This window comes from Budorcas taxicolor, chromosome 5, assembly GCF_023091745.1.
Source record: "Budorcas taxicolor isolate Tak-1 chromosome 5, Takin1.1, whole genome shotgun sequence".
NCBI lineage: Eukaryota > Metazoa > Chordata > Mammalia > Artiodactyla > Bovidae > Budorcas > Budorcas taxicolor.
In genome coordinates, this window is record NC_068914.1 from 19,484,747 (window position 1) to 19,771,351 (window position 286,605).

Here is a 286,605-nt window from a genome sequence, read left to right on the forward strand (position 1 = left end):
ACAGTTATCCATCTTTTCTTATTATTGCTCTCTTAGTGGGTATGAAGTGGTCTCTCATTGAGTGATTTGCATTTCTACACAGGTACCAGAAATGTCTTTCTTTCTTTCTTTTTTTGGTTGAAGTACACTTTCTAGTATTGGGTAGGGTTGGCCATCTTGATTATAACTGCAATGAGAGTTCATGGTCTAAGAAGTATTCTGAGTCCTGCACATCTGAATATGTCTTTATTTTTTCTGATACTAGAATAATAGTTTGATTGGATATAGAATTTAGGTTCAAAATTATTCCGTCTCAGCACTTTGAAATTATTCCCACATTGTCTTCTTTTTAAATCTATTTTTTAAAATAATTTCAAAGAAAAATTAGAGTAGTTTAAAGAGCTCCTATATACCCTTCACCCAGATTTACCATTTTTGCGTTTCCCCACATTTGTTTATTATTTTATTTTTGTCTTTATCCCTTTCTATTTTTTTCTGAACTATTTGAAAATTGTAGTTATCCTTCCCCTTTACTTTTATTTATCTACTCACTGTGCATTTTCTAAAGGCAAGAATATTCACTCATATAACTATAATACCATTGTAGAAACAGAAAATTTAACATAGATACAATACTATTTAAGCTTCAGACCATATTCAAGTGTTTCCAGCTGCCCTATAGTAAATTTTATAGCTTTCCTTTTTTCTCATCCAGGATCCACTTCGTTCTCATGTCTGTTTAATTTTTATTCTTCATTATTCTGGATCAGTTCCTTGGTCTGTCTTTGTTTTTTCATGACATTGATATTTTTGAAGAGTACAGGCCCCTGTTTTTGTTGAATCTCTCTCCATTTACATTGCATTCTTACACCCGATGTTGTTAGTGAGAGTTTGGAGGTGGGAGGACTGAAGGAGAGTGTATTCAGCTCAGCTTGACCCCTTCTCACTCTTGAAGAGCCAGGGACGTAAGCAATCTCTTTCTGCAATATTCGGTTCCCAGGCTCCTCAAGGCCTGTTCAAGCTCAGAATCCCTAGAGATGCCCTTTGACAGCTCATTTGGGAGAATTTACTGTTCTCTCGAGTGGAGCCTGAGCTGGGAAAGAGATCTCTATGTGTTGGTGCTATCCAAGCCAATCTTCCCTCAGTTCCCACCTTACAAATCTTGTCTCTGAGAGGTAATATGCTGACTTTCTTCAGCCACACTTACAGCTGTCAACAACAACTATAGTCATATCATATAAAAGTACCATTGATCACAATTGATCTTTAGCTATCGCTGTAGGCCATCATAGTATCAGAAGAGATTTTGAGTTCAATGATTTCACTTTTTTTGCAAAGCAGAGGCCTCAGAAGATGGAGAGCTAGGGAAGGTCTCATCCCTTGTTAGTGCCACAGCCCTGTCTCAAATGAATATTAAGATTTATTATTTAAACTTGAAATCCAGAAATCCTAAGGAAACCACTATTCAGCAGTGGTAAGACTAATACAGTGGCCACTTTAGTTAAATTAATACTGGGAAAAAGTGGAGGGGGTGGTGGACATAGTTCATGTCTCCAGGACTAAGATGCTGTGAATTTGCCAGCCGATTGAAAAGGCCAGGTGGGTTATATGCATGAAGCATCATGGTGGGGGGAGCTTTATGAGTTCAAAAAAGAGAGACCGCAATTTATTATGCTAAGAGCATCTTAACTGTCAGCACACTGAATTAAGGGGCCAGTAGCAAAGAGGGCCTTCTTAGTTAACAGTCACAAACGTGAAGGGTCAGGGGTCCTTAATTCAGAGGAAAGACTCTAGCCGTATATACGTAGAGATTTATTGCTTACCCAGTGATGAGTGCTATGAGATCCAGGGTCAACACCCTTCACCACATCTGCTTTTGATAAGCTCTGCTGAGTTAGTTATTTATGTCATGAGTTCTTAGCCCCAAGCTAAGTGGGGGTGGGGGGTGGGGTGACAGTGGGAGAGACAGTGAACAGAGAGAGGGGAAGGGCCCAGAGCTCACAAAGGTCAGAAGGTTAATGCTCAAATATGGGGCTCCATCAATAGCTGTTCAAGGGTTTTCCTGATTATACTTTTACCAGCATAACGTATGAGTTGAAAAAGATGATGGGTTTTAATATTGGTGAAATAGGTCTGGGTATTAAAGCAGAGCATGGCTTTACAATTGTGAAATATATTTTTGTGTTTTAATGGAAAACTATGTTTCATCTACACCTGGGGTCCGCAACCTCTGGGATCTAATGCCTGATGTAATAATAATAAAAATAAAGCGCACAGTAAATGCAGTACGCTTGAATCATCCTGAAACCATCCCCCGCAGCCATGGTCTGTGGAAAAATTGTCTTCCACAAAACCAGCTCCTGGTGCCAAAAAGGCTGGGGATCGGTACTCTACAGCCTATCCTTCTGGGTTACCAGTATTTTGCAACCCTTTGTAAGTTGTAGGTGATGGCCAGATATGTAAATTCTATCCCGATGGTAATAATTGGCTTTGTTCCCTTTGCTATTCCTCTCAACATTCCTTTCATCCACACACATATGTACATTTTAAACTTTTCCTCTGGACAGGTTAAGACAATTGTCTGGTTCTCTCATCGTATGAGTCAAATAAAATCTTTACCATGTGTTCATTTTTATATCTGAGAGAGTGTCATGATTTTACCTTTTTCTGAATATTGTCTTTTAACAGAAAAATACTTCCGTTGCCTGATTGCTTGTGAAAAAGTTCAGCCCCTCTCCTCTTCCATGTCTTTCTGAGATTTTGTTACGCAGATCAGCTCCCTGAAAACTTCTTCACGGGCACTTTTAAATATCAGTCCTTTAAAACAAAAAACAGTTGAAACCTTCCCACTCCTCCTTTTTGATGCTATTTTCTGCATTGTGGGGTTTAATCATTCGAAACTACAGGTCTATGTATCTAAAGCACTTGTCTGTTTTACCAATTTTACATTAAGGAGCTGATAGAAGTTTGGGGATTGGGGTGGGGGAGGACAGTGGGAAAGAAAATGTCAGGAAACAGAAAACAGAAGAGGTGTTTTATGTGCTTCACCCCAGTGGGAGCATTTCAGATCAGGAAGGGCTCCTGGTCATATTTAATGGCGGAGTCAGATGGGGAACTCATATATCCTGTTGAGTTGTTGGCCTGCTCTGCTTCAGAAGAGGAGAGGCGAGGTAGACGTTTTTCCTTTTAGAAGCCCCTCGTCAGACCCTCATCAGACTTCCCTGGTGGCTCAGATGGTAAAGCGTCTGCCTACAATGCAGGAGACCTGGTTTCAGTCCCTGGATTGGGAAGATCTCCTGGAGAAGGGAATGGCAACCCACTCCAGTATTCTTGCCTGGAAAATCCCACTGACAGAAGAGCCTGGTAGGCTACAGTCCATGGGGTCGCAATGAGTCGGACACGACCGAGCGACTTTCTTCTTCTTCTTCATCAGACCCCTAAGTTATTCGATGCAATGACTGTATTTCTGATGCTCTATTTTGAAGAGGGAGGGCCACAAGGTGAATGCCCCAAGTTCCCTCCCACCTGCCTTCCACAAGCATCATCTAAAGGTGATTTATTTATTTATTTTGGCTGTGCTGGGTCTTCATTCCTTCGTGTGGGCTTTCTCTAGGTGCAGTGAGTAGGGGCTACTCTCTGTTTGTGGTGTGCAGGCTTCTCACTGTGGTGACTTCTCTTGTCTTGGAGCATAGACTCTAAGATGCCTGGGGTTCAGTAGTTGGGGTGCACAGGCTCAGTTGCTCTGTGGCATATGGAATTTTCCCGGACCAGGGATCAAACATGTGTTCCCTGCCCTGGCAGGCAGATTCTTAACCTCTGGACCACTAGGGAAGTCCACAAGCATCACCTAGAACAGTGGGGAACAGTGGGCAGAGAGGGAGAGGCCATAGCCCCAGAGAAGGGCCTGGGTCCCTTCTTTATCCCTTGCTGTTTTTCTCATGAACTGGAGAGACCATGATGTTGAATCACAAAAATTCTGTTTCTCATATACAAGAGGAGGGGACTGGAGATGATCTCAAAGGCTTGTTTCTACTCTGACATGGTAGGAAGCCAAGATCAAGCCTTTTGGTCAACTGAAGTTGGAAGCAACCTGCTATTCATCATGACTTTCTTTTGAATTGTATGGCTTCAGTTTGGTCATCCACAAAGGATAAAATGCCACTTCTAAGCTTTGATGAAGTTACGTGCAGGATTTCCTTGGCTCCATCACAGAGTTTGCCTGGGACACTCCTTGGGAATTCCTACCCACTTTCAATGGATTGTCGATTCCAGGTTATTTGACTATATTTCTGCCTTGGCAAAGGTTTTTTTCATGTGATGTTAGACATCGATGAAACAATTTTGGTCCAACCAAGAACATATTCAAAGTTTGAATGTTTCATTTAAAATTCTTGGAATTTATTTTTTCCCTAAATGCTCTTAAAGATAATAAGATAATTCTGGTTATTAATCATGGGTCTTATACATAAGACCCCTATTAATCATGGGTCTTATACAATGGAAAAAGTTCATTTCTCATTCAATTTCTTTTTGGTTTTGTCCCAAAATAGAATTGAAGCAAAATAAAATACTAAACAGAAATCTCCCTTATATAAAATATTCATACTCCAACCAGTTGGCCTAATGAAAATTAAGACTTAGTAATTCCAAGTGCATCTGCTACCTTTCAAATTTTAAAAACAACTGTGGCAGCTGTTTTCATTTTTAGATGAAGCTCCAAGAGGTTAAGTGACTTAGGCAGTCTCACATCCGTTAATGAAAGAGTCAGAACTAAAACCCACTCTCCTGAACCCTAATCCTTTCCTCTTTATATGGTACCATCTTACTTCCATTAGTTAGGAATGAATGCTTCCTTTAATCATGAAGCTCTTTTTCCTTCTGAAAGATGTTGAAGTAAAGGTATATAATTTCTGGGGGAAAAAAAAGAACAAGATGTAGATGATTTGTAATTTATTACTTAGATCAACTTCCATTTTAGAAAAGACAAAAAGAAAATATATAATTCATATTTACATCTTTTGCCATGGAAAGTATTTACACCATAGATATTAAGTACAAAACAGCATATAAAACTCTAGGACGACACAGACAGGAAGGACCGCAATTTTGGCAGGGAGTTTTCTGTCTCTTTTTTTCCTTATGGGTTTAAGTGCATTAGGCTAACCATTGCCTAACATTTTGCTGATTTAGGCAGTTACTGTTTCATCTCTTTAGCTTGATGGGCTCTCCAAAGGAGCCTTTGTTCAGAATAATTAGTAATTGATCTTGCCACATCATTTGCGTGGGTTCACCTTTGAGCCTTAGGATACTGTGGTTCAGGCCACTGGCCTTTTTGGGTTTCCAGTGGGTACGGCTTTCTACTTAAAAGAGTAGTTGGACTTATTTGCTGCAATGTTACTCATCTGGGAGGAGCAAGGGTACATTTCAAGGAATAGGCTCATTTGCTCAGCCATGTTTTTCAGTAGAGAGAATTCCAATTGCAAAGACTATGCAGCCTTGAACTTTATGGGGCCAAGGACCAGACTAGACTGGTCACTAACTAGACTGCCAGATAGTGCACCACTGGCAGACCTGGGATGGAAACTGACCCTGTCTCAGTGCCCTAACCCTGGTGTCACAGTGGCTGGGCTGGAGTTGCTCAGAATGCCTGGTTGTGGGAGGCAAGAACTTTCAAACAGGTGTGGGTATGCGTCAGCCAGGGGCTCTGCCCTCTATGTCAAAAACACTGAAGAAGTCACGCCATCTAGAAATAGGTCCGTAGGCAAGTACTGATCACCTGGGATGTTTTCCCTGTGGTTCACCTGTAGCCTGGAAGTTACTCAAACGGAGCAAAGACCCCACTCCATGCTGTCTTTGACCTGGTATGATCAGGTTGGCAAACTGAATCATAGGCAATTAAAAATCAAAGTAAAAAATGGAAAAGACAGAACAATCCAGCAGAGGAATCAGTTTTGTTGAAATAGCACCTGATAAGAAGAAGAAAACCATATAGGTAACATGTTAAAGGACTGATCTTTTAATGTCAATATCTGTCTATCAAAGAGCTTGCTCGCTGCTTAAAAACAGTGCTTTCCTATGTCTGCTATCCCAAATAACTAACATAATTCCAAAATATCAAAGGTGATTAGAAAAATAAATTGAGCGCCCCAGAAAAAAAATTCAAAATTAAGAATGATAAAAGAATAATAGTGCTAGTGATCACAATTTATAAAAAAGAGGCAATGCTTACATACCAAGATATAACAAGATATTTACATGTATGATGTAAAATATTTACATGTATGCAGCACAAAATGTATCAATGGGTGTGTACAATGAAACACAAACGGAAGATTGTGAGAAGCAAAAGAAACTGTTCCATTATCAAGCTCACCATGGAAATAAAATGCTGTGTGTTTAAACATTGTACTCCAAATGCACCAAATAACAAGAAGAAAATCTTACATGAAAGTATAAAATTAACAAATGCATAAAACCCAATTGCTTCAATAAACAGGCTGGAAAGATCAGCCTGGGATTACAGTGGAAGTTTGCAAAGTCCAGCTGGGCAGAAAGCAAATGCTGGGAATAAGGGAACCAAGCATTTGCCCTTTGTGCTTTTCTTTCCTGGTAAAATGGCATTTTTTTTTTTTTTTTTTTTTTTTTTGCTGAATCGCTAGAATATAATATGAGATTCTACACCATTTCTTTCAAAGAAAATTCTCAAAATAGATTAATTAAATTCTTTGAAGGCCTTTTTCAGAATATGATTGGAAGTGGTCATGGTGCTTAGTGGAGTCTGGCTACTGAAGCAAAGTAGGGTCTGAGGCACAGGGATTCTGCCCTGAAGCGGTCTCTGTGGTCAGTAGAGAGAAGCTGAGGTTGAAGGTAGGGCCTTGGGCCGACACACTCTGGGGTTCCCACCATCTGGTGGATGTCTCTGTGTGGCTGGTTGCAGAGTCCATGAGGCCCCAGGTCTCCAGGGCCCCAGGAAGGCATCTTGTTCCGTGGTTAGCAGTCTGGGGTAGACCGGCTGGGAAATGTGGGCACTGACGTTCAGAACTGGACTTGCTCTGAAGAGCCCAGTGTGAATGCCTCAGGGCTAGATGAGGGATGTCCTCGCCAATGGCTACTTCAGAAATGAAAACTGTAACTGGAGAAACCAGGCTTCTTTCAGGGTCTCCTTCCGAGTGGGAACCTGCTTGGTTTATGATCAGGTTAACATTTGGACTGGAGGACTGTGTCCCAGCAAAGAACCAGCCAGTTCCTCCAAGTCTGTGTGCCCAGGAAGAGTGTATTTCTTGGCCAGTTGGTATCGTTAAACATTGCTCTCTTCTGCCCCTACTCCTGCTGGGCAGGGGCTTGGAAGACGTGTTTTTACACTGTCCACGCACAATCCTTTTCCCAGAGACATCACTTTGTCCCGCATGAACTTGCAGTAATGCCTTCTGATAACACATAAAACACTGTTAATTTTCTCTTAGACACAGTTATACACCCTTTTGGCCATAGGACAGCAACAGAGCTACTTAGGACTGACTTTCTCACACTGATCGTTCAGGAGCACACATGGCACTTTAATGGCTATGGTGGCAGGGACGCTGCAGACCCTTGCTCATTCATGGGGAACACTGAGGGTCTTTTGTGGGGGTCTTGGATGGCCATGGAATTGGCTTGTTTCATTTTGGCTAAGCTATAAACCAAAGATTCAGTTTTAAAGAAAATGATCAGCTATGTTTTTAGCCACAAATACTTGGCACTGGGTTTCTCTGAATGTCTTATCATGTGTTAGAGGCTTTATCCCAGATTCCAGCAATTCATGCATGGAAGGAAACCAAGTGAGTTCCCAAAGAAAAGGAAAGAACCAGCACAGGGATTTGTTGCCCCTCCTTGTCCAAAACAGCTTTCTACCCAGGTTCGGTGGGGAGCGGGTGTTTCTCAACCCAGGCTTGAGCCAGACCCCCTCTTTAAACTAGAAAACATAGACACCTGGTTAAAAACCAAACCAAACCGATCCCTGATAGGCATAAGGAAAAATGCATTTGACGCATTGAAATCAGCAAAAAAGCTACTGAATTATAGAAGCACAAAATATTAAATCTAGTCTCAACCTTTCACTTTAAGGATGAGGAAAAGGAAACTCTCTGCATCATAGCCTCTGGGCTTCCTCTGGAGACAGAGCAAGTCACAGGTCTAGACTAAGAAATTTGCTGTGACTTATTGAACTTAAAACCAGTAAAAAAAAAACCCTAGAGACTTTACTTATGACCCTGAAGCCAGAAAACAAAGTATTTCTTCACTGGTAGGTCCTAATCACAATGTTTTATCAGATTCAGAATAGAAACCCCAAATAAAATCAAATAAAACAAAGGTGTGGATTTCTCTTCTTATGAGGAACATAATAGGATAAATGTTACATCTGTCAACAACTCTATGTAATTGAAAGGCACCAGGAGTGTTTGGTAGGAAAACAAAGCTGTCACACATGTCGACCAAATTGCAGATCTTTCTCCCCAGGGGTCTTGTTTTGCAGAGGTGAGCTAAAATGATGCTCAGAGGACTGAGCTGAAAGAAGTGTGGGGGAACTGGGGGATTGGGTTGGGTGGGGGCTGAGGATGGGGAGAGAGGCAAAAGGAGACGAGGAGGGAGAGAGAGATGAGGGAGCCAAGTGGTCTGAGGGTGAGAGAGTGGAGGTGGTGGGTGGTCTGAGGGCGGTCTGAATGGAGAGAGAACTGAAAAAATGAAGAAAACAGGTCGTGGGTGGAGGCGAGATAAGGAGGTGAGATCCTCAGGGGGAACCAAAAGGAAAGGCTGAGAAGACCATTCAGGCTGAAGGGCTGAATGGTAAGGTACACTTACCCTTGGAGGGTCAGAGATTGGTAAGAGGCTTTGGGAACCATTTGGGAAAGTGACAAAGGCAGTAAGAGGGTAGAAACCTTCCAGGCTCTCACCATCTGCTTGACAAGGGGAGGAGATGCAAGCCCAGGACACTGAGGGACGTGGTGAAGGGGTGCCATGGAGACCAGTGACTGACCTGGAGCTACGAGAGGTCCTGCTCATTGAAAATTGATCTCTTTTTGGGAAAAGGCACTAGGATGTGACAGGGGTTCCTGCAGTGGTCAGGATAGGAGAGCCTGTTGTTCAGTAGCTCAGTTGTGTCCAGTTCTTTGTGATCCCATGGACTGCAGCATGCCAGGCTGCCCTGTCCTTCACCATCTCCTGGAGCTTGTTCACACTCATGTCCATTGAGTTGATGATGCCATCCAACCATCTCATCCTCTGTCATCCCCTTCTCCTCCTGCCTTCAATCTTTCCCATCGTCAGGGTTTTTTGTTTTTTTTTTCCAATGAGTTGGCTCTTCGCATCAAGTGGCCAAAGTATTGGAGCTTCAGGTTTAGCATCAGTCCTTCCAATGAATATTCAGGGTTGATTTCCTTTAGGGTTGACTGGTTTGATCTCCTTGCAGCCCAAGGGACTCTCAAGAGTCTTCTCCAACACCACAGTTTGAAAGCACCAGTTCTTCAGTGTTCAGCCTCCTTTAAGGTCCAAATCTCGCATGTGTACATGACTACTGGAAAAACCATAGCTTTGACTAGACGGACCTTTGTTGGCAAAGTAATGTCTCTGCTTTTTAATATGCTGTCTAGGTTTGTCATAGTTATTCTTCCAAGGAGCAAGTGTATTTTAATTTCATGGCTGCAGTCACCATCTGCAGGGATTTTGGAGCCCAGAAAAATAAAGCCTGTTGTTGGGGGTCCCTAAGGCAGGGAATCCAGTATAGGATGCCTTGCTCCAGGAACTTAGCACCAGGTTGCCTTCACGGGAGGCGCTTTTGACCCAAAGGAGAGCTTGGAGGAAATAACTTTTTAAAAGTCATAGGAAAAATACAAGTATTAAAAATAAAAAGAAGACATCTCACCTTAACATCAAAACAGAAATGCTAGAGAAACTTAAACCATCAGCAAACTCTATGCAGGTAAATTTTTTTTCTTCCATACAAGAGACCCACTGCCTGCAGTATGGATAGGTCCTTACAAAAATAATTACACAAGGAAAAAAAATGTAATTCACCAGTGCTTTTATCATCGAGGAATTACTCTTGAAAATCTTTTATTTTTCCTTACTCTCTAATCTATATAATCAGTCAGATAAGCTGTTGATCTTCATTATGCAATTCGGAAAATTAGGTTCTGACTCATTTAAAAAATACACCAAATGTTCAATAAACTGCACTGAAGTTTCCTGCAAGACACAGTGCAAGAGAAGTTTTTCTATTGAAATACTGAGGAAATGATTGTTAAACTTAAGACGACAGATTGACTGCATGGGGAATGTTGGCTTCAATGTCCAAGAGGCCACAGGTGGGGAGCAGAAATGGGGAGTTGCTGCTGGGGAGATAGTAATAGGCCCAGAATAAACAACACATCTTATTTTTGTTGTTGTTGTTTTGTCTTTAGGACACACCACGAGGCTTGTGGTATCTTAGTTCCCTGACCAGGGATTGAACCCACGCCCTCAGCAGTGAATGTGTGGAGTCCTAACTGCTGGACCGCCAGGGAATTCCCAATAACACATCTTATATTGGAGCCAACAAAAGGGAAAAAAGTCCTCATTCAACTAGGGATATGGGTAACTGGAATTTTAAAGAAAGATTTTTAAAGTTTACTGATTTTTCTCTTTTTAGAGAAAAGAAAATAGAAAGTATGAACATTTATGACATTTAGTTTTAAAAAGCAACTTCCCTGGGGTGGGGAAGCCAGTTCACATCTATCCTGTCCCACATCAGGTTGGCCACCATTCCCACATCTCCATTTTTCAGTGTCCAAGATGTCTGTCAAGCAGGTCCTCTGTGTGGACACAAGGGGGCCTGCTCTGAACCAAATCTTAATGAACAGTTTCTCAAGTGACTCCAGTTAATGGAGGTTTGATTACAAAAAGCAAGGTTTTTCCCTGAACTGAATACTAACCATCTCCTTGTCTACCCTTTAGACAGCTCTCTCCCATGTTCCAAGTCCATTCATGGAGATAGTCCTCCCATGGCCTGTGAGGCAGGCAGAACCTTCCCCAGGTTACAGAGGAGGCTTAGAGCATGGCAGGCACTTGTCCAAGGTGGCCCAGCCGGCACTGGGCAATTAGGGCCAGCTCACAGACCTCCTTCCTCCCAGGCCAGAGTGCCTCCCACTGGCGGGGGAAGTTGCAGGCTGGCTTATTTTGGCAGACTTTAGCAATAAAACACTTTGTCTTTGGAATGAGCAGAGTGCAAGAAAAATGTCTCTTAGCAGGCGATTTCCCTGTATTTTTTTTTTTTTTAACAGTAAAATGAACCCGGGCGCCGGCAGTTTCCTGTTTAAAAGGTGGCCGTGATGGATCTGTCTTCCTCCAGTGTTGTAGGTTCAGAGCTGGTGGTTTGCCAGCACGTGACACAGACCATTTTACTACTGATATATGCACATGTCCAGGATCCTGTGAGTCAGTGAAAGTCCTCAAATCCCTCCACTCATGTGTTAATACCATGTTCTAGAGGGTTGTTTTATATTTCTCCCATGGGCCCAGGGATGGAAGGAGCATTGGATGGCTGGTTAATTTGGCTGTAAAAACCCAGTGGCACCCACTGAGCCTCTGCATATGGTGACCAAGGAAGAAGAAAGGCAGTGGTGGGTACATCCCAGGCACTGTCCCTTCAACCTAAAGGAAGAGGGTTTATTCCAGATCCTCCTGGAAGCAGGTAGCGCGCTGCCTATCTCCATCATGAGATGCGTGAGGCCCTTGGCTCTGAGGGCCAGCCCAGACGTCCAAGCTCATCGCCCAGTCGTGCTCATGGGCTTCTCTCCTCTACGACACTGTTGTGCCATTCTCTTGAAGACACATGCTCTTTGCTTTTGCAGCTTGCTTGGTATGTTGATCAGCTTACAACATTTGAAAGAGCCCAGGAAGTTAAAAGGTTAATGGTGGCAGCACCAAAGGAAGTTAAAGGAAATCTGTTGAGAAGGAGCCGGGAAAGGTGACCAGTCTCTGGCCACAGGCTCCTGGGGAGGCTTTCAAGGTCAAAGGGTGACCATGCCGGCAGCCACTTTGCAGAGAAGTTGCTCGAAGATCCACAGTTCTCCACCGCCTGAACGGCATCCCAGCGCCCTTGCAGCGCGGCAACGTCAGAGGGCGCTAGCTGCCAGCAGAGGGCGCTAGCTGCAGGGCCGCGGCAGAAAGCCCAGCAAAGAGCTGGAGGAGACAGGCAGGGTAACAGCAGGTGTCTAAAGGTCTCCTGATCACCCTCAAGCCAGACCCCCGGGAAGGGTTCGGCCCGCGACCCTCTGTCCAGAGGCAGCTCTCGTCTTCTCCCTCCTCCAGGGTAAAACGCTTTTCCCAAAGCTTGGGCTGCCTGGCTTCACTTCTTGGCGACTAACCATGGACTCTGGCCCTTGAGGAGGCAGAGAGAGGCGAGTGTTTGAGGAGGAGCCCCACTGGTGATGGGATGCCTCCCTGAGCCCGGAGTCCCACGGACCTGCGAATCTGGAAAGGGCCCTCCCAGTTTGGACCCACCCTCTTTATATTCCCTTCCTTCCACCACAATCCGGTTTGCCCTCCTGTAATTCCAGAAGCTAGCATGACCCAGGATCCCGCTCACTGGAAGATTCTATGAGGAGGATGAGACAAGGAAGGGGCCCCTGTCTGCAGTGGCCAGCTCCTTCTCCGCTGCTGTTAATTCCTTCCTGGCCCCCGGGTCCTCTCTTCATTCTGACCCCTTGGCGGCCATAGCATCCTCAGATGTACCCTCACTTAGCGCTCAGCACAGTCCTTGCACTGCCTGGTACCCTATTAGCTCCTGGAGGGCAGGCTTACGGTCCTTAGTGGCCCCCTTTCCCTCCTACTGCCTGCACACAGTAGGTGCTTAATAAAGTATATTGAGAGGTCAGCAGGTCAGAGATGTTTATGAGTCCCAGCCATGGCAGGGAGAGACCTGAGCTAGGTCCCTGAGGAGCCCGGTGAAAGAGAAAGTCCTTTTCCTCTAAGAGTTCACTGTCTAGTATGGGAGACCAAATTTCTTCCTCTAATAGAAGATGGAGGGGGAGAAAAACAAGACAGAGTTCTTGGTTGTTTTGGAGAGGGAGTCCAACAGAAGAACCCAGGAGCCCGCACAGGCTGCGGTGTGTGTGCGTGTGTGTGTGCAGGGGGAAGCAGAGGGTGTGTGCAGGAGCCGGTGAATAGACCTGGAAAAGGAGGCCCCATGGTGTGAGGCTTGCATCCCTGGCTCAGCTCTGCCTCCATCTACGTTTTCCTTCAACAGACACCCAACTGCTTCTCGGAAGCAGGGCTGTTCCAGGAACTGAGGGTCTCTGCATGTGGAATTATCCCTAGGCCTGTCAAATCCAGCTCCCTTCCCCGTGTCCTCCCCGCTTCAAGGAAACTTCCCCCTTGAAAACTCCCCTCCTTGGAGCAATGAGCTGCTGGTTTTCCCCTGTCCCTTCCTTCCTTCTCTGCCCTCTGTCTCGGTGTGGATCTCCTCCTCTTTTCTGGGCCCTCTTTTCGGTGGTGTGGATGGCGTCTTAGGTGCTTGACATCTCAAGTTGCCCGAGAGTGTGTCCAGGTGCGGGGCTGGGGCTGGGTCCAGGCTGTAGGTGTGTGGGTGGGGCCCCGGGAAGGGCACAAGAGCCTGGAGTTAGGAAGGCAGCCATGTCCCTGTACATCTGTGGGGCTCTGGGACTCCCGCTGCATGCCAGGTGGGGAAAGTTGTGCTGTTGAGTCCCTGAAGAATGTGGCAACTTGGACGCCGCTGGGAGAGACCAGGTCTGCAGCCACCACTGCCCCAGGAAAGCTGACCCCGCTCACCCACTCCCGAGGGCATGCCCAGGAAGTCTGGTCACTCAGGGTTACGAAGCACATGCATGCGGCTCATGGATTTGCAATGCCAGCTCCATGCACAAAACTGTCACAGCTGAAAACGACTCTAGGTTGAGGGGCACAGCATGCTCCAGTGTCCCAGTCCTCCCAGGAGCCGACCAGTCAGTGGAATCAGGGGGTGTCAAGATGTCAGAGGTCACCTGTCATTGATACCTGGGGAAAGTGAGTGGTGGAGGAAGGTCTGGGAGCTGAGGCTCCTGACTCCTGGCCAGAGCCGGCCTCCTTCTCGGGCTGATGCTGACCCTCCCCTCGTCTGTGGCTTTCCATTCTGCCAGGTAAAAAGCTGGGATCCCAGGAAGGGAGACCAGGTGGGGAGGAAGCACCAAGGGCGGTGGTGACGGGGCCTCGGGGCGTGTGGGAGGCGGTGGTGGGGCCTCGGGGCGCGTGGGAGGCGGTGGTGGGGCCGCGAGGCGTGTGGGAGGGGCTGTCTCCTTCTGAGCCAGACGCACAGGTACAAGTGGCCGGCCTTGGTGAGAATCCTGCCTTGGACCTGGAGGATCTGTTATACTGTCAGTCAGGACGGGGCTGACCCAGTCTTCTGTCTAGCTGGGTGTTTGCAAGTCTCCAGGCAGACAGTGCTTGCCACTAGGTGCCTTTGGTGCCAGAGCACGGGGAAGGGAGCGAACTAGAGAAGGTGGTTCTCCAGAGCAGCTCCGAGAAGGTCACCAACAGGGCTGTGATCTGCCCCGTTGGGCAGGGCTGGTGCCCCAGCCACTCCTTGAGCAGATGGCTCTCACAAGGGGGGCTGAAAGTCCCCAGGACCAGAGTGAGCATCTCTAACCTCCCTGAGTCCTCTCTGCCACCAGCCCCTTGTGTGGCCCTCCCTGGTCCATCTCTCCTATAAGACACCTGCCTCTTCCTGTTCTCCTGCCTGCCAGCATGAGTGTGGAGCCCCTGCTGCTGCTTTTATTTATTTATTTGTGACTGTGCTGGGTCTTCATTGCTGTGAGGGCTTTTTTCTAGTTGCGAAAGGCAGTGACTCCTCTCCAGTCATTGCAAGTCCCAGGCTCTAGCGCACAGGATCAATAGTTGTGGCGCATGGGCTTAATTGCTCCGTGGCATGGGGGATCTTTCCGGTTCAGGGATAGAACCCTTGTCTCCTGCACTGGCTGGTGGATTCTTTTACTACTGAGTCACCAAGGAGGCCACCCCCCAACCCTCACCCCACTGCCACAGCTACTTGTTGACTATTTGTTTCCATGCTTCTGACATGGAGTTGAGTTGGGTTAAGGTCCAAGTAAAGAGGCCCGGGGCACCCTGAAGTCAGGGGTGTGTGGAGCCTGGCTTGCAGCCCTTGCCGGGGAGGATGTCTTGGCTAAGGATGTGCCAAACTTTGTGGGCGACGATGTGTGTACATGGTACTTGGTGAACTTCCCCCCAGCGGTGGGCAGCGTGGACACTGAAACCAGGCTGATGGTTTATTTTCTCTGACCACCAAGCCCCTGGAGGTGAAACTTGAGAGGTTCTTCCCCGCCTCCCCCGGGCTCTCCTGCCCCCGCCTCTGACTTGTTTTCCTTGACTCTGACTTATAAACTTTTCTTTACACATCTCTCTGTTTTATTATCTATATTCTTGCCAGTGACTTTGAATCCTTTGTGATATCAGCTGAGGTGTAAGAAGTAAATGAGGGCTGTTTCCCTGGTGGCTCAGACAGTAAAGAAACCGCCTGCAATGCGGGAGACCTGGGTCTGATCCCTGGGTTGGGGAGATCCCCTGGAGGAGGGCATGGCAACTCACTCCAGTCTTCTTGCCTGGAGAGTTCCATGAACAGAGAGGCCTGGCAGGCTACAGTTTTGGGGTTGCAAAGAGTCGCACACGACTGAGCGGCTAAGCACAGCACAGCAAGAAGTAAATGAACGAAAGATGAGGATGGAAACAAAGTAAGGTTTGGGTTTGCCCAGAGTCCTTCAGGGTGTTCAGCTAACACAGTATTTCAACTTCTGGAACTTTCCAGTGCATGTTTGACCCTATTTCAAAATCACAAGTGGGTTCTGATTGCTCCAGTGAGACCCTGAAATGGCATGAGGCAGTGAGTCTAGAAAAGCCAGGTTCCACTCTGATTCCTTAGGACTTCGGGTGAGGGGGCGAGGAAGCAAAAGAAACGGTGAAGAGGCTGGCATTGCAGGAAGCACAAGTCGGTAGAGCCAGTACAAGGGCGTGTCTCCAGGAGGAGAGGATGGACGAAGCTGCGCTGTGACTCACAGGCACTTCTGACTGTGCAGACGCTTTCCTTCCGAAAAATACAAAAAATTATCAAGGCGCTACTGAACAGCATAGGGCCCTCTGCTCAGTGTTACATGGCAGCCCGGATGGGAGGGGAGTTTGGAGGAGAATGGATGCATGTGTATGTACAGCTGAGTCCCCTTGCTGTCCACCTGAAACTATCACAGCATTGTTAATCAGCTGTACTCCAAAACAAAACAAAACTTTTTTTTAAATTACATTTTATGACTGCTCTGGTAGAAAGATAAATATAATCCTGGCTGGATGCATGATTATATATTCAATTTTTTTCTTTTGGATTTAAAAGAAATGAAAATATTAAGATATTGTCGTATCCTCTGAAAGCCCCCCAAAGGCCCAGGCTTGTGTTCACTGTGCCTGGTGGAGCAGCTGGCTCTGGGTGGGGTCTGGGGGGTGGGCTTAGGTATTATCAGGGAAGTGCGGCATCCTGGGACCCCCTCAGTAAGAAAAGTAACTTGTGCCACCTGGCAGCTGGGGCCTGGGGCCTTCCTGCTTCTGCTGCCTGGTGAGGGGACAGATGACCACAGAGAGCGGCTCTAATTCAACTGCTTCACTTTTCAAACAGGGAAGCCAAGACTCAGGGGAGGAAGGTGTCTGACGTCCAAATCATCTGAGTGGACATTAGGTAAGAACACCAGTGAGGTCCCTGGGGTTTGGGCAGCATGTGGTCCCCTGAAGACCAGAGTCTGTGAGTGCAGCCTCACCCCACAACGCGGCAGGGGCCCCGCGAATGTGAAGCTCACTAACCTAGACTTCGTGTGCCTACGTGTGGACAGGAGCTCTGCTTCAGGGTGCTTCTGTGCTGTCTATAATGAAAGGATATACGTATATAAAGACAAAGCATAAACAAAATGGGGAAGGGTATTTAAATTACTCAAGTACTTTGGTATTTTCAAGCCCTTTAGAAGCACCAATCATGTTGTAATACCTAACAGTAAACCTGTGTGCTACCCCATAGGTAATATTTGCCTAGTCATTAAAATAGGTTTGTTTTATTTATAAGCAGCGAGACCTTTATAAATAGTGTACTAAGAATAGTACAGAAAGCAGTAAAATTCTATTTCTTAAAAAAAAAAAAACAAACCAGAATGCCAATATCTTAACCAGATTTGTTTCTGAATGTCCTTTGTTGGAGCGAAAAGACCGTTGGGGCAAACTTTTCAGTAGCTAGTTGTGAGTGGACCCTGCAAATCTATAGCAAATGAATGGCTATCGTCAACAATAGCTGGTATTAATGATTGCAGCTCAAAAGGAAGGGAAACAAACCAAAAGTCAAAAGTACTAGCACTTAGCCCTTTGTAACCCTGGGGGTTTGAAGGGTTTCAGTGCAACGGAAGCTTACACGTGCACATCGAGCTGTCATGAACGTGGGGTACGTGACAAAAGACGTCGCTTAATACAGACCTGGCCCTTCCTCTGTTGGACTTAACATGGTTCAAACCATTATATTTCTTTCTTTCTTTGTTTTTTTTTTTTGGCCATACTGCAAGACATGTAGAACTTTTTGGACTAGGGATCAAACCCTTGTGCCCTGCAGTGGAAGTGCAGAGTGTTAACCCCTGGGCCACCAGGGAAGTCCTCAAACCATTATATTTTTGAGGACCCCTGCTTCTGGGAGTTCCTGATTTAACAAGAAAAGAATGTAATTGATTTAGGGATGAATCAGGATCAAGAATTTCCATGTTTTACTTTTTTTAATAGTGAAAATCCATAAGCATTTAAAATATTCTGAGACACACCTAGCTTAGCAAACACCATGGACCTTCTTGTATCTGTGAAGTCACACACAAACCAGCCAGCCCCTGAGTACTGGTTGGCCCCTTTTGGCACTGGAACACAATAATTTATTAAGCTTTAATACTTAATAAGTGTGCACAAATGTCATGCAAACGTACAGCCGAACTCACAAATGAAAAGTGTATTAGAGTCTTAGACGTATGCAAAACATCTTGTAAACAAAAGGGAAGAGGTTGGTATTTTCTGTACAAAATATGCAGGTTTTCCTTTTTTTAAAAATCTGTAAGATGCATCATACTTCGGGCATTTTCAAAAAGTGAAAACTGTATAAAAATAAATATTCTATGTACAAACACACACACAGGCCAATCCCAGGTTAGAGGCATCACTGCAAAACAAAAACAAACACAAAACAACATGGGGTTAGTGTCTGTGAGTGTTTATTTCCCTTGTGGGAAGTGAGGTAGGTCTGGGTTGGATGGGAGAGCTCCGCCAGGTCCCCCCTCCTCCAAGACCCTGGGGCTGACTGTCAGCATCCTGAGGGTGGGAAATTATTTAATACTTTTTCTTTCCAGTCATTCCCCTTGTTGGTCACTAGAGGGCACTTTCTCTTTATGCAGCCTTTGGAGGCCTGGCTGTTGAATTACCCAATCTTCCCAGAATGAATTTATGATGTGAATCAACAGTCAATCAGGCTCTCTAGTTGCTTCTTGCTTCTCCCAGACATTGTACCTCTCGAGAGTAGCTCTTCTTCCCCTGCTGAGCTCAATCATTTCTATCTCCTAACCATCCACAGCAACCCTGAAGAAAAAAATCTTTTTCTTAGGGGACACACCTCTTTCCTGCTTCTTGGAGCTTTAACGAGGTCTAGGGGAATTAACCAAGAGGATGAAGTGACAGATTCCTGGGGAGGCATCTCCCTTGAAAGCAGAGCTTTTCCTCTCTCTGGCTGTGGGGTGTTTTAGGTATCTGGGTAAGTAGATGCTCAACCTACAGCCTGGTGTCTTGGTGGTTTCACTGCTTTTACGGATTCTTGTGAGCTAATGAGATGGTGGGCGTCTAGCCAGAGGAATGGATTCACCTCACTGTAAGCGTGAGTGCTGTCACGGGGCAGGACTGGATTAGTTAAGCACAGACTCTAGGACAGGTAAGGGTCTCCAGCTCTTTAATGAGAATGAACCAAGATCTTGAGACAGTGGTGGTGGAGGGCTGGTGGAAAGTCACTGAACAGGAGGAAGGTGAAGGGAGGCCATAGGTGGGACTGCCTTTTCCAAGACCAAGTTGGGTTTCTGGCTTAGGAAACCAATGGCCCCGGTCATGCAGGGGAGCCTTGCACATTGGGGGCCCTGGATGAGTCGGGTGACTATGTTGAGGGCACAGCCCTGTGGTGTCAGGTGGCTTTAATGATGGCAAATGCCAAAGGCAGGTATGAACAAATGAAACCTCCCTGTTGGTAGGAACTGTGGGACTCCAAGAGAGGGTGGGCAGGTCTCAATGTGCAGAAGCATGAAACTCTGACTATTTAAGTTCAAGGGGAAGGGTTGAATGATGAGCTGGCAGGTCTCTATGAGGAGGTATAGAATCCATATGACTTTATACTTAAAGCAACTGAGATTTCCTACATCTGGATAAACGTCATCATATGGCTTAAATGGCCTCTTATGAACACTATGAGACTAGCTAATAATAACTGATTTTGAAACATGGTTTAGAACCCCCTGTAGAAGAAGTATGGTATAAATTAACCTCACGAAGCATAAAGATGTCATCTGTCCGGCTACATGGAAATTCTATACTCTGGGTTTGCTGATGCCTTAAAAACCATTTTTAAATGTTCTCAAGTGCATGCAGTGAATGGAATGCTTAATGGGCACCCTGCTTTTGGGACTGTTCCTTTTTGGGACTATCCCTGCTTTTAGGACTGTTCCTTTTTGGACCCAGGTCTTGCTGCCTTATCTGCAGGAAGGCCTGGAATGGAAATCGTGCATGCTTTATCCCATGGCAGAAAATGGAGCCCACGTACAACTCTTCCCTGAGGCCCTGGAACCCCAGGAAAGCTTACCTTGTTCCAGCAGCCCTGGACTGGCAAGCCATCTTCACCCTGCAGTGAGGAAGAAAGGCAGACGGCTCAGACTCACCAGGATGGCCCAACAAGCAGCAGGATAAGGGGAACAAGGGCCACAAACACCGTGTCAGCTGATCAGGGTGCGGCCCACCTGATATTGTCTGTTTCTTTTCTCTACTCCAGGGCCTAGCCTCAGAAGGAGGCAGGAAGCAAGCCTGCCTGTCTGCTTGCAGGCCGAGCTCACATGTGGTGACAGTTCAAAGCTGAGATGCGCCTGTGGGCCTGTGAGCAGAGGCGACCTGAGCGTTGGGGAGAGGACAGTCCAGAGGCCTGCTGGTCTCCTCTCTGGCTGTACTGGGTGTGCAGTGCCCGTGGGTGAGCCACTCAGCAGCTGGAGGCTTCAGTTTCCTCCTCTATAAAACCTGGGGAAGGTGCGGCTCTATGGAACAAAGCCCCCACTTTCTCATTCTCTGATTTCTCTCTTCCTTAGCAGCTCGGGGCGGACATCCAGGCAGCTCCCATCTGTTTATCTATAAGGAGGAGGAGGGTTGATTTCACAGGCTTTCAACATGGGGCCAAGGTGCCTTCAGCAAGGAGGCGGGGCTCGAGGCACAGCCTTAGCTATCTCTGGGGACTTGGGGAGATGAGCAGTGGTAGGATGAGAACCCACCAGGTGCCACTTGTCCCCTCTGCTGGTGCACCCATGGAGTACCTGAAGCCTCAGGACATCCTGAGTCTCCTCTGCCCGGCTTTCCTGGCTGCTCTGGTGCGCCCTGGGGTAAACTAGAAACCCCTGAGGAGCAGGCAGGGAGGATGAGGCTGAACCAGGGCAGCGATCTGGTTCTCAGTCTGAGTCTTTTAGAACTGCAGCCCAGGTTCTAGAAGTCCAGGTTCCAGGGCAGAGAAGGAGATGCACACAGGGTTTTAGGAGACCCGAGCAAGTGGTCAGCCCCCGAGGGGCTGGAATGGGAGCCCCCTGTGCCTGAACCTACTCATCCACCCACGACAGGCGTGGAAACTGCTCACCTGGAGCCCAGCAGACAGCTGGCCCTGCACGGGTGCTGAAGAAGTCTAGTTACCTTGTACTAAAAATCCTGATCAACAGCGGCGCTTCTCCCCCACCCCCGCCCCCGCCACCCACTGCCCCACGCCCACCGTAACACAGTGCAGGAGACGGCAAACAGCAACAACGCAAAACAAGAAAGGGAAGGTATGTAAACTTCCACAGCAAAATTAATAGACAAATGACACGTTATTGGAGAAAATGCCAGTTTGCATTAAAGGTCAAATCAAGGTGACTTTCACCATCCCTTCTGGGTTGGGGAGGTTCTGCAGGGGAAGGCGGTACATCCCAGGGTTCCATGAAGACCTGGGTCCCGTTTCCCAGCCCGCCACAGTGCGACACTTCCCATGGACTCTGGAAGGGATAGGAGCCTCCGCGGGCCACAGCGGCTTCCCATTGGCACGTGGACGGTGGCAGGGGGGACAGAGGAGGGCTGGGCAGGCTGGGAGGGGGTGCAGTGGCAGTGTGTGGGTAAAGAGCAGGGTGAGGAGCCAGGGCTGCAGCTGGCAGAACTCAGATTTCGGGATCCTGGAAAAGGCTGTGGCAGAAGGGATGACTGGCTGATGATCAGTGGAGGTGCCGTGGAGGGCGTGGGAGATCTCATGGCTGAGAAAGGTGCCTGTGAGCTGCATGCTGCATGCTGAGGATTCAGGAGACTGGGCAGGGGACAGGAAGCAGCCACTCTGTCAGCTTAATCTGCCTCTCCTGGTCCCTGAAAGTCCCTTCAAGGGGCTCTGTGATCACCTGTCAGGGTCACACAGCATCTTTTCTTATAGCTTTTTCTCCTCTGTCCCAAGATAATTCCCGTGTGACCCTGGAGTGGGGATGTGAGGCTGGGAATTTTCATTTGACAATTACTGGTGTGAAAATAGCACCATGAGCTCCAAACCTCCTCGGGAAATTTAGAGGGGCAGGAAGCTTGTGAGCAAACTGCTGTGGAGTGAAGGGCCATCTTCTCCTTCCCCCATAGTGCTCTGAAAGGATCGCTGTAGAAGCCTAGAAGGTCCCTGCCTGGAGAGGGACTGGGCCCTGGGGAACCAGAACTGTAGCCACTTAGGCAGGTCTTATGCTTGGGAGTGGGTCCCTAATGTCTCACTTCCTCCCTGTCTCCTCCCTTCCCTTCCTTAACCACATTCTCAACCTTTCCATGTTCTTTTAGACTTTTTGGTGGCAAACCACTGAAAAATGGGGAAGAAAAGAGGAAACCGAGGGAGGGTCTTGCAGCATCCTCTGGGATTCAAGCTAAAAGGGATGAGCCCTCTAGGATCGAGAATCCTGATTTTGGACCATCCTTTGGTACTGGGGTGTCACCTGGACAGTGATCCCAGATCTGTGCTGGAAGGTCAGGCAGAGTACCCGCTCCTCTAACTTTGGTTCTAGAACTCCTCATTCTGCCCTGTGTTTATAAGGGTGTCCATCTGTCCTCTGCTAAATAGTGAGATGCTGGAGTGGAGAGGGACGTGGGGCCAACGTGGGCATCTCATTCAAATGTTCATCCAACTAACTGCAGTGTGTGAAGGCAGAGAAGTCACAGTCCTGAGAGCTAATGCAGAGACTCCATTTCCCTGGCTTCCTTTCCAGTGGCAGGTTTGCCTAGAAGCAGTTCTGAAAGGAGGGTCTGATGCAGCTAAAGTAGGCACTGGATGGGCAGGACCAGCTCACATTAAGGTGATGGGCTTTTGAAGCTGCTGCAAGAAGAAGAAAAAAAAAAGCCTCCTGGCCGTCTTTGCATGCAAGAGGGGGACGTGCAGGAGCCCCTGAGGGCCAGCCAAGGCAGGGTGACCCTTGGTGTCTACAGAGTGAAGAGGGGGGAAGCAGAGGCCAGGTGGAGGGAGCAGGGGTGTGGAGGGCAGCTGGAAAGGCACACAGGCACAAACCGCACACGTGGGAAAGCCCATACTGGCCGTGCAGGCAAGGGAGGGTGATGCCATACCAATGGGCACGGGGCATCCAGTCCGTCCAGCCCTGGTAACCCCGGCTCCCCTTTCTCTCCTTTAAAACCTCGGTGTCCCTGTTCACAAAACCAACCACGATGATTATTTCGGTCAAGGGTGGCCAGCTCCGACTGTGGCGTGGAGAGGCCCAGTCTTATCCTGGCCAGGATGCAGGACCTTTAGGGCATCTACAGGTAAACCTCAAACCCCAGTTGATTCCTGCCTTCCCAATTCAGCCTCTCTGCTCTCTCTGGCTCCAGGAATGTTGAGCTTGGTGACGTGTCCATCCAGACCCCTCTCTACTTAGAGACGCACTTGGCGTCAGCACACACGAGCTTCAACTTAATGCATCATAATTTCAGGACCTTCCAATGGGATGAGGGACACTTGAGAAGCCCAGCAGATGTGCCATGAATCATTCCTCATTGGCTGGTTTGGGAAGGCTTCCTGGGGGTGTCAGTCTACTGACCTTGGTCTGCAGTTTTGCAGGTTTGGGCTGGATGGCTGGTGGGCATTGAGAAGCTGTATATAAAAGCCCCTCTCTGGCCTCGTTCTGCCCCATTTGGGGCAAAGATGACCCTCAGGAGATGCTAGCCCTGGTGTCCTGCATCCTGACCAAGTGGGAATTCAGATGACTTGAACTGCTGGCCACCGAGGTGGCCCCAAAACAAAGAAGGCAAATGGGGGTGGTTCACAAATGCTACCCTGGCTTCCAAAGCCATCCCGGAGCTAAGCGCCGAGGCCTGCTCCCAAATCCCTTTCCTTGTGGTGTCTCCATTTCCACACATCAATTGTTCAGCATCTTCAAAGGGAAGGGATTTAGCATGAATTGCTTGCAGCTGTGGTTTTAAGGCAACACCAACAGCAGGCAGAATTTCATCAGCCACATGAACAGACCAGTTTTGGTAGTGGCAATGGAGTCATTTGGTTTTCATCTTAGTTTATTTGCCTTCTTTGTTTCCAGCTTGCAAACCTCCAGGAAAAAACAGAAAAACCAAGTGATAGATGGAAACATACCAATGGACAGGGGGCATCTAATCCAGGCGCTCCTTGGTCTCCCTTATCCCCCTTAGGCCCTCTAGAGCCTTTCTTCCCCCTCTCCCCCTGTAAATAATGGTTTAGTCCAAGAAAAAAAAAAACATCAAAACTTTAGGATCATTCATGTGTTAAGGTTAGAGACAGAAAAAAAAGGGGGGAAATAGATTCTCTCAATTAGGATAGTCTCCTCAACAGGATTAGGGATCAGTGTCCACCCCACCCCACAAAGAACCTGAGTATTTGGCTAAGGCAGGTGTGCGTGTGGGTCAGTAGGGCTGAGAGCCAGAGGTGGGAGGAAGTGCAGATGGATGATACTAATTCTGAGCCCAGAATGCATCTATATAATGGACAGGGGGACCCATTTCCTTCTCTTTGAGGGTTCATTTTTTAAGGGGTCTGGGACTTCCCTGGAGGTCAGGTGGTTAAGACTCCCATCTTCCAATGCAAGGGGTGTGGGTTCGATTCCTGGTCAGGGAACTAAGATCCAATGTGCTACACAGCCAAAAATAAATAAATAAAAGATCATCATAGATCACTCATATTAGAAAAAAAGGGTCTGCCCTAACAGCTTGTGTCCCAGTTGGGTCCATCCCTTTGATATTCTCTTAGGAGGCAGGGTGATTTTGTTCAGAGCCCTGGTGTGTGTGTGTGTGTGTGTGTGTGTGTGTGTGTGTGAACCTGGCATGCAGGCATGTGCGGCACACATGGTCGTACATGAGCTTGTGTGTGTGTACACGGTGTGTGCATGCATGAGTGTGTGCTCTCACGTGTGTGTACAAGTGCATGTGTGTATGTTGTGTGTCTGGGTTCTCAGCTGGGTCCTCCCGTTCTCTGGCCCATCCTGGCCTGAGGTCATGGGCAGCTACTTGTATACGGATATGTTGACTCAAGGCATTCATTTGTTTCTGAAAAGCTTCAGTAAACATCATCTTTCTAAATTGAACTCTATTTTACATATGTCAAGGTCACTCTCCATTTAAAGAAGGGCTGTGGGAAATTCTGTGTAATGAAATTGAGTTGGGGTTTAATATATTCGATTTCTTTATAAGGGACCAAGCATGCCCCTGGGAAGTCTCCTTGGAACTCTCCTTTATTGAAGGTCGGTTGTCTCAGGCTTGGGGGCTTCCACTGTGTGTCTCGGGGTGGGTAGCCTAATGGTCAGAGAGAAGGCTTGCAGCTGAACGAGATTTGCCTCTTATCAGCCACGAGACTTTGGGAGCTTACTTAACCTCTCCGAGCCTCAGTTTCTTCATCTGTAAAGTGGGGATAATAACACCGCCCTCAGAACATTGTTGCGAGGTCTTTGTGCACATTTAGTGCTTAATACCGGAGAAGGCAATGGCACCCTACTCCAGTACTCTTGCCTGGAAAATCCCATGGGTGGAGGAGCCTGATAGGCTGTAGTCCATGAGGTCGCTAAGAGTTGGACACGACTGAGCGACTTCACTTTCACTTTTCATTTTCATGCATTGGAGAAGGAAATGGCAACCCGCTCCAATGTTCTTGCTTGGAGAATCCCAGGGACGGGGGAGCCTGGTGGGCTGCCGTCTATGGGGTTGCACAGAGTCGGACATGACTGAAGCGACTTAGCAGCAGCAGCAGCAGTGCTTAATACTGGCATATAGGGATAAAGGGCTTCCCTCATAGCTCAGTTGGTAAAGAATCTGCCTGCAATGCAGGACATGCAGGTTCGATCCCTGGGTCGGGAAGATTCCCCTGGAGAAGGAAATGGCAACTGGCTCCAGTAATCTTGCCTAGAGAAGCCCATAGACAGAGGAGCCTGGCAGGCTACAGTCAATGGGGTCGCAAGAATCCAAGAGTTGGACACGACTTAGTGACTAAACCATCATAGTGATAAAGCAGTCGCCTGCCAATGCAGGAGCCGTAAGAGACACAGGCTTGACCCCTGGGTCGGGAAGTTCCCCCGGAGGAGGAAATGGCAACCTGCTCCAGTATTCTTTCCTGGAGAATCCCAGGGACAGAGGAGCGTGGCGTGGCAGACTACAGTCCATGGGGTCGCAAAGAGTCGGACACGACTGAGGCGACTTAGCCCACACGCGTGCACTGGCCTCTAGTGTGTGCTCAGTCATGACCGCAGCTTCATAATAAGAGCAGTAACAGCCGTCAGTTCTTGTCAGCCACCGTAGGAGCCAAGGCCGCCAAGAGGCTGGGCCTCCTGTCTACTGCGTTCCAGCAGTGGAAGGCTACAGGGTTCCTTAGAGGGAGGCAATGGATGAGAATACTTAAGACGTTTCTCCAGGCCTTTGAAAATTACCCCCATTTCTTGATTTCAGAAGTTACCTGCAACTGCCAACGCATCCTTCTGAGTGAGTTTTCTAAAATGCAGATGCCTACTGAGCATGTTTAAGAGGCACTGTGTCTATGCATCTTAGGGGCCATGGCATTGGCTCTAAGATGTGCCCACCAATGAAGAAATGATGGGACTGTTAACCTGCAGACAGTGGACAAGCGAAACCACTTGCCATTGGGATGAAGAAGCCCCGTGGGACACTTCCTCAGGAAGGTGCCCCTTATACTCTGGGTGAGGCCAGCACAAAAGTGAGCACAGTTCCTTAAGTTCAGAGGGTGAGCAATGCTCCCAGGAGTGGGGCTCTGCAGGTCCTGATGATGGGCCTGTGGGGGAAGAGGGTTAGCCGAGGTCCCTTCAGGATGGGAAACTTGCACTCTGGGCTGTCAGGTTCTAAGGGCACAGGAAGTGGCCTTATTGGGTGCCCCTTGAAGACATCAGAGTCATAACTTCACCTACATCCTCGCTTCTCCCTTTCCCCAAAGAGGACACGAAAAGGGCCCTGGTGCAGAGGGGTGTCAAATTGGTGTGGGAGGCAGGCAGGCAGAATCAAGTGGCAGGGCGTTCTTAAAAAATGAACAACACTGCTTTTAGAGGAAATAAACTGAAGCTGGAGGACTGGAAGGGAAAGGATGAGGCTATGGGATTATTATAATGGGTGAGCCTATCGAGAGGGAGAAATATTCAGGGAGTAAAGGGAGGAAGAAGCAGGCCCAGGCTGAGAGAGAGCAGATGGGGGAGAGGGAGGAGGCAAGGGGACCTGGGAAAGCAAGACGCAAAAACGCACGTGCACACACATGCATGCACGCAAGCATTACATACATGCACACACGTGCACTCTCCCATACACACACACACACACACACACACACACACTGCAGATGACACCTCTCGGAGAGTGACAGAAGCTGCATGAATGCTCCCAGACCTTTCAGTTGGCTGGTTTGCAGGAAGCTGCGCAGTGAAACCCAATTTTCCTGATGCCCTGATTGCCAAATTCACACTACCCTTTACCCTGTGATGAATTTTTTCATCCTAAAAGTGGCTAAATTCACAGAGCTGTTAAGGGACAAGGAGAATACCCCTAGGGACAAGGACAGACTCTTTCCCCTGGCATGTGTGTCCCCTAAGAAAACTGCCTGTCTTGGCCTCTGGGCCTTGCCCACCACTATGAGGACCGTCCTCCTTCCATGAGCAGAAAGGAGGCCCCAAGACCATTCTCTGGTGGGACTCGGAGTAGCATAGTCTTAAGGCTGTGTCTTGGGTCACTCAGAGATAGGATAACAGACCTGGGGCCCCCATGCGAGCCTCTCTGATGGAGTGCCCCAGGTGTGATGTGAGGCCAAGTTTGGGAGCCCCATTCCATAGCCAGTGGGGATGAAGGACTTTGAACATCTCCAGCTTCACCTCCACGAGCAGTAATGAAACTTCCAACCTGAACATCACCTAAGCACTTCTGGCCTTTTCCCTGAACCAAAGTGTCAGCATTCTGAGTTTCCAGGTGCCATACCTGAGTTTCCAGGTCATGGCACAGAGCTGACTCTGCTTGGACCTTTCTTCATTTTGGAGGCTTTTATCACCAAGCCCTCATCTCTCCCCTCAAAAGCCCCATTAGGGCCAGTGGTATAAAGAGGTCTGAAAGAGGAGGTGAGCTGTAGGGGGTACTCTTCTAGGACATTCTGGCATCCTGAGAGTCAGATCTCTCGGATGGAAGAATTATCTGGCTCTTGATTTGGAAACCTGCCCTTTGGAAGAACTCTACTGGTTTTTTACGAGGCACTCCAAGGAAGGTTCATGTAACTTGCCTGTTTTCTGGACTTGATTTTTACTAAGTGACATATTGCTAATTTATATGTGGGACAGGGGAGAAGTATATAAAACCTTAGAATAGGAACTGGAGAAGAAATATTTTCCCACTGAATCATGGGGCCTCAGTGGCTCATTCAATGACCTCGGTTCTTTAAGCATCAGAGCCACTAGCCTCCCACCTTCTCTCCATCTGTGACAAGGGTATTGAAAAATTTTATTTATTTATCGGCTGCACTGCACAGTGTGTGGGATCTTAGCTCCCCGACTCGAGCTCCCTGCATTGGAAGGGCAGAGGTTTAACCGCTGAACTCCCAGGGAAGTCCTGACAAGGGCATTTTCTTGCCTTGCTTCTGCCTCTAGAGCAACACAGTCACCACCACTTCAAGGATTGGTTTTGTAGCCTTCAAATGGCCCAGTGCCTCAAGCCAACTGAAAAAGTCTTAAGAAAGAGGCTTAACAAGTATTAACTGAACATAACAAAGAAAACCAGAACATTCCAGAAATAAATTAGAAAGGAAGTTAGTATGCCAACTGAGAGGTGGAATGATCAATTATTTTAGTGGCCTGAACTCTTGGATGCCAGTGTCAGAGATGGGCTTTCCAGGCCGCCTTAACTGGCTGGCTCATTTCTGGAAGTGGGTCTGTTTATTCCAGTGGTTTATTCCGAGCCTCTCTGATGGGGTACCCCAGATGTGATGTGAGGCAAAGTTTAGGAGACCCCTCCCATAGCCAGTGGGCGTGAGGGGCTTTGAACATCTCCAGCTTCACCTCCACAAGCAACAGTGAGGCAACAATGGGCTTTTCATGGACAGTCTGAGAGGGGTAGCTTTGCCTTTCCTTGCCTGTTCATAGAATATATGGGATAAATGGATTGCTTCTGACCAGCTGCCAGAAAGGAAACTTTAGGAATATGGAACTGTTCAGTAAAGCCATCTTAAATGGAAGAGACTGGTGCTGATGCCAGATTTAAATGTACAGATTCTGGCATGCTCTATCCATGAACGCTCTATTATCAGTGTTCAAAGATCAGCCAGAAGACCGGGCTTCTGCAAGTCCCCTGCTCTGTGTCTAACTCTCATGGGGACTCAGAACATGTTATTATAGTTTGGAGTATATTTCCCCTTCTGTTCTTCCCACTCTTTTTCTACCTCTAAGATCCTTGAATATTATTCCCACTAGAAGTTGCTCTTGGCCTTCTAGGGGACGTGCACCCCATTGAGAACCACTGTGATGAGGCAGCCAACAAGACGTTCTAGAAAGGAAGCCAAAGGCCAGCCCTTGGTCAGATCTTGTGAGATGATTGCTGCTGGGCACCAATGTGCCAGGTGGCCGTGAGGTGGCCGTGGGTGCCGTGGACACTCAGAACTGTGTCCTGGTGAAGATGGCAGAAACCAAAGGAGGAGCAGGGTCCTTGAAAGCCATGAGTCATGTCATAGTCCTGCTGACTCTTCCCAAGAGAAACAATGGCTGGGATCCTTCTGAAAGTCTTGCCTGTGTACAACAGTTGTCTGCTTGTTCTTGGAGCTGGGATTTATTTTCTCTCTCACCAGTGACCTGGGATGCCTGGTAAAACTAAGTGTCAAAAGACTAGGACTCGGCAATGATGGATGTAAAAATCTCATTTAGGGGCCCATTATCAGGGCAACATAGACAGAGCTGGGCTTGTGACCCCTGTCACTGGATGGCGATGCTAATCTGATGGTCGCCCTGGGACTCAGCCTCCCCTTTCCTCGTGGAAAAATACGTGCTACAATTTCAGGATTGGGTCCCTAGGCTCCCTGAGTGCCACGGATTAAGCCCCTCACTAGAAAGTCTTTTAATTTAGAATGATTTATCAGGAAAAACTGTATTTCCACATTGAGTCAGAAATCCCCAGTTGGTCATTCCACCTCGCCACGAAGACATTAGTGATCAGAGCCAAAGTGTGAGGACTCAGACTGACCCGGTTTCCTTTGTCCCCGGGTGGTCCATGTAAACCCTGCAATAAATCAGAGAAACAAAGACACATTAAGGAGAAAACACAGGATAGCCACACAGTCCTTCCTTCCAGGCTCATAAAGCTCTTTGCTGCTAAGTTGCTTCAGTCGTGTCCGACTCTGTGCGACCCCATAGACGGCAGCCCACCAGGCTCCCCCATCCCTGGGATTCTCCAGGCAAGAACACTGGAGTGGGTTGCCATTTCCTTCTCCAATGCATGAAAGTGAAAAGTGAAAGTGAAGTCGCTCAGTTGTGTCCGACTCTTCGTGACCCCATGGACTGCAGCCTACCAGGCTCCTCTGTCCATGGGATTTTCCAGGCAAGAGTACTGGAGTGGGGTGCCATTGCCTTCTCCGATAAAGCTCTTTACTGGTGCCTAATTCATCAGAGACAGGTTTCACGAGCCCATTTTACAGAAGGGGTACAAAGGAGAACACCTGCTCAAGGAACTGGACCTAGAGACGGATAACGAGTTATGGGTAAAGTCAAACACAGTTCTGGTTTCTCACTCTGCAGCCAACACCCTGGCCTGGGGTCGAGTTCTTCTAGACAGGAGCAAAGACCACTCCTGGATAGGCAGGTGTTCGCATGGCTTTCCCGCCTGCCTCTTCTTCTTTTTTAATTGGAGGATAATTACTTTACAATAATTGTATTGGTTTCTGCCATCCATTAATATGAATCAGCCATAAGTATCTATATGTCCTGTCCCTCTTGAATCCCCCTCCCACCTCCAACCCCATCCCATCCCTCTGGGTTGTCAGAGTACCGACCAGATTTGAGTTCCTAGATCCCACCTGCCTCTTGCTAGAAAAATGACTCCAAAACTCCTGAGCCCCTCTTTTCAAGGTGCAAGTTGCTCTTTTTATCTTGATTATTTTTTCCTTCAATTTTCTTTATTGTGGTAAACTATGGCGCTACTGTTAAAGAACCTGGCTTTCAATGCAGGAGACATAAGAGATGTGGGTTCAATCCCTGGGTCGGGAAGATCCCCTGGAGGAGGGCATGGTAGCCCACTCCAGTATTCATGCCTGGAGAATCCCATGGACAGAGGAGCCTGGTGCACTACAGTCCATGGGGTCGCACAGAGTTGGACATGACTGAAGCGACTTAGCACACAGCACAAAATTTACCTTCTTAACCATTTCCCAGCATTCAGTTCAGTGGTATTAAGTACACTCATATTTTTGTGTAACTACCACTACTTTCCATCTTCAAAACCCTTTTTACCTTGCAAAACTAAAACTCTATATCATTAGACAGTAACTACTCATTCCACCTTTCACTTAGCGTTCTACTTTCTGACACTATGGTTTTGACTACTATAAATACCTCATATAAGTGAAGTCATACAGTATTTGTCTTTCTGTGACTGGCTCATCTCACTTAAATGTCCCCAAGTTTCACTGTAGTGTAGAATGTCATAGTTTCCTTCCTAAGACTGGAAACTACGCCATTGCGCAAATATCCCACATTTTGATTATTCATTCATTTATCTACAGACACTGGTTGCTTCAGTTTTAGCTATTGCAAATGATGCTTCTGTGACTAAACCTCTCTACAAGGCTGCTTTCAATTCTTTTCCCTCTTGTCTTTCACTGGAGAGGGATGTAAAGCAAAGACTGGCTGGAGGTGCCAGGCACTGCCGAGCATGGAACCCAATTAGTGTACGACCTTCAAGTGGGTGGGAAACCAAAGTCCTGTCCCTCGCAGGCAGCCGACTTCTATAACCCAGCAAGGAGAAGTCCACTGCAAATGGGAAGCCAGCCCCCTGGGAAGCTGCCTGTCTTGGGAGACGTCTCCCTGCCGTCTAATGATCTGGACGTGGCTCTGTCCCTCCGTGAGGGCAGGGTTCATGGCACTGTCACCTGTGAGACCCTCACTGCATCGAACACAGAGGCCTTCAGGGAAGGGGCTCAGCCATGTGTGCCAGATGGTCCACACTGCTGAGGACCTGGTTCCCTATCAGGGGCCATGGGCCCCGGGTTTGCCTGGAGCAGAGCCCAGCAGGGGAGTTCTAGAGAATGGGCTAGTGGCAGTTGGCTGCTTCATCTGTCACAGAGATGAGAATTCTCCTTGCTTGGCCCTAGATTTTTTGCTCCAGGCCCTGGGTATTCTGTTTTGACAGCGCTTCTGTGGTGGGGGATCCGGGCGGGTGGAGCCTCTGATCCCACGACACTTACAGGAAGCCCAGCTGCTCCTGTTGGTCCTGTCATCCCAGGGTCACCTTTGCTGCCCTGAAACCAGAGAAAGAACACATGAGCCTTCCCTGACATGGTAACAACCTTCCGAAAGCCATTTTCTGTTTTCATACGAAACCTGGGCAACCTCTCCAGTCTCTTCAAAGAGCCTCCCAGGAAGTAAGGGCTGGGTGGAGGGTGGAGTGACTGCATGGACTACGTGCCCTGAGGAGGGGGCTTGGGAGCTCCTCTCGCCCTTCTTCCACAGATCCTGGCCTCTGGGGACCGTGTGTTTGTTGGGGTGGGTGTACTGGCTGGCCACAGGGAGAAGCAGGGGAGGAGGGCAAGGAACAGGAAATGGGCGTGGACAAGGGGGACAGGGAGCGAGAAGGAGGGGGGCAATGGGGAGAGAAAGAGAGCTCTGATTTCTCTCTGAAGCTGCAGGTGTCACCCCTTAGAGCAGCCACCCTGGTTCTCCAAGTGGCTACAGAGCTCGGGGAAGTCCACATCTCTTTCCAGAAGCTCCCTCCCCCACCCCACCCTCCCCCAGTTGTGTGATCTGAGAACTAAAGAGACAAAGCCTCTCCCGTGGGCAGAGTCAGCAGGGTGGGCTCTTACAGCTGGAGAGCCCAGCAGATGCCCACTCAGAGGTCCAGTGCCCGTGCCAGCCCTCCAGTGATGCCAGGCCCTGAGAGTGTGGAAACCAGGCCCGGTTGGGAGGAGCTGGTGTAGGGAGCTTTCCTCCTCCAACCCCTGCACCACAGTGGCTGGGGGAGAGTGACCCACGAGAGCTGGTCTGACGCACAGGTCTCCTGGCTTCTTGATGTCCCCAGGATTTCTAACACCACCTGGCACTATGTTCCGTGCTGCTTCCCTAAGTCACTGCAGAGTTTAGGCATGGCTGGTGACAGCAGGGTCTGGGGCCTCAGCAGTCACCTGTGACCAAGGCCACGTGACTAGAAACTGAGGGGAGGAAGCTCTCCACGTCTCTGTCCACTCGTAGTTATGAAATGAGCACCCCGGGGCCTCCCTGGCAGGGGCAGTAGTTAGGACTCAGGGCTTCTACTGTAGAGGGCATGGATTCGATCCCTGGTTGAGGAACTAAGAACCCACAAGCTGAGTGGCACGGCCAGAAAAAAAATGAGCACCCCAGGCCTGCTGCACCCCCACAGGCTGAGAGGATCATCAGAGAAGACGTGCATGAGGCGCTGGCTGGGTCTAGGAGGAACAGATGGGGGCTGAGACGGCTGGGCTGATGCGGTGGCCCTGTGGGTCTCAGGAACCAGGACTGAGGGCCTGAGGCAGAGGAGGGGCAGAGGGGCCTCTGGTCTACCTCGCTGGGCACTCACCCTCTCTCCCTTTGGTCCCGCTGGGCCTGGAACTCCGATTGGTCCTGGAGTACCCTGGGGAGGTGAGAAGACGCAGAGGTGAGGGCCCTGATGCTGAGGGGAGCCCGGAATCCCCGCCCAATGCCTGGAGATGAGCAAGGTCCAGAGGCCCAGTTTTCAGGGTTGGCGAGGCCCGGCTCGTGCAGGGTGGTCATTGGACTGGGCCGCGTTCCTGTTTGGTTTTGGGGGCCTCGAGGAGAAAGCTCTCCCCACTGCCTCAGAGCCAGATTTGAGGAAGGAAACCCTTTCGCTTCACAGCCAAGCTTGCCAAGGCTGAAAACGGCAGGAGAACAGTTGCTTAGTTGGCTCCCAGAAGCGCTCGGGAGGGAGTTGACACCATCCCAGGGGTGGGGAGGCTGGGGGCCGGCACACCTTTGCTGACGAAGCTCCACATGCAGCGGGAGGGTCTTCATGCCACAGAGACTGATGCAGACACACACACAGAGGCAGGCGTGGGAGGGTCATTCAGCCATTGTCCACCCCCACCCCGCCCCCACTGCGGGCCCTGGCCTTCAGCCTCTGGCCGGGCCTTCTGTCCCCATCCCAGGCCCTGAGGGACAGGCTGGATTGGAGAGTAGATTAGTGGATGTCTGCTGATGCTGGCCTGCCATGGAGGTGTGCCCTCCGTGCCCCAGACTTGGGGCTGCAGCCCCACAGGGCAGTGGGAGTGATCAGAGCTGTGTTGCTTAGAAACAGAGTGGGGCTTGCTAGGGCATAATTAAACATCTTCTCCAGGTTCCTGATTTACAGTGCTGCCAGGCGAAACCTATAATTCAGAGCTTCCTATTGCTCAGCCTCAGTGATTATATTTCTTGCTCAGGACATGAGGACTGGGCCTGTGCCTATGGGCGGTTCCCGGCGGCGCTGGGATGTAGCTGTGACAGGTGGGGCGGGAGCAAGCGGGCAAAGGCTGATTTACTTTACGTGGAAAAAAGAGACATGAGATGTCTGCGGTGGCCCCTTTGAGGGAGGAGGGAAAGCTGTGGACATCTGTGACAGAGTGTCAGAATAGCACTCTGAAGTCACTGGTCAGCTTCAACTCCTCCCTCGAAGGCCTATAAACTGTGATATTGGAGAAGTTTCTTGGTTTCCCTAAGGGTCCATTTTCCCACCTGTAAAATGGGAATGAGAACAGGAGTGTCTGCCTCCCAGGCTGCTGCCAGGTTAGAATGGATGAAAATGTGGCATGCGTTTGGTTCTGGGCCTGACACCTCGGAAGTGCCCAATGAATGTTAGTATTGGCAAGATAGGATCACTCTTCCCGTAAACATTTTCCTTTAACTTTCTGTTATTGATTTGATGGGTTCAAAGGGGACAGAAGATATAAATGTATATATCGCACTGCTCCCCTCTGTCCAATATGAATAAGTAGTTGAGAGGAAGTCACGGTTTCTCTGATTTCAGCCACAGATAATCCCTCTAGCTCAGACTGGCCACCTGGGAAAGGTGTGCTGGGTGCAAGGGGGATAGAGAGAAAGGGACTGTGGTGTGAGGCAGATGTGGAGAAAGGAGCGGGTGTCAAAGGCTCTCAGAACACTCAGCCGGGACTTGCCTGTGTGCTCATCTATGCCCCACCCGCCCTCGCCTGTCAGTGCTGGCCTCACCCACATACGTGCCAGACTGGTGGCTGCACAGGACTAGAAAGCCCTTGTGGGCAGACAGGAGATGGACAGAGGTCACAGGAGGACAGCAACACAGCACGACGGGCACATACAGATACCGTTGTGTTTGGTGGGGTTGAGTCGCGGCCCAAACCCCTAGGGCTTGAGTCCCAGGCTGAACTCAGCTTTCCTTTAGGAACAGAGTCTTTGCTACTGGAGCAGCCTCCCACCCCACATCCAGTGGTCTTGAAACTCAGATTTGAGGACCCTGTGTGCATACTATGAACAGAGAAATGAAGATGAAGGCCTATTGTCTTTGGTCAAGAGGCCTGAATAAGCACTTGTGAACTGAGCACAGATGGCACTTTTTGGTGTCGGTGGTGGGATAAGCCATGATTTACTGAAAAAATAAACAAAACAAAAGAAAACAAAACAGGAGGCCACAGCAGGACAGATGAAAGGGCTTATAGGCCAGGAGTGGGGTGGGGTGGGGTGGAGTGGGTGGAGGGGTAATGGAGAAGTGACACTCACCGGTGGCCCAGGCCTGCCGTCCAAACCTGAAGCTCCCTGGACAAAGGGAACAGTTTGACCAGAAGACGGGGAAGGGAGGAACGGGAGGGAGAAAAAGGGGCCAGGGAGGGGAGAGGTGAGTGAAGCAGTGACTCTGGACAGACATAAATGCTGGTCATCAAACAAAATGGGAGAAATAAGCTTGGGAGGACAGGTAATGTATTCACATGGAAACCAACAAAAACATGGAGACACTGAGTGCAGTGTGGCCAACTGTTGAGCAAGTTGGATGGAGAGCAGTGCCAACGGCCACCCCAATCCTCTGTGCCCCCTGCTCCCCCCTCTCCTTCCATCCTCTCTCAGAAACCTCTCTCCCAAGAGGTTGCAGTGTTCCAGGGAAAGAGATACAGAAAGTACATTCATGGAGAGGTGTCTGAACCAGAGCGAGTGCATCCTTCTACGACCAGTCTTACTTGGGGAAGACATGGCAGGCGGGGCCCAGGTAAGGATGGTCTTCCCAGCCTCCTCTGCATACCTGCTGATGTGAGTCCACACTAGGGGACCCCGGGAGGCTCAGCATTGGATCACAACATCAGTACATGCTGGCCTACTTCAGCTTCAGCTAGGTGGGAGGAGTTGGGCCCTGAATGATGATACTAATGCTGCCTGACATTTCTCTGGCACTTTACAGTTGGCAAAGCTCAACACAAACTCAATCCATTCATGTTATCCCAGACAGGGCCTCTTTTATAGAAAAAGGCTTTAGGAGCAGCTGACTGCTCCTAGGACAGAGGTCTAAGGCTATTTACCCCTTGGAATTAAACTGGCTGGCAGGGAGGATGCTATTAAGACCAACTCACTAGGCAGCATCCAGTGACAGTACAGTGGGAATTAGAGCTCTTGCTCCTGTGCCGGGCTATGATGCTGCTCCTTCAGCCCACCTAGGAGAGCTGAATGTGACAGCCAGGGAGAAGTAGCTAGGACACTCGAGGCTGGTGAAGACTGAGTTCTTGAAAGTGGCTTCCAGCTGAGCCTCAGAAATGAGCCTAGGCCTCAGGATTTTAAAGGTGGGGGAATACCCCCGGGAAAGAGGGGGGAAGGGAGCTGTTTCATCCTGGGGGAAGGATATCAGGTAGAAGGATCCTTCAGGGCCTCGCTTCTCAGTCAGGGAGCTTCCCTGGTGGCTCAGATGGTAAAGAATCTGCCTGCAGAGTAGGAGACTGGGTTCAAACCCTGGGTTGGGAAGATCCCCTGGAGAAAGGAATGGCTACCTACTCCAGCATTCTTGCCTGAAGAATTCCATGGACAGAAGAGCCTGGTAGGCTACAGTCCATGGGGTTGCAAAAAGTGGACATGACTGAGCAACTAACACATTCACTTTTTCACAGGGCCTTGCTTCTCAGTCCTAGGACCACATAATCCTGGGACTGATCTTGCTTATGCCCTAGAAAGTTGTGGTTCTCAACCCCAGCTACCATGTCAGAATCTCCTGGGGATGATGTTAAATAACACAGATGCCTGGGTCCACCCCAGCCCAATTCAAACAGAGTCTCCAAGAGGGAGTCCTGGGGAATAGCACACTTGAAAACTCCAAGTGAGTCCAGTGTACAGCCTGCATGGAGAATCTCTTCTGCAGGGTAAATAGGAAGAACTCAGTAGGATGTGCCTGGAAACAGGTTGCTGCTGTATGAACTAAAACACTTAGGTGAAGCCTAAAAATAGAACTTGAGCTAAGCATCCATATACTTTGTCTAGGCAGTATATATATATATATACACACACATACGTAATTTATTTATTTATTTTTTGCTGCATGTGAGCTTTCTCCAGTTGTGGTGAGCTGGGGTTGTTCTTCATTATATAGAATGAAGAACATGGTGAATGTGCTTCTCGTTGTGGTGGCTTCCCGTGGCAGAGCATGGGCTCTAGGCTCACAGCTTCAGTAGTCGAGGCATGTGGGCTCAGCAGTTGCAGTTCCCAAGCTCTGGAGCACAGGCTCAATAGCTGTGGTGCATGCTCCAAAGCATGTGGAAGCTTCTGAGACCAGGGATTGAACCTGTGTCCCTTGCACTGGCAGGCGGATTCTTACCCACTGTAAGACCAGGGAAATCCATCTATGCAGGATTAATACCAAGTTATCTTGATGGTCTGGAGCAGAGAGCATGAACTGGAGGTTTTGGAGCCGTATGTGGACCACTAACATATTCTATATGGGTTGTAGTATTGCAAATAATTTCGACTTAATATTAGAAAATGAGATATTCCATCAAATGCTAGATGTCTAGCTTCCTTAGAAAAATTAGAGTATGCAGAAATACTGGACCCTCACTCCCCTAAGGCAAGTCAGCTGAACTGAGCAGGGACTGGGCCTTTTGAGAAGAGACACACGGTCTCCAGGAACCATAGTCCCCACTACTCCTTACTGTCCCTTTGAAGTCCATGTTAACTGTCTTTTATGAATATTGTTTGCTCTGTTGTTTTCCTAAGCCAACAAAAGTACTTCTCCGTCCCCTTGTCTCTATCAAAAGCTGAAAAATTAAAGACAGTTGGCTCCTTTGTCTTCCGTCTGGCGCTTTCTTTGTTTATATTACCTGTTCGGTCTTCATGTCAACCCCTGACTGAATTCCCCAATGTTTACTAGAGTCGTTGGGGCCATGAAAGTGAGCAAGGAGAGGTTTGTGGTTGAGTGGGGGACTGGAAGTCTCTCTAATAGTAATCTCTAATCATTCTGGACACAGCTTAAGACACAGGAAAAGTACCTGCTAAAGTCATCAGTTACTGTAGTCTGTCAGGCAAAATCAGCTCCTTAAATATTCCCACATTTGATGCAGTAATGAGGTGTAATCATACCTTTTGCTCTTGCTGTTTGGTTGCTGTGATTACCTTAACCAGAGCTTCTAGCCCTGCCAAGCTGGGGCAACTGGGCTTCCTATCGTTCCCCTGCTTTTCTATGGTTTCCTGGAGTGGGAGCTGGCCTTGTGCTTGGGAGAGAAGAAGCCCCAGTAGCTGCCAAAATCACTCTTTGCAAGGCTGTGGCCTCAGTAGAGGCTCAGCTTCTGGCCCAGCTGGGCAATTGACTTCATCTGTGAATTCAAGTGACTCACTTTTTTTTCCGGACCAATTAATAAAATGATTACAGGGAATCCTAAAGTTTCCTTCCAGATCTTGAAAAACAAACCAAGTGTGCCAACCTCACTGGAGTGTGAGGGAGGGTGGAGCCCAGGGCTCTGGGGAGGGTGGTGACATGTGCTTCCCTGGAGACAGGTGAGGCAGTGACCAGGCCAGTGGGGTTCCCACTGGAGCTCGGGACACAGGAATTCACTGAGCCCAGGCCCCACATCTAGAGATGCAGAGGCCTGCCAAGCAGCCCCCACCCTGACCTGGGGCCTTTAGCTGAGATTAGAGATAGGGAACTGAGCCGTGAGTGGCCTTAGCCTGCTGGGACAGGAGGATCTGACTTTTTGCAAGCTTTTTGCTGTGGCCGGTGCTTAAGAGCAGAGAGCAGGGGCTCTCCTGGAGTCTGCCTGGGAAAGCAGGAGAGAGATGGAGAACACTCCATTGTCCCAGTGCCCTCAAGTCCTCTAAGCTCGGCCCCAGTAGAGGGAGATTTTTATTTTTATTGCTTTTATTGCCTCAAATGAGCACAATTGGGACTGAGTACAATAAGGCTGTTCTTGGGCTCCCTCTGATTCTCCAGCTAGATACTCCTTGGGGTGGGGGTGGGGACTTATCTTATTCAAATCCACATTCCTCCAGAACCTAGGCCAGGCCCAGCCCAGAGGAGGCCCTCAGCAAGAGAATTTGAGCCCACGGTCTAGTCCAGGTGGGAAAGCAAAACCCCACGGAGCTCTGGGATGCTCACAACTTTTGAACCTTGAGTTTTCCAGTGGTCTTTCCAGGGGCCCTGCTCAGCACCTCTTCAAAACCACCAGGCTGGGCTCCTCATACCAGTGTGCAGGGTCCGTGATACTTACGGGTAATCCCAGAGGACCTCGGTCTCCTTTTTCTCCCTGGACGCCTTTTTCTCCTTTTGCTCCGTCTAGTCCTGCTTCCCCCTGCAGGGAAGGGAGATGGGCGAGATCACAGAAGAGCATGGCCCAGACAACTCACCCTTGCATTCTGGGGTCCTGGAGACAGGGGTGGGTGGTGGGGAGCAGGGCAGGCAGAGGAGGGAGGTGGTAGAGGTGGCTGATCCAGGGGTGGCTGGCTGGGGACTCCAGGAATCACTGAATTCTTAGCCTGGCTTCGCTCATGTTAGAGTCCCTTGTGTCTCTGTAGTAACTTTGAGGTGCCCAAAGGGAAAGGGGATGGCAAGAGAGAAGACAAACCCACATCAGTTCCAGGTCAGGCATTGGCATAGATGACCATTTGCCTAGCAGAAAAACTGGGACGCTGGGGATCCTGGCTGGCAAATGCCTGAAATGCCGCCACTGGATCCCTGAGTCTCCCAAACTAATCAGGGAAAGAAACTGTCCCCCGAAGAATGTCAGTGCAGGAGACACAGGCTTCCCCATACCAGCAGCTTGCAGCCTCTTGTATCCATTTGAGATGTGGGGGGAGGGCGTTGGGAGAATCCCAGGCCAGAGTCCAGTGGGCTTGGTTCCAGGAAGGGGTCCTATGCTCTGCCGCCCTCTGTCTCCCACCTATACTTCAGGGTGAGTGAAGGGTCTGAGGTAGGTTACATGGAAAAAGGATCTCATCATTTGCTAAGAATCTAACCTGTCACTCTGTAGGGTCAATCGACAGATGGGAACATTCTAAATCCAAAGCCTGTCCAGCATCAGTGATGGATGTTAATGGGACCGCAGGACTTTATTCTGTCCTAATTCTACCCCACTGGCTGAAGTGTCACATAAGTCCGTCTAGGGGAGGGGTCAGCTGGTCTGCCTCTGAAGCACCTTCTCGCTTCCCTGTCTTCATCGACAGGGCTCCTTCCTCCACCCCCTCGCCCAGCACCTGCCATGTGACCTCATCTTACCTTTGGTCCGGGAACACCTTGGAGCCCCTGCATTTGGAATCAAAACAAGGCACCTCAGAACTGCATTTCTGGTTAAGTCAATCTCGTTGTCCACAAGTTGGACTGTAGAAGGGCAAGGACTTAGGGTATAGAGCCTGGCCTGGGATCCCCACCTCGGGGAGATAGAAGGAAATGCTAAAAGGGGTCTGCTGGGGCTTTCTGGAGTGAGGCCTGAGCCAGGCTTCCCCAGCCAGGTACTAACTGAGAATCGCTCTGTGGCCCCCACAGCTGACTCATGAGAGAATACTCAGTGTCATGAAAGGAAGATTCAGAGGGAATCCAGCAAAAGTGAAATAAATTGATATGTACAAAGTGCTTAGCATAGTATCAGGCACATCGTAAGTTTAAATAAATGTTGGCGACTGCCATTATTGCTACTGCTACTACTTGTACCAGTGGCAATGGGGTGACCCATCCTCATGGGGACTGTGAACCCCACAGAGGCAGGGACCAGCATCTATTGATCCAGGGGGAGGTTAGGGATCCTCTAGGTATAATGCAGAGGGGTCCCTCTAAAGGTGCCTTATCATCTGTAACTATCAAAGGGCCAACCTAGTGGAGTCCGTTTTAAATGGGTCACTTTCTATTTTAATCCTGCTGGCTGGTTAGTCAGAATAGAAGGAGAAGAACAGAAGTCTGATAGCAAAGGAACGGAGTGACTCTGACTTCTGCGAGGAAGGACCAGACCCCGTGACCAGACCTCGGGGCTGCCAAGCTGTCAGCTCTTTCCAGGAAACCAGGCAATGCTCAGGCTCCTTGGTGTCACAGAGATGATGCCTGTTTAAGGTGGGAGGGAAGAGGAGCATGGAGGGGCACGTGGATGTGAAAATCCCTCTGTGGAAATAGATGATAGCTGACCTAAGGCTGAGGCTAAGCCCAGTGACTGCCATGGAGAGAGGACATGAGGCCTAGTCACAGTGGACTAAAACACAGGAAAGCCCTCTAAACTTACCGGAGGTCCAGGAGGCCCCTCTGGCCCTGGTGGCCCAGGAACCTGGAAGCCAAAGGGAAATGATTAGCTCACCCCGTTATACTCTCCGTGGCCCTGCCTTTGCCATAGTCTGGGGTCCGGCTGGAGTCGCAAGGGGGAAGACAGAACTACCAGCACACGGCCTCCCAAACGAAGGCTTAGAACAGGCCAGAAACTCCTAAACTCGTTTCCCTATACAATGTTGGAAAAAACCCTAATGCCTCAAAATGTCTATTCTTCTAGACGTTTTTGAAAAACCAGAAAGTCTGGCAGCCCCAGGTTCTTGTTCTTCAGTTCAGTTCAGTTCAGTCACTCAGTCATGTCCAATTCTTTGCTACCCCATGGACTGCAGCATGCCAGGCCTCCCTGTCCATCACCAAGTCCCGAAGTTTACTCAAACTCATGTCCATTGAGTCAGTGATGCCATCCAGCCATCTCATCCTCTGCCATCCCCTTCTCCTCCTGCCTTCAATCTTTCCCAGCATCAGGGTTTTTTCCAATGAGTCAGTTCTTCGCATCAGGTGGCCAAAGTATTGGAGTTTCAGCTTTAGCATCTGTCCTCCCAATGAATATTCAGGACTGATCTCCTTTAGGATTGGCTGGTTGGATCTCCTTGCAGTCCAAGGGACTCTCAAGAGTCTTCTCCAACACCATAGTTCAAAAGCATCAATTCTTTGGTGCTCAGCTTTCTTTATAGTCCAACTCACATCCATACATGACCACTGGAAAAACCATAGCCTTGACTAGACGGACCTTTTTTTGACAAAGTAATGTCTCTGCTTTTTAATATGCTAGGTTGGTCATAACTTTTCTTCCGAGAAGTAAGCATCTTTTAATTTTATGGCTGCAGTCACCACCTGTAGTGATTTTGGAGCCCCCAAAAATAAAGCCAGCTACTATTTTCACTGTCTCCCCACCTATCTGTCATGAAGTGATGGGACCAGATGCCATGATCTTAGTTTTCTGAATGCTGAGCTTGAAGCCAACTTTTTCACTCTCCTCTTTCACTTTTGTCAAGAGGCTCTTTAGTCCTTCGCTTTCTGCCATAAGGGCGGTGTCATCTGCATATCTGAGGTTATTGATATTTTTCCCGGCAACGTTGATTCCAGCTTGTGTTTCTTCCAGCCCAGCATTTCTCATGATGTACTCTGCATATAAGTCAAATAAGCAGGGTGACATCATACAGCCTTGACGTACTTCTTTCCTTATTTGGAATCAGTCTGTTGTTTCATGTCCAGTTCTAACTGTTGCTTCCTGCCCTGCAATACAGATTTCTCAAGAGGCAGGTCAGGTGGTCTGGTATTCCCATCTCTTTCAGAATTTTCCATAGTTTGTGGTGATCCATGCAGTCAAAGGCTTTGGCATAGTCAATAGAGCAGAAATAGATGTTTTTCTGGAACTCTCTTGCTTTTTCAATAATCTAGCAGATGTTGGCAATTTGATCTCTGGTTCCTCTGCCTTTTCTAAAACCAGCTTGAACATCTGGAAGTTCACGGTTCACGTAATGTTGAACCTGTTCTTCTTCTTGCCTGGCAACAATTACCTGAAGCTCAAGAAGAGCTTTCCCCACTGGGTGGGGCTTCAGTCCTTCGGTTTACCCTAGTCCTCACCACTCCTTATTGTTTTTTGCTAAAGCTTTTTTTTTTGGCTGTACCACGCAGCATGCGGGGTCTCCCTGACTAGGGAGTACCCCTGTGGCCCCCACACTGCAAGTGCAGAGTCTTAGCCACTGCACCACCAGGGAAGTCCCTCTCTATTGTTTAGAACCCAGACCTTTTGCAGTCATTTGTTTCATGCTTGGTCCTGGCTGGCATTGAGTTTGAGACCTTTAGCTTAAAGAAACAGAGATTGGTTATCTGGAATGGAAGGAGACTGAGATGCTTCTCAAGAATATTCCTCAAGCTCCCCAGGTTGGTAACAGACAGGAGGGGGAATATGGGTCTCTATTTCCTTTGAAGGTAGGTTAAAGTAGAAGAGATTTGGACTGGAGAGTGAAGATGAAGGAACCCTGGGAGGTCTTCCTCTCAGAGGAGGATGCTGTGACGGGCAGATTCTGTCTCCGGTGAAGATGGACATCCATCGTCCACGGTCTGGGAGGAGACCTGCCTGCCCTTTTCTGAGTGGGTCCCCCCACTTCAGCTTCTGGACTCTCCTTGGATACCTCGCCTTTCCAGGGACAGAATCCCCTGGAGTGTGGCCAGCATGGGGACCCTCTGCCAGGTGACCACAAAGGAAGCCCCTGAACTTGGCAGACGGGGAACTCCTGTTGTCCCCTGGCCATGTGGAGTTTTTAGCTTCACGATACTATAGTCACCTTGTAGGGAATGCAATCTTTGCAAACTCTACCTTCTTAAAAAAAATGTTTACTACTTTTTTTTTCTTAGTATAAACAAGTAAATCATATATCCTGATGGGAGTAGAGTTATGCATATATTAAAATTCATGGACCTGAAAAGTCAATTTTATTATGTGATCATTTAAAATGTTAACATTTTTAAAGGAATACAAATTCATTAACATAGTAAATTAAAGAGAATGTATACCTATGGCTGATTCATGTTGAGGTTTGACAGTAAACAACAAAATTCTGTAAAGCAATTATCTTTCAGTTAAAAAATAAATTAATTGAAAAAGAGAATTGAAAGAAAGAAAATGCATAAATATCTCTGAGTAATGCTAATATTTTGCTTTATTTTTTTCTACACTCTTTTGATACATAAAATGTATTTGAATGTGTATCTATACTTATGATGATAATATATATATATATATATATATATATTCAGCTCTTTCACTGAATGGAATAAAAATGATTTCCTACTAGTCAGAGCTTGGAGCAGAGCTTGGCATAAGAAAAACTCTCCAACATGGGGACTATTATTACCATTAGTATTGTTGTGGTAAGTTATTTAATCATTTCCTCCTTGTTAGAAATGCAGGCTGTTTCCAATTTGTACTTTAAATACATCTGGAAGGAACATTTTTGCATATTATGTGTTTCCTGAATTTCAGAGCATTTCCTTAGGAGGCTATCCAAATAAATAACACACGTGTTCTATAATCAAGTCTGGGTTTAAATGCTGACGGGGCTTGGTGACATTGAAGGGTGACTGAGGAGACTTCTCTGGGGGCTGAGAAGGTTTGGGGGTCTCTCTCTGCGGTGGTGTTGGGGTGGTACAGGCTCTCCCAACAAATAGCCTCTCCCTCATGCATCCTTGATTTCTCTTGCTTTTCTGGCTCTCTCCTTGAGCCCGATCCCCTCCTGTCTTATGAGAAGGTGGCTTCCATCCTGACTACTTCTCACTCCACATTTCTCTCCTTTCCCCTTCACCACCACACTTCTCATACGAACACTGTGTCTCCCTGGAAACCCTACCTCTGGAGCTTCTGGGCAAACTCCTACAGACGCTGCCCCAAAGACCCATCCGCTGGGGTGCTCGCCCGCCTCCCCGAGCTGCTGCCATTCTAGTGCCCACAGGTGGAGACTGCTTGCTGCGCAGGGGCGGTCTGTTTATCTCCTGTCTCCAGGCTCTAGCGCTGGGAATGGAGCGTGGCAGGCGCCATGTGAGTGCCGCTGAGGGACCTGATCAGTGCAGCGAACTTCACAACGATCCTAAGCGCTCAGGAAATCTGGTTTCCTGCCCTCTTCCTGTGCCAGGCGGTTGTGAGTTTCATTCTAGAGCACGGCAATGCTGTGCCCACTGAAGGCTGTGGCGTGATGAGATCCCTGTCACAATCCCCGTGACACAAGCTGAAGAGCAGGCACAACCTACCTCCATTCCTGGGTTACCCTTCTCCCCTGGTTCTCCTTTCTCTCCCTGTGGACACAAAACAACACGGCATGGATGCCAGCACTCCGGGGAGTCTGGGATAGTCACCCTCAAATCTGTGACAAACCAGACAAGGACTAGGACTAGGCTGTGTCTAGGTGTCTGCAAGGATCGCCTGGGAAGCTATGGGGGGTAACTGGCCTGAGGATGAAGGCCGGGACAGGGAGCCTGTGATCACTGGCTTCCTGAATCTGAGGTTCTATTAACAGCACATGGGAGGAGAGGCTGATATTCTACATGGATCCTATAGGGTTAGAGACCCTAGCATAGACCTGGGACTTGTCTCTAACCAACAGAATACAGCCTGTGGCAAAGGTGATGGTCTGTCTCTCTTGTGATTATGTTATAAGCTTAGGTACAAATTATACAGATGTTATACAACTGATAGGTTAAGACTGTGTTACAAGTATGTCACACACACACACACATACACACACACACCCCTCTGTCTTGCTTGCGTGTACTTAGACACTCCTGCTGGCCTTGGCCTTGAAGAAGCAGGCTACTGTAATGTGATCTGCCTACTATGAGAAAGGCTGTGTGGTCGGGAACCGTAGGTGACCTGTAGGAGCTGAGGGACTCAGTCCTACTATAGAAAGGACTGAGTTATGCCAGCGGCAGTGAGCTCAGAAGAGGACCCCAGGGCTAAACGGGAATGCAGCTGATGGCAACCTGACTGCAGCCTCGAGAAGCGCTGGGCAGAGGCCCCGTGCCTGGACTCCTGACCCAGGGACACTGCTGTAACACATGCACTGTTTTAAGCCACTGAATTTGCGGTGGCCTGCTATGCAGCTACCGAAAGCAAATACGGCTCCAGAAGCAGAGCCAGGCCCACAGCGTGTTGATGGGGGACCCTCACACCACATAGGGAGCACTCCCTCCAGTTTGGAGGGGACATGTCAGGAAGCCACCAGCTGCCTGCCTGTCCCAGCCGAGTGGGCAGTCAGTGGCCTCCGAGGGCCCCTGCACTGGGTCAGAGGTGGGACTGGTTGACCTCTGAGGTTCTTTCTACTTCTAAGAAGAGAATTCCTCCAAGTTCAAGGTTCTGGCACCTTTGCACTCTGTTGGCCCCTGGAGAGGGAGGTCATCATGTTGTGAGCGGAGGGAGCTGGAACCCCTGTTGACACCCATCTGCCCCTCAGGGAGCAGCTGCTCATTCAGAGGACCCTCCCGTCCCCAGGCTGGGATGGCAGATGAGGTCACTGCAGCCTCATCACACCAGGCACCTGCTAGGCAGGTGACCGCAGTCAGGGCACCCGACTTGCTTGCCCTCGTCAGCAGAGGTCTGCTGGCAACCGTGATGCTCAGTCCCCTCGCCTTACTATAAATCCTGGGAGCCCGATTGGGCCAGGAAGTCCAGTCGCTCCGGCTCTCCCTTGGTCACCTGGTTCTCCTTTCTCCCCAGTTGGGCCGTCTAGACCCTACGGATTGACAAAGATCTCTGTTAATCAAGGGCTGGGCCATCACACTGAGGTCTGCGGACAAGCTGCGGCCTGCACGTGGGATCCGCTTCTCCCAAAAGCAGATGTCTAGGGTGCCGTTTATTTCTCAGATGGAAGCCGTGAGGCCCAAAGAACGTTCCTAGGTCAAACCTAGCTGGCCTGGGCAAGGTCCCTTGTTTGTACCTCTCCTGGGTCTAGGGCTTCTGTATGCTATCCCAAGAGACAGTTTTACACCCACAACTTTATCTTCCCAACAACCCAGTGAGGTATCCAGGGATGGTATTATCATCCCCATTTTACAGATGAGGCAATGGAGGCTCTGCCAGGCTCAGTGACTTTGCTGTGAATGGGAGCTGACAGAGCAGGACTCAGGTCTCTTGAGGCAGGAAACTAGCTTTCATAAAGTAAGGCTGGAGGCGAAAGCAGGCGAGCCCCTGTCCCCGGCTCCCGACCCTGGTTTCCAGCTGCACCGGGCACAGCATACAGCTGTATCATGCTAGGCGGGCCCTGGCGCTCACCGGTGGTCCTGGCTGCCCCGTCTCCCCTCTCTCTCCCTTCTCTCCTGGGCTCCCCGGGAGGCCGTCTTCTCCCTTCATTCCTGCAGGCCCAGGCTTTCCTGGGGGGCCTTGGGGACCAGCAGGGCCCACATCTCCTGGTTTGCCTCGAGGTCCCTTGAGAAAAGATCAACAACATGTATTTAGATACACTCATGGAGGATCGAGGGGAAGAACATGAAAGAATGGGGTGTGGGGGCCCCAAAGGACTTGGCTCTTTGGTACTTTATTGGACCAGGCAGAGAGTCTGTGCAGCTGCCTGTGCGAATCTGAGGGGCCTTGGCCACCAGCCCTGGCCCATCCCAGCGTGGGTCTGCCTGGCTTCTCCTGGGGCCAGCAGTGGGGATCAGGGGGCTTCTGCAGGCGGGTCCCCCCTCCCCTCTCCTCCCTTCCCCACAAGGTGTGCACCTGGGCTCCTTCCAGAGCCTTCTGCACCCTCACCACCAGGGCAAAGACAATCTTTAGAGGTTTGTCTGGGCGTGTCCTTACCTTTTCCCCATCGAGTCCAGGAGGGCCTGGCAGTCCAATCTCCCCCTGCAGCCAGAACAACCCAAGGTCACTCTTGGACCAGAGGAGAACAGTAACTCTTATTTACATAGCACTTGCTGGGTCAGGTGTCCTCAGCACTCACGTGGAAGGTATGCACTTTCACTGACTGTTTTACAGGTGAGGACCCCAGTGCAGAGTTGTGAGCCCAAGGCCTGTGGTTAATGAACAGTGGATCCCGGTTTGACTCCTGGGTAGGGAAGATCCAAGATCCCCTGGAGAAGGACAGTCTACCCACTCCAGTATTCTTGGGCTTCCCTCACGGCTCAGATGGTAAAGAATCCACCTGCTATCTGGGAGACCTGGGTTCAAGCCCTGGGTTGGGAAGATCGCCTGGAGAAGGGTATGGCAACCCACTCCAGGATTTTTGCCTGGAGAGTCCCCATGGACAGAGGAGCCTGGCGGGCTACAGTCCCTGGGGTCGCGAAGAGTCAGACATGACTGAGTGACTAAGCACAGCACAGCAAATAAGCAGCTGCACCACCAAAGCAAGCTGAGAGGGAAGAGCGGTGAATTCCTCCTGGCAGATCAGGTAAGGCTTCGGGGAGGAGGTGGCAGCCTTCAAGGTGGGATTGAAATATGAGGACTTTGAATGGTACGGGAGACAAGAAGGGACTTCAGGGCAGAAGGCCTCATGAGTAGAGGGCAGAAGGACAAATGAGCATGGCTTTCTGAGAAAACCCGCAGGGATGAGGGCAGAGGACAAAAGGAAGCAGGAATGGAGAGAGGGGTGAGACTGGGGAGGGGCTCAAGTGCTACGTGCTGTGATGGTGGGTTGGGTCCCTGCTGTGGGTCCAGCTAGGGTGCGAGCTCGTCTAGATCCAGGCCTCACCGTAACAGAGGGGCCTGTGAATTACAGGAGCCTGAGACAGACGGTGAGGGGAGAAAGGCAGAGTTGAGGGTGTGGGAGGGATGGAGGGCAGGCGGCGCCTTGCAGCTTGGGGAGAATTACAGGCTGGAGTGGCGTAGTGGCCCTGGGAACATGAGAAAGACACAGATAGGGGCAGCCGGGGGTCCCGTGCTCAGAGACACATGTGGGGCTTCTGCAGGGTCTGCATCTGCCTGGTCAAGACAGTGTTACCTTCTCGCCTGGGATCCCTGGAGCTCCGGGTGGGCCGATCTGCCCAGGAAGACCAGGGGGCCCCTAGGAAAGGAAAGAGAGACTCGTGGGAGAACTTTACGACTGAGGAGGGATGGCCTGTCTCCAGGGAGGTGTATGTGGAGGCTGATTATTTCCAAACATTTCATCAGCAGTAGGAACACTTTTTTTTTTTTTGCAAAGAAAATAACAAGGAGATCCCACAGTGTAAGGCAGGTAAGCTCTGAGTGTGTTTAGGCTAAAGACAGGGGTGGGGATCCTAGAGCCACACCTATCAGCTTCTTCCTCCCCTTCCCTCTACACCCTGGGGAATCCTTGGGTTCCTAGAAGACAAATCTGACCTTCCCTGACAGTGATCGGGCAACAATCCAAATGTCCATCAGCGAGTGAGTGTCTGGAATACTAAACAGCAGTGAAAAAGAACCAAGCACGGCCCAGGCCATGCCAGAAAAGAAACTCTGACACGTGACGCAGAGCAAAAGAAGCCGGATGCGGAGGCTGACATACTGATTGACTCCATTCATAAGAAACTCCAGAACTGAAGACAGATCTAAGCTGTGGTGACAGAAAGCAATCAATGGGGTAAGTGTGGGATTGACTCTTGAGTCTCATGAAGGAATTTTCTGTAGTGATTGAGGTGGTGGATACAAGGCTATATACATTTGTCAAAACTCAACAAATTCTACACCTAAAGTGGGTACATTTTATTGTATGTACAGTTAATTCAAGGTTGATTTTAAAAATTAAAAAATCTTTCCATGAAAGTTTTGTTTCAAATAGCTCTTTCAAATAATATATTTTAATGTTTCCAAATGAAGCTCACTGATTCCAGAACCATTTGGTTAATACCAATCTCTGGGTTTGAGGCATCATATGACCGGTGCTTAATTCTGGATTTGTATCATCTCTAAGTGTGTTCTCTGGCATATGGCCACTAAAAAATATTGAATGACATAAAATATGAGTAGTTTGAGAACTTCTTAATCTCTCCTCTTTTCTCTGACTTGGAAGTTAAAGCAGGTGGTGATCGTTTTAACTGCAGATATTCACTGAGGGCCTATCACTGGTGGGCACCCAGGCAGGATCCAGGCTTAGAATACACCGGTTTTCCAGATGCAAATAATGAAGTTGATTTTTAGGAAAGGTGGAGGACTGCTACTGATTTCTTAGGATTATACTTTATTGTGAAAGATTGGGTAAAAGGAGAAACATGGAAATATCTTCCTCCATACCACTACTTTTTCGATGCCACTGCAGAGAGAACCCAGCATTTATCCTTTGACAAGAGCACCCTGCTGAGCTGGTGAAGAGCCACTCCAGATGACAGCTATGATCCTGCTCAGCCTCAGGCCAGTCCCTGCCCCAGCACAGCAGGGTCTACCCTAACCTTCTGGAGGGGAGAACTCCAGGCTTGGCTTTCAGGTTGCCCACTCCCAGCCCTCAGCACCTGGGGGGAATCAAGGGACGAGGACTCACCATCAAGGCCAGGGTCCGGATCTCCTAAAAATCAACATCACATGATCAGTTGAAGAGCAAATCAAGAGCCACCTGGAAGGTCCCTCTAAACAGTCCTGAAGTGTGGGCGCTGGGCCCCTTGAAGGAGCACCACAGAGGCAGACCCTCTCGGGGATACTGTGTCTCTCAGACTCACCCCACCTTTACCTCTCCCAGAGGGTCGTAATCACTGAACAGAGAACACCCCACGAGCACCAAATGCTGTCTACAAAGCCTTAAAGGGGACTGCAAACTGTCCCTTTACCAGAGAGGGAAGAAAGAAGCATGTCTTCTTTCTAATCACTGACCGGGACCCTCCCTTCATCTTCCCCCTTCTTCTAAGACCCAGATTTAAGGCTCTGATGTACCTCCCTTTAAACACAGTAGAACAAAACATGGAGCTACTTGGAAATAAATTAGAGGGACAATTGTTGGCATTTAAAAAAATCTGTACACCTTGAAAATGGATTCACATAGGTACAAGGATTCCTTTACAGGAGCGGTTCTCAGTCTGGGGTGATTTTGTCCCCCTGGGGACATTCGGCAGTGTGCAGAGACATACTTTGTTTTTTACAGCTGGGAGGCAATGACATAGGTGCCATCTATTGGAATCTAGTGGGTAGAGACCCGGAATGCTGCTGAACATCCTCCAGCACATGGGACAGCCTTCCCACAACCAAGATTAACCAGCCTCAAATGTACTAACACCCCACTTAAAAAAAATTTTTTTTATGGCATGAGGGATCTTAGTTCCCCAACCAAGGATTGAACCCAGGCTCCCTGCAGTAGAAGCATGGAGTCTCAACCAAGAACCCCACTTTTAAAGGAGGGAGCCGTATGAACCTGGACTATTACACGGACACAAAGGTAGATGGGTCACAGGAAGACAAGTGCTGCCAAGTGAAGGGGGAGTTTGTGTGCCAGAGAAATGGGAGTCCCAGAACCACAAGTGGGCCAGCACCCCACAGATGCCAGGATGCTCCACTTACGACTCTCAGTGACCCAGAGCTGGGCCACTTGGATTTCAAATGAGGGAGCTGTGTGCCTGGGGGAGGCCGAAGGAGAGAAGACAAGGGAGCTCCTTGGAAGCTCTGCCTAGTGGCCAGGCCTTGGAGGGTTAGAGGCTCAGATCTCCCAGCAGGCCTGGGGCCCAGCCCCAAGGCCCACGAGGAACCCCAGATCTCCGTCTCTGGGTGGCCCCACTCACCTGGAGAGCCTCGTTGATGTTGCCGTTGTAGTCCACCATCTCTCCTTTCCCAGTTTCACCCTTGGAGCCCTAGGAGACAAATGACACCTGTACCCAGGGTCTGGGCCAGAGGGGACCTCAGGACAGGAACCTCCTGTTCCTGCCAAAGGGGATCAGAGCCGACGCTGGCTGCACAGGTGGATCCAGAGCCGCTGGCGGTGGCTCCCGGGGCTCCAGACATGCTCAGAGGATGCTCCGGGAATCCAGAACCAGTGGAGAACCCTAGACTAGACAGACCTGGGGGACGCTGAGTCTGATTGTGGCTGCAATGTCAGACATCCTAGCCAGACAACCCAGCCGGCCAGACTGCTCTTTCCGGAGAGCCCCAGATGAGCCACTTCACACCGTGGCCCCAGGGAGCTGGGCTGGGCTGCCCTGATTCTCTGGATGAGAGATGCACATACCTTGGGGCCAGTAGGTCCCTGTTCTCCAGCTGCTCCAGGCTCCCCCTGTTGCAGGACAAAATTGAAGTGAAATAGGCATAAAGTGGCTACAGAGAATCTGATGTCCCCAGATGGTCTGTGTTGGGTCCCTGGAGGGGCCAGGAGGCTCAGCTCAGCCCAGGCCAGGAGAGTGGAGGGCTCCAGCTCATGCAGGGTCCACCCCTCAGGAAGCGCCTCCACCAGCCCGCATGCCTCTCTCCCTCTGAGCTCCCTCCAGCTGGAAGGAGGGAGCTCCCTCCCTTCACACTGGAAGGTCTTATTTCTGTCCTGCGTTAGCTGTTGGTGATTCTATCCTTGTTTGTCTGGGCACTTCTCTTTAGTCCTCTAAGTCAGCCACCTCCTTGGGAGCAGAGACCAGACCCTCTGCCCCTCTGTTCCCATCCTGCTCAAGGAGCAAGGGTTCAGAAACTTTTTGCCAATTGCCTGGGTGGTCGCCAATCGCAGTGGAGAGCCCTTGCGGTTCCTGTCTGCTGGTGGAAGACCCAAACTGTGGGAGGAAACGCGGGGGGCCAGGGTGAGGGATTAGAAATACCCTGCCTCCTGGAGCAGCTTGGGTGGGGGAGGATTTGTACTTGCTGGAAACAGGACAGAACCGTGGGAAATAAATGAAAGGTGGTATAAATTGTGAAAAGCAAAGCACAGTTCCATACTTGATCTGGGAAAATGTGAACACAGCTTTAAAAATGAAGACAGAAAGTAAAAATTAAGGGAAAACAAACCCTTTAACTTCTGCTGACCCCTCAGTTGGTCAGCTCAGGGAGTGTCACCTCCAAATAGCAGCCGGCACCTCCCCGCACCCACAGTCTTACAGTGCCCACAGCAACACCATGCTGACCTGTTCACAGGAGGAGCTGGAGAGAATGGAGCCTGCCTTTACCAGCGGTTAGAAAATAGTAGATGCAGGGGCTCTGGGTCACTGCATTCCCCAGGCCCAGCGTTTCATCCCCGGGCCTGCCTGTGCCTGGCCGCCATCTCAGAGGCTTCCCCAAAGCCCAAGGTGACCACAAGAGATGGCAGGCAGGAGTCACGGCCGTCAGCCCTGTGCCTGGGGGCCCGGTGGCAGGGACGGCCGAGACCCTCTCCCTCTGAGCTCCCAAGCTGACCCTCATCCTGCAGCTCTTAGATCGGGGCCCTCTGTACCTTGTCTCCTTGCCGTCCTGGGGGGCCTGCCTGGCCATCTGCTCCAGCTTCCCCCTGGGCAACAGGAGAGAGATGGGATGAGGACACGCAGGGGGCAAGAGACGGTCCGGCCGTTCATGTTGTAGCAAGTGTCTCTGGGCTCTATCTCTTTGCCTGCTCATATCTCCTAACTCCCCCGATTCCACCTGTCTGACTTCCCCACCCTTGGGCCCTGCCCAGGCCCACCTCCTCCAAGCAGCCCTCCTGATCTATTCCTTTCTCCCTCTGAGTTCTGTGCTGCCAGGCCCTCCTCAGTTCTTAGTTAACACACACGTGTCCAGCTTGTTGAGGCCCCTAACTATGGACCCTCATCAACTTCCAGCTGTAGGAGGCAGGTCATTTTGGAGCCTGGAACACTTGCTCACCTCACCAGGTCCTGCCTGGGAGGCAGAGGCAAGTGAGAAGGGCCTGGGCATGTGGGGAGGGGGCCCCAGGAGGCCTAGGACAGGAGGAGCAGGGAGAGACAGGAGTGTCTGTGGCCGATTCAGAGTCCAGGCTACGGGCCTTTCTGATTATCCAAAGACCTGGCAGCCACTGGTCCTTGACTCAGCTACATCACAGCCATTTGAGTCAATGGCTCCTACTTCCATCTGCCCCAGAGAGGGCATCTCTTTTGGAGGGTCAAGGTCACTGCTTGGAAATAGGAGCTCGGTCCCAGGAGCTCAGACCTTTCTAGAATCCACTGGAACAACCACACACTTAGAGGAGGAGAGAAGGCAAGGTGCCCAGGATACAGAGTCCCCCAGATGGACTAGGGATAAGGACCACAGGCCAACACCTGACTTGAGCAGGATCCCAGGGAAAGACTCACCTTTGGCCCTGGGGGTCCAGGAAGCCCTGGGGGACCGGGCTCCCCTCGGCCTCCTCCAATGGAGTTTCCAGCATCGCCTTTTTCCCCCTGGGGGTGGAAGGTAGAGTTACCATTACTAACTTTGCGGGAGGTGGTTGGTCCCTGTCTTTTCTCCCCTCATAGTTCAAAGGACTGAAGACAGCAGCCTGCCCCTTGGTCTGTGCTGAATGTTGGGGAACTGTGGGCTCCAGCATGGCTGGGGACCAGAGGCTTTGAGAAGCCTGGCTATGGGATGTGAGGAGAGAATGGAGCTGGTTACTCAAGTGGAACAGGTGCAAGCCAGAACAAGATCCCCGCAGGACCAGAATCGAGGTTTCTCAAAGTGTGTTTCAGGGAACACTCCCTCAGCAGGTTGGGAATATTCACACTGTGACAGAGGGGGGTCTGATGGCCAAACAATGTCGGAAAGGCAAAATGAAATGAAGTTTTCCAGGCTCCTTCACCACGGGGTGCCAGGAGCCTCTTGGACAGGCCAAGGTGCTTATGACTCTCTGAGGAGCCTGCTTTATTTATTAAAAAAAATTTTATTGGCATATGGTTGACTTGGGTCAGTTTCAGGTATACAGCAAAGAGAATCAGTTACACATACATACATATGTGCATATGTCCACTCTTTTTCAGATTCTTTTCCCATATAGGCCATTACAGAGTATTGAGTAGAATTCTGAGGGTGCTATTGTATAGAGCCAAACTTATTTGACTTTTTTTTTTTTAATGGAATGTCTGTGGAGCTCACATACTGTAGACTACACTTTCAGACCTGGTGGAGAGAAATCAGACCAAGTCATAGCTAGTAAATTCTTTGAATTTGGGGCTTTTTGGGGACAGTCAGGACCTCCCATGTGGTATCCCATGCTTCTGTCCCCCAAAACAGAATCTGGCTGTGTTCCAACTGCTTTTCCCCAATCTGGGAGGGACCCCTGTAATGCTGGGGCCCGTGTGAATGTGCAGGGTGGGAAATGTGGGTGGGGATGGACGCTGGACCTCTACACAGAACCCACCATTCAGAGCTGGTTGCTACCCACCTTCTGCCCCAAGAGGCCGAGTGGCCCTGGGGACCCCACAGCCCCCTTTTCACCCTGTGGAGGAAATGCAGACAGTTTGGGTTAGGAACTATTTCTCTAGTATGTTGGCGAAGGGACCAGCCCTCCAACGTAGGGTCTTAACTTTCTTCTCTCCTGCCTCCCTGCCCTTACCTGGGCTGTTCTCTGAAGGACTCACTTCCTGCTGGACCCTATCAGGGACCTGACTCCTTCCTTGGGACACTTCCCACTGGTATCATTGTCCTCCCAGTCCTGCGTGGGCAGGGCCCTTGGCATTTCTGGAGGGAGAGGAGCCAAGAGCATTTGAGTCCCTTTGGGGGGGGTCTCCTAGGGAGACGTGAGCCGTTCAGAATGCAAATATTTGGCATTATTTTTTAAAAACTGCTTTGCTGTTTTTTTATGTTTGTAACATCTAGCAATTAGATGCTCCTGGTCTCTAGGGAGAGCTTTCTGCACACCTCCCCCCTGCCTCTAGGGAGGATAAAACCCATCATACCGGCACTTCTCCTTTGGAGGAATATTTTGAGAAGTGTGCCTCAGGTTGAATTGTGTCCTATGAAATTCATATGCTGGAGTCCTAACTCCAGGTATCTCAGAATGTGACCTTACCTGGCAATTGGACCACTAGAGATGTAATTAGCTAAATTATGAGGTCACCCTGGAGTCAGGCAGGCCCCTAATCCAGTATGATCGGTGTCCTTATAAAGAAAAGGGAACTTTGGACACAGACATTCATATGGGGAGAACACCACGTGAAGACGAAGGCAGAGACTGGGGTGATGCTTCAACAAGCCGAGGAAGACCAGGAACGCCAGCAAGCTCCCAGGAACCAGGAGAGAGGCACGGGACACCCCGCAGAAGGGTGTCCAACCCCGCTGACACCTGATCTCGGACTTCCGGCCTCAGCACTGCGGGCCAGTCAATGTCTGCTGCCGAAGCCACCCAGTCAGTGGTCCCGTGTTAGGGCAGCCCTAGTAAACAAGCAAAAGTCGCTCGGTTGTGTCCGACTCTTTGTGACCCCACAGACTATACAGTCCACGGAATTCTCCAGGCCAAAATATTGGAGTGGGTAGCCGTTCCCTTCTCTGGGGGATCTTCCCAACCCAGGGATCGAACCCAGGTCTCCCACACTGCAGGTGGGTCCTTTACCAGCTGAGCCACCAGGGAAGCCCAAGAACACTGGAGTGGGTAGCTGTTCCCTTCTCCAGGGGATCTTCCTGACCCAGGATCGAACCAGGGTCTCCTGTGTTGCAGGCGGATTCTTTACCAGCTGAGCTACCAGGGAAGCCCAGTAAACAAGTACCCTTCTCTATTCTACCACCAAAGAATACTTTTTCTTGCCCGTGACTTAGGTCCCAGAGCCCCGCTCTCATTGCAGAGAGGAAGGGTCTCCGTGACTGTGGATGACCCCCTCAGTGAAGCACCCAGCTCTCCTGATGCTCCTCCTTCTGTGTCACAAAGACTTCACTTGGATTCACAGCGTCCTGTATCAGGAGGGCCCCTCGAGAGTGCCCCTCCAGGCCAACGTGAGAAGCTCCGCTTGCTCTAGACTGATGGAGGTTCTCATATGTAATAATATACACTGAGGGCCCTGCGCTCATAATTCACTCGGATGGCTCAACGAACTTCTCAGCAGCCCACACAAAGGGTGTCGCATCAGGTCTTTAGCAGTCATCCCCTTGCCACCTGCCCTGGGGCAGAAAGTGTGAATGACAGGAGGAGGGCATGGCAACCCACTCCAGTGTTCTTGCCTGGAGAATCCCCAGGGACAGAGGAGCCTGGCGGGCTGCAGTCCATGGGGTTGCAAAGAGCTGGACACGACTGAACGACTTCACTTTCACTTTTCACTTTCATGCATTGGAGAAGGAAATGGCAACCCACTCCAGTGTTCTTGCCTGGAGAATCCCCATGGACAGAGGAGCCTGGCGGGCTGCAGTCCACGGGGTTGCAAAGAGCTGGACATGGCTGAGCTACTAAGCACACACACGCGGGAGGTGAGGAGGGCCAGGTAAAAGCCCCAGTGATAAGAGGGACATGAATCCTAAGGCCCCAGCTCGCCCTGCAGTGCCTGAGGCTTTAGCGGGGGCATACCCCTGTCTGAGGCGGGGGTGGTCTAAGGGGAAGGGTGTGGGGCTGCTCTGCTGAAGTCCTGGGGGATGGGAGCAGGGGCAGGGAGGACCTCCCTTCCTTCTGCTGGGCTTTCCTCTGGGGTACCCAGTGGCTTTCAGGGAGAAAGGCTGTGCCCTCGAGTGTGAATTTCCAAAGATTTGCAGGCCATCCTGGCCAGCACTCCCTTCTTCCTAGAGACACATGCACCCTCCTCACTCTGCAAGCAGCATGACAACCATGGGGGTGGGGCGTGGGAACGGCGGGGGGACCAGGAGAGGCCGGGATGAAGGGAGCACACACTCAGAGACACAGTATCCTACCCTCTGCCCCCTCTTTCCCGGCAAACCTGGGGGCCCCGGCTTCCCTGTTGCTCCTGGGTCTCCCTTTGGGGCAAGAAGAAAAAGTCACTGATAAGAGGATGGGGTGGGAGTGGTGAGGGGTACAAGGGGCAGTAATCATAGACGAGTGTTTCCAGAGTACCTGCCCCATAAGAGGCACCTCTTAGAAAAAGACTGTCCTCATCGGAAAGTTTGAAAATGCTGCAGAAGCTACTTTGTTTTTCTTTAGTCGCTCAGTCGTGTCCGACACTTCGCGACCTCACGGACTGCAGCATGCGACTACCCTATCCTTCACTATCTCTCGGAATTTGCTCGAATTCATGTCCATTGAGTCAGTGATGCTATCTAACCATCTCATTCTCTGCGGCCCCCAAAAGAGTTTCCCAAGGTATATTTAGCACAGTAAAGGCTCTGAGAAGGCCTGCAGGAAAGAAGCCTGTGTAATAGTTTCAAGGTCCATTATTTCTCAAATGTCTTTGACCATGGAAACTTTCTCATGTTACACCTCTTATTGGACTGGATGAGAGACAGATCCCTGTGGGTGTAGGGGACCATGTCACCGCCCGCTGCAGCTGGTGAGAATGTAAACCAGACAGTTGCCCGGGACAGGATCCAGGGAGGGGGATGCGAGGCGTCTGCAGCGCATTCTTGACAAGCAAGCCCCTCCAGGGTGGGCTCTCCTCTGCTCAGTCAGGTCCCCAGCTCTGGACCAGCCTCAGGGGACCAGGAGCAAAGCAACAGCAGCCCCTCCCACCTCCACCCCACGCCTGATGCTCCGGGCTGCCCGGAACGTTTCCTCTGTATCAGTACCTTGGCTCCTGGGATCCCAGGTTCACCCTGTGTGGGAGGAAAGAAGACTCTGGTAAAGAATGGGAGAGAGCCAGATGAGAGAGGCCAGGAGCAGAGAAGTGAAGGCATTTGGGGGCAGAAGTGTCCGGTCAGCGCAGGGCTTTCCTCTGCCTCAGACTCGGGCCCCTCCTGGACTGTTCTGTATTCTTCCCCGAGGTGAGACGGTGGCAGGTGAGAGGCAGGCGGCCCGGGAGGAGCGAGAGGAAGGAAGGGGCATTTGCTTTGGATGCCGTGTCCCTGTAAATGACCTGGAGGAGGTCCACAGAGAGAATTTCTGCTTCGGGAGTGTTCCTGCCCACCGGCTGAATTCTGGAGAGTAAAGCAGAGCACTAGACTCCTTTCACGTTGGCAGGCTGGTGGGACCTTCAGCTGAGACTGGTAAACCTTTGCCAGTTGCTTGCGCGGCTTAGTTAACATCTGTTGTTCAAGCTGAGCATCTGGCATACATATTGCTTTAAGGGCAACGGTTCTGAATTCTGTCTGCTCCTGCCTTGGTCCAGTGGCCACCCACTGAGCCCCTGAAACCCCAACTCTCTCCACCCCTCCCATCATGCCCCTCAGGTCTTGAGTTACAAGGTCCACTGACCTTCATCCTGGCCACAGTGGTTCCAGGAGCCCCCTGGCAGAGAGAAGGAAAGGCATGGGGACTTTCTCACCTGGGAGGGGGGTGCGGTGCACAGAAGAGATGGCCAGCCTCCTTTTGGAGAGACATGAGACGTGGAGACTTTGGGCTACCGGTCAGGTATACAGGGAAGGGGGTTGCTGAGCTCATGGCCTGAGAAAGACCCTCTGTGCTCAGCCAGGCTCCCTGGGCTTCTAGACCCTCCTGGGAGACTCAGAGGGCATCATGGCAGGCAGTCCCTGGCTGGGCTAGATGAGGGGCGCTCCTGGGTGGAGTGGGGGGTGGATACGAGAGGAGGAGATGGAGGAAAAAGTGGGGGAAGGAGAGCCACAGGGAAGTGAACAACAGCAGGTGGCTAAGTTTACTAAGCTCACTGGCCCCTGAGGCTGCCTGTAGGACTCTCCTTAAGGGAGTCCTCTAGTTCTAAGTCCCAGTGGACTAGGGAGCAGCTGGGAGTGAACCCCACTTCCTTATCAGCTCCAGACCACCAACTTTGAGGTAAACAAGCTGCCAAGCACAGCACTTAGTAAATTTCAAGTGAATGTCATTTTTAGGGGATCCTGATTCCCACATGGGTCTCAGGACTGCAGCCAGAGCTGAGGGTACCTGAGAAGTTCTTTTTATGACCCACTGATCCCCAGGAGGAGGCCTGGCCATGCTAGGAGGCTGCTGGTGAGTGATGGTTCATGGGCCGAAAAGGAACACCCCTGCCTGAACAATAGGCCAGGCAGCAAGGAGAGAGGATGCGAAGAAATGTGCACCCCATCTCTGTTTTTATGGGAGGATAGGATGCAGAAGGAGGAGGTGCCAGAAGAGAGCACTACAGCTGGGGGAGCTGCTGGGGAGTGGGGGGCGCTGCATACCTTTGCTCCGTGTTTGCCCGGCATCCCTGGCATGCCCCGTTCTCCCTGCAGGAAGAGACAAGAGAAACAATGAGAAGAGGACCAGACTCAGGGCCCAAGGGCTCGGCTCTGAAGCATGGCCTTCGAGGATGTCAGCGAGAGGGGTTGCTCCGGAAGCTTGGAATAACCGTTCAAATCATGTCTGCCAGGGGTCTCGAAATTCTGCAAAAGGCCCAGGAATTTTAGCTTCCAATGCAGGAGCCCTCCCTTATCTCGACCCCACCGGGACCCCTGAGCCACAGGCAGGGGTGATGGAGCTGGACTCAGAAGCGACTGCAACAGACAAGATTGTGCCCCAGGCACTAAATTCTGGAAAACCCCTCTTGTGGGAAAGAGCAGAGAAAGGCTCAGCCATCTATTGCGTTTGTGTCTGGCACTGAGTGAAGCTGTCACATCCATCCTCTCTTCAATCTCTAGGCATCCCCTCCAGTCAGTGTAGGAATGGATGTTATTTCTGTCCCACAGGTGAGCTCTAGAAGGCCAGGTACGATAGTCAAGGTCATGCAGAGCAGAGATTTGAACACAGGTCTTTTATCTGCCAAAGCCCAGGTACCCATTTCTCTCAGCCAACCCCACGCATCAGATGCTTCTATTGCTTGGCAACCGCAAGCATCCGTTGCTTCCATTAAACCCCTTCTGCAGGCAAAAAGCAGGGCAAAGCCCTATATTCTGGAGGGCCCTCAGGTCTGTGCCCCATAGGAGTGAGGGGTCAGTGCTCAACCCAGGACTGTCTTTACAACCTCTGGCACCAGAGAGAGAGGCTGAGCCCGGCTGGCCTGTGACCACAGTTCTGCTCTATGGCCAGCAGAGGGCGCCACAGGACGTCATCAGAATTCTGGTAACTAGCTACAGCGCATAAGCTGAAGTCCCCAGTTTCCATTCCCAACAATTCAACTGGATTGACTCAGCCCAGAGGGACACCAGACAGAGTCCCCTGGGGTGGTGGTGGGTGCAGGTAGGAGGTCAGCTTGCGCAGCCCTGACTACTCAGAGATCTCCCGTTTGAATCCCGTTCCTTCTCTTCCCATCTTTCTGACAGCTTTCCTCCAATGCATCTGCCCTCACCTTTCCCACCTCCAGTAACAGAGCTGAGCTGGGTGTCTGTGTGATCTCGGATAACTTACTTTCTCTCTCTGGCTTCAGGATCCTGCAAAGTGAGGACTAGACACCTACTCACTTCTGCTCCTGGGAGGACCAAGCCGAGGAGCTGACTCTGGGTGTGTTGGCAGCCCCAGAACAAGGTTCCGTGGGGGAAGGGATGTTAGCGCTGGGTAAAACTGTGGTTCTACAAGGGACTCAGTGGGTCTCCTCCTGCCCCAAAGGACAGCCTGGGGTGCCTCAGCAGGGGAGGAGGCTGGGGTCTGCCCATGCTCCATCCCTGGGTTTCTGTCCCCAATCTCCGCACGCGCTGTGCAGATCAAAACCTGGAGTGAGGGTGTCTGATGTAATCAGGGTTGTCTTCAGACCCTGAAGGTTTGTCTGTGAAGATACAACCGCACTCTCCAGGGAAATCTGGGCCCCTCGGAGGAGGCAGTCTCCTCGTTAGGATGGCTGACCTTTGGCCCCTCCCCTCCCTCTGGGTCAAGTCTCTTCATTCTGCAAGTGACCCAGACTCCCTTGATCCCCATCACAGGGCCTCCCTCACCCCCACCCCTCTGCTGGGCAGGAAGCCAGGGTGCCCCTGGCTGACCCCACCCCGCGGGCTCATTCCAATCTCATCAGTCTCCTTCTCCGGGGCTTGTCTCTGGGGTCTCAGCCTAGCCTGACCTCTGAACCAGGGTCTGGACTCAGCTTGCACCAGAAAACACTGATTCTGGACAATGAGATAGGTGAGAGCGGGCTGAGAGTCATTATCAAGGACTCTAGGGTGGCTGTGAGCAAGAGCATCCGTTTGCAGGGGTGATGGGGGCTGCGGAGTTGGGGGTGTTTCCGGGGCCATTGCTAAAGGGAGGACAGTGACACGTGTGTGTTCACAGAGCTTTTCCTTGTGATGTGTCTTTGTAAGAGCACACTTAGAGGCTCCTTCGTTCCCATTTTCCTACATGAAAGTATTTTGTTTGGTTGGCTAAAAGGTTTAAGTTTGGAATTGTGCTGAATTTAGATCCACTAACTCACGAACATCTTAGTTGGGGAGAGAGCTCTCATAGTTTGCCAAAACCCGAGGGCCCCAATTTATCTCCTGTACCTCTTGTCCTCTGAGCAGGGAGCCAGGGGGGCTGCGGAAGTGGGTGCCACAAGCATTACAGAGGGTCTTGCCCCAGATGCCTGGGGCATGGGTGGTGGCTGATGCTGTGGAGCCAGGCCTGCAAAAGGCTGGCTCTTTTAACCTTGGTTCCCTGAACCAAGGATGCTGGATGGCTGGCCTACAAGGGGTGGATTCCGGTCTTGGTGGCTAAGAAAGTGCTGGGTGAGTTCACGTGGGTAGACAGGGGACTGCCCTGAATGACCCTGAAGGCCATCCCAGCCACCACTTTTAGGATGCCACTGACTCCTGCTGCCCCTGCCTGGAGCGCCTGCCAAGCATCAAAAGGTTCTGTATTCTGGTTCTGTTTTCAGGTGGGAGGACCCATCCTTTGCCCAGATGATGGGATGGAAGCAAGCTCCTTGGAGCACAAACCAGTCGTGTTCTGCTCTCTTAATTGGTGATTTACTGTTTGTTGAACAAACAGGGCAGGGACTTGGCAAAGGAGGCAAGAGGTGGGGGGCTTCCAGGTCAGTTCCCCAGCCGAGCAAAGGTCAGGCCAGAGAAGCAGGGGGAGACAACAGACCTCCCTAACATGAGGCTCCTGCTGCGGGTTGTGGGGGGGGCGCTGCTGAGCCAGAGCAGCTCCACACAGACGCTTTGTTCTCTGCAGGGGAGAAGTGTGGGGAGTGGAGGACTGAGGGAAGGCCAGCAGGTGACTCAGGCCTTAATTCTGGACCAGGGCCCTTTCCTGGGCTGGAAAAGCCGGGTGAGGAGAGCTACTGTCCTTCTCTTCCCTGAAGAGTTCCCAGGGCTCCCTTCTGGGAGAAGGGCAGCTCGGCTCCCTCTTCTCACGAGCCAGCTCCAGACTGGAGAGCCCTGGGGCCACGGAAACGCCAGGTCGTCCGGTAATTAGGGCCGGCAGGAAGTGATCCAGGGAATTACCGGGGTCAGGCGCCCCATCGAAGGCCAGGGCTTTGGAAGGGCGGCTGGGTTGTAATCTCGATTTGAGATCGGTTGATTTTGTAGTTAGTTCCAAAAAGAAAAGTCAGCTCTAATTAATCTGGGGACTTGGGAGTGCAGGAGAAACAGGGGGCAGAGAGCACAGGCTGGGGGCTGGAGGCAGGCGGAGCAGGAGGGCTGTCAGCCCCCACGGGGCCTCAGATGTGGGGCCCATGTCTCAGCTCCCTGATCCGCTTTAATTGAAATGGCCTGGATGCCCCCCCAGGAATTCCTGGCTTTGAAAGCAAGTGCTGTCCCCCCTCTGCCTCTACAGCTTCCCTCTGCAGGGCACGCTCTGCTGCACGTCAGCATGGCATGGAGCCTAGGGCTGCCCAGGTCCTCTGGGAGTCAGGGGATGCAGGGAAGTTTTAGGAGGTCTCTCCGCTGGGGTCCACAGCTCAGACAGCCTTCTCCTAGCTTTATTGGAAGTCGCAGGACCAGGTCAGCTCCCTGGGGAAGCATTCGGGTAGAATCAGTGCCAGTGGGCAAAGCACTCCCCTTCTTTGGTTCTTTGAATAAAATACACCAAGTACCCCCAAGTTCTCTGCCTTAGATGTTCACAGAGAGCCTGGGAGACTTGGAGGAGGGCCTGAATCCAGCCACAACCTTCTCACAAGAAGGAAAACAGGCCAGCTCCCTCCTTCTTTCCTTTTAGTGGAGGAGATGGGAGTACGCAGTGGTGGCGGGATACTGGAAATTATGGGTCCCCTGGGCTCATAAAACCCAGGTAGTAAAGTCATCCAGAACAAGACTTTGGGGCCAGAAAGATGTGGCTTCACTGCTTTGTAGCTGTGGCCCTAGGGGGATTCACCTCTGTGAACCTCGGTTTGCTCATCTGTAAACTAGGGATAGAGGATCTGATGAGATGATGCAAGCAAAGTGCCCCTATACAGCCTGGCACAAAGAGGCCCAGAAAGGTAGATATAATAATTCTAGTTATCGTTCTTCAGAAGTGTGTCCACTCACATGATGCTTTGCTCTGACTGGCAGGTCAGAATGATCCTGCCGTTTTGTAGAAGAACTAAGGTAGGGTGAGCAGATGGGCCGGGTGGGTGCCCTTCTGCTCCTCACACCCTCACTCAGCACCCTAGCCAGCCGACCACAGGGCCCATCAGATCTCCTTCCCTGGGAGTGCCTCTTTCTGGGGAGCCCCACAGCCTCCAGGAGGTGTGACCTCAGTTACAAGCTGAGTAAACACGAAGTTCTCACATCCTGCCTGCCCTGGTCTGAAGACGCATAGCCCGGAGCTGGCAGGATGGCAATGTGTGGTCAGCTCTGGTCCTTCATGCAAACCCCAAGGCTTAACACCCAGACCACCACATGTGTCAAAGGCACCCCCCTACTGCCAAGATGGGCGGGCCAGTTCTGACGTGCTTGGAGATAAGCTCTCACCAGGTTTTGTGATCCATACACAGCCTGACAATACTCATCAATCCTCTTGAAAGAGAGCCAAGGTTGCGACGCTTTAAACACACATTTTGCGTCTTGCAACTCATTTAAAGTAGATTGGTGCCATAAATTTGGATCAAATAGGTACCACATGGGCGCACAACAATGCTCCCAGTGTCTAGGCCACGGGGCTGGGTGTGAGTGGGGCTGCGGCAGCACACGGCCCGCCGGCTACACCGGGCTGTGATCTCCAGGAGCCGGTGGAGACGCTGCCCTGCCGGCCTGGCCGGCCTTAGAGAGGGTGCCAGGCTGGGACCAGCTGCAGGGGCGGGTGGTGGTGGTAGCGGTGGTGGATGGAATTGATCAACAGCAAACTTCACAGGACCAGAAGCGCCTTTGCTGAGAGTTACATTCCATCCCTTCCTGAAAGAAAGGCCTCCCCGCGTGTGTGTCAGTCGCCAGGACAGAGTAATGGAAGCAGATGTGGCGGGTCCATTGTTACCCTGTGGGGCCCCCTCACACCCTGAACACACGGGGTGTCCCGTGGCCTCTGTCCCAGCTCGATGTCCCCACTGGGTGGCACAGGGTGCTGGGGTGGGGAGCAAACTCTCATCTTCCCAGCATCTGTGACCAAGCTGCCCTTCGTGGGGGTCCCTCCTTCCAGGCCTCTTTCTAGGCAGAGAGCAGAGAGGGGAAGAGAGAAAAGAGATTTGGTAGACAAAAGAAAAGAGCCAGAGAGTTACCCCTCCACATCCCAGAGAAACCACAGGGGAGGGTGGTCTCTGCACAGTTAGCTTAGCCTGGGGTGACACCCCGCCTCCCCCGAGCAGACATTTCATTCTGCACTAGGGCGAGAAGACTGGCTCCTGGGTTCAGACTCATGAGACCTAGCTTCCAATCCCAGCATGATTATCACCAGCTGTGCAATGTTGGGGCTTCCCTGGTAGCTCAGACAGTAAAGAATCTGCCTGCAATGCAGGAGACCTGGGTTCAATCCCTGGGTCGGGAAGATCCCCTGGAGAAGGGAATGGCAACCCACTCCAGTATTCTTGCCTGGAGAATCCCATGGACAGTGGAGCCTGGCAGACTACAGTCCACAGGGCCGCAAAGAGTCAGACACGACTGAGTGACTAACACTTGACTTGTGCAATGCTGGGCAGAGCATTGACCTCTCTGAGCGTCTCATCTCTTGACAGTGGGGATAATGCATCAAATTACTGGGACAAGATGAGATGAGACGAGTTGAGAGACGGAGCGAAAGGACTTTGGCTGAACCAGAGATGTGAAGTAACTGCTGCCCTTGTCCTTGGGCAAGATTCTTCATCCAAGAATTGAAAAATGGGATGAAACACTTTAAGGAGAAAAGTAATATCTCATGGAAAAAGGACTAAGAATTCATCTAAGAATTCTGATGGGAAGAATACTTCTGCCTGGGTATGGTGATCACTGGGGCTCAGGCAGTGGGAACAGGCACTCGTAGCCTCCTAAGTATCGCCTGACCTAGAGGAATGACCCCCAAGTTCTTGGGGGTGGGCTCTGCTGCTGGCCATCGGTCTCCAGGGCACACCCTCTGGCCTCTGTTGGACTAGGAGGCTGTGGCTTCAGTGATGACAGGACAAGGGTCCCAGCAGAGGGAGGGCCAGCATGGAGATAAGAGTTCTAGGGCCACCTGGTGGCTCCGGAGCGCCTACTGAGAAGTCTCAAGGACAGGCTGGGAGAAAAGGAGGTGGCAGGAGCCTTCCAGAAACGCAGAGAAGCCGGCAGCCTCACAGCTCCCCCTGGATTCCATGAGAAGAGGCTGTTGTGGAAGGGCAGGGGCTGGTCAACAGAGAAAGAAAGTGTGGGGAACATGAGCTGAGCATGAAGGAGAAGGGCCTTCTCGGAACCCCAAGAGACCTAAGAGGGGTGATGCTTCTGACAAGCCCTGGATGTGAATGGAGAACGGCCTGGACATAGACTCGAGGGGTCTGACTCATAAAGCCAGGGTGGGGTGGGAGGCTGCTCCTCTCCAGGGAGTATGGAGCCAGCTCTGTTCTTAGGAAGCTGCTGCTTCCCTGAGCAGGAAGGGATTTCAATCCAGTCTCCCATCGGATATAGGAGCTTCTCTTAACACATGACAGTCCCATAGTTTTCCAGCCTCTCCTTAAATGCCTCTGATGACGGGGAGCTCCCTCCTTCTCAAGGTACCCATCAGTACTTGCTTTATCCTTAGTCAGGCAAAAGAAATGCATCTGTGCTTTTTCCAGCAGCTCTGAGCCCCCTCTAGCAGCCCTGAGCCATCTCTCTCCAGAGCAGGCTTCCCTGGGATCAGAGGCTGCCCCTCTGTCAGTGGGACCACACTGGTTTCCTCTGCAAATTCCGTACAGTCAGGGCTGAACGACTCCTCCCACAAACTTCACCCAGAATGGCCACAATCATGGAACCAGGCCCTGTACCATCAGGACACCCTAGCCCCAAGCTGACGCCTCTCTATCCTCAGGGCAACAGACCACCCCGGCCAACCTCCTTTCTGAATGGACCAGACTTCCAGTTGGCAGGGGAATGCAGATGCCTGCCATGGTAGGGATGCCAGCTGTGGGCATCCCCATGACCCCAGGGGAAACTGCTGCCCTGAAGTTTCTTCAGAGCTTGAAAGAGCTGGTCTGGCTGCTAATGGACTGGGAGGCAGTGAATTTTTCAGTCTGCGAGAGTGGATGGAAGCAACCTCGGGGGCTGTAATTTCCACTTCCTGACACACTACAAACTTTGCAGTTTATGCAGAGCTGATGAAAGGCCTCTCGGGTCTTGCCATTTCACCCACCAAGCACCCATAAAACAATGCGGTGAAGGCCCCTGGCTACAGAGCCTGTGGAATGTGCTTCTCCGGAGCTGATTCTTCCCTTTCCAGAATCCCTCCCCTTCCTCATCCTGCCTTTCTTTCCTGTTTCTTTTCTTCCTCTGGAAGGCGCCAGAGCCTCCCAGCTGGGGCCTGGAGAGTGGGATGGGCTCTTTGTGACACATGGCATCACGGGAAGGGCCGTGACCTGGACTTGAATTCCAGCTTTGCCACTTATGAGCCACTTAGGTTGTACCTCAGTTTCCTCATCTGTTAAATAGGAGAAGAAGAGTACCAGCCTCCTAGGATTAGATATAATACAGGTCCCATTGAAGGCCAGCCTGGCACACAGGAGACATTCAGTAAGTGGTGTACAGTGTTAAAATTATTGTTACATTATTAAAGTTATTGTAATGACCATCTCTGGGCCTTGGCTCAATTGTTTCCCTGTCTAAAATGCCATTTCCCTTGAAATCTGCTGCTTGAAGGAGCACAGTGGTAGATTAAAGATGGTCACAAAGGCTTTGCCACCCTCCCACAAGAAGAACAAGGGCTGAGTCCTCCCGCCCCACTGACTTGAATGCTTTGGCTGTGTTACTTGCTTTGACCAACAGGACCTCAGAAAATGTGATGCAAGAGATGCTTTTGAAAAGCACTTGTGCACTGGGACTCGCCTGTTTTGAAAGCTGACCTGGACCTGCCATGCTGTGAGGAAATCCATCTGCCCTACGCTAGGGGCTGAGAGGCCACGTGGAGGAGAACAGAGGAACCCAGGCCACAGCTAGCGCCAGCCCCAGGCATGTGGACGAGGCCATCTTGGCCCCCCAGCTTTTCCAGCCATCATCCCATGTGACTGCATGAGTGAGCCCCGAGGAGACAGCTGGCCAAGCCACAGAATCCTGAGAAAGAACTGTTTTAAGACAATAAGTTTGGGATGGTTCGTTACACGGCAATAGAAAACCGATACACTTACTCATTCACCAGGATTGAACTCAGAGGCTGTCCTCTCTCTGACGACTTCCCGAAATCCTCCCAACCTAGAGTGAATTTCCCTGAACCCCCTACCCCAATATTGGCACGGCGCTTTGGGATGGTAGTGGTTAGTGCAATTGCCTTCACTAGGGTTATTTGTGTAGGAATTCTGTCTCTTTGGCCTGTGAGTGGCCAGACAGCAGAGTTGGGACCTTCCATATCCCCTACCATACTCAGAAGCTCTGCCTGGTCCCTGCTTACCAGGCCCTCAGGGGGCAGGTGAGAACCTGGTCTGCCTCTGCAGACACGGCCAGTCGGGCTGGCAGGGGACACATTCCTGGTCTGAGGTCCAGCAGGGCCACTGACTTGCCTAAGGCCCTTCCTTCCCTGAGCCTCCTGCTTCCTCAGTGGAGACACAAACCCTCGATCACTTAAATTCAAGACTTTTGAGGCCCCTGCTGATGTGCGTGCAAAAGCATGTACGAACCAAGTCCAGACCCTGTGTACACTGTGGTGAAGCCCTACTTGGGTAGTCACCTGGTGGGGAGTGGGTCCTCCCTTCCCCCTCCTTCTTACCTTCCTGCCGGGGTAGCCCTGGATGCCTGGGTCTCCCTGAGGGGAACCAAGATAAGGCCATTAGAGGGGTTTTCTTGCTGCATCCCCTCCTCCACGTTACCATCCCTCTTCTTTCCAATGACTCCAAATCCTCTGACCTCCACCTCCAGCCAACCTTGGAACAGTAGCAGGGACTGTTTGACTTTTTAGAACAAGTCCTTGTCTTGCAGAGGCTGAGGGAGGAGGGAAGGGTCGACTCGGCAGGGGCACAGGACCCCTGAGGGTCCGTTCTGGTTCCACCACGGGCTCTCTGTGGCACCTGGACAAGTCACTTCCCCCGGGACTCCAGCTGCTGCGCTTGTGAAAAGGCTGGCTGGACCAGTGCTTTGCAGCTTCTCTTTCCTAGAGCCACAGGGGCTCCAGCTTCAAAGGGAGACTCGACACTGGACTTCCAGATAAGGTTTCGAAGGGAACTGGATGGCCCCTAAGGTCCTTTCCAGTTCTGGCCCCTTAGGAGCCACTGTTTTACTGGGATGTTGTGACAATGTCCTGGGCACCTGAGTTCCCAACTCAGACCACGATCTGTTTGGAGAGCAGGGCTGCATCTTCCATACCAGCTACAGCACTTGCTTGGCCTGAGCCCACAAAAGTGCAATCCTTGTGGAAGTCAATCAGTTCCCTCTCAGCCCCTTACTCAGTACCTGTCAGCGCGCCACCCTCTACCCACCAGGGAACTTTCCCACCCACTCGATGCATCACCCAGAAGGACCCTCACCTTCGGTCCAGGAGGCCCAGGTAAGCCCTGCAGAAGCAAGAAGAAAGGTGAGTGGAGATGGATTCCACTGGCAAATGGTGAGGGCTAAACACGTTAAGATGGTGCAGTTGGTAAAGAATCTGCCTGCCAGCGCAGGAGATGTAAGAGACACGAGTTCGATCCCTGGGTCGGGAAGATGCCCTGGAGTAGGAAATGGCAACCATTCAAGTATTCTTGCCTGGGAAATCCCATGGACTGAGGAATCTGGCAGCTACAGTCCATGGGGTTGCAAAGAGTCGGGCATGACTGAGCACGGACGCACACAAACACATTCACAGTGGAGGCTGTAACGGGCTCTGGATGCGCTAGAGAACAGATCAAGAGGGTCCTCAAAGGGCATCTGAAACCTGCTCAGGGCAAGTGGGGACAACAGGCTCCTGTCCCTCTTTGGAGCCACATGGGAGCCTCGGGCATCTCTGCTGTGCTGGCCCGCTGTAAAATAGGTCAATGGCATCATGTGAAATTGATAGTGTGTTTGGTCCAGGTCCCCACCCACCCACCTCCTAACTAGAGCCACTCCCTGGAAAGCCGACCTTGCCCAGCAGAGCTTGGGTTTTGCCTTTGGCCCTGCCAGCTTGCAGGGGAGCCCTCTGTCTCCATTCCCCACCCCTGGAGCGCTGTGACCACAGGAGCCAGCTTGGGGGAAGTGGTGTGAGCCCTGCAGGAGCCTGAGGGAGAGGAAAGGGAAGGCAGGCTCCAGCGTGGTCTTGGGCGTGGGTCTGGATGGCAAACACTGGCTGGAGAAAACCATGATGCCTGAGTCTGGCCTGTTTCAGTTGGTTTCAAAACATGAGTTCTGGTTTTTTTCTTCATAAACAACCTAACAAAGAAAACTGCCTGGCTTGGCTTCAGTGATCGGGAGCCCAGTGTGTTCGGGTGAGGGCCGTCAGGAAAGAAGTGGATTTTGAGCACTTTTTAAAATTTTGGTTTATTTTCTTGGCTTGGTTTGTTTGGTTCAGTTCTCCAAATTCTGCTTCCTTTTAGGTTTTCTGCTTTTCCATCCATCAGTCCATGGAAGTGAGACTAACTTCCCTCCCCAGGGTTCTGGGGAGAAATCATGGAAATATTTAAAATCTGTTATGGGGATCAAGCTGAGCAGGAGAGCTGGCTCTCCCAGAAAGGTAGGTTTTCACTCTGCTATGCTGCCTTCTGGTCAAGCTGGCTGCCCTGGTTGGCCAGAGCTGTCAGCCAGCCTAGGGGGACTCTATACGGAACCTTAGCGTTGGAAGCCGGGGTAGCCGAGGGCCCAGGTGTGAAGCCAAGTGACCTGGAATGTGGCCATACTCATCGTGGGCTACTTGACAGGGGCACCCCTGACTCAGTAATTCCACTTTTGGGAATCTATTGCCATGAAAGCTTTGGAGATGCGCATACGCATTTATGTTTAAGGATGTATATTACAGAAGGGAACCCATTAACTACACTGTAAAGAGACCCAGCAGTCCTAAAATCCGTATCATGGGAGACTCCTGACATAAGAAAGGGCATGGTGTACGAGATTAAGTGAAAAGAGTAACAGGATACAAAGTGTTATGTTATTCAAAACATCACCAACCTGAAAAACGTTTATGTGCAGAGAAGTCTAAGGAGAAAAATGGAAAGGACTCTCCCCAGCGTTAATGATGGGGAACCCTGGGTATGGGAAAGCAGACAGTTTAAAACTTTTTCTTCGTCTATGTTCCAAAATTTTCACAATGGATATATGATGCTTTTGTCATACGAAAGAAAAACACTTGAAAAAAAAAAAAAGCCACGTGGAAAAAACATTATCAAACAGACTGTGTCCTTAATCCCTCTGCCTCTAATAACTGCTGACATTGGTCTTAGCTCTGGGTAGAGATGTATTTTCTCTAAAGAAGAAGTCCAGGGTTTTCTGAGTTACTCTGCCCTGGTGCTTTCTTACATGAAATAGGGCTGAGAAAGAGTTGGGGCTTGGCTAGAGCTTGCAAGCAGATGACCCGGTGGACACTGGGACTGACCTATTGCCTGAGTGTGGTCTTGCCCAGACGGGTGTCTGTTGGCTCCCCCGGGCCCCTCCTGGGCCCCTCAATCCGCGGGCTTGAGGCAGGGGCCTCTTGCCCAACTGGGTGTGTAACTTGGTTGGAAAGTGGCCTGGGAGCGGGAAATCCACACACACCAGCAAAGGCGTGTCTGTTAGGGATGCTAGGCCATCAGATGCCCCCTTGCTACCTCCTTTAGGACACATCGTCCCAACTCGAGTTTTCCTAAGCCCAGGGGGCAGGGGACATCCATCAGCGTGGTCCTGGGAACTTTCTCTCCAAGCTCCTCTCTCCTGAGGCTGGGAGAGGCAGGCCTGCTCATGGTTTCCCCCCGGGAGGCAGTGGCTGAAGTGGAACACATGGTCCCATTATGTGTTTTCAGAACCAGAGAGCAACCGGTGAGCGTGACGGGGATGGGCAGCTCCCTCAGGGATGGGGCCAGCCATGCCCCGCAGCCTTGCCAATGTGTTTCTGCCCCTTCAGCGGGGGCCCAGAGTCCCACTGGTTACCCAGTTCCCAAACTTCCAGAGAATTCAGGGGATGAACTTGAAGGAGAGGAGCTGGTGGAGTGCAGGAGGGGTACTTACCGGTGGCCCCATGGGCCCTGGCAGTCCTGGGTGCCCCAGAGGTCCACTCGGTCCGGGAGGGCCTGGTGGCCCTGGTGGGCCCTGGATGCCAGCCTGGCCCTGTTCACCCTGAGGTTGGTGGAAACAAATGTCAGAGAGGGAGCCCTGGGCTGCGGAACCGTCCCGCCCCAGTGCCATGCACCCGGTGAGGCTCCGCCGTGGGCTCTGGGGGAGGCGGCAGTGACGTGATGTGACGGTGCAGTGGCGACGCATGCAGAGGCCAGTGGCGGTGAGGAGGAGGCTAAGACACTAGGCCTCCAGAGGAGAGGCTTCCAGAGAGATCTGCTGCGTGAGCTGTTGGTCCCCAGGGCAGAGCCCTGCTGCGGTGGCAGAGGCGAAGGAGCGGGTGAGTGCCCCCCGGCCCAGCCGAAGTCCTGTCCCCAGGTCGGTCAGATGACCAGGGTCCAGCCGAGGTGGCCGGCGGCCTCGGCCTGCCTTGACCTCTCCCTGCGTGTGGCGAGCCCGCCATCTCCGCGCCCTGGCCTCCCAGCCTTCAAATGAGAACAGCTGCTCCTTGTTTCTTGTCACACTTTGCCATCTTTGATTATCTGGCCCAGAGGATCAACTGAGTCCTTAGGTCAGAGGCCACAGAATTTTGTTTAGCTCACCAAACAATTGGGCAATAGATTTTATGTTTAAAAAAAAAAAAAAAATATATATATATATATATATATATATATATATATATATATACACCTTGGTAGCTTCTGCTGAAAAAAATGGACCCTGGGCCAGCTAGACCCACACTGCTCAGGGGCCGCCATCAGCTGGGCTCTCCGGGTCCCTCAGGCCCCACCCTTCCAAACCATTCTGTGTGCAGCCAGCTTTGTCATTTGCGTGATCTGTGTCTGACCTCAGAGGACAGTTGAGTTTGCAACCCTTTGCTTGGTTGAGTTTTGAAGGTGTAAAGTGCTTCGTGCCTTTCTGGAGTCACTATTATTATTCTTTTTCCTTATCCTGAAGCCTTTGTCACCCGACTCCATGCAGGTGCCCAGGGTGGACCCAGAGCCCAGGGAGGTAGGGGTGGGATCATGTTCCCTCAGGAGGAGGAGAGAGCCTGGTCCACGTGACCCAGCTCTCGGGGCTGGGGGCCAGCCCGTGTCATCCTCGATCTATGCAGACCAGCGTCGTTAGGTTGCTTTCTCCACGACCTCTCTGGGGAGGTTCTGGGTTCAGCTCTTGCTGAGGGGTCCAGCCCTGCAGACAGACTCAAGTAGAACAGCCTGGCAGGTGTGAGTGCTCCAGGCTGGGATGCAGGAGATCCAGGTGGCCAGACTTCAGGCCAGCCCACCCTTCTCAGTGTGATCTCAGTAATCCTTTATAACACTGTACATAGAAACGGGGCCTGATGATGCTTGCTGCAACCCCATATCATAAGTAGGAGTGCACAACCTCAGAATGGGAACTCAGATTTTAGCAGCATCCTCTTGAACCGTCTCTCCAATGGGATATCCTAGGACAGAGGCCACCAGCAGTGCCACTCTTGGCCTGAGCTACATCCTGCCACACCCTCTAAGAATCCACTTAAGGGCTTGAGAGTCCATGGTGCAGAAGGCAGGTGCAGAGATGGGTCCCAAGTCCCATTTTACAGAAGAGAAAACGGAGGCTCAGAGAAGTTGGGCACCCTGACCAAGGTCACATGGAGAATTTGGGGGGAACTGGAATCAAAACCCAGAACTCTAGACTTTTCTATTCATTCCAAATAAGCCCCCAGCAAAAACTGTTCACCATCCAAATTTCTGCACTTTGGCAATGACCTTCAACGCCATCTGCTAAACACATCATTTTTTTCAACTAATGTTAAACCCAATGTTTAAGCATCTTACAGAGCCTGTGAAATCAATATTGGTTTATTGATTGGAAATGGACAAGCCTTTTTGTGTCTCATGGTGGCCGACAGAATAAAAACCTTATTCTCAAGGCCGAATCTGTAGCAGGAAAGACAGGGGTTCCCTAGTCTGTCTCTACTTTAGAAATCAGGTTAGGGCATCACAGAAAGCTCTGGTGTATCCTCCTCCTGTTCTTGAAAAGGGAGGCAGTAACATGCCTCGGCCCCTCTCAGTTTCTTCCTCTGTAAGGTGGTGATTAGGATGCCAGTTCCACTGCATGGTGGCCCGTGTGGATTACATGGGATAATCCGTGTAGAATTCTTACAACAGAGCTCGGAGCCCAGCAAGGGCTCAATGCATCGCAGTCAGTGCAACTAGGGCCAGGAGGTGGGTGATGGGGGCCGAGGCAAATGGCCACTCTGAGAGTAAGGACTCAGCTCTCCTGAAATGGGGTCTGACATGGGTAGGGGTGGCTGAGAGTGGGGTGGGCCTGGTGCTTCTCTGAGCTGCCAGTGAGCCCCCTGAATAACCAGGCACTGGGTAAACGCTTGGAGCACATGGAGGCTCTCGAGGATTCGGCTGGTGTAATGGGATATGGAGGCTTGGGTAGCACACGTGTCACGGGTCCCTCTGTATTTTTAGCCATTAATTGGAGTGATTTTTCAGCCTTGTTCAATCAGATGCCTGAACATTCAGGCCCCTGGGCCCCTGAGTCAGCCCAGATGTTGGCTCCAGGCCCTGCTGTCAGGCTTTCAGAGAGCGTCTCAGAGCCCTGCCTCTTCCAGCACTCCTGAGACCTTGGGGGTCACTTCTGACCCCCAGTGTGAGCAAGGCTAGGGGTGCGAGGGCAGCCATGGAATTCCTGGCCTGGCATCAAGCTGCAATTCCTCTGCCTGGATCCCTGGGTCTGTGCTCTCTTGCTCTTTGTTCTTTGTGATCTGGTCCTATCCCAGCCTCCTTGGCTTAGTAAGGCAGCAAGAAGGAAGCAGTTGCCCACAATGATTACACCTGTTGGTTGTGGGCTACATTTCCTCTGCAAATTCCCTTGCTTCTCAAACTCAGGTTACAAGTGATTGGATGCTAAGCAATCTGCATTTCTAAATATAAAGGGTGTAGGTCCAACTGAGAGAGCCCTGGGTGTGGGGTCTGAATACCCGACTGCCAGTTCCAACTCTGCCTCTTGCTGTTTGTGCCACCTTGGGCACAGATTCACCTCTCTGAGCCTCAATGTAATTTCAGCGCTTAAACTCTGCCAGGAAGTATTCCCAGTGGTCTGCATACACAAGAACCCTATACAGTAAGAACCATTATTGTTCTCATTTTACAGATGAGAAAGCAGAGGCACAGAAAGGTGAAGTAACTTGCCCCAAATTGCATAACTAGTAAGAGCTGGAGAATGTGGGTGCTCCGCCGTTTACTGGCTGTGTGACCTCAGGTAACTTACTTAACGTCTCTGAGCCTGATTTGCTCATCTGTGAAACAAGGATGATCATGCCTAACTCATACAACCATTGTGAGAATGTAAATGAAAGCAGGCGGTAAAACGTATAGCCTGGTGACTGGCACACAGCGGCGGCTGTTTTGCTGGCTGTTGTGAGCAGTAACAGTGAGATAGTGGTTGAGGCTTCTGGGCCTGGGTGTCGTGCATCTATCTCCACGTGTACGGCATTTGCAGGTCCTTCTTTGTCTAATTTAATGCAATGGGAGTGCAGTGAGATCCTGCTTTTGCCAACAGCCCTGGTGGCTCAGATGGTAAGGAATCTGCCTGCAATGCAGGAGACCCAGGTTTGACCCCTGGGTCAGGAAGATCCCCTGGAGAAGGGAATGGCCACCCACTCTAGTATTCTTGCCTGGGAAATCCCATGGGCAGAGGAGCCTGGTGGGCTATAGTCCATGGGGTCGCATAGAGTCAGACATGACTGAGCAACTTTCACTGTCGCAGCCTCAGCTGGTTCGTCAGGGCCCAGAGACTCGCCAGCCCCTGGGAAGCCCCGTGTGGTCTGGCCAAGGGAGGTGTCTACCTGGAAGGTCCGCCTTTTAATGACTGGGGGTGGAGCCAGCCGCACTGAATTGAGGAGAGGCAGCAGCTGAGGAGAAAGATGAGTTGGAAGGCCAGAGGGTAGAAGCCAAAGATCGCAGGTGTTCAGGAGGGTCGAAAGTCCACCAGGAAGGCAGGGTGGCCGAGAGGGAGGGAGGAGAGGAAGAGAGAAGAGAGATTAGCGGGCTTGAGGCACTGGAGGGAGGGCGTGGACGGGCCGCTCGAGGCTTGTGGGTGCAGCTCTGAGCTTGCCCTTGGAAGGCACCCCATCCCTGGGAGGAGGCAAGCCCTCGGGGTGTTGGCAGCAGCACTCCCCAGTGGGGAGGGGGCCCCCCGGCCAGGCCTGCCCTCCATGGCCAAGCCGGGCCACAGAGCCCTCCTGACACACTGCCCAACGTTGCACTGCCAGGCCCTTGGGTCCCTGGTCGTGGACAGAGGCTGCAGGCCTAGGGAACAGACTCTGAGGCTCTGACTTGGGAGCCGCAGGATCAACCTAAATTGGTACTTGAAGCCAGGCTGGTGGGCGGCCACCCCTGGGTTCTTTTTTCGGCTGGACGAGAAGGGCTGGTGTCAGCGAATCTGGGGAAGATGGTCAAGGGCAGAGCCGAGCCCGGCTCCTGGGGGCTGAGCAGGAGGAGGGTGTGACCAGTGTGGGCACCAGCTCAGTGCTACTGAGGCCTCACCCGGGGGCTTGGAACATCGAGGCTGGACAAAGACGTCTCTGGCATGTTTAACCACTTTTTTGGGGGGCTGGGGCGAGGAGAGGCAATCATGTTAGCTAACGCAATTTTCATTTCTGGAAATTCTGGCTGCTTCCAGTCTTTCTATCCAGTAGAGTTGAGCACCCCACAGCTTTAGGAAGAGGTTAGAACCCATGTGAAAACAGAGGGCATATAATCCACCTCTTGTTTCTGAAAGCCTTGTAGCTCACACAAGGTGGCTGGGAGGAGCATTAAGAAGCAAGGGCTGCTTGGGCTGAGGACGCACCCAGCCAGAAACCCGGGAGCCCAGTCATGGCCTTTCTGGGTCATTGCCACCTTCATGGGTAGCTGCTTCGTGAGGAGCCCCAGCCTTCCCACTGGGGCCTGGGGATGTGCAACGTTGGGCTCTGTGTCCATGGAGCCTCTCACCAGAGGGGCCCAGAGACCTTTCAGAACCTACAAACCTTCAGAGTAATTATCTGGTTGGAGCGCAGAGCTGCTAGAGAGCCACTTAGGTGCTCCTGGGGTGGGGTAAGGGGTAGGGGTTAGGGGAAGACAGAGCAACGGGGAGAGTGAGTGCCAGGCTCAGATACCAGCTCCCACTCCCAGGGCACCCCAGACACCCACTGTCCACCCGGGCTCCCCCTCTTTCCCTGGGGATGCTGCAGGCTGGCACAGAGGCCCAGACCACCTGGATCATGTATCTCATGGGCTGGGAGGCCTGCTACCCGCCTCAGGCCTGCAGACCCTTCAGAAAGGCAACAGCCCCCCTACCCGAGAAACACCCTGCTTTCCTACCCACTTCCAGATGAATGCAAGGTGCCAGCTGCCTTGCCCTGCCCATCAGCTGGATCCCCAACTCCACTCTCACCCAGCCTGACTTGTTACCCACCCTGGCGCAGTCATAACCCTGGGTTTTTCTGCAGCCTGTGGCCAAGTGCTGGAGCCTTCCATCCCTGCTGGCTCCCTCTTCCTGGGTTGGGCTCAAGGGCAGAGTCCCTCCCTTCTCCCTGCCCCATGCTTAGAGCTAATGACACACTGTCAAAGCGGCTACAGTTGTGTTGTCTTTGCTGCTGGGGGATGCTGTCTTTTTTCGGGTAACATAACAATCCTGTGAGCCCATCGTTTCAAATAAACACAGCTGACCTTCTATTATTGTATCGGGATCAGGCTGGCCGGAACACCAGGGCCCCTGACTCCCTGGAGCACATGCCGCCGACAGGCTGGCTCTGCCTGCACTACCGCCGGCCTGCCTGCGCCCCCTACTCAGCCTTGGCCTCACCCCTACCCCAGCCACTCACATTCAAGGCTGCACCCTGCCCCCGGCCTCTCTCTGGCCTGGGAACCAGAGGTCAGCACCTAGCAAGGCCCTCCCAGGGCCTTTTGGAGCCAGGTTGGTTGGCTAGTCTGGCTAGTCTTTCTCTCCACTCTCTCAAGTGCCCTGCCTGGCAGGGGTGGATGGCCAGGGTGGCCACACTGTGTGTGTTGGGGGGCACAAGGCAGCCCGCAACAGGGGGATGGACACCTAAAGATGCCTGTCATCCCTGTCCCCACTGCCTGGGGCTGAGAGCGGCGAGGGCAATCCACAAAATGAGGGGTGTCCCAGCTCACTGGGGCCCTTGCACCTTCACTCCCCACTGCCCCTCCTCAGCCCCGTCCCCGAGAGTGGCTCTCAACGTTAGTGCACACATCTGAGGGCCCTCCACAGGACTACAGCAGGCTTTGGGCTCCGTATCCTGGTGTGCAGCAAGGGAATGGAGGAACTGGATCGGGGGTGGGGAAGAGCAGGACACTAGCCCTGAAAGCCCCACCCCACTTGGAGGGGCTGCCTTGACTCTTAGAGGCAAAACAAAGACTTCACTCTTGCACTGATAGTCAGCTTCCAACTATCTCCCAGCACGCAGGTCTGGGTCATCCGAAACAATGACTAACCCAAAAGTCCCTGTGATTTGGCCAGGGCAGGCAGACAACCGGGCAGCCGGCCAGACAGACAGACACACAGAAACGCCGGGTAGGGAGCCAGACCCAGACCCACACAAGTTGCACAGCCTTATGTTGAAGGCCACTTGCAGAGGAGCGCACAGCCAGGCACTTGGAGCTCCAGATACACACATGCTGGCGGCTCCCAGGCCTAGCCAGCATGGGGGTAGATACACAGAGACACATAGCTCTGCACAAACACACACGTGCTGATCACCAGGCACAACCCTGGGGGCCGGCCACCGTCCTGCCCCCATCATGGTGCTGCTCTGTCTGCTGAGTGCAGAGGGTCTGTGTGCCCCCGGCCCCAAGCACTGTAGGGAAGAGGAGGCTAAGTTGGGGGCTGTGCCCCAGGGATGGATCAGTTTTCGGGGTTCACTTACCCGGTGTGGGTACTCGCCACACTGACCCTGGGGAAGAGAGGGAAGGAGAGGAGGTGTTAGACACTTGTTGGGAGGTGGACCCTGGGGGGCAACCTCAGGACCTGGGGACACCACACACACGCACACACACCACCCGCCTCCAGGCTCTGTCTGATTCCCTCACTCATGCCTGCTTGGCAGCGGGGAAGAAACCCCCAGGGCCTGCCTGCATGTGGCCCCACGGAGCCAAGGGCAGGACTCTGCCACCTTACATCATGGGCTGTAACAGTGGAGTCAGGGGTTGTGCTCCAGGCCTGGCTGGGAGTATCTTCCGGAAAGGTCCATCCTCTGCCTGGGCCCTAAACAGGAGTCCCTGGATGGGAATAGTGGACACCGAGGCAAGGGCCACGGAGCCCTCAGACATGCCTTCTTTGAGCTGAGGTGCCAGGTCCCTGCACCATTCATCTGGGGGCAAGCCCAGTAGAGCCCCCATCAGAAACTCAAGGAGACAGAGCACCTAGAAGGCTGGGAAGAGGGCCAAGCCAGGAGTTTACAAAACAGACCCCCTGAAATCCTAGAGGCTCATGGGAGGTGGTCAGGAAATACTATGGGGGTGGCAGGTGGAATGCGTAGAGAAAGAGGCTGAGAAGGGCCAGGCTCCAGGCTGCCCCCTTCCCTCAAGAAAAGACCCCCCACTCAGGGCAGCCTCCCTTCTCTCTCATATACTGAGTGCCACAGTGGATTCCCTGCTTCTGTTGATAACAATTGAAGTTTGAAAATAACCCTTTCTACCTGTTAAAAGACTGCTTCTTGAGATGAAAGTTCTAGAAAACCCCCATCAGCTTACCTTTTCTCCCTTTTGTCCTTGAGGTCCCTACAAAGAGATGGAAATCAGAGAGTCAGAAACCGAGGCTCAGGACTTAGGGCCTGAAGCCTCTCTGCTGGAAAGCCCTGGGGTGAGATACCAACCGGCTGTCCCCAGGGACCCGCCAGACCCTGAGGGACAGAAACACCCACAGGTGAGTGGAACAAAGAAGACATGCAGAATCAGTCATGCAGGCCTGCATGGGATCATGCAAGAAACTTTTTGGAAGGCCTGAGTCCCGAAGGCCAGGCTTAGCCACCCATGTCTGGTCTTCCTGTGCCCGAGACAGTCCAGCTGTTGTGGCCCAGCATCTTCATCCACCGGCAGACATGACTAGGTGTGCCCTGCTCCCCGCACTTGACTACGATGAAGAGCAGGTATCATCTTTCGTTTATCCCTGCACCTGCCAGCATCCTGTGGGCCGGCCACAGCAGAGGCTGCATGGACTTGCGGGACAGGGCTCTGCTACTGCCAGGCGCCCTGCACTCTCAGGCCATTTCCTCTTAGAACCGAAAGCACATTCTAACTCCTACCCTCCGCAGCCTCAGCATCAAACCCACTGAGCCAGAAGGGCTTCTGGGGACACGGGGGCTGGGGCAGTGTTCCAGACATCAGGAATTTTGGAGGAAATTTTGGCCAAAGAGATGAAGCAGGAATTTCTTCTCTGTGTTCTGGGTTCCTTGGAGGAACGTAAGGGCCTCAGAGCTCCGCTTCAGGGGTTCTGGTCAAAAGCTCACAGGGCTGAGAAAGGAGCCTGGGTTCAGGGTGGACCCCAGTTCTCTGAGGGGGATGCAGCGTCCAGCTGGCTCTCTCAGGGGCCTGACCTGAGGCCAGGGCTGAGGAGGCCTCACGCTTGGCTGGTGTGGAGTGGAGAGGGAGATGGAAGGCACCCCTTGTTTTGAGGACCCCCTTGGGGGCAGGCTTTGGGACATGCTGAGCTCACGCCCACGCTGGCCCGAGAGGAAGGGGCTGGCATCGCTCCTTCTCCCAGACGAGGTGATGGAGACGAGGCCCTGTGGCTCAGTGAGCAGTGGCAGCACTGGGACCGTGAAGGTCCAGCTGCATCCACTCTGCTGCATGCTCTAAACTGAGTTGGAACCCCAGGGGGCAGGGCTTCCAAACTTGGCTGGAGTCACAGGCAGTGCCTCAACCCCTGGGGATCTGAGGTCCCTTCCAGTCACCATCCTGAGGGCCTGTGAGGGCCCGTCTGCCAGGCCAGTCTCTGTAGGGCTTGGAGACCTCAGGATCCCCATGGACAGATTCATCTGGGTGGATGAAAGGCCTCCTTTTGTCCCTGACTTGCTAACTGGGCCAATTACCAAACTGGGAGATTCCCAGGAGGTTGTGGGAAGGGACAAGTGGTCTTTGGGACAAACCATGTGTCATCCCAGCCCATGTGGTTGACCAAGTGTTTAGTATCAAGTTCAACAGACTATGATGCATCTGGCAGGGGACTGAACTGCAGGGGACCAGGCCACCTTCCCTGGGGACAGAGAGAGGAGTATGATGAGAGAGGGAGGTCCAGGGACCCAGCAAAATAACCCGAAGGTTTGGGACTGCAGAGACATGGAGGATTGAGTCTGGACATCCCAAACGGTGGCCCATGGGACAATCACAGTCCCCGGGGATATTCTGCTGAACCCACACACTTTTATTTCAATTAACTGCCAATACTGAAGAGCATGGAGAGTACAACAAAAATCTGAGTTTCGAGTTTAAGTATTTCAAGGTCCAGCAACAGCTGGCACCAACGAGCTCTTGAGGCTGCCCCTTTAGGACAGGTCGGGGTCAGGGCAGTGTGCCTCTGGTGGTGTTTCCTCTGGGCCAGGCACTGTTTGAAATGCTTGATGTGAATTAACTCCTCCCACCTTACAACAGCACTGTGAGTGGTGGGACAAGACGTGAATTTGGAGTCCTGGTTCTCCTTTACACCACTGGTGGGACCCTGATCCTGTCTACACCTTACATCAGGTTCTCGGGGCTACTGGGAGGTGGGTGGGGCAGAGGTGACCCCCTTTTGACAGGTGAGGACACAGGTTAAGCGGGGCAGGGGGGGTAAGCCCCAGCCCTCAAGTTGGACGCCTGACAGATGGTAAACCATCCGGGAAGCGGGGAGAGTGGGAGATGGACAGCTGATAAGCAGGCCAAGATGATGACACTAGATGGCATGTGGAATTAATAGCTTGGGGTCCCTGTGCCAAGCCAGACAGGAGCCTAATGGCTCTGTGGCCTGTTGGATTTTGATGGATGACCATGAGGCAGATGGGGGAATCTATCACACCGATGTGGGTTCATGGTGGAAGGGATGGCCTCCCCTTCCCTCCCCTAGCCCCCACTCAAATTTGTTCTGACTCCAGAACAGACGGGTAAGATTCATGGGTGGTTAACTAGGGTGGGGCAGAGGGAGGGCAGGAGGAGGAGCCCCTTAAAAGGGTTCTTTTCTTTCTAAACAAAAGGCCCTGGCAGCAAAAGGAGGCGTGGTGGAGGGTAAGACTCTACCATGTGGGTCTCAATCCCATTCTGTTACTTACAAGCTGTGTAGTCTTGAGCACTATACTCAACCACCCTGAGCCTCTATCTCCCCTTCTATAGAGTCGAGGATGATAAGCTGTTATTATGAGGATTAGCGCCCAGCTGATGACCATCATTATTACTTCTGGGGTTGCATGGACTATGTTAAGGCTCTGCAGAAGGTGGGAAGGAGCAGGAGGAAGGTGGGGACAGTGGTGTGTTTCCCCAGGTCTGCTGTCTGCCTGGCTGGGGCAGAAGCGCCTGGAACCCTGGGCAGCCTGGAGCAGGGAACACTAGAATGTCAGGCTCAGGGCTTCCCTGGTGGATCAGTGGTAAAGAATCTGCCTGCCCACGCAGGAGACACGGGTTTGATCCCTGATCCTGGAGGATCTCACGTGCTGTGGAGCAACTAAGCCCGTGTGCTACAACTATTAAGCCTGTGCTCTAGAGCCCAGGAGCTGGAACTACTGAGCTCACATGCAGCAAGTGCAGAAGCCCGTGAGCCCTAGAGCCCACACTGGGCAACAAGAGAAGCCACTGCATGGAGAAGCCCGCACATCGCAACTAGAGAGTAGTCCCAGCTCGCCACAACTAGAGAAAAGCCTGCTCAGCAACCAAGACTCAGCACAGCCAAAAATAAACAAATAAAATTATTTTTTTTAAAAAGAAAATCAGGCTCAGAACGTAGAGCTGGATGGACACGCCTTGCTTCCAGTGTGAGTGCTCAGCATGAGCGATGGTTTGGGGACACTAGCTGCCAGTTCTGTGACACTCTCTGGACCTCTCTTTCCTCATTCCTCAGGTGGAGAAGCCCCCTGCCCCCCTCTCTTCCCTGTGCCGAGTAAGTGGGAGGCGTGGCACCCAGCTGGGGAGTGACCCTGGGGCAGACACTCCCTCGGCTGGGTAGGGTTTGTTAGCCTAGGAGGGCCAGTCTGACCCCCCTCACTCCCCACCCTTGAGAGAAGGCTTAGGGTTAGGGTGAGCTGGTCTTACCATCTCCCCCTTTGGTCCCGGCCGGCCCTGGAAGGAGAAGAGCAAGTGAGCTGTTTGCAATCAGGAGCCCCTTCCCGACAGCTGCCCTTCTCATGAACATCTGTGTCTGCGGCGATGGCAAGAGGGTTGAAATGAACAGAGAGGTGCTCTGGACGGGCAGCAGCCTCCCCATGGACTTGGGCATATGTGGGGGCTCAACCAGGATGGGAGACCCCGAGGAGAACACAGGAGGCACCCTGAGGTGCTCGGGTGGGGGTTCAGGGGGCGAGAGTGTGAGCTAGAGCCTGGGCTCCTTTCAGAATAGCAGGTTGAGCTCTCCAGCCCTCTTCTATCCCTGCCTCACTCCTTTCCAGCTCCTTCAGGAGGCCCGGAATCAGCAAATTCTAGGATGGCTGTTGCTCCAGATGCTGAGGGCACAGTTTGGCTGTGGACTTGTACCCATGTGGGTTGGGGCAACTCGTTCTAATGGCCCCTCCTCCCCTTCTCATTGGCAATGACTGTACACCTCAAGAACATTCATTTTTATCTAAAGCGCCTTCTAAGGAGTCAGGGTCTCGAGGACTAAAAGACCCCGGGTTAGTGATCTGGACTAAGCGAGCGGGAGGAGCCCACAGAGTGAAAGGGGCCACTCACCGGTTTGCCATCAAGCCCAATGGGACCCTGAAAGATAAACAGGCCAGATGTCAAGACTGAGCATCACAGGCGTTCTGGCAGACAGGCAGCCTGGGGGTGGCTAAGGACACAGGCTCTGGACTCTAACAAGGTAGGGTTCATGTCTCTGCTTCACCACTGGCTGTTATGAAACAGGTAAGCCTTGGCTTCCCATTCTAAAATGGGAATAAATTTTTGTGAGGAGTGAATGAAATGCCACCTGCCCCATGCCTGACACCTGACAGGCGGCAGTCACCTTGGCACCAAAATCCTTCTCACCCCAGAGGAGAGTGGATGGTGTGTTCCTGGGTAGCAGGGCCAGCCAGTCCCGAGGCCCTCAGAATCTGTCTTAGGCCTTAGGAGGGGCTCCCTGGACATTCAGATGGCCAGCTGACGGCCCCACACCCCAGGCGGATTAACCCTCAAAGCCAGGTTGGAGGTGGCTTCCCCAAGAGGCATCATCTTCTCCAGAGTCCACAGGCCAGCCAGGCTTCATGGCTGTGACCTTGCAGCCTGTCTGGCCTGCCACGCCTGTAGTTCCATGTTGATGTCCCTGTCCTTTTCTGCACTGTGAGTCGAGCACCAGGCTACTCGCCTTGGCGGCTTATTATGAAAGCCAGCGGGAAGAGGTCCTTGCTGACGGGGGTTTAGAAGCGCCCAGGCAGCTTGAGGGCCAGCCCTGCCTGAAGTTCATCACCCAGCCAGGACCAGGGGTCTCCGCAGACACAACTCACCAGTCCTCTCCACTTACCGGAAATCCTGGAAAACCTCGGGTGCCCGGCTGACCCTGAAAAGAGTGGGAGAGGAGTGAGGATGGGCAAGGAGGTGAGGAAGCCAAACCTTAGTCCCTGGTTCACCTGGGCTCCCAGAGGGTCCACGGATTCCCTCCCATTCTGCTGTGACTGTCCCTGGGAGACGCAGCCTGGGAGGCAGGATGGGGAAAGATGGGCATGGACCATCATAGGAGATCTCCTCCAGGAACTGGGGGTGGGAAAGGGGAACGCAGGTGGTCATCCTCCTTCGGGTCTTTCTGGGAAGTAGCTCTCTGAGCTCCTCTTTGCCCGCCTGGATGCTCTGAACCCCTACGTGGGAACAGGGTGGAGAGCAAGGATGCTGGGGACTCAGCCTACAGCACACTGAACTCCTTGACTGTGATTGTCCAAGTCCTCTTCATGCACACAGTTAGTGCTCAAGGCCACCTATCTAAGGATGGTTTGGATATCAGAACTGACCTTCGGAATGTGTTTTCAGGCCAGAACAGGTCAGATTATCCACTGTCCAGTGTCCCTTCACCCTGGCTAGTGGGGCTCTCCTGGCTGGACAATGTCTGGATACCCCCCATCTTTGTGGGGTGCAGAGCTATCACGCCCATTTTCCCCAGGGTACAAAGTACACAGATCGGTATTCAGGTTGGAAATTTGAGGCAGGTTCATTGGCCACAGTCCAGTGGTTTATGATCCAGATTCAGGACAAAGGAGAAGAATGGAGGTGAGAAGAAGGCTGAGGCTGTGCAGATCCAGTGCTGGGGTGGGGTGACCAGGAGGTCCAAGGTGATAGAGTTGAGAAGCCTGGATCCCATCACTCCCTATCCGAAGAACTAGCCAGGGTTCTCTTTTGCTCACACATCTTTCAAGGTCAGCCTCAATCTTATCCCGGTGCACCACTTTAGCTCTTTTCGTGCCTCACCTTCCCACCTACTCTCTGCCTGCACACCCTGGCTGACCTGCCTGTCCCTGGACACACCACATCCCTCACATGTCTAGCTCTAAGCTTGGAGTCTCCCCTGGGCTGAGATGGCCTCAGTCTCTTCCCAAGTCTGGGGTTTGAGTCAGGCAGACTGAGTTCTAATCCTGTCTCCTCCACCACCGAGGGCTGTGTGACTTGGAGCAAGCCGCTTATCTTCCCCATGCCTCAGTTTCCTCATCTATAGAATGGGACTAGCTATATAAACTCACAGGGTCATTCAATTATATCTTCAGAGCCTATTGAGATGGTAGCTGCCATCATCACGGTAACCTGAGCTGAAATTTGTTAAACTGAACTGCACCTAAGGGCACCAGAACTCAGTAAGGTTGCTTTTGGCTTTTGATCTGATACATCTCAGGGTCGATGGAGGCTTGTCCTTGCCAAGCAGTAGATTCAAATCAGACCCCATATCTAGAGGAGGATTTCTCTGGGTCCATCTGCTGTAAACATGAAACCTCTCCGGGCTGCTTGGGTCCTCCTTGAAGCTGTGGACTTGAGTGTCCAGAGGCCTCTGCTCAGGGGACAAGGCTGGGTGGGACTGGGTCGCTGTGGGTAGAATCCATGCACTGGTCAGGCGGGTAGCACACTGGAGCATGCTCCGGGCCTGGGATGGGCTTGTGGAAAGCATCCAAAAGGGCAAGAGGGTGAAATACCACTCATGTAGCAGAAGGGCCCAGGCTTCTCTCCTCTCAAATATAAGTGATGCTAAGAATAGCACAAAGGAGAAAACCCGGAAACCTCCCAGTGTAAACTTTCAGTTACGCTGAACTCTGAGAGGCCCGAAGAAAAGGTCAGGAGGAAAGGATTCCAAGAAACATCTTCAGTCCCGCTCTGGGTAATCTTTACATGGTGGGGATAATCACATGGTTTGCTAATTACAGAGCCGTCCCTGGTAGCAGGGTGCGTCTCTCCAACCCAGAGCCAAGTCTGGGGCTAACCAAGGCTTTTTCAGGAGACCTTGGGAAGGATGTTGTCATTGACCAGCTGGAAACCGGGACTCCACTTCCTGGAGAGGCTGGGTATTGGCGAGGCACGTGGAGAGGCTTGAAGCTGGACTTTAATTTCTATCTCTTCACATCTGTGCCGAAGGTGGACATCTCTTCCAGTGGTTATTGACTGGCTGTATTTATTCGGGAACTGCCTGTGTGCATTCTTTACCAGTAACTCCTACTCTATTATCTTCTTCCTACTGATTTGAGTAAAGCTCTTTGACAAGAAAAATAACTGGGAGTCATATGTGTTGCAAATATTCTTTCCAATTTGGCGTTTGTCTTTTTTATGGTATACTTTCTGCCATATGGAAACTCTACGTCTGTGTCAACAAATGTATCAATATTTTCCTATGGCTTCTGGGTTTTAGGTCACGTTTTGAAAGACCTTCCTCAGTTCAGAAATATAAATGTTTGCTCATGTTTGTCCTCTAATTTTATGGCTGCATATTTTATATCTAAGTATTTTGTTCATTTGAAATTTATTCTGATTTCTAAGCTGTTTGTAGTTGTCTCAGCATCATTTCCTGAACAATCTATCTTCTTTTTCTATTGGGAAGTGAAGTCTTTATCATGGACCAAATTTCAAGATGCATTTAGCTTTATTTCTGTTCTGTTTGTTGTTTTAATTGCTCTGTTTCTACAATACGTTTTACTATCTAGTAGAAGAACTACACCTCTCCTTTCTATGCCCCTTTCTTTATTTTTCAAAAAGTTTCTGAAATTCTTACAAGATTTTTTTCCAAATGAAATTGAATATTATTTCACTGAACTCCTAACCAACCCCCAAATCTACTGGTATTAGAATCATGTTAAAATTATGGATGATAGATTTACTTGTAGATTAATTTGCTGATTAATATTATGTCCTTCTATACAAGAACAAGGGCTTCCCTGCTGGATCAGATAGTAAAGAATCTGCCTGCAGGGCTGGAGACCTGGGATCGATCCCTGGGTCAGGAAGATTCCCTGGAGAAGGAAACGGCAACCCGCTCTAGTATTCTTGCCTGGGAAATCCTATGGACAGAGGAGCCTTGCAGGCTACAGTCCATGGGGTTGCAAAACAGCTGGACATGACTTAGGGACTAAACAACACCAATATAAGAACAAGGGAAATAAGCTTAACATTGCTTTCTAAAATCGCTTCCCTTAGTTCAAGGCCAGGGAAGAGAGGGAGCCAGGTGGATCCCTGTGTCTGCTCCTCCCTTCCTTTCTCCTGCCTGTGTGTGTAGGGTAAAGCAACATAGACGAACCAAAGTTTCTGGTTGGAGAGAAACTTCCCTCCTGGCTGACCTCTCAAAGAGGGCCAGTCACAGATCTGTCCACAGCCTGCCTCATTCCACCTCCCCCACCCCAAGTCAGTGCTGACCATCTTTTCAGCAGGACTCTGTGCTAGTAAACACTTACTTACTCACGCTGGGGAGAGTAGGGAAGAGAGCCCTGCTTTGTGTAGCATTTGCCAATTTCTGGAAATCTGTGATTCTGTAAATACTCTCATCACAGCCCATTTTAAGCGTTCCAGCCAGCCTCGCACCTGCAGCCTCTTCTAAACATGCTCGGTGCTGGAACCAGAAGGATCAGAGGAGCTCTGTAAACTGCAAGTCTGGTCATGTCCCCCCTTAGCAGAACATAACCCAAAGGATAAAGTCCCAACTCCTGGACATCATGTCCTTCACAATTGGGTCCTCGCTCACCTTGACAACCTCCTTCTCACCATCCTTGCTCTCGCTTTGTTCTAGAAGAAACTTTCCTGGGACTTCCCTGGTGGTCCAGTGGTTAAGAAACCACCTTACAATGCAGGGGACTTGGTTTCAGTCCTTTGTTGGGGAACCAAGATTCCATATGCCATGGAGCAACTAAGCCTACGTGTTACAACTACTGAGCCCACGTGCCCCAGTTAGTCTGTGTGCTGCAATGGAAGACTCTTTGTGGTGCAACTAAGACTCAACACAGCCAAGTAAACAAATAATTTTTTTAGAAAGGACTCTGCCCATTTCTCCAGTAGTTTACAGGAATTGCACCTGCCTTGGAAGTTCTGCTCCTTCTTGATCACAGTTTAGTTACCTCTTCCTCCTGGAAGTCCTCCCTGCCTGCCTGCACCCCAGGTCAGGTGCCTCTCTCCGTGTCCCTAATTGTTCCCAGCCAAGCACTGACCATCTGGACTATAATCACTATAGGGTGGTTTCTCTCTGCAAAAGGGTAAGTGGGATGCAGTCAGGTTTTCATCGTCTACACAGGGTCTAGGATGCAGTCGGTGCCTGACAAATATTAATGGAATGAAATAAATGAAGACACATCCAGCAGGGGTCTCAAGCTAGCTGTAGGGTGTCTCCTTGTGACTGAGGGCTGGAACTTTAGACAGCTCTTTCTTGCCTCTGAAGAAAAGCTAGGGGCTCTGGGAAGGAACAAGCTTCCTTTGAGATGGTGGGCTTTCTTAGCCTGGCTGATGACCTTTCCAGTGCCTGCAGGGCCAGCCAGCGTTTCAGGGTCCCAGCCTCCAGCTCAGCTTAATGGGGCCCATTGTTCTGGCATCTTGAACCATCCTTCACCAAAGTGCGTGGAGGTCCCCCCTTTGCAAAGACCATTTCTAAAGTTCCAAGAGAGGAGGCAGGTGGCCCCTAGAGCAGCAAGGCTGGTTCTCATTAGCAGCGTATATTCAAGGCCCTTCCTGGCTGAGTGGAAAGCCATATGTTCCCCATCATCACCGGTCACAGAGGGCTTGCCCACTTGACCTCTGCCCCTTGACTGCATTGGTCCCTTGGTCTTCTGAGGTCCCCTACCTTCACTAGCTCCAGGGGGCTTGCTGGGAGGAGCTGCAGGGGCTGCCCTGGTGTCTAGTGAGGACTCAGTGGGGGTGGGCCCAGCCAGCTCTGTGATGGTCACACACACAGGCCAAAGTCAGAGGGCCCTGGGCTTGGTCAAGCCTTCAGGTGCCATAAAGCCTCTTAACACCAACCAAGCTCTCACAGGGAGGGCTTTTTCCTCAAGGTAAATATCCTTTTTAAATAGTTGAACTTAAAACATGAAAGAGGGTGCTGGGGAAACAACATTAGCCTTGGGATGAGGCTGACTGGGCCCAAGCCAGGCTCCAGCACTGAGGAGCCAGGTGGCCACGGGCCAACTCTGCACCTTTCTCTCCCTCTCCGGGAAATGGGCTGGCAGGGCCTGCCTCGCAGCTTTCTTGGGAGCTGAAGACCACCACACACATGATCTTTCAGTTTAGGACCCAGCATGTCTCCAGGTGTCCATGAGAGGGAAGCAGTCACTATTACCGGAAATAGAAAGTACTTCTCACCACTGGAACCAAGTCCAGCGTGGTGGTTATATTTATGCACGCTGAGCCAGAAGCAGGGTGGAAGGTTGGGGGGCGGGGGGCGGTGTTGGGTAAAGCAGACCCTGCCCTCTGCCCGTATTCTCTGGATGTGGGGTGTTTTCAACCACCTCTACGTAGCCTGCTGAAAGGTGCAGCTAAGAGGGTGTGAGAGGACCAGCCTGATCCCCACAAATGGAGCGTTGTGTCAGACGGGGAGGCAGGCAGAGATGGTGGCCAAGGGGTACGGTCCATATTCTGTGTTACTCCCCTGTCCTCCTAACAGGCCCACCCCAGGCTTGGTCCTTGCCTTTGGAACCTAGGGCACTGTCTTTCTCTGACTTTCCCCTCTCCTGCCTTGCCCTCCAGCTGCATACCACCTTTGTCAGGAATACCCAATACACGAGGGGGCTTACAGTCCATTGTGGCAGCAGCCCTGTGAGCCCAGAAACACAGGTGATGGGAACTCTGTGGCCGGGTGGTCTGCTACAGCAGCAGAAGTCAGAGGGCAGGCTCTGAGCACACAGCCCGGCTGAGTGTCATAGCCTAGCAAGGCCCCACTCACGTGTATGACCTTCGGCAAGTCACTCAACTTCTCTGGGCCTCGATTTTCTCGTCTGTAAAATGGGTGTGCTCATAGTACCTCCCTGTGAGGTTCTCGTAAGGGTTAAGTGAGCTGCTATGTGTAACGGTCTCAGGATACTGCCATAGAGTAAGTGCAAAGTGTCAGTCTTCAGCACTATTGTGTGATCTGAGCCTTGGAAACCTTGCTGAAGCCTGTCTGTGCAGCCCAGGACCCTCAATCCCTGCCTCCAGCCCAGGCCCCCGACCGGCCAGCCCTGCCAGCCCCACTCTGTCCTTTGGCTTCCCCTGCTAAAATTCCTGGGCTCCGCCCCTCTGCTCCCAGCTCGTACCATAGCCCCTCCCTGACTGTCCAAGGGTCAGCCCCTCCCTTGGACAGAGCTTAGCAATTTGCTCTCTGACCCCTCTCCTTAGTCTGTGGGTAGAAGACTCCTGCTTGCCATTGAACACAGGGGGATAAGTTAGAGGGCTTCATCCACCCACTGGGTTAGGCTCTCGGAGTCTGAGGCTAGGGCTCCACATCCCTTCCCCCTCCCATGCATGGTCAGTCAGCAAAAGAGCCCAGGAGAGCATGGAGACGGCAGCCCGTTGCTATGGGCGGAGCCCTGGGGCCAGGGGTCCTGGGTTCTCATCCTTCTCTATCTGCGGGACCCCGGCCAAGCCTCTTCCTCTCCCTGTGCCTCAGTTTCCCCTTCTGAGAGGTCCCTTCTGCTCTGACAATTGGAGATTTGATTGAAGCCCCGTGGGTCGGACACTCTTTGAGAAAAACAGTCAGTCCTCCTTCCCACAGTCACGGTATCTTCCCGCAGCATCACCCGAGCCCCCCTTTCGGTCCCTAAGGAACTGTACTGGAGGGGAAGTGTCTCTCGATTTTCCCAAGCCCCCGGCCACTGGGCAGAGGGTACTGGGACCCAGACCAAGCACCAAAATGAGCCTCTGTGGGCGAGTGGTGGGCAGGCTTTGCCAAGACCAGGAGTGGGAGCTTGGGTCAGGGAACCAGGCCTCTGGGGTAGCTGCTCCCTGGGCATCTGGAAACAAGGCTTTCCCCTGGAAAGCTGAAGCACCGGGCCTCCCCACCCCAAGAAGAACCAGCACTTCCTCCCTCTGCCTGTAAACGGCAGGGCCGCCTCACAACTGCTGTCATTTTGTGGCTAGAGAGTCGGCTCTCAGAAACCTTCCCAAGAGGGTGTAACTTAGGTGGATTTAAGCTACTTTCTTTGACATCGACAGCAGCACTGAGGCCTGGCCAGGCTGACTGCATCCCATGTGGTAGGCATCACACCCAGAGGCACAGCCAGGACTTGCGTACCCCCCTCCCCACCCAGCCCTTCTCATTAACTCACCCATCCATCCATCCCAAAGAAGGGCAAAAACCACTTACAGGGGGGCCACGGGGACCAATGATGGACATGCCGGCATCTCCTGGGGCGCCCTGCATGGGAGAGAAAGAGGGAGGAGGGGAAGAGGGAGGGGAGGGGAGGGAAGGGGAGGAGAGGGGAGGGGAGGGGAGGGGGGAAGAACAGAAAGGAGAAGCTGGCAGGTGGGGAAGGCAGAGAGGGTAAGGGGGGACCCCAAGACCCAGAGACCGCAGGACAAGGAGGCAGAGGAGGTGGAGGAAGATGAAGGACTCACAGGAGAGGAGATGAAAAGAGGATGTATGGAACATTCCAGAAGGATCAAGAAGGGCAGTGGGGAAGCAGGAGGAATGGAGAGAAGAGATATGAGTGACGGCACATGATTGGGGACCAGAGAAAGAGGGCGGTGGGCCCCCAGGCCGGGAAGTGGGGAGAAGAGGATGCCGTGCGGTGATGGGGGAGAGGGAGGAGCAGGGGGTGGGGGGAGAGAGGCAAGGAGGGAGACTCAGCTCAGCCATGGCTGCTCAGGCCCTAGAAGCGTCCCCACAGGGCCCTGCTCAGGATGCTCCCCAGCCTGCCCCAGCCCCAGCCAAACTTCACACCCCCTGAGCCTTCTTCCCCAGTGTTCACGTGGCGCACACCCTGTAACTGCCAGACAGCAGCCCGCCCCCGGATGGAGCTGCTGTAAACAGAGGTGGGGACAAGACACACACTTGCTGTGTGGGCCCAGCAGGCCTGAGCCTGGAGGTTAGAGCTGCCTTGGCCTCCTAGTCCTGGTGTGGAGTGACACAGAGGGGTTAAGCCTGCAGCAGAGTTTTCAGCCCGGAGAGGATGGTGGATGCTGGGCTGGAGGCTCAAAGTGCCATGTGGTCCAGCTGCCTAGATAAGCTTGTGTGTGTGTGTGTGTGTGTGTGTGTGTGTGCGTGCGTGTGCATGTGTGTGCTGGAGCTTGGGGAAGTGTGACAGAAGGAGGATGAAGGGTGTATGAACACAGGTGGGGATGAGAGGTGATTTTCTGGCAGAAGAATCCTGACGGTGCCTGGCTGGAGGATGGCAGGATGCTACTTCCCTCCAGGAGTCCAGGAAATGCCCAGGCCTCACCTGCAGGTCTTGCTCTGCCTCACAGAACCTCTCTGAGCCCACATATCTCCTCTGTGAACAGGATGCTGAGAGAAGCTCTGCTGCCCTTACAGGGCAAGGGACGGAAATACATTTGTAAAATGTCATGCCTCACACGCAGGTGAAGAGTGAATTCAAATTAAGTAGCTGTTTATTCCATTGCAATTATGTAATAATTTTTATACAAGGCAACATAGTGTGATGGGTAGGAGCCAAAATGCTTGGGTTTGAAGCCCAGCTCTGCTCCGTGCAGGCTGACCTTGGGCTACTTAACTTCTCTCTGCCTCAGTTTCCTTACCTGTAATGCAGAGATAATAGCACCTGTCTCATAGGGTAGATGTGAAAACTTCATGAGATAATGGTGTAAAATGCTTAAAAGAATGCCGGGTCTCCGAAGGGGCTAACAAGCGTCTGCTGTTATTCTTATACTGTGATCATGTCCCCTGTCTTTCCCCTGGGTGGTTTAACCGCCCGTGAGGGTGAGACCCAGTCTTCGTTATACTTGGAAGACAGCATAGCACAGTGGTTAGGGACCTGAGTCCAACCTGGAGTCAGGCACCCTGGGAATCCTCTCCAGCTCTGTCATTTAAAAAAGTTTTTGTTTTTTTTTTTTTTAATTTTTAAATTGTTCGGCCATGCCATGAGGCATGTGGGATCTTAGTTCCCAGACTAGGGATTGAACCTGTGCCCCGTGCAGTGGAAGCAGCGAGTCTTAACTGCCGGGGAAGTCCCCAGCTCTGTCACTTTCTGCTGTGTGACGTCAGGTATGTGACCCTGCCTCTCTGTGCTTCAGTTCCCTCTCATGTAAATGGGACTACGAAGCCTCCCTGGAAGGGCTGCACCACTGTTACCTGGGACGTTACTGTTACAGGGTAAACCGCTTAAAACAGCGCCTGACACAGTTTGCGCTTAATATATGGTTGTTGCTATCGTTACTGTTGTCATTGTTATTTCGGGGATGGGGAGACTTGCAGAAATACACACTGCGGTGTCCAAGCGAGGAAGTGTGGAGCTGGGGCCAGGAGTCTGCTTCTAGCCCTCTGGTCATCTCTAATCCTGTGGGACCTCGGGCAAGCTCCACACCCACTTTGGGCCTCATCTCGAGAGCCAGCTGGTTAGCTACACTGCTCTATAATCCCTCAGAGCCCACCCAGTTCCAGGAGAGGACTGTTTCTTTGGCGTCTAGCTTCCTGGGAGACTCTACTCTAACACCCCGGGAGTCTGTCTGGGCGTCTGCCGGGGGACTTTCTCGGGGAGCAGCACAAAGAGGGTGTTTCGGTTTGAGGGGGCAGTGGTGGGCTGCAGATGGGGGTAGGACCAGCCACATACAACGGCAGCTGGTGCTGTCCTCACCTCTGGGAAGGGTGACTGTCTAAGGCCAAAATCAGTGCCAGGAGGCCATGTGCAGCCCCCACGGGCAGCAGAGACCCCTCAGCCAGGGAAGTGGGACCTCAGTCAGGGAAGTGGGACCTCCGCCCACGACTGCTGCCTGATGGGGTGGAGGCTGTTAGGAGACCCGGCCGTGAGAGGCTGCGAGGGCAGAGCAGGCTGGGCTGGCAGCCTCCACTGGGGCCTGTGCACCAGGAGGAGGGCTGGAAAGGGGGGCTTCCAAAAGCACCCCCCATGACTCCAGGGGGTGGAGGCACTGGTGCGGAGGGGAAAGTGTGGACTCACCTTCTCGCCTGGTTGGCCCTTTCCTCCCTGGGGCGATCACATGCAACATGGGGTGCAGGGAAGAGAGAGGGGCGCAGGGAGAGAAAAAAGAAAGGATGAGAGAGAGACACACGCGCAAGAATTCGTGTTAATGGCATGATGACCAAACACAAGAAATCACCGTGAAATAAGAAACAAAACCAAACACAGATGCTGACACTCAGCAGGTCCCGAGTCTGACAAGCATAGCTCGTGGACGGCTGTTGTCTCAGCCCAAAGGCTGGCCCCAGCCAGATAACTAGGAAGGAAATAGTGGCAGGGACCTTAAGAAGCCCTCTTGACATCTGTGTGCATGGTGTGTGTGTGTGTGTGTGTATGTGACAGAGAGAGAGAGACAGAAAGAAGGAGAGCCTACCCAGGCCAGAAACATGTCTGAGGAGCTGTGGCCCCAGCAGCCTGGGTCTTTTGAGGAGGAGTGGGCATGGGAGAGACTTTCAAGCACTGTGAGGTGAGGTGCAGTCCAGTCCTTTTGAAGGTCTAGCCGAACACCAAGCACGAAACTGCCAAGCTAGACGCGACAGGAGTCGTTAGGGGTGGCCAGGCAAGATGTGATGAGGAACACAGACAGAAGCACACACATCTGGGAGGATGCGTCCGGGATGCAGAGGGAAGTGGGTCATGGCCAAGGACCCCTGGACCCACGGTGACCAATCCACCCTCATTCATAGCAGCCAGGAGCACCATCTCTGGTGAATCATGAGAACATCTCAGGCATTTCACACCCATCGTCCACCCCAGTATTCTCTGGTGGCCCGTGCCAGGACACCTACGGGGCAGCCAAATGGGCCCATTGTCACATTTAAAACAGCACAAGCAGCATAAAAGCACCAAGGTGGTTTGAAAATAGCTTTGTGTAGAAGGAAATGGGGAGACCTCCTGTTGCTCTTTCTCCTGCCCCCCCTTGCCCCACTGTGGTCAGAACAAGGCTTGGATGGACACTTCCTGGGGGGATACATCCATAGGGCCCAAGAAGGAGGGCATGAGGGGGCAGGCCTGGAGGGGCTGCTTTGCACTCTGCAGGCTTCCCAGCAGGCTGGCAGCTGCACACAGGGTAGAGACTCCTGAAGCTTCCCTGTCAGAAGCAAGGACTTGGGTGTCTTGGGTACCAGACCCAACTCCACCCCAATCCTGGGTAAACTGAGTCTCAACGTGCTCATAGACAAACAGGATCTCAGAGGGCTGTGGTGGAGAATGAACCTGGCCCAGGCTTTCCCAAAGTGAGCCCCTGAGAAAGGCTGGCTGAATGTCACCCCCCTACTCTACACAGGACACACTGACAGCTTGGGGGACTCAGGGTTTGGGCTTAGAGAGCTGAAGCCTAGAGAAAGGGTGAGGCAGGGATGCCACAGTGCTGTGATCTGGGAAGCGACGGGAGAACCGCCCAACGGGGTGGCCCAGGGCTCCCAGTCTCCCTGTCTTGACAGTTCTTGGGTGGCCCAAGGGAGCTCAAAGCTCTGTGACATGGAACCCTTGTCCTGAACCTCTGAAATGTCCCAGAACCTAGGCTTAGAACTGTGGCTTCACCCTAAGGATCAGACCCTCCTTAGAGCTGTGATTCCCATGGAAGGGATTTGGGAGGTGGGAGGCAGGATTCCATTATTAGGGTTAGGAGCACAGATCTAGAGTCAGGCTGCCTGGATTAAAATAAGCCACTTGCTGGACCTGTGACCTTGGGACAGACACTTGAACATCTGAGCCTCAGTTTTCTCATCTGAACGATGGGGGTGGACATCGTGCCTGCCTCATGTAGTTCTTGGGAGGACCGAATGAGCTGATGCGTGGAAGGCCCTGAGCACAAGAGACAGCACTTTCAAGTGTTAGCTATGATCTGGTGCCTCTGCGCACTGGGCTCACACCAGGCCAGCCATGCACACAGGATGCCAAACCCAGGCCTAAGGCCAGCCCAGGCCAAGAGGTGACGTAAACAAGGCAAAGCATGTGAGTGACATGGAGAGGTGGCATGGGGTTGGTCAGGGGGCACTGGAAACCAGGGTGGAGGTTAAGGCTGGCAGCTGGTGGGGAATCAGAGGTCAGACGGGGAGAGGAGCTCGGGCCATGTCCTAGACTTGGGGGGCCGGGGAGGCCGGTGTGTGGTCATCATTGCCTTAGGCGGCCACCAGGAAAAACCCTGGTGCTGGGCCCTCAAAGCCTAGTGCTAACCTTCCCATATGTGACACAAGCTCCCTATCATGTCTTCTGTTTCACCATCTAATTTTTTTATCAGGAAACAAAGGTTTTAACCCCCACCTTCCTGGTGAGGATTGGAGGCACTGCCTGGAAGGAAGCCCTGTCTTCATCATTAGCCTCTGTCTAGGGAAGATGCCTCCAGATGCAGGCTACAGTGTAGTTTCTGTAGGGCACTTTCCATTTGCGTTTCCTGCCATCTTTCACTGCTCTTGCTGGAGGATGGTTGCAGGAACAGCTATAAATCTGAGGGTGAGCTGCCTGTCTCGGGGCAGTGGGGGTGGTTAGGGCATAGAGTGGATAGGAGTCCTTGGTAGTGGTTGGCAAAGAGCCTTTATTCGTGCCATTTTTGGATTTTTCCTTTGCCGTGGCAGTTCTCTGGAGAGTTAAAGCCATTTTGCAAGATCTGAAGTGTTGGAATAAACCATTCCCCTCTTCCTCGAGTGTCCTTTCTGCAGCAGCCTTGGGTGGGGAGAAGCGAGAGGTCCGACTGCCTCCTAGGGGGTGGGGTGGTCTGCAGGCCAGGCCAACACAGGGAAGCAAGCAATGGCTGCCCGAGCGGGCAGAGATGCTCCAACTCACCACACGTCCAGGCATCCCAATGGCACCTTTGTCCCCCTGATGAAGGAGGCAGAAACAATTAGAAGTGGCTGGAGCCGGGCCAGCATGTGAGGGGCCCCATGGCTAGCTACATACCCAAGATCTGGCTTGCCTGGGCGGTGATTTCCTGGAATGATTTCCAGGCATCGTGGGTGAACTTGCCCCTTGAGCCCCACAGACTGGTTGCATCCTTGTCACGCTCATCTTCAAGGCAGGGAGAGTGAATAGCAGCTCCCATCTGACAGAAGGGTGCATCCCTACCCTTGCTCTTTTTCTGCCAGAGCTGGGGAACAGCACCCATGGTCCCCAGCTCCTCCCCAAGCCCTGTGTCTGCAAAGACTACTAATAGAGTCCTGCCCCTCCTCGCCACCAGCCCGGCACCATCACTGCGCCATGTGGCTTCAGCCGCATCACAAGTTTCAGCTGCTCAGATGGAACTGCTTTGTTTTGCAGCCAGGGGTTATATCTCCTCATTCTGGAAATCTGCTTATTAAGTTTTATTCCTCCCTCTTTTGGTAGAGAATATTTTTTTGCAATCATATATGTGCAGACTCATAAAATCTGGGGTAGGGCTTGGGGTTTGCCGGGAGCCTGGAAGGATGGAAAGCCACAGGAGCTGAAAATCAGACGGTGTTTGTCCCGGTAGGAAAGAGCTGGGTTTGTGGGTTCATCTGAAGGGTGAGCATTTCTGGAGTGATTCTGTGTCTGCTGACGCCACTTAGGCAAATTCTGTGAGGGATAATTAGCATCCTAAGATGTTCATGGGCCCACTAGGGAGTAGCAACCAGCTCTGAATTGGGCTCCTGTTACACGCACACTGTCAAGACTGAAGGTGTCTTCAGTAAAGCGTTCAGACTTTGGGAAAGAGTGGCAGGGTTGCAGCAAGGATTATGAGCATGGATCATAACCATGATCCATGAGCTCCCTGAAGCTCCCTGAACATCCAGGTCTCTCTCTTGGGGCTGCTGAGAGGATGCCAAGAGGCTATGGCTCTGGGCATCTAACTCTGGGTGCCTGCCACCTGGTGAGTGCCGTGTAGACTTTGTCTACAGGTACCGAGCCCAGCAAGTTTCCGGAGAAGTGATTGTTATAAACATGTGTGTACTTCACACTTTTGCACTTCACAACAAGCATCAGCAGATCTTTTTGTTGGTCACTCCCAGGTCCCTTCATGGGGAAGCCTGAGTAGGGCTGTGACCCTTCCCACTGCGGACGCCAGGCCCACTGGTTGTCACTTGCGACATCCCAATGGCCCACTTGCTCTTGTGTTTTTGAATGATCTTGCAGGATGTGTGTTTTGGTTTCATTTCTTTTCTTTTTTTTTTAAACTAATGGTCTTTGCAGTCCTGGCCATAAAATGCTTGGTTTAGGGACGGGCATGGAGTGGCCGGAGACTGGAAATTCTTGTGTGGCGGCCCCTGCTCTGCGAATTGCCCCCAAATGCTTTTTAAAGGTGGACGTTGTCAGAGAAAAAACAAAGTCTGCCCACGTTCCCCCAGTCATCTGACTTTTCCCTCTCCTTGGATTTCATGGGACAGATTGCCCTGTCCTTCTTTGCTCCAGGGTTCGTACTTGCTTGGACAGTTTTCATTTTCAAAGCTAAACATTCTCCCACATGTATTTCATTAAGAGAGTCCTTGCTAGATTTGAATTCTAGAAGTTACTGGTTTAGTCAAGAGGTTATAGCACAATTCACATTGAAAAGAGGAGTAACTGGGATAGAAAGATGCACAGGAGGCTCTGGAATCCAATTGATGTGGCCTTCGGGGCAGGGAGAGAGGGCAGCCTGGTGCCAGCCCTGGCTCCCCCTAAATGCCCACCTTGGCCCTCTGGCTGGCTAGAGCATCTCGCCTGAGCCAACAGCCATCCGAGGGCCCATGGTATCCAGTACTCCATGCTTTGGTGCCCCAAGCTACACCCCACAGGGCAATGTCTTTGAAGACTTTAAAGATGGGTCTCAGATGCCCAGTATGCATCACAGAAAACAGTAGTATGGGATGCTGTGTGATAACATGGGGCCTTCAACAGGTCTACAACTGAGGCTTGGACAATCGGACCAGCTATTTCCCCTCTCTATTTCCTCATCTATAAAATGGGCATAATAGTACCCATTTTATTGAGTTGATGAACAAATCAAATGTATAGAGAGCATTTAGCTTGGTGCCTGGCATGTATTAAGGTCTCAGTGAGAGATGGCTATGAGTACTATTTCTACTTTTGTCCCAAAGCCCCCATGGTTACTGGACCCAGCTTCTCTAGCACTCAGAAATGGTAACTCGGGGGGGAAAATAAAGTGTTTGAGTCTACTCTTACCAGGGGACATAGCAGGGACAGTGGCCTTTAATGAAGTTGGTATGCAGGATGACCAGTAAGCCAGGGGGCTGCCTTCCCACCCAGCCCCCCAGGAAAGGTACCCAGGTGCTTCACCCTCAGCCGTAGGTTGGAGATGTTGAAGAGAGGCCTCCCATCCAGACACACCTGGTGGAAAGTGGCCACCCACCCTCTCCGGTCCTTGGATTGAGGAAGAGCATGTGAGAGAAAGGCAAAGGGAAAAAGAAACGAAAGGTACTTACCGGGAGGCCGGGTCTTCCAGCAGGACCCTGAAATTAAGGAGGAAGAGTGAAGTTTAGGAAGGTCAGGGTATTGCAATATCTAGCTGTGTGCCCTTGGAGTCCCTTGTGCTCTACGAGCCTCCGTTATTTTATAAACAAAATGAAGACAGGGCCTTAATCACTAAGCTTCCTTTCAGTTGTAGCATCCATTCAGTTACTCATTCATTCGTTCAGGAAAGCCGCTGGCAGAGGCCTTCTCTGTGCCAGGCCCAGAGCCTGTGCAGGGGACAGAAGACAAGAATGCCGCTTCATAACTATCCCTCAAGGACCATCAGAGCTCTGGGCCTCACCAGCACGCCCCCTCTCTCTGAGCCTCTGTGCCTCAGGGTTCCCACGCATGTGTTCTGGCCCTGGCCTGGGAAAGGGCCTGAGGGCCTGGGGCTTGGCCCTCCCTGTCCTGCCACACAGGAGAAGCCAGACACCATCTCTGATGGAGCTAGTCTGCCTGGGACACTTCTGGGGGACCTGCCCCATCTGTGCCAATGGACCATGACCAGGGAGCAGAAGGTGGGAGCCTCCCTGGGGGGACCTTTTCCCCTCCACCGGGATGGTGAGGGGAGCAGTGGGACTTCCTTCCTTTGATGCCTCTAACTGGCTTCAGGCCACTCTCTCTACAGTGAGTTGGTGCTGAGGGTGAGCAGGAGGCGGGACCCCACCCCATGTGGCTCTGGGAACCTGTCTGCACTGACCACAGCCATATCTGTCTCAAACCCTTTATGTGAATAACTCTAGGACTCTTGCCTAGCACAATTCTGGGTGTAGACTAAAGATACCCTATGATGGATCTAAATTCCCACTGAAGAGAGGAAAACATTCAACAAAGCATTGATCATAATAATTATTCTCAGAGTAATATGCACAGGAGGGGGCGCAGGAACAAAGGAGCTTCTGAGAAACTCATATGTTTTTCCTTCTGGCCTCCAACTTCCAGATAGATCTGATACAAGAGGGTGGTGGGGTGCCGTGCAGAGGGTGGGGAGGACCACCTGGAGAGAGCTTCTGGAGCCAAGCCCCCACCCTGGCATGGCTGAGGCCTGGGGTCAGGAGAGACAGGGTCGTGGTAAGGGAGAAGCAAGCTTCAGTTAAGAGCAGGGCTCTAGTGTCAGCCGGCCTGGCTGTCACTTACTAGTCAGTGACTTCAGGCAAGCCGCTTGGCCTCCCTGCACCTCAGTTTCCTCATCTTGTAAATGGGAGAGCAGTCTCTACCTCTTGGGATCGAATGAGCTGATGTATGTAGAGCATGTGGCACAGGGCTGGCAGGGAGCCAGCGCTGAGGACCGCAGTCATCAGAAGAGAAGAGGACTGGCTGGGAGGTGTGTGCAGCTAGGCCCGCGCTCTCCTTTCAGAGGCACAGCCATCAGGCATGTTTCTCTCCTTCCAGACATCCCACTCTTCCCAGAAACCCACGGCAACACCAGGAGGCGGTCTCAGGGTGCCCATCTGGAGACAAGTCCCTCTGCCCCAGGGCTGCTGAGCAAATGCAGGCAGTACCAGGGATAAGGCCCCCTTCCTGGGGGCTTGTTTCTGAGGATGTCCGGGAGGCGGGGTGGGGAGCAGTGACGCCCCCACAGAGAACCAAGCTCAGGGGATGCTGGTTAGCGGCTCCGTAGGTAGAGGGTCAGTGTCCACTCCTGCTCCCTGCTGAGTTTTACTCCCGGGGCACCAAAAGGTAAGCTCCCAGGGCAGGCAGGGCACTTTCTGCTTTGCTCGTGGCCTTAAGGAGTGCCGAGCTTTTAGCAGGTCTTTAATTCATGCTTGTGAACAAATGAACCTGGGAACGCAGCCGCCTTTTTCCCCAGCCCCACAAAGACAGCCTGGGGCCCCCCTGGTGTCCTCCTTGATCCAGAGCTGTAGTGCTGAGCCAGTCCCTCTTCCCGCTGCTTCTAAATGCCATCAGGGAGTGTTCCCACAAGGGGCGGCCACCTTCCTCAGTCCCAAGAGGCAGGCACATCTGCGGAGGGTTCCCAACCCAGTGCTCCCGTGACCCTCCGTGCTCCCTGCAGCAGCTCTGCTCTCCTGATCGCTCTGTCCACCAGGAAGCTCAAGGCTGTACCTGTGGCTGCACAGGATGCTGTGGGGTCATCAGCTTGGATGCCCCTTGCTTTCTTGTCTCTGCTCTCCACACACCTACCCACTGTTTCCGTATTTAGTTTATGAATCCCTCCCAAATGTTTCTTGGAATAACATGGGATGGAAATAAAACAAAGTAGTAAATTAATGAATAAAACTGCAAAGAATAATAATTTCCTCCTAAAAATCTTTGGGGATCATCTAGGGAAGCCTTCTGTTTCTAGAGTTTAAATGAGTTAATATATTATACATGGAAAGACATATACATAATTATACACACATATAGGTATGTATAATATGTATACATCTACACACATAACCATACATAAAAGAAAGAAAGATGGCACTAAGTCGTGTCCGACTCTTGTGACCCTATGGATTGTAGCCCGCCAGGCTCCTCTGTCCATGTGATTCTCCAGGCAAGAATATTGGAGTGGGTTGCCATTTCCTTCTCCAGGCCATACATATAATTATGTATATATTCCTTACATCTGGATGAGGCAGGTACTATTACTATTCTCATCCTATAGATGAGGAAACTGAGGCACAGAGAGGTAAAGTAATTTGCCCGAGGTCACACAGCTAGAAGTGGCAGAAGCAGCATTCAGATCCAGGTGGCTTGGCTCCAGAGTCCATGCCTGTAATCACTTTATTACACTGCTTCCATAAAAACACAACAGTGTCTAACACATAGTAAGTGTTAGCTAGTATTCCAGCAAGCATCACTTTCAACCAAGGCTAGCAGCTGAACATCCTCAGTAAGAGGCACATATACTTCCCTTGGTCATCTGTTTCAGTCTCACAGTTGGCATCATTAAGACACTCTCTCTTAAATCTAGAACCGGAATGGCCAACAACTGTCAGCTAGTGTGGACTCCAATAGATCGGCAGTGACTGAGGAAGTTCATTTCAGTTCAGTCGCTCAGTCGTGTCCGACTCTTTGCGACCCCATGAATCACAGCACGCCAGGCCTCCCTGTCCATCACCAACTCCCGGAGTTCACTCAGACTCACGTCCATCGAGTCCGTGATGCCATCCAGCCATCTCATCCTCTGTCCTCCCCTTCTCCTCCTTCCCCCAATCCCTCCCAGCATCAGAGTCTTTTCCAATGAGTCAACTCTTCACATGAGGTGGCCAAAGTACTGGAGTTTCAGCTTTAGCATCATTCCTTCCAAAGAAATCCCAGGGCTGATCTCCTTCAGAATGGACTGGTTGGATCTCCTTGCAGTCCAAGGGACTCTCAAGAGTCTTCTCCAACACCACAGTTCAAAAGCATCAATTCTTCGGTGCTCAGCCTTCTTCACAGTCCAACTCTCACATCCATACATGACCACAGGAAAAACCACAGCCTTGACTAGACGGACTTAGTCGGCAAAGTAATGTCTCTGCTTTTGAATATGCTATCTAGGTTGGTCATAACTTTTCTTCCAAGGAGTAAGCATCTTTTAATTTCATGGCTGCAGTCACCAGCTGCAGTGATTTTGGAGCCCAAAAAAATAAAGTCTGACACTGGTTCCACTGTTTCCCCATCTATTTCCCATGAAGTGATGGGGCCGGATGCCATGATCTTCGTTTTCTGAATGTTGAGCTTTAAGCCAACTTTTTCACTCTCCACTTTCACTTTCATCAAGAGGCTTTTGAGTTCCTCTTCACTTTCTGCCATAAGGGTGGTATCATCTGCATATCTGAGGTTATTGATATTTCTCCCGGCAATCTTGATTCCAGCTTGTGTTTCTTCCAGTCCAGCGTTTCTCATGATGTACTCTGCATATAAGTTAAAGAAGCAGGGTGACAATATACAGCCTTGACGTACTCTTTTTTCCTATTTGAAACCAGTCTGTTGTTCCATGTCCAGTTCTAACTGTTGCTTCCTGCCCTGCATACAGATTTCTCAAGAGGCAGGTCAGGTGGTCTGGTATTCCCATGTCTCTCAGAATTTTCCACAGTTTATTGTGATCCACACAGTCAAAGGCTTTGGCATAGTCAATAAAACAGAAATAGATGTTTTTCTGGAACTCTCTTGCTTTTTCCATGATCCAGCGGATGTTGGCAATTTGATCTCTGGTTCCTCTGCCTTTTCTAAAACCAGCTTGAACATCAGGAAGTTCACGGTTCACGTATTGCTAAAGCCTGACTTGGAGAATTTTGAGCATTACTTTACTAGCATGTGAGATGAGTGCAACTGTGTGGTAGTTTGAGCATTCTTTGGCATTGCCTTTCTTTGGGATTGGAATGAAAACTGACCTTTTCCAGTCCTGTGGCCACTGCTGGGTTTTCCAAATTTGCTGGCATATTGAGTGCAGCACTTTCACAGCATCATCTTTCAGGATTTGAAATAGCTCAACTCGAATTCCATCACCTCCACTAGCTTTGTTCGTAGTGATGCTTCCTAAGGCCCACTTGACTTCACACTCCAGGATGTCTGGCTCTAGATGAGTGACCACACCATAGTGATTATCTGGGTTGTGAAGATCTTTTTTGTACAGTTCTTCTGTGTATTCTTGCCACCTCTTCTTAATATCTTCTGCTTCTGTTAGGTCCATACCATTTCTGTCCTTTATCGAGCCCATCTTTGCATGAAATGTTCCCTTGGTATCTCTAATTTTCTTGAAGAGATCTCTAGTCTTTCCCATTCTGTTCTTTTCCTCTATTTCTTTGCATTGATTGCTGAAAGAAGGCTTTCTTATCTCTTCTTGCTATTCTTTGGAACTCTGCATTCAGATGCTTATATCTTTCCTTCTCTCCTTTGCTTTTTGCCTCTCTTTTCACAGCTATTTGTAAGGCCTCCCCAGACAGCCATTTTGCTTTTTTGCATTTCTTTTCCATGGGGATGGTCTTGATCCCTGTCTCCTGTACAACGTCACGAACCTCATTCCACAGTTCATCAGGCACTCTATCTATCAGATCTAGTCCCTTAAATCTATTTCTAACTTCTACTGTATAATCATAAGGGATTTGATTGAAGTCATACCTGAATGGTCTAGCAGTTTTCCCTACTTTCTTCGATTTGAGTCTGAATTTGGCAATAAGGAGTTCATGATCTGAGCCACAGTCAGCTCCTGGTCTCGTTTTTGTTGACTGTATAGAGCTTCTCCATCTTTGGCTGCAAAGAATATAATCAATCTGATTTTGGTGTTGACCATCTGGTGATGTCCATGTGTAGAGTCTTCTCTTGTGTTGAGGGTGTTTGCTCTGACCAATGCATTTTCTTGGCAAAACTCTATTAGTCTTTGCGCTGCTTCATTCCACATTCCAAAGCCAAATTTGCCTGTTACTCCAGGTGTTTCTTGACTTCCTACTTTTGCATTCCAGTCCCCTATAATGAAAAGGACATCTTTTTTGGGTGTTAGTTCTAAAAGGTCTTATAGGTCTTCATAGAACCGTTCAACTTCAGCTTTTTCAGCGTTACTGGTTGGGGCATAGACTTGGATTACTGTAATATTGAATGGTTTGCCTTGGAAACAAACAGAGATCATTCTGGAAAAATAGTGACCAAGGAAAGCACTCTGTTAAAATGCCTCCTAACTGATTAGCAATGTCTGTCATGGCAGCGGGGGTGCAGCAGTGGTGGGCACCAATTTTCTACCGCTCAGATGATCCCCGCTGCTACTAAAATCCATCCTCCACGGTTGAGTTCTCTAGGTGCTGACTGTCCACGGGAACCAGAGTTACCCCAGGAGGCACCCTGAGAAACACCCAGAGGGTGGAAGACCAGCCTTGTGATCAACTGCCATCTCCCTCTCCCTGCCTCTGGCTGGTAGCATTCTTCCTTTGTGGGAAGCAGAGAGAGCAGGCAAGGGGGTGATTTCCACCCTGGCAGGCTTCCAATTTCCTCCTCATCTTGTGGTTTCAGCCAGGGTTGGGTACAGACTCAGGCCTCTTCTGTGTTAGGTTGAGAATTCAGGAGAGCTACCTGGGTCCCTGTCCCTCACTCCATGGGGCTGGGGGCTGGGTGGGCAGGCATTGGGAGAAGAGGATCATATCTACCCATGCATGCATACGAGCTAAATAGCTTCAGTTGTGTCCGACTCTGCGATCCCATGGACTATATATAGCCCACTAGGCTCTGTGCATGGAATTCTCCAGGCAAGAATACTGGAGTGGGTTGCCATGCCCTCCTCCAGGGGATCTTCCTGACCCAGGGATCGAACCCATGTTTCTATGTCTCTTGCACTGGCAGGCGGGTTCTTTACCACTAGTGCCACCTGGGAAGCCCACCCAACCACCTCCCAATTTGCTCCCACCCTGCAGAGCCCCCAGCAGTGACAGCACCTCCCTGGCTGGGGACTATTGTGGGATAAGGCCTGCAGAAGCTCTCAGGAGACTGCATTCCTGGGGAGCACAGCCCCCAAGTCAGGCAGGGACCCAGCACTGACTCGGGTTAGCTGGGAAGCCTGGCTGTGGGGACCAGGTATATGGGGGAGGTCCCTGGAGTGGGGGAGATGAGGACTCTTTCTGGCTTTGTCAGAAAAGAAAGGGAAAAGCAACCCATTTCCAGCAGGTGGTCTGTCGAAGTTTCCTACGCAGAGTTTATTTTGGAAGATTGATGACAGGAATTGAGGTCTGACATCCAGAACATGGATGATAAATCAGCCCTCCTCCTCTCAGGGAATGACAAGATTTTCCTCTCTCTCTAAGTGAGCAATGAGCAAGCTGGGCGGTATCGTCAGCCTGGGTTCAATGTGCCTTTCAGAACACTGATGGAACGGAACATCATGGTCTCATTACAAACAGCGTGGCTGCTCTCCACGGTTCAGATCAAGACAACAGCTATGGAAATGACTTCTCCGAGGAAGGGCTGGTGATAGGCTTTCAGGATCCTTGAGAAAGATCTGATGTGGAGGGCTTGGCCCTTTCAACTCCAATCCCCAGCTCCCCGGGGCGTGACCTCTGGGCCTTTTGTTGGGATATCAAATGCTGTCCTCAGAAGACACGCTCCTGTTCTCTGGATCCATTACTTCGGGGAGACAGTCTCCTTGGGCTCTTCTCAGGTTCTCTGGAAATGGCTCGGCTCCCCCTCCCTGCCCTGGACTCTAGGCCAGTGCCAGGGGAAGGAGACCGACCGGCTGCCTCAACATTGTGTTGCTTCCCAGTCTAACCCGCTGACATCACTCTCTCACATAAAAACACCACCACCAACAGCCACCACCTGCCTGAAGTGACTTGGCCAGATGGAGCTGCCCACACAGTGGGGCGAAGACCACGTCCTAGGAGCGGTCCACACTTAGAGCCACTCACCGACCTGTTTACTGAAAGGGCAGGAGATCTTTCAAGGACCCAGACCTGAGTAGAGATGACCTCTTTCTTCTCATACCTGGTGCTCCTTTGACTCCACTTGCCTTTGTAGGACAAAGGAGCAGGCTAACAATGGGGCAAGCCAGGCTTTCAGATTATAGTCAGGGACAGGCTCCCCCGGGCACAACCTCTGTTTGGCCCTGGGGGGTGCAGAGGCGGATGGGAAGCAAAGTAACTCCCATGTCAACCCTCTGGGGGGGTACCCTGCAGACTTCAGTGCAGAGTATAAGGGGCTAAGACCCCCCACCCCGGGCCCGGTTACCAGCAGAGAGCAAGGCCTTTTGGACATTGGAGACCAGACTTCACAGGAGTACTTACAGGAGGCCCTGAAAGAGAGAAAATGCCAGCGTCAGTGTCACCGCCGTAAGGGTTGCCTTAGAGGGAGCATCCAAGAATTCTTCAGCTGTGGGGTTTCCAGCTGGTCTCCGAAGTTTGCATTTTCCTGGCCCACTTTCACCCATCTAATCTCTTCCCCCTTTATTTCACCTCTGTATTTTTATCACTGGATGAGAAATCCAGAGGTCTGGGCCCCAGGTGCAGCTGGGCTGTGGCCCTAACTTCCAATCCATACCTCAGCTGCCCACCCTAGAAAACAGGCTCTGAGGGATCCACTCCAGTTTGGGCTCTTGGTGGCATTGCTAAATGTGGGGTGCTGGGCACCAAGCCACTTCGACAAGGGTCAGAGTGTTACAGAACCTGGAGATTGCGCTCATCAGCACGCCTGCTGTCTCTCTATGCTCCCGTGAAACACAACGGAAAACAGGCAGGAGCAACAGGAGCCGAAGGAGGTTTTTCCCTGAGTTCCCCCCTGATGGCTATCAGTCCTGTCCTGGTTTCTGGGAAGCTCTGAGTCAGGCTTTCTGCCCTCCTGGGTCCACTGCCCACTCCCTCTTTCTCACCGCGCACCTCTGTGCCCCGGCCCCACCCTGCCTTCAGCCTCCCTCCTTTCTTTCCTCCTCCTTGTGGCCACCTCCCCCCTCTTCCCTCCCACAGGCCTCAGCAAGAGCCCTATCTCATTACCAAGAGCCGAGAATTACAAATTCAAATGTTCCACTAAAGGGGCAGGAGGATGGGTAGGGAGGTAAGGGAGAGAAAAAAGCAGCAGCTGAGAGACAGCAAACTGAAAGGCATCTCTGCAAACATGATTCACCAAAGCCCAGGGCCCGTGGGATTCCTGGCTGGGCCCAGTGCCTCTGCCCAGCCCCTGGTGACCTGGTCACGTTAACACAGCTGCGACTCCTGTCGCTTCTTTTATGCTTGGCCAATAAAGACTCCTTATATTTCCCCTGGCTCCTCGTGTTCCCAAAGCCCGCTTCCTTCTCTCCGCCTTCATCTGCCTGCTTCTCCATCCTCAGAGGAAACAGCCTCTTTCATGCTGGCCTCTGTCAAGCCATCACATTAAGGGGAACAGAGAGAGGTAGTTCCCGGGTGAGGAGGCCCCAGGCAGGCCGGCAGCGAGGCTTCAGAACAGCAAGAAGGAGGGAGGCCGAGGGAGGAGGGGACATCTGGGACCTATTAGATGGAGGGGCAGGGGAACGTCACCCAGAATCTGAAAATATCCCGAGTGCACTAGCAAGAGGGGCCCAGCCCAGCTGGGAAGCCCGTGCCTCCTGGCCCGGGTAAGTGTCCTCGTGAGAAACAGGCTGGTGACAAAGTTCAGCCCACGGCAATGTGGATGGTTTTGCCACATGGAGAGCAGATGCCCTGTACCCCCGGGGCTCCCAGTGCACAGGCTTTGGGGGCGGCGTCCGTGGTGACGCAGCAGAGCCCTGGCGATGGCCCTGTCCGCTGTTAGCGGCCTTAGCCAGGCAACTGTCACCAGACGCAGCCATTAAGCCAACCTGAGACTTGGCACTTAGGTCCCACCCAGAGGAGAGGTTTGCTGGGTCCTCCCGAGGAATATAAATTCTACTGCTGATTTCAAGGATTTTTATATCACCACCACCACCACCGCATCTACTGCTATGGTCCTTACGACATGCTGGGCACAATTCTAAGTGTTTTCCACTACAGATAGATTCTGTTATACCTACCTTGTAGATAAGAAAACTGAGGCACAGCACAAACCCCCCAAGGTCAAGCTGCTAGTTACTGGTGGAGCTCCTGTCTCCTCGTCCACGCCTCTAACTCAAAAAGCAACCCATGTATACCTATGGCCCATTCATGTTGATGTATGGCAGAAAACAACACAGTATTGTAAAGCAATTACCCTTCAATTAAAAATAAAGTCAAAAGAAGAAAGCAATCCACTTCACCCCCAAATCGCCCACAGACCTCGTCAGTCCTCTCCCGCACATGCCCACTGTGTTCAGCTTCTGACTCCTCTCTCTGGACCCCACCCTCTCATCTCTCTTTTATAGGTCGCTTTTCTGATGCAAGGGAATGTGGTTCTGTCAAGCTCTACCAGGCTAGCGTTCCCCCACTTGCCACTCACACAGACTTCAGGATGGAAAAAGCCTGTTTTTCAGTTGATTCTGTGCCTTAGGAAGGGGAAGAAGGATAGCGGACTTACCAAAAAAGACCCTATCATTAACAGTTTTTCCCTTGTTAAGGATAATCCTCGAGGGTCCCCTTGGAAAATCTGTAGGCCCCTTGGAAAAATCTAACTGCAGTCCTACCCCTGCTAGTTTCCATCAGAGCTCTGGATTTCAGAGAGCACGCTTCAACTAGCACCATGCTCAATGCCCGGCAGCTCCCAGCTCCCGGCAGCAGCTTGGGAGCTGATGGCTTTGTGCAATCAGCCGTGCCTTGATGCCACTGGTGGCTCTCCCATGTGGGTCACTTGGCCATGCTCAATCATATGGCCATTAGTTGACGGGTCACCCTGGCCAAGCACCATAAGAGTCACCCCAAGGCACGGCCAAGTCCCCATTGTACAAATGAAGAAGCAGAACCTAGGGAGGGGAGAGGCCATGCAGGGTCACCACGTAGGTGGGTGTCAGGGATGGGTCCAGAACCCAGGTCTCCTGACTTCCCACCCGGGAGTCTTCCTAGCAGGCCATACTGCCTCTCGTGGCCTGTGTAGTCGATTTTCTCACCCACCACCTCAGTGAGGCCACACTTGCCCTTCCTAGGGATTGGCTGATCTCCTCCAACCAAGACAGTCATGTTCCTCCTGAAAGGACACGTAGGGATGGACTCCAGTAAAGAATCCTGGGTCGTGTTCTATGTCACACCTTTATTTCACCCATTTTTAGCATGCTCATTTATTCACTCAGCAAACATTTAAGAAAAGCCGGTAGTGTATCCTAAGCTGTGCTTGGCTGTGGCTCTATAAGGATGAGTAAGGCACAGTTCTTGCCTGTGAGGAAGGAAAACTTCATTTTTTAATTACCTAATATCTACCAGGCCTGGTGTGCTAGTGATACAGAGATGAATAACTCATTTCCTCCTGTTGAGAAATCAAGAGTTTCCTATGTCAGAGAGCTGGAGAGATTCCAGAGGAGAGAACTAAAATGAACAGAAGGATTTAAGGGAGACAGGCGGTAGGAGGAGTCACTCATTCACTCAGTCGACGTTTACTGAGTTGATGTGGCAGACATATTGCTAAACACAGCCCTTATAACAGCATGTTCAGTCCTTATAACAACCGCATGAGGTTGGCATCATCCTCATTTCACAGATGAAGAACCTGAGGCTTCGAGTTTAAGCAACCTGCCTAAGGTGGTCTCCCTGTCTTAAATGGCAGCATCTGTTATTTTTTAGGCTTAATTTCCATGTAGCAGAGCCTGGATTTGAACCTGGTCTCTCTTTCCTGGAAGCCTGTGCTTTCCAGACTGGAAGTCATGAAGGTCATCAGGGTTGGAAGGGGCAGCCTTCTAATTTGGGCAGTAAGGCCCCTCCCCCTCCCTTCCTCACTAGCTCTCCCCTCTTACTAACCCTCCTCCCTAACACCCTCCCCCGGCCCCGACCCCCAAAACATAGAGGACTCTGCCCATCCAGACCTTGGATCCAATCCTGATCCTGAATAGACAAGCAAAGGGCCACAGAGTGTGCCCGAGTTCAACGTCATGAGCTGTGATCTGACCCTGTTTGACTGCTGGGCTCCTAGCAGCTGGGGTCCTAGCCCCAACCCATGCCACCTGGTGCTTGCTGCCAGGCTGCCTGCTGACCACCTGCCACTTGTCTCCGCCATGTGCCGACCCACCCATCCTGCCAGGACAGGCTCTGCACCCCAGGCTCTCCTAGGACCTGGGTGACTAACTACAGTGCCTGCCTTGCTCTGTCTGCCAAAACAGGGATTCTTAATTGGGGTGGATCTTGTCCCTTAGGGAACAGATAGCAATATCTGAAGACATTTTTGACTGTTACTACTGGGAGGCTGCTTCTGGTTTCTAGTGGATAGAGGCCGGGGTACCATTAAACACCCTACAATATACGGGGAAGTTTCCTATAATAAACCATTATCTGACTCCGAATCTCAAGTGTCAAGAGTGAGGAATCCAGCATGGTCTAACAGAAGTCCTGTCTCCAGGTTTCCCACATGCCTGTAGTCCTGCCTGTGCTCCTAGGTTGAGGCCCTGGTCCTCGCTCTACCTATGGTTTGCCAACTTTGAGGATCTTCTATATGTTAGCCCATTCTCCCTCCACTCAAGACTTTGCTAGGACAAAGGAATTCATTTATTGAGCAATTATTCTGTGCCTGACACTATGCAAACAATTTTACATACCTCCCAATGAATGAGCAAAGTAGCTACTATTATTATTATTCCCATTCCACAGAGAGAAAAGCTGAGGCCCTGAGGGTATGTATTTATGGTCACAGAGTCATGCATTCCTGAGCTGGTCCTCAGCATGCAGGCCTGCAGAACACTGCTGTGGCATGAACACAGCCTGGCACAGCCTCTTAGGACCATGAGGCTCCCAAGCTTGAAGAAGACACACATGGAGCGGAAATGATGGAGCAACCTCAGCATTAAGGAGCGCTGAAAGACAGAAACACAAGTAGCTCAAAACTACCGAGAGGACTTGGTCAGTGACAGGTGTGATGGCCTATGAAGGGAAACTGAAATAAGCAGCCTCCGCCCTTGGAGGCTGACATCAGAGAAAACAGGAAGCCCTTCTCCTGTGCAACCCCACAGTGGGGATACTGGCTTTACAGGGCTGGTCACTGCAAATTTCTGAGCAAAGCATCTGGATTTGGTGCCCTGGAAGCATGTCTGATAAACCATGCTTAGTGAACTGATGCTAAGAACACTGTATCTTAGCTCACTGAGCTTCACCACAACCCAGCTCTCATTTTACAGATCTGGAAACTGAGGCTTAGAGAGGACGTGAGTTACCTATGGTTCAAGGCTGGTAAGGGATCCTGAGTTCCAGTCTAGCGCCCCTCCTGGAGCAGCCCACCACTGGCAGAGCTTTGAGAGGTGGCAGGCTTTACAGTTTTTAGAAAAAATATATAAGTGCTCAGACGGTGTCTTGTGAGGGCTGGTCATGCTCATCTCTTCCCAATTCTGCATTCAGTGACTTCACATTGGCAGCTAGAAATCAACCACAGTAGGAGTATTCACACCACAGAAATTGGCAAAAGCTACAAAGCAGCCTCACCCTGACCCAAGAGCCAACTGTTAACCATATTCCAGCACACTGTGGCTCTGATCTGTCCCATGATGATGTCAGCCACAAGGCATCTCCAGACCTTTCCAGCTCAGGCTGATGATGAGCAACAGGTCCTGAGAGGAGTGAGCTAAAATCACACATACCACACTCTGTATTCCTGCACTCGTGGCAGACATTGCTAATCAATCACAGCTAGTCTTCCCCCAGCGAGCCTGACAAGGCTTCATAATTTTTTCCAGCATGGCTACTATCAATCAGCAGAAGCTGGCACGTGAGATGAAATCCATTAGTCATCTTGGAACTAGAGCCACTTGGCGGGTGAGACACAGGAAATCAAGTAGGGAAACATGGGGATTATTTTCTGACTAATCGGGGAGGGCTGGGCTAGCCTTGAGGGGCAGCGGAGTAGAGAGGCTGGGTACCCTGGACTCCCCAGCCATACCTCATGCCAGGGGTAGGAACTAACATCAATTGCAGCCCTTTCTCCATCCAATTATCAAGACTGGCAGAGGGACTGGGAGATGTGAGCAGAAAAGGGATAGGAGCCAGTAAGATCCCCTCCAGTCTGGCTCATGTCCTGGTCCCAGGAGGTCCCCAGACGACCTACTGTTGCTACATCTGGAGCCACCGGAGGGCAGCTTGGGTGGCCATCTTCCTGCAGACACCATGACGGGGCCTGGGGCCAGCTCTGATATCTTCCTGCAGACACCATGATGGGGCCTGGGGCCAGCTCTGATGGCTCCTGGACCCCTCTGCCCTTGGCAACAGCCTCCTTCACCATGGAGGTTGTCCCCCTTCCTTGACCTTGCTCCCCATCTTCTTTGGGAAGGGCCTGGGGACAGGCAGAGGTGGCAGGATGGGGGAGGCTCAGGTGCCCTGCCCTCTACTTCTGGATGTGTGTGGGAGGGGTAGCGGAGTCTCTCCTTGTCTCCCTAGCATTCATTCTCCCTTCCTCCTTCCTACAGGACCCCGATTTCATTCTCGTCTCCATCCATTCTTCACACAGCCCTGTGTCTCAAGGGAAGCCAGTCCCTGGACTGGCTGGGAATGGGTGAGAGTAAGTGTCTGGGGTTAAGAACCCTCCAGAAGACGGCTCTGGTTGCCGGGTTGATCGGTCTGTACAGTCAAACAGGAAGCCCACAGCCAAAGATGCTGAGGGGCAGGACCTCTTCTTCCATTACTGCAGCTCCCACCACCCCAGACCCCGCAGATGCCCAGTGATGGGGAAGCAGCCCTGGGGCTCCAGGAAGTGGTCCCAAGGGCTGCGGGCTGGCAGGAGGCCACAGACAAGGAGGAGGAGGCTGGGTGTGGGGACCTGGCTTCAGGGGCTCTACCCAGGGGACACAGGGCAGCACCAGCCCCTGCAGAATGGACAACGGCTCCGACCAAAGATGTCCACAGGCCACATCTGCGTCCCCTCCCCAGCACCATGACAGCTGTAACCCTGGGAGGATGAGAGAGCAAGGGCTGGTGTCCTGAACTGACCAAGCGATGAGCCTAACGGGCTAAGCATTAAGCAGGACGTGGCTGAGTTTCTCTGGGTCATTTCTCTCACCCTCAGCAGAGGAAGGGGCTTGAGAGCAAACCTGAGAGCAGTATGAGGAGGAGGAAGACACCTGCATCTTTGTGTGCGTGAGGGGTGTCCCCTGCCTGCTCACAGGATGAGCGTTTATCATTGTAAATACCTGCTCAGCACCGGCCGCCTGTGGGCTGCTGTGCTGGATGCCATGAAAGTCAGACGCTGTCCCTGTTCCTGGGGGCTCCTCTAGCTCAGGAGGGGCCTCCCCACCCTAAGTGACACCTGGACATTCTGTCTCTCCGCTTGAGCATCTGACAACTTCCTGCAGACAGAAACCAGGGACCCCCAGAGTCAGACTGCGGCTCTCCCCCTGATTTCAGGTGCTGGACCCTGACTTTCATCCAGATTGGAACCAGATTTGTTTCGGGTCTTGGAGGGATGCTGTCCTCTCTCCCTTGAGGCCCCCACCTACCTGGGTCCCTACTCCCCAGTGAGCTCCTGCCTGGGGTGCCATGTGCCTGGACTTGGCTGTCCATGGACACATAGCCCTCTGCCCTCTCAAGGCTCCTGTTTTGCCTTTCCTGATTTGACCCACAAAACAGCCCCGAAAGGTTGCAGCAGGTATCAGTGGCCGCATTTTATGGGCAGGGGTCTGGGGTTCAGGTAGGAGAAGTGTTGCCCAGGGAACTCGGGTCTCCCCCTCTGGCTCCAGCCCCTGGGCAGCCAGCTCACGTGCAGACTTGAGCCAGTGACCAGTGACGGTCTGGGGAGGGGCAGTGGTCTTAACAAGACCCTTGCCTGCCTCTCTCCTCCTATCCCCCTGCACTTGAGCCCTGAACTGGGGCTTTCTTTGTCCCTTTGCTTGCCATGTTGGTCCTGCAGGACAAGCCTCCGATGTATCGCCCCTCTGATCCCAGACCTTCTTCCTGTCACAGGATCTGGCCACAGTATCCGATGTTCCTGTGACAGGCCCTGGTCTGGGCCGTTCAAAGATCACAGCTCTGCTGGCTGGGCCCCACCAGGCAACTGCTGGAGGAGGGGAGGGTTGGGTCGGTGGGGGTTCGAGACCCTGGTCGGACCCACAATGGGACATTACCCACTCCCCTCCCTGGAGGCCCAGGAGAGGCCATAGGTTTCTTAGGTTTTGTCTTTACAACAAGGCCTATAGCTTCCAAGGATGAACTTTTTTATATTAAAGTCACAGTTATTGACAACCCTTTATGGGGCTGGTATCCTGAGTTTTGTCTCACCATGGTTATAAATACTAATATTTTAGTAAGGACTCAGCAACCTCCATCAAGAGCCAAGTATGTTTTGCATCATCTCATCTACTCTTCACGACAGCCCTGCAAAGTGACACTACTATTATCCACACCCATCAGAGGAGGAAACTGAGGCAGAGAGGTCACATCAGTGGCTTACGGTCATAGAGCCGGAGCCAGGGCAGCTCTGGCATGGCCTTAGTGGTAGAGCTGTGCATCACATCACTGATTAGCCTCCACAACCCTGACAAGCAGGTTCAGCTCTCATTGCTCCATTTTACAGATGGGTCTCTTGAGGCACAGAGAAGTTAAGTAATTTATATCAGGTCACACAGCTATTAAGAGGCTGGCATTTAGAATCGGTTATACCCTAAAGCTCTCCTTTTCGACCCCTAAATTTATTGCTTCAGTGAAAGCAAATAAAAGTCGGTAAGACTTTGGTGGTGGAGCGAGAAAACTAGACAGCTGAGAATGAAAATCTGCAATAAGTCCTTTCTAGTCCCTTTGATGGAGAAGGAAATGGCAACCCACTCCAGTATTCTTGGCTGGGAAATCCCATGGACAGAGAAATCCGGCGGGCTACAGTGTCTAGGGGTCTCAAAAGAGCTGGACACGACTAAGAGACTAAACGACAGTCCCTCTGAGGATTGCATGGTGATTCAGACCACTCCCGTCTCTCTTAAAGCTGGGTCCTCAAGCACCCCGACTCGAGGCTGATTGTTAACCTCACTGAGACACTGCCTGTCTGAGCAGGAACTACAGGCAGCCACACACACACACAGTCTCATAACTTCCTTGTCCCTTTATTTAGAAGCAGAGGGACAGAAACTTGACAACTTGCACTTTCCACTTATCCAACTGGGCTCCTGCCCAGAATCATGGATAAGAGCATGGGCTTTGGAGCCAAATGGTCACAGGTTCAGATCCCAACTTTGCTACTTGCTAGCTGTGTGACCTTCAGCAAGTTGCTTAACCTCTCTGAGTCCCAGTGTCTTTTCCTATAAAATGGGAGTAATGATAGTGTCTGTGTGCCTAGTTGCTCAGCTGTGTCTGAATCTTTGTGACGCCATGGACTATAGTTTGCCAGGCTCCTCTGTCCATGGCATTCTCCATGCAAGAGTATTGGAATGGGTAGCCATTCCATTCTCCAGGGGATCTTCCTGCCGCAGAGATCAGATGCAGGTCTCCTGCACTGGCAGGTGGATTCTTTATCGTCTGAGCCACCAGGGAAGCCCAATCATATTATCTACATTGTTGGATTTCAAGGAGTAAATGAAAGAATACAGATAAAAAGTTTAACACGATTCCTGGCTTAGAGTAAGCATATATAATAAATGATAGCTATGATAATTACTATGGTTGTGAACTTAGAACAAATGACCTTCTATCCCAGAAGGCTACGATGCCTTCCTCCATTCTGACCACAAGTATGGCTAACACAGAGAACTCTTCCCATGTTCCAGGCACTATTCTTAGTGTTTTATGGATATGACTGCATTCAGCTCTTAAAGGCATTATAAGATGGATACCTTTGTGAGCCTCATTTTACAGATGAGAAAACTGAGGCATAGACAGATAGTATCTCCTGTGTGAGGTCACGGCTGGTGACCCAGGACCCAGGCTGTTAGTTTCCATGCTGCCCTGCCTCCCAGATAAGCCCCTGAAACCCTGGAAACCGCAAAGAACAAATAGGCAGGGGTCAGGGTAAGCTGAGATAAGCAGAGCAAGATGGATGGGGCTGGGCCACCATGTGAATGAAATAGTATGAAGTCACCAGGACGAATTACGCATTTTCTTGCTTCCTTGGACACTTCCAGGTTGGGGTCAGAAGAAGAAGTCCTGAGTGAGGAAATCTCGGTATAAGTCTTGCTGATGGAGATTGCAGGCCCAATTCTGCAGACTGAGGCCAAGGGCAGGCATTGTTCTCTGGCCGCCAGTTTCCTGAGTGGCCTCCGGCACAGGGCAGAGGGGCTGGGCTGCTGGAGCACAGATGGGGCAGTGAGGCCAGGGAATGGGGAGAGGTTTTCTATCAAGACATTCCCTGGGTGTCAGGGTGGCAATCAGTCAGGGCTGGGGTGTCCATCAGATTCTGCTGGCTCTGACCTGTATTTTGATAAGGATCGAGAGTCCCACTTGAACTTATCACCCTTGTTTGACTCTGGCAAGAAGCCATGAGATCCTCCCACAAGCTCTGGACAGCTCTCCCAAGGAGAGTTACTTCCTGCCTCGCCCCCATCCCTCAGCTTGGGTCTTTCCCAAGAAGTCAGCAGTTGTGCAAGCAATGCTCCTTTGTCACATCCAGAAGGTACACAGAGTTCTCCAGCAGAGGTCACAGCATGTACACCGCAGCTCCACAGCACCTCCTCCAGGCAGTCGGCTTTGATTTACTACAACCCCGGAGTCCTACGCACAATTCTCTCAAAGTTCTTAAAATATTTAGTTAGCTATTGTTCTCATTTCTATGTGAGGATACCAATTCCATGTTTTTCCTTTTTGTCTTTTCTGTGAGACTCTAAGATTTCTGATGGGTGCAACCTTCAATCATTAGTCACTATTCTAAGAGAAGTTGAGGAAGATTAGATGCTGCCAACTCCAGAGCCTATGAGAAACCAGACAGGTAATGAATGAATGAAGAAAGCCAGGTGTAGCCCAACAGGGAGTGGTAGAGACTGTGGCAAGGTGCCAGAGGCGTGCCTGTGCGCCTAAGATAGTCACTGCCTATCAGTTCCAACCAAGTACTGCCAGGAGGGGATGCAGACACACTATTGTCAGATCTTGAAAATAAGCAAGAAAAGCTCCAATTGGATATTTCATGTAAAATCTTCTGATTACTAAATGCTGATATTAATTTAAAAAAAATTTTTTTTTAAACTACTACTCTGCAAGCTAAACAAAGCTGCATTTGGTCTTCAAGCTGCTAATTCACAATTCATAACCTCTGGAAACCTTCCAGACCTGATGTGTTCCAACTCCACAGCCCAGAATATGTGCTCATATTGCTGAGGACATGAATGGGTGGATGGGTGAGTCGACTGGCTGTCACTGAGCTGGGAGTCTCTGAAGAAACAGTGTCCTAATAGTATTTGCAAACCGAGCTTCTGTTTGAGAGTTAGCTTTAATCAAGTGTGGAATTGTTTAGCTATGCCAACTTCAAGCATGTTTACACTCACCCGGCTCTGCCTCCCTTCTCTTGCTGGGCGTGGAAGCCCTGAACTGAAGACTGGCCCCGAACAAGTCCTAAGCCTCAGGGTGGCCTGTGAGTTAGAAAGCTGAGCTTTACTCAGGTTTGCAGGTAAAGCAGGGTTGTGTTGAACAGTGATTGAGATTAATTAACAATTAGTGAGATGCTTAATTGCCCTGGGTATCTACTTTTCTTAAATCTTACTTTAAATTGAACACAATTAAAAATATACACTGTGATGAATAATTAATAAATGTTACTGTTTGGTCAAAATTCAGAGTGTTTAACTTATAAAAATAGCATAACCAAGTGAAAAATCTGTTTGTCTCTATCTCTCAATTAACCATGCCTCATGCACCTGTGCTATCTGCCTACGAGGTCATGGTTAAGGTAAGCATACTTAATTGTGGGTCATTTGTTGTTGTTAGTTGGCAAGCATGTCCAACTCTTTGCGACCCATAGACTGTAGCTCACTAGGCTCCTCTCTCCATGAGATTTTCCAGGCAAGAACACTTGAGTGGGTTGTCATTTCCTCCTCCAGGGGATCTCCCCAACCCAGGGATCAAACCCTTGTCTCTTACATCTCCTGCACTGGCAGGCAGATTCTTCACCACTGAACCACCAGGGAAGTCCCTGTGGGCCATTTAGCCATAACAAAATATATAGTCTCAGGGGCAGCAGACTGGCATTCTGGCACGGGCCTTCTTCCATGCCACCTGCCTGGACGGTACCACCAAATCCTCCGAACATATGCCAGGTAGTAGACCGGGCGCTTCCTACTCACTATCTCTAATCCCCATAACAACAGTCTATCTGCACACACTCTAATTTACCAGATGAAAATCCCAGGGCTCAGTAAGGTTAAATAGATTTTCCAAGGTCAAATAGCTAATAAATGATGGAGGTAGGATTCTCTCCTGGGCCCATCAGACTGCAGAGTCCATTCTCTTCCCACACCAGCACACTCCCTAAGGAACTGGGCACACCCACTCTTCCTCATATGGAACAAAGTTGTTTAGTACCCAAGATTCTACAGGGATGCACTGGCAGGGTTGATGTCAAACTCCTATTTGTAGTACCAGACTACTCTGGGATAGAAAATACCTGGGATACAGACCACTACTCATCTATCCAGGGCCCAGGGCAGACATAACTAATCCATCTCTATGTTGCTTCTCATACTTTTGGCAGCCACAACCAGTCAATCACAGCTGGCTCCCATGAACAAACATATTTGCCATCCGTGGCCACGAAAGAACTCTCATAAATGGAGGCTGTAGAAGCTCTAACCAGAGTCTGGTGGCAAGCAGAGATAGAAAGAAACCACTATCTTTTGAACTGAAAGAGCCTAAACATGTGATAGAAGAGGCAGAAGGAAGGAGAAAGGATGAAGCTGGGCTCTGTCTGTGGTCTTATATCCCAACCCAGACAGGCTGGGGGGCCAGCCTGGTTTGCACCGTGAGCTGGGTGACCTCACGGGTCTGTGTTGGGGCCGCGGGATGGCTGTGGTGAAGAGGGGCCGAGGAACTGGATACATCTGAGCTGAGAAGAGTGAAAACACTTTGGATCTCGCATTTGGCTTTGCTTTCTAAAAAGAGTTTGGTTTGTTTTTCTGGCACTTATTTATTGTTAAAACAGCTCTTCAGGAACATTAAAGGACATTTTGTGAAAGAAAAGCATCACCCCCCGATCCCCCCTGCTTGCACACAACTGTTTCCATTTTCCCTTCTTGCCTCTGATCCTCCTTCAAATGCATACCTAGGCAGGGCTGAAACCAGCCAGCACGCAATAGGGAATGCCTGCTTCTTTCACTCAACACGACAAGGTAATCACATTCCCACATTCGTGCCGCCTTCCAAATGACATCTTCTAAATGACTACACAATATACTGTGATTGGCCTAGAGTTGCTGGCTACTAGATCTGAAAGTCTCTGTTTTTTATATTTTATGTTACAATGAATATCTTTGTGCATTTAGCATTTTTGATAACTTTTCTTAGGCTAAGGAAGCAAGACTATTGGGTTGATATGAAACCTTGTGTGAATACCACTCTGACTTTCCGCCCTTGCTTTTGACCTCACATGTGTATAAACTCTTGAGAGTTTTCAAAGCGCTATCCCTCAGCTGGGAGGTGGGGACGCCTACTCCAGGCCCCACAGTGGAAAAGAGGCCTCAATGGAGTTCCTGCATGTCCATAAGCCCTGCCTGCAGGGGAGGGGGCTGCACGTGGGGAGGGGGTGGGATGCGGAGCCCGCAGGAAATGGGGACATAGCATCAAGGGGAGGGTGAAGCCTCTCTGTTGGCCACCAGTGTCTCCTCCTTATGGAATGTCGCTTCCTGACAGGAGGCCCTGCCTGACTTTTTAATTAAGAGAAGATGCTGTTCAGAAGGGGTGGCAGTGGGGGTTGGGGGGGCCTGGGAGCCCAGGCCATCTTATCAGGTGCTGATTCCCAGGAAAACACAGCTACCCACCATACACAGCCCCTCCACCCCGCCCCTGCAGCTGGGCAGCCTGAGGCCAGGGTTTCCATGGGGTGGGATGGGGGGGCAGGCGGGCGTGAGAGCTTTCTTGGAAGGAAAGGCTGGGTGGTCTCCAAAGCTCTGTTCCCCTTCTGCCTGAGGCATCAGGAAAGCACAATAAACACAGGCTAAGCAGCTCAAGCCCCAGCTCAGCCCCATTCCCTGGCCCAGCCCCAGCCTGGCCCCAGCCTGGCCCTGTCCAGCTTCTGTTGCTGAGTCCACATTGGCTGAGAGCATCACTTCGTTGCCTGGGAGAAGTTCTCCAGTTTAACCCATCTAGTCCCCACTTCTCTCCCATTCAGCCCACTGGGGGCTCCAGGATTGGGTGGGTATGACTGTAGGCTACACCCATGACCTCACCTCCAGCCCACTGTTTCGGCCTGTGGTTCCACAGAGCTGCAGGGCTGCTGCCCCACACCCAGGGCTGGAAACCACCCTGGGCTCACACCAGCCCAGGAGAGTCCTAGCCAGCCCATAGTCAATGGTTACTTATGGAGCCCTCGCTTTCTGTGTCAGGCACTGTCCTGAGCTGATGCTGGGGCTATGGAGGTGAACAAGAGAGAGTCCTGGCGTGAGACCTTAGTCAAGCCAACATCTGACTTCAGTGTCCTCATGGATACATGGGGCACTGTGAAAATTAAGTGAGATCATATATGTGATGTGCTTAAACCAGTACCCAATATACAGCAAGTGGTATGTAAATGTTAGATTTTTACATTGTTATTACTCTTTCTAGTTGCAAGTGATAAGCAAACAAAAATCAGAAATAAATGAGAAAAATCCAGGCATTGGTAACTGCTGTTGAAGAAGTTAAAATATGATAACGTAATGAAGAGAGGATGGAATTTGAGAAAATGTGAAAATGCTTTAGCTTGGGTGGTAGAGGAAGGCCTTTCTGAGGAGATGAAACTGAAGTTGGAACTTCAAAAACGAGAAGGAGCCAGTGTGTGAAGGTCCAAATGATGATTATTCTATATAAGCCACGTAGCAAGTGCAAAGGCCCTGAGGTAGGAACAAACTTGGGTGTCTGGGAAGAAAAAAGGCCTTTGTAGCTAGGGCTGCCATGTCTAATTTGGTAGCCTTTAGTCACCTGTGGCCATTAAAATTAAATTAAATAAAGAATTCAGTTCTCAGTCTCACTAACCACATTTCAAGTATTCTATAGCCATGTGTAGCTAATGGCTACAGTATTGGATGGCACAGGTGCAAAATATTTTCATCTTTGTAGAAAATTCTATTAAGCATCTCTGCCCTAGAGCTTTGGGAGGGAAAGAAAAAGACATGTTGACATGAGATGAGGCAGAAAAGGCAAGCAGGGGCCAGACCCCAAAGGACCTTGGAGGTCAAAGCAAGGTGCTTGGTGTTTGTCCTAAGTGCACTGGGAAATCCTTAAGGTGTCCAGATTTCGGATTAGGGGTAGGGAGGCGCATCTGCTGATTCTCCCACTTCTGTGAACCTGAGGAATCCTCCAAGTCAGAGCTGAAGGGGAACAGACATGCTTGCTGAAGCTGCCCAGCCTCCAAGTTCTACACAGGAACAGTGCAGAAACTCCCTGGGAACTGGCCTTCCCCTGGGGGATGTGTGGCTCCCTCAGTGAAGGCAGAGGGGCTGCCAGCCCTCGCCGTCGGTGCTTTGCATGAACTGCCTTGGCTGAACCAAATCCCTTTGTCCAAGGCCCCTCACGGTGGACCTGCTCCTGAGCCCACTGAAGGGCCATCCCAGTGCCAGAGCTCCCTGGGGTGGGCTGGGCCTTCCTTGAGACTGCACTGCAGCTCAGCTTCTCCCTTTACCCACTCCTGCTTCCTCCCTTTCCCTTCCCCTGTTTCAAAGTCAGCTTCCCAGGGCACCCCATCGGCCTCAGCCTCTCAGCATCACAGGAGCATAGCTGGTCCTTTCGCCCGTTGGTGGGAGACAGTGGAGGAGTCCGTGCACAGTCGCTATGACGACAGCACTAAGCCAAGCACAGCCGTGATCAGAAGGCAGCCACCCCCGAGTGAGGGTGGCCACCAGAGGGCCCCCAAAGGGTCCCCAGATGGGACATGTCCGGAAGGGTGCGGGGTCACACTCACTGAGTGCCCTTCTGTTCCACGCAGTCTACACACGTGGCCCTGGGCCCCTCCCCAGGCCTCTAAGAGCAGCACCATAGCTCTCATCCTTCTGGGAGTAAAGCTCGGCCTTTGTGACACTCCACAGTAAGCCGGGTTTCCCACGGCTTCCAGATGCCAGGACTGGGATGTGAACCCCGATCTTGCTGATTCTGGAATCTACTCTTTTTGCTGTACTGCGCCGGGCAATGCAAACTTAGAAAGTCTTGAACTCAAGGATGTCATGAGTCAAAGTACACATTCATGTTAGGCAATGTGGACACTTGGGGCTCATCTCGCCTTTGCTGTAATCAAGAACAAAAGGGATCCTCTTCCCTCTACCTCCACGTCACCCAGAGAGACTTTACGGTATAGCTGCAGCTACCATCTAATGTCTGTCTTTGTCACTACTTTCCCAGACTCTACAAATACTCCTTTGATGTGCTAACAGCCCCTAATGGAGACAGTGGTTAATAAATTATTCAGTGGAGGCCAAGATGGTCAATCCAGCTACTCTCCTGACCTCTGAGCTCCCTTGGGAGCTGGCTGGGGGATGAAGGCCTATCCCAGGCACTGGGGCAGAACAATCTGGGGAAGCTGAAATCCCCTGAAGGCAGTGCACAGTGGGCAAGGCCTGGAAAGAGTCCAGGAACATTGTGACTTAAGCAGATGGAAAAAAAAACCAACCACCCATAAAACAGTCACTTGGGGATGAGAGTGGTGACTGACCCTGGGGACAGGTTGAGGCAGCCTGGGAAGATGTCAGAAGAAACCATCCTTATCACCAGACCCTGGACACGACACCAGACTTCACAGCTGGCTTCAGAAGAAACAGGCCCTCCCATGCTACTGTGGTCGGAAAGTCTGCAGGATTGGGGCCAGGGTTGGTGGGAGGGGGCTAGGGCTAAGCCAGCATCAAAAAGAGATGCGGAAAAAAGAGAAACAATATCCTCTCCTCTTATTTGAAAAAAAATTAGAATAGAAACCTGCCACCGTGAGGCAATAATCCCACAACCGTTCCCAAAGATGGGGCAGAAGGGCTGCCTAGCTCAGTCCCCACCCGTGGTCTCCATGGGGGGATGGAGGGAACTGGTGAGTCAGCATTGTGACCCCAGTCCTCTTGAGCACCTGGTCAGGTGACCAGGGCATCTCTGCCAGCCCCCAGCTGCCCTCCTAGAGAAAGCAGGAAAGAGATTCAAGGGGAGGATATGCCCTTCTCTCTGGTGGGACCAGGAACAGTGCTAAAGCCTGCATATGACATTCTGCAGGCTTAGGGTCAGGAAACTGTTCCTTGTAGGCACTGTGATTTAAGAACCTTTTCAAATCTGGAACTCCAATACTTTGGCCACCTCATGGGAAGAGTTGACTCGTTGGAAAAGACCCTGATGCTGGGAGGGATTGGGGGCAGGAGGAAAAGGGGACAACAGAGGATGAGATGGCTGGATGGTATCACCGACTTGATGAACATGAGTTTGAGTGAACTCCTGGAGCTGGTGATGGACAGGGAGGCCTGGCGTGCTGCGATTCATGGGGTTGGAAAGAGTCGGACACGACTGAGCGACTGAACTGAACTGAACATTCTAAGACATTTTAAAATTGGTGTGGGGACTTCCCTGATGGTCCAATAGTTAAGAATCTGTGCTCCCAATGCAGAGGGCATGGGTTCAATCCCTGGTTGGGGAACTAAGATCCTATATGCCGCATGGCACAACTGAAAGAAAAAATAATAATTGGTTTTAACATTTCTCTTTTGGCTTTTTTTTTGGGTGGGGGGACGGAAATCTTAGTTCCCCAACCTGAGATTGAACCTAGGCTGTTGACAGTGAAACACAGAATCCTAACCACTGGACTGCCAGCCAGGAAACTTCTCTTTGTTTCTGGTAAAGTTGTTGAGGCAGTTTGAGTCCATCTGAGCTGGAGGAGAATAAGGAGACGATCTGTCGGCATGGTTCAGGCAGAGGAGGGTAAAGGGACCTTGGGCGGCTGGGGACAAAGGCAATACAGGGTACCCCTTGGGGATGGTGTCCCAGGAGCAAATGCCATCTGGATGTGGTAGCCCTTGACTGGACAAACATCAGCACTGCCCATGACATGTAGGGACAAGGTTCGCTGTAGAGGAGGATACTGGAGGTGATAGAGGAGTCTTCCTTGCTGTAAGCTCCTCACTGGTGCAGGTTGTTTCTTCTGAGGGAGATGCTTCATTCGGTTTTTATAAGAAGAGGAGGATTCCCTTCTGCTCCAATGAAACACCCTTGTCCATCTACCTCCAGAAAGATACAACAGGAGTTTGGGGCAGGGAAGACAGGTGAGTCAGATGCCAGCCAAGTGAAACAGAAAATCAGCTCACAACTGGCGGGCTTTTCCCTCTTTCACTGAGGGGTCTTGCTTGCACTCCCAGCCTTTTTTTTTTTTTTGGCTGCGCTGCATTCTTGTTGCTGCGCAAAGGCTTTCCCTAGTTGCGGAGCATGGGCTTTAGAGCACACAGGCTCAGGGGCTGCAGGGCATGGGCCTCCCTAGTTGTGACTGGCAAGTGGGATCTTAGTCCCCTGACTAGGAATTGATCAGTATCCTCTGCATTGGAAGGCTGAGTCTCAACCACTGGATCACCAGAGAAGTCCCCCAGCATTTCCTGTAACGCTGGGAGCCACGGTATATGAGATTTGGTGAAAGAGACCAGGGTTCAAATGCCAGTGACTCTCGGTAGCTGTGGAGCCCCCCACAAGTTTCTTTCAATTTCTCGGGGCCTCAGTCTCCTTATTTACATGTGGAGCTGATAGTAGCAACTCGCAGTAGTTGTGAGGGCAGGACATATCGATGCAAGTGTCTCGCTGAACAAGCATTCGCTAAACGGCAGTTTTGTTTCTTGTTACTTGGCCATTACATGCATTCAGGATGTTTGTTACAGGGTGGTTTTAATTCAGTTCAGGCCACAGTTCGCTCACATTTTGTCAGCAACCTCAGCTGTACAGCTTCGTGATACTCTTTTGCCATCTATCCATCTTCTTGGCAACCTCTGCATCTGTCCTGCCTCCTCCCCCAGAGCCCCTTGCTTCGGCTGTTCCCAAGGGCTCCCTCACCTCCTGACTTACAGAATTTGAGCAAATGATCCTAGAATCCATTGGGCCTACTCTTAGAACCCATTCTTAGAACCCAGACAGGCTAGGAAGGGGAAAGAGAGTGGAGCCAGGGGGCTAGAAGGGCTATGCTTCCCGCCTGAGTTCCAAACACACCGGTGCTCAGAAGGCACTCCCGTTCCTGCGGGTCAGGATGCAGCCCCTGCAGGGGGAGGACAACAACCCCCACCCCACCCCCCACCCCTGCATTGAGGACTTTGAACTTTCTTTAAGTTCTTGGCTAGTTTTGTGGGGCCTGCCTGGTCGCTTTTACAGGTCACAGACGGGGAGGGTGGAGAATGATTCAGGGCCTCTCCCCAGCCTTGGCTGGAGCACCCATCCCTCCCTCCCAAGGCTCCTAATCCCCTGCCTGCAAATGCCTGTCCTCCAGAGCTGAGATGCTGCAGAGCCTGAGGCTTATACACAGACCCATTATTTATTGGGAGGCTTAGGGCCAGGATGAGGTTGGAGCCACATTCTCTGCTGTCCTGGCTCTTCTCACCTGGGTTGTAAGCAGGGAGAGAAGGAGAGAGAGGGAGACAGACACAGGATGGAGGAAGGGGCAATTGCGTGTTGGGGACCTACTGTGTGCCTGGTCCTGGGTGACTTCATTGAACAGATCATAGTAGGTCACTTTTACCTGAAGCACGTGCATGTGTGAGCAATGCAGACGTGTGTATTGGAGATAGGATGGTCAACAGCACAGCTTTTGAGTCAGGCCTGGGTCCAGTCTCCAGCCCTGACTCTCATGGGATGATTTCATACACACACATTCCTCCACCTCTCTGAGTCTTAGTTTTCTCATCTGTAAAATGGGGATAAGACCATCTACCTCCTGGTGTTCTAGAGGAGCTGGAGTCAAGCCCCAAGCATGCGTCATTGTACACTGTTGGGCATACAGGAGATGGGAGCTGTTAGGAGGAGGAGGGAGAGGCTAGGACATAGGGTCGAGAGAGAGTGGAGAAAATAGGAGAGGGGTGAGGAGTGTCTGAGCAAGAGAATCCATCTGCTCGCTTGGGATTTGCCTGGCTTCAGTCTTCAGGTAGCTCCCTGCGGGTGAGCCTCTAAGGAGACCTGCGGCTCCTGCTGAGAAGCCCCAGCTAAGACTGATGGAGGGGGAATCAGGGTTCCAGGCAGCAGAGCTGCAGCCACTGCCCCAACCCCAAATGACAGCACACCCGCTCTTACCAGCAGCCACTACACAGAGGAGGGGCATCTGGGGGTGGGGGTGGGGAATTTGGTCCCTCTTGGGGCTCCTTGCTGAGATTCAAAAAAAGTACCCTGTGTCTTTAAGGAGGCGCCTGTTGGGAGCGCAGGAGGGAGGAAGGTTAAGATGATTAGCTGGTGCTAACAAATTTAGGATGTGGAAGGAGTCTTTTTTTGGCTGTCCATCAAAGGAAGGATTGAATGTCCCTGAGGTTGGAGAGAGCAGAAGGAGGGGAGGAGAGGGCTGGAGGAGGGGAGCAGGAGGGTGTTGTGCTGACCAGCTGAGCCTTCTCCCTGGACAGGCTTTTCCCCGGCAACTGGGGGTGTGCGGGAGTTCGGCAGGCTTGCAGGGCCACGCGCTGTCTGTCCAGAGGCTGGCCTTCCCATCCGCCTGTCTGTCATTGCCCCTCCCCCACAGCCCCAACCCCAGCTCAGGTTATGTCCAAGCAGCTGGGCTGAAAAGTGATCCTGGAGGAAGAAGGCCCTTCCTGTTGATTAGGAACCAGGACACTCTTCCCCAACCCCCCTCGAACATGACCAGACCCCCACCTCATCGAGGCTCCTTGTCCCGGGGCCACCCCCAGCCCCTTGTCATCAAGGGCTGGACCACCCTTCATCTCAGTTCCCCTGTTACCAAAGGAAACCTGCACGGCCTCCCAGAGAGATCACAAGCCACTCACAAAAGCCTTCATAAAAGGTTATTTCCGGCACGAGCTGGAAGGAGGAGGGTATGGGAAGCATGCCACGTCCAGGAATGGTTCATTCAGAACCGACTGGGCATGGGCTCCAGGCCAGGTCCTGTGGCGGAGACTGGGGAAACAGATAGCAAGGCTCCGTTCCTGTCCCTGGCTTAGCTCCTGTCCCCAGGAACGTGCGGTCCAGCAGGGGAGAGGAGAACAAAACACTGCGCCAGAGGACACTTACGGACCCACGGTCCCCAACCCTTTTGGTACCAGGGACCGATTTCATGGAAGCCAATTCTTCCAGAGACTGGAAGTACTGAAATTGTTTGGGGATGATTCAGGCACATTACATTTATTGTGCACTTTATTTCTAATCTAATGCTGCCACTGATCTTACAGCAGGTATTGGTCCAAGGCCCAGAGGTTGGGGACCTCTAGTATAGAGAGCAGCGGTGTTCAGAAGTCAGTGGACAGAGGATGACCTGGAATGCCTGTCTAAACCCTCAGAGGTCCTGATGCTGTAGGTCTGGTGTGGGCTCTGGGCACCTATCTGCATAGCAAAGCAGTGTGGGTGATATTTGTGCAGGTGGATGTCAGAGTCAACGTGGAGGAAGGCTGAAATGGAAGGAGCAGGGGTAACACTGAGAAAGGAAGTGGGTGCAGGAAGCAGAAAAGGTTTTCCAGACTAAGTGGCCTGAAGCTGATTCCTGCTGGGGAGGGTGGGCAAGGCTGAGGGAGAAGAAGGGGTGAAGGAGGCTTGCAGGTTGGGGAATGCCTTGGTTAGTGTGGCTGGGACGTAGAAAAAGACCAGGCTGAGCAAGAAGCAAAATCTTGGGAGCATCTCAGCAGGGGTTAATGTCTTCAGCAATGGAGATGCCGATTGGGTTTGCAGTTTTGAGAACCGGCTGCGAGGTGGAGAGGAGGGGGAAGGGACCGAAATGGAAGAGAGGCAATTGATAGCAGACTTCGGCAAGGATCCGGAGGAGGACTAATGGGGAGAGTAAGTCCTCCCCCCATGGAGTGGGGTGGGGGCAGACAATGGGGAATGCCAAGGAGGCTGAGTCCCAGGTGTAGGTCGTGATGCCTGCTGCCTCAGGGGCCAGGAGGTGTGGGGGTGGGGGAGGGACAGGGTGGAAGCAGTGATGATGATCCAGTTTCTGGTCTTGGTGGTCAGGGGTGAGATGTGCTTCTCCCTGAGGCTTGAGGACACAAGAGAAATGAGCTGGTTCAAGAGGAAAATGGGGAATGTCATTCTGGACCCAGTAACTCCAGGTAGAGAAGGAGGTGTGCTTGAAACACAAGTGAGGCCCAGGCAGGCGGGACACAGTTACAAGCTTCCCTCGGATTGCCGACCTCACAACTCCAGAGTCTCATGAGTACAGGGCCTGTGACCCATGCCCTCTGCACCAGCCATGCTGAGTTGTCCATCATTTCCGTCACACACACAGCTTTTCATACCCCACGTGTTAGCACCTGCTGCTCCCGGCCTGGGCTGTCCTCTTCCCCTCCCAAAATCAAGCCCTACATCTCCTTTAAGACTGAGATCCAATGACACCCTCAGGGTTTGCTAGTCCCCCTGTGTTTTTTTGCTTTTGAATCTCCTTGGGTGCATTTTACATCCTACACTTCATTTGCGGGCATCTCTCCCGGAGGATGGGGCTTACCTAGTGTCTCATACAGTAAAGAATCTGCCTGCAATGCAGGAGACTCAGGTTCAACTCATGGGTCGGGAAGATCCCCTGGAGAAGGGAATGGCTACCCACTCCAGTGTTCTTGCCTAGAAAATCACATGGCCAGAGGAGTCTGGCAGGCTACATGGGGTCACAAAGAGTCAGACATGACGGAGTGGCTAACAGACAACAACAACTCCTGGAGGATGAGGACCATTTCTTGTTCCAGTCTGTGACCTACTGAAAGCCAGTCACAGAGCCTGGCGCAGAGCAAAGGATCAGCACCCCTTTACTGATAAATAAACCCAGGTTTCTTGATGTTTTATTGGATGGCAGCTTCTCTCTGGTAGATGCAGAAGGGTGGTGAGAAAGTACATGGAAATGAACAGACTGTCACCAACCCTGTCTCTACTTTCACCATCACAGTAAACACTGGTTGACATTTACTCTGCCTGAAGTGCTGTGTCAGGCTGCTCAACATTCATTATTTCATTTAATCCTCATCAAAATCCACAGGATAAGTCTCCTCCTCATCCTCGTTTTATAGATCAAATCTGTCCAACAGGGCATTCTGCAATGGTGGAAATGATTCTGTGCTGTGCAACACAGTCACCACACGAGCACTTGAAATAAGATTGGACCTAGGAGATGGATTTTAAACTTTATTTAATTTTAATTAATTGAAGTATAATTGGAAGAAAAGTTATGACAAACCTAGACAGCATATTAAAAAGCAGAGACATTACTTTGCTGACAAAGGTCCATATAGTCAAAGCCATGGTTTTTCCAGAAGTCATGTACGGATGTGAGAGTTGGGCCGTAAAGAAGGTTGAGTGTCAAAACATTGATGCTTTTGAACTATGGTGTTAGAGAAGACTCTCAAGAGTCCCTTGGACTGCAAGGAGATCAAACCAGTCAATTCTAAAGGAAATCAGTCCTGAATATTCATTGAAAGGACTGATGCTGAAGCTGAAACTCCAATACTTTGGCCACCTGATGTGAAGAGCTGACTCATTGGAAAAGACCCTAATGCTGGGAAAGATTGAGGACAGGAGGAGAAGGAGGTGACAGAGGATGAGATGATTGGAAGGCATCACTGACTCAATGGACTTAAGTTTGAGCAAACTCAGGGAGATAGTGGAAGACAGGGAAGCCTGGAAGTCCATGGGGTCACAGAGGCAGACACAACTGATCGACTGAACAACAAATCACACGTGGCTACTGGCAGTCGTAATCGACATTTCAGTGGAAATGAAGACAGACTGAAGGGATTATGAAACTTGACCAAGTGACAAAGGTAAGGAGGGATAAAGGCAAGACTTGCAACTGGGGTTGTCTGGCCCCAAACCCATGCTTTGAGCCACCAGGCTTTAACTCCATATCCTTTTCTCACCCACAGATTGTGGGTATGATGGGGAGGAGTTTAGCATCATCACACGAGCCCCGGTGCAGGCTGGTGACCTCTGTGACCACCAGTTGAATCCCCTGACCATTTGTGCAGCGTGACTGCCGTGTGTGAGACTCAGGGTTTCCCCGGGGCCCTCATCTCCTGCTGTGACAGTGAGGGCTGGAGGAGATGATCCCACATCCTCCCACATCCTATGAGCCACGATTTCTTTGCAGGAGGCCTTTGGTCCCAGGCTCTGCAGCTGGAGAATATAAACAGTTTACTCTCACTGCGTTTCTGCAGCCCAGGCAACGGGGAAGATTTAACCTAGATTGTATCTGGCACTGACTTCCAACGATTGCAGACCTGGAGCCTGTGAGGGCCACAGCTCTGGTGTAAATGCCGCTGGCCAATCACTGTGGGCTTTGTCTGAATCCCCAGCATCTGGGTCCTCTGCCTGCTGTGTCTGCTGAAGACAAGGGTGTTGAGACTGTGGGGCCAGCATTCAGCGTAGGGATAATGCCAGCGCCCAAAGGAGCATGGGCAGATGAATGCTCAGGAGGTGGGGCAGAGGGAGGGAGTCCTTAGAGACACAAAGACCTCAGGGGGCAGGTGTAAAGAATACGAATGTCACGTGGGGGCTGGGTGTGAGAACACCAGGATCTCGTCCCTGCTCTGTACAGAAGTCAGTCTGAACTTTTCAAAGTACCAGTATGATTCGGTGAGAGCTCTGCTCAATACCCTTCCGTGGCTCCTCATTGCTCTCAAGATAAAGGCAAAAACCTTAATATGAACCTCGGCTCATGTCACTCTCCCCCCACAGGCTCCCTGCTCTAGCCACACAGCTCCTCCTGTTCCTCATTCCTCCTTCCCCGCTCAGCATCCTTGCACATGCTGGTTCCCTTGCCTGAAATGAAACTTTCTCCCTCCCCTCTTTGCTTGGTTAATTTCTACTCCTCAAGGGTCACTTCCTCAGGGGAACCTTCCTGGTCCTCCTTACCCTGAGAGCTCTTTCCAGTGTGTCATGGAAGCCTGTACCCTGTTTGGTAGGAGTGGTCAACCCTGCAATGGCACATCCGCTAGTGGAATTGATGGAGGTGCTTCCCTCACTAGACTGTAGCTTCTGGGACTTGCTTTGCACGCCCTGGGGTCCCCAGCACCTTGCTAGGTCCCAGTGTGGAACAGGTGCTCTGTGACAAATGCATGCATGAATGAATGAGAGGATGCTGCTGTGATTGTGTGCAAGGCAATTCCATTCTCCGGGCTTGACACCTTAAAAACGACAGTTTGTAGAGTATGGACTCCATGCCAGGTGCTGGGAAGGGCACAGAGCTGGCTGTGCAGAGGGGAGATGGACATTTAAAAAGGCCATGATGACACCGTGAGATAAGGGTATGCTTGGAAGACCAGCAGCAGGCTGTGAGGAAGCTTTTAGCAGAGGCATTTGGTACAAGAGGGGCTGGGAACCAGGGAGGACTCCCTGGATCAGAATTACAACTAAGGTCCAATCCGAAGGGTAAGAGAGAGTTAACAGGCAAAGATGAAGAAAGAGTGTTCTCAGCAGAGGGCAGAGGAAGGGATGGGGGAGAGCCCTCATGAGACTGCAAGGCGGGCAGGGGGACGAGATGGAACCAGATGGGGCCAAGTGGACCTGTGCCACTGTGGGGTTTCCGGCAGGGACGACAGAGGACTGTCCTCCTGGGTAAAAGGAGAGGGCTGAGTGGGGCAGAGTGTGGGGTCCTTCCAGCTCTGGGGCCCGGGGGGTTCGGAGCTAGATGAGGAAGGTTCCCAACTCCCTTGCCAGCACAAGCCTCGCGGGACTGGTTCCCTCCATGACGTCAACTTAAAGGTCACTCAGATCCCAGGTTTCCTCTCCAGAGCCTTTCAGGGCTCTGCATTTTGTCCTTTTCCCTGGATCCCTTTGGGATCCTGTGACATTCCCAGCCTGGAGCACCTCGAGGGGTAACCGGTCCCTGAGCTCCCGAGTCACTGTGAGAAGCAGCACTTCCTGAATTTGTCCTAAATTTACCTCGCTCAGGTTTCACAGGGGGCCCCTCATCCTAGCCAGGCGGGAGTCTGGAGAAGGAAGTGCGCCGGGAGCCGTGTGGTGGGAAGGGGAACTTGGGACATCTTTACTCTGGGGGCCCTTTGCATCACACCAGCCAGCGAGCTGTGTTCCACAACTATACAGACAGGCCCGTCTCTCCTTCTTCCCAAACCCAGGCCCCTCTCTGCACCTGATAAACCCGGGCATGAACTGATGAACTGGAAGTGAAACCAGGCCTTTCAACCAATTCCTCACTCCAGTCAACAGATGCCACAGCTGGGGGTGTGTAAATGATAAGATCCTTAAGTAGCCGGCGCCTTCAACGCCACTGACTGTCCCTCCAGTCTCTTCCTCCAGGTCTGCTGCTGTGCCTCCAGGAACCCGGCACTTAGGGCTTCAGCCGCGCTCCAGCCCCATGCCCCGCACAACCCGATGCTCCAGCTGAAAAGCTGTGAGTTCTGCCTTGCTTCTCGGTCTCCCCTCAATGCAGACAGCCCAGCAGCAAGGCCTGCCAATGTCACCTCCAAAACACAGCCCGGGCCTCTCCTCTTTTCCTCTGTTACCACCGCCTCTCACCTAGACACCCTCAGTAGGCTCTTCTCTCCCTACCTCTGCTCCCCGCCTCTGTAACCCATTCTCTACCAGAGCCAAGAGGAATGTCAGTTGTACATGAAATGTGTGACTCCCCCTTTTGGTTCACCAGGGATGAAATTTACAAACCCCACAGGCCAGAGCTGTGCCCTTCTGGAGGCATGACCTCTCTCCTTTTCACTCACTCCACCAGGTGGCTCCACCCTTTCTCTTCTTCAGACACACTGAGCTCATTTTTACCTCAGGGCCTTTGCACATGCCATTCCTACTGACTGGAATGCTCACACCCCATCCTCTGAACTAATTAATCAATCAATGGGGGGTCTTCCTGATCCAGGGTTCTAGCCTGGCTCTCCTGCATTGCAGGCAGATTCTTTACCACATGAGCCACCAGGGAAGCCCAGTTAATTTAATAGACACTTTTATGGTGCTCTGTTCTATGCCAGGTTTATCTAAGCAGTTCTCGAGTTCTGGATCATGTTAACTCTTCACAAGACTGGGTCCCTTTTGTCAGTTCATAGGTCACCTTCTCATGGAAGCCTTCCCGGGCCACCATCAAACACAGACACCAAGGCTCCACCACTACCAGGCTCCACAGAATATATGCTTTTGATTCAATTTCATAATGATCAATGGAATTTTTTTCTCATTTATTTCTTAAAAAAAAAATAAAGATTTTCTTTGGCTATATCTCAAGGCATGTGGGATCTTAGTTCCCCAATCAGGGGTCAAACTTGCACTTCCTGCATTGGAAGTGCAGAGTCTCAACCACTGGACCAGTAGGGGAGCTCTCTCATTTATTTCTTTATATGCTTACATTCTCTACCAGACTGGAAGCCCCAGGAGGGCAAGGCTGGTCAGTTAATTTGACCTTTGTACCCCTAGAGTCTAGCACAGTACCTGCCCCTGAAATGAGTGAAGGGATCACCTGCTTGGGAGAGGCTTCTAAGCCCACCACACTCTCTAAATGCCACAGCTGGTATGTACACACTGCAACATATAAATAGTGAAATGTTTCCTGTGGATACTGCTCAGGTCCCAATCAGGAGAGGAGCTTCTAGAAGGCAGGGATAAGGCGGGTCTTCTTCATCTTTGTGTAAATTACAAAATTACAACTGGTACGTTTGCAGCAAATGGCAATTCGCTTTAGAGCTTTCAAAGGAGCTGCATACACAGGAACTCTCTGAGCGATGCAGTGAGACTATCACAGCTCCATTTCACAGATTCAGGAACTGAGAACCAGAGAGCCAGGGCTACATCACTGCACAAAAGCTAGGACTCAGTGCAGATCTGAAGCCTTTATGAAGGTTGTATCTACCTAAGTGCCTGCTGCTCTGCATATAGCAGGGCCTCAGTGGAGATTTCTGTATTTGCTGTGGCTAACAGACAGATGTTCAAACATATTCCTTTGGAAGGACTGGTCTCAGGGTAGTGTGTTTCAGAGGCAATGTGGGCAGTCAAAAGAGTCCCAGGTGGGGCTTCAGGAAAGCCGAAGAGCAGCTTGTAGTAGGTACCTCCCTGTGCCAGGCACTATGCCAAAAGATTTACATACATCTTCTCAGTGCCCACAACAGTACAATGAGATAGATGCTGTCATTATTCCCATTTTACAGATGAGAAAGCTGAGGCTCAGAGAGAGGTCACTTGCCCATTGTAACACAGTCAAATCCTAGAACTCAGCCAGCAGACAATCCTGCCAGATGCCTCCACACATGGCTGAAGAAGCCTCTTGCTCTGTGTTTTAGACTCTGTCTAGAAAGCCAAAGTTCAAACTAAAACCTGTCTTGGCCTGTCCAGCTCTGACACAAGTCAGGGAGGGACAAGAGCAAGACATGTGGCCCTTGCAAGATGAGGAAGGGGCTGATTGGATGCCCTGGAGTAGGAACACACCCTGCCTGCCCAGGACTTAGTGGGTGGAGTGCCTAAGGGTAGCCAGTCCACAGGGCCCTGGTCTCCTGTGCTGGTGGATGACAAAGACCAGATCGTGTGGGAATACAGAAGGGCTGGGGGACCTTGGAGCTTCCCAAGACTAAGAGAGTGACTTATATCACAGGGGGTGTTATGGTGGGCAAACGCTGTGAGTAGCAGCTAGCCCTACCACAGCTGTTAGAATGAGCATCAGAAATGGGCCCCAAGCCTGAGCTTCCTTTGGACAATAAAAATAACATTCCTTCTCTGTATCTTCCTTCTTTCTTTCTTCAGAATCTTTGAGTCTGTTGTTCTACAGAAACACGATCCTACTGCCCTGGGTTGTCCACCCTACAGGGGGCTGGGCAGACAGGATGGGCAAGAAGTGAGAGTCAAGGCTGATGTCTAACTCTCAAAGGACTTACCGCCCACCGCAGAAGCAAGAAGGGTGAGGGAGACATGCCTAGGGGAGGAGTCGAGAAGACTGGAGCTGACTTCATCCCTGGAAATAGTCGTGCGGGGCGGGGGGGGGGGGGGGGGGCCTCAGGGGCCAATCAGCATTAGGGACATGACATCATCGTTTATTCTGGCAGGAAGGACAGGCTGTCAAATGGACAGATGAGTCCGGAACTAGCTGCCCATCTTGGTGGGAGCTCCTGGCCTCAGGATGCATCACAGTGTTGGCCAACGCTGGCCACTGGGCTCTTTTACATTCCTCTGCCTTGCCTTGGTTTCCGTAAAAGTCCACCCTTCCTGTGGCCCCAGGAGTGCCTCTGGGGACTCACTTGGAGGACAAGACACTGAGAACCTGGCCGTGCCCATCTAACTGCAGGTCGAGGCAAGTTCCTTTTTTCCTCTTAGGGCCTCATTTTTCCCAGTTCGAAAAATAAGCAGATTGGAGGACAGTGGTGTATTCTGTATCCTGCTTCTAGAGTATCCAGGTATCTGGAGGGGTCACCAGTGGGACACACCAATCCCACCTGCAGGGCTCTGCTCCTATGTTTACGTGACAGGTAAAGTTTGGATTTGGGCTTCCCAGGTGGCTCACTGGAAAAGGACCTGCCTGCCAGTGCAAGAGCTGCAAGAGACGCAGGTTTGACCTCTGGGTTGGAAAGATCCCCTGGACGAGGGATGGCAACCCACTCCAGTATTCTTGCTGAGATAATCCCATGGACAGAGGAGCTTGCTGGGCTAGAATCCATGGGGTTTCACAGAGCGCTCATGACTGAGCGTGCACACAAAGTTTGGATTGCTCAGAAGCTTCCCTTCAAAGAAAGGGCTGGCCCCTGCCTCCCCCTCAAGGCAGCCTCTGATGTCCATTTGGTGTCGCGGTCCGGATCTGGCCACTGCAAGGAGGAGACGCGCCCTCTTCCATCCCTCCGCACCTGGTCAGGATCCAGGGTTAAGGTTGATCTCTCCCCACACTTTAAAGGCTCCTCACTCTCCTCTCTGAATGCACAGCTCGCCTTCCCACTCCTTCCTCAGCTAAGCTGGGGGGCACTTGGCAGAAGCCAGGATTGTAATTGTAAGAGTTGGGAGCCAGATTCTTCTAGAGTTGAACAGACTTTCCAGAGCAAGAGCACATGACTTCAAAAGAATAACATGATATAGATTAAAAAAAAATATATCTCGGTGAACTGCCAGTGTTGTTTCCCAGAGTCAGTGTACATTCAGTCCAGTGAGTCATCTGCCCCTTCCTCATCCCCACTCCCTGAGGTAAAAACAGAACATCATGCTCCTGTCAACACCTCCAAGTTCCAATCAGCAAAGAGCAGAGCAGGGGGTGATGCAGTCAGGTACTGGGAACTAGAGCCACATGGAGACCCGCCAATCAGAACCAACGCTGGAGCGCTGAATGGGTGAAGCCACAGGAATGTCCCTGCGGCCACAGTGTGCAAACTCTCAAGCACCTGAGAGAGAGGAAAGTCTCATTCCAGGAGGGCTGACACCAGCTTTTAAGTCTGAAGGGCGGTGAAGGGGACATTCTGGGCCCCAAAACCCTGGGATACCCCTAGGTGTCCAGGAGGGAGTCTGGAGGTATGGCCAGGGGAGCCCCATCCAGGCCACCATGCCAGGAGCCCACTGCCCCCTTCCCTGTCCACGCTGCCCCTGGAGGCCCAGGCCTCCCTGGCCATGTGCCCGGCTACCCTGTGACAGCGCCTATAGCCGTGTGGGGAGCTGGCATCCACTCAGCCACCTGCACCTGCTGGGTGCGCTCCTGCATCTCCACACCAGGGTTCACCGATTTCCTCCCCTACTTGAGCTGGCTGAAGTGGCAGACTCCTCTGCTAGAGCCCCCCGCTGGTGCTTGACCCCCCACGAACCCCCCGTCCCGCCCTGCCCAGGGTCTCCACTGGGCGGAGGTGCCCTCGTGCCAAGGCTGGCTGAAGTGGCAGACTCCTCTGCTAGAGCCCCCCGCTGGTGCTTGACCCCCCATGAACCCCCCGTCCCGCCCTGCCCAGGGTCTCCACTGGGCGGAGGTGCCCTCGTGCCAAGGAATGTGGTGACACAGGCATGGGCCCAGCTCCTCTTGCTGCACCTCTGCCCACTCTGACACTTCCCCGTTGCCTTGCCTGCCGTGTCTGCCATACACAAGCAGGATGGCAAAGGCCAGCGGGGTGGGAAGAAGCGCTGGGCTACAAGGAGTTGGTCAAGTGAGCTGGAAAGAATGAGCAGGCAGGCCCAGGGCAGTCTTGCTGCCACTCAGCTACCGGAGGGTCAGACTCTTTGGGGATCCTTTTCTCCTTCCCTCCTCTGCCTGCCCAGCCCCCACCAACCTCTGCCTCACCCCCTCAGGCAGATCTGGGGGCCTCTCCTTCTCCTCACCAAGGAGCCCAGTGCATCTGGGCTACTGGCTCTCTTCTAACCCCCGGGGTTAGTGACTGAGGACAAACGCCAGCTATGCAGGCCATCGTCAACAGTGTTGGTCCCTGCCTGGCTTGTGGCCCGCCTCACAGAGGTGACCCCAGGACTGCCCCATGCAGGGGACCCATCTGCCACTATCTGCCACTATCTCCAGTAGGCCCACCCCTACCGGAGCTCTCGGACTCTGCAGCAGCCACTGCTTTGCCTGTTCTTCCCTTTACCTGGACTCGCTTCACCTGGGCTCCTCTGAGCCTCCTGAGGACAGAGCACAGCATCAGTTTGTTGAGTGACGGAGAGAAAGTGACAGAGACAGAGGGAGGCAGAGCAAGCCTTCTGACACTGTTCTGGTTTGTTTGGAGTCAGACTTTTTTTAAGATATATGTATATAGATGTGGACCATTTTAAAAGTCTTGCTTGAATTTGTTATAACACTGCTTCTGTTTTTTTTTTTTTTTTTTTTTTTTTTTGCAGTATCTTAGTGGCACCCCACTCCAGTACTCTTGCCTTAAAAGTCCCATGGACGGAGGAGCCTGGTGGGCTGCAGTCCATGGGGTCGCTGAGAGTCAGACACGACTGAGCAACTTCCTTTTCACTTTTCACTTTCATGCATTGGAGCCGGAAATGGCAACCCCCTCCAGTGTTCTTGCCTGGAGAATCCCAGGGACGGGGGAGCCTGGTGGGCTTCCGTCTATGGGGTCGCACAGAGTCGGACAAGACTGAAGCGACTTAGCAGCAGCAGCAGCAGCTCCCCAACCAGGGATCAAAGCTGCAACCCGGCATTGGAAGGTGGATTATTAACCACTGGACCACTTGGGAAGACCCTAGACTTCTTAGGTTAAAATAATTCTGGTGCCAGCACATGCTAGTTCTGCGACCTTGGTCACATGACATACCCTCTTTGGGCCTCAGTCTTCTCATTTATAAAGCGGAGATAATAGGAACTGCCACGTAAAGTAATTATGAGGATTAAATGAGATAATGTGATAAAGAGCTTATACCAGTGCCTGGCACAGAGTAAGCCCTTGATACACGTTGCTATCATTATTCATTTATGTCCTCCAGCCTTATCCAATACTACTTCCCTGGACAAGAATTATGGCCATTGCCAAGTCCGCAGTTTGCTCCCAGGAAGTACTCACTCCCGTCGCTGGAGGAAGTCCTTCAGGACATAACCTCTGACAGTTTGTTTCAGGTCCCACCCCTGCCACTTCTTAGCCTTGTATCCTTGAGAGATGTGCCCTGAGCTTCAGAGTCCTCATCTGGAAACGTGGTCATGTGAGAGTCTTAACCTCAGAGAGAGGCTGGGAGGATGGAGTGAGGTGTGCAAGGTACGAAGCGGGCAGTCAGACCAGCTGCTGTCAGAGACCATCCAAGCTGCCTTGACGGTGGACACAACTCTGCCAGGGAGTAGCTGAGAGGCTGGCGGGGCTGAGAAGGAGCGGGGGCACCAGCCAGGGAGTGGGCGGTTGGGTGGCTCCAGGAAAAGCTGAGGGCTGCGTCCACGTGTCAAGGGTGTCTGACCTGCTAGTCTCTAACGCGGGCCACGGCCCTTCCCATTTACTTCTCCTTTCCGGCAGAGCAGCACCGGCATTCCTTCAGTACCGCTGCTTTGGAAGCTTCACTCGGGGTCCTCCAGGATAGAGCGGGCAGAGGAGAACCCTCCACTGTGTGGGGGTCAGGGAGCCCCGTGTCCCTGGCACATGTGGGGCCAGAGCTCACCCTGGGAGAGGTGACAACTCCCAGGGCACAAAGTCTCCAGCAAGGTGCACCCTTGCCCTCTCAGAGGCCTTAGTGGCCAGATGGCTGCCAGTACAGGTAAGGTCACAGAACCAGAGCTTCCTCCTCCCACCTCCGGGGAGAAGCCCTCCCAGGACTTCAGCACTTCCGCAGAAACATCCTGCATCCTCACCCCCCACCCCAACCCTGGCCAGCTTGTCCAGAATAGAGCCCTGGACTTCCCTGGCAGTGGTTGAAACTCTGTACTTCCACTGCCGAGGGTACGGGGTTCAATCCCTGGTCAGGGAACTAAGATCCCACATGCTTCATGGAGTGGCCAAAAAATAAAAAACCAAAACGCAAAATAGAGCCCTACTTCTTTCCTCTCCACCCTACTCCCTTCTGTTCTGCCTTGTCGCCGAGGGCAAATGGGCCGGCATCGGAAGCCTCGGACTCTGTCTTCTAGCTGTAGACCTTGGACAGTCTCTGAACACCTCTGATCCTGTCTCCTCATCATTGAACTAGGGATAACCACAGCTCTGCAGCCCAAAATGCTTGGTGGGAATATAAGTTATACTGTCCTAAGCTTGAGGTATAATGCCATCTGTTAGCAGAAATACATGCCAGGATCGTCACTGGTTACCCGGGCTCACAAGTTCAGCATGGCCTTGACCCCTGCTTTGCCCATGCCCAACCAGTATCCCACACTTGCCATTTTACCTCTGCAGTCTCACCACCTCTCAGCCTGTACCTCCCGATGTTCCGTGTCTTCTCTTAGCAGGATCGGTGTTGCCTCTTCCTGGCTCCTCGACACTAACTCTCCTCCCCCTGCAGCTGCGCTCAGCTGGCTCATGTCACACCCTTTCGGAGAAACCTACCACGCATCCTCAGCATGTCAGCCAACTCCCTCCATAGTCCATCTCCCTCATCCCGACCTCCCATCCTTTTCTCTTCCGCCATCCCTCCACATGAGCTTGCTATAGTCATTCTAGATTATTCTTCCCTTTCCACAGTGGGAAACACTGTCTCTACACTTTTCTTACACTATTTCTGTCACTCACAATGTTCTTAGAAAGGTTTTCATTTACTGACATCTCACTGGTCTTGTGAGGCCTGTCTCACATGCCACTTTTTCCAGGAAGCCTTTCCTGATTCCTCTCTTCAAAAGCATCACTCCTACTCCCCCACTTTCCAAATGTGATGCTTATGCCTCTGTCGGGCACTTACCCAACCCTGGACAAAATGAGGTCCCTGTTTTACCCTCAGTGGGCCAATGTCCCCTTGCTGATGTGGCCCACAGGCAGCCTGTTCACTTGATGCCAGCCCCTGTATGCCAGCTATTGTATTGCACTACGTACTTTTCAAGGTAGTGTACTATAAAAATGTTAAATGCTTTATTATTTGTTTTTCATGTATCATTTGTGTGAAAAGTATTATAAACCTATTATAGTACAGTACTGTATAGCCGATTGTGTCAGTTGGGTACCTAAGCTAACTTGGTTGCACGTACAAACAAACTGGGCTTAGGAACGTGCTCTTAGGACATAATTCACTCGTATGTATGAGCTTAACTGTGCCACTGTTCAGTACCCCACAACGAGTCTCCACTCTGCTACTGACAAATATTTAGGTTTTCTTTCCCTTTGGTCAGTGGCACACACAGTGCTGAGGTGGACCCCTTTTCCTCTCGTACACACGTGAGTGTTTCTCTCCGGTGTGGCAAGAGGGGGGCGGCTTTCTGCACTGGACCAGATACGGTTAAATTGTTCTTCACAGGTGTCCACCTCTCTTCACAAGTGAGGAAACTGAGGCCCAGAGACAGGGCAGTGGCCTGCTCGGAGCCCTCAGGGTCTGGGACCTGTTCCCAGTCCAGGGCCCTTCTGGGCGCAGCGCACTGCCTGTCCGGAACCCCCATTTCCTTATTTTTATTTCTCTACAAATCTCCGCGACCACCCGGGTGGGCGTTATCAGAGCCCATCTAGAAGAAACACATTATCAGCATCCTCCGGGCGGCCTGGGGGTCTGGGAGTGCTTTCGAGAGGAAATGGGGAAGAAATTAACTTCAGAGAATTCCCTGGGCGGCTCTAAACCTCCTGCTGTCAGCCTTGAGAGGGGAGGCGCTTCTAGGGGGGCGGGCTGGGTGGAGGGGGCAGTGTTTTCTTAGAGGGCAGCACCTGGATCCTGGCTGTGCGGCCCTTCCCAAGCCTGTTCCCTGACCCTCCCCTTCCCACGAGGGCTGGGGGCTTCCTTGAGGCCAGGTGCCCTTTCCAAGGCCACAGCCAGCCCTCTTCTGGGACAAGCTGGAGCTGAAAGAGGCCACAAAGGCTCCAGGACGTGCCTTTGTCTGAAGCCCAGCGTCCAGGCTTTATTGAACTAGTTGTCTAATAGCTAAAGCACAGCATCCCTGCTCTGGCTTGACTGCAGCTCCCTTCATCTACAGCCCCTCCATCCAAACGCCATCAGAGGAGTGGCAGCTGGGTGTCACAAGGGAGCCCGCTGGAAGACCGGCAGGAGGGGAGACTTAGGGGGTGTGTAGGTCACATTAGGGGCTTGGGCCTTTATACTGGAAGGGACTGAAAGTGCTGAAAGTTAAAGCCTAGTTAAAGCCTTGTTGTTGTTTAGTCGCTAAGCTGTGCCCAGCTCTTTTGCGGCCCCATGGACTGTAGCCTGCTAGGCTGCTCTGTCCATGGCACTCTCCAGGCAAGAACACTGGAGTGGGTTGCCACTTCCTTCTCCAGCGGATCTTCCTAACCTCCAGGGGTTCAGGTATCGGACCTGAGCTGCCAGGGAAGCTGTAAGGTGAGGCATTAAGTTTAAAAAAGACCATGCTAACTTCAGGCTTCCCTGGTGGCTCAGGTGATAAAGAATCTACCTGCAACGTGGGAGACCTGGGTTCGATCCCTGGGTTGGGAAGATCCCCTGGAGGAGGGCATGGCAACCCACTCCAGTATTCTTACCTGGAGAATCCCCATGGACAGAGAAGCCTGGCAGGCTGCAGTCCTTCGGGTCACACTTGCTGACTTCTGGGTGAAAGGGTATTGGAGGAGGCCTGTTAGGGGCTATCGCAGCAAGTCAGGTGAGAGATGGCGGCAGGCTGATGATGGTGGTAGTGGAGGTGGAGGGACTGGCAGGGTGGTAACCTGAGACTTAGTGATCTAGGGGATGGGAAGGAAAAGGTAGTGTTCAGGTTGGCGCCCAACTTCTGACCTAGGTGTGCTGACAGCGCCATTCCCCAGGATCAGGAATACTGGGAAAGGGCCAGGTGTGGGGAAAAGACACTGGCTTCAGCTGTGTGCCTTTTGAGGATGGGTGGCCTGGAACACATCCAGGGGGAGATATCAAGGAGGCTGCCTGGTGGAGTTCATAGACAGGGAAGGTTCTCCCTGGCTGGAAACCCACAGAGGCTTCTCTCACTGTGTAAGTGCCTCACACTGAGGATTGCACCTGTGGGATCTAAATCAAATCACTGACGCTCACGGCCAAGGAGGAACCTTCACAGGTGTACACCTCTTGGTCTGTTTTCACTTCTCATTGGAAGACAAATGACTTGTCCCAGTAAGTGGTTTCGCCTGGATTATACATTGACCACACACCAGGCAATATGTTAACATAGTAACTTAATAGCAGAACTAGGGTGGGAGAGAAAGATGGAAGGAACTGCGGGGATACTGTAGCAGGTCTGGAGGGGTGATGAGTTCATCAGGTAGAAATGGGGAACAAAGTTACAGGGGCAGTATGAGCAGACACACACACGTGAGACACCGGTACACAGGCAGGGCAGGTGAACAGCCCAATCTTCCTGAACAAAGAGTACAGCATGGTGGGATGTTGGTCAGAGACTAGGCTGGAGAGGTAATGTGGACTTGCCATTGGAGTGGGGCTGTTTATAAGCACTAGGGAGCCACAAATACTTCTTGAACAGAGGAGTTGAACTGACAGAACCCAGCCACCGATGGAGTGCAGAGGGCATGGGACAGGGGGGCATTGATGTTGCCACAAGGGGTTGGAGCCTGAGTGGGAGGTCAAACCTGCAAAGTCAGGAGAAGGAGGTGGGACGGGGGTGGGGAGCACGAAGCTGACACGGCATGTGAAAGCAGAACAAGGGAGAGCCTGAATTGAATGGCGGGGGTCTCTTCCCAGACTGGTCCTTAGGGATGTGTTTTAAAGAATAGCCAAAATGACTCAGAATTAACCATCAGTGATTGGCATGCAAAGCAGAGTTTCTGACAATAGTATTTCTTTAGTTTAAATGTTCTCCCTAAAATAACCATCAGCTCTTTAATCCTTTTCTTCACCAATGGCAGCAAGGAATACTTTGGGCTGAATTCTCCCTTTTCTGGGTTAGCCAAGTCTGAACTAAGGAGAACTGCAAAGAAACGGGCAGGAGGTGATGGGTCTACTCTACTGCAGTCCAGTTTGGGATAGAAGCTCTGGTCATAGCTCTGATCTTGTTAACACCATGAGGCTCTTGTAGGTGAAATCTGGTGCCAGGACAGACAGGGCCAGGCTAGACAAAGGGAAGACTTTAGGACATGCGGATGCCAGCCCTCAGCACCTATGGAAAATAACCAAGCCCGAGAGGCAGTTTCAACCTCAACACAAATAGCAGCACATGAGAAAATAAAGTTTTGTCCACAGAATCACAGACTGTGTTGCTGGAAGGGGTTTCTCTGCCTTCCACATCCTTGCTAGTTTGGGCTCCAGAATACAAACTGGATCAGGTCACATCACCATGTCCCCAAACCTTCTCTGACACTACATCTTACTCTCTGTGGATAACAAAGCCAGGACACAGGCCTCACTGCCTACCACTCCTATACCCATGGCAGACATCCTTAAATGACCGCCGTACTTTCTACTGGGCCTGGATGCAGCCTCAGGATCTAACTCAGCACAGCCTTGCAGGCAGACGTTACCAATCAACTACCACCCTCAGGATGACAATCGTTTGCCTCCCATTGAACAGAGAGAGCCAGAATGCCTCAGCCTGTCTCTCTGTTGTCTTTTTCCACCTGTGTTTCCCATCACTACTTCTATGCTCTGGCTTCCCTCAACTGCTTGCCATTTCTAAACAAACATGTCTTCTTCTCACTCCCTGAGCCTTTGTCCATGTCGTGACTCAGCCTGGAATGCCCTCTGTGCAGACTATTAGTGCTTCCCCAGGACATGCTCTCCCATAACAATAAATCTGTGTCTGGGCACACAGCCACCCAGCATAAAACACTGCCCAGCCTCCCCTGGACCAGAAGGTAACCATGTGCTAAGTGTTGGCCAATGAGATATGAAGGGAAGTGATGCAATTTTGACTATTTCCCCAAGTTTTGCCTTTAAGGGTTTGGGCATATACTCCCCTGGGCCCCTGCCCTTTCACAATGGCCATTTGATGGTGAGAACAAAGCAGTGCCAGCAGCCCAGAGACAGAAGCCACATGATGAAGATGGGAGGCCAGCCTTCCAACCTGGACCACCATCCCCTGGCTGCTAGGGAAGAGTCACCCTCCTCTGCCTCGTTGAAATCTCTGTATTTGGTGGGGGAGTGGGGGAGGGTGTCTTCGGTTATGGTGGCAGCTGAGTTTGTACTCTATGTACCCTCACACATGCTTCTTGTTCTTTACAGCCACCTTCCTGCACCACCTCCTCAATGGAGCCCTCCCAGAGCCCCAGGCTCCTCTGGGATCCCCACTTCATGCACACCTCTTGTTTGCAGTCCTAAACCACAGGATGGCCGGGGCCCCTCCCGCCATCCTGGCTGAAGGCACCTTCTCTCTCCACTATCCATCCCCTGGACCAGTGCTGGTGATGGCGTGAATGTCCAAACCTGATCACATCACCCACTTGGCCCTGCTCTTAAAGTGCAGACCTCTCAGTCTGGCGGTCAACATGTGACTCTGACCTACTCTGAGCCTTAGAGATGAGGCCCAGCCTGTGAAGTGATCTGATCCAGAGGCTCAGCTGGTCACAGCTCCCTCTGAGTGTGTGTGTGACCGTGGACTGTCCCACCCGCTGCCCGCCCCACCCAGCCCCAGTGTGGCGGGTCTCAAGTAGCTGCTTCCTTGCTGACTGGAGCCTACATTGTCCTGCTCCTGGTTTGTTACTGAGAACAGGGACAGAGAAAGGGGAGTTTGCCTGAGCTGTGTATTCTTCTCAAGTGGCCTAGGAAGTCCCACGGTCTTTATATCTGTTCCTGAGACCCTCCTCCTGTCCCACCAGGCAATATGCTTTGCAAATGGCCCACACCTATTCCTCTGAACTTCTGGCCACTGTGACCTTTCTAACAAGGCTCGACCTCTGGCATCCCGTCCCAGGCTGAAGGCCCATCACTCCCCGGGCAAACAGTACACGCAGCCCAGAAGCAGGATGCGGCCAGATCTCAGGCAGTAGATGGCTATTTTGGGACAGGGAGGATCCTGGGAGGATGCTGGCGAGGTCAGAGTAGGAAGGGAAAGAGGTGGGTTTTCTGCCCATGATTGTGTGTCCCAAGCCCTCACTGGATGCCGCCCAGGGGCCCGAGGCTGCCACAAGGAAGAACACACCCACCACAGGGCTCCAGCCTCGGCCCTGCTGGCCACAGAGGCAAACCGAGGGCAGGCCCAGGTCTGGGGCCAAATCTTGTGGCCACAGTGGGCAGAGGGAGCGTGTGCTCATTTGTCGTGTCCTAACAGCAAGTTATTTCAGCATCAAGCAAGACACCGAGGGGTCTCGGAGCAGAGAAGGTGTCAGAGACCAACCCGAGGTCAGATGGAGAACACCAGAAAGAATCTAATCATCCAGGAATGATAATTGATAATAATTTAGTTAATATTTACTGAGCATTTACTACATGTGGAGCACAATATTAGATACTGGCAAAAAAAGAAGTGAAGATGTATGTGACACTTGACAGTTACGTAAGTCCTCGTCTGCAAGTATCAGGAGACTATAAGCGGTTCATAAAGTGGCTTATAAACTCTGACCCTAAGGAAATAGTCAGAGAGGCATGATTCAGGCACAAAGATGAGAGCGGTATTCCACTGACTATGGGGACTGCAGATATTTCAGAATGCCAGAACTCCATTGCGCCAGCTTCCAGCGTTCTGGGGAAGGTCATCTGTCAACGTCAAGTGTTCAATACTGTGCCCGGCACAGGCTGGCTGCCCAGTGAGGGGCAGGGGCAGCGACTAGTATTGCTCAGCACAAGTTGGCCACGTGGCCCAGGCTTGTGTGCAGAGGAGATACCTTTACCACCGGGCGAGAAGCCTCAGGTCAGGCAGGGGGACAGGTCCAGGGACTGAGCGGGGCCCAGCCTGTCCCAGGAGATGCATTGCATTCTACAGTTCTGCTGTCTGAGACACCTCTATGCAGCCCTCACATCCTTCTCTACTGACTCTCCAAAAAGCTGGGAACACACCTTACTCTCCTTCTGATTTTGCCTCAGTTCGGGGCCTTTAAATGCTCCTGGTATTGCCCACCTGGCTCTGATCTGTACTTTGGGCCAAACTGCCCTCTAGGGCCTTTCCCAACACCCAGGACACCCCTTGAAGGTGTCCCTGCTCACTCTCCTCCCATTTCCTGGCCGAATCAGTCCCTGCTGGGGACCCTTCCCACAGGGACCTGCATACGCCCTTCCTCGTCCCCAGAATCCCTGAGCCACTCATGCTGCATCACGGCTTTCTCACCAGCCAAGAGCTGAAGCAGCATTCTTCTAGATTCTTCCTCCCTCCTGTGGCATCCCTTCCTAGCTCCCAGCTTCCCAGGACCACCTGAGCCGGACTCTCCCGAGCACAGAATGGATCCCTCTTGGTTAGGTCCCCACTTTGATGGCAGGCAGGATATGAGACATCCTATCAGGCAGGGAAGGGAAACAGCCAAGCCTCTTTCTGCCTGTAAATGTGCCTCTGACACCAGGACACAGTGTCTGATAAGGATTTCAGTGATCTTTAAAGTGCTAGAGGAATTGAGCATAAAAAAAACACTAGTAGCGCTAACTAGGAATCAGGAAAGCACTAAGTACTCTCCACGGAACTCTCTGAACCTCCGCCACATGCCTGCAAGGTAAGTATTACCCACATTTCTCAGACAAGACCATCGGGGCAGAGAGAGGTTAATAAGTCCCTTGAAGATCACACAGCTGGTAAATGTCAGAGCTGGAGTCCAAACCTCTATGTTCCCTGGCTCCAAATCTCCTGCTCTTCACCAGCTTTCTGTACTTCAGGCAAGAACAATTGAAACTGACCGGGAATTATGAGGATGACAGACACTGTGATCTGAAATCTGGGCTGCCTCAGAAACCCCGATGCACACAGCTGCTCTGCCCAGGCCCCGTCAACGCAGCCTCACCTTCATCTCATTAATCTTGGCATTCTCTTCCCAAAAGCTATCCCAGATCCCAGGGTTCAATCTCCGGGGCCCCAAGGGAGGGAAGGAGCTTCCCATGGCTCCTGGACACCCTTTTAATTAACCCAGACGACCCTCTTGTGACTGAGGCCAGCTGAAGCCTGTCACGGCCTCACCAGCTCCGGTGGCACCTGAACTGTGACTCCCAGCTGTGACTCAGCCCACTCGCCCGCCAGCAGATGTGGTCCCTCCATTTCCCACAAGCTCAGCATCTGTTGGCCACCCCTCCCTGGCTTGGGGACCCTGAGTGCCGGCTCCTCAGCCCCTGTGTCCAGTGGAGGGCCCGCCAGAGCCCCCAGGGAGTGTCCTGCTACAGCAGGCTTCTAGGGGCCTGCCTCTGAGCCAGCAGAGACCTGGAGCGGGGTGAGCCCTCTGCAGGTCCTTGCAAGTGCTGCCTGCCTCACATACCCTTGTTTGGAGCTTCCTCCCTCACCCCTGAAGGGGTGCTGCCCATTCCAGTTACTCCTGGGGATGATGAAACTTGGCCACCTGTCATTCTCGCAGCTTAACAACGATGGTGGGCAAACTGGAAAAGTCTTCCTGGACCGTGACTCGGAATCCACAATAGATTGGTTAGCTTGATCACAGCACATCACCCAGCAACCTCAACCTTGTTGGTGAGTGTGTGTGTGTGTGTGTGTGTGTGTGTGTGTGTAGCCTAGACACCAGGTAGTGAACACACAGTCCCCTAAGCAACCTAGGTGGGACAGGCAAAAATTTTCAATCATGGGGTAATTCATTCATTTGGGAATAAGTGCTTTGGAACTGATTCTATCGGGCGCAGGTGAATCAGAGGAGCCAGGTCCCTTTCCTCAGGGGCTTCTTTAAACTCTGTGCGACGTTGCACAATTTGCCATTTTCATTATCATATATGATCTCACAGCCTGGCGTGCACAGCATCTGGCCCATAGAAGAGTTGAGGAATAAATGAAAGCTTGAATAAGTAAATGAATGATGGATGGGGATCGGGGGCCAATCAGTGGGAACACGGAAGGCGAACATCACAGACTGTCATTCCCATCTTCCAAACGAAAGGCGAGGCTCTGAACAGAGTGTGGGCTGGCCACTGAGAGGCCTCTGGTATGTGCCCCTGGCCTTGTCACCCCTGCACAGGGCTCCTTACCTGGTGGGCAGTGACATCCTGGGGAAGTCTTCAGGGTCTCCCGGCGCCTCCGTGAGTGGAGCTTCCATTTCTGCACAAGGAGACAGAGAAGAGGGGTCACTGGGGGTCGTAAATGCCAAGCTCTGGAAAGCAACTAGGGATTGAGGGTAGGGTAGGGGGCTAGTGAGGGGGATGGGGGACAGGGGGTCTGACAGGGGCACCCATCCTGGATCAAACACTGGCCACCAGGCATCTGGGTAATAAGAAGCAGATGGAGAGGTCCCATCTCAGTCACCTCGGGGTCTGATGTCTTTGGAGAGCTCTGAAGAAAATTAACTTGAGCACAAGACCCTATAAAGCAGTTTGGCCTCCCTGCACCCGACACTCATGAGCACAGCAACCTGCGCTTCTCGGCTTTCTGCTAATTGTTTCCTGTCTAGTTCTGAGTGTCTATGCATCCCGGGGGCAGGGACAGTGACCTCTGTTCTTCTGGTGTCACTCACAGAGCCAGACACAGGCAGGACCACTGTCCCTCCATCAGACCCCTTCCTCATCAGCTTCCTTACCCTTCAGCCAATCTGGAAGGCACCAAAGATGTGGCAACAAGCAGACTGAGATGCCTGCCCCAGGAGCTGCCATTTCCGTGGAGACGAATGGACAGCACATACACAGCTGCCAGTCCAGGCTCCTGGAAAGGGCAGGTGCTGAGCACCCGCATCCTCACCACCACCACGGGAGGGAGCTGAAGGGGAAGCCAGAGGTTAACAGGTATGCTCTGGGGCCAGACTGCTGGACTCCTGGCCTTTCTCAGACCCTGAGCTGTTAACAGTTCCAACCTCATAGGTTACTGAGAGGATCAAAGAGGTTGGTGCATAGAAGGAAAGGTGCCTGATCCCCAGGAGGCATCAATCAGTGTTAGCTATGATTACACTTTCATGGCAAATAGAAGGGGAAGAAGTGGAAGCAGTGACAGATTTTATTTTCTTGGGTTCCAGAATCACTGTGGATGGTGACTGCAGCCATGAAATTAAAAGACACTTGCTCCTTGGAAGCAATGCTATGACAAACCTAGACAGCGTATTAAAAAGCAGAGAAATCGCTTTCCTGACAAAGGTCTGCATAGTCAAAGCTATGGTTTTTCCAGTAGTCATGTACAGATGTGAGAGTTGGACCGTAAAGAAGGCCGTGTGCTGAAAAATTGATGATTTCAAACTGTGGCGCTGGAGAAGACTCTTGAGAGTCCCTTGGATGGCAAGGAGATCAAACCAGTCAATCTTCAAGAAAACCAACCCTGAATATTCGTTGAAAGGACTGATGCTGAAGCTGGAGCTCCAAAACTTTGGCCACCTGATGTGAAGAGTCAACTCACTAGAAACTACCCTGATGCTAGAAAAGATTGAAGACAAAAGGAGAAGAGGGTGGCAGAGGATGAGATGTTTAGATAGCATCACCAACTCAATGGACATGAATTTGAGCAACTCTGGGTGATAGTACAGGACAGAAGAGCCTGGAGGGCTACAATCCACAGGGTTGCAAAGAGTCAGAGACGAATTAGCAACTGAACAACAATAATTACATTCCTTTTATAGGTAAGGGACCTGGGCTCAGAGAGGAGGCTAATCTGGTCAAAACTATGGTGGAGGAAGGCTGAGATCTGGACCCGTTTCTCTGAAGCTAGGACTGCAGTTAGAAGCCAGTAGCCCCAGAGTCAAATTGGCCCCTAGATATATTTTATTTGGTTCCAAAGTGATTTTTTTTCAATGAATTTGTCACCAGTCTTTTGAAGAGGCTGATTTCACACGAAAGTCCGCGTTTCTAACTTCTTTTGAACAAACTGGAAGATCTAGCCACACGGGGCCTCTGCTGTGTGGCTGGCTGCGACTGACTGTCCTGTGCGCTGTGGGCCCCACTCCAACGCGCTGACCAGTTATGATGCCAGCTGGCTCCTCATAAGTGTTTCCCCAGCACTTGCCTCCTCACCGTTGTGCAGTTCTCGCACTCAGGGTGAGGGTAAAGGAGGTCACCTGGAAGGTGTTGTAGGATTCGGTGTCACCTCTAGTTTGGCGGTAGAGACAGAAGGTCAGGAAATCTTCCCAAGGATTCCCATCAAACTAATATCTGCTGGGCCCCTGCTGTGTACTGGCACTGAGCTGGGTGCTTTCACACAGGGAATCACATCTAGTTTTCATAATCAAACTCTGCGTGCGTGCTAAGTTGCTTCAGTCGTGTCCGACTTTGCAACACTATGGAATGCAGCCCGCCAGGCTCCTCTGTCCATGGGATTCTCCAGGCAAGAACACTGGAGTGGGTTGCCTTGCCCTTCTCCAGGGGATCTTCCCAACCCAGGGATCAAACCCAGGTCTCCTGCATTGCAGGCGGATTCTTTACCTTCTGATCCACCAGGGAAGCCAAATAGTGACCGCATTTCTTGATGAAGGAAAAGTAGGCTCAGAGAGACTGAGTGACTTGAACTTGGACTGGTGTGTGGTGGATATGGGATGAGAACTCAGGCCTTCATGCTGACGTATACAAATTCCCCTGGCAGAGGGAGCTCAGCCACCGTGTGTGTGTGTGTGTGTGTGTGTGTGTGTGTGTGTGTATTGGGGTAGGGACAGATATGCTGTGTTGAAGGGGAGGGCAGAAGAGGACAGGAGGTCAAAGCATATAGGAGGAGGAAGGGAGGAACAGCCCTAAGGGGAGCCCCTCACTCAGAAAGGGAGGCTGGCACACAAATACTGGGTAGATGAACACTGAGGTGGGCACAGAATGGCCACTGGGCAAATCGAGGACATCCCAGAATGAGGTCTGGCGGAAGGCCCTGTGATGCCCAGCTCTGAACCCAGCTCCCTAGCACCACTTTCCAGGAAGGGACTGTGCATACCCACTTCCACATCCCTTCCCACCAACAACCTATAGGCTCTCCAAGGGGCTTATCTGTGGCTGTGCATGGCACACAAGTGGGTGTGTGACCCAACTCTGCTGAATGAAGGAGCTGGTCAACGGCTAACAAGCCATTGCCTGAGTGTGCAGCATTTTGGCTATAGGTTGCAAACATTAGGGCTGTCACTCATTCAATAACTGCCAGATGCCAAGCACAGGTTGGACCCTGGAGATGGAGCATGCAGCCCAAGGTGGACAGGAGCCCTGCCCTCCTGGGTTCACCTTCCAGTGAAGGAGACGATGAACAGAAAAGCAGATGAATATATAACCCAGGTGGTGATAAGTGCTATAGAGAAAAGTAAACCAGGGTAAGGAGACAGAGAGTGACAGAAGGTGGGATTGTAAACTCAGGGGTCAGAGAAGTTCTCTCTGTGCAAGGCACGTTTGAGAAAAGAGAACTGGCTGAAGTAAGGAAATGAGCCAGGGAGAGATCTGGAGGAAGTGTGTTCCAGGCAGAAGGAACAGCAGAAGTGAAGGCTCAGAGACAGTGCATGAGGAGTTTTCAAGGAAGAGGAGAAGGGACAGTGTGGCAGGAGTGACTCGGGCAAGGAAGGAAGGATAGGAATGTGGTGGGAAAGGCAGAGCATTGGGGTGCTGGCAAAGGCATTGAGATTTAGAAGGACACAGATTCGTGACATTCCCACAGCTTCTTGACAGCCATAAGACTCCAGAGCTAGCACAGACGCTGCGGTGAGCCATCCAGCTCTCACAGTCAGGCTCTTCCTTAGCTGTGGGGTACAGTGGCTGCTGACAGCTCAGCCCCTCTCTAGGAACCACTCTCAGCTGAAGGAGCTCCCTTGACCAGGGTCATATCCACGCCCCGCCCCCCAGCAAGGCAGGCCACAAACAGCCTCATTTAATAATAAAGGAAACGGAGACTCAGAGAGAAAAGGGGATTGCTTTGAACAGGTAAGCCACAGAGGGATTAAATTCCAGGTCCTCCACCTTCAAGTTCAATGTTGTGGTGTTGTTGCTGTTTAATCACGAAGTCATGTTGGACTCTTTGCGACCCCATAGACTGTAGCCCACCGGCCTCCTCTGTCTATGGGATCCCCAGGCAAGAATACTGGAGCGGGTTGCTATTTCCTCCTCCAGGGGGTCTTCCTGACCCAGGGATCAAATCTGTGTCTATTACGTCTACGTGCACTGGCAGGAGGATTCTTGGCTGCTGAGCTAACCAGGGAAGCCAGGTTCAATACTTTGGTTCAGTTTATCCTGTATATATGGCTACTGCTCCCAAGTTGCTTCAGTCGTGTCTGACTCTGTGTGACCCTATGGACTGCAGCCTGCCAGGCTTCTCTGTCCATGGGATTCTGTCGGAAAGAGTACTTGAGTGTGTTGCCATGTCCTCTTTCAGGGAATATTCCCGACCCAGGGATCGAACCCAGGTCTCCTTCACTGCAGGCAGACTCCTTACCACTGAGCCACCAGGGAAGCCCAGGTTCAATGTTTTGGTTCAATTCATCCTGTATATATGGAGCTCCTACTAATTGTGCGACTACAAAACAGAGAACAAGACAGTCCCCATCAACAAAGGAGTTTGAACTTTATGTGGGAGACACGTGTTGAGTAGTGTCCAGCTGGTTGCAGACTTTGAGAGCTGGGTGGATAAGGGTTTGGCCCAAAGCAGCCAACCAAGGGCCTGAAGCACAGGAAGCACGTGGTTAGATCTGCGTGGTCCAATAGCATGTTGAGAAAGACCAGGACAGTGAGAAGGTTGGAGGCTGAGGTTCCTCTCTGGAGGCTGTCAGTCATGTATCCAACAGAGAGACACTGGAGGTCGCATTTATGGCCTGGCAGCTTGATGGAGAGTGGCGGATGAAGCGAAGGGGGTACACAGGAGGAAGAATGGACAGGGCACAGGATGAACTTGGGGTGGGGGTAGGGCCTGGGCTCAGCAAACATTTTCTGTGAAGGGCCAGTTACTAAATATCTGAGGCTGTGTAAGCCATACGACCTCTGTCACAACCACTCAGCTTTACTGTGTAGGCGAAAGGCAAAATAAGCAAGGCTGTGTTCCCATAAAAACGGATTTACTATAACAGTCTTCCAGTGGGATTCAGTGCTTGCTTGCTCACCCCTGATACAATCTTTATGCAAACATGCTGTTCTTCCTCCCATCATAAAAAAAGAAAAGAAATGAAAAATCCTCATGGACTCTACTTAGCTCTTTTCCTGGAAAAACTCCCTAATGGAGGGTGTCTTCCCTGCTCTCCCCTGGACCACTCCTACCAGGCTCTTAGCCTCTCTCCTGGCTTGATCTCCATGACGCCTTTCTGTAACAGGTTTGCTAGCCTTCTTCCTTGTTTTATTTTCTCCTTCCAATTTTGTTGTCATTGTTATTGTCTTATTTAGCTTACTTATTGCTTCCCCTTTCCTTAGAAGGCAAGCTATACAAGGACATGAATATTTTGATCTGCTTCATTCATTAATATATCCTCAGTGCCTACAGCATGGCCCGGCGGCACATGGGAGGTGGTCAGTAAATACGTGTTGCTCAGGAGATCTCATGTAGTTCTAGATTTCTGATCTGTCTTGTAAATGGGAGGATGGCTGTCCCTTTCAGGTGGGCATGTGCTATCCCGACCACCGCAGTACCCTCTCCCTGGCTAGTCTCACTGCCTTAGGCCACTAGCCTGCCCCACCCCAGGCATCTAAGTTTGAGACTCTGGGTTTGAAATCCCCACGCTGAGGCTCTGGGGCAGGTGTAAAACTTTCAGAGTCCCTGAGGTGGACCCCCAGCCGCCCTGGACAGAGAAGCCTTCCTGCTTCACCCGTTGGCAGCCAGGGCCTCCTGGAATGCCCCTCATGGCCAGAGCTGAAATACCACCTGCCTGATCATTGCAGCTATTAAAATGCCTGTATCAGTATCAAAGGGAAAATGCCAAGTGGCCACTCGCTCTCCCCAGAGAATGCAGCTCCGGTCTGGCCTGGGGTTTAGGGCCCATTCCCTCCCTGAGTCCAGCCCCAGGGCTCTTAAAGGGATCAGGCTCAGCCTGGGCCTCTGTAATACGTGGGTGGGTCCAAGTCCTGGTTTGAGGGAGGGAGCCCAGAGCAGAGGCCAGGTGAGCTCCGAATTCTATAATAGTCATGACCTTGAGCCTGGCACCTCCCCCCTGGAGAATCTGCAAAATGGGGATATTAGCCACCTTCCAGGAGACCCAGGTTTGATCCCTGGTCAGGGAGATCTCTTGGAGAAGGGAATGCCAACCCACTCCAGTACTCTTGCCTGGAAAATCCCACAGACAGAGGAGCCTGGTGGGCTACAGTCCACGGGGTCACAAAGAGTCGAACATGACCGATCAACAGTAACCTCTCAAGTGTTGCTGTGGGAAGTGCCTTGGAAACCAAGAAGTACTTACCAGGTAGACTTATTATATAGGAGTAATATTAATAGTAATAGCTATCCATATTGAGCTGTATGTACTAGGCACTGTGCTAAGAGCTTTAGCATTTAATAATTAATTTTTGATATTAGTGTATGACTCCCATGAAAACCCACCTGCCCTTGGAGGCTGCAATGGGATTCTATTTGGGGTTAGCACATGCCCCAACCCTCGCCCCCTAACCCCTGCTGAAACATCACTCTGTATGGAGCATGTGGTGTTGATACAGACTGGAGCTACCTTTGGGAGTCTTAGGACCTTGGGGTCTAGTCCCAGCATTCCCACTAACTGCAAAGCAAGAGGTGTTGCCCCTCTGGGCCTTGGTTTCCTCATCCATAGAACAGGAATACTATTAGATATCACTGGACCACACAGGACAGCTGGAGGGATAAGATGAGATGAGACCAGAAAATCGAAAGAGGGCTCCAGACGTGCAGAAGGGCAAACACCTGCTATGCTGGCCTGTTTTTCTTAGTGACCAGACGAAGGCCACTTCTCTCTTGAGCGGAGGCCAGGCCTACCTTCTCCCACCTGCTGCAGTGAGGCTGGCCTGGCCTCATGTACTGCTGCCGACACGTGGTCCTACCCCTCCACCTCTTCGGAAACTCAGACCCCTTCTTCCTACAAGGGGGTGGGTGAGTGAGGGACCTGTCTGCCACCCTGCCTTTTGACCACAAGAACGAGAAATTGAAAGAAGGATTTGCCCATTGAAATGACCAGGCTGGGCAAAGCTCTGTGCCAGCATCTGATTACAATGCCTGGCACAGAGTGTGTGCTCCATCCCAGCTGCTGGAGTGTACTCCTTACCCCACGCCAGAGCTGCTATGGGGCTGGTGCCCCGCTGGAGACTTGAGGAGGCCCTTTGAGGGCAGGGCCTGGTCCAGTGTCACTGATCCACACTTGAACCAAGTTACTTACTTTTAGGCCTGCCTCCCCCAACCCCTGAAGATCCATCCCTGTGGTCCCACGTGGGCTCTGGCCTTGGGATGGGGAGAATTCAGATAGAAAAGAGGGCAGGGAAGGGCAATCCAGGGAGAAGCAAAGGCTGGGTCCCAGAGAAGGCAGAAGAGGAACAGAGGGGTTTGTTAAGGGGACAGGCCCGCGTGTGGCTGCCTGCCTCTGAGCGCAGGCAGCTCAGTGGGATGAAATCAAAGTGGAGGAAACCGAGACACTCAGCCTACACCCACCCAGACTGGACTCGCCCTGTCTGCTCTGGGAAGCTGTGTGCTGCGGGCCAGGAGCGGGTGCCCCGGGGCAGTCTGAGGAACTGTCTTCTTCCTTCCTCCCCCGTTCTCTTTGTGCAAGGGACTTGGCGTCTGATCACAGACTGCCAGGGCCACAAAATAGGGGACTCTCTAGATGCCATGAGCTGCTGCTGCCTCCCCATTTCACCAGAATCACAGAGAGATATTGCTCCAGGCTCTGCAGGCCAGAAAACTCGGGGGACAGAGGTGCACGTCCTGGTGTGAACTTGCCAGCCTTCGTATGAGAAAGTTCTTCCAGCTCAGCTAAGACTCTGCTGCAGCCTCAGGAGACAGGAAACAGGATGGGCACTGGGTTAGCACGAGGCCTAGGACCTCCAGTTTCGGGGGGCCTGAGGTCATTCCTGCTCTCAGTGCAGGATAAAGCAGGGTCCCCCACAGTAGAGTGGGGAGGGCTGGAAGCAAGAGTGCTGGGATGGAGATCAGACCCTCTCCGACACTTCTTTCCCTCTCACGAGTGGGTATCGAGCATCTCTGTTTGCAGAGCCATGCAGAGTGCTGGGGACCCACATGTGAGCAGAGCAGACATGGAGGCTGCCCTCACGGGGCTCCCTCTCCAGGGAGGGGCACCTCAGGGCCTCTAAACCACACATATCAACGTGGAACAGCCCGTCATCAGAGCTCTGGCAGGAGAGGGGAGGTGTCGAGAGCCAGTCTGGGGGCGCTGACTAGGCTGGTTCAGCATGGGAAAGTGACAGCCGAGCTGACATCCGAGGATGCGCAGCAGCCTACCAGGGGAGGGGCCCAGGCATGGGGGAAACAGCTAAGATCTGATATAATCAGGTGCTTCTCAGAAACCAGGCAGCAGTCTTATACATATTAACTCAGGGCTCACAGAAACCCACCCGTGAATGAGGAAACTGAGACAGAGACAGGTGAATTAACTAGCACATGGCCAAGAAGAGCAGAGGCAAGATCTGAACGTGGCTCTGCGCCCATGACCCTCTCCTTGCGGCTGTCCTAAGTGGGTGGGGCAGTGGGGAGACTGACTCTTTTCAGGAGACTGCAACATCTATTCCTGGAGTGCCAGGCACTGCTCAAAGCACTTGTTTTAACTTTCTTTAATCCTAAAAACAACACTCACAAGGGGGCGATACTCTTACTATCCTTAACCCCAGTTTATAGAGATACAAGCCAAAGCACAGACAGGTTAACCCACTTGCCCAAGATCACACAGCCAGTAATTAGCAGAGCTGGGCTTGAATCCAGCAATCTGGGTCCAGAATCTGTGTTCTTAGCCATGACCACATACAACCATTTGGCTGGACTCTAAGAGAAGGTGAGCCATGAGGTTAGAGAGGGTGGCAAGGGCCTCCCCTCATGGATCATAGTAAAAAGCAATATGAAGTCACTACCGCTGCTGCTGCTAAGTCACTTCAGTCGTGTCCAACTCTGTGCAACCCCATAGACGGCAGCCCACCAGGCTCCCCCGTCCCTGGGATTCTCCAGGCAAGAACACTGGAGTGGGTTGCCATTTCCTTCTCCAGTGAAGTCACTAAAGGGCTATAATCAGAGAACTGGGGTAATCATACTTAGAGTTTTTGAAAGATTTTCCTGGCTGCCATGCAGAGGATGAAGGGGGCGGGGCAGAGTGAACAGGAGCAGATGAGTGAGGGTCTCCTGCCGTGGCCTGGGAGAGCCAAGGGAGGCCTGGGTGGCTCACGGCAGGCATGACACACAAAAGAGGATGGCTCTGTGGGAGGCTGAGATGCTTCAGTCTGTCCTGGAGGCAGGACGTGCAGTGCTGCGTGTGCAGGGGCGGATGTCCTGCTTAGCTGAGAGATGCTGGATGTGAGGTGCTTTCAAGACATGCTGGAGGAGTGGGATGGCAGGTGTAGGATGGACCTGGAGCTCTGAGGAGACGAAGAACACCCACACGTTACAGCCAGAGCTGTCTGATCACGGAGCAGCCAGCTGCACAAGCTAGGGATCTCCCTGTTACTGAGGGTGTGTAAGTCTGAGAACCAGGGATGTTTGGGGGATTCATCCCAGCACATGACTCCTTTCCTTCTAACACTCTGATTCTATGAGTAGGGAGATGCTGGAGGTGGCAGGACCACCCTCACTTCCCATGTCACTTCCTAAGTCTCCACCTCCCCAGCTCCCAGGGAAGTCACATAGGCCATTTCTGGGAGAACCTCAGCTAATGCCCCTTTAACCAGCCCCCTTTCTTCATCCCTGTTCCTGTCCTGCCTCACAGGCCACCTTGTCAGAACATGATCCGATGCAGAAAACCTCCAAGTGGTGGCTGAAGAGGCACCTTCACGGGCCATCTGTAGTGTACCAGGAGACTGCAGGTGTAAAGTCCCGAGGATGGAAGAGTCCCACGTCCTGCGACAGCCTTTGTGGGGAAGATGTGTCCTCCGGGGGCAGTAGGGCCTCCCTGGATGACCTTAAAAAACAGGTAAGAATGAGCTGCCTGGCAGGGGGCAGGGTGGACCAGAGCTGCCTGTGGCGGCTTGTGAGCTGAGCTAAGGAAAGACAGAGACTTCGCTTTGGACTGTGGGCAACGGGGAGGCCAGGGAAGGTGGGGATGAGGGAAAGGTGAAGAAAGGGGGCTGAGGAGACCCAGTCTATGTAGACTCCAGCCACGTAGGGATTTGGGAAAATCCACAATAATCTCCAGGAGGGGAGACACGGGTCCAGTATCTTCCAGGAAGGCTGTGCCCAGCCTCTCAAGCGGGCAGTTCCGCCCCTTTGTACTTGCTTGCCCTCACCCTTTGAAGGATTGGAAGAGTCCTTGCTGCCAACAGCCACATCCCCGCCCTTTGGGGCACAGAGAGATTTTGCAGGGAGGCCAGCACCCTGGGCAGGAGCTCTGTAGACAGGAGACGGGAGTGCCCACTTGCGGCTGCTGCTGAGGCCTGCCTGCCAAGCAGACAACACGTGGAAGAGCCAGGACCCCAGCCTCCCCTGGCCCTCCCAGCCCCTCTCTACACCCAGGCCTCAGTTTCCCTTGGAGGAGCTCGCTGACTTTCTTTCCAGTTTACTGAGGACTCAATAAGACTGCTTCTGGGAGGGGAAGAATCCAACCAAAAGAGATGAGAGAAGCATTTCTGAGGCTTCTCCTGTAACCTCCTTTCTTCTGGATGGATGGCAAACACTCAGCTGATTTTATTCTTTGAAAAACTAAGACCAAGGGACTTCCCTGGTGGTTCAGTGGCTAAGAACACACTTTTCAATGCAGGGGACATAGGTTCCATTCCTGATCGGGAGCTAAGATCCCACTGCTAAGATGCTGCAGGGCGACTAAGCCTGTGTACCTCAATGAAGAGCCTCTGCAGCCAAAGGCGGGGGGGGAATATATATATATATATATATATATATATATAAACAAAGGACGCTAGTAGTAAAGAGCCTGCCTGCCAATGCAGGAGATGTAACAGACTTTGGTTTGATCCCTGGGTGGGGAAGACCCCCTGGAAGAAGATACGGCAATCCACTCCAGTATTCTTGCCTGGAGAATCCCATGGACAGAGGAGACTGGTGGGCTACAGTCCATGGGGTCACAAGGAGTCAGACCCGACTGAAGTGACTTAGCATGGACACACAAGACCAAAACCAAAACCCAACACCCTGCTCCAAAAAAAAAAAACAAAACCCAATGCTTCCCCTTCTTTAACCCTCCCATACTTTCAAACCGTGCAGTGCGTGGTAGGGCTGTTACTGAGTCTCACTGTGACCCTGCTGACTGCCTCCATCAGCCCCTGAAGCACTGCTCTGGACTCAGGCGAGGGGCCCTGGGTAAACTGCACAGGGTGGTCCTGGCTCAGGGGAACAGATGCAGTTTCTGTCTCTGTCTCTTTGGATAAAAATGAAGTACAATTGTGAACACACCAAAATGGTTAGTTAAAAGACATCTATAAAAATAAGTGCAACGTTTGCTGCAGAGCAACTTGGGAGGGACTGTCGACTGTGGAGCTCGTTAGACAACCCACTGCCAGACCCTGCCCACGGGGATTCACATCAGGGTTTAGGGAAGGGGAGTCAGCCCTGGTAAATTTTAAAGTCCTGCAGGTACCAGTATGCAGCTGACCCATCACCAGTCCAGGGGCAGGCCTTTGAGGGTGTGCAGACATGAGAGAAGGAGGGGAGAGTCACTTTTAAAAGTTAAGTTTCTAGAGGACTTTTATCCTTATCTTGATCCAAAAGGAAACACTCAAGAAACTGCAAAGGCAGACCGATAGATGCACGTTATATAGGAAGGCAGCAGGGCAGAAGAGGGAGGAAAGAAGCACAGGGCGATACAGCAGGGCTGAGACTGGGGCTTGTGCAGAATCTTCTGCCTGAACGACTCTGCTCTGCCTGGGGATGACTCCCAGATTTGGGGCTAAGCTTCCTTAGAGGACAGTTCAGCGTCCAAAGGACAAGACCCAGCCCCTCCCTCCTGGAAGCCCAAACATTCTGGAAGCCAAGGCTGGACAGGGACTTTCCTGAGGGTCCTTATCACCAAGACTTGATGTAAGCCTCAGTGCCATTCTTAAAACAAAGATGCTAATGTGAGCCTTACAAATAGCTGTGAAGAGAAGAGAAGCGAAAAGCAAAGGGGAAAAAGAAAGATATAAGCATCTGAATGCAGAGTTCCAAAGAATAGCAAGAAGAGATAAGAAAGCCTTCTTCAGCAATCAGTGCGAAGAAATAGAGGAAAAGAACAGAATAGGAAAGACTAGAGATCTCTTCAAGAAAATTAGAGATACCAAGGGAACATTTCATGCAAAGATGGGCTCGATAAAGGACAGAAATGGTATGGACCTAACAGAAGCAGAAGATATTAAGAAGAGGTGGCAAGAATACACAGAAGAGCTGTACAAAAAAGATCTTCATGACCCGGATAATCACGGTGGTGTGATCACTCATCTAGAGCCAGACATCTTGGAATGTGAAGTCAAGTGGGCCTTAGAAAGCATCACTACGAACAAAGCTAGTGGAGGTGATGGAATTCCAGTGGAGCTAATTCAAATCCTGAAAGATGATGCTGTGAAAGTGCTGCACTCAATAGGCCAGCAAATTTGGAAAACTCAGCAGTGGCCACAGGGCTGGAAAAGGTCAGTTTTCATTCCAATCCCAAAGAAAGGCAATGCCAAAGAATGCTCAAACTACCGCACAGTTGCACTCATCTCACATGCTAGTAAAGTAATGCTCAAAATTCTCCAAGTCAGGCTTCAACAATACGTGAACCGTGAACTTCCTGATGTTCAAGCTGGTTTTAGAAAAGGCAGAGGAACCAGAGATCAAATTGTTAACATCCGCTGGATCGTGGAAAAAGCAAGAGAGTTCCAGAAAAACATCTATTTCTGCTTTATTGACTATGCCAAAGCCTTTGACTGTGTGGATCACAATAAACTGTGGAAAATTCTGAGAGAGATGGGAATACCAGACCACCTGACCTGCCTCTTGAGAAATCTGTACGCAGGGCAGGAAGCAACAGTTAGAACCGGACATGGAACAACAGACTGGTTCCAAATAGGAAGAGGAGTGCGTCAAGGCTGTATATTGTCACCCTGCTTATTTAACTTCTATGCAGAGTACATCATGAGAAACGCTGGACTGGAAGAAACACAAGCTGGAATCAAGACTGCTGGGAGAAATATCAATCACCTCAGATATGCAGATGACACCACCCTTATGGCAGAAAATGAAGAGGAACTCAAAAGCCTCTTGATGAAAGTGAAAGAGGAGAGTGAAAAAGTTGGCTTAAAGCTCAACGTTGAAAACGAAATCATGGCATCCGGCCCCATCACTTCATGGGAAATAGATGGGAAAACAGTGGAACCAGTGTCAGACTTTATTTTTTTGGACTCCAAAATCACTGCAGCTGGTGACTGCAGCCATGAAATTAAAAGATGCTTACTCCTTGGAAGAAAAGTTATGACCAACCTAGATAGCATGTTCAAAAGCAGAGACATCACTTTGCCAACTAAGGCCCATCTAGTCAAGGCTATGGTTTTTCCAGTGGTCATGTATGGATGTGAGAGTTGGACTGTGAAGAAGGCTGAGCACCGAAGAATTGATGCTTTTGAACTGTGGTGTTGGAGAAGACTCTTGAGAGTCCCTTGGACTGCAAGGAGATCCAAGCAGTCCATTCTGAAGGAGATCAGCCCTGGGATTTCTTTGGAAGGAATGATGCTAAAGCTGAAACTCCAGTACTTTGGCCACCTCATGTGAAGAGTTGACTCATTGGAAAAGACTCTGATGCTGGGAGGGATTGGGAGCAGGAGGAGAAGGGGACAACAGAGGATGAGATGGCTGGATGGCATCACTGACTCGATGGACGTGAGTCTGAGTGAACTCCGGGAGTTGGTGATGGACAGGGAGGCCTGGTGTTCTGAGATTCATGGGGTCGCAAAGAGTCGGACACGACTGAGCGACTGAACGGAACTGAATGTGAGCTGACACCAAGTCAGCTCGGTCAGTGCCACCTCTGTGACAAACTGAATTGAACAGTCCCTGAACCTGGCCTCTGTGACCTGCCTCAGCTGACTTAGGGCAATGTGGTACTTTATACAGATGGTCTACACATGTGGCTCTGAATGCCAGCTCTGGGGCCAGACTACCTGGGTTTGAGGCTCTGCTACTTACTAGCAGCAGTGTGACCTTGGGAAAGTAAAGCAACTTCTCTGGGCCTCCACACTCTTCTCTGTAAGAAGAGAATAGTAAAAATATAACCGCTTCATAGGATTATTGTGAGAATTAAATTAATTAATAGATGTGGTCTTTTCCAAAGAGTTGGCTCTCCACATAAAACAAGTTGCTCTGCAGCAAACATTACACTTATTTTTATAAAGTTTAACTAACCATTTTGGTGTGTTCAAAATTGTACTTCACTTTTATCAAAAATTCTATTTACACTTAAAAAAAGCTGGGGACACGATGCAGCCTCATTTTGTCTCCACCAGTGATGAGTGAGGCTGTAATGGTTCCAGTTGTTATTATCTGAATCCTGCAAAAACACTATTAAGAGGATGTTGCGCCCATTTTTCAGGTTGGAGCACTGAGACTCAGGTCACACAACTAGGTAATGGCAGAGGAGGGATGCTCCCAGCGGCTCTGTCCGGCTGAGGACACACCACACCGAGCCATCCCCACTCTTAGCTGGGACCTGTGGTGCAGCTCTGACTCAGGAGGAGTTCCTCACTTCAGCCTCCGACTGCTGCAAAACACCAGCTCCAGGGCACAACCCCCTGAGCAAATGCTGGGCAGACAGCTGGGTCTGGGTTGGGGGAGTGGGTGGAAGGGAGCTGACTTCTGAGACGGCTTCACTGGCCTCTGGCAGTGGGACCTTAAATCAGCAGCTAATTGGTGAGGGCTGCCTACTCTGTGCAAAGCCCCAGGCTAGCTTCAGTGAAGGACTGGAGACCAGCGAGCTCTTGCCCCCCCCCCCCATTCAGTTGTATGTGATCAAATGGAGAGATAAGATGTTGAAAGGCAGTGAAGAGGAGGCCTCACTGCACAATGTGTCTGAAGCTAAGCCATGGTTGGCAACAGATTTTATCTTGTGTGTTGACTCGAGTAGACTGGGAGTGGCCACCTGGAGAGCTGTGTTGAGAAGGATTCTGAAACCTAGGTAGGCTCCCTGGGCGTGTGTTGAGTAATTAGTAATGCCTGCTGTGGTTCTGGGGTGAGAGAAGTCAGCACGTGCCCTATTTTCCTTCTCTGAGTTAGATACTTGGCACGGCCAGACAGTTATTCAGGAAGTCAGCAGGGGGAAGGGCCATTTTGGGTCAGGGTGTTTTGGGAAGACTTTCCAGAGGCATGGGGGCAAGTCTGGAATAGGGGAAAAGGCATCTCTCTGAGAGTGTCAAGTTGGGAGACTATGCGTAAGGCAGACGGCATTTTGCTTCATATGCTTTGACTTTTGCCCACCATCTTCCTATGAGGGCTGGGGGTCCTCAGTGTGGTTTGGAGCCACTTGCTAGTTTTAAGGCTTTCAGAGAAGCAATGAAACTTTAACAACTCTCCCTAGTTTTATCTCTAGGAAATATTTCTTTGTATTTTTAAAAAATTAGAGTCAGGAAATAGTTCTTCAGCTTTTTTTTGTTTTTTTTTTTAGCTGTGCTGCACAGCTTGCAGAATGTTAGTTTCCCAACCAGGGATTGAACCCAGGTCGTTAGCAGTGAAAGCACTGAGTCCTAACCACTGGACTGCCAGGGAATTCCCCAACAGCTCTGTGTCTTGAATGTCAACTCTTGCTAGCGGGGTAGTAGTTTCCTGTGTTGAAGAGGATTCTAAGGCTGTATGTAAGCTCAGTGAGAAAGTGTATGGCAAGTGATTAATAATGTCTGCTGAGGGCCAAGAAGTGGAGAGTGAAGCACACGCTTGCCTTGTCTTGGCCGCCACTTGGCCAGACAAACACTATTGTCCAGGAAGGAGGTGTGATGTGGAAGGGAGATGCCTACCAGAGACAGAGGTCCAGCCTCCAGGCTCATCTGACGCCTGGTGTGAAGCTTTGGACCTGTTTTCTCATCAGTAGAGTGAGGGGACTAGATTTCAGGGTCTCTGAGGGTCTTTCTTCTATTAAAACTAGTCATTTAAGACCAGTCATTTACTCACAGCATGAAAAGAGGAGTAGTTTTAAGACTGACTCAGGGGAGCACTGGCGATATCTGAGGACACCTGGATCTAAGGTCTGTCCATTAACTGAGGTCCAGGTACCTGGGATGTACGCAGGGCACTCTACACAGGTCATGCCACACACACATTCTCTGTTTAAGAGCCTGCTCCTGTCTCATCTCAGTACTTCATTCCTAGGGGACCCCATCCAGAGCCCTAATCTCTCAGTCACTGCTTTGATCTCTCCTCCAAATGCCCCTGGAAAGAGTTCAATAAGGGGCTCCTGTACACACTCTATAAATGTGAGCCTTTGCTCTTGTAAGGGTTGTCATTATTATTTTTAGGGATGAAAGAGTCTGCCTGGGGTTCCTTGACATTTTAGCCTGGAAGTTTCAACTACTTCCTCTCCCAGGGGATTCTTAGAGTGGAAAATGCCATCAATACCCAAAGGACTGAATCAGAGACAGTGGGATGGAAGTACAGTGATATCAGTCTTCTCATCTGTAAAATGGGGTAATAAGCCTGTCAATCCTTGGGGAAGTCATGAGGTTGGAAAGAGATAATGTGCATAGCACTGGCCATTGTATCCTCCTATCAGAGTTGCTGTTACTCTTATGGTTGGGGAAGGGGAATCAGCCTGGCCTCCCTCAGCATTCACCTTGAAGGTGGCTGCTGACACCCCCTTGCTCCCCCTCAGCCTGCTAAATGGATTTGGCAAGTTTAAATTCCACCGTCTTCTCTGTCATCGCACACTGTCTGCCCAGCCCTAGGTGACATCTGATTTCCTCCATTTGGGACATTCCTTTTTTTTTTCACAGCAAGCAAATCAACTAACGGGCAGCTGGAGCACTCATTAAGGGTCCCAGGCCGGGAGAGAGGCTCTGATGGGGGAAGAGCTGGAGCTGCGGTCTGGAAGCCACACTCCCAACTCCCCTGAGCGGGCGCCCGCCCCCACACTCCTCTCCTGGCCCTGACCCACCCCCTTCCCAGTAGCTCAAATCACTCAGATCGCAGCCTCTGCTCACATCTGCCCTTGCCTCACCTCACTACAGGCTTCTCTCCTATGGAGTCCCCTCAGCCTGGCCCCCCCTCTCCCTCCTGTTTCCCAGACAGGGCCTCCACCCCCAGCATGCTGCTTTCCCCACTGGGATGGGTGGTGAGCATGTGGCCCTGGACCGCTGCCTCCAGGCCATCGCTCAGGCTGTGTGCTTCCCAAGGACGGCCCTGCCCATGGCCCTTCCTCCATCCTTCGGGGAGTGACCCAGGCTCACTGGCTCCAGGACGGATTGCCTTTGGCTGCCCCGTGCTCCAGGGAGCTCTCCAGAGGCACTCGTGACCTGTTGTGGTGGCACCTTTCAGGGCATTTTTCCACCTGCCATCTCCTGAGAGCCCCACAGCAACCCCAAGAAGAAGGCAGGGCCAGGGCTTCACAGAAAAGGGATATGAGGTGAGGGCGTGTGTTATGGCGTGCCTGAGGCCACACGGCTGGCAAGGCCCAGCTGGAATCCTGGCACACGGGGTGCCTTTGGGCCTCCATGGGCAGGAATCCTCTGCATGCCCATTTCACAGACTCATTCTGCAACAAAACCATTCCCCTCTCCTATTCACCTGGGAGTTTCCAGTGGCCCCAGTTCTCACCTTTCTCCTCACCTCTGCTCTTTTTTCTGACCTAGGAGAACAGAGCGAGGAGAGGAAAGGGTGGAGGAGGGAAAGGGTGGAGTTGGTCCTGAACACCTTTGCTGGCCCAGACTCTGCCTGCTCCAAGCACAGAGTCATCCCATGGAATTTTATGTGGTGACATCCATGTTCTAAGGCTGCACTGTCCTGTCTGATGGCCACTCAGGTATCTATCAAGCAGTTATATGAAAGGTGGCTTAGTGTGACTGGGGAACTACATTTAGATTTTATTTAATTTTAATTAACTTCAGTCTAATGAGTCACGTGTGACTAGTGCTTACTGTACTGGACAGTGCAGCCTTGAGAGAGTCCCTTCCAGAGCCACTGGCCCGCAGGCCCCTCCAGGAGAGGGCTCCTGAGGTCATCGCCATTTAGACCAGGTCACCTGCCCCTCCCCGCACAGGACCGCTCCCTCCCTCTGTCCCAATGCCCTCTGCTATGACCTCAGGTCCCACCACTGAGGCTGCCATTTCCATTCATTCCTCTCTGTCTCCACAAGGGCTCTGGCCAGGCCACTACCCTCTCTGGTCTGTGCTAGCCTCTTATTTGGCATCCCTCCTCTACCTGGCTCTTCACCTCATTCTGTGTACATCACTGCTTTCCTCAAGACCCCTCCATGGCTCCCCATTGCTCGTACAAAGATCAAAGTGTCTCTAAGGCCCCTCTTGACCTCGGCTACCTGTCTCTCTCTCTGGTTTTCAGCTTCCAGAAGCTGTTCCTTTTGCCCCATACTCATCCCCATTTGCCTGGAAAACTCCTAATCACCCTGTAAGTCTTCACTTGAAAAATCACTTTCCCAGGGAGCCACTGCCATCAGGGGCCCTAGACCTCTTCTACTTCCATCCTCGTAGCATTTTTCACATGACGTGGTCACTGTCCACTCCCGTCTCTGTGTCCTACTTGCCTGTAAGTTCAGGAAGGCAGAAACGTGCCCCCCACCACAATGCCTGACCTGCAGCTGGCTCTCAGGTTCACTTTTGGAATACGCGCGTGAGAGTGGACAATGGAAGGTGGCAGACACACTGGGGAGAGCACTGGGGGCAGAGTCCCTGGAAGCTTGTTTTAATCTTGGATCTCGCCACACATCCCTGGGAATCTACGGCCCCACTCTGAGCCTTAGTTCCCCCATCTGCAAAATGGGGGTCTGACAGTCAGTAGGAGTTTAGACAGGAAGGCTCAGCCTGGTGGATAACACTGTCACCCCCAAGGTCCTGGGAGCATGAGGCGTGGCCTGGCTAAGTCTTAAGCGGAGGAAGCCAGGATTGAGGAAAGGGCAGGGGCACGCCCTGGCCAGCAGGAGGGGCCAGGAAGGGGAGATGATGGAGAGAGGAACTGGGCAGGACACTCAGGGTCAGACGTTTGTCCCTCAGCAGCCAGGACCCCAGGGATACCTGAGGCAGCCTTCATGTCCCAACACCCTCCCTTCCACGCAGCAGTCCCCTGTGCACTGCCAACCAGCCAGCAAAGGCCGTCTGTCGGCACTGTGGAGTCCACCGGCTTCTCCCGGAGTCCCAGGGGACTGTGGGTGGCTTGACAGAGCCCTCCGGCTTCCCTGGGGCCTGGCAGGGCGTGGGAATGAGCTAACGGCAGCAGTCACGGGTGCACCTCTGGCATCAGTAAACTTGCTCTGCTCCGGCCCTCTGACCTCGCTCTCCGTGATTGCCCAGGAGAGCTGCTTTGGCAAGTGCCAGCCTTTGCCTGGTAGAGGCACTGAGAAGATGCTGGCTGTAGGGTACTGGGGCATCATGCCAGTATGGCCACGGCACCGCTGCCGTCACAGCTGGGCTCTCACGTTTACCATCAGCACCACCGTTGTGATGGCAGAGTGGAGCTCAGGGGATTAGAGTGTTTGCCTCAGGTGGCACAGCTTCTAAGTAGCAGAGTGGGGATAAAAGCCCAGCCTGCTGGGCTCTACCTCCCGCTCTTCATTGTTTGATACACCATCTCCTACTAAGTAAGAGATGCGCCCCCAGTTCTTCCCCTCGGAAACTGTCCATGGCCAGCCTGCTCCAGGACTTCTTCCCAGACGGCCGCGGCCTTTTCCTGTGGGTCCTCCCCTCATACGAGGCCCTGGGTCCCCCGAGCGGTCCACATCCTCAGACACCACCTGCCCTAATGGTCTCCTGGCCAGTTGCTAGTCGGGTGGCACCCCTCAGACAGTGCGTCCCTACTTTCTGTGGACTGTGGGTCTCTTCATGATTCTCGGGATTGTCCTGGCTAAGAGACACTAGTGGCCTCTAATACACTGAGGTTCAAGGACATTTGGGGAATGGGAGAAAACTCAGCATCCTTTTCCCAGAAAGACACACAGACACAAAATGTTGGGGACCATTCCAGGGGACCTGGGACAAGAAACACAGCTTCAGAACAAGACAGTGAGGGCTTGTTTGTGGCCAAGGACAGCATAACCGAAACCACCAACACCTGGGCCCTAGCGGTCTGGGCAGAGACCAGCCCACCACGTCCTGCAAGGACTGTTCGCTGTCCCCCTCAGCCCCGGGGATAACTCACTCCCTCTCTCTTCCCAACAGAATATGGCAATAAAAGGCAGCACTGATCGTCAAGGGATGGATGGGGAGGGCTGCGGGGGCCCAGCAAGCCTCGGCCCCGGGCCACCGGGCTCAAGTCCCGCCGCGTGGGCGCTGGGCGGCTCTCACACTGCCCTGGCGAGGAGCCGGGAGGGAGAAACGGAGCCTGGCCGCCTTTGCGCGCCTCCGCGCCTAGCCTTCCTCCACCTGCCCCGCGCGCTCAGGGCGCTCCCGGCGGCGCGGAACGTGGGAGACGCCTGCTCTAGGCGGGAGCCGAGGGGTCCTGCGCTAGCCGCCCAGATCCTCCTGCCCGCTGGCAGGGCAGCGTCCGTCCCTGGTCCCATCCCTCCCGCAGAAAACTGGGGCGAGGCCAGGGCGCACCGCGCGGCAGAGAGAGAGCCCACGGGCACTGGCTGGTCCAAAGTTTGGAGGCTGCGCGAGGGGGCGCCGCGGGGAAGGAATAAAAGGCAGCAACAAAGAGCACAGACCTCATCCAGCAGTTGGTTGACTCGTCCCAAAATAGCCGGCTCCATTTGCTGCTCCCCACGCTCCGCTTCCAGGCGCAGCACCCGGGCCTGCAGCTCGACCGTCCGAAAGTGGGCGAGCAGGCTGAGCGCCAGCGAGCAGAGGGCCAGCGCCAGCAGCCCGCACGACCCCGGGCTAGGCAGCCGCGCGCAGCGCTCCGCCGGCGCCACCGCCAGCGCCACTGTCCCGGGTGCGCCCAGCTCCCCAGGGCCGCGGGCACCGGCGGCTGTCGCTTTGCGGGAGCGCTCCGCTACCATCCCCTCGCGTCTTGAGAACCAATAAATAAATAAATAGAATAAATAAAGGCGAGAGCCGCTGCCCCAAAGCGCGATCTCAAGCTCCGGGGCAGTAGGGAAAAGGCTTGTGTCGCTGGAAAAATGTCCCTTTCCTTTGCTCTCGGCAAAGAGGATGGAAAAAATAGCAGCTGGAGGGGGAACGGGGGGAGAAAAAAAACAAAAAACAACCAGCAGTAATCGGGGGGTACACCCAGGTGAAAAAAAAGTTGCTTCGAAGAACGTTCCAAGTCCAGGAAAGTTAGGGAAATCTGGCCGGCTCTCTTTTCTGCCCCGTCCTTCCCTTCAAGTATCTGCAGTCCGGAGTTGGTTCAGCAATGTCTGTCCTTCTTGGTGTTTCCCGTCGCCCGGGCGAGCCAGTTTCAGTCCCGGGGCGAAGGGGTGCACATGGAGGGCCCCATGGGCAGAGGTGGGTCGTGGCCGCTGCCGAGGAGCGCTGGGGCCGATTCCGGCGCCTCTGTAACTTGACACACTAGCAGCGGCTGCACGGATCGGATGAGCAATCCGTGCTACTTCCCAAACTAATCTCTCCCGCCCCCCTCCCCTCTCCTCCTCCCCTCTCCTCCTCCCCCTCCTGCGGGGCCGACGGCTTGGATTTGTTTATTTATGCAAACTCGCCCGGGGTGGGGGGCGTGGTGTGCACCGCCCGCTGCCCCAACCCACCGGCCACGGGAGCCCCTCTCCCGCGCTCCCTGTCCCCTTTGAAGTGACACTTGGGATTATTTATAGGCAGGAAGGGGGTGTGGAGTGGAGCTGGGGGTTGCTTCTCTCCCTTTCTCCCAATCCACACTAGGGTCCTCTTTACCTTCCTGCTAAGTCACGGGTCCAGACATTACTCTGCTTTCTGACAAGTCGGCACAGCCAGTCTTTGTGATCCTCCAAGGAGCCCAGTGGAGTTACTGTCAGGGATCTAGATGGATGTCTACCTCCTGCGCAGGACTGTCTGATTCTCTTGAGCTGCTGCTGAGCACCCCCTGTCATGTCTCATCCCCTCTCTTCCTCCCCAAACCAGCTCCACCTCCGACTCTGCGCCTCCAGCCGCCCCAGCGCCTTTGGTGGGGCCCACTTCACCAATCCCAGCTTTACTCTGGGGTGAAAAGCCAACCCTCTGGGGTGGGGGTGGGGCAGCAGACTGGTGCCCTTGTCTCTCTTTCAGGACCAGGACTCGTGGTTCAGGATACAGGTGAATACAAGCTGAGCAGAGGGTTATTTCAGGGTATCCAATAGGCCAGTCAATCCTCCCCGCTGCCAGTCCTGACCCCTCCTCTTTTTGTCTGCCGTAGATCTGAGACTCATTCCAGCCTTCTGCCGACAGCCCAGCCTGCCCCAACCATTGCAGCCATTAAAGGTGAGCCATTCTCTCTTTGGCTCCCTTCCGCTATCATTTCCTATGGTCCAGTAGAGAAAGCTGCCTGAAGGCTATTTTGTAGTTTCCTCTCTTCTCTTGCCACCTCTCCCATTTTAAGTAACGTTTGTATCCCAGATAGACTTTATCTCCTTGCACCTCTTGACATTCCTGTGAATAAGCAGGAGGTGGGATTGAGTTTACAGAGAAAGCTTCCCAGGAACATCGAGAAGGGATGGGGGGATAAAAGACTGGTTCCTGAAATGTAAAACAGAGGTGGGTAGTGGGTATGGTGACAGGAGCATTTCTGCGATTCCATTTTAGAGTAACAGCGTTGCCAACTGCACATTTTATATATTGACCTGATCAGTGTTAACATATAATCCAGTATCATGGCACACCTCAAAGTGTGGCAGGTGTATTTGATAGAGCAACATAGTAATAAAGTACTTACATCATAAATAATAAATGTTATAACATTGCCTGCCAGGTCAGTTAGCCACTAGGGAGGACTACAGGGATAGAAAGTGATGCCGCAGATAGAAAGTGATGCTGCAGAAAGGACTGGTGGCCAGGAGCTCTGGGTCCATTCCAGCTCTAGCATTTCCTTAATATGGGATATGGGGTAAGTGTGCCTGTTTCCTTACCCCGTGATGGATGTCTCAATTGGGCTGCTCAGAATAAACCCTGAGAGAAACCATTAGTGTTAGTGACCACCAGGGGGCGCTAGAGAATTTCTGCACTGAGAGGTATATGCCAGGGGATCCAGGGGTGTAGATTTGGTTCCCCCTTCACATTCCCCAACAACCCCTGCAAGGGTAAGGAACACGAAGGAAGGGAACTAGGAGAGTAGTTTCTTCCCTTTCTTATTCCACAAGCTGATGTTTTCCCTTTCAAGACTTTAGGGGCCCTCAGGAATGCCAAGGCAGTGAAATCTAAAAGATTTGGGGGCTGGGGCATCCTCTGTGATTGGGAGCTGAAGGGGGAGGGTCCTAGCCTGACCCCTACATTCAGAAATGACCTGTATGAACCCTGAGGCATCCAGGGGGTCTCTGGTGTCAGAGAAACTTGGGAATTCTCTGTCAACGTTGGATCAATATTCTGTCAATGTTGGAGTTAATCAACCTCTCTAGAAAATAGGATTTCTTGTTTGGAGCAAGAAGATAGACTTTCAGTGCTAGTGCAAAGAGTTTGAGTTTAATCTGTGGTCATGATTACACTCCAAGATAAAAACAGATACTCTGGGTACCAGAATGGAGAGCTAAGAAAAAAATGTCCCTGTGCATACAAGCTTCACTTCCTAAAGTATTTTCTGTGTTTTTCTGCTTCCACCTATTAGCTCTTGCAGTTCCCTCTGCCAGGAGGTCCATCCTTCACCCATTTTCTGTACCTTAAAATCCTGCCAATGATGCCAAGCTGAGTCCCTTTGGCTCTGGCAGCGTTGACCCCATTCCTGTCTCTAGGGTATGTGAGCTAATCTGACCAATTAGCATCTCCATCTCCCTTGGCTACAGGGTTTGGGCCTGAGATGGGCTTGTGGCCAAGTTCAGACTAAGGAGAATCAGGCTGGAATGATTGGGAAAGGAATGCTATTTCTTTGCAAAGGGCTTTCTGAAAGAGTATCAGCTACCACAGGGGGCTGACCAACCTAGACAGCAACCTAGACAGCACATTAAAAAGCAGAGGCATTACTTTGCCGACAAAGGTCCTATGACCAACCTAGATAGCATATTAGAAAGCAGAGACGTTATTTTGCTGACAAAGGTCCATCTGGTCAAAGATATGGTTTTTCCAGTAGTCATGTATGGATGTGAAATTTGGACCATAAAGAAAGCTGAGTGCCGAAGAATTGATGCTTCTAGACTCCGGTGTTGGAGAAGACTCTTGAGAGTCCTTTGGACTGCAAGGAGATCAAACAAGTGCATCCTAAAGGAAATCAGTCCTGAATATTCATTGGAAGGACTGATGCTGAAGATGAAACTCCGATACTTTGGCCACTTGATGTGAAGAACTGACTCATTGAAAAAGACCCTGATGCTGGGAAAGATTAAAGGCAGGAGGAGAAGGTGATGACAGAGGATGAGATGGTTGGATGGCATCACCAACTTGATGGACATGTGTTTGAGCAAGCTCTGGGAGTTGGTGATGGACAGGGAAGCCTGGCGTGCTGCAGTTCATGGGGTCACAAAGAGCTGGACATGACTGAATGACTGAACTGAACTGAACCGCAGGGGGTATATTCCCTCTGTTCTTAAAGATCTTGCCTGAGAATGAAACCAACACAGGAGGCAAGCAGAGGTGGAGAGAGGCCAATTTCTGAAGACTTTATTTAAACTCAGTGATCAAACTGTGCTTAAGCGCATCTGTGCCTGCACTCTTCAGTTACAGGACTCATTTTTGCTCAAACCTGTTTGAGTTGGGTTTCTTCTTTTGCAAGTAAAAGAACCTAGAGCCACAGAGAGGGGTTCACTCCATTTTCAGTTCAGTTCAGTTCAGTTCAGTTGTTCAGTCGTGTCCAACTCTTTGCGACCCCATGAATCGCAGCACGCCAGGCCTCCCTGTCCATCACCAACTCCCGGAGTTCACTCAGACTCACGTCCATCGAGTCCGTGATGCCATCCAGCCATCTCATCCTCTGTCGTCCCCTTCTCCTCCTGCCCCCAGTCCCTCCCAGCATCAGAGTCTTTTCCAGTGAGTCAACTCTTCGCATGAGGTGGCCAAAGTACTGGAGTTTCAGCTTTAGCATCATTCCTTCCAAAGAAATCCCAGGGCTGATCTCCTTCAGAATGGACTGGTTGGATCTCCTTGCAGTCCAAGGGACTCTCAAGAGTCTTCTCCAACACTACAGTTCAAAAGCATCAATTCTTCGGCGCTCAGCCTTCTTCACAGTCCAACTCTCACATCCATACATGACCACTGGAAAAACCATAGCCTTGACTAGACGGACCTTAGTCAGAAAAGTAATGTCTCTACTTTTGAACATGCTATCTAGGTTGATCATAACTTTTCTTCCAAGGAGTAAGCATCTTTTAATTTCACGGCTGCAGTCACCATCTGCAGTGATTTTGGAGCCCCCCAAAATAAAATCTGACACTGTTTCCACTGTTTCCCCATCTATTTGCCATGAAGTGATGGGACCAGATGCCATGATCTTCATTTTCAATGTTGAGCTTTAAGCCAACTTTTTCACTCTCCTCTTTCACTTACATCAAGAGGCTTTTGAGTTCCTCTTCACTTTCTGCCATAAGGGTGGTGTCATCTGCATATCTGAGGTGATTGATATTTCTCCTGGCAATCTTGATTCCAGCTTGTGTTTCTTCCAGTCCAGCGTTTCTCATGATGTACTCTGCATATAAGTTAAAGAAGCAGGGTGACAATATACAGCCTTGACGCACTCCTCTTCCTATTTGGAAGCAGTCTGTTGTTCCATGTCCAGTTCTAACTGTTGCTTCTTGCCCTGCATACAGATTTCTCAAGAGGCAGGTCAGGTGGGATCAGGTCCTGTAGATTGCACCTGCTTAGTTTCTTTCCAATCTGTTCTTCCTTTTGGATTTCTCTGCTCCACTGCCTTCCCCACGCCTAGTCCTTTAAACAGGTCCAACTCTCCCACACAGTAGCCCCAACTGGGAAACCTCACCCAAGGAAGCCAGCTCTGGGGGACCTTCCAGAATCTCCTCCAGGCATCGTAGACTCTTCCTTATTTCTCTCCCAGGCCTTATGGTCACTGGCATCACAGCCCTGTTTCTCGGCTCTGCTTCCAACTCCTGCATGTAGTGAGCAACAAGACAGAAGGAATCTGGGCCCCTTGTGACTTTGTGGAGTTGAGTTGTCAGGGAAGCCTAGACTCTCACACGAGTGAAGTAACTTACCCCATTTGAGCCACTGGCCTGTCTTGTGTGGCTTAAACTATGTCCTAACTATGACCTGTGTCTGTCTGTTCTCTCCCCTAGGCTGCGAGTTTCTGGAAATCAGGGTGACTATATTCATCTCTGTATGCTCTGCACTAGGCACAGTGTAGATACCCAAGAAATGGTGGTCTGAATGAATGAATGGGTGAATGGAAGAGTGGATGGATGGATGGATTCTACTTCTTGCTTTCTCCCAGCTATATTAACCTGTGCATGTTCCTCTTATGTAAGATTTAGAAATTGATGAGTGAAGAAGGGAAAGGAAAACTGGGATGTATAAGGGCCTTCCTAACTCAAACGTTCATCCATTCAGTAAAAATGTATGGAGCACTTTCTAGTGCGAGGCCCTGCTGGAGTTGAGGACACAGTGGTGAGCACAGCGGACTAGTGGTGGAGGCCAACAGGGATAAGTGCTACCAAGCAGGATAGAGAGGATGCTTGGGAGATGAGACCTGAAGGATGAGCATAGTTAGTCAGGTCAAGGGGTGTAGAGAGGGCATGCCAAATGGAGGGAGCTGCCTGTGCAAAAGCCTGGAGTGGAAAAAGAGCATGGTGGAGAAATTGGGGCAGTTGTCAGTGGTTCACTATGGCTGAAATGTGGAGTGTAAAGGGGAAGAGTGGAGTGGAGTGTAAAGTGCTGAAGAGGTGGTCAGGGGCTGAGCAGGATAGTCCCCTAAAGACAAAGGGGAGCCAGTGAAGGGCTGTACCCCTGTGCAGGGTGTTGGGAGGTACTGACCTGCACCAGATAGGGATGCCAAAGAGAATGCACCAAGGCCAGTCCCAGGGTAGAAATAAGGTGAGAAATGCAGGCATTCTCTTGGGCTCAAGCCCTCGATCTTGCCCTTCTACAGGCTCTGAGATTAAATTAGTTTACCTCAGGTTAGAGGACAGTAGCATGTCATGTCTCGGGGGAGAGTGTTTTGGGGTTCAGTCTGAAGCCCCTGCTTGGAGCTGAAGATAGAACATTTGGAAATGCCTTTTCCTGAGTCCCCACTTCCTTCCCACGCAACCACGCCAATCAGCTCCCTGGCTGTGACTCTGCAGAGCTGGGGATGGGGGTCGAGGAGCAGGGGCTGCAGATGTGCGGGGGAGGGCCAGCCTGCCCAGGAGGCCCTGGGAGCCTTGTTAACTGGGGCCAAAACAAACTCTCTCATTAAGAAGAGAGCAGAGCCAAGTGTGGAGGCTACACTGATGAAAACGCTGGGGGACCCTGTTCAGCAGGCTGCAGGTTCTTAGAGGAGTTCAGAGACTTACAGTTTCAGGCCACGAGTGATTGTGTGCATGTGTGTGCGGGTCTGACCTCCTCCCCCCAGCTCCCTCAACCTGTGTGTATGGACTCTTGTGCTTTGGTACACAGATCATGCACATTTCTGCACACACGTATAAGCGTAGACATGCAGAGGAGTGCAAATGTTGTGGATGAATGGAGATGCCCACAGGAGTGCAAATGTTGTGGATGAATGGAGATGCCCACAGTACAGCTGGGCTGTCTCTAAGGTACCGCCAGTGAGTGTGTGGATGAGGATGTGCACTCATACTTGTGCCAAGAATGGGTGTGTGCTAAATTGCCCATAAGCAATCTGCTTTGGTCAAGATGTGTATATGAGATCAGGTGCACGCTTCTAAATGATCCAGACCCCAACTGTGTCTAGGAGTCATTGGGCAGTAACCAGGGACAGTATTTCAGGCGTCTGTAGCAGTATCACAGATGGACCCAACTCTTAGTTTCTTAACAGAATGATTTGTTATTTCTCATAATACTGTGAGTTGACAGGGCTCAGTGGAGTGGTTCTTCTGTTCCAAGTAACACAGCTGAGGTCACACATGAGGCTGCATTGGGAAAACTTGGCTGGGGGCTCAGCTGAGACTGGAACATTCCAGATGGCCTCTTGTCCCCCTGTCCCCCACCTAGAGTGGCCTCTCAACATCTCATGGTATATCTTGAGCTTTTGTCAGCATGGTGGCCGACTTTCAAAGGGAAATTCCAAGATACCAAGTCTGGTGGCAAGTGCTTAGGACACCTCCCCTTGTGTGACGCTGGCCAAAACAAGTCACACGGGGAAGCCCAGATTTTTGTGGCGGAGGGACCTACCTATGAACCTGGTTCCAGGTGGAGTCCACAGATGTAGCTATCTACCCCAACCTGAGAAGAATGCCTAGTACGGTGGGCGAGTGGACCTGTCCATAGGATCACTTGACTCTAAAAAGTCAGATTTGGGGAATACTGTGGTTAGCCAGGGCCATGACCAACTGTCCACTCTACTGCCCAGATCCTTCCTAGCTTTCTCCTGATGACCTCTTGCAGGAACATCTGGAGGCTCCAAACAGCCCACATCCCTCTGGTCTCAGGAGGATCAAGAATAATTCAGCAGAACTCTACCTGGCCTCATTTCAAGGTCAGGCATGGACAGCTCTGAGACTCATTTCCTGTCACTTGGAGGCTGTTCTGAGTGGTTTCAGGTGCTGGCTGCACTGTTAACTGGCTGTGTGATCTTGGGCAAATTGTGTAGCCGATCTGCACCTGCTTTTAAAATCTGAGCTATGGGGAGAACAATTCCTATCTCCTGTAGTGAGGACTGGATGAGGTGGTACGTGCTGAGTGCCGTGTCAGTACTCAACACAGCCCATCAATGCCATGAGGATAGCTGCAGAGACTGGGGACGTACGACAAAGACCAAACAAGAGTTCACACCTCCTCCCAAGCCCTGGCTTCCTGCAGCTGAGAGGAGGGATGGTGTAGGTCATTGATCCATCAGCAGTCCACATCTACTGTTGAGCTCCTGGTAAAAATAGGACCGTGGGGCCTTTGTAGGGAGCTACATACATAGGAAAGAGAACAGCAGGGCTCAGCAGAATGAACTGAAGACCAAACAAACGCAGATGACTCAGGACTTGGAGAAGGAAAGAAAGGTGAGGAGTTAGAGTTGGGTGAGGGTGCAGGAAGCCTTCCTGGAAGAGGTGAGTACTGAACAGGTGCCTCAAACATGGTAAGATCCAGACAGAGGAGAGGACTGGGGTAACAGAGCACACGTTCCAAACTTTTGCGGTAAGCCCTTGCCAGAGATACATCATGTGACCACCTGACCCCCAACAACCCTAATCATCTGTCCCTTCCATTCCTTTCTTCTCAGGTGGCATGGTCTGGTCATGTTTGGCATACATACCAACATTCCCATTCCCATGTCACTGGAAGACATGACTAATCAACTGTAGAACACCACTCCTAACACACACACTCACACTCACACACACTCACACACACACTCACACACACACAACCACTCTGCTTATGCCTCTCAAAGCAGAAAGCTATTATCAGTCTAATGAGGTTAGTGCTTGAAGGGGTGAAACCAATTTGCTGACTCAGGTTTGAGCCGAAACAAAGCACCATCTTTGAAATCCAGAAATGCTGTGTCCTGGCTTCTCCATCTGCAAACTGTGCGCCTTTCAGTAAGTATCTTCACTGCTATGGATCTCAGCCTCCTGCCTGGGGTAAGAGAATATTAATTCCTACTCGGAGGAGCACCGAGAGACTCAAATGAGATCATGTGTGCAAAACTCTAATAAAGTACAAAATCCAAAAGAGATGATGGTGAATGATCACGCTGCAGCCAGACGTCAGAAGGCTCGAGCAAATGCATCCATTAGGGCCCTACTTGCTGCTTTTTGGAGGAAGAACAATCAGTTGAGGGGTGAGAGTGAGACGCAGCCCCTCTGAGCTGTCAGCCCATGGAAACAGGGCTTGGAATCTGGGCCTCAGTGCGGGGATGGTGGAAGGGCGCCCCAAGCATGTGCTCGGAGAAGAAGCCCAGGACTAGAGCTCTCCCTGATGGGGTGGGGGGTGGGGAAGCTGTCAGAAAAGCAGGCAACTGTGGGTTAAGAGACAGATGTTTCTGGTTGATGACAGACGAGTAATGAAGAGCACAATTAGTTTACTGAAGCAGATCCCTGTTTACCAGCATCTGGGAACTGCAAGTTAGGATGCTGTGCCTCTGCGTGCTCTCATATCCCCAGCTCGCTGCCCACCCCCACTGCTGTGGAACTCTTTGCCTTGACCATGGACCTCTGTCTCTCAGCCTCATCTTAGGAGCGGCTCTCCTGGTTGGAAGTGGAGGGTATCGCCATCCCTAGACCAGAAGAACCTTTACAAATCCCCCAAGGCTCCAGTGGTATATGACTCCTGCAGAAAGTGAGCACAGAGAGGTCAGAATGTGGTTCAAGGTCACACAGCAGGCAGTGGCGGCGCTGGATCTGGGCCAGGTCTCTTCCCCACCAGGTATAGCACAGCCCCCAGGTTCAAGTTTGGCCCAGAGTCTGGGCTGTAGTTGATGGCCAGTAAATCCAGAGGACGTTTTGCCCTCCCCACAGAGCTTCACTCCCTCTTGTTCCTCGGCCAGCAGTAGCTATGAAACCAGAACCACCTGGAACATTTGTTCCTGTAAACCTCATTACAAAGGCCTTCTTTTTCTTTCTCCTTTTCCTTAAGCCTGTTGCTTTGTTAAGGTCATTTCTAAACATTGCGGGGGAAATGCCCTGTTTGTCTTTCCTATATGTCCCACCAGGAAATGAGGGCTCTTGCTTTCCTTGAGTGATCCATTCCCGACACTAGCTTGCCGCTGACAGTCAGGTCTGCTGTAGATATATTAACTTGAGTCTTCCTTTGGCTTTATATGGCTCGGGGACAACATCTGGAAACAGATGTTTGCTTGGAGATGGAGCAGGAGCAGGAGGCCTGGATCCAAAAGCAAGCCCCATCCCCCCAGAGAAGGGGGGCAGACGTGCTGAGAGCTCCTGCAAGCACAGCTTCTGACTGGGGTGGGAATTTTGTGCATTTGAAGGAATGGTACCCTCTCTGGGCTAGACACACGCTGCTGCTATGCTGGGCCTGCCCGGGGATTAGCGCCAGGGCTGCGGAGGTGCTGGAATTTGTCCCCGCAACTCTCCTCTTTGCTCCATCCCACGGCCAAGGACTAGGAGTCCAGCTCCTTGAACATGCCAACTTTCTTGTTTTCCAGAGATGGAAAATTCCTGAAGGGCTGGAGACTTCATCAAATTCCAATTTGTTGAAATTCCAAATTCAGGAATTTGAAGCTTAGGACTTGCACATTATAATTCTCAGGATGAGGGTGATTTGGTAGGAATGGTAGTGATGGTGGTGGAGGTTGCGGTAGAGAGGAGAGGGGTGGTGGTGGTAGGCGGGGCAGGTGGATGTGGCTGCAAACTAAATTATCCACCTGCTCACCACATTTCTCCCAGTTGCCATACCTGTGTTTGGCACGTGACCAATCTGGGCTAATCACAAGAACACACAGTTCTAGCCATTGTAATTGGCCCAAAAGGTAACCAAACTGAACCAATCAGGGACCTTCCATGGGAATTTTCAATCTGAGCTTTAGCAACAAAAATTATTTTGCTTCAGGGTCACTGAGAAGCCAGGATGCAAATCCCTGGATCACATGGACAGAGGTCTCTCTCCAGAAGAAAATTAAATGAATAGCAGGAAGAAGTGGAGATGAGAGATGGAGCATTGTTCAGTGTTTGAGTCCCTTGGGAATAGTCACCCATAAGAAGGCTTTGCCCTTTCTGGTTAAGTTAGTTGACTTGAGTTTTTGCTACCAAAGGGTCCTGACTGCCTCCGAGGAGAAGGTGATCATGGAAGAGTAACGATGATCACGTGAGAAGAAGCCTGACAGTGATGAGATGAAAATGAAGATTGTGAAGACAGCAGCAGTGATGGGGGTGGTTATGGTGGTGCAGGGGTGCTGCCAGAAACGGAGGTGGTGGTGATGATGGTTCAGATTTGATGGTGACCTGAATGGGAACGACACGGTGATGAGGGCAGTACCCATCATGGCGCTGCTGCTGAGGATGCTGTGCTGGATGCTAAGTCACTCAAGATGCTAAGGTGTTACCGATCTAATCTGGGTACATACCGTAGAGGCATGGACCCAGAAGACCCAAGAAAGGATTAGGTGGGAGGAAGAACAAATTCTTCCAGAACGTTAGGTGGTTTTTCTTAGCTAAATAAATCCTAGTTGAACCTGAATAGAAGAGTCCCAGATGGTACTGTGCTGGACTTCAGAAGTGCTTTAGGACCTCCTGGAACAGAAACCCCAGGGTCTTCAACCCCATCAGGTCCTTTGGAGAATTCCAAGTGTCTCCGGAGGTTAGGCAAGATGAACTTGAGGTGGGACAACAAACAGAAAAGGACTTTACCTCCTGTCTGATCATTTATACTTTGTTTATATGTGACTATTTATTCATTGTCATCTACTTGGAGAATAATAGCAGCTAATTTTTGTTAAGCACTGACTGTGTGCCAGGGACCATTGTAAGTGTTTTCCATACATCATCTCACATGATGAAATCATTGCAACTATAGGCATTTCTGTGCTGGGCTGTTCTTAGTCGCTCAGTCGTGTCTGACTCTTTGTGACCCCATGGACTGTAGCCCACCAGACTTCTCTATCCATGGGGATTCTCCAAGCAAAAATATTGGAGTGGGTTGCCATGCCCTCTTCCAGGCAATCTTTCCAACCCAGGGATCGAACCCAGGTCTCCCACATTGCAGGCAGATTCTCTACCATCTGAGCCATCAGGAAAGCCCAAGAATACTGAAGTGGGTAGCAGCCCATCCCTTCTCCAGGGGATCTTCCTGACCCAGGAATTGAACTGGGGTCTCTTGCATTGTAAGCAGATTCTTTACCAGCTGAGCTATCAGAGAAGCCCAGGTATTTCTACTCCCCATTAAACAAATGAGAAAACTCAGAGAGAAAAGGTTATATGACTCACCCAAAGCTGCACCGTTACAAAGGCAGGGTGGAGGAATTCCCTGGCAGTCCAGTAGTTAAGGCTGCCTGCTCTTACTGTCGAGGGCTTGGGTTCAATCCCTGGTTGAGGAACCAAAATCCCATAAGCCTCAAAGTACAGCCAAAAAACCTCCCACAATAGTCAGAGTGGGAAGCCAGGCAGCCTGGCACCAGGTCCCACCCTCTAACTTATCATAGCACAATGGGAAGTATGATCAGGGTGAACTCCATCCTCAGCAATGCTTCTGACCCACTCCCTTCCCTGAAGTCCTCCTCTGTCATCCCCTTCTACCCACGAAAGCGTTTTCCAGAAGGAGGGCCTGGAGGCAGTGGGAGAGGCAGTGAACTTCTGTGGGTCCCATGGAAGAAGCTACCTGTTTTAGGGAGCTGCCTGGTCCTGCCACCTCCACTGGGGGAGGAGCCCTGATCGAGGTGAGCTGGGTTATTTAGAAGTGCCTGCCTCTTCCTTGGGGTTCAACTCCTTTTCCCCAACAGAGAGCCCTTACCTGTAGTAGTGAGCATGCAGCCCTCTGCTTTTGTTCAGACATAGACTGTCCGAGTAGTGTTGGGGTCAGACAAACCTGTGTGTGATTCTTACTTCACCATTCTGTGCTGGTTACTACTTCTCTGAGACTAGATTTTTTTCTCCCATGTAAAGTACAGGTAATAATTCCTATTTCTCAGTGTTATGGGGAGTGAATTATTCAAGGTATGAAGCACATAGCCCAGTGCCTGGCATACAGTAAGCATTCAATGAATGTCAGCCAGTTTTTTGACGCTATCGCTATTGTAATCCCTGGACTTCAATCTTTTGTCACTCTCTTTCTCGTCTATGAGCAAGTTTCCTGCTCTGCTGACAAATGAAAGAGGCCTAGGAGGGAGGAACCCAGGGTCTAAAGAAACTCAGACCCACCTTTAATATAGGAGGGTCAGCATTGGCCCCTGAGCCGCCTTCTTCCCACAGAAGTTATAGATCCCAGTGGCTGGATTTCTAAAAATAAACACGTGCCATTTCCATAATGGAAACTTTTCCTTAAAAAAAAGAAAGAAAGTAAAACAGTCTCCTGTCGTCTCCTTGGGCCAAAGAGAACTAAGATAAACGAAGCCTTTTACAAGACCCAGAAGTTTCCAGCTCTGGGCTCCACCCTGATGTGGTCGTTTTTGTTTTGTTGGAGGCTCCCAAGGCTTCAGGAGCATCCATTCCAGTGCCCCTGGGAGCCTAAGGGGGATGGGGGATGGGGGTGTTCAACAGAGGGAATGTGGGCTTTGGGAGGGGTGTCCCACTCCTCCCGTGTTTTTTTTCTTCTCGGTGGTGCCCCCTGCAGGCTGCCAGCACCACTGCACCTGTTAACCAGTATCTATGGTAGGCTTCCCTTGTGGCTCAGCTGGTAAAGAATCCGCCTGCAATGTGGGAGACCCGGGGTCGATCCCTGGGTTGGGAAAATGCCCTGGAGAAGGGAAAGGCTACCCACTCCAGTATTCTGGCCTGGAGAATTCCATGGACTATATAGTCCAAGGGGTCGCAAAGAGTCAGACACGACTGAGCTACTTTCATCATCATCATAGTAGGCTGCACATTGGTCAGTTCAGTTCAGTCGCTCAGTCGTGTCCAACTCTTTGCGACCCCATGAATTGCAGCACGCCAGGCCTCCCTAACCATCACCAACTCCCGGAGCTCACCCAAACTCATGTCCATCGAGTTGGTGATGCCATCCAGCCATCTCATCCTCTGTCGTCCCCTTCTTCTCCTGCCCCCAATCCCTCCCAGCATCAGGGTCTTTTCCAATGTGTCAGCTCTTCGCATGAGGTGGCCAAAGTATTGGAGTTTCAGCTTCAGCATCAGTCCTTCCAATGAACACCCAAGACTGATCCCCTTTAGGATGGACTGGTTGGATCTCCTTGCAGTCCAAGGGACTCTCAAGAGTCTTCTCCAACACCACAGTTCAAAAGCATCAATTCTTTGGTGCTTAGCTTTCTTTATAGTCCAACTCTCACATCCATTCATGACCACTGGAAAAATCATAGCCTTGACTAGATGGACCTTTGTTGGCAAAGTAATGTCTCTGCTTTTTAATATGCTATCTAGGTTGGTCATAACTTTCCTTCCAAGGAGTAAGCATCTTTTAATTTCTTGGCTGCAGTCACCCTCTGCAGTGATTTTGGAGCCCAAAAATATAAAGTCTGACTCTGTTTCAACTGTTTCCCCATCTATTTGCCATGAAGTGATGGGACCAGATGCCATGATCCTAGTTTTCTGAATATTGAAAACTTTAAGCACAGTGGTAGGGCTTCCCAAATGGCTAAGTGAGAGCAGAAGACATGGGCTTGATCCCTGGGTTGGGAACACTCTCTGGGGAAGGAAAGGGCAATACAGTCGGACTCAGCATCTGAAGAAGCACTTTGGTGACCCCATACTGAGGATGCGCCAGGTGAAAATACTGGCCCAAGGCCACTCAGAAAGTAAACGGCAGAGCCAGGACTAGAAGGAAGTCTTCTGTTTCCTGGCCTAGGGACTTCCTTCCACATCAGCCACTCTGCCCCATCCAAGCACATGCTCCAGAATCTCTGACATGAATTCGCTGGTCTGGGACACAGTGAGGAAGGTTGTGAATCTGAAGCCAGAAGCCATGAGGGCTATCCACCTGCTCTTTGCCCAATAAGTCACTATGCAGCTCCAAGGCTCCCTTGTCTGATCTGCAGAAAGGAGGACTGAGGCTGCCACATTGGGTCTTGGAAGGCATGAGCTACCTAGTACATAGAAAGGACTCAAAGTGTATTTCTAAACTCAAATCACAAGAAATCATCATTGCTTCCCTAACAACAAAAAAAAATTCTTCATTTAAATAAAACACAAACCAGTTGTCTGTGCTTTTCACCTCCATTTCTTTTCAGCATTATTAACATACACTCAGGAAAAGAAGTAATTGGGATCAGGCTTCTAATATCCTGTCATATAGACAGCTACCTGTCTCCACTGGTGTCATTTGTTGGGTGGGATCTCCAAGGAGACAGGCTTTGAGAAAGAGATTTGCATGCAGGGGGTACCAGAGACCCAGGGCAGAGGGACAGAGGCAGAAGTTTAGGTGCTGTAGTAAGAGGTCTGCTGTAGTAAGAGGTCTCTGTCAACTCCATGGAGAGCTGGGAGTGGGGATGCCCTGCAGAGCTGCCCTGAATTGAGGGGGATTGGTCTCTGTACCTCCACTCCTGCTCTAGCCCTGGGATTTCACTAGCTCAGTACTGTTCCCCAGGGAGGGAGGGTGATTTGGGGTGGGGCTATTCCCTTAGCCATGTGTGAGTCATCAGTAGCAACACTCCTCTGACTGGGGAACCCATGCCTCTGTCCTGGAGGGGGATCAGGGTGGTCCCAACATTCACTATACAAGGTTAAAAGCTGTATAGTAGGAGGGAGACTCTTGATGAAAAGACCCAAGTCCCTCTCTGAACTCTTAACTTAGCACACACCTGACTCCTTGCCATCATCCACGTGGCTACCAAGGCAGGGAAATTCAAGACGGGCATTTCAGTGGTTGCATTTAAGCTCCTCTCTTCCCCCTCCGCCCCCCTCTGAGTCCAGAGCTCCATCCATCGGGTGCCTGGAGGTGCAGGCACACAGCTGCCCAGCGATGGAATTCCAGCCCTCTTCCCAGGCCACAGAACTCTGAAATAGCTCTGTATGTCGAGCATCCTGCTAGATACCCGGGAGCACTGGATCTCTGAAGGGAAGTCTGCCAGGCACTCTGAGGGGAGCTGCCCTCCACCTTTTCTCGTGACACTCAGGGTAGACGGGCCTGTATACAGCCACTTCCACAGACTGCCCAGACCTGGAAGCAGCTCAAAAAATGTTTAGAATGTTCTGGACGGCAAGTCGTAGAAAGTCTGATTTAAACTGGCTGGAATAATAAAGTGAAGATATTGACTCACACGAGTGAAAAACCCATAGGCAGGTCTGGCTTCAGGTGATGTTTGATATACAGTTTCAGGGTCACTGAGACTCGTTTTTTCTTCCTTCCTTCCCTCCCTCCTTCCCTTATCTTCCTCTCTTTATTTCACTTTCTATTCCTCTCTCCCTCCATCCTCCCCTCTTCAGCTTCTCTTCCCTGTGGTCCCAGGATGGCTGCCCACAGCTCCCAGCTCTACACGCTTTCTCATTCATATCCTGTGAGAGAAACAGCATCTTACCCTAGCATTGCCGACAAAAGTCCTGGTAATAAGATTCATTCTGATTGGACTGGCTGGGGTCACATGCTTGCTGTGGACCAATCCTGGTGGGCAGGAGGAGGGACTGTGCTAACTGGTTTCACCCCTGATATGGAGGGAGGGTAGGTCAACCCTCCGGAATATTATCTTCACACGGAAAACAGGGCTCCTGCGAGGTGCAACTGGGGCCTGAGAGGTAACCAATAAATGCCCACATGGTTCATGGTGCTGTGGACCCCACAATGTCTTTATCAGTAAAAACATATTTAAATATCTTATTAGCATAAAAAGGCTTGAGATTCCTCACACAGTAAGGAATCTGCCTGCAATACAGGAGCTGCAGGAAATGCAGGTTTGATCCCTGGGTTGGGAAGATCCCCTGGAGGAGGGCATGTCAACCCACTCCAGTATTCTTGCCTAGAGAATTCCATGGGCCGAGGAGCCTGGTGGGCTACAGCCCATATCATCGCAGAGTTGGACACAACAGAAGCGACTGAGCACACGTGTGTAGATTCCTAGGACCCCAACTATGCGTTCATGCAGCATGGACTATGGGCTGCTAATACTGTGGTTTTCTCTTTAGTCGTGTAGTGGATATTTGTTTTTATTACAGCTTAGGACCACATTATTAGCAGCCCATAATCCATGCTACATGGATGCACCTTATCTTCCTCATGGAACTAGCACCCCAGATTTTCTTGGGGGAATAATTTGTCCTTATTACTCCCTGTCCATGTGATTTGAATGGGACCATGCAACCTAAATTGACCTTGTGGTACCATGTGACCCAGGATTAGCCAGTCAGGCGCAGTTCCACCCTCTTGGCTTCAGTGGTTGGCTCAGAGATAGACACATGACTGGATCTGGGCCAATGACAGCCAGATCTAAGCACTTGTTTTCTTAATTAGAAGAGGAAAAAAATCTCTTCTATTTTTGACTGCGCTTGAATCTGGGAGGGAAAAGCCTGGAGCTGCTGTTGGCCATCTAACCACAAATTGAGCCCAATTATGATGACTACCAGAAAAGAATAGGATGGAGAAATGAACCAAGATTGCTTCCTGGTGACAGTTTGAAACGCTGGGATATGCTGCACCTGAAGCTAGACCTACATTGGATTTTTCAGGAAAACGTCCTAATAATTATTTTTCATTGTTGTTGTTCAAGCCCAGTGAATTGGGCTTTCTGTCCTGGTACCCCAACATGTCCTAACTGAGAGAGTGCATGTTTAGCTTAGCCCTGCCCCCACTCACCTTGGGAAAAAATCACCTGATTCATCTTGGGCAGAACCCAGGCTTTCCATGAGGACAGTTTCCCTGTTAGTTGTTTCTGCTTGGGGGTATCAAAACACAGAACCTATTAAGAAGATAAAGCATTTGTCTATAATGGGTCAAAGTCACAGTGTCAGGCCATCATTAGTGAGATCATTACCATGAAATGTTGGAGAAAGAGGTGCTCCAAAGGGAGAAGAGAAAGGCAACCCTACAGAGGCATCATGGGGCAGGGGTGGGAAGGAGGTAAGGGTCACTCCCCAGGGAAATGAAGCCTGGCTGGTGGGAATGTTTCTGAGAGAATGCACATGGCTTTGCTACAAATTCCTACTCAAGCCCTTCCTCAAATGGCTAAGTAATTTGAAGAGCTTAGCTGTGTATTTTTCATTCCACATATTATTTGCTCAGCCCGTCTGTCCCAGGCAGCTAAGTTTAACCCAACTGAGACGTTCTTGTGGAATTCAAGTCAACAGAATCCCATAAGTCGTGGGACCACGTGTCCACTGTCCTACTGTGTAGCTTTGATCATGTCCAATTCAGTAGATATCACTGAGTGTCTGCTCCTGCCAGGCCCAGGTTCAGCTGGGCGCTCAATAAGCACTGATGTGCATGAGATGCAACCCTGCTCTTCAGAGACCTCAGCTGGGGGAGGTAGGATGTGAGAAGGCAGGCTATTCTACAGGCTGAAGGAAATAAGGGCGAATGAGAGGTGGAGTTGGAACTGTGTGTTTTGAGAATATGGGGGAGGAGGGGCATAGGCAGGCATGGCAGGACTCACTGGGCCAGCCTTGGCATGTACCCCTCAGTGGAAGGGGAAGGGGAACCTGACTCCAGAGAGAGGGGGAGGATGTCTGGGTCCAGGGAAGAGTAGTGCAGAGATGCAGAACTATAAAAGGCCACGTGTTCATCTTTGCTCTCATCTTCCTTAATCTGTGTCTCTTCATCTGAAACTCAACGGGCGTTATGAAAGCGTCATATTATATTCAAGGGGTTAACCGTAGGACCTGAGCCTTCACGGTCACATTACGACTTCATCCTTAATTAACTGCTTGCTTCTTTGGCCAGGACTTTCCTTTCTTTGAACCAATCTGATAAGCTCAAAGCAAAGCCAAGAATTATACCTTGCAGCATCACATGGTTTCTAAACTACCTACTACTACTTCATGAGAGCCCACTGGCAAATATTATAACTACAAACTTCATCTATCACAAATTGACTGCATTAGATCATGAGCTGCTGGTTGTTGCCATTTCCATATTGTAAGGATTTGGTGTTTTGAGCACAAAGGATTTGAGAAGAGCAGAGAAATGAGTCAGTTTTTAAAAGAGGTGATGATGGGTAGGGGATGGGAGCATAGGCTAAACAGAGATACAGCCCAGGAAAGACAGGCAAGGCAGAGAGGACTGGAGCAGATACAGGACCTCTGGGAGCATAGACACTAAATACTGGAATCATGGTAGCTCTGTGGTTTGGAATCGTCATTCAACCTCTCTGTGCTTCATTCAGGAGAGAGAAAAATATTGGAACCTCTTAGAGTGGATGACATGCTCCTTTGCACAGGGGAGAGGACCACAAAGGAGATTGGGGGAGTGAAGCACTGGGAAGGACATGAAGCAGTGAGTATGAATTCTAGGATCAGGTGTGACAGAGAAAGAACTGTCCCTAGTCTTTGCTGTACGTAGTCACTCAGTCGTGTTTGACTCTTTGCGACCCCATGGACTGTAGCCCACCAGGCTCCTCTGTCCATGGGGATTCTCCAGGGAAGAATACTTGAGTGGGTTGCCATTCTATCCTCTAGGGGATCTTCCCAACCCAGGGATCGAACCCTGGACTCCTGCATTGCAGGTGGATTCTTTACCATCTGAGCCACCAGGGAAGCCCAAGAATACTGGAGTAGGTAGCCTATCCTTTCTCTAGCAGATCTTCCCAACCTAGGAATCGAAGCGGGGTCTCCTGCATTGCAGGTGGATTCTTTACCCATAGTCTTCACTACTCCAATTCTATTTCAAAGCCTTTTTATGCCACAGTAGTAGCTGTGTTCGGACTTCCCTGGCGACCTAGCAGTAAAGAAGCCGCCTGCAAAGTAGGAGATGCAAGTTTGACTCCTGAATCAGGAAGATCCCCTGGAGAAGGGAATGGCAACCCACTTCAATATTCTTGCCTGGGAAAACCCATGGACAGAGGAGCCTGGCGGGCTACAGTCCATGGGGTGGCAGAGTCGGACACAACTGAGCGACTGAGCGCACACACACAGTAGCTGTGTCATCCCAGCCAAGCCGGAGTCCTCACCTTTTTAATTTCCCGGAAGTTTCAGTGGCATCCAGTCATCCAGGGCTTCACTCTCATTTGTCAAGCCCATCACTATGCTTGTCCTTGCTCAATGGTTCCTGCAAGTTGCCATGGAGATGGCCTTTGTCCCCTCACAAGACCACTGCCAGTCTCCCTCATCTAGTTCCCTGCCTCTCTTGGGTCATTCTTATTCTGTGGGGCCATCCTGGTATGCAGGAAATTCCTGCAAATCTGAGGAGTGGAATCATGGCTCAAGTTTTCTTCCACATTTTGCTGGTGTGAGCCCTTTCTGGTGTCTTATGGGCCAGGCATCTGCAACTCGAAACAGGAGACTCCTTTCCCTGTCTCCTGAGGCCACAGTCCTCCCCCGAGACAAGAGCGCAGGACAGAAGTTGGATTGGGATGAGAGGAGAGGAGCCAAGTATGGAAGGGAGAAATACCAGAGAAATGAAACATTACTTAATCTTTCAAAACACTAACCTGAGGTGTTGCCAAGGCTCCCCTGAAACTCAGAGAGATTTAAGTGACCTAAAAACATAAAGCCATACCAGCCATAGGTCCAAAAGGGAAATCTGGAACCTCTTCCTGCCGGCCAAATGAAGGATTCGATCATGCTTAGCCATGGTGAGAAAGCCTTAAGACCACCATCCTGGGAGAGCAAGAACTGAAGTTTCCATCACCCACAAGCACTGGAAAGTTGTGAGTTGCCTGACATTCATCTAAGCACTTTGGGCACTCAGAAGAAAGCTGCAGGGCCAGGTCATAGCTGAATCTTGAGAACGATTGTTTTTGTTGAAGGAAATCTGGAGAAGGTGGGTCTGAGGAGATGGTCAGAAAACCTTGCCATATAAGGGAGGGTGAAGAAACAGCGGAGATTTATTCTAGAGGAGAAATATCACTGAAGGCTGTCAAGTGGGAGACAGGCTTGATCTGGGACTTCCTATAGGACCTGAGGGACACTTGGAGTCAGACTTCAGCCCTGCTGAAGGAAAAGACCTAAGGATTCATCTGAAAGTGGGAAGACTCTCCCTAGAGGTAGTGAGTTCCCTGTTGGTGGGATGATCAAGCAGAAAGGTGGACAAATGCTTGATGACAAGACAGACCTTTGTGTGGAACGTTCAATGAGACCTTGGAGGTTCCTGCCCCACTGAGATGTCATGATTTTTCACACTCATGGAGAAGTATTTCCCACCCTCATGCATTTCAACCTCGTTAATCCGTACCTTGTGGTAACTCAGACAGGTGCTGTCTGAAGACATCACCAACTATGAAAAATGAGTTTGCTGAGAGATAGAAAGTGAAATTAGATTACAAGGGAAGGGCTTGCCCTGCCTATGAGAACAGACTGTTGCCGAGGCTTTCTTCATATGTAAGCAATCATCATGGTAATTGACATCATTGTTCACTCTCTGCTCACTGTGACCTTGCCTCCTACTCTTCCTGAGAAAATTGAGGCCATCAGGTATGAGTTCTCAATTCCCAGGCATGTGCGCCCTCAGGTCTTGCCCTAGCCAGACATCCTGCCTTCCTCACTGCGGCCTCAGAGGATGAGGTGTCTCTCTGTTCAAAGCCAAGCATCCCACCTGTGTCTTTGACCTCCAATTCTCCTGCCTCCTCCGAGAGGCTACCCCATCCATCATCCTTCCCTCTCCTGGATCTTCACCTCTCTCAGTCCACTGGCTGTTTCTTCTAGCGTAAAAATCTTCTCAGGCCCTCACATCCCCCGAAACAAAATTCTCCACGTCCTCTTCTGGCTTCTGCCTACATCTCCCTTCTCTCCTTTCCATCCAACCTTCCCAGAACAGTAGTCTACCGCGTCTGTTTTCCAGTTGCTCACCACCTATTTAAACTTCAGTCCACTGCAAACTGGTTAACTGAAGCTGCTCTTAATTGCTCTTAATGTTCTTAGTGACTTTGACAAATTCAGTGGACATGTCTCAATCCTTAGCTGCTGGTTCCCACTGTTGGAAAACCATTAAACGTCTCTCTTCTGGAACTCTCGGCCTTGACCTTGTGATATCACCCCACCTCTCCTGATGTCTTCTTCTCTGTTCCCTTCAAGGGCTTTGTGGCGACCACATTCCCACCTCCTAGAGTTTATGTTGCATAACCATTTCCCACACTGTGCTAGGGCTGGACAGTGTGGCCGATGGAGCGTGGCCACAGAATACTCTAAGTGATGGAATATCACTTCTGAGACTGGGTTTCAGACAGTGTGGCTTCTGTGTTGGTCTTCCTCTCATTCTCTCTCTTGGATCGCTTGCTTTGGGAGAAACTGTTTAAAATTCACGTCTGCTAATTCCATCACATCTGTCATCTCTCACTTTCTATTGATTGATTTGTTTCCTCTTAATTATGAGTGTCACTACTTGGCTTCTCATATCCAGCAATTTTTGACTGAAAGACAGTCATTTTGAATACTATTTTACTGAGCCCTGGATTTTGTTATCATTCTTTTTTTTTGTTTGTTATCATTCTTTAAAGAGTATCAACTTTTGTTCTGGCCAGTTACTTGGAGATCAGTTAGATCATTTCAAGGCGTGTCTTTATGCTTTGTTATTGGAGAAGGCGATGGCACCCCACTCCAGTACTCTTGCCTGGAAAATCCCATGGACGGAGGAGCCTGCTAGGCTGCAGTCCATGGGGTCGTGAAGAGTCGGACACGACTGAGCGACTTTACTTTCACTGTTCACTTTCATGCACTGGAGAAGGAAATGGCAACCCACTCAGGTGTTTTTGCCTGGAGAATCCCAGGGACGGGGGAGCCTGGTGGGCTCCGTCTATGGGGTCGCACAGAGTCGGACACGACTGAAGCGACTTAGCAGCAGCAGCATGCTGAGTCTATCATAGCTTTCACCCCAGGGCTAACCTAGTTGGGCGAGTAGTTGGCAGACTAGTTAGTAGACTAGTTTAGCTCTCCTCTTCAGGTGTGGCCTTTCTGAAGTTTCCGCTAAATACGCTGGGAGCTCAGTGAGGTCTCTCCACCTTGGTTGTCCTGAACTTGAACATTTCCCAACTGCTTGAGCTCAGAGAGTCATTCAGTTTACAACTCCCAGTAATTATTCTTTCTCCACTATTTGTTCTTTGGCCAGTCTCACGGAGCCCCAGTATATACATGCACAGTTTAATATTTAGTCAAAAGAGCTCACAAGGACTTTTATGTGATTTTCTGAAGCTCTTTTTCTGCATAATTCCCTCTTCTCCAGTATCATTCTTTGCCAATTCCAGCTGCCTCAGTTCTCTGAATTCTGATCTCTGTCTCCTCAGAACAGTGAGGCTTCTATGGGGCTTGGGTCCCCCTTTCCCAGGCTATGGTCTGGTAAATGCAAAAAGTCAGGTTGATCATAGAATTCATCTCATTTGTTTTCCTTCTCTCGGGGAACACGATCTTATTCTGCTGGTTATCCAATGTCTGAAAACAGATGTTTCATATAATTTCCCCACTTTTCTCTTTGTTTATGGTAGGTGGGATTTCATCCAATATCTGTTACTTCACCATAGCCCAAAGCAGAAATCCACACAGGGTAAGTTTTCATCAGCCTTTCTCACTCAAATTAGTTTTCGATTTAACCTTTTACTATTTAGGGTTAAGAAGCAGTTGTCTCTTCCACCCCCACAAGCACTAATGAATAGACATCTAATTGCCTCTTATTCCTGCTCATCAACCAGCCAGTTCCTCCCCGAGCCTATCCCTTTCCTGTATCTTTCCAAACACAGCAAAAGGCAGGTGTGACATTTGTTCATCAAGTGTTTTCTACCCTCTTTCCCTTGGGTTCCAAGCCCTTTGGGAGCCTCAATTATCTTCATGTTACTGTGGGACACATGGTTATGGATGGACAAAGTTGGCAGAGCTAAGATATGCAAAGTTCTGGATCCTCGATGACATATTAAGAAGAAGCCCAAGACCGACCTCCTAAACTTATTAAGTGAAATAACAAAATTAAGTGAAATGCCCTTGTTTGTTGTAGCCGCTTTTCAGTGTATGCTCTGTTCCTTGAAGCCTTGAGTGTCCTGATGAGCACACGGACGAGCCCACCCCTCCTCTGTGCTTTCTACCGCGCACGCCTGTCAGATCTTTGCCTCCAGCCCCGATCTTCCTCCACAGGGGCAAGCTGCCTGCTGTCTCTCCACTGGTGTCCCACCCACACGCTCCTCAAACTCCACATCAAACACTGATTCTGTTTTTTTCTCCTTCTAGACTGCTTTCCCTCAGAATTCTCAATTTCAGTTGAAGGGACCACCATGTGCTTTGTAACCCAAGCTGTAAATCTAACTGCGATTCTGCCATTTTCCTTCTCCCTTTTTTCTTTTATATCCATAAACCACCAGGTCCTACTAATTCTGTCCCTAAGCATTTCTCAGAAACATCTCCTCCCCTCCATTCCTCCTCCTGCTACCAGGGAGAGGCCCTGCCACTTCCTTCCCAGTCTGTCCCCACCAATCCCAATGCTTCCAGTGCATCCTCCATGCTGTCTCTTTTTCTCTGAAACACAGATTTGTTTGTATCATTTCCATGTTCAGAACTTTTGAATGTCCCCCAACCCTTGTTTGTATGATGAAGTTCAAACCCTTACCAAGGATTCTGGGCTTCCAGGATCTGGCTTCTGCTGACGACTCTAGACCCAGCTCTTACTACCTCGCCTACAACGTCATGCTACATCCCAGGGACACCAATTTGTGGTCAGTTTCTCTAGTCATCCCACTTTTTCTCCCTTGTGAGACTCTGTACATGCTGTGCCCCACCTGAGAAGTCCCCTGACAGCTCTATCTCACCCCTCAACTTTACCACTGCAAGCATCTGTTCATCCTACCCAAGTAGGAAGTCCGCTTTTCCTCCCTCTAGAAATCTTCCCTAGTAACCCCAGTCGCCACCCTTGTACAGTTGCCCTGTTCTGTGCTCCAGCAGTCTCCACACACATCACACTCATCACACCTTCATTGTTCAGTCACTCAGTCATGTCTGTGACTTCCCTGTCCTTCACTATCTCCCGGAGTTTGCTCAGATTCATGTCCTTTGAGTCGGTGATGCTATCTAACCATCTCATCCTCTGCCGCCCTTTGCCTTCAGTCTTCCCCAGCATCAGGGTCTTTTCCAATCCACTCCGCTTTAACATCATGGTTATGTGTCTGTCTCCCCCTCCAGACTGAGCTCCTGGAAGGCAGATGCTGGGATTTACTCAGCTTTGAATCCCCAGCCCTTAGACCATGGTGGTTGTGCAATAAACGTTTAATAACCAACGGACCATCCGATGAATCCATTACAGCAGGTCCCCTGCAGACCAGCTCTGTGGAATGCTTAGTGGTTAGTTCACTTGAGCAAGTGGATTAACTTAAAAATAATAAAGTTATGTTTCCTTAAAATCATTTTTCCACCAGCGTCTTCCTTTAATTGGGTACAATCAGGGACGGGAGTGTATTTGTGGTGAGGTTTCCATAGTACTTCTCTCGGAAGAGGTATTATGTTTCTAGAAGCAAAGAATCATGGCTTAGCAAGAGAAAATGTGAAAAGAGCATGGCATGGATCTGAGAAACTGCTGGAAAACTTTTCTAGGCCACAATAATCAGGATGGGACTTAAGCGTCCATGAAGAGAGTGACTGCAGATGTGGACGTCTGATAATCCCTTCTCCCTTAGTGGCTACGCTTAACAAAATTCCACTATTAGACAGTCACTCCTTTGGACTATCCATTACCCTCTCCTGTCGAGTTCTTACAAGCCAAATTTCCTGTGGAAGGAAGACCCTGGGTTGGGAAGATCCCTGGAGGAGAGCGTGACAGCCCACTCCAGTATTCTTGCCTGGAGAATCCCATGGACAGAGCAGGCTGGTGGGCTATGGCCCATGGGGTCATGAAAAGTCAGACACAACTCAAGTGAGTTAGCACACATGCACGCAGGAAGGGCTGAATCTCAAATCTTCAATCCTTAGATGCAGAAGGGAAGGGAAATATTTGTATTCAGTTTGTGTGATAAAGAAAGTAAGGTAAATAATTTAACCTCCCTATAAAGGAAGCTGAATCATTCCTTTTATGCTGAATTGGCTGACAGGTTTCCCTGGCAGCCAAGCCTTGGCATGGGCTCACCCCAGTAGAGCTTTTCTCTTTGCCTCATTACTCTGGGTGAGGTCGTGTGACTTATTTTGGCCAAGGCACTGACTTCTTAGGAAGTTTCGTGTGTTTCTGCTTCCCTCGTACACCTCTGCCACTTCCAAGGGAGGAATAGTGCCCTGCCCAATCCCCCCCACTCCGCCTCTGCTGGATGATGGACACAAGGAGCAGACTCATCCCCACAAACCTGCAGCAAGAAGTAGTGTAAGGCAAGCCCAGCTGAGACCATCTGAACCTCTGTCAACCTCCCTGAGAACAGATGATCAGTGTGGCAAGCCAATGAGTTTGGGGCTCTTGTTATGCAGCATTATTGCGGTAATAGCTAACTGATACACCATCCTTCCGAAAGGTCAGGGTAAAGTACTGAGCACTTAGTGGCTGCATAGCACAGGATGAATGCTTCATTTCTTGTTCTCCATTGAGCCTTGCTGGCAGGCACCATGAAAGAACACAAGAATATCAGGCCTGGAAGAGCCTTTAGAGGAGCTGTGGGCAGAGGAACCACCCAGTGTGTTGTTGTGACTTACCAAAGGTCATTCGGGAAACTGTGGCCAGGCTTGGACTAGTCCTCAGGGCTGGTGGTTCCCCAGTTAAGTGAGCTGACCTCTTCACTGCCTACGGGCCAGTCTGCTGATAACCACAGCTTCCTTCTGCTGTGCCCTTAGTCACAGGTGTGAGCTCCGTGTCACCAGGCTAGAATTTTGATGAATGTAAAGTGGTAGCAAGAGAGGAGAGGCAGGAAGGCAAGGCAGGCAGAAGATCCAGCCAGAGACAGGATTTCAGGTCCAAGCAGGGATGTTCCATCTGCACTCCTACTTCCCTCTGGTGCCAAATACCCTGTGATGGGACCCCTGGACCAGACCCCAGACTATAGGCCAGCTTCCACAGCTTGATCTTGAGAAGGGAGCTTGTTGTCTGGTGCTGGAGGCCCAGTGGATGCTTCACCTGTCATCATTAACCTCTGGCTTCCCCAGATCCCCACAAACCCAGCCATGGGCATGGGCCCAAGGGAGTCTGGGAAGCTATGGGAACTAGGTTCAAGTGGGGAGCCTGCTTCTCCTTGATGTCTGTGTCTCTTGATGTTGTTCCAGCCACATGGCCTGGGGAGGTGCCTCTGCACATTCCAGGCCCCATGGTTCAGAGTGAAATCAGCTTCTGATGCTGTCTTGGGGACAGGAGCTGGAGGAGAAGGGAGGCCTAGGACAGGGATTTAAGAGGCTTTGTTGAGTCCACTCCACCAGAAAAGCTGGGCAAAAGAGAATGGAAAGGGTGCCGGTCATGGAGTCAGTAGGCTGGGGTTTGGTGTCAGCTTTGCACATTATTTAGTAACCTATGTGACCTTAGGCAGGGCTTCCCAGATGGCGCTAGAGGTAAAGAACCTGCTTGCCAATGCTGGAGACATAAGAGACGTGGGTTCGATCTCTGGGTCAGGAGGATTCCCTGGAGGAGGTCCATGGCAACCCACTTCAGTATTCTTTCCTGGAGAATACCATGGACAGAGGAGCTTGGTGGGCTACAGCCCGAAGGGTCATAAAGAGTCAGACAGGACTGAAGTGACTTAGTACACACGCATGTGACGTTAGGCAAATCACTTCCCATAAATGGACCTCAGTTTTCTGTTCTGTCACAGGGGGATGGCCATGTTGGGGGATCTGCTTTAGAGGGTGCCTCCAGCCCTGACATCCTGATATGCTGTGATAGTGTTTGGGCTGGATATTTGTTCCATCCCTATGGAATAATAATAATAATGATAACAGTGCATATTTTATCCAGCCCTCAATATGTGCAAGACACTGAACCAAGCATTTGCACGTGTGCTGGTATTTCTCTACATGATCTTGGTCAGATCACTTCCCACCTCCAGCCTTAGAGCCTTGAGCTCTGAGCCTTGGAATTGACACACTTGTGCCCAAAACAGCCAGAGCACACCGCAGGTGGCTGCAGGCTGTGGTAGCAAAGGCAGGTCCTCTGAAAGCTGCAGACACGAGTCCACATTCCACCGAAGCTCTGCCCCAACTTCATTCTCTGCCCTTCATTCCCTCTTTGGTCACATGGGGTGAGTGGTCTTGGCCTTACAAAGGCACTGTGAGGATTGCATGAAATGCCACGGGTGCAGGACTTGATATGTACCTAGCACCAGGACTTGTTACCTCTGCCTTTCTCAACACACACTGTTCATGAGAAGGTAGACTTTCTGATCTCTGGTTTGGCATGACCTTGCAAAGTCTTAATTTTATTCAAGGAAGTGTTGGCCCCATCCTAAAGTATGACGTCTGAGAACACTCTCTCCTGCTCTTCCCCTGCCTTTTCTGGGTCATTCCTCCTCAGGTGACCCCTATTGCAGACCCAGCATTCTCATGCTCTTTCCCTTCCTTGTATCCAAACCCTGCCCTTGGAAAAGGGTCAGATGACCCATTTATATTCAAGTGTAAGTGACTGATATGGCTGGGGCTTTGCCTCTTGTTAGGGGTTTCATTTCAGAAGAAAACAAAGCCGTTAGTGGGCAGAATGTTTGGAGGGAGGCTTTGTGTATCGATGTACATGTGATGGAGTCATCTGCAGGTCGGAAGGACCTTCCCAGAAGAGGCCGAGGACTCTGCAGACAGCAAGGCCCATCCTGCTCTTTGAGACCCATTTTCTAGAAAATCAGCTCCCAGGGCACCCTGGCTCCAGGTGACCTCAGTGGACCCCTCTGGCTTCTCTGGGACCCTCCATCAGGTAGCACATTTGGACCTAAGTGGCAGCTATTTCAGAGCTCCATAGGAAGCCCACAGACTGATTCTGTGCCCTGATCACATCCCTGTCCGAGCCACTGGCCCCACCTGGCCATGCAGACCTCTCAGATTCCAGCTTCCAGGAAAACATGTTCTTCCTGGGGTTTGGGAACAAGGCAGCCTGATTTGTACTAGGAGATTCTTTGTTTACATTCCCTGGGTCTTTCTACTCGAGAAATAAAGAAGAAAAGAAAGAAGGAAGGAAGGAGGGAGGGGAAGGTGGTAGGAAGGGAGGAGGCTTGCGCTTTGATCAAGAGTTTATAATGGAATTTCCTCTTTCTTCCCTTTTTGTTCCTTTTTTCCCCTGGCAGTAAACTACCAGACTCTGAACTGAAAGGGTAGGGATTCCGTGGCTGTCAGAAGAGACAGGGATGCCACCTCTGCCTCGGGAGGGTGGGGCGCTGGGATTCCAGGACCAAGACCTGGGCCCCCTGCCCCACATGCACGGATGATGTGTCCAGAAGCGCTGAGCTAGCCCCGGGGGTCTTACACAGCCCTCGCCCACCACCCTTGAGCGTTCTCTGAACCTCCTAGCTCTCACACCTCACTTTCATTCCCTGGTACCCCCAAAAAATCAGAGAGGAGAAGGGGGGTAAGGACAGCCTGCACCTGCCCCAGGCACAGCGGCTCCCCGCGCCCACTGTTGTTCGATTTCTTCCCATTGTGCTTTGTTCTCCGAGATCATTTTGTTTTCATCGTGTTGCTGTCACAGAAGGGGAGGTCCCAGAAGGAAGAGCGGGGAGAGGTCGGCAGCTCACTCTGGACTCTTGGTTCCAGACCCCTCCCCACCCACGCACACACAAGTACGCACATGCACGCACACGCACATGGGCACGTGCCCATGTCGGGAGAGGCTCTTTTCTTCTCAGATGGGTGGGTGGGTGGAGAATAGTGGGTTTCTCAGCACCTTGGGAATGACCCTGAGGCCAGGGCCCTGTGCTGGGGGCCTTGCCTGAAGACCAGGAGTTCTTCTTTGACTCAGCTCTGTCCCCTAGAGGGGCTGCTTGGCTCAAGGACAAAGGCGCAGAGCCACCCGAGCTGCCGCGTCCCTCTTCCCAGAGGCCCAGGAAGCAGGAGGATGTGTAACTCCATCACCACCTCATAGCCAGTGAAGCCTTTCGGCGGGAAGACCACAGGGTACACCCAAACCTGAAGGGTAGGGCAGGGAGACAGGAAGTCTCTCTGGCGCTGTCATTTCCCTGGCCCGCCCTTGGCTGGGAGAAAACCGGGGGGTGGGGGGGGGGGTCTCTGTCAAAGCCTGTCTGGCCCGAGCTAGGCTGGGTTTGGGCCCCCTGGAGCCCCTGGCCAAGAGGTGTCTGGGCAGACACCAGCTTCTACTGGGAGGGTGCTGGAGGGATTGGAGAGGTCCCACCGCCTGCTCCCTGCCCTCTTGCCAGCTAACCTCTGCTGGGGTCAAGTTTCCCTCCCCAGGCTGAGCTCAGAGCACCCCCCACTGTCCTTCGTTCAATGTGGCTTGCCGCACTGAGTCTATCAGAAGTTTATTCCAAGTCTCTCCAGTGTTAAATGCTGAATATAGGCTGTTTTACAGATAGGGAAACAGGCTTAGATATGTTCTCATGTGTCCAGGGTTGCAAAGCTAGTGGTGGCTGAAGTTGGAAGTCACGCCTGAGTTGGTGATACCCCCTAGGTCCATTCACCTCCCCTTGCACAAGTGCCGGCACCTGCCCCCCACTCCAAGGGAGGTTTCCCACCCTGCTTTGTGCCCCCAGCACAAGCTGAGAAGCGAGTGTGGGAGAAGCAGCCACCCCTTCGTGCCCCCGTCCTAGCCACACTGGGGCCAGAGGGTGGCCGTGCCCCTCGGGGCCCAGCACACATCTCTAAGCCTTTCTCTCATCCAGCATACCTACAGGTCCTGAAAGATAATTTTTCCTTCTCTGTCTGCAAAACATCCTCAGAAGTTTCTGGGCCCAGGAGAAAAACAAAAAGTGCTGTTTAAGCAAACAGATTTCTGGCATAGCCATACCCACCATTCCAGTCTCACTTCTGCGTGATGCTACTAACACCACCTCGTAAGGATGAACAGACAGGCCCATGGAAAGTGATGAAGACTAGGGTCTGGCCCACAAATGCTCGAAAGTCGTGTGTCTCATCATCACCATCTTCAAATGACAAGGTGGTACAGTGTAAAGAAGGCCAGCTTCCAACCCCAGCTTGCCTGGTCACTGGCTGGGCCTCAGTTTCCCTACTTGTAAAGCGAGGCTGGTTCACTGGATGCCTCCGATGTTCAGTTCTCTGACTCAGCGTGCTCTGAGATGACCAAGGCCTGACCCCTCTAGAGAGCATGTGTTCCTTCCAGCCCCCGGGAGCATCCGTTTTCCCACATCAGTGCTTTCCAGACACGCCTTCCTCATCTCCACAAAGTGGTGGGGAAGGGGGGGACCAGGAGTTCCTGCTGACAATCCAAACAGACAGCTGCCCAGAGAGGTTAGGTGACCTGCTCAAAGTCACACAGCAGACTCGACACCAGAACCCAGCTTTCCTTTCATTGCCTTCCAGGGCCTGTCGTGGCTCGTTTCACACTGAGCAGCAGGAGAAGGAACCATGGGGAGAAGAGGGAAAAACATCTAGAGAAAGGAAGCGATGTCGAGGGGCTGAGCGACATCCTGTCCCCTCCCCCCACGAGGCTCACAGGCTATGAAGGGGAGTGAGAGAAAGGCTGGCGGGAGGATAGGGCCTGGGTCTGAATCCAGGCTTCTGCCAGGAGCAGGGAGCAGAGAGTGCTTAATGAGTCCAATCTGTCCTGGAATGTTCCCTCAGCCGGGGAGCTGCCTCGGAGTCTGGCTGCTGTGCACGGCAGCTGTGCGAAGCACTTGCCGGCAGCAGCCTGGCCGCCAGGGACCACCAGCAACCACAGCTATGGGGCGACTGGCAGGAGGGGCCAGGGGAGCTGGTGCTCCTTCTTTCCTCAGCACCAGTCTCCAGAGCAAGGGCCAGCGATGTGTGAACAAAACGGTTCAGGCCCTGGTTCCGCTTCCCTTCTCTTCCTGCAAGTTGACAGGATGGGCCCAGCCTGGGGTCAGAGGGCACTTCGGGCACCTCTCCCGTCCCCACTAGTCCTCCAGACCCACACTGAAACTCTTTATCTTCCCTCCCATCAGCAGCTAAATGCTTACATGTTACACTGAGACTTAGGTAACTGTGGGTCAGGCCTTTGCTGGGTGGTCTATGTGACAAGTGCAAGGCCATCAGAATGCCTTGGCAGGACTGGTCCCCTGCGCTAGCCTTGGAAGCCTCCCTTTCCTCTGTGAAAGTGGAACTCCAGGCTCAGGCAAGGCCCTCTTTTATAGTCTAAGGACATAAATGATGTCTAATGAATGATGATGGTAACAATGAATGCACTTTATGACGTATTAAAAAGCAGAGATATCACTTTGCCAACAAAGGTCCATCTAGTCAAAGCTATGGGTTTTCCAGTAGTCATGTATGGAAGTGAGAGTTGGACCATAAAGAGGGCTGAGCACCAAAGAACTGGTGCTTTTAAACTGTGGTGCTGGAAAAGACTCCTGAGAGTCCCTTGGACTGCAAGGATATCAAACCAGTCAATATTAAAGGAAATCAACCCTGCATATTCATAGGAAGGACTGATGCTGAAGTTGAGGTTCCAATACAGGCCACCTGATATGAAGATCTGACTCACTGGAAGAAACTCTGATGCTGGGAAAGATTTAGGGCAAGAGGAGAAGGAGGCGACAGAGGATGAGATGGTTGGATGCCATCACCAACTCAATGGATATGAGTTTGAGCAAACTCAGGGAGAGAGTGAAGGACAGGGAAATTTGCTGTGCTGCAGTCCAGGGAGGTCGCAAAAAGCTGGACACGGCTGAGTGAGTGAACATCAGCGAATGATGAGCCTTGCGCTGCGTGTTTTGTGTGCATTGATTTTAACAAATTCAAAATCACTCCAAGATGTTTCTACTTGTGTAATTTCTGTCTTATAGATGAGGAACCTGAGCTCCATCGAGAACTAAATAACTGGCTCAAAACTAGTGGTAGACTTGGGATTCTGATCCTGGCCATCTGACTTCAGAACTGGGAAGTTCTCTCTCCTTTACGCTGATATCTGTTCCGTGGTGGTGGTTTAGTCGCTAAGCCATGTCTGACTCTTGCAACCCCTTGGACTATAGCTTGCCAGGCTCCTCTGTCCTCTGTCCTCTGTCTAGGGGATTTCACAGGCAAGAATACTAGAGTGGGTTGTCATTTCCTTCTCCAGGGGATCTTCCTGACCGAGGGATCAAACCCGGGTCTCCTGCATTGCAGCCAAATTCTTTACCGGCGGAGCCACCTGGGAAGCCCCATCTGCTCTTTAGTTTTTCATTATTATCTGCCTACAAGAGGGTTATGAGTTCCTTGTTTGTAGAGACCTGGTCTACCTTCTTCACTGCCGTGTTACCAGGAGCCAGGTACCTGCAGGTACTTGTGGCAGCTGCTCTTGGTGCCTCATCAACAGCTCCCATACCCTCCAGCACCTGTATCTCTTTGCCTGGGATTTCTCTCTGGCCACTGGAGCCAGCTCTGCCTGCGAGTAGCTCTCCGCCAGTGACTGACAGAGTTGTAGTTAAACAACCAGGTCCCTCACCCTTGCAGGGAGGTAACTCTGTCTTGGGTCCTAATTGGTTCCCCGAGTTCTCCAGCAAGATGGAACCCAGTTGCCCATAATGGTCACCTGCTGGCAACACACCCTCTCCTGGCTGTCTCCCACTCCCCATCTCACGCCCCAACTCAACTACTGATAAGCCATTCCCACAGAAACCTCACAAATAAATCACAACCTTATCTCAGAGCTGACTTCTAGGGGAGCCCAAACTAAGATGGCGCTTCACGTTTGTGAAAGGATTGGTCCTAATTTATACTGTAGGGTTACAGAGAGGTGAGCCACTAGCCTAATAGTTCTCTACAGTTTTCATTGTTATAAAAACAGGTATTTCTTTTTACGATTACATTAAAATATATTTATTTAGAAAATGGCAAGTCCCACTTTACAATGACAAGTTCCAGCTGGAGAGAAAGAGAACCCCTTTTCTACCCAATGGAGCATGATTAAGAGCACCAGGAAGACATAGATGGGAAGGTTAAAAGTGTGTGCAGGGGAAAGAAAAGGACGAATGCCTGGGAGTGGCAGGAATGGTCAGCGAGGGCTTCCTGGAGGAGATGGCAAGGGAACAGGACCCTGAGAATGGTTTAAAGTCAAATAGATGGTGAGTGAAGCTCTCAGATGTCAGTGAAGGTGTAAGCTCCCTCTCTGGGAAGAGCAGCAAAGGAGAGGTGAGGTCTGCTTGTGAGGCCTTGGGAAGCTCAGCTGTACTGCTCACCAGCTACATGACCTTGGGCACTAACTCAACCTCTCTGAGCTCCCACTCCTCATCTGTACAGTGGGCATTATGACCACACCTACCTTGGTGTGGCTATGAGGATTAGACAAGGTGATTTGGGCAAAGAGCCTGACACGGTGGGTGTGACCAGAGCCAGACGTCTTTTGCTGGTGGTGTGTGTGGGGACACTGAGTGGTTCAGTCTGACCCGCTGTCTGCACCTTGGACCGCTCAGTTGGCACCTGGAGAGGCAGGATGCCAGCCTCCTGTAAGTGGTTTCATCTTAGTGAGCCCCAGGTCCCTCATGTACTCTCGTGTAGAATGAGATCTGAATTTCAGCTTCACCTGCATCCAAAGCTATAGGGCAGAAGTAGACAAGAAACAGATGTGAACATAAAGTATTAAGTGCTGGCACTTTGGAGAGATTAGAGTGATGGCCACAGTGACTCAAATTCAAGATGAGACTGGTCATAGCAGGGATGTTATTATGGGGCAGTAATTCCTAGAAGTTTCAAGCTGGAAACGATTCTAGATAACCAAGTTCAGCAGCCCCCACATAAGCCATTTTAAGATGCTTAAACCACAGTCCAGAAAAGGAGGAAGATTTACCTAAGGCTAAGCTGCCAAGAGGTGGGTTGGGAATTGAACTGAGGACTGTGGTGGCAACTAGCCCAGAGTATCTTCCTCTCCACAGTGGGTGCCAGGAGCACAGCCACCTTCTGGGTAACCCCCTGCACCCCACTTCTGTCCTCCCCTTCACCTTTCCAGGCTGTGCCATCTGTCTGGCTGCACTCTCTCCCACCGTCTCCTGCCCCCACCTACAACCCACACACTCTCCACATCTCCCTCCGCTCCCACCTGGGGACTTGGCTCCGGTGTGTTTATCTCGGAGAAGCTGCACTGGCACAGGTCTGTGTTTGTAAGATCCCCCACCTCTGTTTACTGGTGTTTATCCAGGTGTGTCCTGTCTGCCCTCCTAGCCAGGAGGCCAGGAGGCCAGAACTGCTCGTCCTGCCTGCTGGGTGCTATCCCCCACTCCCCGTGGGCTCTGACCTCTGCATGCCTCAGACACAGGCCAGCAGCCAGCCAACACTGTGCCCGCCCTGGGGCAGGGCTCAGTGGCTGACACAGATATGAGGACGCCCTAGAGGAAAGAGGGCCATGTTTTGGGTAACAGGACCCAGATCTTAGCAATCAGAGTCAGTATAAAGTGCCAGGTTCCATTCATTGCCATTTGCTGTAGGTAGAGACTGTACTAAGTGCTTTACATGTATGTATCACCTGGCTTAAGATTCAGGCCATCTGTCACCATGATTAGTTATTGTTACTCTTGTTCTTCACATGAAAAGCTTCAGAGAAGTTATATTTGCTGGAGATCACAACGCTCATGGATGATGGAGCAGGACTCAAACTCAGGTACTAATGGCTCCAAATGCCCTGCTTGTAATCATGCTGCTGCTGCTAAGTTGCTTCAGTCGTGTCCGACTCTGTGCGACCCCATAGACGGCAGCCCACCAGGCTCGCCTGTCCCTGGGATTTTCCAGGCAAGAGTACTGGAGTGGGGTGCCATCGCCTTCTCCGTGTAATCACGCTATTATACTGATTACCCTCCTATGACCCTGGCATAGCTAGAGTCCACCTTCCCACACTGCCGCCAGAGAACTTTTAATGAGCCATCTCAGAGCCACCTGCTAGGGAGTCCTAGACCGGTCAGCTAGGAGGACTGCTGCCTCTGACTCCAAAATGGGATTTTGTTGTTGTTCAGTTGCTAAGTTGTGTCCAGCTCTTTGTCCACGGGGGTGGACAGCAGCGTGCAGGCCTCCTTGTCTCTCACCATCTCCCGTAGTTCGCTCAAGTTCATGTCCATTGAATCGGTGATGCCATTCAACCATCTCATCCTTTCATGCACTCTTCTCCTCCCACCCTCAATCTTTCCCAGCATCAGCATCTTTCCCAATGAGTCGGTTGTTAGCTCCAAAGTATTGGATCTTCAGCTTCAGCCTCAGTCTTTCCAATGAGTATTCAGGGGTGATTTCCCTTAGAATTGACTGGTGTGATCTCTTGCTGCCCAAGGGATTAGTGAGATGCTAAATTGATTCAGCCATCTAGAGGGCAATTTGGCAGAACCTAGCAAAAATAAAAACTATCACACTCTTGGACGCAGCAATTCCTCTTATAGAAAGTAATCACCCAGGGGTACAATAATACCAACACATGATGTTCACTGCAGAAGACCTGTGTGTTCATCAGCGGAGGAGTGGTTATGCAAGCCCTTGGACATCCATGGGATAGCTATGAGGCAACAGTTAAAATGAATGAGGCAGACTTATATGACCTGACATGGGAAGATCTGAAAAACATATGGTAAGCAGACAAAAAAGCCAAGTACAGTACACTATGTGAGATGTGTATATAAAATGCCCCAAACAAGTCCAAATGATAAATATGTGCAAATAAACACCAAGAAGATGGACAGCAATGATACACACTGAACTGTAAACAGTAGTTACCCTGGGGAGAGAATAGGTTTAAGAGGGCGGAGGTAAAGTAGAACTGTTATTGTTTACTTTGTGCACTTGTGTGTTTTTTTTCTGATGAGAATATGTTCATGATCCCCTTGTGTAATGTAAAAACAAAGCCAAACCCAGGCCCAGACTGCTCCCAGTGGAGCTGGATCTACAGAGAAAGGAGACACTGAGGGCAGCTGGGGGCAGCAGAGTAAATGGTCCAGAGGCAAGATGTCCCCAGGGAGATCTCGGCCTGATGCTCCCCAGGGCAGCTCCTATCACCCTGGCGGTGGTCTGTAGCGCCTTATGCCTAAGCTCTCGTGGACTTTGGACCTTGTTCAGCCTGTTCAGTCACTCCAAGATGAGCTGTCTGGAACTTATGGGGTCCATTTGGTGGGATGAGAAGACTGAGAACCACGGGCAACAGGACAGGACCAAGGAGAATCTGGGAGCTTACATCCTCACCGCTGAGGAAAGAGAAGACATGGCTTCAGGCTTGATTAGAGGTGGTGGTCCCTGCTGGAGAAGGGAAAGAACCAGGTGCGCATAGGAAAGACATGTAGGTCTGGGCTTCGGAAGAATGCGCCTCAGCTAGAGGGCAGAGCTGAGTATCCCTCACCCTCTCCAGGACCTTTTCCTTGCATGTCACCCCTCCCAAGACAGCCCCTTCCTCTCTCCATGATTTCATGGCACCCTGAGGCACTTACTCTGGAGTTGGTCAGACCAGGTTTGAATTTGCCTCTTATCAGCCTGGGCGCCCGAGGTGACTCAGTGGTAAAGAATCAGCCTGCCAATGGGAGAAATGTGGGTTCAACCTCTGGGCCAGGAAGATCCCCTGGAGAAGGAGATGGCAACCCACTCCAGTATTCTTGCCTGGAAAATCCCATGGACACAGGAGCCTGGCGGGCTACAATCCATGGGGTCACAAAGAGTCAGACACAACTTAGTGACTAAACAACAACAACTTCTCAGCTTTACCTGTAAGAGCAAGTCACCCACCTTCCAAGCCCCCATTTCCTCATCTGTAAAACGTGAAAATCACAGAAATGTTTCACAGGCCTGTTGGGAGGTTACAATAGATAATACTTATAAAATATTGTGTGTACAGTGCCTAATATTTAGTACGTGCTTGATAGAATCCTGATTAATTATTCTTGCGTCACAGCTAACACCTGGGAAATGTGGACGGAGTGGGAAGCTTTTGAAAAAAGACCTCAAATCCAGCACAACTCTAGACCTTTAAAAAAAAATCCCCTAAAACCGCAAATGAATTTCCCCTTCATTTCCAAAAACAGGTTGACAAACCCCTTCCCCAAACCCTTGTGGCTGTATGTGTTCCAGCCTTCAGAACATCTGGGGTTTGAAATGTCTATCTAAACATATGAAACTCCTAGCAGGGACTGGGGCACCACCTCAAGATCAAACATAATAATATTTGGGGGGCAAAATATATGGATATTCACACCAACGAGGATACATAATTTCAATGAGTAGTCTCATGTCCATTTAGCTCAAGTTTTGCTGCCAAATGGGTCACACAAGGTCTTGGTTCTCACAGCTTTGCGGGGTGGTGGGGGGGGTGTCTGCTTCATCAGTCAATGGCACTCTCAGACTATCGTCCACTCTCCAAGGTACCTTGGCTGCACTGCGACAACTCTGAGGAAAGCACATTTTTATCATCATTTTGGGCTTCCCTGCTGGCTCAGATGGTAAAGGATTTACCTTCAATGCAGGAGACCTGGGTTCAATTCCTGGGTTGGGAAGATCCCCTGGAGAAAGGAATGGCAATCCACTCTAGTATTTTTGCCTGGAGAATCCCATGGACAGAGGAGACTGGTGGGCTACAGTCCACGTGGCTGCAAAGAGTCAGACACAACTGAGTGCTAACACTCTCACTTACCATCACTTTACAGATGAGGAAACTGAGGCTCAGAGGAGTGTTGTGACTTGCCCACCATCACACAGTCAGTGAGCATCAGAGTCAGAACTAGGATCTAGGATCTTGAGTTTCTTGGGAAGGCAGAAACAGGGCTCAGAGCGGGTGGGTGGAGGGCCTTCTGTTCCTTCCCCCGTTCCCTCTCCAGCCCTCAAGCAGCCTGCGTGGATTCTTCTCCGAGACAGCAGGGCACGTGTGTGCCGCCCTCCTGCACATGGAGTGCCAGACGCTGGCCTCGGAGGTCTCCCCCTCCATCTGTGAGTTTCCGGGGAAGATACTAATGAAACTGTAACAGAAGAGTTTTCATCAGACCCATATGTTTTCACTTCAGCAGTACAACCAAGATATTTCCTGGCATCTGGGTTCAATTGCAGGCGGACTGGGTTGCTGGAGGTGGTGGAAGAGGAGGAGGGGGCAGAGGGAAGGCAAGGCTGAGGCTTCCCGTTCCCATGCGGGTGCGCTGGGAGCTATGGGAGCCATGGGTGCCGTCTCGTTGTCTGGTCATGGCCGCCAAGACCAGCCAGATGATGCGGATAACTGGGGTGGCGGGAGGCGGGGGGTAGATAAATAATTGAGAACGCAGAGACCTGCCGCATTCAGTGGCCCTGCTGCTCCACGTAGGATGCTTGTCTCATGGGGAGGGGTGATTTTTCAGTTGAGGCAGCCAGATCCTGACCCAGAGTCTCTGGATAGATGGAGTTTCCAGGAATGAACCCTCCCTGTGACCTCTGAGCCTCAGGACAGTGTTTGGGTCTCTGGGAACTACACTGCCTAAACCTACATTGCCGGGAGGCCCAGACACCCGGTTTGGAATAAAAGCACTGGTTTTTCCCCGAGGGCAGCTGAGCCTGTGCCGTGCCTGCCCTGCCCAGCAGAGGAAATGGCAGAAGCCCTGGATGCCCTGTGATGCCACAGGCTCTGGGGGTTAAGCCCAGCTAGTTTAGGAGGATGCATCTGTCTTGCTTTACTCTGAACTCCATGCTGGTGACCTTGCACTGAGGTCTTTACTAGCCCAAGTACAGCATGCCTGCTCTGTCCTTTCCTGGGTCCACTGACATGCAGCAGATGGTATGATGTGGTGACCAAATACACAAGCTCTGAAGTTACACAGACCTGAGTTCAAGTCCTGATTGTGTCATGCCCTGCTGTGTGACCTTGAAGGTACTCAACCTCTCTGTTCCTAAGTTTCCTGGTCTCTAAAATGAGGGTGGAAATAGCACCTACTCATAGGCTCGTGGGAATTATATCAGCTCATTTGCAGTAAGTTCTCTATAAATACAAGCTGTTACAGAGAAACAAAAGCTGAAAGAGTTTCTGGAAATCAATGAGACAATCCCCTCGCTCTGCAGATGCGTCTCCTTGAGACCCAGACAGAGGAAGGAGACCTTGTTAGTGATTAGAGACAAGGGCCGAGCTTTCTACCCAGGCCTATATGGGCTCCATCTTTCTCACATGAATTTGTCCTCATGACTCCTTGTAAGGCTATGTATCTCACCTTCCCATGAAGCAGTGGTCACCTGTCATTAAATGAAAACAAACAAGGCCTTCTCTGAAAAGTGGTACCAACTTTGAAAAAATATATAGACGTATATGTCTGCATATAATTAGTAAAAATTCTAGAAAGGAAATGCCCAATTCCACATGGAGTGAATGCTCATGTTTATTTTTTTGACACAGTAAGCCTTTCCCCATGATTGTGCCAACTTTGTAAGGTGGATGGATGGATAGATGGTTGGGTGAATAGACGTAGACAGGAGCAAGAATCTCTACTTGTCTATTTCACCTGGGCTGCTGGAACCTAAAGTCATTAAGAAATTGTTAAAAGCAAAACATATGATGACAATGATGGTGTTAACAGGGACAAAGATGATTCAGAATGGCTAGACATGAAGGCTTTATTCATTCTCAACATTCAGGGGGAATGACTCTTTCAAATTAGCTTAGTCTAGTGACCCAAAAGAGCACCAGAGGTTACACAGAGTGTGGGAGGATCTACAGGGAGGAGAACCCTGTGAACAAAATCTCGACTGATACAGAAAGTTCTGGAGAGTCAGGGCAAGAAGGCCTGGTGTCCACTACAGAGCAGAGGACCTGGAGTGCGGGAGAAGCCCCCTTGAATATTCGGGTGGGAGAGTCGAGGCCAGCTCATGTGAGCCTGGGAGGAGTGAGAGACTAATCAGACAGCTCTCTCGCCCTTCAAAGGCCTCACACAAGCTGCCTGATGGACAGGCCTGCCCCTCTTCTCTCACCAGCACCTGAACTATGACTGGTTCATCTAGGCTTTACTACAGTATATCCCAGGATATTTTTATGGAAGCTGGGCTCTCCCACCAGCCCAAGAACTTCCAGAGGGCAGGAAGCATAAAGCCTGGCATACAGTAGGTATTTAATAAATGTCTGATGAATGGGGGGGAAAAAAAAAGAATGAATAACTGTGTTTAAGCCACATGCATGGGGTCTCTGCTGAGGTGAGCTTACTTGCCCTCAGAGCTATCCATCCTGGATCTGAGAGGAGGTTTGTTTCTTCCTTGACATATGGACCATTTCAAACTTTCTCCCCTGAGACGTCCATGGCACTGCCCTCCCCAAACCTCCTTTCTTCTCAAACCCTGGTATCCACCCTACCCTGAACTCTCTCCTGGAACCACTCTCTCTCCCTTGCTCTCTAGCACAGGCCCAGCCCCTTCATCCTTCCCTGTGCCCTTCTCCAGAAGCTTTCCAGCTCTCCAGTCTCTTCTCCTTCCTTCCAGAGTTGCTCTGAATTCACCCACTTAGTAGTTACCTTTACGCTTAGCTGTGGGTTTGGCCAAAAGCCACATCCTTCTGTCCCTTTGTGGGGGTTGTCATCTGCTCACTGACCTTTCCATTTCAGGGGGAAGAAAGCCTAAAAATCCCCACCCGAACCCTGCTCTTGCAAAACGGAGACACCAGAGCTGTTTGCAGTAGTACACTGCGTCTGGAAAAATCTGAGCGGCCCCCACACAAGGCCAGCGTTCCAAACTGGGGAAAACAGTTTCCATCCTCTGAGCCACAAACCACCCCCGGTGCACCCACCACACACGGCACACAGAGGCCAGAGCCAAGGGCACGGCCCGGCCCAGGATACGGCTCGCCTCGGCCTGGTGGAAGCAGAGAAGAGCGAAGTGGAGAAAAGGCGGAAATTGAGGATGACGGAGCCAGGTAGGGTGGAGCAAGAGGGAAACAGAGAAACACAATGGGAGCCAAGCTTGCAAATATCAGGAAACTGGGCCACAGCTGCCGGTCTCGGCTCCCTCTGCCTCCCACTCCCGCTCCTGTGCTAGACTGGCTCCATAATGCAGACTGCCCCACATTAGAATAAGTCCTGGAGGAGTTCCCTTCTTCACTAGGAGGTGGGTCACTCCATATGTGTCTGCTAGGTGCTGCAAAGCTATTTTCCAGGGTATCTCTGATGGGCCAAAGCTTCCTGTTTTAGGTTTCCTGCTTACACATGGACCCCCAATGGAAGAAACACAATGCACAGAAATGTGCTCTTGTTCTGTTATTAGTCTTGAGGCTAATTCTAAATATAAAGACTCGAGTTCTACCTTCTAGAATATTCTGTGGGTCCTCCTCCCTGACGTGTCCCTGCAACCACTCGTTCCATCCATTACGGTGCAGTTTGCCCCCCGCCCCGACCTGATCACCTGTGCCACTTGTGGAATCACTGCTCAGCTTTATGTCAACTCCTCCACCTGCTTTTGCTTATAGGAAACTGGATCATACCTATGAATTCAGCAGCTCCAGTGTGCCCTGAAACGCAACCCAGGCAGCCAAGAAGCACAGCGCTGTCTGCTGCTGTAGGAAATTGAGGAAAGAGGTTTATGAGCCTTGTGTTCTGCTCAATTAAGCTGTCACTGGGTGTTTTGAAACTCTGGGCCAAATGCAAACACATACTTGTAATCATTTTGCATTTAAGCTTGGCAACTTACTTTCAATATTGCCATTATTACACTGGAAAATATTTTCCCTTTAAATATGCAATTTACTTTTTTTTTTAAGAAAAAAAAAGTCATTTCATTACATCCTGAAATCAGAATTTTCCCTCCAGAGGAATCCATCTCCAATTTAACAATTAAAGTCAATGAAAAACTTGGGTACAATATGCGGAAACTAATTTTGAAGTTGATTCCCTTCCTGCTAATGTCTGTTGCAATCGTCCCTCCCCTGCTTTTATTCTCCAGGCCCTTTGGCATTTAGGGCCACCTGCAGGGGACTTCTGTAGTTCTAATGTGAAACCGTGAAGTCCTGAGCTTAACCCCTGAGATCTGGGGAGGAGATCAGAGTTCACAGTACTTTAAATACAGCCAGATCCTCAAAACACAGATTCACGAGGGCCTGCAGTTAATGACTCAGAGCGGGGACAGTACTGGAAGCTCATCCACCTCCAAGCAGACGGTGATGTGTTTTCCAGAATGACCCTCTGTCTTCATCTTCTCTGAAGTTCTCCAGAGGTAGCAACTCCACAGCCACCTGTTGCAAGGTTTTGTATCAGGGAATCCCTCTCCAACCCACTGTAACCTCTGCCAGCTTTAGCCACAAAGCTAGGGTTGTCAGATTTATTCAGAACAAAAAGAACACCGACATAAAATTTAGCTTCAGATAATCAACAGAAAAATATTAATGTATTTCTCATGCATTATTTTGGATATACTTATGTTGTTGTTTGGTCGCTAAGTTGTATCTGATTCTTTGTGATCTCGTGGACTGCAGGCGCACCAGTCTCCTTTGCCTTTCACTGTCTCCCAGAGTTTGCTCAGATTCATGTCCATTGAGTTGGTGATACTATTCAACCGTCCCATCCTCTGTAGCCCCCTTCTCCTCTTGCCCTCAATCTTTCCCATCATCAGAGTCTTTTCCAATGAGTTGGCTCTTCACGTCAGGTGGCCAAAGTATTGGAGCTTAAGCTTCAGCATCTCCTTCTAGTGAATATTTGAGGACTGATTTCCTTTAGGATTTGATCTCTTTGCTGTCCAAGGACTCTCAAGAGTCTTCTCCAGCACCAAAGTTTGAAGGCATCAATTCTTTGGTGCTCAGCCCTTTTTATTGTCCAACTCTCACATCTTACATGACTACTGGAAAACCCATAGCCAATAATACACTGTCTAGGTTTGTCGTAGCTTCCTTCTAAAGAACAAATGTCCTTTAATTTCATGGCTGCAGTCACTGTCTGCAGTGATTCTGGAGCCCAAGGAAATAAAATCTGTCACTGCTTCCACTTTTTCCCCTTCTATTTTCCATGAAGTGATGGAACTGGATGCCATGATCTTAGTTTTTTTAATGTTGAGTTTCAGGTAAGCTTTCTTACTCTCCTCTTTCACCTTCATCAAGAGGCTCTTTAATTCTTCATTTTGTGCCATTAGAGTAGTATCATCTGCATATCTAGGGCTGTTGATAACTTCTCCTGGCAATCTCAATTCCAGCTTGTGATTCATCCAGCCCGGGGTTTTGCATGATGTACTCTGCCTATAAGTTAAATAAGCAGGGTGACAATATACACCCTTGTTGTACTCCTTTCCCAATTTTGAACCAATCAGCTGTTTCATGTCTTGCTCTAACTTGACCCACATAAAGGTTTCTCAGGAGACAGGTAAGGTCGTCTGGTATTCCTCTCTTTAAGAATTTTCCACAGTTTTTTATGATTCACATAGTCAAAGGTTTTAGCCTAGTCTATGAACCAAAGTCGATGTTTTCCTGGGATTCCCTTGCTTTCTCCATGATCCAACAAATATTGGCAGTTTGATCCCTGGTTCCTCTGCCTCTTTGAGACCCCGCTTGTACATCTAGAAGTTCTCGGTTCACATACTGTTGAAGCCTAACTTGAAGGATTTTGAGCATAACTTTGCTGGCATGTGAAATGAGAGCAACTGTTTGGTAGTTTGAGCATTCTTTGGCATTGCCCTTCTTTGGGATTGGCATGAAAATTGACCTTTTCCAGTCCTGTGGCCACTGCCAAGTTTTCCAAATTTGTTGACATATTGAGTGCAGCACTTTCACAGCATCATCTTTTATCGCGATTTTAAAGAGCTCAGCTGGAATTCTGTCACCTCCACTAGTTTGCTTATAGTAATGCTTCCTAAGGCGCACTTGACTTCACACTCCAGGAAGCTCACCTCTAGGTGAGTGACCACATCATCATGGTTATCTGGGTCATTAAGGCCTTTTTTTGTATAGTTCTTCTGTGTATTCTTGCCCCCTCTTCTTAATCTCTTCTGCTTCTGTAGGTCCTTGCCACTTCTGCCCTTTATCATGCCCATCCTTGCATGAAATGCTCCAATTTTCTTGAAAAGATTTCTAGTCTTTCCCATTCTATTGTTTTCCTCTATTTCTTTGCATTGTTCACTTAAGAAGTTCATCTTGTCTCTCCTTGCTATTCTCTGGAGCTCTGCATTCAGTTAGGTATATCTTTCCCTTTCTCCCTTGCCTTTCACTTCTCTTCTTTCCTCAGCTGTTTGTAAAGCCTCCTCAGACCACTTTGCCCTCTTGCATTTCTTTTTCTTTGGGATGGTTTTGATCACTGCCTCTTGTACAATGTTATGAACCTTTATCCATAGTTTTTCAGGCACTTGGTCTACCAGATTTAACCCTTTAAATCTATTTGTCACCTCCACTGTATAATCATAAGGTATTTGATTTAGGTCATACCTACATGGCCTAGTGGTTTTCCTTACTGTCTTCAATTGACTGTGGCTCAGATCATGAGCTTTGTATAGCAAAATTCAGGATATATTTATGCTAATAATAATTTGCTGTTTATCTGAAATTCAAGTGTATCTGGGTGTCCTACATTTCCTCTGGCATCTCTTAGCAGGACCGTATCTCAAGCTGATGTTGACCCCAGACTGTGAGTGCATCTCACGTCCAGCTAGAGACTGGCCTTGAAGCACTGACTTCCCCCTGCAACTTGAGAGGCACTGCCAAGTTGCACAGGAGAGGAGATGCTTCGGATCCCACCGCCTAGGCAGGACAGTAGTCCACGCTGGGGTCAGTAGGTTGAATTCAGTGTGAAAGGCTGATGACCAATGGTCATCACCTGTTAGGAGGGATGAGCAAGAGGCCCCCATCATCTGGGCAGGTCCCGGCCACCTGCCGGGGGACATGTGGCATGGCCCTCCTTATCTGCAGGTGAGGAGATGCGACTCTCAGTGCACTGACAGCCTGGGGAGAGCCAGAGCAGAGGCTGCCAAGAACGGGACAGGCAGGAAGCAGTAGCCGAGGGACAGATCCCATACAGGGAAGAGGGAAAGGGTGTGGAGGGTTGGGAGGAGTGGTGGGGAGGAGGGGGTAGAACCAGGGCAGAGCTCAGACTGGGGCAGCTTGGTGAATGGGAGGAATTTCCCAGGCAGAGATGAGATGCTGCACGGTTGAAATGGTCCAAGTGGGCTGAAGGCCTGGAAGGCTTCCTGGAGGAGGAGTGGGATCCACTGGGGCAGAGCTGAGTGAGTTGGAGCCCTGTGCTAAAGAAATCAATGTCTGAACCAAATGTGGTCAGTTAATGGTCCCCTTTCCTGTCCAGGATGGGTTCACAGGAGAGGTGAGGTTGGCCCTTCCCCAGCCAGCAAGAACAGAGGGTCTCAGGAGGCACTGAGCGTGCAGGATACTGCCAGGAAAGGCAGGGAGGCTGCTGGCGGGAGCAGGAAAGGCAAAAAGAGGAGGGGCCCTCGGAGGTCCCCGAGAGAGAAAAGGCACTTTTTTTTTTTTTGACACTTTATATGTTTTGGCTACTGAATTAGTCAGCATTCTCAACTGCTAGTGAAAGAAACTCGAGTCAAGCTGGTTTATACCACAAAGAGAATTCATTGGCTTGAGAGGATGGAAGCAGAGTTTGCCTTATGTCTATCTGGACTTAGAAACCCAAGCAGTGTCAGCAAGCTGTCTCTTACTCCCCCGTCTCCCAGATCTCTTTTTCAGCGTGTTGGCTCATCAGATACTGACTCCTTGCAGCTCTGGGCTCTTCTATCAGCTCAGAAGCCCTAGCAGTGGTGCAGACAACAGCTCCCTTTCTCCATCCCTTGGTCTGGCTTGCTTCACGTTTTCATGCATTCATGACTGAACCATCACTAAGCCAGGAAGAGAGAACACGCTGACTTGCCAGGTGTGGGTCAAGGGTGAGAGTACAGGGGCAGACTGGGGTCAGCCACACCCATCTCTGGGGCCAACTGTGAGAGATGTGGTCCCTCAAAAGAAAATTGGATACACTTAGCAGAAAGAGCGAGGGGTAAGGAACAGATGCTGCTGCTGCTGCTACTAAGTCGCTTTAGTCGTGTCTGACTCTGTGTGATCCCATAGATGGCAGCCCACCAGGCTCCCCCATCCCTGGGATTCTCCAGGCAAGAACACTGGAGTGGGTTGCCATTTCCTTCTTCAATGCAGGAAAGTGAAAAGTGAAAGTGAAGTCGCTCAGTCGTGTCCAACTCTTAGCTACCCCATGGACTGCAGCCTACCAGGCTCCTCTGTCCATGGGATTTTCCAGGCAAGAGTACTGGAGTGGGGTGCCATTTCAGATGCTAGTCAGGTAAAAATCACCCATGTCCAAGCCAGTGAGCTTATCTATCAACGCTGATTTAATCTGATCATTGCTGTGAGGGTAGGGATTATTAGCTTATTTTACAGAGAAGTAAACTGAGGCTCAGAGACCTTGTGACTAGTGCAATACTGTGCAGCAAGGTGGAGGCACAACAGGATTGGAACTCAGGTTTCTTGGTCCTGAAGTGGCCACACCAAGTGAGCCAACCCAGCCAGATGCCCTCCCAGTGGAAACATGGGGCCTGGTCCTTCATACCCTTTAAGGGCCTCATCCACCAGTACCCCAGATCACACCCAGCCACTGTGAGATGATCGCTTCCAGATTCCACAGAGAGGAACAAGAACTTCTTCAAGCTAGAGGCCTCAGAGAGAAACAAGGTGATTACATCTGGATATTTACAATAGCAGGAACAGCAAGGGAACGGGTCCCTCTAGCTGGGGACCCGTGGAGCAGGGCTGGGTAAACAAGCAGCCCAAATGTAGGAGCAGCCAGGAAGAGCTGCCTGTAATGTTTGCAGCCCTGGGAGGACCCACGAGATCTGGAGCCCCATCACCAGGGAAGCGGCTTGAGCTGCGGCTTGCCATGGAGCCCTGAGGCTCTGTCCCATCCCTGCCCAGTGTACGACCCTGACCTCAGTCTTCTTGTCTGTAAAATGATGCATACAGACCAAATCAGTGGGGGTTTTTTTGCTCTTTTTCTTTCTTTCTTTGTTCCTTTCTTTCTTTCTATCTGGGATCCGAAGGAAGAAACGCCATTGCCACCGGCTCAAAAACACTCACAGACAAATTTCCGAAAACAATATTGACCCTTACCTCAAGCAATACACTGATCTTTTCTAGTTAATGTACTTCATTTTTTTTTAAGTTTGATTTTTATCTGCTCACTCTTAGAACACCACACTAGACTAGGTGATCTCCAAGGACCTTCTTAGAGACCAAGTCTTTTCAGCAGGGTTTCTGGCACTGTAATATCGTTTGGGCACTGCAGGGCAAGGGAGGAAATGAAGGTGGGCATTGGAGGAGCTGGTGCTTAAGAACCACACCCTTCCATCGTCGCCCCCCAGACCCATCCCAGTTCTCTCCTTTGCTCTTCCAGCTTTCCGGGGAAGCTGTGAGTCAGAGGCGAGGCTGAGGGCCTCTGTACCATGTGGACTCCGGTAGTTCCTTTCCCCGGAACTCCGTTTCTGGACCAGTAAAATGTGCTGGTGGTGCTTAGTTGCTCAGTCAAGTCCAGCTCTTTGCAACCCTATGGACTGTAGCCCGCCAGGCTCCTCTGTCCATGGAATTCTCCAGGCAAGAATACTGGAGTGGGTTCCCGTGCCCTCCTCCAGGAGAACTTCCTGACTCAGCGATTGAACCCACGACTCCTGCATTGCAGGCAGATTGTTTACTAGCTGAGACATTGGTAAAATGTGCTAGTAGAACGTACTGATGGCTCTGCACTCTGGTGAAACAGATCTGTGGCACCCCAGTGGTGGACACAGGGAGTCTTCTCCTCTGCCCCTCCCAGCCCTCCCCGCTGAGCGGGCCCAGCCAGCACTCCCATCCGTCCTGCCTCCTGTGCCCCCGAGCCTCTTGTAAGCAGTTTTAAGGACAGCAGCTGCCCTGCCGCTACTTGACAGGCGGTTTAATCAGACTGCAGTTTCTGTTTGAAGAAGGAGAAAGGACTCCAGAGGGAGGCCCCATGAATTTGCAAGGAAATACCGAGGGCTTGTCTTTCTGTCTGTTAAAGACAGCCCTGCTGAAAGGGCTGTGAAGCTGTAAGTGATCAGCTCCCAACTTTTTTCCTGGAGCCAAGAGTCACTCAGGCAATTTCCTCCCTCTTCTCCCAGGGGAGCCCGTGTTGAACTTTTTGGAGTAACGGGCCAGGTGACTGCTTTTGTTTCTGTAGTGTTGGATTGGGTTGGATTGGGCCAGATTTAGGGGTGCCAAAGCTGAACACTGATAGTATTTTTTAAAGCTAACTTTTAATTACATAAGTGATACATGAACACAGTCTTCTTTTTTTCAGCCTTCCTTTTAAAAACTGCAGATGAAACCCAAGGCCCCTTTGAGTGTCACACCCAAATCCATTTCTTATTCCCACCCCACCCCCATAACCCTTGTGTTTGGTACAAAAATAGAAACATGAGTGTGCTTTATTTTCCATATAAATTTTAACTGTAGCCAACACTGTCTACCATCCACCCAGCAGGCACCCCTTTCTTCCCTGCTAATGGAATCTGATGTAGTCAAGGGATGTGCAGAAACCTGCTGTAATGAGGGAGAATGGGTGAGAATGAATCATGATAGGCTCCCTAACTTCAGACTATACTACAAAACTACAATCATCAAAACAGCATGGTAATGGCACAAAAACAGAAATACAGATCAATGGAACAGGACAGAAAGTTCAGAAATAAACCCACGCACACATGGTCAATTAATCCATGACAAAGGAGGCAAGACTATACAATGGAGGAAAGATGGTCTCCTCATTAGATGGTGCTGGGAAAACTGGGCAGCTACATGTAAAAAAAAAAAAAAAAGAAATTGGAACATTCTTTAACACCATACACAAAAATAAACTCAACATGGATTGAAGACCTAAATGTAAGACCACATACAATAAAACTCTTAGAGGAAAACATAAGCAGAACACCCTGACATAAATTTCAGCAATATCTTTTTCTAGAGTAATAGAAATTAGAAAAACAAAGCGGGGGGGGGGGGGGGGGGATGATCTAATTAGACTCAAAATCTTTGGACAGCAAAGAAAGCCATAAACAAAACAAAACAATAATCCAAAGAAGGGGAGAAAATATTTGCAAACAATGTGGCCTGACTGACTGGGGATTAGTCTGCAAAATTTACAAACAGCTCATGCGGCTCAATATCAAAAATACAAGCAACACAATAAAAAAATGGGCAGAAGACCTAAATAGATGTTCCTCCAAAGAGGACATACAGATGGCCAAGATACACATGAAAAAATGCTCAACATTGCTAATTATTAGAGAAAAGCAAATCAAAACTATAATGAGGTATTACCTCACACCAGTCAGAATAGACATAATCAAAAAATCTACTCTAAATGATTTCTGATAACCTCACCCTTTTAAACATAAAGATCTAAAGGTTGGTGGATGATCCAGTTCTGCATAATGAGATATTAGGGGAAGGCTACCAAGGAGGGCTTCCTCTACCAAAGAAAAAGCTAAGGTTTTGCAAAGAGAAAACCCTTTTCCTTTTCCTTTCTTCATGCCTTGAATACAAATGTGATGTTTGGAACTACAGTAGCCAGTTTATAACCATGAGGCAATGAGCAGAAATGAAAGGCCAAGGAGATTCCTGAGAATCCGTTATTGAGCAGCTGACCCAACTCTCACAATTACTTCTTCTAGACTACTTGCTATTTGAAAAAAGAAAAACAAACTCCTCTTCCTTTAAACTAGAGTAGGTTGGGTACTTGGTTGTTTAGAGCAAAAAGGAACCTTGACTCAGGATTACCTGCATATGTCAATCTATGACTTGTTTTTTTTTTTTCCCATTCAACAATGATTCTGAGATTTAGCCACAAAAGTATATATGGATTGTCTTTTAACTAAAAAATTGTGTTCTGTTGTGAAATAAACCATACTTCAGTGATATCTTACTGATTGGAAATATTTAGTTGGCTTCACATTTTAATTTCACCATTAATACTGAAATGAACATCCTATACATGTGCTAATGTTTCTTCAATAGGTTCCTAGAAGCAAAATTGCTGTGCACATTTTCAGATTTAATATTTTACTACAGATAAATTGCTGTGGACAGTGGTTGTACCAATTTACACTTCTGTCCTGGTGGGGATGAGACCCTGTCTCACATTCTTGTCTACCTTTCTTTCACTATATTAAGGCTGAAGTTTTGCCAATATGATGATAAAATCATTATTGTGTTTTAAATTCCCTGATTACCAAGGAGGGTGAGCATGCTTGAGTTTATCGGTCATTTGTGTTTCTTTTGTGAACTGTCTGTTCAAAATAGCTCACTTTTCCATTGTGTCATTTGTGAGCAGTCTGTTTGTAACATATTGTAACAAACATTTGTGTATAAACAAAACATTACTGATTTGTAACCATTCCTGATATGTTATGGATGCGGATTCCTTCTGGGTTGTGTCTGTTTCAAGTATTCTCCCAGTGAGTTCCCTGTCTCAATGCCAGCCCTGGAGCAGCATTCCTGCCGCCCAACCAGGGGCACAGAGTGCGCAGTGGTAGCGCAAGGACTTGAAGCCAGGTTACCTAACATGAAGAGCCTCCTTGTCATACTCCTGCTGCCTCTGCTGCCAGTGCTCAATAATAAGGAACTGCTTCTCCTCCCCGACCTCCCTGGGTGCTCCCCCCACCCTCCTTTGTCTAAAGATTCCACCATTTGGGTCATTGCTTTGGCTTAGGCATCAAAGGAGAGGCGTCATTTCCAGAGATGACCTTGAGTTTCCCAGGAGAGGAGGAAACAGCCTGTGAAAGCCTCATTTTGGGGGTACGGGGAGCTCATTTCTCTCCACAGTCGCAAGGATTTAGGGGGTAGCTTCATCACTCACGTCCCATGGTGCGGTGAAGTTGGCTGCCCCGTTTGTTCCTGGGGTCTTTGGCTGCAGCTCTCAGGACCACAACATACTCCAAGTATTCTTGCCTGGGAAATCCCACGGACAGGGGAGCCTGGCGGGCTACCATCCATAGGGTCGCAAAGAGCCAGACGTGACTGAAACAACTTAGCACCCGGGATCCAAGTCCCTAATGTTCACTCCCCCTGCCTCCCAGGGTCTCCCCATCAGCGGTTCTCAAGGGTCTCTCAGGGGCCTGCATGGGAGTGGGCCCTGGTCTCCATAGCCTCACAGACGTTCTTCTCTTCCCAGTCTGGGGCGGGGGCGCGGGGGGTGGGGGGCGTCTCTCTAAACCTCTGTCTCAGCAAGCACTCCCACCTGTCCCTGAGTTATCCTCTGTTTTCCCCCCTTGTCACACCTACGCAGGGCAATCTGCACAAGGACACTATAAGAGCCTGGGTTTTGCAAATGAAAGATTCCAAGTGGGCTTCCAGCCAGTGTTGCCCACGAAGTCCCCTAAATGGCTTTTCCTCCTCTGCTCTTCTCTCAGTCGTCCCCCACACAATTAGAGGCAAATAAGGCCCCAGCATTTCCAGTTTTGGAAACCCTCCCTTCAGTCTCTCCTTGGCCCTAGATCTGCTGTGTGCCCTGGGGGACCTGGTCAATTTCTCTGAGTTTCTAGGTTTCTGCTCTGGAAAGTGAAGTTCCTCACTGCCCAAGAACCTCCTTCCCTGGGGTGGCCAAGTGCCTGGGGATGGAAACCAAGGAACAAGAGCACCCCTGGTAGACTGTTTTCCTGCTTTCATCAAGCTTTTCCTGTGGAGTGTAAGTTTTCTAGGTCAGCATGAGGCTTGGGGGCATCAATGCCCTGGGGTACCTCCTCCTGGTTTGGCTTCTGGATCAGGTCCTAGCTCTTTGTTCTTTCTTGCTCCCCTCGCCCATTCCTGTCCCAAGGATGCAGGTGTCTGCTGCAGCTTCTAGCCTGGACCTCAGTTCCAGAAGCAGCAGCCCAGGTCAGAGGCCTTATACCTCTGCCCTGCAGAAAATCCTCCCATCGTTCCCCATCTGTTGTGCAGTCTACCTGGCTTCAAAATAAACACTCTGTCCCAACAACCTTTCCAGGTCACCTTTGTGGTGAACCACATGCGTCAGTCATACCAGCGATCCTGTTGTCCAGACCTGCGGTATTCTTTCAAACCCCCAAGTCTTTCCAAGACTGTCCCCTCTTCCCCAAATACCCTTCCAACTCATTGTGTCTACCTGGCAAACTCCTACTCATCCTTCAATACCCTGATTCCCGATCTTCCCCATCCCAATGATTAATACTCCTTTCCTCAGCATCTCCAGACCAGTGTGTAGAATCTTGGCCCTAACCACACTGTATTTTATTATTTGTTGACCTCTTTGCCTAGGTTAAACTGAAGGGCATAGCCGGCAACTTTTCCATCTTTGTACCTCAGTGCATTCAAGAGTATGGCATAAAATAAATCTCAATTCATGTTTGGAGAGAGAGAGAGAAAGACAATTCTTTAAAACTCTCATGAGATGGATAAAATTTCCCCCAGTTTTCAAATGAGGAAGTGAGTCTTAGGAAGGTTAAGTCATTTGCCCAGGGTCCCCTAGCTTGAGGGTTGGGGGAGCAAGGTTTGGCTCTAGACTGCTTAACTCCAGGGCCTAGGTGCTTGGCACGAGTGTTCTATTGCTCCTATGGGCAGCCTTTTGTGGACGCTGGAGCCCCAGCATCTCTAGGTTTCTCTAAAGGTGGCAAAAATGATGTCTTGTGAGGCTGTGTGTCCTGGAGTAACCCACTGAAACTCTCTGGTCCAGCTCCCCACAGGGAGAGCAGCAGTAACAATCCTGCCCCACCATTTTCCCAGAGCCTTATTGGGTTTATATCAGATGCCGGATGAGAGAGGGGCCTTAAAGGGTCTGCAGGGCCAGACTCCTGTTCATAAACACACAGAGTGGAGCCCGCCAAGCCCAAACTCCATTTCCCCCCGGGGGAGTCCACCTCCCCACTCCTCACCTGCCTGCTTTGGAAACAAGTAGGTGGTGAAGCCCAGCTGGCAGGGCCCTGGCCAGGAGCCTCCCTCCCCAGCCTCCTCTCCTTCTCGTTAACACACAAGTGTTGTCACATTCTGGGAGCAGCCTCAGGCCCCAGACACCCCAGAGGTTTCCACAATCAGCCTGAACACTGGGTTAGCTAGCTGCTGAGTGGGAAGGGAGACAGTGCCAAATAGACGCGCCCCGCCTCACTGAGGACAACCTGACCCAGGAGGCTCTGGCCAAAAAAGGAAGCCACTTGGACACTGGGAGGGGCATATGACTGCAGTTCTCTGCATCAGGGGCCTTAGGTCTGCCTTCTGAAGAGCTGTCTGTCCTGAGTTCAGCCTCCCTGGAGCCCTCAGTTCTGGCCTAACTTATTCCAGAAAGGAGGAATAAGGAAGCAAGGCTCCCTTCCCAGGTAGGTGAAGGGGGCTGGGCAAAGACAGGCGGATGCATTCACTTATGCAATGGGCATTTATGGAACAGGCCGTGTGTGCTAGGCCATGGAGTGCTGGGGTACAGGCCTGGTCTCTGCACACAAACTGCTTTGCCTCCTTGGTTTCACTGTGAAGAATATTTAGGAAGGGAGCCCCCTCCTACCCTGTCAGTGGTTCTGCATGCTTGCACAGTTTAGAAGCAGACTCTGCACTTGGATTTGCTTTGAGAGCACATTCCCTTCACCCATCTACCATCTTGCTTTATTCCCTGAATGACCCTGTGAGAAAGGCTGGGCAGGGGATAATCCCCACCTGGTACCATTTGGCTGGAACCTGGAGTGCTGGGTTCCAAGAGATCCTGCAGTTACATCAGGGCTCAGTGTTATAGAGTGCTGTGATTGATTAGTAATGCCTGCAGTGAGTGCCAGAAAGGAGAGGAATAGTGCTGATGCAAAGGAGAGTGGTCATTCCTGTACCAAAGTGTACCCTCCTCAAGGGCATGGGGTCAAGTCTTGTTCACTAATGTTCCCAGCATGGTGCCTACCACAAGGCTGATGATCAATAACTAGGCATTATAGTAAAAGAACCTAGAACAGCAAAAATGCTGAGTGAGAGATGGGACTTGTCCAAAGACCCAAGGTGAGTCTGGGTCTCCTGACTAGCCATCCTCTGCTATCTTGCTTCCCAGGTGCCACGAGTGGTGAAGAACACACCTACCAATGCAGGAGACATAAGAGACCCAGACTCAATCCCTGGGTGGGGAAGATCCCCTGGAGGAGGGCACGGCAACCCACTCCAGTATTTTTGCCTGGAGAATCCCATGGACAGAGAGGCCTCATGGGCTATGGTCCACAACGTCGCAAAGAGTTGGACACAACTGAAGCGACTTTGCACTCACGTACGTGATCTTGTCAAACCTCATACTCTCCTCATCCCCAAGCTGTGTATCTGTATTTCCATCTAAGGGCGAGGATTCAAAACCTCCAAAGGTGCAGATAGCCTTAGCTGGAGGAGAACCTGGCTGGAAGACAGGGTCACTATGCCCTCTGCTTTCAGGATAGGGTACCGGGATCCCACACTGGGTCTGCTCTGAGCAAGAAAGAGACCAGAAACCATAGCACGGTCACTGCTGCCATTGGGCTCTGCATCTGGGAAACCTGCAGAAAGGGTCGGCCATCCTCCAGGATGTGTGCTGGGCAAATCTGTCCCAGGACAGCACTGGCCCCTGAGCAGGACGGGGGAAGGTCTTCTCATTGCACAGATCATCAACAAATATTTCAGGGGGCATCTAAGCCCAGATCTGGCCAGTTCAATTCAGTTCAGTTCAGTCACTCAGTCGTGTCCGACTCTGCAACCCCATGAATTGCAGCACGCCAGGCCTCCCTGTCCATCACCAACTCCCGGAGTTCACTCAGACTCATGTCCATCAAGTCCGTGATGCCATCCAGCCATCTCATCCTTGGTCGTCCCCTTCTCCTCCTGCCCCCAATCCCTCCCAGCATCAGAGTCTTTTCCAATGAGTCAACTCTTCGCATGAGGTGGCCAAAGTACTGGAGTTTCAGCTTCAGCATCATTTCTTCCAAGGAAATCCCAGGGCTGATCTCCTTCAGAATGGACTGGTTGGATCTCCTTGCAGTCCAAGGGACTCTCAAGAGTCTTCTCCAGCACCACAGTTCAAAAGCATCAATTCTTCGGTGCTCAGCCTTCTTCACAGTCCAAATCTCACATCCATACATGACCACAGGAAAAACCATAGCCTTGACTAGACAGACCTTAGTTGGCAAAGTAATGTCTCTGCTTTTGAATATACTATCTAGGTTGGTCGTAACTTTTCTTCCAAGGAGTAAGCGTCTTTTAATTTCATGACTGTAATCACCATCTGCAGTGATTTTGGAGCCCCCAAAAATGAAGTCTGACACTGTTTCCCCATCTATTTCCCATGAAGTGATGGGACCAGATGCCATGATCTTCGTTTTCTGAATGTTGAGCTTTAAGCCAACTTTTTCACTCTCCTCTTTCACTTTCATCAAGAGGCTTTTGAGTTCCTCTTCACTTTCTGCCATAAGGGTGGTGTCATCTGCATATCTGAGGTTATTGATATTTCTCCTGGCAATCTTGATTCCAGCTTGTGTTTCTTCCAGTCCAGCGTTTCTCATGATGTACTCTGCATAGAAGTTAAATAAGCAGGGTGACAATATACAGCCTTGACGTACTCCTTCTCCGATTTGGAACCAGTCTGTTGCTCCATGTCCAGTTCTAACTGTTGCTTCCTGCCCTGCATACAGATTTCTCAAGAGGCAGGTCAGGTGGTCTGGTATTCCCATCTCTTGAAGAATTTTCCACAGTTTATTGTGATCCACACAGTCAAAGGCTTTGGCATAGTCTGGCCAAATAACCCTAAACGGAAAGTTCGGGAATTTTTTAAAGAATCCTTTAAGGGGTGGCCACCTATCCTCCAACAGTGTGCAGTGTGCATCTCTTGATGGGGCTCTTTATTCTTCTCCAAGTGCCTTCATAACCACTCTCTTAGATAGAAGGCAATCACAGGATGTTAATGCTGAAAGGATACTTAGGGATCCTCAGAAGCTGAGACAGGAAAGTGACTTGCCCAAGGTCACACAGATGTGGGTAGAGCAGGGCCAATTCCTGGCAGGGGCTTCCAGGGAATTCTTCATGATTGTGACCAGGTGACAGTGCTGAGGAGTCAGACCTCTCTGGGAAGGTGGCAAGGACTGGTAGGTGTGACTAGAAAGAGGGTGGCTGGAGAGAGCCTTGGGGTCAGGCCCCAAGCTGATGCAAGTATTTAATCCTCAGGGTAAAGGATGGTGGCAGCCCCAGGCCCTGTCCATGCCACCCACAAACAGTTTCTCATTCATTCATTTATTTTTAAACATTTTTTTTGTTTTGTTTTCCATCCTTTGTGTTTATAAGAAAAGCTACATAAACAATCCCAGAAAGAGGCCACCAGCTCCAACCAGCTGCTTGGGTTCAGGGTCGAAGTCATTATTTTTGGGAAATGGGTCTTTCCTCTATTCCCGCCTCCACTCAGAGTAGAGGCCCCACTGTTTAGTGTAACTCGGGGGGCACGCATGCAGGGCTGTTCCCTGTTTACTCACTGTGCCCCTGTGTCCCCGGAAGCACCCGACACCCATTTTGCCACTGGGAAAGTCACTTGCCCAAGACCACATGACTGGCCAGTAGTTGGCAGATCTGAGATTGAGATCTACGCTGTATAGAGTTTAAATCTTTGCCACTATGCTAAGGGGACCTCCTAAAATGAAGATGGGCTGCAGCGAGAGAGAGGTGGTGGGGGATATGGAGAGACCAGTGGGGACAGCAGGGCTGTGATTTCCTTCTAAAGAAGGGCCCCCAGGGTGGAAACCCACCCCCATTCACATTCTGGAAATACCGTGCAGTGTGTATACACATTCCTGCAAAATCACACGCACGCACATGAGCACACACACAACTCCCTCAGAAGCACCCACACGCGCCCACTCACACAGAAATCAGCCCCACTGCAGCAGTGCAGGGGCTGCTGGACCAGGCCAGCTCCTAGGACACATTCTTCTCCCCCAGACCTCAAGAATATAGACGCGGGGACCCGCTCTCCCACAGGCAGCACATAGAGGCCAGGAAGCTGCTCGCTTGCCCTTCACTTTGGCAGTTCCTCTCTTCTCCTTCTTGTGCCACTGCCCTCTGACCATTTGCAAGTCAGAGAACAGAGGCCAAATCAGGAAAGTGACTTACCTGGGTCTGGGGTAGGCCCCTGCCCACTCGAATGCTTTCTGCAGTCATTTTTCAAAACTTTCTAGCTTGGGAATCCTCCTTGGCCTAGTTGACAAGGATGAAGAGATTTCCTGGCAGTAGGGGTGAGGCGGGGCCCCTGAATGTTTGCTGAAGGAGTGAGTAAATGAATGGATGAATGAATGAAAAAATAGATGAATGGATACCTGAATGAATGGATGGATAAGTGGATGGATAACTGGACAAAGTGAGTGAATATGGAGGAAAGGAAGAAAGAAATGAATGGATGGGCGGATGGATAAATGAAAGGATAAAGGGATGGGTGAATGAATGAATGGATTGATGTATGGGTGAACAAATGGAGTGAATGAATAGAGGAAGGAAGAAGGAGAAGAGTGAATAAGTAACACAGCCGGGTCATCCAGGGCTAACAATTCATCCAACTGGAAATAGCAGACACGAGACTATACTTTATCCTCATAGAGTCTGCATTTTCATGGGGAAATCTGAAAATTTTTTGGTAAATGTACATAAGGTAAATGTTAGTCCCTCAGTTGTGTCCAACTCTTTGCGACCCCATGGACTGTAGTTCACCAGGCTCCTCTGTCCATGGGATTTCACAGGTAAGATACCCACTGGAGTGGGTGGCCATTTCCTTCTCCAGGGGATGTTCCCGGTTCCAGGGATCGAAGCCGGGTCCCTGCCTTGCAGGCAGATTCTTTACCAACTCTGCTACCAGGGAAACCCTTAGGTTCTGTGAAGTGTGACCTTTCGTGGGCCCCAAAGGCCACACTTCACAGCACCATGAGAGTCACCCTTTAGGGAAGATCTCCAGATAATCTCCCCTTCCACCATTATGCTGACTTGAAGTGGGGGGATGGGAGGTAGCTCCCACTTGGCTTCTGATCCCGGGGGGGCAGACTCAGTATTCTCCTTTCATTTCCTGTCACAGTGAGGGAATGCTCTTTTAAATGAGATTTTACTAAAGGTTTGAGGATAACAATAGGGAAACAAACCCAGAGGCCCAGCCCCTGGCGTTCATCTCCCCTTTCCGTGTCCCCTGTGCAGACATCACTAGTTGAGCACAGGCTCCTTCCTTGAGCTGTGCCGCAGGCAGCCATGAACAGTAAGTGGGTGCTGACATGTGAAATGGTGCCTAGCCACTCTCCCCGGACTACAGAATCTGGCCGTGGGGATGTTGCTGACATGTCTTCCTCTCAGGAAGTACTTGGAGCGGCCTCCCTGTCTACTATTTCCCCGCTCAGCACAGAGAATCCTACAGGAAACATGCACCAGGCAGAGCTTGGTCAGTGGTTGAAGCAGGGTTCCTGCTGTTGGAACCAGAGTGCCAAGGACAGAGGGCACCAGAAGCCTGGCCAAGCTCCTGACAGGGCCTCTCCACCAGCCCAAGGACAGCAGTGGGGCCAGAGCCCGGGGAGGCCAGATGTCATCTCCTTACACTGCCATCTTACCGAAGAAGCCCAGAGAGGCCAGGTGATTTGCCCAAGACCACATGGTTAGTGACAGAGCTGGGTCTAAACCCAGAACCCTGGACTGCCACGGTCCAGTGCCCAAGCACACCCACGGGGGCAGGGGCAAGAGCAGAACCCAGGCCCCTGATCCTCGCCTGTGACCCTTTCGCTACTCCACTCTGCTTTCCTTTCTGAGGAACTTAGATAAAGAGTTCTGTTGGGAACTTCCCTGGTGGTCCAGCGGCTAAGACTCTGCGCTCCCAATGCAGGGAACCCAAATTCAATTTCTAGTTGGTGAACTGGATCCCATGTGCTACAACTAAGAGCTTGAATGCTGCAGCTAAATGACCCTGCACACCACAGCGAAGATGCAGGGTCCCACGTGCCGCAGCTAAGACCCAGCTGCTGCTGCTGCTAAGTCGCTCCAGTCGTGTCCAACTCTGTGCGACCCCATAGACGGCAGCCCACTGGGCTCCCCTATCCCTGGGATTCTCTAGGCAAGAATACTGGAATGGGTTGCCATTTCTAAGACCCAGCACAGGCAAATAAATAACTTTTTTAAAAGAGTTCTTTCCATCTATCTGGGGCCTCCTGAATTTCATTTGCTGGTGACCCTTTTAGCTGTCTCCTAGTTTTTGAAACTTACTGTCTTTCCAATGAGATTTTTGCAACAGAGGGTGTGGAAAGCCATCTCATGCTCTCCCAGCAGGGCAGTACTTGAATTGTAAGGGAGGAAGAAACAATGTTTTTTCAAGAGCCCCAGCCTACGTGCCCTGCTCCTTTGAGACCTGAGTAGAAAATCTCTCTCTGTCCAAGATGAGGCCTCTAATACTTGGACAGTTCCAGAAGAGCTGGAGAACCACATTTATTACAGCCTGGAGGGAGTTGGGTCTGGAAATAGTGGCTGATTTATGAAGTGCAGGCTGCACATTAGGTAAGTAGGCAGGCGGTTGGTTGATGTTGTGGATGGGCAGCGAGGGGCCATGCGGGCAGATGGAGTGGTCTGGGGGAGGAGGGTGGTGACGAAATGGGCTGCCCAGAGTGGGGTCATAGGCTGGGTGACAGAAATCAACAGATCTGGTGGAAGGTGAGTGGATACAGGCCCAAGATGACCTAGGTAGGGTGCGGACTTGGTGCAGGCCCGCTGGGAGCCGTGCATCCTTGGCTAAGGTGAGAAGGATGAGCACTGTGGGTCCAGGTCGGGGTGGGGAGTGTGCATTCCGAATGTTAGGTGGCCTGGGTCCAAGCTGGCTGGCTCGGTAGTGGTCTGAGAGGTAAGGGGTGGGCTTGTTAGGTGGGTGGGTGGGTAGGCAAGCTGTCGGGAGGAGGTTGGGTCTAAAGACAAAGATGGGGCTTGGGAAGGCAGTTTTAGCCTGAAGATTCGTATGCTCCATTCCATCTTCTCTTGGCATTTGCTATTTGGCAGCTACTGAACCAAATGCCTGGCTCCCCTGTCGCCTCCTTCAGCTGCAAACTAGCATCCAGCCCTCCACAGTTCCCCACCCACCAATTAGCCCCCTCTGGAGTTGAGGGAGCAGCCTCAGGCGGGACAGTGGCTATTCAGAGCGGTGGTCAGGGCCCAGCCTACTTAAGCCAGCCCACAGTGACCTCTGGATGCTTTCCGGAAACCTCTGGCAAGGAGCCGCCCCTCTCACATTGCACGGGCTCAGCTGTTTGGGGAGCACACAGGGTAGGGGGAGGGCGCAGCGGGCGATTTTCCATAGGGAGGGTGTAATCACTGGTCCCGCAGAGCCAGGCTGGCCCTGGGGGCCATGGTCCCCACAGAGGGGTGGCAGGGCTGGGGGCCTGGGGGATGCCAGGGAGGGGTGAGGAGCAGGGGGCAGCTGCAGGTGAAACCAACAAGGGCCTAAAAGATCCACTAGGGTACATCCTTTACAAAGGAGTGCGGATGTCGATCAGGCCGGCGTGGGCTTTCCTATCTTCCAGGAAGAAAGAGTATGTGGAGCTCAGTCACGACCAACAGGATGGCAGAGAGACCACTGAAAGACCAAAGGATCCAGAGGCGGTCTGCATGAATGCTCAAGTGTAGGAGCTGTGCAGCTTATCTGCAGATATCCAAACCCCACCTCGGCAATCTAGCTGTGTGACCCAGGCAAGGCACTTAACTTCTCTGTTCCTCATTTTCCCCATCCATGAAACCTTTCCCATAGGGTTGTGAAGATTAAATGAGTTAGCACGTGAGAGGTGCTAAAAAGAGTGGCAGGCAAACGGTATGTGGTATATGAATTAGCTATTATTGTTGTTGTTTTATTGTTAATATTCTGAAGACAGACTTGCCAACCACTGCTCATGACCCAGCTGCTACCTGGGCTTGCCTCCAGAGTCTTTCATCCTTTCATTAAAGGGACATGGCCCAGGGACAGCCGTGGCAGCTTTGTCAGTATTGAGTCTGCCACTGCAGAACTTGGCAGGGCAATGAAAGTGCATTTATTAATTCAGATATTTCAGGTAGAGCATCTCTCATTGAGCCCTCCTCAGCCTTAGGAATGACCCCTTCATTCCCAGCATGTGTGTTAGTCGCTCAGTCGTGTCCTACTCTTTGCAATCCCATGGACTTTAGCCCACCAGGCTCCTCTGTCCACGGAATTCTCCAGGCAAGAATAATGGAGTGAGTTGCCATTCCTTTCTTCATGGGGTCTTCTTGACCCAGGGACCAAACCCAGACCTCCTGCACTGTGGGCAGATTCTTTTCCATCTGAGCCACCAGGGAAGCCCCTCATTCCCAGTATCTATCCCAAATCAAGGAGTTCAGGGGGAGAGGACCAAATGGGAATGAATGGTGCTTAGTGGAGGAGGCCCTTCCTAGTTTAGGGGAGGCTAAGGAGGACAGCAGGCTCCTACCAGGCCCCTGCCCCCGGCAGGCCAGGGGATAGGTGTGGAGACACCGTGCTGTTGTGGATTGACCCTGGGGGGCAGTGAGAGGGCAGTGGAGGGCCTCATTGCCAGGTCTGTCACCCTCCAATGCCTGGGCATCAGCTGTCCCGCCAGGAGTGGCTTCGGTGGAAGGGGCTGGCCTCCAAGAGGAAGCCCAGAGGGTGCCAGGTTCCCCAAGGTCCAGGTCGGGGGCCAAGGCAGCTCTCAGGCCACAGCCGCTCCACCAGCTCAACACCCCCCACCCTGGGAACTGGCAAGTGCACGGTCACCCCAGCCAGGGGCCAGCTGCTCGGTCGGGAGTCGCGCTCTCTGTCCCGCCACTTCCTGCTTCTGGTCTTGGCCCCTCTCTGTCCCTCGCTGAGTCTCAGACACAGGGCAGACCCTGGGTCCTAATGACCTGACTCACAAGACTTCTCAAAGGCTTGGGGAACAGGAGCGTGGCGGCGGGGGGGGGGGGGGGGGGGGGGGGGGGCGGCGGGGGCAAGGGAGGCTGAGTAGGGGAGGGGCAGAGGGCAGCACTGCCCACTTCTCACGACCAAAGTGGGACCCTGCACCAGTGAGTTTACCTCTCCAGGCTGCCTTGCCCTGAGCTCTAAAGTTATGGATGGGCTTCTTTCACTGGGAGGTGGGCCAGGAGGAGATACTAGTAATGTCTCAAAACACTGAAATCGAGACTTGAAAATGAGCTTATTATGGAGCCACAAAACCACAACTTCTATTCCTTCCATTATTATCACACACTTAGCCCTCTCCATGGCTAACACAAGCACACCACTGCCTCAGCACAGGTCTGCCCAGCTCCTCTGGTAACCTGGGGCCTCTTCTTGGGCCTCAGGTATGGAAAAATCTAACTGCATTGGCAAAACTGGGGGAGTTAAAGGGAGTGCAGACTGGGGTGTGTGTGTGTGTGTGTGTGTGTGTGTGTGTGTGTTTTGAAGGTGTGTGATGGATCTCAAAGCCACATCAGAGGGTTCTGGATTGGTCTGTCTGTCCTATATCATCTGCAACCCCTGATATCTGCATCACACAGTTGATTATATCTCCCATCATTTCTCTTCCCCTTAGAAGTGGGAAAGTGAAGAGGAAAAAAAAACAAAACAACAACAACAATGAGAATTTTACTTGTAATTTTCCCAAGAAGAAACTTGGGCCCAGAGGGGTTAAGTAACTTGTCTAAGGTCACCCAGTGAATCAAAACTAAATCTAGACCTGGAAGCCAAATGTCTGAGTCCTTTGTCTGGGCAGTTCCCAACAAGAGGTGGTGTCAAAGGCAGCTGCTGGCCCACCTCCTTGTGGCTCCTGCTTCTGGGGCATCTCAGGGGGTGTCTTCCTCTCTGCTCCTTGGGGACCCCCAAGAGGAGGGGCATTGGCCAGTGGGTTCCATGCCCTGCTCGATGGGCCCATCCTGTGAGACTTCCCAAAACAGGAACACTCAGGGCCCTGCCCTTCCTGAGCAGACCAGAAGTAAAGCCATGAACTAGACCCATACAACACCTGCCCTCACAGAGCTTAAGATCGGTTTCTCGAGGAGTCTTGCTTGACTTTCCAGAGCAAGGCAAATGAAGGGACAAGGTGAGGGCCAGGATAGCCCCAAGCCCCAGAGGGGTACCTAGCAGTAAGAGGGACGCAGGAGGCAGTGGCTCAGCTGGTTCTGGCTACACTGTGGCTGCAGCAGGCAGGCTGTGCTCCGTGGATGGAAAGCACGGGCCAATGGACCCCTGTGGTCACTATTGGCCAAAACTGAAGCATCTACCTTCCTCCAAGCCCCAGGGGTGTGTCCCAGGCAGCCCAGACCCTACAGTCATGCGTTCACAAGCTATAGAACAAAGGAGCCCCTTGAGGTTGTCTTGTACCATTCACCATTCAGAGGAGGACAGGGGACTCAGAGATGTAGGGGAGGCTGTCCCCAGATCACCCACTGGGTTATGAGAAAGTCAGGCTTCCCCCCGCCCACCCCCCACCCTCTGCCCCCAGTGCTCTTTCTACCTCAGCACCCAGCTTGGGTCTGATGGTGACCCAGTCACTGGAGGGGACAGCTAGTATCCCTGGAAGCATGGCCTCAGCCCCCTGAGCACCCAGGGGATCTGGTCCTTTTCTTTCTGTGACAGATGAGACCCCAATGCCCAGTATGCTTTGGAGGACAGAGCCTGAACCCTGTAGTTCTGGGTCACTCTAGGGTGCAGGACGTCAGTCCGAGAGATGACATGCACATCCATCTGCCATCTTCCTTGGCTGCAGCAGCCAAGGCTGGCTGACTCCTCCAAACTGAAGTGACGTCGCTCAGTCGTGCCCGACTCTTTGCGACACCGGGGACTGTAGTTTACAAGGCTCCTCTGTCCATGGAATTTTCCAGGCAAGAGTACTGGAGTGGGTTGCCATTTCCTTCTCCAGGGGATCTTCCCGACCCAGGGATCGAACCCAGGTCTCCCGCATTGCAGGCAGACGCTTTACCATCTGAACCACCAGGGAAGCCCAAATGAAGGCCAAGGAGTACCAAAGAAGGACGGAGGCTTCCAGCAAGCCAGGCAGAGAAGAGCAATCTCAAAGTCGAGCTAGTCCCAGCTCTTTCATCCCTTTGTTGCCCTGCACGTCCTGGCCGGGGGAAGCCAGGGTAGATGAGTGAAGGCTGCAGCCTTGGCCAGGGCAGACATGTGGACAGCCGCACAGGAGGCCCCTCCAGAGGCAGGAAAATTGCCGGCGCCTGCATAGGTGTGGACCTGTCTGGGAAGGGGCTCACTGCTGGCCTAACTCGGTTCCGGACTACCCTGGAACCTTCTTAACCACAGGAAGCTGAGGTGGGTGGGGCCTGCAGGGGTCCCACGGAGGGTTAGTGGGAGAATGTAGGCAGAACCAAGCCTCCCGGTCCTCAGCCGCTTCTGCCATCTAGCCCCTCTGCCAAGAAACAGGATCCACAAGGAAGAAGGAACCCCAGGCACAAGGAGAAACAGAATTCGGAGAGCTGTAGAGTTAACCTTCTCTCAAGGCCCTTTCGTGCCTCGGTTCTCTCTCTGGAAATAGAGCCAATTTTTCTCGACCTTCCCCTGGCTGAGAGGCTCCGTGTTCTGGAACTGATTCATCACAGAGCCCTGGAGATCTCTGCCCTGCCCACGACACCCCAGTTACGCCGTCTTCACTTAGTCCCTCCAACCTGCCAAGCTTCCGCCACCACAGAGCCTGCCTGAGCTGTCCCTCTCTCTGCAACATGCCACCCTCTTCTCCCAGGTGTCCCTGATGGATGCGTGTAGCAGGCAGACAGGCTCAGGAGGAGCCCTGGGTGCCAACATCAGATGGGAGAGATGGGGAGGGAGCAGCAAAGGAGAGCAAGAAGGGCAGGAACTGGGGAGAGGGTCCCGGGAGCCAGGAGAAGAGAGCCATGGGTCAAACAGCAGCCGGATGCCCCGGCTTACATCCTGTCATCAATACCCTCAGGCTGCAAGATGATGCTGGTGAAGGGGCTCGAGAAGAAATAAGGATGTGGACTCTCGCTGTGCCCATCGCCTTTGTTCAGCCAGTTTCTTCCTGGAATGCCCTTCCCACCCTATGTCTACTTGTAAATCCAGCCCATCACTCAGAGCCGAACCTGAGTGCCTCCCATTCTTTGGCTACGAGGCTGTCCTGCTCACCCACCCAATGGGACCTTTCCCTCCTCCAAGCCAACATCTTCCCTCCAGGTCCTCTGACTCCCTCCTCAGCAGGATCCAGAGAAAGGAGGACCCTGAAGCTCTATTTTCCCTGGCTCTATCCACATTCCCTTCCTAAGCTCCTTCTGCTGCTGCTGCTGCTAAGTTGCTTCAGTCGTGTCTGACTCTGTGCAACCCCACAGACGGCAGCCCACTAGGCTCCCCTATCCCTGGGATTCTTCAGGCAAGAACACTGGAGTGGGTTGCCATTTCCTTCTTCAATGCAGGAAAGTGAAAAGTGAAAGTGAAGTCGCTCAGTCGTGTCTGACTCTTTGAGACCCCATGGACTGCAGCCTACCAAGCTCCTCCATCCATGGGATTTTCCAGGCAAGAGTCCTGGAGTGGGTTGCCATTGCCTTCTCCAAGCTCCTCTGGAATGAGATAAATATGGTCCGTGCATGTCTGTCCAGTCTATCTGCCTGCCCACACCTCTGCCCTCCCTTGTCTGGCTACCTTGTCTTGCTCGCAGGCCACACAGGGTCTTCCTACCTCTTGTCTCGCCCTTCTGGATTTCTCTCTCAGTCAGCACTGTGATGTTGTCACTCCTTCGCTCCAAATTCTCAATGACTCCCCACTGCCTGTGGTTCTGAGGGGACACCCAAGGCCACTCCTGCTCTAGCTCCAACCTTTCCAGCCTCAGTCTCCCAGTCAGTGCCCTGAATGTTCTATCTGCTTGTTCTCACTTCGGCCCTGAGTTTTGGGCACCTGACTCTTGCACACACTGGAATTCCTGGTCTCCAGCTAGGGAAACCACTCTTGTTTCTAGAGCCACTTGAAGTGTGACCTCCTCTGCAATACCCCCCGGGATGCTGCCCATCTTTCCTCCCACACCTGGGGAAAGCAGCTGCTGAGGACATCCACGGATTGCTCCTCATGCTCCCAGCTCCCCTGCTCCTTGAGATCAGTAACCTCTTCTCCTTGTGTATGCCTGCCCCAGAGCATGGCTCTCCTAGATCCTGACACATGTTCATGGGATGAAAGAGCCAGAGCAGCCTCCAGAAGCAGGGCCTGCCTCTCCCAGGGCCACAGAGCCCAGTACGCCTCCCCCCACTCCATTCCTGGCCTGTCACCCCTTCCCCTGATGCTGTCTTAAGACAGGACACAATATTTTGTGCCACAAGGAGCCATTTATACTAAGGGGTGAATGGCTGATATCCAGTTGCTCTTGAGAACCTGTTAGGGCCTATAAGCCTGAGGACTCCACCGGGGCTACAGGAAGGGTGGAGGGAGCACGGAGTCCATGGCTCAGGGCCGGTCAGGATCCCAGTCAGAGCCCTCAGTGCAGTGTCCCCCAGTGGCCCTATGATTCTGGCTCCAGAGCTTCCTCCACGGGATCTTGGGGGTCCTTCGCTCAGCCTGCCATTCCCCAGGTTGTGGGGAAGGGAGGGTGCTGGGCAGGGACACAGAGCCCAGCTCCTTTCCTCCCTGTGTAAACAGATGACTTAAAGGCTTAGGGGCAGAAAAATAAATAGCCCTGCCGGCCACAGCTGGCCTTGGCCCCAGGGAGCTCACTTTTCCTTGGAAGCCCTGAGACACTTGGCACCCACCGCCACCAGCCACCCACAAGCCTAGGAGGAAGGCCTGGCTTGGCTCCCTCCCCAAGATTCAACCACGAGAAAAAGGGGCACCTCCCAGTCTCCCATCCCCTCCATGAAAAAATCCCTCATATGAAAATGGTGTTGGGAAAAGGAAGGGCACGCTGAGACTGGCCCCTAGAAACCATGGGGGTGCACATGAGATGGCACAGGGGGTCAGTGGTGACCTGCATCGGCTTCCACATGAGCCCAGCACTGCCTCTGGGCCAGTGATATGACCTCCCTGCCTCTAGGCTGCCTAGAGCAGGGGTCTCCCACCTCTGGGATCTAATGCCTGATGATCTGAGGTGGAGCTGATGTAGTAATAACAGAAATAAAGTGCACAGTAAATGTAACACCCTTGAATCATCCCCAAACCATCCTCCTCCCCTGATCCATGGAAAAATCGTCTCCCACAAAACTGATCTCTAGTGCCAAAAAGGTTGGGGACTGCTGGCCTAGAGAATGGGAGCAGTAATAGTACCTGCTCCACGAGGTTGTTGCCAGTGTAAAATGAGATAGTATGTGTAAAGCGCAGAACAGTGTCTGGCACACAGTGAGTGTTCCACAAATGGTAGCTATTATTGTGAGTTTATGATTGCTCACCCCACCTGGCTGCTGTCCCTGGGATCTGAATCCTACCCAAAGAGGCTAGGTCTGGCCCACTCCACACACCGGGGTGGGAGGCTGAAGACCCCAGGCTCACTCCCGTGACCAGCTTTGTTCAAAGACTACCTTGAATCTATGAACAAAACCCACTCTGTCCCCTCCAACATACGCATAACCTCCACCCAGATGTCTGCTTTCTGCTGACGCCCAGCACTGGGCTTTGAGAACATCTGGATGGTGTGCTTTGGCTCCCTCTGCAAAGTCCAGATGTTTGGGCAGCGTGTGGATGCGCCTTTCCGGCCTCCCCCAGGAGCAGGATCGGGGCTCAGCATGCAGCACAAACATCTGTGACTGCAGGGAGCCCAGCCCTCCGTGCCCCAAGCCAGGCCTCCCTCACGTGGGAAGGGGGGATGAGGACAATCTGCCTGCTGTGGGCCCCCTGCCCCTGCACAGTGTCAGAGCCAGATGGCCCCTTGCTGGGAGGCAGGAGAGGAGGGGCACTTCGGGCTGGTGGGGGGCAGGAAAGGGCACAGGGTCTGCAGACCTGAAGCCTGGGCACTGGGGGTGAGGAGACCTGGGTTCTCATCCTGGCTCTCCTATGAGACTGCTGGGTGACCTGGGGCACGTCAGTCTCCCGCTCTTAGCCTTGGTTCCTGTGTTGAACAGTGAGCAGACTGGGCTGGAGCAGGTTACTAAGTCCATCTGGCACTGGAGAAAGCCTGTGAGATCCCAGCCCTCTTACCCTGGTCACCAGCCCCCACTCACCATCGAGATTCTGGTTCGCCAATTCTCAGGTGGGATCGGGGCCCGAGAATTGTCAACAAAGGCCCCTAGCGTGTGCCCCCAGCGTGGGAGTCACTGGCCCAGGTGGTGTGTAAGAACCTGCTGGCCCTCTGGTGGCCTCTATGTGATGTCCCCTGGACCTGGTTCTCTCGGTCACTCCTGAAGGCTGATGTCGGCCTGCCCTGGCCTCCAACAAGCATGGGAGTAGCGCTCATAGTTAGGCTGGGCCATGTCAGCACGGTGTGTGTGTGTTAGAGGACGTATGTGGGTCTCGGTGTGCGGTGGGAAAGGGCTGTGCGCTTCTCTGTGTGGGTGTAGAGTGTGATGTGTCTGGCTAGAAGAGCGTGCTGGGTGTGTGTGTCATGTGTGTGCGTGTCCACTTGGCTAGTTTTTGGGTAGTCCCCTGCTCTCTGTCATATCTGTGTTCCTAGGGAGGGACAGGTCCCGAAATGGCCCAGGAAGGCCCCTTTGCCCCTGCCCTACCCTCCGGGTGAGGGAATGGATGCTTGTCCCCATGGGGAGCTGCAGCGCTGGGCTCTGGCCTGGAACGCACTGCAGTGAGTGGTTGCGAGTGGGCTGGGGCTGGTTCAGGCAAGGAATATTTAGCTCGCCCCCCACCCCAAGGCCTTGACAAAGCTAGACACTTGGAGAGGCAGCAGGTCCACAGATAACCCCCTCCCACAAGACTTCTTGAACGTCCGAGTGGCCTTAAGCCTGGGCAGAAGTCCCATGGACCCTTCAATTCTACCTGTTCTCATTCAACTTACTATAGTCTGAACCAAGGGACACCCTCTCCGCTATTCAGGTGGCTGTTTCTACCTTGCCCTCATCTCCATCCTGCACTGGACCCATTTGCTCTTTCTTTTCCTATAAATGAGTCAAGTATCATCCAGCTACACACCACACACACCCCTCTGCAGGTAGGGGCCAACCCCAGGATATCCTGTTTTCAGACCCCTCTCTTAGCCCCTGGCTGGTAGGCTTCCTGCTGCTTCCTAAGGGGTAACATGGAGCCCCCGCTTGATATGACATAACAGCTCTGAGTCAGGACAGCAGGTCTCTGCACCCATCACAGTGGGTGATGTTGCTATGGGATCTTGCTATGGGATGCTGGGCCAGACCGGGGCTAGGTTGAGTTGTTGGCAGATTCCAGGTACCTCCAAAGAGATTAAGTAAATAGGAACAGTAACAGTTAGGATCTCACTGAGCCTTTCCTACGTTCCAAGAACTCTACATGTAATGGCTAAGTTGATGTCACAAGGACCGTAAGAGGTAAATGCTACTATTTTTTTTACCTTGTTGGGAGCCACTGAAGGAGTAAGCAACGGATATGGGACACATAGCCACCACACATGTCCTCAACTGCTGAATCAGGTTCCTTGATGGCAGCTTTTTCATTCCTGAGCCATTACCAAGTGCCAGGCCTGTGCTAAGTGCTTTCCAGGCATTCACTGATTTCATGAGGGTCCTGCTCTTTTAAGGAGCAGAGATGGAGGGAGAGGAAGCTTAAAAGGACACGAAGACTAGCTTGGAAAGAGAGTGTGGAAAGCTAAGAAGGGAAGCTCAAGATATGGCCGCAGTCAGCAGACTTTTTCTGTAAAGGGCTAAACAGTAAATACTTTAAATGGTCTCTGGTCACAGCTACTCAAGTCTGGCAGAGCAGTGCAAGGCAGACACAGATAACCAGTGAGTAAGTGACTATGAGCCAATAAAACAGTACTCATGGATAAAGAAATCTAAACATATGCAATTTTCACATATCACAAAATATTCTGATTTTGATTTTTTCCAACCATTTAAAAATGTAAAAAGCCTTCTTAGCTTGTGGGCCTTACAAAGATGGGGGTTGAGCTGGATTTGGTCCACAGGCTGTAATTTACCAACTCCACATGGGTTTAGCTCACAAAGCCTGTGCATCGTGGCTCTGCTGGTTCCTGCAATTCTTTGGCCAGGTTGGAGCTCCTGTCCCGGGATGCCGCATCCTGACATCTAGCAGATTCCGAGTTCTGAATGAGAGCCAGACAAGGGTTACTCCTGATCCTGAGCTGGGATCCAGATCTAAGCCAGGAACTCCCTTAAGGATTTGAGTTTTCAGCATCACCATTTCCTGGCTGAGTGATGTTGGGCAAGTTTTTTAACCTCTAAATTGAGTGGGATTCCCTTCAGGTGCAAAGGAGAGAACGTTGACTCAACTTCTTAAGCTAAGAAGATTTTTTGATTCCTGTAATTGAAAAGTCCAGGCGCAGGCTTAAGAGCTTCAGGTACAGTTAGATCCGGGTGCTTGAATAACATTCCCTGAGTCTCTCTTTCTACCTCTTGGCTCTGCATTTCTGCGTTGACTTCATGCTCCATTACAATCACCCTAATAGGTGGGGAAAATGGCCACCAGAAGCTGGAGGCTCCATCCTGTCTCTTTATTAACCCCAGCTGAAAGCAAACTCTACTTCCCCAAACTCTTGCACACTTCTGGAAGATGCTGACCAGCTCTTGTTTGGCCAGGTCTGGGTCATAAAACTTCTGCTGAATTAATCACCATGTCCAGAGGAAGCAGAATCCTTACTTACCCCTGCAGCCAAGGGTCAGAGTTGGCTCCCACTGAACAGCACGCACCGAGACTGGGGGAAGGGTGACTCCCTAATGGAAAAACCGGAAGGAGGTGAGTGGAGGCTGGGCAGGCAAGAACAGCAGCTGTCTGCCATAGAATCAGAGGCTTGGCGTCCTCTTCAGTTAAAGAGGGATAGTGACCCTACCTCACAGTCAGTGTGGCAGATGGAAGCCAGACCATCGTGACAACCCTAAGCCACTGTGGAGAGGAAGGGAGGACACCAGAAGCGTGTGGTAGGCTTTTAATCTGCAGGGCCTCTGACACTCCCACCGCCACCTCCTACCAAAGAAAGGCCCGCAGAACATGGTAACATGGTACAACTGCTGTGCAAAATAGTATGTGTGGTAGTACCTCAGAAAATTAAAAATAGAATTACTGTATGGTCCAGCAATCCCACTCCGGGGTATACACCCAAAGAACTGAAAGCAGGAACTCAGCTATTTTTATACCTATGTTCATAGCAGCATTAATCACAATGGCCAAAAGGTGAAGGGAACCCAAGTGTCCAAGTTGTTGGATGGGCAGATAAACGAATTGGGGGATATACACACACACAAGGAATATTATTCAGCCTTAAAAAGAAATAAAATTCTGACACAGGCTACAACATGATGAGCCGTGAGGACATTATGCTAACTGAAATACACCAGTCACAGAAAGGAAAAATACTATACCATTCTGCTTATAAGTACTTCCTCTAGGAGGCACCCGGACTAGTCGGATTCATGGCGATAGAAACTAGAATGGTGATTGCCGGCGGCTGAAGGAAGAGGGGAGAAGGAGTGGCTGTTTAATAACGATTACAAGGTTTCAGTTTGGGCCAAGGAAAAATTTCCTGGAGATGGTTGGCGGTGATGCTTCCAAACAATGTGAGTGTGATTAATGCCCCTGAGTCATACCCCTAAAAATCATTACAGTGGTCAATTGTTTTACCACAATCTACAAAAAAGTTTAAAAAAAGAAGACTGTTCCGCAGTTTCAAAGGTGATTAACTCAGAGCTCCTTTCAGCAGTCAGGTGAGGACGTCACCAGGGCAGACTCCTGGCCAGAGCCTCGAAACCACCAAGCGAGCCCTGGGTCCCTCTCCGCAGACCAACAGAAAGAAAGGCAAAAAGCCTCACCACTCTGCATTTTAGGGCCAGTGGGGTTTGTTGTTGAACACGGTCCCTCCTTCCCTCTCCACAGACACAGAACAGAAGCTTCCAACACTGCCATTTTCCCCACCTGAGATTGGGGGGGTCCTATCCCCTGCACCCCTCCATCCAGGCCTCCCAGGAGGCTCAGGGAGATGATCCTGGGGTCCCACACAGTCAGATGGTGGCAGAACCCAGCCTGGACACTGAGATAACCTTTCCAAGGTGGCGCTCAACTATCTGTTCACATGGCGACCATCCTGACTTTGAAAGCTGCACTTTGCCTAAGGTCACTCTTGCCTCAAACCCTCAAATGGCTCTCAGAATAAAATTCAAACTCCACATCCCACCCGGAAGGTCTTCAGGGGCTGGCCCCCGGGGTCTCCGGCCTCACCCCCAGTACCCTCTCCGGCTGCCCCACCTGCTCTCACGGCCTCAACACACGAGCATCCATGGGCCTCTGCATGGCCAGTTCCACCTCTGCGAGTGCCCTTCCTCCGGTTTTCCTTAGGGCTCCATCTAATCCTTCAGGCCTCAACTCAAATACTATTGCTCCAGAGGCATTCTCAGACCCCTGTCTAAAGTGGCCTTTCCCAGTGGTGCCTGGCCTCTGCTCCTCTGTTTGTTTCCTTCTTAGCTCCCATCAGCTCGGCCTTCCATGGGCGTGACAGTGGGTGAACAGCTTGCATCACAGCCACAAATGGAAACCCTGACACCCACTGTGCCCAGGGTCAGACTCCACGGGACCCACCAAGCTTCAGCTTCCCCAGTGGCTGCCAGGAGGGGCCAGGCAATACAGTCTAGAACTACAGAGCAGTCAGCTGCCTGATGGATGTGGAAGGGCCAGCAAAGACACCGCCTGTTCTTTCTCCGCTCTCAGCGGCTTGTCCGATACAGTGCTTCTGCAGGACCTCTCCAGGGACGACCCTCATGACTGAGCAACCAGCTGTGTTTTCTGAGAAGCTGAGGCCGGCCCAGGAACAGATCACCTTGGTTTTGCTTTTCTTCCTCACTGTCCTACGTCCACCCCACCTCACTCTTGCTTCTTGGGATTGTATCCCACAATGAAGCATTAGCACACAAGCTTTGCTGTAGGGTCTGTTTTCTCATGAACCTGGACTAAGGTTTGCCTTGGTGAAACAAAACAAGTAAACAAGAAGCAGTACACCACCTGGCAAAAAAATAAAGCGCTATAGAATGTTGAATGGATGGATGGATGGATGGGTGGATGGATAGATGGGTGGATGGGTGGATGGATGGATGAGGGGGTGGAGAGAAGAACAAAAACCTTCATTTATAGAGCTCAGCAAAGAACTTCCTTTTAGAGATGCAAATGTAGATACCCACATCTTCAAGCTAAAAACTTTGATGCACACAACTGGGGAAATGTGGGCATATGTCCGCTGCGTGCTGTGCTGGTTCTCCTTCCATATATTAAAAAGACACACTCAGACATTTCCCCCTGATCCATGTACAACTCTCCTCTTCCAGGGCAAGCCTCTTACGAGAGAATGAAGACTGCATTTGTAGAGTTGGAACAGAGGTCTCTGACACACAGAAGAAAACTTGCCAGGGGATAGATAATCCTCTTGAAAAATGAGATCAGGCTGAACACACATGCTCACGCATTCCAAATGCTGCTCTAAGCGCTGTGTGTACAAACTCACTGGATCCTCAGAGCACCCGTGGGGGTATATACGATTACCTCTTGCCCCTTATAACAAGCAAGGTACCTAAGACACAGAGAGGTCAAGTACCTTCCCCAACTCAGCCAGCCAGTAAGAGGCTGGCATGGGGTTTGGAACCCATGACTATCTTGCTTCTACACATTGTTCTTATAGGGAGTGGAGAAAATTCTATTCGTCTTCACCAGCTTGACCTAGTGACCCTGGTTTTCCCATCATTCCAGCCTAGGCCACCTTTGAGTAAGCCTGGCAGGCATGCACAACTCCCTTCAAGGTGACCCTCGCATATCCATGTAACAGCTGGCTCAGAGGGGAGACCCACCCCAAACATCCACTCAGAGACCTAAAGGACTCCTTCCTCTGCTTGGATCTGTCTGTTTCAGTCTGAATGAAGATTTATGAGCCTCCACCTCTGTTCTCCAATACTTTGGCCACCTGATGTGAAGAGTTGTCTCATTGGAAAAGACCCTGATGCTGGGAAAGATTGAAGGCAGGAGAAGGAGGCAGCAGAGGATGAGATGGTTGGATGTCATCACCGACTCGATGGACATGAGCTGAGCCAGCTCTGGGAGATGGTGAAGGACAGAGGATCCTGGCGTGCTGCAGTCCACGGGGTCACAAAGAGCTGGACATGACTGAGTGACTGAACACCACCTCCGTTCTTCAGATGAAAGGCCACTGGAGACTTCTTTCTCAGGAGGCCGGAAGTAGAGCGGTGGTCTAGAGAAAGAGCCGGGGGCGATGGAAGGAGGCCAAGCATAGGAGGTGGCTCAGCCCTTCCTGGCCGGGCCAGTGTGAGAATGCCCACGTCACTCAACTCCGGCGTCACCTCTCCAGAGACGTCTTCCCTCCCCTCAGTCTACTGGCCCCCTCACCTCCCCACATCCAGGACTCTCTGTGATTGTCTACACTGCACATAACCCTCACCTCCCCACATCCAGGGCCCGCTATGACTGTCTACACTGTACCTAACCCTCTTGGACACTGTCCTGCCTCTCTGTCTGCCTGTTTCTTATCTATCTCCTTGAACTCTAATGCACACCCCATGAGAACAAAGACCTTGGCCTCACTGTATCTCAGCATGTACCATGGTGCCTAGCCCATTGTGTTTAATAAATATTTGCAAATGGAAGACTGGGAATGTCAACAAGCCTCTGCTGAATTAAGTCTTGGGCAAAAGAAACCAACAGTAGAATAACCGTCCAAGCTCAGGGAATGACAAAGTTGGGGTGGGGAGGGGGGAGGAGGGAGGAGGGAAGGAGAGGAGGAATCAGATAAGTGTTATTTTGCTTTTTTTCATTCCTGTTTGAGCTGACTGATGTTATACTTTTTTTTTCTGCTTTGCATAACTCAGGAGATGGGACATTAGGTGCTTTGGTGGCTCATAAGCAGGCTAGGTTATACAGCTGAACAGGCTGTGCACTGCACAACTCCAGGGAGTGCCATCCGCAGCGGGAAGCAGGCCGCAGACAGCAAGGAGAGATAAAGAGATGATTCTGTTTGTGGGAAAAAGGGCTGGAACAGACCTGATGATCATCCACGGTAACTGTCCTCCCTTCCATTTCATAAATAAGGCAAATGAGACCATGAAAAGTGAAATAACTTTACAAAGCAGAGAAGGGACAAAATCACTAAGAATTCCACAAAGTGCCATTAACATCAATTTCATCATCTCTCTGATTATATATTTTATCACCTTGTGATGGGTAAAACAGACCTTTTCCTCCGCGGAGAGAAAGCAGGGCCCGGGTCTAAAGCTGAGGTTGAGAATTTAAAATTCTGAAAGGCAGCAACCAAGTCTCTAACTGAATAAGCAAATAAAGGTCAGAGACCATATCTGTTTAGTTCAGCACTGCAGCCCCAGCCCCAGCCCCTGCCCAAGCTGAAGGCTGAAATGCAATAGGCACTCAGATTGTAACAGCTACCATTTACAGAGCCCTCATTACCTACCAGGAACCACTTTAAGCACTTTATCAATATTGATGCACTGAATCCTTGCAACACTCTTATAAAGCAGGTTCTGTTATTATCCCCATTTTACACATGAGGAAACTGAGGCACGGAGCAGTTAAGTAACTCACACAAGCCACACGGCTAGCAACACGTGAATAAATAATCGAACAAGTGAATCAGTTATGTCACCACTGAGTCTCCCATGCAGGATGCTACAGAGTGCAGAGCCCACCCCCAAGGCAATAAGGTGCTCCTCTCCCTGCAGGAAGCAGTTTGTGCTATGGTCTGGGGAAGAACCTCGAGAGTGTCCCAAGATGAGACAGGACTGAAGGACTGGTAATCAGCTGAGCCAAGAGCAGAGCAGAGAGTAGGCCAGTGGAGGAAGTGCATCTTGTTTGCCATTCGGGGAGGTGTTAAGTGGGAAGGTGGCAGGGGCCTCATGCACACACTCACACACAGTGTCTCAGCTGACAGGAAGAGGAAATACCTTGCATTTTCCAGCCTCTTGTCCCCAGGCCAAGCCTAAATGCCAGCCCTAAAAATACAGCCTGGAAGCAGAGCTATGCTAACAGCTCCCTCCTGTCTCAGTCACCCTCCGCCCCTCCTCCCCACAGGTTTATTTTTGAATGAGGACTCTACGTGAAAGGAACTTGATGCTCAGGAAACCTGATCCCTTTGCTTTCATGTCGCCTTCCATTCAGGTTTCTGGAGGGGAACAGAAGGGAAGGAGGGAAGGATGGCTGCCTTTGGGTTAGGAGGAAAGCAAAGGGGACAGAGCAAAGAGGGGCATGTCACATAGGCCCTTTCTGCAAGATTCAGTGACTTGGTTGGTGGTAAGAATCTGTCAAGCCTACCAGCCACGTCAGGAATAGCATGAGGAACCAGAATCAAACATAACATCTCTGCCCTCAAGGGACTGGGAGTCTCCATGAGGTCTGAACCAAAAAGGGGAAAAGAAGAGCGTACTGCCCAAGGCTAATTCCAAGGTCCTCCAAACAGTCCTAAAATGCCACCCCTTTGAGGTTGCCCAGAACCTACCAGGGCAAATAAAAGCTTTCACTCAGTGAAAGACTGAATACCTCCTTGCTATATATGATTGGAAGGAAGGCAAGGAAGCCCACCCGAACCATTCCTGTTTAACATGGTACTAGTGTTGAAGCCAGTGCAATCAAGCAAGAAAAACAAACAACACCTAGATTGGAAAGGCAGAAGCAAAATTGTCTTTATTTGCAAATAACATGATCCTGTTGTAGCCACGCATTCCGGGAAACAAACTCACTCAGAAGGACCATGCAGATAGTGGAGTGCAGTTTATTACACTGGCGGGCCCAAGGCAGAGTCTCTTCTTAGCCAAGGACCCTGACCAGCATTTGTGAAAATCTTTTATACCCCATGTGCACGTGTCTGAATCCACCACTCCAAATTCCTTGAGACTTACATAATCCAAGGAAAATACAGTCCCAATAACCCCATCACTCACGTGCTATGTGCTCAAACAGTCAAACAATTAGCCAATAATCAATAAACCCAAGGTTACACTCGGATAGATACAGAAAAATTTATGGCCTGTCTGGAGGAAGGGGTGATTAGCGTATGTTTTCTCTTAGGCGATGAGTAACCTAGATACGATCTTCAAGGTTCCCCTGTCTGGAGGAGGTCTTATCCTTCTGTTATTGTTTTCATAGGCACTAAACACAGAGTTCAGAGTCCATTGGAAAGGTGGCTGAGCATGATCAACATGAACAGGCCTAAGATGGAGTCCAGGCCCTATGAATTCCTTCTTCAATCCTATACACAGAAAACCCCATTGAACCGACAAGAAGATCCTAGAATTAGTGAGTGAGTTAGGACTTCCCTGGTGGTCCAGTGGTTGAGAATCCACCTGCCAGTGCAGGGGACTTGGGTTCGATCCCTGGTCCAGGAAGATTCCACATGCCTGGGAACAAAGCTCCTGTGCCCCAACTATTGAGCCTGTGCTCTGAAACAAGAGAAGCCACTGCAATGAGAAGCTCACACCACAACCAGAACGTAGCCTCTGCTCCCCACAAAAGAAAGCCTGAGCAGCAGCAAAGACCCATGCAACCAAAAAGAAATCAATAATATATATTTTTTAAAGAATGACACTAAAGCTTAAAAAAAACACAAGAAACTGAGTTATTGTTGTTTAGTTGCTAAGTCAAGTGTGTCTCTTCTGCGACCCTATGGACTGTAGCCTGCCAGGCTCCTCTGTCCATGACATTCTCCCAAGCAAGGATATTGGAGTGGGTTGCCATTTCCATCTCCAGAGGATCTTCCTGACGCAGGGCTCAAACCCACGTCTTCTGCATTGGCAGGTAGATTCTTTACCGCTGAGCCACCAGGGAAGCCCAGTGAGAGCGTCTGTCTACACAAATACTTAGTTACAAATGTTCACAGCAACTTCATTTGTAATAGCCAAAAACTGGAAACAACTCAGACATCCATCAACAGATGCGTGGATATACAAACTGTGGTAAAGCCACACAATGGAATATTACTCAGCAATAATAAGTAATAAACTATTGATATACACAATAGTATGCATAAATATAAAAAAAGTTGCATGGAAAAAACTGGACCCCCAAAAGTGTATCATTCCATTAATATAAAATTCTAATTTTATATATAGTGATGGAAGGCAGATTTATTTTGAGGGTTGTGGATATGTTCATTATCTTAACTGTGGTGACCACGTCACAGTATAAACACATGTTGAAATTTATCAAATTGGGTGCTATAAATATATAATGTATAGTTTATTGTTTGTCAGTGGTTTCTGAAGAAAGCTATAACAAACACAGGTTGTGGGAGGGTGGATTTTGAGGATGGGCCTAAGCGATGATTCTTAACTATGTTTTTGGATTATGGCCCCTCTAAGAATCCGATGCAATCACAGAAAGTGCCACATACCTGTGAAATCCACCCTCAGACCCCAGCTTTCATATCCCTGGTCTATGGCAGGGCCAATTCCCACGCCTCTCCACAGGCTGAGTCTCAACGCCCCCACAATGACGCTAGATGGACCCCGTCCCCTCAGTACTGCCCACATTTCCTGGTCCGGAGCGTGTGTCAAAGCCAGTAGACATGAGAAGGAGGCACTGGGCCCTGATGTGGAGCCCAGGGGTTGGGCCCTCTGTGGATCATGCCCAGGCGACTGGTCTCGGATGCATGGTGCACTGATGCGTGGACCCTCGGTCCCTAAGTCTGGTGACGAGCTGGAGCAGCCATCCTGGGGGAGCTGGCGGAAACTGGAAAGTTCTACTCTCTTCTCTTCTCTCCTGCCCAGGTCTCCTAGACACAGGCCTCCTTCACCATAGGCAGACGTGTGGCCATTACTTGTAATGAGACAGACATGCCAGCTGGTGCTTCCCTGGTTACTGAGCCTCAACCCTGGACACAGGCTGACCCCCACTCGGCAAGGATGACCCTGGATCTCAGCCATAGGCTGACCCCTGGCCCTGGCTCCAGACTGAAGTCTAACTCCCATCACTGCTGATGCTGACCCCTCACTGACCTCTGTGTGTTATAAACCACAGAGCAATCCAGACCAGGATCTGTGGGTGCTGGAAGCCCAGCCCCTCTTGAGTACAGAGAGCAAACATCAATGTTTTTAGTCCTGTTACCTCTTGTATGAGCCACTTCATGTCACCTGACGATGATGATCACGATGATGAGAACAAAAAGGTGGAAGGGACTTGGCGTAATTTCTGTGTGGTCAAATATTTCCCATCCTGGAATCAGAAGACAGAAGAGACACAGAGCATCCTGGCCTGCCTTGATCTCCCCCCATTTTGAGGGGTTAGGAGAAGCAGGCCTCAGTATACGTTCCCACTGTACCCTTCCATCTCTGGTCACTTCACCCTGGGAGTCTCTGGAGAGAAATAGCTCAAACCTCCCAGCAGAGGGCACCCTGCACCTTCTAACTCCACACAGTAGCCTGTTTCCTGGGTGCCAGGGCAGGAGTCCTTCTGAACCAACTGACCCCGCTGGGCTGCTGGGCAGAAGGAGGGAGCTCCTGGCTAAGGTCTTCTTGGGCTCAGCTCCCAGCAGCCGGTTCTGCAGGTTTAGAGATGCCTTTGGGCTGGGTCGTCAGGCATGGGTACTCTCCCTTGATGTTCTCGAAGTGCCCTGACCACAGTTTCTCTGGTGGCTCAGATGGTAAAGAATCTGCCTGCAACGCAGGAGACCTGGGTTCGGTCCCTGGTAGGGAAGGTCATGGCAACCCACTCCAGTGTTCTTGCCTGGAGAATCCCATGGACCGAGGAACCTTGTGGTCTATAATCCATGGGTTTGCAAAAGAGCTGAACACAACTAAATGACTTTCACTTCCTTTTCATCATGAAATGCTATGGTACCTCAGCCTCCCCAGCCTGCTCCTTGTCTCCAGGATCGGGTCACTGCCCTCCAAGAGCTTCTAGTCTAAGCATCCTCAACCATGGCGCTGGCCCAGTGACTCTTAGCCCCAGCTGCCCATCAGAATCACCCGAAGAGCTTTTAAAAACACAGCGCCCAGACTACCCACGGCTAATTAAGAGACTCAGGGTGAGGCCCAGATGTAGCATTTAGTTATAAACTCCCAAGACTGAGAGGCATGGGGCTTGCTGTTCCAAGTGTGGTCAGCATCTCCCTGGGGCTGGTCACACCCCATCCTGTCTTGATGAATCTGGATCTCATTTTCACAAGATCCCCAAGTGAATCATAGGCACATTAAAGTTTGGGGAGTGCTGACTTAGAAGCAAAGCCATGGCTTCCTGACATCGAGATGTTGATTTTGTGACTGGGCTGCTGGGAGGCAAAAACAGATGCTATGTGGCATGTGAACAAGTGTGAGCAAGTAGGGAGAGTTGTAGGATTTTCAAAAGTGGGTGCCCCCTGAATGTCAGAGTATTCTGAAGGTTGGAGGTTGGATTCCAGCAGCCGTGAAGGACAGTTCAGTGAAGAGGCATCTGAAGAGGGTGAATGGCTCAGTGAAGGCCCACGGAGGGAGGTGCATGGCTTGTCCAGGGGCACAGCGAGGAAGCAGCCCAGAGGAGAAAGGCCTCCTTGGAGGGGAGGAGGGAAATCCACCTGCAGAGGTAGCTTGGAGCCAGTCCTCAAGAGCTATGACCGGCAGAGGAGGTGGAGTACTTCCTGTAGGCAGTCGGGAGCCCTTGCAGGTGCTTGAGCAGCAAAACAACCTGCAAATCAGAGCTTAGAAAACCTGGATGGAGTGTGAAATAGAACAGAATGCCTCGCTCTCCCCATAGTCCCAGAGGGAGTGATTGATAATGAAAATAACACCGAGGAAAAGAATAGCTGGAATTTGTTGGTGCCTACTGTCTTCCCAACATGATTCCAGTATATACTTGTTTTGGTTATAAGTGGATGTTCAGCTGGTCTGCACTGGGCAGGCTCCTGGGCAGCACCTTAATTAAGAGGTCAGAGTCCCAAAGCCCCTGTTGTCAAACATGTTGATTGTCATTGCTGGTTATACCCAGGCCTTTGTCAGATGGTGTGCAATCCACAGCGCGGTTGTGTTACATGACCTCCCGGAGCGTCTGATCCTCTTGTGTTGGATGGAGTGACGGTGACTGCATATCATGGGGGTTTTTTTGTTGTGTTTAGTCGTTAAGTCACGTCCAGCTCTTTTGCAACCCCGTGGACTGTAGTCTGTCAGGCTCCTCTGCCCATGGAATTCTCTAGGCAAGAATACTAGAGTAGGTTGCTATCTCCTCCCCCAGGTGATCTCCCCAACCCGGGAATCGAACCCGCGTCTCCAGCATTAGCGGGTGGATTCTTTACCATTGAGCTACCCGATTAAATGAGATAGTTTATGGAGAGTGTTTAACAGACTGTCTGGCACATAGTAAGGCCAATAAATGGAGCTTTTGTCACTTGGCACAGAGACCCAGGTGGGGGGATGCTTGAGGCTGGAGACTGGGTGTGTAATCTGTGCCTCAATTCAGACGCTAGGGCACTGCTTGCCTCCCCCAGTGGCTGTAGGTAAGTCTCCAGGTCCAGCCCCACCCCAGCTTCAGCTGAACAGACTCAGCTGCTCAAAGATGGCACCCTGCTTCAGAGTGTATGTGTCTGAGTCTCCAAGCTCTCTCTACCTTTCACATGTCACGGGACTTAGGGCCTTCACTAAATCCAAAACGATTTCATCTTGTGTGTGTGTGCGTGCTAAATCTCTTCAGTCATGTCCACCTCTTTACAACCCTATGGACCTATAGCCCGCCAGGCTCCTCTGTCCATGGGATTCTCCAGGCAAGAACAGTGGAATGGGTTGCATGCCCTCCTCCAGGGAATCATCCCAACCTAGGGATCAAACCCGCATCTCTTATGTCTCCTGCATTGGCAGGCAGGTTCTTTACCACAAGTGCCATGTGGGAAGCCCTTTCATCTCAACAGCCTTAGCTTAATTACATCTGCAAAGACCCTTTTGCCAAATAAGGTCACATTCAAGTTTCTGGGGATTATGAGGTGAACATATCTTTTTGGAGATTCTCTACATCTCTGTTCAACCCAGAACTTCCTAAACAGATTATGGAACTGCCTCCCGTTGTTTTTCATGAACATTTGCTAATTTATAAAACACAGTTTGGAAAGTGCTGTCACCTATACCGGAGCCCGGGAAGCTGGTATCTGGGTCAGCCCGGCCCACCCCCAGCCTCCATGGCACAGACGGAGTCAGTGAGGCCTGGAGACGGGCTGCTCCTTGTCTAAGTCTAAGGGAGCTCTCTGGGCACCTCTGGGCTAGGACAGGAAGGCCTGACAGCTAGCCCACTGCACCCCTCCACAATGCTGATTCCTGAACGGTCACCTCACTCCTGTGCCCCAGACGAGCCTCCTGCAGCCGGTCTGATCCAATGGGCCCACGGCCCCTTCACAATGGTCCCCTCTGAGGACAACACCCGCGAGGCCATCCGCACGTGGGGACAGCTGCTGGCAGGGCCTTGAGGAGACTTGGGAAATAAATGAGGAGGATGGGCTGGGGGGCTCAGACCCCCGGGGCTGGAGATTGATGTGGCCATGGCCAAAGCAACATAATGGGCCTTGCGGGCCAGCCAGGCAGGAGATAAAAGCAAGGGACATAAATAACACAGGAAATAAAGGGTGGAAAGCTGGCCCAAAGGAATAAATCCCTGCTCCTCGACAGGCTCAGTGTGGGAGCTGGGGCAGTGCTGGTGGGCAGGGAGGGTGCAGGAGAGAGGGCAGCGTGGTGGGCTGCCAGCTGCCGCCGGGGCCCCTGGTGACACAATCCCACCTCCACCCCCATTCACCACACACGCACCACACTCACAGGCAGGGGTTAGGCCGAGTCCTAACCAAGGGCTCGGAATCACCAAGGCACACAGTTGATGGTCGCCCTCTTCTGCCTCCATTTCCTCCTTGGCAAAATGGGGTGAGGGCCTAGGTCAGTGTTCTCTGAGAGGGGTCTGAGGACCACCTCTAGAGGTATCACCCAGAAAGCTTGTTTAACACGCAGATTTCTGGGCCCCACCACAGACCGATGAATTAGCATCTCTGAGAGAGGGTCCAGAATCAACAGAGCTAACAGGCTCCCCAGGTGTAAGACCCACTGGATCCTTCCATCATACAGATTAGATAGACAGATGATAGGTGAACAGATGCATGAATGGATGTACATACAGATGGATGGATGGATGGATAGTGGTAGGATGGATAAGAGATGTGTGCCACCATTTATTCACTGTTTGTTATTAGGCTGGATGGTTTGCTTGAGTTTGCCCAGTCCAATTTTTACTTTATTGCCCCTGCTTTGCAGAAGAAGAAAACCAGCTCAAAGGGGCTCCATGAGCCACCTAAGGTAAAGGCAGGGCCAGGCTCCCAGCTGCCACAGTGCACTGCCCCAACGACGAGGGGACACTACGTGAGTGTCAGTGACACTCTGGTGAGCAAGCACTGCACATTGGCTGTCCTTATGACCCTGACATTCCTTAAAGTAGAGCCTGATCCCAAAAGCTCCATCCCCACCCCACAGGGTCCTTGCTCTCTCTGCGCCTGGGGGCCTGGGGGAGAGCAAGAGGACCCTGGAGGTGTGGCCGAGCTGCCCCCTTACCAGCCTGGTGGTGACAGTGATCGAGGTGACAGTGAAATTGAGGACGAGACTTCAGCCTTCTGAACACTTGCCCTGGGTGACCTCGTGGCGATCCTCACAGATGAGGTGGAGAAGACACTCTCACTTTCCTTGATGCTTATGTGACCCCCCCTTTTTACTGGGGTATAGTTGTGTTAGTTTCTGCTGTGCAACAAAGTGGATCAGCTATATGGACCTCCCTCCCCTCCCGCCCCACTCCTCATCCCATCCACCTAGGTCATCACAGAGTGCTGAGCTGAGCTCCCCATACTACACAGCAGGTTTCTTTTCTTTTTAAATGGCTCAACCTTCTCACTTCCTGAATTCTCCACGGAACCAACATGTGTGCCACCTCCACCATTTTGTCCCCCACAGTAGCGTGAGCCAGCCACCTCCCAGGGGGGTCATGGGAAAGAGCAGAGGGTCTCAGAGGAATGATTCCTGGGGGACTGAGGATGGAGGGTGGCCTGAACCCGGCCTTCAGATCTGATCTTCCCAGGGCTCCAAAGAGAAAGGCTCTGCTCAGCTGGCCTGCTGCAGAGGGAATGGAAAGCAGATGTGCAGGCCTTGAGGGATCTACTCAAGACCGGGGCCTTAACACCTCATTCCTACTGTCCTCAGTGGTGGTGTGGGGTCACCAACGGGGAGCACAGCCTTCTGCGGGGAAGGGTCCCCAGCTGCCTCTTTCACTCAGATGATAAAGGAGTGGAGGAGAGAACGCCCCTGAGCCGTGGAAAGCTGCAGGACCTCTGGGAATTCTGGGCAGAACAGACAGACCAAAACAGGAGTTCTGCCGCTCAGGGCCAAGACACGAGGCCAGAGCATGAAATCGCTGGAACGAGATCACAGGCCTCGCCAGGTCACTTGTTCCTCCCTGGAGATCCACCACTGCCATTCCTTTATGGCCAAACAGGCCCCTGGTGAAAATGCAGATGCTTCTGGGAAGAGTGTGATGCTAAACCATTTCCAGTCATTCCTCCCCAAGTGCAAGTTATCGGTTATGACCTGGAACAGAGGAGCCTGAAGGGCTACAGTCCATGGGCTCGCAAAGAATTTGACACGACTGAGCATGCATGCATGCATGGAATTTGAAGGTGAGGGTCGACTTTCTGTAATCCAGCCCAGTGGTTCTCAATCCTGACTGCACCTTCACACCTCCTGGGGGAGCATTAGAAACAAAAGCACACAAAGTCCTAGCCCTGGCATAGAGATGCTGATTTAGTGACACCTGGGGTGGGGCCAGGCACCTTTAAAACTCTCCAGATGATTCCAGGGAGCAGCTCCACCAGCCTCTAGCACAGTGACCCTTTAAGGGGACAAAACCCTGAAGCCTCCCCACTCGTGACCTCTGGACCAGCCATGTGGCCAACCCAGGGAGCTTATTAGACCTGCATCCCTCAGGGATCATCGACTCAATGGACATGAGTTTGAGCAAACTCCGGGAAACAGAGAAGGACAGGGAAGCCTGGTGTGCTGCAGTCCATGGGGTCTCAAAGAGTCGGACACAACTGAGGAACTGAACAACAACAACCCTCAGGCCCCACTATAGCCCCCCCTGCCCCCCGATCAGAATCTGCTCTGAGAAAGACCTCCAGGTCAGTCACAGGCAAGTGCAAGTTTGGAAAGCACTGACTTACAGGAAATATAGGCCTTTGCTCTCACCTTATTCCTGAGGCCGCTGGGCAGAACAGACTTCATTCTCTCTCATCCCTTTAGCGCCCTCAGCAGTACCCCCACTGCCCAAACTACCACCCCCAATCCTTTTCAGCTACAGAGGCTGCCGGTCTGTGGTGGGAAGGAGCATGTTTGTGCAGGGAGCCCTCTTTCTGCACAGCCCCAGGAGGTTCAGACCTCTTTCCCCTCAGAGACAGCGTGTGGGTGATTTACTGCTTCAGACACTGGGATGCAAGGGCGAGAGACAGGGCACGGGCTGGCAGCCAGCCTGGCCAAACACAGGAACAGCAGCAGCCGCCTGGGCCCTTAAGGAGCCACAAGCCTCAAAGATGCATGAAGTCTACGCAGAGAAAGATGGGCTGCTTTGTTTTCTCCTTTAACAAGCGAGGCTTGTTTCAGGGACTGTGAGCATATGCTGCCAGGCCTGTTCTGACCCGGGCTGCACCTGCTGATCCTGTTCTCTAGACCCAGACACCCCACAGTGTGTCCCTATTCACATTCTACCAACCCTTGCCTCTCTCTCCTTTCCCCACCACCCCATCAGCTTCTGGAGTTTCAGGAAAGGAAGTCTGGATGGGGCTGAGGCCGCAGGTAGATCAGTGACCATGTAAAGGGCAGGGGTGGGTTCAAGGGTGAGACAGAGGTCCCAGGTCCAGAGTGGCCCTGGACCCACCGAAGTCTAGGTCATGGACAAAGCCTTTCCCCCACTGGGAGCCGCTCAAAACTGGGCCCTGCGATGCCAGGGTCAAGCATAGCCATGAAGGAAGGAAGGGCTGGCAGGTGAAGGAGGGGCATTTTAAAAGAGGGTCCAAGTGTTAGAGATGCTTTCTCAACTATGTCACTCCTGAAAGGGAAGCACCTTCTCTTGTTCTCTCTGAAGCATCTTGCAGGAGCTGGGCACCGTGTGGTGGTCAGTAGAGAATGAGTAAGGCGTACAGAAATGATCAATGGGTGGATAAATGAAAGGACAGATGGAGAATGAATGACCAGGACTTCTGATTCTAACATGATGGCAAACGAGATACTTGGAAAAGACTTCTTGTTAAAAAACTCAAATCTGGATAAATTATAACACAGACTTCTGAACGCATTTCTAAGCTTATAGAATATTAGAGACTATTCAAATAAGGGGGAGAAAAATCACAAGAAGCTAAAACCCAACAGTGATATGGACCTGAAGGTAAATATACTTATTGGCAACACCAAAGGGAGCCACCTGCAGGCTGGGGGAGCTGAAGCTGGTGCTCCTAAATTAAGTCTCAGATTCTTGAAAGGGTCTGCTGGGGAGGGTTCCAGATCAGATGTACCTCTCTGGCTCCCAACCAAGTACAAATCCTCTCTGGGGGAAGGTGTTCCCAATGGAGACCCTTGTGATTGATGCCCAAAGATGATGAACCCGCAGTCAAAAATTACCAACAACACAAGGATATGAGTCACCAGAGGTTTACATGCCTGAGAACTACAAATGTTGGAATCCTCAAATATAGACAATCAAACAACTGTTTTCAGACTTTGGACAACACGCAACTCAGAACTGAGTGATGAGAAGCAAATGAGATCAGACTGAAGTCCAATCTTCTGCGTGGAGGCAGTTTCTGGAATGCAGAGCAGAGTGGGTGAACCCAAGCAGAGTTCAGGAAAGGAACTCTCAATGGGTTAAAGAGATAGAAACTGGAGTTTGGAGAGACCAAGGTGCCTAGAATTTTCAGGACAGAATACCAGAGAAAAGAGAGTCATGCAGAGAAAGAACTTCTAAAATCTGCATGGTCCCCTTGAATCTTTGGCTGGATTCCAACCTGTGCAGACTAGGGTTAATATCCAAGGCTGAGCAAAGAATATCTGGGAACAGAACAATTACCAGGGAGCTGCACACTGAAAAATTCCCAGAGCCCACATAGAGCTAGGAATCACTAGAATTCATTTGTTTTTCATACAGCTATCCAATTGTCTTATCATCTTTTATTGAGAAAGATGTCTCCTATCGTTATCTCTATTCAAGATTTTACTGGAGGTCCTAGCCACTAGAATAGGAAGACCCAGAAGCATAAAAGAAGCATAAAAGCATCCAGGCTGGAAAAGAAGTACATCTGTCTCTATTTCTAGGCAGCACAATTACATACATACAAAATCTTAAATAATCTACAAAGAAGTCACTAGCGTGATAAGTGAAGTAAGCAAAGTTGCAGGATACAAAGTTAACATATTAAAATTAATTATATTTCCATATACCAAAAATAAACAGCTAGAAACTGAAGTGGAAAATATCATTTACAATAGTATCCCAAAATACTTGGAAATAAATTCAGTGAAGTATGTGTAAGACTTGTACACCAAAAACTACCAAACAAATGGTGACTATATCATGCTCATAGGTCAGAAGACTCAATATTGAGCATATGTCAATTACCCTTAATTGATGATCTACAGATTTGATGCAAATCTAATAAAAATCCCCAAGGGCTTCTCTGGGGGAGCAGAAATTAACAAGTGGACTCTAAAATTTACATGGAGATGCAAAAAACCTAGAATAACCAAACAATATTGAAGGGAAGGGCAAATTTAGGAACTTGTATTACCTGATTTCAAGATTTATTAAACTGTACTAATCAAAACATGTAATACTGGCATAAGGATAGACATATTAGGAAGTCAGAAGTAAATCCACACATGCATGGAAGTAAGTTGATTTGACAAAGATATAAGGTATTTTAATGTACCATGACTAATCTTTTCAATAAATTATTCTAGACCAATTGGATGGCTATATGAAAAACAACCCTCAGTCTCCACATACAAAAATACCCAAAAATGGGTAAGGACCTAAACATAAAAACTAAAACTTCTAAAAGACCATGACTTTGAGGTTGGTTTACCAAAAGTTTTAACTTTTGTCTTAGCTTCTAAGGATATGTTAACAAAAAACATCACTCACTGTACGCAAGTAAACAATTTCAATATTTAACAAAGAATTATCTAATTTACTTTCAATATACAATCATCAAAAAAAAAAAAGAAATACAAACAGTTGAAGATAGTAACAGCACAAACATCACCAAATTGGGCCGACTAATATCCAGACTCAAACAGCACTGGGAAGTCCCGTATACCAGCAATCTGGAGGCCCAGATGGGAAAAGGCCCCAGACAGTGCAATCACTCCACAGGTGAGACTTCAAATTGTAGTTTCGGGGATTCCTGTTTATAATTCCAGGCTACAAACTGATATCAGCACTAGTTTGTGAGCAAATTGCAGCTCTGATGTCACATTAACCTTTTCACAATGCTGTTTTATCTTGTGAGTCATAGTATTTGTTAAGCCCTGAGCATGGTTGACCACCCCAAGAAAAAGAAATGCAAAAAGGCAAAACAACTGTCTAAAGAGGCCTTACACATAGCTGACAAAAGAAGAGAAGCTAAAGGCAAAGGAGAAAAGGAAAGATATACCCAATGGAATGCAGAGTTCCAAAAAATAACAAGGAGAGATAAGAAAGCCTTCCTAAGTGATCAATGCAAAGAAATAGAGGAAAACAATAGAATTGGAAAGACTAGAGAGCTCTTCAAGAAAATGAGAGATACCAAGGGAACATTTCATGCAAAGATGGGTACCATACAGGACAGAAACAGCATGGACCTAACAGAAGCAGAAGATATTAGAAGAGGTGGCAAGAATACACAGAAGAACTACACAAAAAAGATCTTCAGGACCCGGATAACCACGATGGTGTGATCACTCGCCTAGAGCCAGACATCCTGGAGTGTGAAGTCAAGTGGGCCTTAGGAAGCATCACTATGAACAAAGCTAGTGGAGGTGATGGAATTCCAGCTGAGCTATTTCAAATCCCAAAAGATGATGCTGTGAAAGTGCTGCACTCAATATACCAGCAAATTTGGAAAACTCAGCAGTGGCCACAGGACTGGAAAAGGTCAGTTTTCATTCCAGTCTCAAAGAAAGGCAATGCCAAAGAATGCTCAAACTACCGCACAACTGCACTCATCTCACACACTAGCAAACTAATGCTCAAAATTCTCCAAGCCAGGCTTCAACAGTATGTGAACGAGAACTTTCAGATGTTCAAGCTGGATTTAGAAAAGGCAGACGAACCAGAGATCCAATGAGAATTCCATAAAAACATCTACTTCTGCTTTATTAACTATGTCAAACCTTTGACTGTGTGGATCACAACAAACTGTGGAAAATTCTTCAAGAGATGGAAATACCAGACCACCTTACTAGCCTCCTGAGAAATCTGTATGCAGGTCAAGAAGCAACAGTTAGAACCGGACATGGAACAATGGACTGGTTCCAAATCAGGAAAGGAGTATGTCAAGGCTGTATGTTATCACCTTGCTTATTTAACTTATACACACAGTACATCATGTGAAATGCTGGGTTGGATGAAGCATAAATTGGAATAAAGAGTGTTGGGAGAAATATCAACAACTTCAGATATGCAGACGATAGCACCCTTATGGCAGAAAGCAAAGAGGAGCATCTATCTCAATTCCAGCACTCCCCAGTTCTTTCAGTTGAGCAAGTTACCTAGCCTCTCCAAGCCTCCATGTATGAAAATTTCTCCATGTATAAAAATGAAGAAAACCATATCTACCTCGCAGTTTTATGAAGATGAGTTGGCAGGTATTTCCACACACTTCGTGTGCCTGCCTGCAATTTGAAGCAGACCTCATTAAACTACCCACCTTATCTCCATCTTATTCCTACAGTAGACTGGCTAAGAAGGCACAGACCAGGACTGACTTCCCCCCATTAATCTGGGAGAAGTTATATGACTCGCCCAAGCCCATAAGCCTGTTAACTATGGAGACAAACTGATGCCCCTGCTATCCTAACATCATCACCAGCTATACTAGCAGTGGTCTGATAGTGGTGATAGCAGTGGTCTGATTCTAGATATTACCTTGCCAACAAAGGTCCATCTAGTCAAAGCTATGGTTTTTCCAGTATTCATGTGTGGGTGTAAGAGTTGGACCGTAAAGAAAGCTGAGCACCCAAGAATTGATGCTTTTGAACTGTGGTGCTGGAGAAGACTCTTGAGAGTCCCTTGGACAGCAAAGAGATCAAACCAGTCAATCCTAAAGGAAATCAACCCTGAATATTCATTGGAAGGACTGATGCTGAAGCTGAAGCTCCAATACTTTGGCCACCTGAATTGAAGAACTGACTCATTGGAAAAGACCCTGATGCCAGAAAAGATTGAAAGCAGGAGGAGAAGGTGATGACAGAGGATGGGATGGTTGGATGGCATCACCAACTCGATGAACATGAGTTTGAGCAAGCTCCAGGAGTAGGTGATGGTCAGGGAAGCCTGGCGTGCTGCAGTCCATGGGGTTCACAAAGAGTCAAACATGACTGAGTGACTGAAATAACTGGGTATGGCTGGTCAGACAGCTAGGGGCTCAAAAATTCCAAGACCCACTCTCAATCTTATCTATATCTCGACTTACTGGTAACAGCTGGTACACTCACGAGTAGTCAGAGTAGTGTCCAGGCAGGTCAGAGACACTTCATAAGCCTGCTCTCTTTCTTGTCTCTGAAGCCCTGAACAAGATTACTTCCATTTTATTTTCCCTAAGAGAGGTAGGACGCAAAACACATGAACCATAAAAGAAAAAAAAACTCATAAATTGATCCTAACTAAAATTGAAAATTTCTACTCTTGAAAAGATCCCTTTAATAAAATGAGAAGTGAAGCCATAGGCTGGGAGAAAATATTTACTATATATATCTATGTACCAGACAAAGGACTTGCATCCAGAATATATAACAAACAGTCTAAACCCATAAGATAAGCAACCCAATAAAATATGTGTAAAAAAGTCAAGTGAACATTTCACCAAAGAAAATATGCAATGGTCAACAAGTACACGAAACACTGATTAACTTCATTTATCCTCTTGAGAGTCCCTTGGACTGCAAGGAGATCCAACCAGTCCATTCTGAAGGAGATCAGCCCTGGGTGTTCTTTGGAAGGAATGATGCTAAAGCTGAAACTCCAGTACTTTGGCCACCTTATGCAAAGAGTTGACTCATTGGAAAAGACTTTGATGCTGGGAGGGATTGGGGGCAGGAGAAGAAGGGGACAACAGAGGTTGAGATGGCTGGATGGCATCACTGACTCGATGGACGTGAGTCTGAGTGAACTCCGGGAGTTGGTGATGGACAGGGAGGCCTGGCGTGCCGTGATTCATGGGGTCGCAAAGAGTCGGACACGACTGAGTGACTGAACTGAACTGAACTGAACTGATCATCAGAGGAATGAAAATGAAAACCACAAATTAAGTTACCACTACAGATTTACTCAAATGGTTAGAATTAAAAGCTTGACAATACCTGAGCACTGACGAGGATTCAGTGCTCGAGCTCTTGTGGTCTGCACATGAATATTACAGAAGGCTTTATCCATAACAGCCCCAATCTGGAAGTAACTCACATGCCCGAAGCAAAAGAATAGATAAACAAATTGTGTAATATCCATACTATAGGATACTATTCATCATTTAAAAGAAGCAAAATACTTATATACATTGCAGCATGGATGAATTTCATATCTTCATGCTCAGAGTCGTGGATTAGATTGTTCCCCCAATAGGATATATAGAGGTCCTAACACGTACCTGTGAGTGCAACCTTGTTTGGAAATAGGGTCTTTGCAGATGTAATTAAGTTAAGATGAGGTCATACTATCTTGATTGTGGGTGTGGTTACACAGGTGTATATACATTTGTAAAAACTCAACAAACGGTACCCTTAAAATGGGTGACAGATCTGAAAATGAACAGATTGAACTTTTGGAAACAAAAAAAGCAAGTATAATTGTCCAGATTCAAAACTTGGGACTTTCTTGATGGTCCAGTGGCTAAGACTCCATGCTTCCAATGCAGGGAGCCCAAGTTTGACCCCTCACAAAGGAACTAGATCTCACAGGCCTCAACTGTAGATACACAAATGTAGACAGATGTTCAGTTCAGTCGCTCAGTTGTGTCCAGCTCTTTGTGACCCCATGGACTGCAGCACATCAGGCCTCCCTGTCCATCACCAACTCCCAGAGTTTACCCAAACTCATGTCCATTGAGTCAGTGATGCCATCCAACCATCTCATCCTCTGACATCCCCTTCTTCTCCTGCCCTCAATCTTTCCCAGCATCAGGGTCTTTTCCAATGAGTCAGCTCTTCGCATCAGGTGGCCAAAGTATTGGAGTTTCAGCTCCAACATCCATCCCTCCAATGAACACCCAGGATTCATCTCCTTTAGGATGGACTGGTTGGATCTCCTTGCAGTCCAAGGGACTCTCAAGAGTCTTCTGCAACATCACAGTTCAAAAGCATCAGTTCTTCAGTGCTCAGCTTTCCTTACAGTCCAACTCTCACATTCATACATGACTACTGGAAAAACCATAGGCTTGACTAGATGGACCTTTGTTGGCAAAGTAATGTCTCTGCTTTTTAATATGCTATCTAGGTTGGTCATAACTTTCCTTCCAAGAAGCAAGAGTCTTTTAATTTCAAGGCTGCAGTCACCATCTGTAGATAGATACATTTCTTAGCTCTGTCCACTAAGAGAATCTAGAAGCATTGACATTCAGTAGTAACAAGCATACTTCATGCCCAGATCTTGGTTTCTAAATACCATCGTCCAGTACAAGGAACCAGGCTCCAGTAAAAGGAACCAGGCTCCAGTAAAAGGAACTCTATGTCTGGGACAGGAAAAATGCAAAATGAACCTAAAGCATTTGTGGTATCAGGAAGTAAGAAAGTGATTTTAACAAGGTCGGAAGTCAGAGGAGCCGAACTGAAAGAACTGTCAACAGCCAAAGCTACAACAATTTCAGCAACAAAACAAATCCCCATGAAGTCATAAGTAATTTAATAAATAAACAGCGGATTCTTTTTTTTTGTCCACACTGTGTGGTATGTGGGATCTTAATCCCTTGATCAGGGATCAAACCTGTGCCCCCTGCATTGGGAGCCTGAAGTCTTAACCACTGGACCACTAGGGAAGTCCCAAGAATTTTATTCAGTGGAATTCTATTTAGAGGACTGAGGGAAATAGAAAATGTTTAATTTTTTTTTTTTTTACTATTTTCTATTACTATTAATAGATCATTGCAGTAATAACTGTTACTGGCAAGACCCACCCAGAGATGCTAAAATCAGTGGGCAAAATATAAGAAGAATCAGGATATTTGTACAGCCTCAAAGTATTCCCTCCCCAAAATACTTATTAATTACTATGGCATTTTAAACACATGTCCACAAATTCTTTCATACTAGTCTCTCCCAAGAGGTTAGTTTAATTCCCTTCTCAGTGAGTATGGGCTGGATTGCCTCACTTATAACAAATAGCTAGAAAAAGGGAGACACAGTAGCATTTATAGTAGAGAAACCTGGTAAAAACCACCTTAAACAATTCAAGGTTAACATCATTAGTAATAAGACATACTGATGTCGTGTACTCTCTGATGGGATGCTATTGGAAAGGTCTATTACCTCTGTGATATTCTTCCCCCAAAGCCATAACCCCAGTCTAACCTTGAGAAAATATCAGACAAATCCAAATTTAGGGACATTTACAATATGATTAGTATTCCTCAAACAGTAAGACCATGAAGGACAAGGAAAGAATGTTGAACTGTCACAGGTTAGGAGCCTAAGGAGACACAGTAATTATGCAATGTGGTATCATTGACTGAATCTCAAAACAGAAAAAAGACATCAGTGGAAAACTGAGAAAACTCAAAACTGTCTATGGCTTAGTGAGTAATTTTGTACTGATGTTAATGTTTTAATTTTGATAAGTGAACCTTATCAAATGGCTGTGTAAGCTGTTGACATTAGGAGAAGCTAGAGGAAGGATGTAGAAAATTCTCTGTACTATCTTCACAACTCCTCAAGTCCAAAAATCATTTCAAGATAAAAAGTTATTTTTATAAACTAAGTATAACTCTTTAAAAACATAAAAATGAAGCATCAGTATGAGATTGATCATCAGGTAATCTGTATCCAGGCAAAAACAGTTGACCAAATATATTTCTAGCATTCTCTGTCTTCTCCTAATGTAACCTAAGAGAGTGACTCAATGAGGAGATGGGCAGTGGCTGATACTTTATCATATTATGAAAGCTACTGTTACTTCACCCTTACACTAGAGTACATTGTGGCATTTATTCCACATATGCAGGTTATTGTTGTTGTTGTTCATTTGCTAAGCTGTGTCTGACTCTTTGTGACCCCATGGACTGCAGCATGCCAGGCTTCCCTATCCTTCACTATCCCCTGGGGTTTCTCAGATTCACATTCATTGAGTCAGTGATGCTATCTAACCGTCTTATCCCCTACCACTCTCTTCTCCTTTTGCCTTCCATCTTTCCCAGCATCAGGGTTTTTTACAGTGAGTCAGCTCTTCACATCAGGTGGCCAAAGTACTGAAGCTTCAGCTTCAGTATCAGTCCTTCTAATGAATATTTAGGGTTGATTTCCTTTAGAATCGATTGGTTTCACCTCCTTGTTGTTCAAGGGACTTTCAAGAGTCTTCTCTGGCACCACGGTTTGAAGGCATCTATTCATTGGTGTTTAGCCTTCTTTATGGTTCAACTCTCACATCCATACATGACTACTGGAAAAACTATAGCTTTGGCTATACGGACTTTTGTTGGCAAAGCGATGTCTTTGGTTTTTAATACACTGTCTAGGTTTGTCATAGCCTTCCTTCCATGGAGCAAGCAGCTTTTAATTTCATGGCTGCAATCACTGTCAGCAATGATTTTGGAAGCCAAGAAAGTAAAATCTATCACTATTTCCACTGTTTCCCCAACTATTTGCCATGAAGTGATGGAACTGGATGCCATGATCTTAGTTTTTTGAATGCTGAGTTTTAAGCCAGCTTTTCACTCTCCTCTTTCACCCTCATCAAGAGGCTTTTTAGTTCCTCTTCACTTTCTGCCATTAGATATCCCACTTCTGCATATCTGAGGTTGTTGATATTTCTCCCAGAAATATTGATTCCAGCTTGTGATCCATCCAGCCTGGCATTTTGCATGATGTACTCTGCATATGTTAAATAAATAGGGTGACAATTTATAGCCGTATAGTACTCCTTCCCCAATAATGAACCAGTCAGTTGTTCCATATAAGGTTCTGTTGCTTCTTGACCTCCACACAGGTTTCTCACGAGACAGGGAAGGTGGTCTGCTATTCCCATGTCTTTAAGAATTTTCCACAGTTTGTTGTGATCCACATGGTCAAAAACCTTAGCATAGTCAATGAAGCAGAAGCAGATATTTTTCTGGAATTCTCTTGCTTTCTCTGTGACCCAACATATATTGGCAATTTGATCTCTGGTTCCTCTGCCTTTTCTAAACCCAGATTATACATCTGGAACTTTTTGTTTCACATACTGCTGAAGAATTAAAAGGAAGTGGCAAGAATACACAGAACTACACAAAAAAAGGTCTAAAAGACCCAGATAACCACGATGGTGTGGTCACTCACCAAGAGCCTGACTTCTTGGAGTCTGAAGACAAATGGAGCTTAGAAACCATTATTATGAACAAAGCTAGTAGAGGTTAGAGAATTACAGCTGAGCTATTTAAAATTCTAAAAGATGATACTGACAAAGTGCTTCCCTCAATACATCAGCAAATTTGGAAAACTTAGCAATGGACACAGGACTTGAAAAGGTCAGTTTTCATTCCAATCGTAAAGAAGGGCAATGCCAAAGAATCTAGAAACTACTGTATAGCTGCACTCATTTTGCATGCTCTAAGATTATGCTTAAAATCCTTCAAGCTAGGCTTCAGCAGTACATGAACATATACAAATATCCTACACTTTTCAAAAGTTTCTTTCGCTTTTAGAAGTTTTATACAACTTCCCTTTTGTGAAAGATGTACATTAGTACCTGGTTTCCCTAAATGAGAGAGATTTGAAGACCACTTTTGCTTTTACAAAAAATAAGTGAAAATGAAGACCACTTTTGCTTTTTTGAAAAAAAAGTGGAAGGTAAAAAGCATTCAGCATTTGTTTTGCAGCGAACTATGACAGAGGCAGTGTGCACCCTGAGCATCAAGAGTGGCACTGCCAAGCTCCTTCCCCAGCAGCTACACTTAGCACCTCAACATCAAGCCAACATAGATTTGAAGTGTCTGTGAGCATCTATGCTTTATCTTGACTTATTTTGTGCGTCTTAGGCAAGATGTATTTTAAGGGAGTTGCTTCTTTGCCTTACACCATTTTCACTTACAAAACGTTTCATAGGAAACCTCTACTTTCAGGTAGTGGAAGAAACATGTATCTGAAACTGTCCTTTAATCTTTTGTTTTTCACACTTACAGATTTTTGTATTGTTTTCCCGAATAGATTTTAAATTCCTCAATGTGGAGGAGATTATGTTTCAATTTCAGTACCCTCTCTTATTTATTTATCTAGTTATTTTAAAATGTAGTTCCAGGCCCACACTTACGTACCAATAAGGAATATGTAATATTACATGTCACATGCTGAAAACATCATTTTACTTTTCATTGTTCTATAGATTGTGTCTCCCCAAATTCATGTTGAAGCCCTAACCCCTAATGTGACTGTATTTTGAGATGCGGCTTATAGAAGGTAATTAAGGTCAAATGAGATCATAAGGATGGGGCCCTAATCCAATAGAATAGGTGGCCTTATAAGAAGAGGGAGAGAGAGAGAGATGAAAGATGGAGGGGACTGTCCCAGATTGGAAAGGAAGCAGATGCAAGAAGAGATGACCAGGTGGTAAGATTATCATCTCTTTCGCGGCATTCTCCTTCACTGTGTCTCCATCTGAACCTCCAGCAACAGGTTCATGACCACCTCTGAGCACTCCTAGAGGCGCTTTGAACCTCCATCTTTCCTCGTGGCTAAAACAGATCAGCACAAGATGCTACCCTTGGAAGTCCAGCAAAGGAAGGCATGCATGGCTCAGTTGCCTGATATTATCAGAGGGGCAGGTGTGCACACACACGACCACATGCAGAACAACCCCATCTTTCTTTCTCTACATTTACTTGGCAGCTGGAGCAGTGGGTGACCCAAGCTATGTGACTGAAAGGACAGGTACAGCATCCACAAGAGAGATATCATGTGTGAGAGTCACTGCAGGCATGGTCAAGTAAGAGAATTAAAACCAACCACTCATCTCCTCTGGCCCTGCTGGCCGCTTCCCCCCAGAGAAGTCTTTCTGATGTGTCATCTTCTGGGAGGATAACCTCCCAGAGCTTGTGTTCTCATCTCTGCCAACAAGGAGGCCCACTGATGGAATGGTGAATAGCCTTCCTTCCAAGGAAAGGTGGACCGTGAGCATGGTGAAAACTCTCTGGTGCACGTTGTGGGTGGTGCTTGCCTTACGGCTTCCCAGCTTAGAGTCATCTCTTTTGGTCTTCTCACCCAACTTTTCTGAAGGGTTTGAGATTTTTAAAAACATGGAAATCATTTTTTTCTCTGACCTCTCTTTTCTTTTTTTTTTTTTTTAGGAAATTGTGTGTGTGTGTCTGTGTGTGTGTGGTGAAACGCACATGATATAACATTTACCATTAGTAGATGTCTATCAGCAGACGAATGGATAAGAAAGCTGTGGTACATATACACAATGGAGTATTACTCAGCCACTAAAACAAATACATTTGAATCAGTCCTAATGAGGTGGATGAAACTGGAGCCGATTATACAGAGTGAAGTAAGCCAGAAAGAAAAACATCAATACAGTATACTAACACATATATATGGAATTTAGAAAGATGTTTTAATGATAACCCTGTATGTGAGACAGCAAAAGAGACACAGATGTATAGAACAGACTTTTGGACTCTGTGGGAGAGGGAAAGGGTGGGATGATTTGGGAGAATGGCATTGAAACATGCATACTATCATGTAAGAAACGAATCGCCAGTCTAGGTTCGATACAGGATACAGGATGCTTGGGGCTGGTGCACTGGGATGACCCAGAGAGATGATATGGGGAGGGAGGTGGGAGGGGGGTTCAGGATTGGGAACTCATGTACACCCGTGGTGGATTCATGTCAATGTATGGCAAAACCAATACAGTATTATAAAGTAAAATAAAGTAAAATTATTTTTTAAAAAAGAAAAAATATTTACCATTAGTAACATTAGTACATTCATGATATTGTACAGCTATCACCTCTGAATCAGATCACCTGATTCTGATCTCTTTTAAGGCATCATGTGTTCATTATTGAAGAGATGGGGGTGGAGAATATAAAGAAAGAAGTAAAAATTATCAAAAATCCCACTCCCTGCAAATAATCGTGATTAGTGCTAAGGTTGTGTTGCATCTGTGCTCAGTAGTGTCGGACTCTGTGTGACTCTATGAACTGCAACCCGCCAGGCTCCTCTGTCCATGGGATTTTCCAGGCAAGAATACTGGAGTGGGTTGCCATTTCCTCCTCCAGAGGATCTTCCCAACCCAGGGATTGAACCTGCGTCTCCTACATTGGCAGGCTGATTCTTAACCATTGAGCCACCTGGGAAGACCTAATGCTAAGGTGGCAGCTCCCAAAGGTGCCCTGAGACATCAGGGCACAATAACAGATCCACTAAGACACTGCCAGAGACATTACTTTGCCGACAAAGGTCCATCTAGTCAAAGCTATGGTTCTTCAAGTGGTCATGTATGGATGTGAGAGCTGGACTATAAAGAAAGCTGAGGGCCAAAGAATTGATGCTTTTGAACTGTGGTGTTGGAGAAGACTCTTGAGAGTCCCTTGGACTGCAAGAAGATCCAACCAGTCCATCCTAAAGGAAATCAGTCCTGAATATTCATTGGAAGGACTGATGCTGAAGCTGAAACTCCACTACTTTGGCCACCTGATGAAAAGAGCTGACTCGTTGGAAAAGACCTTGATGCTGGGAAAGGTTGCAGGCGGGAGGAGAAGGGGACGAAGAGGATGAGATGGCTGGATGGCATCACCGACTCAATGGACATGAGTCTGAGTAAACTCTGAGAGTTGGCGATGGACAGGGAGGCCTGGTGTGCTGCAGTCCACGGGGTCGCAAAGAGTCGGCCACGACTGAGCGACTGAACCGAACTGAGCTGAAGACGCTGCCAGGATCCTTCCGGTTTTGAGGGAAGCACAGCGCCATCTGTCGGGTGCTCAGCACACTGCTGGCTCTACTAGGTCCCAGTTCCCATGTTAGACTGCGTGACATTCCTTCCAACAGTGTCATATCTTTGCGAAGTTCGTTTTCTGGTGGTTGCTGTGATAAAAAGCCAATACCATGTGAAAATCATTGTGTACAGGAAATGAGTGATGGTGTCCAACATGGTTCCAAGGTTTGAGAAGTCGTGCTGTGCCCAACACACATCCCGTTAGTCAATAACTGTGGCTATTTACAGATCAATGTAAACTTTTTCTTTTTTCTTTCAATTTATGTGTACTATTTTTAGATTTGTAGATGACTACAAAACACGTTTTGCATTATTGAGACCTAAATACCTAATCAAAGGACCTCTTTGGTATTTCCTTTGGGCTAAGTGTTAGTTGCTCAGCTGTGTCTGACTCTTTGCAACCCCATGGACTGTAGCCTCCCAGGCTCCTTTGTCCATGGGATTTTCCAGGCAAGGATACTGGAGTGGGTTGCCACTTCCTTCTCCAGGGGATCTTCCCAACCCAGGGATTGAAACCGAGTCTCCCACACTGCAGGCAGACTCTTTACCATCTGAGCCACCAGGACCTGAGAGCACCATAGAAAATTACTGACTCTAAGGGTGCTATGAACAAAGAAGTTTGGGAACCTCTGTTCTAAGGGATCTATTTCTGGTATTTTAATGTATAGAAACAAATGTGTAAATTGTCTTCATAACCGAGCACACATGTACTGGATTGGCCAAAAGGTTTTCCTTATGGAAAAACTCAAACGAACTTTTGGCCAATCCATAAATGCAGTTTTATAACAGATACTACAATCCATCATTTTGTAGTTGAAGAAACTGAGCTCCAAAGGGGAAGTGGTCACACAGCTAAGCAGGCCCCACTTTGTCACACCCACCTGCTTCTCCCTCTGAGACCCCCAAGATGATAGACCTCGATGGTTCTGAAAAGTATCCGCCTCACCAATGAACATATGTGCAGGCCCTTAGACTGCTGGCAAGGAGTGATCCTAGATTTGCTGATGAATCCGAAGTGCCCCAGCCTTACGTCATTACCCACTTCCCTGACTCCTAAAAATTTTATCTAGGCTTTGATGTAAGCAGCAGATAAACAGCATCATAAACAGCAGATGACTCTGGGAAAGGAAACCCATTGAGCTATTATTAACCATTGGTACTTCCATGTAAATGAGCTTTTCAGAATCCTCTCTGAGAGAGGCTTTGATAAGGGAAAAAAAAAAAAAGAGGTTTCTGAAAGAAGTGGGTAAGGTGGGTATCTCAGATGGGGGTCCGTGGAAAGACTGATTCAGAGAGCTGTGTGCAGAAAGTATTTAAGGGAGTGTTTGCAGAAGATGACAAGGAACCAAGGAAGGCAGGGCTGGGCAGAGAGGAGCTGGCCTGCCGTGTGATTATAACTGAGGCCTCAGCCATCCTATGGGACACTCTAGAGCTCAGATGGCCCTTAAGAGTTGTCTCAAATCGAGGCAAGCAGGCTGGCTCTTTGTATTCCAGCATCAGCCAGTCACTGTCCATGGGTCACCCCTGGAAACACATGTGACCTGGAGTGAGCAGCTTCCTGGGAACCAGTAGGGCACAGTGAAGGATGCATCTGTGAACCATTAGTGGCTAAGAATTCCAGCAGATGGACACCAAAGAAAAAGTTCGTAACAACTGTGCAAAGTGCCCTGAAGGAGAAATCCATAGAACTTAGTGTGTGTAATACGGGAGAAAAACAAATATCCTAACCTAATCCGGAAAGGTGTTATCGGGGAGGAGGGGAGAAGGAAGAGGAGGTTTGTGCACAGCTTCGAGGAAGCCCTCCCGGGAAGAGTGACAATCAGACTGAGACCTTAGCTTGAGGAGTTGCACAGATAAAGCTGAGGAAATCAATAATGGACAGAATGTGCAAAGGTCCTGAGGCAGGAGGAACAGCCTTAACTGAGGTTGGGGCATGAGGGACCATCACAGATTAAGGCTGGCATACAGCTTGGGTCAAGCAGGGCAGGGGTATAGGGAGGATTAGGGACCTTATTTCCATGGACACCACTGACCAGGAAGGTAGGTAATATGATCATGTCTCTCATATCCTCTCTGGGATCCTTTCCTTCCCACTCAGGCTGCCCTTTGATGACTAAACTAACCAGTGTCACCTGGATGTAAATGTGGTTTGTCCTAAGTTCCCCCCTGAGCCTCTCCAGAGAGGTCCCAGCTCCAGACAATTCCGGCGGGCGGGTGCGGGGGGGTAGTCTCTGTGGCAGCCGGCAGCCTCTTTCCCGGAACTGCTCAAGGCCCCGGATGTCCCTCAGAGAAGACAGCAGGGCCTGGAAGGAAGTGGCTGTCCTTGTCCTCCTCCCAACACCCCTTCCTGCCCAGAGCAGACAGAGTTGGCCCCTGTAAATAGAGCCTTGTGGAGGAAGAGGGGAAGTGAATAATCCCTTTGCCAAGCTCCCCTAGAAGAATCAAGGCAGAACAAATCAGCAGAGCTCCAAGGTCCCATCTGGGAAACCACTCAGGGTTTCCAGGATCTGATCCCATGGCGACGCTGAGGGCACCTGAGCAATCAAGGAAACACTGGCGGCAAGTCCTCTGTCTGACGCGTCTCACCTCCGTGGGAACTTCTCCTGGAAGCACTTCTCCTGGAAGGGGAGGCGGGGAGCAGTGTTAAGGCAAATCTGCTCACACTCCAGCCTCCCACAGGCAAGGAGGTGGCGGCCACCCTGTGCAAAAATGACAGCATCCACCACAAGCTGATCCTTATTTTTTAAAACATTCCTAACAGTTCAATTAAATCTACCAATTGCTTTGGCTGTGTTTCTTTCTGACTCAGTAGGATGATGCCATTGAATCATTCCTTTAACCAAGGCAACCATTTAAATCAGATAATGCATGCTATAGTCCTCAACACATCGTCAGCCAAGACAGGGTGGCTGGGCGAATGACATGGATTCATTCAGCACTTCTTACATGCCAGACAGTATTCTCTGTGCTTCACAGACATTCGCCTGTTTGATTCTCACAACAGTTCTGTGAGGCAGATAACATTATTGTCCCCATTGTACAGATGAGGAAACTGAGGCACGGAGAACATTCCTGGGGCATAAGTTGGTAAGTGGCAGACTGGCGATTTGAATGACAGTGTAGCTCACAGTTTGTAACCTGGGCCCAGAGCCAGCTTTTGGGGCTCTGTGGAACCCTCTGAAGGGCAGCAGGGTGGTTACCTCCAGGTCAGAGGATCTGTTTCACTGGTTTTCTCTCCAGCATAAGGATTTTTAAAAATAAAAGATTTCAAGGCTTTGAGTAGATTTGCCAATCACTGGCAAGTGAGCTCTGTCTGAAGAGGCAGGTGAATTGCTCTTTCTTCTCTGAAATTCAGATTTCAAAGTCTGAATTAAAACCTATAAATGAGTACTTAATAAACACATCAAGTGATTCTCATCTTAGGACAAATATGAGAGGAAAAATAGAGAGACTTGCCTTTGGTTTTCAGCTCCTCCTCATCCTCAGTGTGCCTAGGTTAAGCCTTGAGCCTCAGTTCTTTGCCTGTAAAATGGGCACAATTCCTGCCCTGCCCTTTTCCTAGAGCTGCGGTGAGGGGCAATGAAACCAGCATCGCACTCTACAAGGAAGAGGACGGTCACAGTATTAACAACGTGTCCCTTCCAAGCCACAGCTGTGGGTCAGGTCTGCTCCTGAGCTTGTGATGAGGGCAAAACAAAAAGCTAGATGGGGAGGAAAATGCACTGGGGCTCAGTTTAAGGAGAATCCAATCACTGAGATTATGGAGAACACACAGGCTGGAGTAGAAGGTTTTAACAGAAGCATGTGCAGACCCCTGGCTACACACCCACACTGAGGCTAAAATGTTTAAATACACTGGTGTCCCCTGGGGTGGGGCAGTCCAGGGTGGGGAAGAGAATCTGCCAAGAGAGGAGGGAATGCAGAGTGTGGCCTGAAAGTCAGACGGGCATTGGTTTGCATCTGAACCCCTGCCAAGTACTAACTCTGTGACCTTGGGTAAGTAACCTTGTGCCTCTGTGGGTCAGTTTTCTCATCTGTAAAATGGGAGGAATGATAGCCTGTGCACCGAGGAGCTAATCATGAAGATCAAAGAAGACAGCTCCTGGGCATGGGCCTGTGACAGGATGGAGGAGGGATAAAAGCTAAGAATCCCCAGGACATGGTTCCATCAGGGGCTTAGAAGTGGATCAGCTGTGCCTGTGTGTCCAGATGAGCCTCTGGGCTGGACTTGGTGGTGGAGAGGTGCTGAGCAGGGGTGCAAGGAGTGTAGAGAGCCTGGGTGGGCATTGCTTGTGGATTTCATGGGCACCTAGAAGCACTGGGTGTCTATCTAGAGAGGTCATGTACACATATGCACGAATTACGGTGCTGGAAAAAGCTCTTGAGAGTCCCTTGGACTGCAAGGAGATCAAATCAGTCAATGCTAAAGGAAATCAAACCTGAATATTCATTGAAAGGACTGAAGCTGAGGCTCCAATACTTTGGCCACCTGATGCAAAGATACAACTCATTGGAAAAGACCCTGATGCTGGGAAATTTTGAGAGCAGGAGGAGAAGGGGGCAACAGAGGATGAGATGGTTGGATGGCATCACTGACTCAATGGACATGAGTTTGAGCAAACTCCGGGAGACAGTGAAGGACAGGGGAGTCTGGCATGCTGTAGTTCATGGGATCACAAAGTGTTGGACACGACTTAGCAGCAACAACAACCACAAGCACACGCGCATGCATCTGTGTGTGTCTTCAAGTTTCACAGTCAACAGAAGCTTTTCCAAGAAGAAAGGCAGAGCCAGAGTCGAGACAGGCTCCAACCCAAGGTGACGGTTCAGCCAGGACCTCCAGGACTGCCGGACTGGCTGCATAATTTTTAAAATACTTCACTACCAGGGTAAATAGGTTCAGTCCCAAGCCCCTGGAGCATCCAACCTGATACTCCAGTCCCAGGACTCAAGACCCCCACAGGCCTGAAACCAAAGGGGTGAACACGGGGGTCAGCAGGGCCAGCAGCTGGGAACTCACCCCAGCTGCGTCTAGCTTCCCCGCCACCGACTGATCGGCCGTTTGTCACTAGTGATTACGTATGTGGATTAGCCTCCCTGCTCCCATCCCAGCTCCCCTCCCATCTCAGCTGTCCCTCTCTCTGCTTTCATCACATCCCTCTTAGCTGCAGGAAGAATTCTGGGTTCAAAACATAGGGTTCAGATCACTGCATGTCCCTGCCTTGAGACTTGGGGTCCTGATGCCATGGCCAAACACTCGAGGACTGCTCCAGAGGCTACAGCTGGGCTGGGGGGAACACGGGGGCATCTCCACTCTCAGGACACCTGCAACCCCACACCCCCCACCCAAGAGCCCAGAAGCTCCATCCCCCTCCAGCCAGCCTTCTGATGAGTATTCCACACCAGCTCAGCCGCAGAAGCAGCAAGGCTGCTGACAACCAGGAAAGGGTTTTAATCTCGGAAACAGTCAAGGTGGGGAAGAGGGATGAGGGGCGGCCGGAGGACCATATGGAACCTGTTTGAGGAGCTGGGTCAGAGCCCAGCTACACCTCCGTGTGCTGGGGCACCAGGCCAGCTCTTGGCTTTGCTGCTCAGCTCTGGCCAGAGAGGGGAAGGAGCGTGGGAGAACATACAGGCCGGCTGAGAGGGGACAGGCGAGCTATGTGTATTCATGGGACAGTGTCCTGGAGGGGACAACACCCTGGCTGGCTGCCCAGTGACTAGAAGGGGGGCTACTTTTGAAGGCCTAATGGCTTGACTACATGCTAGGTTACCAGAGGTCAACAGAGTGGCATTGGGGGTCTCCCTGAGGCAGTCAAAGGGTTTGTCTGGGATTGCCACCACTGCTCAGCCTATTACTTCCTTGGCCCGGCTGCTGGTGGAGATGCTTCTAGAAACCCCCAACAGCACCATTTTGTCTCCGCTTTTGCTCCCCTTCACAGTCAACCCTCTGTCTCTCGGTCTACCCCACACAAACCCAGTCCCATGACCGGATGTTGGGCCCACACTATGCCAAGTTGCAGCCGGGGGCGGGTTGGGGATGGGGGGGCATAGGTTGTTGTAAGTATCTGACTACACTGCTTGGACCTCTGTCTCACCACACTGATCTCGGGACTGATCAGCATTTTGGACTGACCTTGCTGGATTCTGGACCGAACTCACCAGATTTCCAACTCACCACCTCGGTGTGCGTGAAGCCTGCTTGTACTTCCGTCTAGACTCCCAGGACTTCGTGATGAACTGACCAAGCGTCCGATTGATTTTGCAGAAGTTCAGACAAAACCCGACTGAAAGTAGTATGGCCTGAGCTTCCTGAATTTTCAATGCACCTGACTGGATTTCTGACCAGTTTGACTGAAAAGTTTTAACCAATTTTATTGACAAGATTGAAAAGTTTTAACCAACTTCACTGATGATTCTTTCAAAAGCTAAGCTTCTCCAGCATTTAATCTCTCAGGGTTCTTTTACCCTGAATTGGCTAGATGGTGGGGATACTCATAGAACCAGGCTAAATAACAGAAAATTGTGTGGGGAGCTGACAGAGCAGTCTGCAGCCTATCCCCCACCTCGCACTCATGTCTTACCCACAGCCCGTCTCACCTGAAGAGGGAATGTGACAAAACGTGCCTTTTGTCCATTATCCTCCCCCCTGGAATCTTCTAATGTTCTAGCACCTGCATCCTTACTGATGCTGCCATCAACCATTCTCTGCCTTCTCTTCTTTGTTTCCAGCACTGCCCCAGCTCTTAGAAGTAGGCATTAGCAGTTCTAGGAAACGATGCTCTAGAATCAGTCTCATCTGAGTTCTCATGTCCTGCTAGGAAGTCATACGAAACAGAGCTCAGAAGCAAGGGCTCTGGCTCAGGCTGCCTGGGCTCAGGGCTCTGCTGGTTCTAGCCCTGCTATCCTGGGACGTGTTCATAAACTTTTCTGAGCTTTGGTTTCTTCACCTCCCAAATGAATTGGTCAGTCTTTTGTTATGATGTGACTTTAGATTCATCAGGGAACACTGAACAGTGAAAGGCCTCCCAGCTAAGCCCACCCACCCCCCGTGCCAAGCAAGCCATGGATGTTTTCAAACCCTCCAAGTATATCAGAACCATAGGGCTAGTTCTGTTTCGGTGGACCTTTGCCCATCTACTCACATCTGGTAGTCATGGGGGTGGGGGAAATTCTTGAGTCTCCTTCTTGAACATATTTGCTTCAGTAAGATCTCTCAGCAACACCCCATGATCCCTCCTCTCCATGTGGGTGAAAGAGTGTGCTCCCTCCCTGGTGTCTGGAAGTTGAAAGATTGATCCCATGAGAGGGTGACCAGGGTAGGATTGAGAGACCCTGATACACCAATCTCCTCAGCCAGTAGCCAGGCCTTGGGGAGCACACCAAGAGACAAAGGGGCCCTCCTCTTCACTTCCTACCCCTCTGCTCCCAGGAAAGTCCTCCACTGCCCCAACCCACAACTGGAGCTTTGTGGGAGGGTTCCAAAGGGCCCTAGTGTCCTAACCATTGAACATTCTGGACAGAGACTTCAGGTTGGATCATAGGTTAACTCCCATCTAGAAAATCATATCTCAGCTGGGCCCTTCTGCCCCTGGGGAGAGGGGAATTGTATGAATTGGCTAGTCTTAGCTGCGCCCCAATCTGAGAGGCTCAGAAGGCAGGGAGAATGGCCCACAGGTACAGAAACCCCACATGCTTCCCAAAGCACCCCATTGTCTGGGTCTGATGGTAACAGTCCTCACATCTCTGTGGGTCTTTGTAATTTCCAAGGAATCTTCCACAAATTGTCCATCCGATTAACATTTGTTGAGACTTGACTTTGTGCCTAGAAGTGTACTTTGCCAATAATAACATGAACAGGTGCTGTGCTAAAACCTTTAACCTGTATCACTATTTAGTCCTAACAATGACCCCTCTGTAAAGATGAAGACAAGGAGACTCAGTTTATCCATTTCTCAATGACACGCAGTGCTAAGTAAGAGAACTAGGGTTTGAATTCACCTGTCTCAGGTGACTAAGACTCCCCATCCCTGCACTTTCTCATCTCTAGACTTTTCACCTTCCCCTAATTACACTGAAAAAGCTGCAACAGGTATGAATGTCCCATGTTAAAGATGAAAAAGCTGACTTTTGGTGGGTTTAGGGGATTTTCCAAAGATCTAACAAAAGGCTGGGTGGGAGTCCCAACCTGGCTCCAATGTCCCCACTGCCCATAAGAGAAGCTTTACCCCAACACCACCCCCACTCCCAAGCCCAGCTTCAGCACCCCTCTTCCTGTCTTTGCCCTCACTCAGGCTTCCTCCCAGACCCTGCTGTACAGCATGTGAGGCTCCCAGGGACAAGGATGTTACCCCACAACTGGCTTGTGAGACATCAGCACGGGTGGGCAGATGCGCTCCAGAGCAGGTTCCCCACTCCTCCAACTGCTGGCCCCTTGGGCTCCTCTTCCCCCAGCTTCCCTCCTCCAGGTGGGAATGACCACCATTCCTGGGGGCTGAGGCCAGGAGTATTCTTCTGAAAGTTCTTGCCAAGTCCCTGCCCACCTAACCAACGGCTTTGGGCTCCATGACAAGGTCAATAGTTGCCCAAATGTCCTCAGATCAGATCTATTTTGTTTTCAGACTGGCCAACACCAACCAGCCTATTTCTCATCCATCTCTTCCCATTAACATGCTCTTGTCTCTCACTCAGAAGCAAGGACTCTCCTGGTGTTTTGAGACCTGCTCAGGGGGTAAGCTGCCCCCTATGAGGGGATGCGAAACTCCAGAAGGCAAACAGGAAGCAGTTTTCAGACCCCCGAATTCCACCCCCAAATCATAAGAAGGTCTGATGAGTCCCAGGGAACCCCCAAGTCTATGGGCCCTTGCCCCTTATTCACTGGGGTTCCCATTGTCCAGGCTAGTCCCATAGAGGTCGCCTTCTCTTGGGGCTTGGAAGTTTGGAACTCTAATTATTCAGAAACTTGACAAGCACAGAAGAAAACAGTTTCAGTAAGACTTGAGTTCAAGCCCTAGCTCTGACCACTCACAGTGTGGCTTTGGGCAAGTTTTTTTTTCCAATTTGTGCCCATAATTATTTTGATTACTTCACGGGTCACATAAGGCTTTACCAAGCAAATAGCCACTAATTAAATGGGCTCTGGGCATCTGTTTACCCACAGCTTTAATGAGAAGGCAGGACTTGGACCCTGAATATAATTCTAGCTTTGGAAATGGTTACATTCTTCAACATGACCAATCCAGGAAAATCCTTCTGATGAGAAAGTTTTTGTTTTCAAGGCACTATTCTATCATTCCATCTACCCTCACATTATCTCTGACAACACATGGAATTCATTATCTGTGCGCTGCTTAGAGAAACAATACGACAAAAAAAAAAGATCTGACATTTATGGAGCACTTGCTATGTGCCAGACCCCCTTCTAAGTGTGCTCTGTGTACTAACGCATGTAATCCTCCATCCAGCCTATAAGACAGGTGTTATGGTTACGCCCCCTCCGTTTTAAAGATGAGAAACGTGAGGCGCAGGGAAGTAACACAGTGTGCCAAGTTTGTGTGGGTAAAAAGCAGCAGGCGAGGCTTTGAAGCTGGGCGGCTGTCTCCAGAGCACTCATGCTTAATGACCGTGCCACATGGTCACAGGGAGATGAAAGAGGTCTAGCCCAAAGGGAAGATAGAGCTTGTCCATAAATTATCCTAATGGAAGCTGGGGAAGTGAGAAGTGACCAGAGAGAAAGAGATAATGTCTCCTGGGAGTTCAGAGAAGGGGAACATGGCTCCAGCTGGAAGGAGAGGGAAGTTTTGCGAAGGAGGTGACTTCTTAGCCAAGGTTTGATAGGCAGGTAGGATTTAGAACCGTGTGGACTTGGGGAGAGGGAGCAGTGGGGTTCACGTTTAGGGAGACAGTTGGCTCTGCCGGGGAGCAACAGACAGCAAGGAAAGAGGTAGATAAGAGAGGAGAACACCAGCCAAGCTGCAGAGCGTTGCAAACGTCCCCCTTTCTCTGAATGAAGACGAGAGGTAAAGGTATTTGAGATGGAGAGATGCGGTCCAGGACTGAGTTTGCAGAATTGTGTGCAAACAACAGAAGCCAGGAAGGGGAGAACCTGGAAACAGGAACAACATGCACACTCGGGTCTCCGGCAGAGACGGGGGGCTCAGTCCATGTGTATATAAGCCCACTGTTTAGGGAGGTGTCAGCGGGACCAATGAGGGATGAAAAAACCCTCAGAGATGGGCAGTGGGAAGGCTTTGCCACTGTTAGCTAGGCCTGCCAAGAGAGAGCAAGAAACTGCATCACTAGGTTAGAGCCAGAGGTGCAGACCCTGGGGAAGTAATCCCAGCCAGAAACACGGCTCCAAGAAGGACTGGAGCCTGGAGCAAGAAGAACCCACCCTCAGATCTCCTCCTGGGGCTCTCCAGGGGCAGAAGCCAGAGCTGCTGGCAAGACAGTCCCCATGAAGGAGACTACAGGGGTCAGTTTCTGGGGACACTGAGCAGGGCAGAGAATGATGGAGAGAGGATGAGGGGTGGGTGCGGGGGAGTGGGAAGAGGCAGAAACAAGACTCACTAGCCCAGTTCAGACTGAGAGTCCGTTGTCATGGTTTGGGAAAAAAACACTGCACCAGGGCAGTTACAGAGAAAAGGGAGATGTTGAGGGCAGATGCAAGAGAGTTTAAGGAGATAAGACTGGCAGAATTTGGCGAGCCATTATCTGCAAGTCAAGAGAGAGCTTAGTTACCTGTTAAGTGCCAGGTGTATATGTAACCCATCTTCTATATGAATAGGGGGAAAAAATGCACACAGTGACCTGTTCTGGTATAGTGTTATGAAACATCTGAAATCAACACGTGGTGATGAAGAAAACACCAGACAGGTTATCATGGAAGGGTCAGGACAGCAGGCTCTCTTTCACATTGTTGTCACAGTCACCCAGTACATATTCCTGTACCTGGGCTTCTTGGGTGAATCACCCCCATTTTGCAAAGTAGGTCACTGAGGCCCTAGGAATTCCAGTGATTTGGAAAAATCACAAAGCAAGACTGCCACAGAGCTGAAATTAGAAGCCACCACAGTCTCCCCCTACCCCCCAGTACTCTCTCCCTGACCTGTCCAGCTGGTGTGTCATAAATGATAACAGATGACCCAGTCCAAGCAGGACTGGGGAAATCAGGCCACTTACTTCTATCACCCACTTCCTGGGATGGGCCTCATACCCTCCACACCCACCTTCTCTATATGCATCTCCTTTGAGTCCGGGGCATCAAGATGAATATATCCTTGCCTTGGAAAAGACATGGGAACTAATCAAAGATGATGCCTGGCCAGGTAGCCTCAGAATGAACTCCCAGCTCTGGTTCTCTGTGGCACGGTCTCCGTCTAACAGGTAAGTGGGGTAGTGGAGCACAGTGATGGACTGGTAAAGAAAGATAACGCTCACACCCTGTAAAGCAGCTTCATTATCCTGCTGCAGATTCTTGGCAATTCCTCAAGTCTGACTCGTTTTAGTCTAATTACATATTGCCACACATATTCCCCATATGTTAGGTTTCACATAATAAATACATGGAAAGCTGCTCTCTTTTTCCATTAGCCCCTGCCCAGAAATGAACCAATTTCTGGTGAGTGCTTATGCAATAAAGAAGCAGTTGTTTCAGACACCGTGACACTTCATAACTGGACGTTTTACGGGCTCCCGCCGTTCTGCTTCAGAGGCGCTTGAGAGAGGGACCTGGGTTTTCCGCCTGCTATTTCTGCTCTGGAAGCAAAGGCTACTTGTCAGGAGTTATGTCCTGGGAGGGCTGGAAGCCCGGCCAGTGCCTCAGTCTGGGGAGACAAGGACATCAGGCTGTTACAGGGAAGACATGCTGGCTTCTGGGGGCAAAGCTTACTGCAGAGGCTTTCCCGTCGCTACTGTGTCCCAAGATGTGCCAGGGGCTCCAGCGTGTTGATCAGTCATGGGGTACCTCGCCCAACCATCCAGCGGCATGCATTTATTAAGCACCTTCTCTATGCCCAGACCTGCTCTAGACTCTGTGTTGGAGGGGGAAGGGGTAGAGTATGGGGAGAAAAGCAGAGGGTAGAGATGTGGCTATTCGAGCAGGATGTGGAGCTGAACAGGCTCCACTGCTGACCAGCTGTGGACGGTCTGACAAGCCACTGAAAACTTCTCTGAACCCGTTTACATATCCATCACATGGGGATGCCAAGCTATGGCCTCATGGGGCTGTCGTGAGAATTAAATGAGACAATGTGAGTCAAGGGGCTCCCTGTGTCCTTGGCCCAGAGTGTGCGCTCAGAGACTGCTCGTCGTTACAATCAGTAGTTATCATCTGCACTCACATCATCTACAGTGGGGCTGGGCAGCAGCGGGTTGCAAACACCAGAAGCAGAAGACTTGGCTCTGAAACTCACTGTCCTGGGTTGAAGTCCAGCTCACGGCTGGCTGAGGAGGAGAGCCCTGTGGCCCACAGGGGACGGGGGGAGACAGTTCGGTTGTGGGTGGAAACCGTCATCAGTACAGCGGGGTGGGGCTGCTGTGGGGTGGAGTCTCTGAGGACAATGAGATCTAAGAAGAGGATAAAAGGGGAGCACGGGGGCTTCCCTCGTGGTCCAGTGGATAAGAATTCACCTTGCCAGTGCAGGGGACACAGGTTTGATCCCTGCTTCGGGAAGATACCGTGGGGCAAGTAAGTCCATGCGCCGCAAGTACTGAAGTCCACGCACCTATAGCCTATGCCCCACAACAAGGGAAGCCACCACGATGAGAAGTCTTTACACGGCAACGACGAGTAGCCCCTGCTTACCGTAACTAGAGAAAGCCCTCATGCAGCAATGAAGCAACCAAACATAAATAAATTATGGAAAAAAAAAGGCTGGGAGGGAAGCATGGTCAAAAGTGGGAAAACAGAGCACTAATATTCGTGAGAGCAAAAAAAGCACTGATTATCATGCCTCAAATGCCTGTCACACCTCTACTCTCTGAGTACTTAGTAAGCGCCAGTTAGGCTTCGAGGCACAGGGACACAGGGCTCCTGGTGGGGTCACGACCACACCAGGGAAACTGCAGCTCTGGGACCTCCATGTCAACTAAAGCCTCGCAGTGCGGAGGGGCAGGATGCGTCATGGTCAGGGTCAGGAAAGGGCACAGGGGTGGCACCCTTTGACCTGGCCCACTTGACTAGCAATGAGAATGTGCACTGGCGGCAGAGGGAGGTCAGGCGGGGCATATTTCAAACTAAATGGCCATTCCAGCTTTGGGCCCAAGAGTCCTGACGTCACACCTAATACCATGACCCAATGAAAGACAGCTCCATGAGGGGAAGGACTATGTCTGCCATGCCTGGACATTAGGCAGAACATCACAGATGTTCAAAAAGCACGTGCTGAATGGAAGAACTAATGGTAGCTGAACTATGTCCTGGCCAGTGACATATGTCTGCCCTTCCAGGTCCATTCTCCTCCCGTCTCCACCTTGCTCTCTGCCCAGAAGACTTATGGGGGTGAACCACCTCAGTGGGCTCCCCTGCCCTCTGGCTGTTCTAGGCTGTTTGGCCAGTGGGGAGCCCAGGTAGGAGACTGGAGGGAGGGAGGACAGTGAAGTCCACTGACCTGGCTACATGTCTACAGAATCTCCTCTGCTGGCTGGAGCCCGCCACAGAAGTTCCTCTATCACACATGAAGAGGGAATTCACAGGGCCTGGACTCCATCTTAGGCCTGTTCATGCTAATCATGCTCGGCCACCCTTCCAATAGACTCTGAACTCTGTGTTTAGTGCCTATGAAAACAACAACAGAAGGGTAAGACCCCCTCCAGACAGGGGAACCTTGAAGATCGTATCTAGGTGACTCATCGCCTAAGAGAAAACCTACACTAATCACCCCTTCCTCCAGACAGGCCATAAATGTTTCTGTATCAGTTGGAGTGTAACCTCAGGTTTATTGATTATTGGCTAATTGTTTGACTGTTTGAGCACATGAGCACATAGCACGTGAATGATGGGGTTACTGGGATTGTATTTTCCTTGGTTTATGTAAGTCTCAAGGAATTTGGAGTGGTGGGTCCAGACACGTGCACATGGGGTATAAAAGACTTTCACAAATGCTGGTCGGGGTCCTTGGCTAAGAGCAGACTCTGCCTTGGGCCCGCCGGTGTAATACACTGCACTCCACTATCTGCATGGTCCTTCTGAGTGACTTTGTTTCCCGGAATGCGTGGCTGCAACACACAAACCACGGTCTCTCCTGGATGCTGGCAGCTGCTCGCTCTTGTAAGCAAGACTAGCGGTGGTAACCCAGGGTCCTGCACCATCCCTGGCGGTTTCCCTTCACCCTGGCCACCCCTCTGTAAATATCTCTTTGTAAATTAAATCTCTAGAATTCTCCTAATTTGTGTGGCATCTTCTTGAGAGTCTGACATAATCCCC

General features: G+C 50.6%; 1 protein-coding gene across 1 annotated transcript; it reads right to left on the reverse strand.

The window, feature by feature from the left end:
- Nucleotides 1-12,117: 12,117 nt before the first annotated feature.
- Nucleotides 12,118-172,008, reverse strand: COL13A1 (collagen type XIII alpha 1 chain). Its single transcript, XM_052639731.1, has 42 exons — nucleotides 171,715-172,008; nucleotides 150,905-150,974; nucleotides 121,962-121,969; nucleotides 100,694-100,720; nucleotides 98,103-98,138; nucleotides 95,298-95,324; nucleotides 92,531-92,581; nucleotides 85,274-85,309; nucleotides 84,505-84,531; nucleotides 83,872-83,898; nucleotides 80,472-80,498; nucleotides 80,350-80,376; nucleotides 79,524-79,550; nucleotides 77,625-77,681; nucleotides 76,443-76,508; nucleotides 72,554-72,661; nucleotides 69,928-69,954; nucleotides 69,174-69,209; nucleotides 60,200-60,244; nucleotides 59,301-59,333; nucleotides 58,676-58,702; nucleotides 55,401-55,454; nucleotides 54,337-54,423; nucleotides 53,487-53,540; nucleotides 52,308-52,352; nucleotides 51,865-51,933; nucleotides 50,640-50,663; nucleotides 49,146-49,208; nucleotides 48,008-48,052; nucleotides 47,483-47,635; nucleotides 46,845-46,943; nucleotides 45,466-45,510; nucleotides 41,675-41,716; nucleotides 40,684-40,710; nucleotides 39,680-39,760; nucleotides 35,727-35,762; nucleotides 33,556-33,609; nucleotides 32,210-32,263; nucleotides 29,995-30,030; nucleotides 23,915-24,001; nucleotides 19,898-19,936; nucleotides 12,118-12,174 (listed from the first exon to the last, which is right to left on the reverse strand). The coding sequence occupies exons 1-42, from the start codon at nucleotides 172,006-172,008 to the stop codon at nucleotides 12,118-12,120; spliced, it is 2,334 nt and encodes a 777-aa protein (XP_052495691.1).
- Between the last annotated feature and the right edge of the window lie 114,597 nt (nucleotides 172,009-286,605).

Bases quoted from the DNA above. Each gene is read 5' to 3' on its own strand.
- COL13A1 (XM_052639731.1), bottom strand. From the start codon at position 172,008: ATGGTAGCGGAGCGCTCCCGCAAAGCGACAGCCGCCGGTGCCCGCGGC. The intron at 85,310-92,530 runs GTAAGTGGTTTT...CACTCTTTTCAG, and splicing joins TTGGTCCCCGTGGCCCCCCT to GGTCAGCCGGGCACCCGAGG. The intron at 35,763-39,679 runs GTAAGTATCACG...CCCTTTGTCCAG, and splicing joins GAGGTCCTCTGGGATTACCC to GGAGCTTCAGGTTTGGACGG.